The sequence below is a fragment of the Lontra canadensis genome, unplaced genomic scaffold (genome assembly GCF_010015895.1).
Source record: "Lontra canadensis isolate GAN:19392208 unplaced genomic scaffold, GSC_riverotter_1.0 scaffold69, whole genome shotgun sequence".
Classification (NCBI taxonomy): domain Eukaryota; kingdom Metazoa; phylum Chordata; class Mammalia; order Carnivora; family Mustelidae; genus Lontra; species Lontra canadensis.
Genome location: NW_022631063.1, coordinates 6,937,125 through 7,225,482, shown reverse-complemented (window position 1 = coordinate 7,225,482; position 288,358 = coordinate 6,937,125). Strand labels below are relative to the sequence as shown.

Below are 288,358 nucleotides of genomic sequence, written 5' to 3'. Positions count from 1 at the left end.
ACAAGTTAACGACAGTCTCTGTCATCATAAAGTTGTCAATTTTATCTGTACTATCTATCATCTTGTCTTGGTTTCTCTATCATGAAAGACTTTGTCACATGACTTTAAAAAAGAAAAAGAGGTCAATTGCTCTGAGTTATCTCTAGTTCCTTTCTAAGTGGTAACCAACTCTACATTTAAGCTTTATATTTTCTAGAGCCTGGTATCAGCAAATGTACAGAATCTAGAATCTAGCTTTTCCCTTTCAAAAAAAACAAGCTGTTTGTTTTCTTTAATCTTTACTCTCTGCCAACTTGAATTGTATCCAAACCATTTTCCCTCTTTGTAGACTTCCCTTTATCTTCTGCTGTCTATGTCTGCTCTGTTACTAGACTTGACCTTCTTTTTCTCTCGTTACATTCCCACTTACCTCTCTTAGAAGCTTCTCTGGAGGGAGGAAGTGGATAACCACAGTCAGAGCAATTAATCTTTAGAAAAGGTGGAGGAGGGGCACCTGGATGGCTCAGTGGATTAAAGCCTCTGCCTTCGGCTCAGGTCATGATCCCAGGATGCTGGGTCATGATCCCAGGATCCTGGGATCCAGCCCCACATCGGGCTCTCTGCTTAGCAAGGAGCCTGCTTCCCTTCTTCTTACTCTGCCTGCCTCTCTGCCTACTTGTGATCTCTGTCTGTCAAATAAATAAATAAATAAATCTTAAAAAAAGAAAAAAGAAAAGGTGGAGGAAAGAGAACCACAGAGATGATGAATCCCGTTGCTATTGTCTGTGCTTAGGTCTTATTTGAATATAGATGTTTGGTATTAGACCAATATTCATTAATGGTATACACTCTCTTGGTTTGACTCTTTCAAGGCTAGGAGAGTGGTTGCAGAAAGTGTTTAGTTCAGACAGAATAAGTTAAATAGAAAGTATATTTTCTAGATATGGTAGTGCCTGTTCCTATTATGGGCACTTTCTCAGTGACCCCGAAATCCAGGTAAAACTCAAAATATGAAAAAGGTCATTACTATTAAAGCCAAAATCTTCTCTGTCCTCTTTTGTAATAGCATGATAATCTCCATACAATGAGAGTTGATTAATACCTAATATTGGATTCCAGTATAGTAACTTCAATCTGGTAAATCTTGTGATCCAGCCACCTTTCCATGATAGATATAACCATTGCCTTATTATAAGACACTTTAACACAACACAAACACAACAATAAGAACAATAGTGCAGCAACAAAACTCAGTCTTTAGCAAAACCCTGATTCCATATCTATGCTGCGCAAACTCAGTACTTCCTAAATAATTGCCCTATACTATCCTCCCTTTCTCTCTCATTTCACAATACAAGACTTTCCCACTAAAATCAATCACTCTTTGTCTCAGCTCATGTTTTCCTATGTACAGGAGTTAGAATGGCTCTGGACAGTTAATTAGTCATAAATCCATCTCTAAAACACAGAACACGTCAACTGCTTTTGTAAACTCTCGATGTTTCATTTTGCTTCAGTGCCTTTTTTATAAGCCTAATTGTGTTAATGCACTGGCATATTTATTGTTCACCTTTTCACCCTTTATCCTGATCCCTGGCTGCCCACGGGGTCCTTTCAATCGATCAAAACCACAATCCCCTTGTGTAAGAAAGGTCACATTTACTCTAACAATGGGTACCCATAGCCATGTGTTGCCTCAGTGTGGGTCACATCAAAGCAAAGGCTGTGACTTGCATGGATCCCTTTTGGGTTTTTACTTTAGCAGTTTCAGACACAGAGGCACAGGAATGGTTTTTTAAAAATCTTGACTGTCATCTCACAGTCATATGAGTTTTGAGAGGGAAAATGGGAAGTGTGTATTAAAAAGAAATATGTCTTTTCTCCACTCAGGGTTAGACCAAAATTTTCCTGAACATGACCTGTGACAAGTAAAGAACAGAGTGGAAGAATGGGGAAGCTAAGAGGACTCAGCTGTCAGACTTCCTAGGCAGCAGGACACATGTGGAGGATGTGAGTTTTACCACATGCTAACTTTGTTCATTTATCTTTTTTTCCATTCATCCACCCATCGTCTATCCATTTATCCATCATCCATCCATCCATCCACCCATCATCTATCCATCTATCCATCATCCATCCATCCATCCATCCACCCATACATCCACCCATCCACCCATCCACCCATCCATCCACCCATCCACCCATCATCTATCCATCTATCCATCATCCATCCATCCATCCACCCATCCATCCATCCACCTAACATCTATCCATCTATCCATCATCCATCCTTCCATCCATCCACCCATCCATCCTTTACACTGTAGAGATGTTAGAAGCAGAGACCCCTTTGGGGCATGAATGAGGTTTAAAGACTATGCAAGATGGGAATTTGGGTGAATTGGAGGATACAGGCCCCATCTTAAAGAGGTGGCCACTACTCAGCCTTAGCATCTTTTAAGCAGGAGTACAGGTCCAGTGTGAATTGAATTCAGCCCAGTGTGATCAAAATTCTCAAGAGAAGTGGGAAATCCAGCTTTTTATGAGAAGTCACCCAACTTTTAAATGTTGACAACAACTACTTGAAAGTTCTAAAGTCACTGTGCAGAATGGATCTGCAGTCTGAATTTGACTAGAACTTTAGGACATCCAAAGCTCCACAGTTCTCCTGAGTTTATCAGGGAACTGGGGAGGTCAGAAATGATTACACTACAGAATAGTGGATGGTGGAGGCCAAATGGGCAAGAAAAAAGTGATGATTTCAAGGAGAGAGATTAAACTCAGCTGAGATAATCAAGGCTTCTTGGAAGGCCTTAAAAAATAGGTCCTGAAGACCTTGAAGAGTTTTGATAGGCTGTGATGGAGAGAGGATTAGGAACTGGGAGACAAGGCACATATAAAAACATAGAAATAGGCAGTCTTAGCTGAGGGTAGAATATCGTATGTCATCAAATTGGGAGTTTGTGTAAATCTGGAGAGAGAGATTGAAACTAGATTATAGAGGGCTCTGAAACCAGATTCAGAAGTTAGACTTTATTAACATTCAAACTCACACTGAAGAGGCATTGAAGGATTTCAGAGAAGTGAAAAAGAGAAAATGTTCTAGGAAAGTTATTTGATATCTGTGTGCAGGATAATGAGAAATGGGAGAGACTAAGTAGAAAACGAGAGACAATTTTAACAGTGTAGGCATAAACTAGGAAGAAGCAGTGGTAAAAGAAAAGAAAAGATGGATGGAGGAAAATCCTGAGAGGAAAATGTGAGCAAGATGAATTGGTGTTTAAAATATTCAAGTCTATACCTGAGATGTTCCTACAGGTATAGATTGGAGATATAGATGGTATAGATGGAAGATAGGAAGATGTTCCTACTTCCTCTGGGTTTCTGGCTTTCTTCTAGCTAAGGAGGATGGATGTGTGATGAGAGTTCTATGGAGTGATAGGAGGAGAATGGGGACACCAAGTAAGGTAGATGAGTAGACGGCTTCCTGGTCCATAATCTTACTAATTCTTCTGCTACTGGTCCCTGTCCTGGGGCTGGTGGGAGGCTTGTAGGAGTCTAGGATTGGTGCAAAGTGCCAAGTAGGGATCAGGAGTCTGATGGAAAGGTGGGTACCCTTTCCTAACCAGCAGGGGCCACAGATCACAGAAACCTGAATTACGGGGTGGATAACACTGGGACACAATGCTTTATAGGTTTCTGTCCTTGCCTTCTTGGATGGGTGAACCACAGGTTAATCATGAAAGCACTCTATGTACTTTTTTTCCCCTGTGTACTTTTTTTAGTGTTTTGAGGGCTTGATTAGTCAGTCAAATTTTGAAAAGCAGATGACAAAGTCAAAATACACGTTGACGTGGGAAGGTATTAAATAGGATGTTCCAGAAAAAGGAGCCACATTTATCTGTTTGGTCTAATATTATCTTGTTCAAAACACTGTCCTTATTTTTTTTCTTCTCTCTCGTTAAAAAAAAATGAGGTATAATTCACATTATCATTCATATTATATAGTTCACATTATATCATATAATTCACCCTCTTAAAGTACACAATTTTGGGGTGCCTGGGTGGCTCAGTGGGTTAAGCCTCTGCCTTCGGCTCAGGTCATGATCTCAGGGTCCTGGGATCGATCCCTGCATCGGGCTCTCTGCTCTGCAGGGAGCCTGCTTCCCCTGCTCTCTCTGCCTACTTCTGATCTCTCTCTCTCTGTCAAATAAATAAAATCTTTGAAAAAAAAGTATTTAAAAAAAAGTACACAATTTAGTGACTTTTAGTATATTCACAGAGTTGTGCGATCATCATACTAATTCTAGAACACTTTTGAATGCTAGTGGCTGGGTCATAAGATAACTCTGTGTCTAACTTGTTGAGGAACTGCCCAAGTGTTTTTCACAGCAGCTGTACCATTTTACATTTCCACTGGCAATGTATAAATGTTTTAATGCCTCCACATCTTTACCAATGCTTGTTACTGTTCTTTCTCTGTCTTAAAAAAAAAATTATTATAACCATTCTAGAGGGTGTGGTAGTATGTTATTGTGGTTTTGGTTTGTATTTCCTTCATGGCACCGATACTGAACTTATTTTTCACATACTTATTGGCTATTTGTGTATCTTCTTTCAAAGAATATCTATTTAAATACTTAGGGATTTTTGTTGTTGTTGTTGGATTATTTGTTTCTCTATTCTTGAGTTTTAAGTCTTCTGCCATTTTTGCAGGCTTTACTTTCCTGCAAAAAAGGGTGTTCCTCTTGCACATACTGCCTTTAAATCTTTTTGTATGGTGAATTGACCAAACCATAATTGTTGTATTATTTAATTAAATAAATAATATTTAATTATATTATTCTTCATACCAAGAATTACAGTTGGTTCTAGTCTCAGAAGTAAGAGCACCAGCTAGACAGTATCTCTTCTTTAAAGAATCCCAGATCTTGGGGTTCCTCCTCTGAGGTTTTTTAAAAATTTGTATATTTGAGAGAGAACCACCACAGAGCAGAGAGCCTGACATGGGGCTTCATCCTGGGGCTCTGGGATCATGACCTGAGCTGAAGGCAGATGCTTAACCAACTGAGTCACCAGGTGCCCCCCTCCTCTAAGTTTTTGTTTTAATGACTCCACCCTCTTCCTTTTGTTCCCTCAACTTTCAGGGTGATTGCTGCTTCCTGACAGTTACAGTATATATTACCTCAGACTTCTCTGTTTGCTTTTTCAGTTTTCCAAAATCTGTTTAACCAATTCCATGTATTGAATTCTCTGTGGAAATGACCGGTGTGGTTTCTGGTTTCCTGACTGATATAATTGTTTAAATTTGTTGTTACTCTCCAGTACTAGTTCAAAATTCTAACTTAGCTTGTGCTGGGCTAAGCCTCTGGCTTTCGATCAACAATTTTTTTCCCACTAAGAAAGTCAGTTGATGGCTACACCCATCTTTCTTAAACACACCTCTTAAAATTTATTTTGGACAGGAATGCACCTTAAAATAAAGAAAGTCCATGTCTAAAATGTTAATTAGTATTACATTCTTATTAGGTACCAGAAGTGGCTTTGCTTGGAATGAAATAAACACAAAAGGCTAGAGCTCCATTTTCCACATGGGTTTATCCCAGTATCAGTTGTGAAGAAGACTTTTCCAAAGCACCTGATAATTTCCATGACCAAGGAAAATTCTAGCCTTGGGCTGTCCCAGTTTTGCAACTATAAGCCTAGGACTTGAAAAAGGAGATTCTGGACACTGGTCATTTGCTGGCATCAGCCTTTGTACACTGATAATTCCATTAGATCTAGTGGTTGGAAGTGTCTTTCATACGGTTGTATGCTTGAGGGTCCAATAAGATTCTCAGTATGCAGAATGTTCTCCTGAACCCTAGGAAGAATATTAAATTGTGATAAACATATTTCCTTGGCCCTGATGAGGACTCTCATTAGCTGCATCCTGATGTTTCTGTTCATGTGTAATAACACTGTCTCTGCAAAGATCCTCTCCCTCCCAGCCTGCAGCCACATCTCTCTCTAACCAATCCGTAGCAGCTATTCCAACCCACTGGCTTTAGTGTTAAAAAGGGTATAGGTTATATACTCTTGCTAAATAGAGAAGGTGGCCTAGTTTTTCCAGAGCCAAAGGTTCACTGCAGTGTATATGACAGGATAAGCAGCTTTCCTAGAGAAGGAGAATGCTTTTTCAGACATCCCTGATAACCACACTTATTCTGTACCTCACACATAAAGCTAAAAGGGAGGATTCCTCTGTGTATTAGGAAAACATAGAACTTAGGACTTTCTCCTGGGAGAGACCAGCCCCACATGCAAAGTCTAGAATGCCTAACACTGACCCAGCTGATATAGAAATATGTCTAGGAATGAGGATCCAGGAACCTGAGAAACCTTATCTGGGGTCTCCAAGGTCTCCATCTCTAGCTCCAGGACTATCCTCTGGCACTCTGACTGACTCCTTTTAGGTACAGGAGGAATTCACCTGGCCCTCCCTTTCTTTGGGCCCTTCCCCTTCCCCCTGGATTTCATCCAGGTTTCTCCTCCAGCCCTCCCATGCACTCCCATGCTTCACCATGCCATGGTGGGCTGGAAGATGTCCCCCAGATTTCCCTGGTTTCCATAGTTTCCCTCAGAAGCCCTTTCTTTCACCTAAGAGTTGGCGGTGGGGTGGGGGGCATGGTTGTCCAAGACCAGCCTGCAGACCTGGAGGTACAGCTAAGCCTTTCAGCAAACCCTGCCCTTCTGGAGGGAGGAACATGGGAGGTCACAGGGCAAGGTTGGGGGAGACACACTGGGCCTGTGGGGTATGGAAGACTGTGTGGCAGACTGGCCAGAGGTGGGATGGAATGGGATTTCATGGCCAAGAACATCCTTTGCCCTGGATATTTTTTTTCAAATTTTTATATATTCTAGTCAGTTAACATATAGTGTAATATTGGTTTCAGGAGTAGAATTTGGTGATTCATCACTTGCAGATAACACCCAGTGCTCAACTCAAGTGCCTTCCTTAATACCCATCACCCATCACCCATCTACCTGCCCACCTCCTTTTAATCAATCCTCAGTTTCTTCTCTATATTTAAGAGTCTCTTATGGTTTGCTTCCCTCTCTTTTTTTTCCCCTTCCCCTATGGTCATCTGTGTTCTTTCTCAAATTCCACCTATAAGTGAGATCACATGATATTTGCCTTTTTCTGACCAACTTACTTCGCTTAGCATAATACCCTCTAGTTCCATCCACATTGCAAATGCAAGATTTCATTCTTTTTGATGGCCAAGTAATATTACATGGTACACACACACACACACACACACACACACACACACCATCTTCTTAATCCATTCATCAGTCAGTGGACATTTGGGCTCTTTCCATAATTTGGCTATTGTTGATAATGGGGTGTCGATTATGTTGATTGGGGTCCATGCGCCCCTTGCTTGAAGTGTTTAAGATGCTGTTTAAAAGGCACAATATTCAGGGACACCTGGGTGGCTCAGTGGGTTAAAGCCTCTGCTTTCAGCTCAGGTCATGATCCTGGGGTCCTGGGATCAAGTCCCGCATTGGGCTCTCTGCTCGGCGGGGAGCCTGCTTCCCCCTCTGTCTCTGCCTGCCTCTCTGCCTACTTGTGATCTATCTGTCAAATAAATAAATAAAATATTTTTTAAAAAAGGCACAATATTCATACTCCTGCCTAGCCCAGTGTCATTCCACCAACTCAGCAACTCCCTGACAAGCCTAGATTTGTGGTTGACTTTACACGCACAGGCCCTACAGCCTCACATGACGACTTAGTAGACCATCAGTTTTCAGTGGACTTATAGGAGTGGCTACCTTTGCAATCCCTCGAAAATCTGTAAAATATGATGTCATGTGATTGTGAGATGGCTTTTAGCAGCCTCTGCCCCACGTCCTGCTTGTTCTAGTATTAAGTTCTTGGTTACACAACTGAGAACTGTCTGGTGGGACAGAATACATACTGTGGACTCAAGTTATCTCATCTGATCAAAGATATTTTTAAAAAGTATTTGATTTGAGTTGAAGTAATTGTGAAACTATTCATGCCTTAAGGATTTTCAGAAGGAATGTGGCTTTTTTAAGGAAGTAGATTTTCTTAACCCTAATTGCTTAAAATGATAATTGAATTTCTTAGAACTTAATATTTATCCTTTTTATTTACTAGAATATCATTGTTTCAGTTCCACTTAAAAAATGGGCAGTCAAATGCTCTACCACTGAGCTATACCCCCATCCACTTAAAAAATCTGTTCTCTGTTTAAAATAGGTTAATTTTAGACATAGTAAGACTTCTAAAAATCTATCTGTATATGTTGCAAAATAATCTAACATTATATTTTTTAAGTTCTGAATTATTAAAAAAACTTTTATTGAGTAGATTTGACTTATAACATGTAATTTAAGGCATACAATGTGTTAATTTGATGCATTTATACACTGTAATGTGATTGCCATTGAAGTGATATTTAGCACCTTTGTCATTTTGCATAATTATCCTTCCTTTTTAGTGGATGAGATAATGACATTTAGTTTCCTAGCAAGTTTGTTGATTGTAGTACAGTATTGTTGTCTATATTCATTATACTGTGCATTAGATCTTTATGTCTTATTTACTACTCATTGCAAGTCCGTACCTTTAAATATTGGTCTTATTTCCTCCACTCCCTAAGGGTATTTTAAGTTAAGGGTATTGCCATAACTTTGAGCAGACTGACATTATGGCAGAATCAATCTTTGCTGTGCCTTTTCAGCCTGGTCAAAATCTTTCCAAATTTCTCAACATTTAAAAAAAGTTAAAAAATATTTTTTTATGGGCAACCCTCTTGATCTCCTCCCTCTTTGGGAGCTTTGTACAATCACTTTATTATTGCTCAGTAAACTTTGATTTGCTGCCCACCCCCCCCATCTTTATCTATTTTTTTTTTTTAACAACTAATGACAATATAAAGTTTGCAATAATGGGTGCCTGGGTGACTTAGTTGGTTGGGCCTCTGACTCATGGTTTTGGCTCAGGTCGTATTCTCATGGGTTGTGAGATCGAGCCCCAAGTCCACCTCTACGCTCAGTGGGGAATCTGCTTGAAAATTTTCTCCCTCTACTCCTCACTCCACTCACTTGTGCATATCCTCTCTCTTAAATAAATAAATAATCTTAAAAAAGTAAAGTTTTATTTAGGTCAATAGGTCCATTTATATAGAATTTTTTAAAAAATATTTTATTTATTTATTTGAGAGGGAGAGAATGAGAAAGAGAGAGCACAAGAGGGGGAAAGTCAGAGGGAGAAGCAGACTCCCCGCAAGCAGGTAGCCTGATGCAGGACTTTATCCCGAGACTCTAGGATCATGACCTGAGCTGAAGGCAGTCGCTTAACCAACTGAGCCACCCAGGCACCCCTACATAGAAATTATAATGTTACTATTACTTAAGTGATATATTACAATCTAAAAATAAAGTGCTATAGTACCTTATACATTAAACAAACTAGCTAGAAGCATTCTTCCTACAAAATTAGTGATCTTTTTATTTTCTATTTTTTTATTTTAATTTTTTATTTTTTAAATTAACATATAATATATTATTTGTTCTGGGGTACAAGTCTATGAATCATCAGTCTTACACAATTCACAGCGCTCACCATAGCACATACCCTCTCCAGTGTCCATCCCCCAGCTACCCTATCCCTCCCACCCCCCTCCACTCCAGCAATGCTCAGTTTCCAACTTTCCTCTTGTGATTGAGTTTGAGTTTTAAAGCATTGTGGTCTGAAAATATGCAGGGAATGATCCTAATCTTTTGGTACCAGTTGAGACATGATTTGTAACCCAGGATGTGATCTATTCTGGAGAATGTTCCATGTGCACTAGAAAAGAATGTGTATTCTGTTGCTTTGGGATGGAATGTTCTGAATATATTGTGAAATCCATCTGGTCCAATGTGTCATTTATAGCCCTTATTTCCTTGTTGATCATTTGCTTAGATGATCTGTCCATTTCAGTGAGGGGGCTGTTAAAGTCCCCTACTATTCTTGTATTATTGTCGATGTGTTTCCTTGATTTTGTTATTAATTGGATTATATAATTAGCTGCTCCCATGTCAGGGGCATAAATAACTATAATTGTTAGATCTTCTTGTTGGATAGACCTTTTAAGTATGATATAGTGTCCTTCTTCATCTCTTATTGTAGTCTTTGGTTTAAAATCTAATTTGTCTGATATTAGGATTGCCACCCCAGCTTTCTTTTGATGTCCATTAGCATGGTAAATGGTTTTCCACCCCCTAACTTTAAATCTGGAGGTGTCTTTGGGTCTAAAATGAATCTCTTACAGGCAGCATACCAATGGGTCTTGGGGTGTTTTGTTTTTTGTTTTTTTTGTTTTTTTTTTAAATCCAGCCTGATACCCTGTATCTTTTGATTGCTGCATTTAGCCCATTTACATTCAGGGTAACTATTGAAAGATTTGAATTTAGTGCCATTGTATTGCCAATAAGGTGACTGTTACTGTGTATTGTCTCTGTTCCTTTCTGGTCTATGTTACACTTAGGCTTTCCCTTTGCTTAGAGGATCCCTTTCAGTATTCTTGTAGGGTTGGTTCAGTGATCGCAAAATCTTTTCATTTTTGTTTGTCCTGGAAGCTTTTTATCTTTCATTCTATTTTCAATGACAGCCTAGCTGGATATAGTATTCTCGGATGCATATTTTTCTCATTTATACCCTGAAAATATCATGCCTGTCCTATCTGGCCTACCAGGTCTCTGTGGATAGGTCTACTAACAATCTAATGTTTCTACCGTTGTAGGCTACAGACCTCTTGTCCCCAGCTGCTTTCAGGATTTTCTCTTTGTCTCTGAGATTTGTAAGTTTCACTGTTATAAGTCAGGATGTTGACCTATTTTTATTGATTTTGAGGGGAATTCTCTGTGTTTCCTGGATTTTGATCCCCATTTCCTTCCCCAAATTAGAGAAGTTCTCTAATATAATTCACTCCAGTATACCTTCCGCCCCCCTCTCTCTTCTTCTGGGATTCCAATTATTCTAATATTGTTTCATCTTATGGTATCACTTATCTCTCAAATTCTCCCCTCGTGATCCAGTAGTTGTTTATCTCGCTTTTTCTCAGCTTCTTTATTCTCTATCATTTGGTCTTCTATATCACTAATTCTCTCTTCTGCCTCATTTATCCTAACAGTTAAAGCCTCCATTTTTTATTGTACCTCATTAATAACCTTTTTGATTTTGACTTGGTTAGATTTTATTTCTTCAGAAAGGGATTCTCTAGTACCTTCAATGCTTTTTTCAAGCCCAGCTATTATCTTTATAATCGTTATTCTGAACTCTAGTTCTGACATCTTACTAATGTCCATATTGATTAGGTCCCTGATAGTCAGTACTGCCTCTTGTTCTCTTTTGTAAGGTGAGTTTTTCCATCTTGTCATTCTGTCCAGAGAAGAACAGATGAACAAGAGAACAAAATACTAAAATGGCAACAATGACCCCAAAGAAATACACACTAAAGAAATCAGAAGAGACCCAAAACTGAGAGGGAAGGAGAGAATATAATCAGACAGGTGAGCAGAATAGAGCAATATACTGGATTGTCTGTTTATTTATTTATTTTTAAGAAAACTAGATCCCCAAATTATAAAGAAAGAAAAACTTATATATGTACAAAGAATAAAATTAAATACCATGAAAAGATAGAATGTAACTGTAAAAATAGAAATTAGAAGATAAGAATAAGCAAAAGAGAAAGAAAACAACAATGAAAGGAAGGGATATAAACAGACAGGTGCACAGAACACTATCTCCTGAGTATATTTTGGTCAGTTTATTAGAGGAAACTACATCTCAAAATTGTAAGGGAAGAAAAACTTTTATATATACAAAAATAAAAGTAGATACATTGAAAGGATAGAACGTAACTATAAGAATGAAAGTTAAAAAAGACTTTAACAAAACAATAAAACCTCCAAAGAATAACAAAACAAAACAAAACCAAAAAAAAAAAAAAAAAAAGGAAGAAGGAAAGAAAGAATATGATCAGGTGGGTGAATAGAACAGAGCCATACACTAGATTTCAGGTGTATTTTGGTCTGTTAGAAGAAACTACATCCCAAAATTTTAAAGAAAGAAAATACATATTTATACAAAAATAAGATTAAATATAATGAAGGGATAGAATGTGACTATAAAAGTGAGAATTTAAAAAGATTTTAAAAAAGGAGTTGATAAAATAAGAAAGTTGAAAAGAAAAGAAGAAATATTTTTTAAAAAAGAAAAAAAAAGAAAATTTAAAAAGAGAAATTAAAATTAAAATTAAAAAAAGAAAAGAAAAAAGAAAACATTTTAAAAAATTAAAGTTTTAATTTAAAAAATTGAAGTTTTAAGGACTAAATAATCATGGGGAAAAAAGCCATGAGTTCTATGTGCTGTATTCCCCTTGTGCTGTAGTTTTGCAGTTCTCATTGATGGATAAACTTGGTGCTGGCTGGACTTTCTTGCTGATCTTCTGGGGCAGGGTCCTGTTGCAGTGATTCTCAAATGTCTTTGCCCCAGGCAGAATTGTACTGCCCTTGCCTGGGGACAGGCTAAGTAATCTGCTCATGTTTGCTCTACTGCTCTAATGTGGCTTTTGTTTCCTGAAGGCTTTCAGGGCAGCTTTAGAGGATGAGAATGAAAATGGTGGCCTTCCAATCTCCAGCTCCAGAGCTGAAAGCTCGGAGCTCCACTCCTCAGTGTGCCTCAGACAAAAACAGTCAATCACTCCTGTCTTCCTAGTCTCTGACTGCACTCTGTGCTCACCTGGCGTGTGACCTAGGGTTTCTAGCTCTGGCATGTGACCCCATTTGGAGTCTCCAAACCCAGTATATTACTGTGGTATGCTTTGGTGCTACTCTTCCTGGGGGAGGAAGGGGAGTCTTCCCAGATCTGCAGCTTGTTGGGGTCCTGTTCCAAGAGCAGTGGCCTAACTGTGCCACAGATCTCGGTTTATGGCAACCCTCAGCTGAGAGCCCACTCCTGGACAGCTGACTTCCCTGCTCTGATACCTGGGAGCTCTGCCACACTCAGGCACCCCCAGTCTTTATGTGACCCTGAGGGTCCTGAGACCACACTGTCCCAGTGAGGATTCCACAAACACGTCCCCCCACCCCCACCCCTGCTTAGCCACTAGAGCAACATCCCTTCGCCGAGCAGAATTCTAAAAGTTCCAATTTTGTGCTCTGCTGCTCTATCAGTTGCTGGTAGCTGGCTGACAGAGGTTCCCTCCCCCCACCCCAGGTCTATCTTCCCATATATTGCCTCAGATTCATTTCTCTGCGTGTTCCACCTTCCTGAATGTGGTCGCTTTTCTGTTCATAGAGGTGCTGCTGTTATTCTTTCCTTCAATCTCCTGTTGAGTTTGTGGGTGTTCAGAATGGTTTCATAACTATCTAGCTGAATTCCTGGGATGAAATTTAGGTCTCCTACTCATCTGCCATTTTGCTAGCTCCCCAAATTAGTGATCTTATTAAGATACTCCTTACCTTTTAACTTTTATTAGAAAATTAATGGCTTTAGGTGGAGGTAGCTAGAAATTTTTATTGAGCTGACATTTTCTTATTCAATAGTAAATTTTTGATGCCAGATACATTATTTTGGTAAGAAGTTTCCATATTCTAATGATAGGTCTGTGGCTCAGGTGTACTTACACTCTGAAAGCCTCATTCAATTTGGCAGGAATGTAGCTGAATGCATATGCTGCTTGGCAGTTCTCTCACTAGGATTCCAGACATGTGAGATATTTTCTTCCATGCTGTGTACTTTTTGACTTGTAGTCTGATAAAATTAGATCTTTAGCTTTGACAGTGCATCAACTTGCCAACAGTTGTAACTGTCTCACATAAGTCTTATTTTTCTTAATAATGTTTAATGTTAATAAATAAGATTTCTTGATAGTATTTAATTTACTTTCTTAATATTTTTAAAATAGCATTTAAAACCTTTTAGAATTTATTCCATAAAATAAGTAAGAATTGTATAATTCTAATAAAATGCACTACCATAGAAATTAAAATAGATTTATTATTGTGAATGAATGAATTAATATGGCTCCCACTTCAAAAGAGAAATGTACCTTCCATATTAAATGAAGACAATTAGGCTATAGCTACTTTACAGACTCTCTTTAGCAGACATTTTTTAAAAAGATTATATTTATTTACTTGACAGAGAGAGAGAGAACACAAGCAGTGGGAGCAGCAGGCACCAGGAGAGGGAGAAGCAGTCTTCCTGCTAAACAGAGAGACTTTGCAGTGCTTGATCCCAGAACCCCAGGATCATGACCTGAGCAAAAGGCAGACACTTTAACTGGCTGAGCCACTCAGCTATCCCAGCAGACATTTATTACTTGTCTCTGTTTAGAAAAAATTATTAGTGATATGAAAAGAGACTTTTATTTTAAACAGAGACATATAATAAATGTACATTAAGGAGTGCGTCTTTTTTTTAAAAAAAGATTTTATTTATTTATTCCAGAGAGAGAGAGAGAGAGACAGAGAGAGAGAAAGGAGCAGAGGGAGAGAGACAAGCAGACTCTGCACTGAGTGCAGAGCCTGATGCAGGGCTCAATCCCAGGACCCCAAGATCATGACCTGAGCCAAAACAAGGAGTCTGATGTTAAACTGACAGAGCCACCCAGGTGGCCCCAGGAGAGCATCTTCACAATAACTTAAAATTCAGTCATCTTACATATTTATAATTGCAAATTGATTAAAAGATCTAAGTGGAAAGACTATCTGGTCTAGAAAAATATTCCTTCAAGAATTAGATTTTTAGGGGCGCCTGGGTGGCTCAGTGGGTTAAGCCGCTGCCTTCGGCTCAGGTCATGATCCCAGGGTCCTGGGATCGAGCCCCGCATCGGGCTCTCTGCACAGCAGGGAGCCTGCTTCCCTTCCTCTCTCTGCCTGCCTCTCTGCCTACTTGTGATCTCTGCCTGTCAAATAAATAAATAAAATCTTAAAAAAAAAAAAAAAAGAATTAGATTTTTAGGGATGCCTGGGTGGCCTAGTCAGTTAAGTATCCGCCTTCAGCTTGGGTCATGATCCCAGGGTCATGGGACTGAGTCCCTCATCAGGCTCCTAGCTCAGCAGGAAGTCTGCTTCCTCCTCTGCTTGCCTCTCCCTGTGCTTGTGTTCTCTCTCGGTCTCTCTCTGACAAATAAATAAATAAATATTTAAAAAAATTAGATTTTGAAATAAGCAGTTATATTTAAAAATGTATTATGGTACATGCTAAAAATTTGAGTAGTTCAAAAAGCATAGAGTGAAAAGAAAATCTTTCTTCTGTCCTAGGTTCCAATTTCCCAGTCTTCCAGCTCCAGAAGCAACTTCTGTTGCCAGTTTCTCGTGTAGGTTTCCAGATATATCCTGTATGCATGTATATCTCCTTTTAAAAAACACAATAAAGGGGAATATAATACAAACATAGTTTTGCATTTTGTTTTCTCACTTATGTATCTTAGTCATTATTTTTCATCAGTATAAAAATATATAATTCATTCTTTCACTGCTGTGTAGTATTTTGTCACATGGTTGTATCCTAACTTATTTATTTTTTTTTAGATCAAAACATTTATTTTTTGTGTTACAAAACAAAAATAAATAAATAAATAAACATCTTTTTAACATGTCCCATCCTGGGTTCTCTAGAATTTGGTAACCAGTTCAAGCTCAGTTTGCTTCAACACCTCTGGATGCTTATAACCTCGTTTCTCTGGTTCACCTCAGAACTGATTGGAGAAGTTACCTTCTACATTGTCATCATCCAGGTTATCCTCCTAGAGGTTTGCTTCTTCATCTTCATTTAAACCAGACCAGCCTTCTTCAGGAAACTCCCTGAACTTGCAATCCTCCTCCTGGAGACCCAAGGTCACCAGCTGCATTTTCTCTTACACTGCAACCTTCCATGCCAAAAACCTCTTAGGCCAGTGGCAAAACTGAAACCCTCACTTTCCCTCACCACTTGCCGCCTTCGAGGAGGCTGGTTCTACCTTAGAGATGTGGGATATTTCACTCTCTATATTATATGGGTCTAGGATTCTTTTCCTATTCAAGGAAAATCATCATGAACATCCTTGTAGAGGTGTCTTTGAATAGAAATGAAAGCATAATGGTACAATAAAATTTTAGATGTGAAATTATTGGGTGAATTGGTATATGTTTTTAAGTTTTGAAATATTTTGCCAAGTTTCTTTCAAAGAAACTGCCAATCTACAGCACTCCCCACAGGGGCCAACTGTCATAACTCACTCTTGACAACAACATAGTGTATTATCAAATTTTTTGAATTTTTCAATTCAATAAGTAGAAAATAGTATTTTATTGATATTTTCATTTTTATTTCTTTATCTATGAGTAAGGCTGAACATACTTTAATATGGATAAAAACCATTTGTTTCCCCTTTTCAATTATTCATTAAATATTTATTTACCATGTACAATATGCATGCATTGTGCTAGATAATATAAAACTAAGACAAATACACACAACCTGTGATTTGTGGAACTTCTGTCTAGTTAGGGAGGCAGACATAAAACAATTCATTACAGAAGCAATTATTTGATTACTGTTGTGATAAGAGTAGGATGTTATAAGAGGTTATAAAAGGGGGCCTATCCTAGTCTAGGAGGATAAAGAGGATTTCTGGAGAAGTAAACTGAGACCTGAAGGCCAGCTGGAATTAATAGGATGCTAATAGCGACATCTCAATGCCTTGGTCCCCCTTACAAACTCTTCCAGACCCTAGGGAATGACTGTGTTTCCTTTCTATAGTAGACTCAGGCCCACCTCACCAAGAGGTGATCAGGGAACAAGATGGGAAAGCAAATCTGACTCATGTTCATTATTTGATCTGGTGAGAAGTTTGGTGGCTAAGTGGCTGAAATCTAAGTGGCTAAGTGACAGGATTTTGTTTTAAAATATATGTTAATTTTGGGCGACTGGGTGGCTCAGTGGGTTAAGCCTCTGCCTTCGGCTCCGGTCGCGATCTCAGGGTTCTGGGATCGAGTCCTGCATCCGGCTCTCTGCTCGGCAGGGAGCCTACTTCCTCCTCTCTTTCTGCCTGCCTCTCTGCCTACTTGTGATCTCTGTCAAATAAATAAATCTTTAAAAAATATATATATGTTAATTTTAATATCCTATTTGTTAATTTGTCAAAGATCAAGAGATAAATAAATTGAGTTCTATTTGATAGAACGATAAATTTTTCCTTGCTCCACCATCTTACATTTCTATATATTTCTATATATTTTATGACTATCAGAAATCAGATTCCTGTACTATATGTTGGGTAATTAAATTTAAATTAAAAAAAAATCAGATTCCTTCATCTGACCTTAATGCTGTCCAACAGTTGTAAAATCTTGGAAATTTGCTGAAAAGATCTTTTTTTCCCAGTTATAGCCCTTTAAAATATTGAGACTTTGAGAGTAAAATTTCATATTTGAATTCTAGAGAAATGAGAGTTGGAAGACTTTTTAAAAATAATAATAATAAAAAAGAATGAAATTGGCTGTCAGCAAAGAGCTTGGGGAAAGAATACGGGGAAGTCATGTGATCTCAACCTAGCCCTCATCATGTTGCCTTATAATCATATCCTCTTTTTCTAATCCTGTCTGAAACTATCTGAGGATTGCATTATGTAATTTAAAAGATTCAGGTTGCTCCCCACTATGAGCCGTTGGTACCTAGGCCTGTAGGATCTACATGGTTATGACTAGTATATTAGCTTTTTGAAGACCAGCTGGTTTGGCTTTTGGGGGATGTCAGTAGCGACTTTGATAGCTATATGAGGTGCTTAACTTTTCTGTATAGTTACCTTGCAAAGTCACCTTCTGTGTTTGTGTTTTGCATATTTATTTATTTATTATTATTACTTTTCTTTTTTATCAAAGTAATCATCCACATAATGAAATGGTATTACCTCGCTTCTTAGCAACTTTTATTCCTACTCCTGAAAACTACCCACTATCTACTATTTTTTTTTAAATTTTTTTAGTTTTTAAAAAACATTTATTTATTTTGAGAGAGAGAGAGTGTGTGTGTGTGAGCGAGCGCAGGAAGAGGGGCAGAAGGAGAGGGAGGAACTCAAGCAGACTCCCTGCTGTGTGTGGAGCCTGATGTGGGGCTCAATCTCACGACCCTGAGCTGAAATCCAGAGTCAAACACTTAACCTAATGAGCCACCTGACCACCCCGAATATCTACTATTTTAACAGTTTTCTCACGTATTTGCCTCTTTGTTTCTAAATGTGGAATTTATACTGCTCTATCTTGATTTAATAATTTTAGATAGTATATTATATATGTCCTGTTACAGTAGATGTGGATTTAGCAATTTAGTACTCTGAGTATCAGGCTGCACCCTCCTCCCCCTGTTCCCCCACCCCATAAAAACCCCAAAACAATTAGAATGCTTTCAAGTGAGGATTACAGAAGACCCTGACTCTACTGGCTTGATAAAGGCATTTATTATTTCCATTTAACAGAAATCTAAAGATAGTATCTCTCAAGGTTGCATAACTCAGTGACATCATCAAAACCTGAGTACTTCTGATCTTTGCTTTCCCATCCTTGGGGTGTTGACTTTGTCTTTAGATTGCCCTCATGATTGCTGGATGGAGGCAGCAAATTTAGTTGTCTTTAACATATATTCACAGAAAGGAGACTGACTCTTCCTTGCATTTTTGTTTAAGAAGCTCCTCAACAGAATTGAACCTATGCGTCCTTCTAAAACTGTCATAACTGAAGGGATGGATAGGATAATCATGATTGGGACTAATTAGATTTACCTTTTGGGGCTGGTATTGGGATCAGCCTACCCCAAAGGAGAGAGAAAATGGTAGATAACCGAACAAAACCTGGGTAGAAAAAGGTGGGTCAGGGAGGGAGGGAATATTGGGTAGAAAGCAACATTCCACCATCATAATAGAGTCATAATTTTTCAATCTGTAGTCATAGATAATATCATACTGTATAAATATTGTTTATTTGAGCCAAATAATTTATTATGATTTAATTTCCTTGCTTTTACAGTTCTTGTTCTTATTTTTCCTGAAGTTGATGATTATAACATTTGTTTTACTTGCATACCTTCAGTATGTATCTTTAATTTTTTCCATAAGATTTGTCAAACCCCTCTCAATTACTTCCCCAATGGTAAGCAAGTCAGATAGTTTATTAACTCTCTTGTTTTTTGGAGAACTTTCCTCTTGCGGACCTCCAGACTGGTTGTTCTCTAGGTCAGCTGTTATCCTGTAACTATTCTTTGACTCATTCCTGAATTAGACACCCTGGTTTTTGGAATCCATGATTTCTCTTTTTCTTGATTTAGTTACTTAATTTGCAGGACACATAGTAATTTTCTAAGAAAGGAGGTAAATTTATTTAGCCTTTGTGTGTCCGCAAATGCTTTTTAGTCCACTCTAAAGCCTAACCACATAGAAATTCTAGGTTGAAATTCTAGGTTGAAAGTCATTATCTTTCAAAATTTTTAAGACTTCTGATCTTTTGGGGTGCCTGGGTGGCTCAGTAGGTTAAGCCTCTGCCTTAGGTTCAGGTCATGATCTCAGGATCCTGGGATCAAGCCCTGGATTGGGCTCTCTGCTCAGCAGGGAGCCTGCTCCCCGCCCCCCACCACCCCCACCCGCCTCTCTGACTACTTGTGATTTCTCTCTCTGTCAAAAAACTAAATAAAATCTTAAAAAAAACCACTTCTGATCTTTTGCCTTCTGTCAAAAAGGCATTTAGGGTCATTATTGAAAAATTCAAGGCCATTCTCATTTCTTTTATTCTCTCTTCTGAAGACTTAGGGATTTTCAGCTTATCCCCAGTAGTCATTAATTGTGTGAAGCAGTCCTGGGAATGGGACTTTTGAAATTAACCCTGCTGGGGATGCCTGGGTGGCTCAGTCGGTTAAGCCGCTGCCTTTGGCTCAGGTCATGATCCCCGGGTCCTGCAATTGAGTCCCGCATCAGGCTCCTTGCTCGGCAGGGAGCCTGCTTCTCTTTCTGCCTCTGCCTGCCACTCTGCCTGCTTGTGCACTCTCTCTCTCTCTTTCTCTCTCTGACAAATAAATAAATAAACTCTTAAAAAAAAAAAAAGAAAGAAATTAATCCTGCTGGTCATTTGGCAAGTCCTTTCAGGCTACAGGCTTATGTCCTCAGTACCACTTATTGTCTTGAATTACTTCTTAGATTATCACTCTTTGGTTTTGTCTTTTTCTCTTCCTGGTATCCAGGTCTATTAGGTGTTGATGGCCAGGACTGATGATCTAATTTACTTATTGTTTTGTATCTTTCTTCCGTTCTCCTGCTTTCTTTTTCTCTACTTTCTAGGAAGACTTTACTTTCCAACCCTTCCATTTAATTAAAAATTTACTTACTGGGGGACGCCTGGGTGGCTCAGTTGGTTGAGCAGCTGCCTTCGGCTCAGGTCATGATCCCAGCGTCCTGGGATCGAGTCCCACATCGGGCTCCTTGCTCTGCAGGGAGCCTGCTTCTCCCTCTGCCTCTGCCTGCCATTCTGTCTGCCTGTGCCCACTCTCTCTCTCTCTCTCTCTCATAAATAAATAAAATCTTAAAAAAAAAAAAATTTTACTTACTGTATTGATTTTTAAATTCCAAGAAGTCTTTCCTGTTCTTGGATTACCTGTTTTCTTTGCACCTGTTCTTTTTTTCAGGATACATCTTCTCTTAGTTCTCTGAGGCTATTCTTTGTAAGTTTTTTATCTCTTCTCTCTATTGTGTCCTCCTTTTCTCTCCCATCCCTCCAAATTTTTAACTTTCCTTCTCCCATTCTTTTCATATTGTTTGCTTGTTAGGTCTCTCTCTTCCATGTTGTTATTGTCCAGAAATATGTAAGTCTAGGGTCCAAGTTATATTTAAGCCCTAAGCAGTTGGTTGGCCACTTCTTCTATGAGGTTTTTCATGATTCCTCTAACCTATGTGTTTTTACCCTTCTAATCCCCACAGCACTCTGCATCTTTTCTATGGCATTCACGTTCTGTTTTACATCAGTTTCCTCTAAACTAGACCTATAAATGTAGACTCTCCTATGAGATATGGATTCATTCCCCTGGGATAAAGACTTCAGCCGAAGCTGGATAACCCCAGAGAATTTTGTGTTTCTTCCATTTCTCTGTCAGTGCTGTTTATCACTGTCCATTTTGGAACATGGTTGAAATTCCTGGATTATCCTTACCAAAGATAGAATAGTTTGATAAATTTACTAAGTAAAAGTTATAGGTATTTTCTTTTTGTATTTTTATGGATCTTTGGGCAGGATAGTTATCCTTTGAGTTGTTGGGTTTGCCAATAATCAGGGAGTAGCAAATGATACTCCAAGAAGCCACATTAAGAGGGCTTGCTAAAAACTGGAGTGACTTGTGTGCATTCATTGTATCAAACTGTGGTGTATAATACATGCCTCTCAACTCAAAATGAAAATATGATCAGAAAAAGTGTTTCTCTGAAGGATGATGGAGAACTTCTGAGCAAAATAGTACTTTCTAGCAACAGTTTTGATTAAAGAGAAAATATTTCAAAGTAAATATATTTTTCTCAACTTCCTTAGCAATAGTCATTGCTCACTTGGAGATATATATATATATATGTATATATATATATATATATATATATATACATATATATATATATATGTAAAATTTTATTCTTTAAAAATATTTTATTTATTTATGGGGGGGTAGTGAGCATGAGAGAGAGCGAGGACCAGCAAGGGGAGAGGCAGAGGGAGAGGAAGAAGCAGATTCCCTACCAATTAGGGAGCCCTACATGGGGCTGGATCCTAGGACCCATGGACCAATACCTGAGCCAAAGGCAGATGCTTAACCAACTGAGCCACCCAGGTGCCCCAAGGCGGGTAAAAAAAAAAGAAGATAAGAATGATTTCAGTACTAATTAAATACTTAACTTCTCTGTTAAGGACTAGAAAGAATATTTACCTTGAAACATTGTTTATATAATTATGTGTCATGGAACAATGGCTAGTGTGAAAATTAATGATGTTTGGGACGCCTCGGTGGCTCAGTTGGTTAAGCAGCTGCCTTCGGCTCAGGTCATGATCCCAGCGTCCTGGGATCGAGTCCCACATCGGGCTCCTTGCTCGTCAGGGAGCCTGATTCTCCCTCTGCCTCTGCCTGCCATTCTGTCTACCTGTGCTCGCTCTCTCTCCCTCTCTGTCTCTCTCTGACAAATAAATAAATAAAATCTTAAAAAAAAAATTAATGATGTTTTAAAAAATTGAATCAAGTGGTATAAAAGAGTTGATAGAAAGCTTGCTAAGATTTTCTAAATGAAAAAAATGAAAGGTTATTTATTTATTTATTTATTTTTTGATGGGGAACAGTTCAAGAGCTTCTCTTTGCAGTGGGGGGCGGGGGGAGTGGGAATCAACTCTGACAGTTTTCCTGAATCTTAAAGTTCATTTGCTTAATTAATTCCCTGAAAACTGTGGTGTGTGAATATGCATGTTTATGTGCTTGTGTGTATGTGGCCAGGTTGAGGTGATAAAAGGAGAGGCAAGCAGAGTGCTTTATCTCAGAGAAGCCTTACTTTATTCTGTGTGATAACTCAAAATGAGGAAATGATAACAAAAATAAAAGTAGACATGCACTTGGGATAATCTTGTATGTATTCAAGTGTTGGTCAAGGAAGGTATGGTGTTTTTAAAAAATTGGCTGCAGGGGTTCCTGGGTGGCTCAGTGGGTTAAGCCGCTGCCTTCGGCTCAGGTCATGATCTCAGGGTCCTGGGATTGAGTCCCGCATCGGGCTCTCTGCTCAGCAGGGAGCCTGCTTCCCTCTCTCTCTCTCTGCCTGCCTCTCTGTCTACTTGTGATCTCTGTCTGTCAAATAAATAAATAAAATCTTTAAAAAAAAAATTGGCTGCAATTTTTTTTGCCACCCCTCTTATCAAGAGGGTGCATTTCCCTTCCCTTTGAATCTCAGCGGGCTTGTGATTCATCTGGCCAATAGATGCAGCAGAAGTGCTGCTGTGTGACTTCCGAAGCTAGGCCAGAAAGGTGGTGTGGCTGGGACTGCAGCTTCTGGAGCGCTGAGCCACCATGTAAGTTCCCATGCTGGCATGCTGGGAGAAAAGCCCGGTCACACAAGAGGCCATGTGTAGGTGCTCGGCTGCAGCAAAGGCCTGACAGGCAGCATCACCAGCCAGACATATGAGTGAATATACCTCCAGGTGATTCCAGCCCTTCTTTCCCTCCTCTACCCTAGAGTCAATCCCAGCTGTTGAGTCTTCCCATCTGAGACCTCAAATATCATGGAAGGGGAGGCAAGTCTTATTCACTGTGCCGGGTTGAAATTCCTGATCCACAGAACTCATGAGCATAATAAAATGGTTGTTTTAAGTTGCTAAGTTTTGGAATAATTTGCTACATGGGAATAGTAAGTAAAATAGAAGGGATCAAAGGGAGTCAATTCATTAAATTCCAGGGGAAGAAAGCTGGGTTGAGAGAGGACTACTGAGTGGAAGCAAAATTTCTAAACACACGGATAAGCCATGAGGAAGGCTTCGTGTGGCGGTACTTCATCGTTCTGGTACCACCCTGGGAACTCTCCTTCATGTATATTTAACAGCAGCCACAAGAATGCAAAAGAATTAGAGTACTAATGTTCTCTTATTCTGTCCAGTTTTTCAAGTTTCTCCAGTTTTCAGGGAATATTGCTGGGTGCTATAGGTCCCCTTTCCTAGGGCTCTTGGTGACATCTGAAACTGTTTTTAATACTGACATAAAGTTATGTTAAGAAGATTAATAAATGAGGGTGCCTGGGTGGCTCAGTGGGTTAAAGCCTCTGCCTTCAGCTCAGTTCATGATCCCAGGATCCTGGGATCGAGCCCCACATCAGGTTCTCTGCTTAGCAGGAAGCCTGTCTCCTCCCCTCTCTCTGCCTGCTTGTGATCTCTGTCTGTCAAATAAATAAATAAAATCTTTCAAAAAAAAAAAAGGAAGATTAATAAATGGAACCATATCAGACATTAGGAGTCTAAGTTCACACAAAATCTGTGGGAGTCCAAGCTGTACAACTCATTTATCTAATTTGCAAATAATACCAATTAACTCCTCTTCTAGGTGAGTATTCCAGCTCATGGGCACACTCAGTCTCTGCTGTCACCCAGCATTTCCTGAGATGCCCAGCAAGCCGCGAATCTTGTAAATCAGAATATATTCTTTCAAGCTCACTCCATTTCTTTAAAGTTTTTATTTATTTATTTAACAGAAATGTATTTTTATTTATTTATTTTATTTTGTCTTATTTTATTTATTTATTTAATAAAAATGTACATGCAACATGTGGCTCGAACTCACAACCCTGAGATCAAGAGTCGTGTGCTCTTCCAACTGAGCCAGCCAGGCACACCAAGCTCACTCTATTTGAACCATCATTTATTTCTCTGTATCATTGCTCCTGACTTGGCTGTCTTCGTGGGGGGTTTTTTGTTTGCTTGTTTGATTTTTTGTTTGTTTGTTTTTGGCTGTGAGCATTTTTACCCCTGGCTTCCATTGAAGATACAGATGGAGTAGTAGGCATCAACTCACTAAATTATTCTCCATACATCTTTCTGGGATTGCAGACCTATGGGTACGCAAGCTATTTTGATGCTAATAGGGGAGAGGACCCCTGACCTTTTTGCAGATGGAAGCCAACTTATTTACCCCTTCATTCTGTTGCTTTTTCTCCAGAGAGTTACTTCCTGTTTCTATTGGGCTTTTTGTGGACCCCTGTCTTCCAGGAGTCACTTATACATGCATGTATTATACTGAGGGGAAATAAGAAAAAGATGGGATAACATTTAGTCATAACTTAAATGTGTTAAGATTTAACTTTCTTTACTGCCTGCCCCATCCCCTGCTAAACCTAAACCTGTGTTGTTCATGAGTCCTGCTTCCTCTAATAGTAGAAGACACTTATAATAGGATCCATAAATGGAAGCTAGGCTGGGATCCTAAAATGACAAATGCCAGATGGCAGAGTAGATTGTGAGATCACAGAGTAGAATCTGTAAAATTTCAAAGGAAGTTTCTATACTTTTCTGGTATTGAAGTTCTAAAGGATAGCTTTGGAAATGGGAAGAGAGGGTTGGGTAGAGGATGTCTTTGAAGAGAATTCTGTTGTAAGCTCTTCCTGCCTTGTTTTCCCTCATCTCAAACCTGGCGAGAAGAGTTCCTTAGAAATCTTGATGTGTGATTCATGCAGAGGAGGGTGGCAGTGTGGACTGGTGTTTGACTTCTGCCGAAAAAATGTAAAAGGCAGGAATGTGGACTATCCAGCTGATCCAAGATGGGAGCAAAGGATGGGTGTGTGTGTGTGTGTGTGTGTGTGTGTGTGTGTGTGTTTATTCCAGAAGATATGGTCATTGGGAGAAAGAACAGACCTGGGGCTCTTTTAAATCTTGTTTAAGCCTGGATGGAGTGATGGAACCCAAAGGAGAGAATGGGCTATGGAATGCTGAGGTGGAGCAGCGAGGCAGAGAAAAATGCATCCACTAGGAGTAGAAATGAAACTGAACATTCCCAGTGAGGATTTCTGAAGGGGCTCATAAAAGGGCCTGTAAGTTAGAGCCAGCTTTAGACATCTGTCAGACTGGAGGGCAAGGACCATTGACAGTCTTGATCACATACTAACTTTCCTGTTCCCTCTTCCCTTCCCTGCTCCCCTTTCCCTTTTCTCTTCCTCTTGCTATGACCATTGAGGAGTCAGAAAACACAGCCAGCAAGGCAGCAAGATAGGGGTAGAAGCCTATGGTGGGGAAATAGCGTCATGTTCCATTCTTTGGGTCTACGTACAAAGACTCCAGTTGAAAGAGGGGAGAAGTTAAACTGTTAAATCAAATTAAATTGGTCATTACTTGAGGTCGCACACTTTCATTTCCTGAATTGAGACTTTGTTTGCAAGTTGATATAACCATTTGGGCTTTTTACTACCCAACTATGATGGAAAAGTCTGAGACTGCCTGAATTTCATCTAGGGTGGAAAGAGGGAACCAATGAGCAGACTCTTCTTTTGCATTTGAACTTCCCTCCTTCCCCCACTGAGAAAGGTCTTTAATCTTCCTTGTGGAGGTAAATATCTTTCCATACTTTCTATATGGAACTGTTGCTATGGCTAATATAAAATTCTTTGCTTAGTCTTTTGGGCTTTGGCTGATACCTTGCAAGTGAAACCTTAGTGCAATTCAGAACAAAACCATCACTGTACCTTATCAAGCACTTGCGACTTAGTCCTTTTGCTTTTTTATTTTTTCGAAAAAGACAAAATGTTTTATCTTAAAAATTGGAAAACCATTGAAAACAAAAATGTCTGTTATATAACCATGAACGTTAAGAACTTGGAAACTAAATCTTATAAAATGTGGTAGGTGCTTCTAAAGAGTTAAATATTGCAAATTATTCCACCGTGTGTGGAATGAAAAATACTAAGAAAATCCAAATAATTATTCAAAGTCACCATCTTAGGGTTCAACTTAATTACACAAGGAAAAGTTTTGTCCAAGATGCTCCTGACACATGAAGCTTCTGGTGAATTTCAGAAATGTCAACAGAAGTATATTCCTTTTTTGCCTGTGAATGTTTAGGTATTGCTGTACTGTTGGTTAATATCTGCTATAGATACTGGCTGTAGGCCAGCCCAAGGGTCTTCTTCAAGCACCGAAGGCTTGAAATAACATTCCAAATGAGACATCCTTTTTTCTCTACCACACCGGGAGCCAAATGGTGCCAATGTCCTTGGAAAACCCTGGGGGTGGGTCTGCTGCTGTCCTGGGGAGTAGCTGAATGATGGCGAGGACCTCGCAGGGTCCTTGGAGTAGGAGCCAGAGTAGCTGCCAGGGGAAAAACACCCGAATTAGGCCCCCCAGGGAAGCTGCCGCCATCTGGTGGAGAGTGGCTGCTCCGGTAAGACTGAGACCTGGCCGTACCACAGGTGGGTGGTATGTGGTAGGAATGGAGTCTTGGGAATCTCACATTGTTCTGAGGGGAGGGCAGCTATGGTCCTCCTCTGCTGCCGTGCCCCAGAGGCTGCTTCACTTAGTCCCTTAACTTTTGCTTTGAAACACTGGTGTCTTCTGAGAGCTGATGAAGCAACCCCATTGGCCTCTTTGTTCTAGGCTATAGGTAGGAAAGAAGCCTCAGGGAAACTAGGAATTACTAAAGGTTATGAGAGCAAAACTGCATCAGTTTAATATTTTAAAAATATGATCCTGCCACCTGCCAATATGAGGCAGGCCAAAGGCATATATTTTCACTGGTCTTGATTTTGGCTTCTAATGTCAAAGAAGGACATGCCATTTGTAAGGTTGTCTTTGAGCTATACGAACAGGTATAGAAATATCAGCTAATTCCATTTTAGCAGTTGTGACTAGAGAGAATTATTGCTTCTTTCACTTTGTGGTGTTGTGAGATCTTGGTTGGTGGAGCTGAATAGAATAGGATAAAATAGAATAAAATAGAAGTAAGTAAAATCAAAGCCAAGTGACCCAAGAGGAGATGCTGGAGGAAAATGTTTATTGTCAATCAATATTCTAAATTCTAAACGCTCATCTGAGCCAGGAGCTCTTTTTTAATTCAATTCTAAACATCCTACTCTTGTGGTTAAAAAATTTAAAAGAGTGAAGTGTAGGTGCAGATAGAGCAATGTCTCAAACAGTTTTGGGCTGTAGCTCCTCAAGGAGCATGGAATACAATGGTTCAACCAGCATTCTGGAACTAACTATATGTACCATTAATCACATAATAGTATTTATTACTATTGTAGAACATGGAGTGACATCTTAATTGTACGAAACTGGGAAAGTCTTACTGGTCAGGCTCCTTGAAAGATCTTTGATAATTTGTACCATTCTTTCAGACTGTTTTACTTGGATAACAGTTACCTAGCTGTTACTTCCTTAATCTCAAGTTGGTATAAGTATAGATGTTGTAGGAACAATTTTGTGCTTCATTGAAAAAGTGTGCACTGCGCACTACGCACTACGTAGGGGACACCCTTCTATGTTATCTGCTTCTGATTGTATGGGAGCTTTTTACAATTCTATAAATTTTAGGTAACTGATAGTCATGTAAACAAAATTCTTGTCTATAGACATGTAAATTTTGTCTTATCTAGTAGAGGTTCCATTGACTACCCTCCACTGTGGAAGAAGCTAGTTTTGCCTTCATTTGCTCATTCATTTCTCATTTCTTTAACTCCATGTATATTTGTGCTTTTTTGACTTCTGCTTTCAATTGGTTATAAAACCTCCTCAGTTTCCTCATTGAATTCAATAAAAGCTTTAATACACATTCATTTTTGTGTCTGTATGAGAGTCATAGTTTTACCCTTTTTTGAAAGCGATCTTTTAACGGTGAATTGTCAAAATATTAGTACCTAGAAATCCCTGTTTTGCTAACCAATGATATGGAGCTGTGATTATTGTAGCAGAGGTTTGATACAGAACTATGAGTTTTTTGTTTTTTTGTGTTTTTTAAAAAGATTTTATTTATTTATTTATTTATTTGTCAGAGAAAGGGGGAGAGAGAGATCAAAAGCAGGGGGAGCAGCAGGCAGAGGGGGGAACAGCACGCAGAGGGAGGAGCAGACTCCCTGTGCATCAGGACCTAGCTGAAGGCGGATGCTTTAACTGACTGAGCCACCCAGGCGTCCCCAGAACTATGAATTTTTAATCAAAATTTATTGGTCATTTGCCTTGGAAAATCAGTGGCTTTGGTGATTATGCTGTGCAGCCTGTTATTTATGGGCAACAGGGCAAAGCTTGTGCAGCTCTGGACCAAGAGAATGGTCCAGTCATAGGAATGACTGCAAAACTACTGTGGGATCCCTCAGGAACTTTCTCTGCTCACTCTCCCCTTACTGAACAACTGGAGGAGCACAAAAGAACCAAATACCAACATCAGATTATAATAGGCCAAAGCCACCTGTCCTCCCTGTGCTCCAGGACATCCAGAATGACTTCCCTTCAGATAACATCAGTAGAGATCACCTCCTAGGGGCTTAGGAAAATATAAAGCCCAGTTTCTGATTTTTTTTTTTTGATGGCAAATTAAAAAGAATCAGAGTGGTTCCTTGGCATGAAAATCTTCTCTAAACACACAATATCATTATAGCTGAAAGTCATGATAAAGGCCTGATACCAGTTGGCCTCCATGACCTTGTCAACATTGATGGGAACTTGGGTGGAAACCAACTTTTGTCTCCTTTGAAGTCTGAGGTTTCCAGTCGACTCTAGCTGCCTTGCTAGAGCTCTGATGCTGATTGTTTCTGATCTTACCCTTTAAGATTCTCTTAGCAATTTGGCTGTTTCACAAGTGTGGCCAGGGGCAAGTTTTACTGGTCCTCACAGATAGGGTAGAGTACTTGGCTGTGCAGTGTCTAACATAGAAGGAAACAATGCCAACGAAAGTGAAACATTGCCACTAGTTGAAGTAAAAACATATTCTAAGGGAGTATGTTATCCTTATGCACCTGGCCTCACAGAATCATTCTGCTTCAGACAAATTCCACTTTCCATCCTTGATACTGGGTGGGTCACCAGATGAACAGAGAAACTGTATGATCACCTTAAAGTCTAATTAGAGCAAAGGTGTCATATGGTTCTGGTACATTGCTCTGCACAGTTTTTTGGTGATGGGAATAGAGTTTTCCCCATCTAACCTCAATGATACTTGTATAAAGAATTGTTGCACAGTTGGCTCAGATGAAACATTCATATTTTATTTTTGAATTTAGGAGTGGTAGCCACTTTGCAAGAGCCTTGCACTTATCTTCTGCTATGGGTCTGAATTTTCCTAAACTGTTTCCTAAATTTATATAATTGGGATCATAGCTAAAGCTCCAACTTTGGAGACAGCTTTGTTCACTAGAGCATGAGAGTGCTGGATATTTCTTTTAAATTAAGACTTTAATTTCACTTTAATTATCACTACAGTAAAGTGAACTGTTGCAAATGTATGATTTGGTGTGATTCCCATTCTGTAAGATCTGCAAGGCTAACTCTTACAACATCATGGTTAATTTATGCTTTCTATGTATCTTTTTAAAATGTCTGTAAAAGTGGGATTGTGGTGCTTTTTCTCTGAACTTAGAGAATTAGGGTGAGCTCATTAAAATTTCATGTGGATTATTGCCCTCTATTGAGGCTTTATATCAATGTCTCTGAATTTTACAAAGCAAAGAGGGAGGGATCATCCCATTCTGATCCCTGTGTATCTATAGAGATTAAAAAGATTTTTGCTTTCTTGATGCTCACAGATGTTTTCAATTCAAATGACTGCTTTGTCATTCAAATATAGCCTAAATATCTGTTGAAGGTTTTGTTTTTTTTTTTTTTTTTTTTTTTTTTTTTTTTTTTTTTTTTTTTTTTCCTAATGGTGAATCACAATTATCCATCCAAGGGGTCCCTGGCTGGCTCATTCAATATAGCATGTGACTCTTGATCTCAGGGTCATGAGTTTAAGCCCCATGTTGGACATAAGGATTACTTAAAAAAAAATCCATCCAAATGAAATATGGTATTTTCCAAGGTAGTGAGTAATTTGTTCTTTAAGTCATTATTTTAGGGAGATAATAGGGTGCTGTGTGTGTTGCAACTAAGGCAGGCTTAGATGTGAAACATGCTGGAACCTCAGGAACATGGGCTGGCATGAAACAAAAGCTGGGATTGAGATGCGACAGAAACGAAAGTGTGCAGGTGGGAAGGCCAAGCAACACAATGCTCTGGGTCTAAAGGGTGTAGCAATATGAGCTTGTCAGGCAGTTAGGGAATTGAGGTACATATATGTGTAGCAGAGTGCTTCTGTGGGCTCCAATATGTGCTTTACTTAGTAAGTAAGTCTAGAAGCAGGTAGCTGTGTATGTCAAGCCAGTGGTTCCTGGCAGGACCCCTGCAAGGTTATAATAAACAGGATCCAGAATCTAGGGATAGATTAGGCAGGAACTAGGTAGGAAATCATGATGTGAAATATTTTAGATTTGGAGCCAGACTGAAATGGTTACCCAGGCATTTTCCCTTCTTAGCTGTGTGACGTTAGCAAGTTACTTAAGCTCTCTGAGTCTCAATTTCTGTAAAGTGGAATAAGAATCACCACCACACAGATTGTTGTAGGGATTGGAAATGCCACCTGTAAAACACCCAGCACAGTAGTAGATCCACAATATGGCATCCATTCTTAATTGGTTAGGACATCAGTCCTAATAAGGGATGAGGGCTCAAAACAGTTGAATCTAGGCAGATGCTCAGTCTTAAGGACTGAGATGACTTGGTCAGGGAGAACTCAGGTCAGAAATGCTGTGACCTGGCTGTGTGGGATTCCAAGGCTCATTCCAAGCAAACCATACATCTTGTCTACAGGCTGAAGGGCCTGCGGCTGCTGATAATGAAGGGCTCAAAATGGGCTGAGGACAAGGGCCAGCCCATGTCATGGTCAGAGGACAAAAAGGACAATCAGTGAAGGCAGAAATGTCAATTATTTTTGTTGGTAAAACCTGTAGCCTAGTGGAGTTGTCTATGGTCTTGTCCCTAAAGGGACCAGATCTTTCTTTTGGTCTGGGAAGATACTGAATTCTCGTGTGTGTGTGTGTGTGTGTGTGTGTGTGTGTGTGTGTGTGTTGCAATTTTACTGTTGCAGGAGGAGAGGGCATTAGCAACAACGATTGTTATCCATGGGATCCTTTCACTAACTTGTATTATCATTTATTGTATGCTATCCTTGTAATAAGTGCGAATATTGTCATTTTTGCTTAATACATGAGGAAAACAAGATATAGGGTGATCAAGTGATTTGTTCACATCCCAGTTGGAACTAGAATCTAAATAGCATTGCTTCTAGATCAGAGCTTTTCCCCTTGTATAGATTAAAAAAAATGTTTTGGAGGGATTTTTGGCACTGGTAATAAGACATACTTTCCTCTCTAACTTGTGTATGTGTGTGTTTTAAGCTGTATAATGAGAGTATATTAGTAATTGTACCTCTATTTAGATTACAGGTGGGTACAATATATGGGGAATTTTATGGCAGAATTTAAATTGCCAATCCCAGAGAAAACTTTCCTGACAGCACACTTTTTGAGGTAGTTAACAGCTCAGTAAAGAGAACAGGATTGTTCTGGATTTGTCTGTAGCTAGCCAGGGCCCAGACTTAAAAATCTGGTTTTGGACTGTGTCTTCCTAGCATTAGTGTCCTAAGTGACATTTGAAAGCTTCTTTCACCTCTAAGGAATAATGATTCTGTGTGCCAAGCACTGTGTTTTATGGACAGTCTCATTTGTGGGTATAATCATCTGTCTTTGATGGAAGAGGATCTGGAGCCTCAAAGAGATTTGCCAAGGCCGCACCAGCCATAAATGGAAGAGCAGTTTCCAATGCAGGAAAGGACTGGGTCTTCAAAGCCCTTGCTTGTTGCACTGTGCCAGATCACCAATCAGTTAGTTTCTGTCCCCTTTACTGGTGAGAAAACAAAGAATTGTTAGGGTAACGTCCTCCAGAGCAGCGGGGCGGGGGGGGGGGGGGGAGTCCCTGGAGGTCTCCTCCCAGGCATGTGCAAAACACTTCATTGTGAAATAGAAAAGAATGTCTCCACTTTGATTGGTATTTATCTCATACTTTAAGCATGTTTTAATTCGGTCATATTTTATAGTGTTCATAAGTCATCAATTGTATGTCTCTATGATTTATAAGTAATTTGCATATATCATGTATGGAGGTTTATAGAATATGAACTACACCTGTTTTTTCCTAGAAGGAGAAAAGTTTGGAGAGCCCTGGTTTTCAATTTAATTTAAATGTTTGATTTAAAAAGTGATTGTGAGGGTAAATAGGCCATAAAATAATTGTGTAATAGAAATTCACTTGTAAATATATTATTTGGATTATTCGATCTTTTGGATTAATTATAGTTTCAGCTTATCTGGGGCCACTGTTCACCTGCATCAAAGCAGGTAGCTGGAAAATTGATTCAAGGAGAGATAACCTGCTTCACATGGGTTTGACTTTAGTCACCTTGCTGTTTCTGGTATTCTGATAGTAATAATAGATACTGTTACATGTTTACTGTGCCAGCTACCATGACAAGTATTTTAAGTTGTATCTCATTTAATCCTCACAACAGCCCTGCAAGGCACGATTAATAGCTCCATTTTATAGATAAGGGATTTGAAGCTCAGCAAAACGCTTAGACTTGCCCAGATTACCTTGCTAGAATTTGCACTATGACATTTCTGACTCTTAAATTCACAGTTCTCTTGTGTGGTAATCTGTGTTAAACACGTCATATGTATTTGCTAAAATATTAACTTCCTAAAAATCAAGGTTTTTTTCTTTCTCTTCTTTAGAACGATTAAAATGGATACCACAATACACATCTTACCTAAACTGTATCACAAAACTGCCGAAGTGCTCATGAAGAGATTCCTCTACAAAATTATATGTTTTATGCATTTTTAAAATCCTTCTCTTTAAATAGAGATACAATTCAACTTTGATAGGGCTCCCTAATTAGCATATTTTTAAACAATTATGTCACCCTCAAGATTTCAAAATTAAAATAATGTTTAAAAAAATCATTAATGATTAATTATATAAGTAACTTACTAATCAGAATAAATATTTTTGCTATTTGATACAGAAAAAGTTAAGGACATAAATTATCTTGTTGTCTAATTAGGTTTGCTATATAATTCTAATTTGTTCCATTATTTCCTACTAGAAATTGAATACATTGTTTTGTCAAGTGAGGGCAAATTGCTTTTCTTTTTTTAGTTGAAGTATACTTTACATTGGTGTCAGGTGTACAACTTAGTGATTGGACAAGTCTATATGTCATACTATGCTCACCACAAGTGTGGCTGTCATCTGTCATCATACAATGTTATTACAATACCATTGACAATATTCTCTATCCTGTGCCTTTCATCCCTAAGACTTATTAATTCCATAATTGGAAGACTGTACCTCCCACTCCCCTTCACCCATTTGCCCATCCCTACACCCTCTCCCCCATTTGGTTTTTAATGTTAGGTAAAAAAATGCAACAACAACAAAAAGAGGATATAAAAATAAATCTATTAATTATGTGGGAAATAAGACTAATTTAATCTGGCTTTATAAGTTACAATACACTCTCAATAAACAAGTCATAGATTTCAATAACATTTTCAACTGAAAACAGATAAAGGGAGATTTTAATAAATGGCAATTTACACAGAGAATTTCAGTGGAAAAAAAGGAAAGGATTAAATTTGGCCACTGGGTGTCAATCTTGATCCATATTCACAAGCAGTTAGGGAAAAAGAAATAAATCTTTAATGACTTCAGATTTTCTTCGTAATTCTCTCTCCAGAGAGTAAGGGGAACAATTGTATTTAATAACTAACAAAATAACACGCTTTCTCTTTCACCACCATGAAGATTTTAATCTTCAGAAAATCGAAGGAGAAAATAGAGGCTAAAAGCAAAAGAAGCGGGTTTATTGAAAATGGACTGACATTTGCACTTTTAAAATCTTCTTGGGGTAAGCTTGACTAGCTGTGTAAGACCTCTTTGGGTGACTTCATTTCTGCATGGTACTTTATGTAAAATTTCAAAGTCCTATTGGTCAAATATTGGTCTGGAAAATATGGCTCTCAAGCAAATGTTGCATTTTATTTCATGAATAACTTTTCAAACCAGAAAAAAGATAAAACTACAAAAGGCATATAGTATAGGTGGGTATCTCAGTCCACTGATCCCCTTATCTTTACCTTCTAATGTATCCTTCTAGAATTTAGACATATGTATGCATACAAAAGCATTTATGTATACGTACTTCTCCCTTCTTAAAAAATATGCAAATGGCACAGTATACACATGACGTTCTGAAACTTTAATTTTTTTAATGTTTGATAATGTATCTTGGCAGTTGCTTCATATCAGTCAACATAGATCTGCCTCATTTTGAATTGAGAACATCCTTTTAAAAATATAATAGTGCTCTGATGTTCTCATCTCCTAGGATTTAAAAAGTGGCACCGAAGGCAAGAATTCGGTCAGACATGCCAATCCAGATTAGGGGAAATGGAGCGCAGAGAAGTTGGACTTCCTTACCTCTGATGGTGTGCAAGTCTTTGATGCACCTTCTCCTCCTCCTTCGAAACCCATCCAACAACTGAGAACATACCATTGACTTCTGTTTATCTTACACTCCCTGATAAATCTCCTTAGAAGCTCGTGGTTCACTTAAGCCAAGCCAGGGCCATATTATGGCCCCTAAGACAAACCATAGCAATGTTAGGGCCCAGAATAAAATATACCATAAAATTAGATAAAGCTAGATATTTGTGACTAACATTTTGAGAACCTCATTTGGACTGAGACAATGAAGCTTGATTTCATGCATTTCTGAGCTACTGACTTGGATTGTGCATATTTTCATTTGTTTGAATTTAGTAGTTTGAGACTTACCTCTGTCATAAACAGAACAGTCTCAGATGAATCTCTGTTATTATTGTGGGTGGCTGTGGCCCCAAATTTGTCCTTCCATGATGTTGAACTGAAACCGAAACCATTCTGGACAAAATACCAGTAATCTTTCTGAAATCAGTGCAGACATCACGTGTTGAGATACAACTTCAAAGAGTAGCCAGTGATCCCTAAATTTCTGGAGTTACTGCATTCTGCTGTGGGATTCAACATCCCCTCCCATTCCAAGCACTGTGGGAGGCTGTACCCAGGGTTTGAACTCATTTGGGTTTGAGCTCTTTTAGAATATTGCTCATAACTTTTGGAATCATTAGGCATTAGAGATGCCCTGGGGGTTAAGTGCCAGGAGATACCTGTTACCAAGCTCTGTTCTCTTTCTCAGCATTGAGAAATGCCGAGTTAAATGGCTCTTTGAAAAACCTCAGGGCTTTACTATTCTACCAGCAGTGTAAAACAGGCCCTTTCGAGTGTCTGCAGTATTTCCTTCAAGAACTAGGAGACATGGTCGGTGCTTGTGTTAGCAGGGAGTGCTGCAAGTTTTATGCCCTGTTAGGATGTTCAGCGGTTGCTCCTGATTTGTAGTGAAGTCCCTGCTCAGAAGCTTCTATATAACACATTGGCTGGGAATGACTTAAAGTTAGGGTTGCCTAGCAGGTTGATCTGTAGGCCTCTGGGAGCAGTATTTCAATGCCCCTTTAGAATCTTGTGGCTCTTTAACTTACTAGGGCCTTCAGAGCATTAATGCAGCTTCAGAAAGGGTCTCGTACAGAGGAGGAAGGTCAGAGCTGCCAACAGCACAAAAAAGAGTGGCTGTGTTTGCTTGCCTCCCAGGTCTTCACCACCAATGATCCAGAAGAGTGAATTCTCTTCCTGGTACTTGCGCCAGGGAACTTTGGCCTCTACTTTTGCCTTTGGCTGCTAAGTGCTGCCAAACCCAGGGTCAGGCTGGCCTTTCAGAAAGACACATGTGGGATTTAGTGCCATTTCTTACGTATTGTTGGGGTAGGTACTAACAGGGTTGTCATCTGTGAAATACAAACGATAATAATGTCTGTGTAAATAAATGAGATGATGTATGTAAACAGGCTGACGCAAGCTCGGCTCGTTGTGAGCCCTCAGACGGTGGCCACTAATATTAGGAGAGAAGGCTGCTTTAGTGGCTCGCGGAATAGGGTGATTTTAGTTGTTCCTTGTCTACGAAAGGTCCTGCTCTCCTGACTCTCTGATATGTGAAATTCTGTAGCCAGAAATTCACTCCTTAAAATCAAAATGCCTTGGTCGGTGTAAACACTTCCGTGAGAGAGCATAATCAGGCTTCGCAGCCATTTACACGTTATAGAGAATAAATTAATCTTAATAACGGGTTTTGATAGGGAGAGATAAGGGCACTGAGCACTTTGGGAAAGAGAAGAAGTTTTCACTGAGTAGAGAAAAAGCAAAGATTATCAAGGCTCAGGACACTATAGGTAATTTTTTCTACTTTGGAGTTCTATGTAGAGCTCTCTTATTTTCTTGAATTCTGTGTCCCTTTGGGAAGAAATGACCCATAAGTACTTAGTCCCATGGTTCCTTCTTTTTGTTTGTTTGTTTGTTTTAAGATTTTATTTATTTATTTGACAGACAGCGATCATAAGTAGGCAGAGAGGCAGGCAGAGAGAGAGGAAGGGAAGCAGGCTCCCCGCCGAGCAGAGAGCCCGATGCGGGGCTTGATTCCAGGACCCCGGGACCATGACCTGAGCTGAAGGTGGAGGCTTTAACCCACTGAGCCAGCCAGGCACCCCTCCTTCTTTTTGTTATTAATCACTCATTAACTTCTTTGCTTAAGTCAAAGCAAGACTGGAAATAGCATGAGAGCAGGGACCCTATATATGTTCTTATTATCCAAATATACTGCCATAGTGCCATGATGAATAATTCTCTTTGAAGTAAGGTAAAAAGGCACAGTATTTTATAAATCTCTCTCTATAAAATTATAAGTTATGTATATAATTATATACAATTGAATTAAAGTATGTATTTATAGTCATATATAATTGAATACATGTTCAACTGAAAGTATATGAACATATTTGAATATACACACACACAAACATAAACACTTGAAATTGATACGTCATTGAAAGTGTATATCCATATTTCCATTCTGATGAGTATATTCTTTTTTTTTTTTTTAAAGATTTTATTTCTTTATTTGACAGAGAGAGATCACAAGTAGACAAAGAGGCAGGCGGAGAGGGAGAGAGGGAAGCAGGCCCCCTACTGAGCAGAGAGCCCGATGTGGGACTCGATCCCAGGACCCTGAGATCACGACCTGAGCTGAAGGCAGCGGCCCAACCCACTGAGCCACCCAGGTGCCCTGATGAGTATATTCTTTCAGAAGAGATCTTGTATCTTTTCTAGTTAAATGTACTTACTTTACGAAGAGGAATTAAAGGGCCAACGTGGAAAAGTTACTCCCTCTAGATCTCACCACTAATTCGTGGCAGAGCAGGGATGAAATCTGGGGTTCTTTGTTCCAGAATGGTATTTACTATGTAGTACTCAGAGCAGCTGAGCAGTCAATGAATGCTTAAGATAGCTAGATTGGTTCAATACATATGTGCAGATTTTATCTGGAGCCAAGTACTCAAAAAGACATAATTTAAGTTCATTAAAATATACACTTATTAAAATGAACCTATGTGGTTAGAAATCAGAACAGTGGTTACCCTTGGGGGAAGAGAGTGACCAAAAGGGTTGTGAGGGAAGCTTCTGGGATGTTAATGTTCAGACTATTGATCTGGTGCTGGCTACATAGATTAATTTATGAAAAATTCATCAAACTGTATACTTACTGATTTGTGTATATATTTTACTCTTTTAATTTAAAAATTTTACTTAGAAGGATGTAGATTGGCTAGCTGCCATCTATATGTAAGACCCTGAATAATATGTTTTACGGATGTTGAAGTAACAGTTGAAGCAAGTAGTGATGGGGCAGGGGTTCACCTCTGCCTCCACCTCTGTCCTTTCATTCTCTCCTGGTTTTTCCAAAAGAAGCAAATTTATTTAAGAAATGTCACAGATAAACATCTATCCTGCGGGTATTGCCCGAATTATATGGAAAAATACAGGGGCGTGTAGGTTTCTGATTATTGCCAGGGGCCCAGGGTTAGAAATGCCTGTCTCCTGTTTGGTCACTCTATAACCTTTTTATGTGCCCTTATCTGATGTTCTTTCCACCCCGGGCAGTAAAGAGGATGATCATTTTTCCTCTGGGCTTTCCAAGGACGTTGCTCAGGGATGGAGGCGGGTGACAGATACACAGCCATGAGCTGACTGAGCTATTTCAGATGTTCTGCCTGTTTCTACACTTCTGCTCCTCTTCGCTGTGCAAGGCAGGTCCAAGCATATTTTTCATGAATGTTAGCACAGAAGGGAGTGGGAATTAATGGGTTTTTATCAAGAAATAGGAGGAGGAGGTGGCTGAATGCTATTGATGTAAAACTGACTATAACCTGCCACCTATTTCTCATCCTTTGATCTTTTGCCATGATTTTCACCTTTAAAAGTTTTATTTAAGGCTTTGCCATGGAAATATGGCATTCTTATAGGCCCATTGGAGCAAGTACAGCTCTTGCAGTTTTATAGATTTTTAAAATCTAAATTAATTATAGAAAATCTGGGCCATTTTATATTTAACATAGTAACAGCTTTCTATAAATATAGTAATAGTTGTCCCAAGGTTCTGTATTCCCATTCATTAGCTACTTTTTTTTTTTTTTTTAGATATGACAACTCACCATATGAAGCTGCTCTTTTTTCTTTGCATCCAAAGTTGCTAAAAAATTCTTTTGAAGTGCAAATTCCTTTGATTTCACTCTCCCTTTTCTGGTTGAAATAAGAAAAACATTAATTTAAAAAAGTATATATGCCAATTTTAGCAATGAAAAATGTTCTCCTTACATAGTCTGAAGCATTCAGAAATAGGAAGACCCTTGTCAACATTTTAACTTGGTTCATATAAGCATTCACTGCCTTTGGCTTTCTATTTTTTTTTTTCCCCAGCTTTATTACAGTATAACTGACAAGTAAAACTGAAAGATATTTAAACTTTACAATGTGATGATTTGATATATTAGACATTTTAAAAATATTCCCTCCATGGAATTCATTATTACATCCCTCACCTCATGTATTGATCTTTTTTTTAAGAACATTTAAATTATACTCAGTGGATTTCAGTTATACAATACAGTGTTATCAACTAAAATGATCATGTTCTACATTGAATCATTACATTCTCAGAACTTATTCATCTTATAACTGAAAGTTTGTATTCTTTTACCAACCGCTCCCTGTTTCTCTTATGCCCCAGCCCCTGGCACCCACTTTTCTGCTTTGTCTTAATGAGTTTGGCTCTTTTTTGGATTCCACATATAAATGATTTCATGCAGTATTTGTCTTTCTCTGTCTGGCTTATTTCACTTAGCATACTGTTTGACTCCCTACTTAAGGTGTGCTAAAATTCCTAGGTCTCAGCTCTGTGCATCTCAAGCCAGACCAAAGATACCTACGAGGAAATAAAAAGACAGAAATTCAAAGAGTAAACATTTGACTTAAGGCTGTTTAAAATTCAGATTTTACAAAATATTTGCTATATAGTTGCCCACATAGTTCAGCAATTCCACTTCTGGTCTACACAAGATGTATCAAGCTCCATGTTGGGCATTACACAAAATAAGGACTTTCAGAGTTGCATTTGTGTAGAAGGGAGGTTGTTCTTGACTTGAGAATAAAATCTTTGCATTAAATATAAACCCAAAGAGAAAATGGATCTCTGAAACTAATTTTGTTCTGTACTTTTAGTCTTTCAGTGCATATTATTTGAAAGCCATGTCTTCATGAATGCAATGATGCATCCATGATAATTTAAATTACAAAGCTTCAAACACATTCACTCTTTTAAAAATTATATAAGTTGAAAGGGGAAAACAAGAAGAGACAAATGAAAATATTATAGTTACTAATGTGAATGGCTGATGTAAATGAAGTGGAGACACAAAGTATTGGCTCAGTATTTATTTTGAGGCCCAGAGATTAATTTTTTTTGTTCCAATTGGGTGATAATGGGAAACTTCTTTTAAAAATTTTGTGCTTAGAAGCACATCCATTGAAAGATTCTGGCACTTCTACTCCCATCTACATCCACATTCCAACCCTATCTCTAGTTCAGAGATCTGAGAGTCAGAATTAAAGAGAGATTTTAGAAAATAGGTTTTTTTTTTTCTTTTTTGCTGTAATTCAACCTGAGGGCTTTTCATTTAAGTTGTCTTTCCTGGGGGGAAACAAAAACCTACCACCAAACCTGATAATACTCTCTTGGCTGGCTGCAGATAAGAGAGTTTTTACCATAAAGGAATGAGTTGATTTGGATTTGGCTTAACATTACTCCAGTGAATTTGTTGTCAAAGGAGATATGCATGAATTTAATATAATTTCCAGTAATTGGTACACAGCATTTTTATATGTTTACCCTTGCTGTCAAGGAATAAAATCTGATTTAAGATCACTAAAGGTTATATCATATATATATATATATATATATATATATATATATGTGCATATATATATATATATATGATATGTATATGTATATGTGTATATATATATCTCCAATTAAGTAATGAGCTGTTTTTCTACTACCATATACTTGTGGGCATTACTCCTTTCTCTTACTGTGTAGTTTAGAAAGCCATTTACTTTTACCTAAATCAGCAAATGTCTATCGGCAATTAAAACGTAAGAATACTGAGCAAGTCTTTCTTTTCTTCCTGAACCATGGTACACATAGTTTAGCCTGTGCATATTGTCCCATGTAGTGTTCTTTTTTTTTTTTTATTAAAAGATTTTTAAAATTTCTTTATGTAGTGTTCTTTAAAAACAAGTACATGTGGGGCACCTGGCTGGTTAAGTTGGTTAAACGCCTGCCTTCAGCTCAGGTCATGATCTCTCAGAGGGGTCATGGGATCAAACCCCGAATCAGGCTCTTCTTTCAGCAGTGAGTCTGCCTCTCCCTCTCCCTCTGTGCTCTGTCTTGCTTTCGCTCTCTCTTAAATAAATAAATACAATCTTAAAATAAATAAATAAATAAAAAGCACATTTATTGCCAACATTTGAAAATTGGGGTGTTTTTCATAAAAATCCAGATTACTGGCTTCTGTTACAAAATTAGGGGCTGGGGTAATACTAGGAATAACTTCTCTCCAGACAATGATTGACCGAAGCTGAATAGTAGCCACGTTATACACTGGGGGACAATGTGTTTTTTTCTTAAATATGACCCGTATTAACTTATTTGTGTTACCAGCCTGGGCCCTGTAGACTTTGAGTTTGAGACTCCTGTTTGAGGGAGGAATTGGGTTAGGTTAGATAAGAGTTTAAAGAGGGCAAAGGATATTTGGTGCTGCTATTCAGAAAGCCCGAATGACCCTAGAGCTTCATTACTGAGTCTAGACTTTGGTTCAGACAGATGTGGGCCCCAGTCCCTGCCCTGCCATTTCCTATATCTTGGAACTTGGGGCAAATTCCTTAAATATCCCTAAATTGCTTCCTCTTATGTAAATGGAACTAATAACATCTCCCACTTAAGGTTCTTGTGAGGAGTGTTAGAGTGATTATTTCCAAAAGTCTGACAAATCAATAAATCCTCTAGCTATTTTTAAGAAATTGTTTACAGACCATTTACTAAAATTCTGAGAAAGGTGGTACCTTTTCATACTTTAGATGCTCATCTAAATATTATCTATGTTATCTGATTATCACTTTTAATCTCCAAGTTAGAATTTTATTTTTTAGAAAGATTTTACTTTTAACTAATCTCTGCATTCAACATGGGGCTCAAACTCACAACCCTGAGATCAAGAGTCAAATTGTCTATCAACTGAGCCAGCCAGGTGCCCCTCCAAGTTAGAATTTTAAACCATTTCCCCTACAATATAATTCTTTCCAGAGAATCGTAGTGATGGCTTTTAGGGTGAATAAAGCTTTCTACATTGTTTGGCTAAATTTCTGTATTCACAATAGCCATGCTTGAAAGTCAGCATACAGTGAAAGTCACTGTAACTTCAAAGGTCATTCCTAGAATGGATAATAAGAGAAATGTAAAAAACAAAACAAAACAAAAACCGAAAACAAACTCACAGGAAAGGGGTAAGAATCCTTTGTGTGTGTGTATGCAGAAAAGGGTTAAATCAATTTCCCTGGACTAGAAAAATAGACTTGACCTAGGAAAAAACCCTTTCAAAGGTACATATTTTACAAAAGAAACTTATTATTGCTAACATTCATGGAACTATTCTTATTCTTGCTGGCTGCAATGAACTGAGCCTTCACTTATTTAAGTGAGAGAGAGATGATGTTGGGGCAAGTGGTTAGTCAACCCTCCAGCAAGGGAAGTGTTTAGTTAACACTCCAGCAAGTCTATCCTAAATACGACAAGGAGTATCTACAACAGTATAAAACACATTTGAAATGCCCTTCATACTTTATATAGCATATCTCACTTGGTTGTAACAAACATCTCTGAGACAGATGTTATTATTATTTCCACTTTATGGATTAGTAAAGGAACCTAAAATAAGAATGAGTTTTTCATAACAACTTATCATGTTATTTTGATATTCAAAAGAATATTGAATCTATTTCTGAATTCTTGTTTGACAAGGTCAATAAACAATTCAGTAAAAATCACTCACCTGCTGTTGGTTTGCATAAGAACTCTGGCCTTATGGATATGATGGGGAGGGTTGGGTCTTTGGACTATAGTGGTCACCATTATCAATCTACTTTTTCTGCTATCTGATGCCTCTGTCACAACCTGGTCCTTCACTATTTGGTTCCAGGTAGACCATAGAGCAAGCCTTCCCTGAGGCCCTCTCTAATTTCTGCAGACTTGGCCATGGAGATACCCACTGCTATTCCAAGGCTCTTGTCTTCCACAGGCATCCCTGTACCCAACCACCTCCTTCAACATCTAAACTACTGCAGAGAAGCTAGTGGAGGTTCCCCTTCCTCATAGAACTCCATCTGTCTCCCAGTCTTGTAAGAATCAAATACCTGGGACTCCAAACAGATCTTCTCTTTTCCTTGGAAGCATAGAAGCCTTAATTTAATTTCCTTGCATGGGCCAAGCCTTCACAAAAGAAAGCTTAGGAAACACACAAAACACTACTATCTCTCCTGGGGCAAAGGAGCCTAAAACTCAAACACAAAGACTTGGCTGTATTTCTAGACTAGAAAAAGGGATCTTTTTTTTTTTTTTTTTTCTTTTTTGTTGATGAATTCACAGCAGCCCAAAAGACAGAGATGAATGATTTATAATTCACATGGGTGCAGTACTAGAAAGCTTCCAAAGCAAGTAAGACTGCTTTCTGGATGCTTCTTTTTTCATCAGGATTAATCCATTGACCCTAATGAATTTTGACATTTCATGAGTCAAAAAAAAAAAAAAAAGAAAGAAAGAAAGAGAAAAGACATCTTCAGTGAAGGTATTTGAAATTAGACACTATATTAGGTCTTTGATAAGTAAAGACAAGACTACTTAGATCTTAATGAAGCTCTTTTGAAACAGCTGACTTTTCACAGACAATTCTTAGACAACAATCAGCCCCTACTCCCACCCCACCTCTTAGCTTTGTTTTTATGACATTTCTTGAGTACTGAAAGTTAGTGGCCTTTGTCATTGATTCGTTGTTTTTTTTTTAACTTTTTTTAAAAGATTTTATTTATTTATTTGACAGAGATCACAGGTAGGCAGAGAGGCCAGCAGAGAGAGAGGAGGAAGCAGGCTCCCTGCTGAGCAGAGAGCCCGAGATGATGCGAGATGCGGTGCGAGATGCGGGGCTCCATTCCAGGACCCTGAGATCATGACCTGAGCCAAAGGCAGAGGCTTTTACCCACTGAGCCATCCAGGTGCCCCTGTCATTGATTCTTATTCTAATAGTCACATTTCCAACTTTAGAGCCAGAGGAATATCTTTAATCAACGAGGGCTTACAAATTTTGGGGGACTCTTGGAAGATCTGAGGGTATTTTTGGCCCCACTCTCAGCTATAAATATAATTCAAATAATCGGTAGCTTGACTATGCAGTAATAGGTAGAGACCTCTCATAACACAATTCTAGCCCGCTCATCCTTCTTGCAAATTACAAGAGCAGGCCTTTTCTGAGGTTGATGTTCCCATCTCATAAAGGACCTCAGTAGGTTCTGATGAATAGTGGTGAGAAAAGAAGGTGCACAGAAATGGCAGGTTACACTATATGTTGAAAAATGGGGGGCCGTTAATAGAATGAACCCTGGGGAAGACTGAGGACTCTGACAGGAAGAGAAGAATGAGTCTGTTCTATCTCTGAGGAACTCAAACAGGAGCGCCGTTAATACTGAGTAGAGATGGGATTTGAAGCCAGGCAGTGTAAGTCTTGACTGTGATGGTTGCCTGTGATCGGCTCATCAGCTTTATTACTGGGAGGATCTGGGGGAACTTGCTGAGAATGTTTCTGTAACCCCCATAAGGCTTCCCTGTGAAGTTCTGGCAGCGTATGGCTTCGCAAAGCTTGTCCACGAAGCCCCCAGTGCTCTGAATGCCCACAAGGGCAGCTGCAAGAGCTCAACATTTCCTTCTCTGACCTCCCCCATGGTTTATCAAGTCAAACAGTTACCTTAATCATCTCAAGTTCCAAAGGTTGGAACTTTGCTTTTCCCTAAGAGATGATTTTCTGAGAAGATTCTTAACTAAGCAAACACCTTGGCGAAGGGGTAAAAAATTGACTACTTAGTGACCATCCATCCAGGGGGCTCAAGACCTTTGGATTAATGACACAGTTCATCTACTTTGGCAGTCATATAGGATTTCCAGGGACAAGCACATTTTTACTAACTGTCTTTTGAACCACCAGACATGCGGTTGTAGACTTGAGATATTATAAAATAGGTATAAAATTCTGGGGCATTTTTTTGGGTCCAGTGACACATCTGAAGAACACATTCATAAATGTTCATGTCTGTTTTGTTCAAATTACCAGTAATGTGGCTGTTTACTAATCCAATGTAAGTCCTTCTATTTCTTGGAATATACATTTATTTTTTAGCACCCTTTGCTCTAATCTTGCAATACACTGAATTCCAGAGAAGAGTGTAGAGTCAGAATTAAAATGCTACTGTATTTAAAATTTGATGTTTGTGATTGTTAATGATTGTAATAAAGAGGGAGCAACCACTAGGCTATTCACATTCTTCCTTACCAATAATTCCTTCTGGCTATATAGTTGGACTGTCTTATCTACAAAGCCTTTTTTTGACTCTGCACACTCTTCCCTTTGTTTGGAATTTTTTTTCCTGAACGATCACTTATGGAAACCCTTGCTATTCTTTAAGGACCAGTTTGAAAGCTGCTTCTATCCTGATGTCTTCTTTGATCACCCTCCTCCTTTGCAAGCTCTCTGAAATCAGCCCCTGGTGGGTGTCACTCACAGGGTGTTTACCCCAGCCTGCCTGAACTTGCTGCTGTTTCCCTATGCATTTCATGTCACTTTCCAGAGCAGGGGGTTGGCAAGCTCTTTCTGTAAATGGCCATAGAGTGAATACTATAGTCTGTGTGGGCAACGTGTTCTCTGTCAGAGCTACTCAACTCGAGCACTGTAGAGTGAAAACAGCCACAGGTAGTATGTAAATGAACTAGTGTTCTAATGAACTTGATTCTTGGACACTGACATTTGAATTACACCTAATTGTCACATGTCATGACATACTATTTTCCTTCTGATTTTTTTTCAACCATATAAAATTGTAAAAAATTCTCCTTAGCTTCTGTGCTATACAAAAACAGGCATCTGGTAGCTCTGGCCTGCAGTTTGAATTCTGTACAAGATTGTTAGTCCCTGGAAAGCAAAGACAACATTAGACAGTTTTGTGTCCATCTCATACAACGCCTGCCACAAAACCTTTCAATAGCCAAGTCTGTGTTATTTATGGAATTAATGTGGGATAAAAGAAGGCACATCTACATCATTGAAAAAAATCAGAAAACTTGAATGGTTTTATGACCATTTCATTTATTCTCTTATTCTCTCAGCTACAAAGAAGTGTGGAGAAACAAAAAAAGTGATCGATTTTGCTCGTGCAACTTGACAGAAGCAGAGTCAACCGCCAAAATGCAATACATAAAGGGCCCCATGGTTAATGTGGCAATCACTTCACCCTAAGGTTTATTAAAAAAAGAAACAGCACTGAGTTCACTTGGAGTATACATGCTTTAGATTACACACTGGCTTTTGAGAAGTGGATGTGGAGGGGTTTGTATCAGTGTGCAGAAAAAGAGCAAGAAATGCTCTTGAAAACATTATGCATAGTGATGCCCCTCAGGAGGATAAAAACTAGAGTGCCTGGTTGGCTTAGTTGATAGAGCTTGTGACTCTAGATCTTGGGGTTGTGAGTTCAAGCCCCATGTTGTGCATGTATTGTACTTTAAAAAAAATTAAATGTAAGGAGGACAAAAACACAGAAAGTTCTGAGATACTTTTCAGTATATGTTGATTGCCAAATAGGTTTTTACAAAAAGCTAGTAGGATAAACTGGCTCTCTATTGTTGGCTTTTCATTTCTTTTTCTCTTATTGACTTTTTAAAAATTGTAGTAAAATATATTTAATGTAAAATTTACCATTTTTAGTAACTTAAAGTGTACAATTCAGTGACAGTAAGTACGTTCACAGGGTTATACAACCATTACCACTATCCATTGCCAGCATTTATCATCATTCCAAACAGAAACTCTGTACGTATTAAGCAATAACTCCCCATTCCCCTCTCCCCACAGACCGTAGTAAAGGCCATTCTGTTTTATGTCTCTGTGAATTTGACTTCTGTATGTATGTATCTCATATATGTGGATTCATATAGTATTTGTCCTTTTGTGTCTGACTTATTTCACCAAGCATAATGTTTTCAAGGTTTGTCCATATTATAGCATGTATCAAAACTACATTCCTTTCGGGGTGACTTAGCGCAGAGTCTGATTGAGACACTGTCTTTCTCTGCCTCCCCCACCCCACCCCAGCTCTCTCTCTCTCTCTCTCTCTTAAATAAATAAATAAATCTTAAAAAAAACCAACAACCTTTCTTTTTGTGACTGAATAATATTCCATCATATGTATATATCACATTTTGTTTTTTCATTCATCTGTTAATGGACACTTGGATTATTTCCACTTTTGGGTATTGTAAATAATACAGAAGTGAACACTGGCATACAAGCATTTGTTTGAGTCTCTGTTTTCAGTGTTTTTGGTTATATACCCAGGAAGGGAATTGCTGGTTGTATTATAGTTCTACGTTCAACGTTTTGACAAAACACCATACATAGTATTTTCCACAGTGGCTAGGTTGTTTTATATTCCTGCCATCAATGTACTAAAGTTCTGATTTCTCCACATTGTTAATTTCTGGGTTTTGGGTGTTTTGTTTGTTTTAACTATGATCATCCTACTATGTATTGAAGTGGTATCCCATTGCAGTTTTGTTTTTCTTTCCCCTAATGACTAATGACATTGAGCATCTTTTCATGTGCTTTTTGGATATTTGAATATCTTCTTTGGAGACACATCTATTTGTGTTCTCGGCCTATTTTTGAGTTGCTAGTTGTCTTTTTGTTGTTGAATTGTAGGAGTTCTTTATATATTCTTTATCACATGTGTGATTTGCAAATATTTTCTCCTATTCTGTGGGTTGTCTGTTCACTCTGTTGACTGTGTTCTTTGATGTACAGAAGTTAAAAAAGCTTTTTTAATTGAAGTATAATTGACCTATGGTATATTAGTTTCAGGTGTACAACATAATGATTTAACAGTTCTATGCCTACCACTATAAGGGTAGTTACCATCTGTCATCATACGTTATTACAATATTATTGACTAGATTCCTTATGCTGTACTTTTCATCCCCATGACTACTTACTTTCATTTATAAAATAAATAAGAAATTTCAAAATTTTTTATGAAGTCCACTTTATCTATTTTTTCTTTTGTTGCTTGTGCTATTGGTGTCATATTTTATTTTATTTTATTGTTACTTTTTAAAGATCCAGGTTGTAAAGCACTTTTATAACAGAATTTTAAAAAAAGATTTTATTTATTTATTCATGAGAGACAGAGAGAGAGAGAACTGGATTCCAGGAGCCTGGGATCATGACCTAAGCAGAAGGCACATGCCTAACCAACTGGGCCACCCAGGCATCCCTCCATATGAATTTTAGGATTGACTTTTTCATTTCTGTGAAAAATATCAGTGGGATTTTGGTAGGATTACATGGAATCTGAGGATTAGTTTGGGGAGTCTAGCCATTATAACAATATTAAATCTTTGAATCCATGATGTTTTTCCATTTATTCTTGTCTTTTTAAGTTTGTTTCAGTAGTGTCTTGTAGTTTTCTTTTTTTTTCCTTAAAGATTTTATTATTTGTTTATTTATTTACTTATTTATTTATTTAGTGCAAACACGGGGAGGGACAGGGGAAGAGGGAGAGAAAGAATCTCACACAGACTACGTACTGAGTGCAGAGCCTACTGTGTGGCTTAATGCCACAACCCTGAGATCATGACCTGAGCAGGAATCAAGAGTTGGACACTTAACCAACTTAGCCATGCAGGCGCCCTTGTAGTTTTCAATGTACAAATGATTTGTCCCTCCTAGTTAAGTGTATTTTTATATATTTATTCTTTTTGATGCTATTATAAGTAGAATTGTTTTCTTGTTATTTCTGGATTATTCTTTATTATTATTTCTTTTTATTATTTTTATTTATTTTATTATTTCTTTATTTTACTTATTTATTTTAATTTATTATTATTTCTATATTATTCTTTATTATTATTTCTTATTATTTTGGATTGTTCATTGCTAGTGTACAGAAATACAAATATCTTTAAGTGTTGACTTTGTAGCCTGCAGCATTGCTGAAATCACTTATTAGCTCTGTGTGTGCATGCTCATGCACGAGTGTGTATTCTTTAGGGTTTTCTATATATAAGATCATGTCATCTTTGAACAGATAATTTTTCTTCTTCCTTTCCAATTTGGATGCTTCTTATTTCTTGCCTAACTGTGTTAGTCAGAACTTCCAGTACTATGTTAAATAGAAATGGTGCAAATGGGCATCTTTGTTTTGTTCCTGGTCTCAGAGGAAAAGTTCTCACTTTTTTCACCACTAAGTATGATATTAGCTATGGGGTTTTCATGTATGGTCTTTATCAGGTTGAGGAAATTTTCTCCTACTCTACTGTATTGAGTACTTTTCCAATCATGAAAAGTTGTTGGATTTTGTCAAACCCTTTTTCTGCACCAACTGTGATTATTATGTGGTTTTTATCATTCATTTTACTAAGGTGATATATTAATTGATTCTTATATGTTAAGCCACTCTTGCATTCCAAGGATAAATCCCATTTGGTCATAGTGTGTAATTCTCTTATTATGTTGCTGAGTTCAGTTTGCTAATATTTTGTTGAAGAATTTTACATCCTCATTTATAATGGATATTGGTCTATACTTTTCCTTTCTTATAGTGTCTTTGGTTTTGATGTCAAGGTAATTCTGGCTTCATAGAATTAGTTAGGAAATGTTTCCTCCTATTCAATTTTCTTGGGAGAGTTTGAAAATGATTGGTGGTAATTTTTCTTTAAACGTTCAGTAGAGGGGTGCCTGCGTGGCTCAGTGGATTAAAGCCTCTGCCTTTTGCTCAGGTCATGATCCCAGGTTCCTGCCATCGAGCCCCACATCGGGCTCTCTGCTTGGCGGGGAACCTGATTCCCTTCCTCTCTCTCTGCCTGCCTCTCTGCCTACTTGTGATCTCTGTCTGTCAAATAAATAAATAAACACTTAAAAAAAATAAACATTTGGTTGATTTCACAAGTGAAGTCGTCTGGTTCTGGGCTTTTCTTTGTTGGGAAGTTTTTGATTACTGATTCAATTGCTTTTTTTAAAAAAGATTTTATTTATTTATTTGACAGAGAGAAAGGCATGAGAGAGGGAACACAAGCAGGGGGAGTGGGAGAAGGAGAAGCAGGCTTCCTGCTGGGCAGGGAGCCTGATGCGGGGGACTCGATTCCAGGACCCTGGGATCCTGACCTGAGCCGAAGGCATATGCTTAACAACTGAGCTACCCAGGCGCCCCAGTAAAAGGGTTTTATGAATAACAAATGAACTTGTTTGGGGTGCCTTGGTGGCTCAGTGGGTTAAAGCTTCTGCCTTTGGCTTAGGTCATGATCCCAGAGTCCTGGGATCGAGCTGTGCATTGGGCTCTCTGCTCAGGGGGGAGCCTCCTTCTTCCTCTCTCTCTGCCTGCTTCTCTGCCTACTTGTGATCTCTGCCTGTCAAATAAATAAATACAATCTTTAAAAAAATGAACTTGTTTTACTAGTTTTAATTTGTAGGGCCCTATTTATTTATTTTTTTTAATTTTTTTTTTTAAAGATTTTATTTATTTATTTATTTGGCAGAGAGAGAGAGAGAGAGAGAGATCACAAGTAGGCAGAGAGGCAGGCAGAGAGAGGAGGAAGCAGGCTCCCCGCTGAGCAGAGAGCCCGATGCGGGGCTCGATCCCAGGACCCCGAGATCATGACCCAAGCTGAAGGCAGAGGCTTAACCCACTGAGCCACCCAGGCGCCCCTGTAGGGCCCTATTTATAATACCTTTTCTCTTCTATTGTAACTGAAGCAATTACCTAATTGTTGATTGAAATAACTATATGAACAAGAAGGTACAGGAACCTGGGTGACTCAGTCCAAGACTTTTGATTTCTGTGCTGGTCAGGATCTCCGGGTCATGAGATTAAGCCCTGCCTAGCCCTCCGCACTCAGCCCAGAGTCTGCTTGGGATTCTTTTTCTCCCTTTCTCCCTCTCCCCTCAAATAAATAAGTAAATCTTTAAAAAAAAAAAAAAAAAAAAAAAAAGAAGGTACAGTAGAGAGAAGCCTTCCCTTGACTGGTGAGTGAAGATAGGAGCCCAGATGAAAACCAGCCAACTCTGAGGCAGCAGAGGCAAAGGCACTCAGGTATGGAGAACCCCCTTCTCTTTATCTGCCCACTGGAAGGGGTTGTGTTGGAAGAAAAGAATTTTCAGTTCTCTTTTCCAAAACCTGCGTTACAAAGCACCTCCGATTTTCCCATTTGAGAAATAGTAAGGACTTTTATTTTAAAGAGTTGTATAAGTAATAAAGAACTTATTCTTTAAATGAGTTTTTTAAAACAGAAAAAATTTTTAGTTTAAAATTAAATTTAAAACTGAAAGAATTGTTCAGTTTTAAAGAACAATTCTTGGAGCTATTCCATCAAAACGTTTTCTGTCAATTTACCCATAATTACAAAGATCACTGGGATGGGATGGGATCAGGGGCAATGTCCCTTTGCTACTCACCCTCTCAAACATTATTAATGGTAGGTTTTATTTTTATTATAATTTTTTTTTCAATTTAGGGAACTTTAGCTGATTTGGGGGATGGGTAAGCAAAGGTTATTGCAATGTGTTTCTTTCCAACTTGTTTCTCCCATCAGCTATCTGCTTCCATGTCACAAAATTCAAGTGGACTTCATCCAAATATAGCCAGTGACAGTGTAATTTATAATGGATATGGGGAAAAGTAAATGGCCTTTCATAAGATTTCAAAAAGACCATATATAATTGTTATACTTTTACTATAATTAAAAAAATTTTTCTTTGCTTAATTTTCCTTTCAGTTTGAAATATTTCTAGACTTAAATATTATTTTAAAGTTATCACCTTTATGATGACCAAATGTACATATTCTGGAGCATAAGTACATTTTTACTTATACCTTTTCTGATATTTTATCCAAATGTTGTCTAACAATATATTCAAATATAGTGTGTTTTTATTTTTGTGACATACTTGTTAATAAAGTGGTTCCTGTTAAAACAGGAAGAGGGTATACTACAATTATTAGGCAAGACATCTTATGCTTTGAATTGAAAAATTAGAATTTTGGAAAACTGTATCTGCCTTTAGGAATGTGATAGCTTAATTATACTCAAATAATTTTTTTTTGTGATGAGTTTTGTGGTAATTTTAACCAATGTGATTTAAAAATATTCTATAATGAAATACATCAACATTTAGAAGAGCTGTATAACAGTGAACTAATATTTTTCAAATGACTAGAGTATAATGTTACCAAATCCATTCAAAGTTAAAGACCAGTGGATTTTATATATTGAGGATGGGACGTTCATTGATATGGTTTCAAATTCCTTATTGTACTTAACTCTTAGGAACAACTTGTTGAGTTTTGGTGTCGTATCAGAGAATAGTTACAATTATATATGAAGAATATATTTTAAATTTTAAAATTTGAAATAACTGTTTAAAGGCATTGGAGAATAACAGCACATTAATCGTTTGAGAAAACAATCCAAGAAAGGGAAACACTTGAGAAAGCTGGAAATTTTCTGCTACTTTTTTCCTTACAGCATTTCCAGTTTGTAAGCTGAGTTGATCTGAGAAGTCTAATATAAAGTGGATGCTAACCTGTTAAGAGTTTAATGAGAGCTTTTAGGAATATCCTGGTGCTGCTGAGATACACTGGAGTTCCGAGCCATTAAGGAGAAGTATCCTGGAAAGTGCTCTATATTTTCTTTCTTTTTTTTTTTTTTTTTAAGATTTTATTTATTTATTTGACAGAGAGAGAGCTCACAAGTAGACAGAGAGGCAGGCAGAGAGAGAGGAGGGGAAGCAGGCTCCCTGCTGAGCAGAGAGCCCTATATGGGGCTTGATCCCAGGACCCTGGGATCATGACCTGAGCCAAAGGCAGAGGCTTTAACCCACTGAGCCACCCAGGTGCCTCAGTGCTCTATATTTTCTTTTGAGATATTTAAAGAGGTTCATGCTAGCAGTAGGACAAACCAGGACTTGCTCAGACCTTATAAAGACTGAAATCCAGTCTTGAGACCCCTCATTCTGGTTAGATCAAAGATTTACCCCTATCCTAACTGCCTACTTGAAGTAAAATAAATTCTCTTTGGAAGAGAAAGCATCATCTATAGCTTACACAATTTGTTATACTCACATAAAGTATTCAATTAAAATTTGCCAGGCATACCAGGAGCTAGGATGAAATGACTAAAAAGCAAAAAAGATAAACAACTGATAGTTTTAAAAGATATAATCCATATATTAGAGATGACAAAATAGACAATTTCATGTGAAAACAGAGCTCTTGAAAAAAGATTTGTATGGAAATTCTGGAACAGAAAACATAACAATGGAAATAAAAAATGTAATAAATGAGCTTGACAGTATATAAAATCCAAAGTCATCAGGAAGAAAATAGTGAAGAAAAGCGAAGATATCAAAAAAATGCAAAACAAAAATAAAAATATAACTGATTCAAAAACAAACCCAAAGTTGGCTCTTTGAAAAGACCAGCAAAATTGGCAAAACTAATAAGGAAAAAAGAGAAAAGGCAGGAAATAATCAATACAGTAATAAAAAGAGGAATAATACTACAAATCATGCAGATTCCAAAAAGATAAGAGGATATAATGAACACATTTATGCCAATATGTTTGAAAATATGGATGAAATGGAAAAATTCCTAGAAAAGCAAAATTGCCAACACTGACACAGAAAAAAACAGAAAAATCATTCCCTTGGTGGCATATTGATTACATTGGACCCTTTATATATGGCGGGAGAAGTGATTTGTTCTTTCTAGAATCCACTGACACACAGAATGTGGGTTTTGTCTGCCTTCTCACAGTGCTTTTGTCAGCACCATAAGGCTAACAAAATGCCAGATTTACTAACGTGGGATCTTGAATAGTGATGTCTTCAAAAGAAGCAACTTATTTACAAGTGAAGGGGGTTTGGTACTGGGTATTTGACCTTGGAAAGCTTTAGTTTTATTACACAGATTGTCCGTGACTTATGATTATGTGACTTATGATTTTTCAATTTTATGATGGTAGAAATAGATATCTATTCAGTTAAACTGTATTTCAGATTTTGAATTTTGATTTTTTTTTCCTGAGCTAGTGGTATGTAGTATGATGCTCTCTTGTGATGCTGGGAAGTGGAAGCTTTAGCTCCCAGTCAGCCTCAGCTCCCAGCCAGCCACAGTATGCTGAGGGTAAATAATTGATTCATTCACATGCCGTATTTGATACTTTATTGAAAAATGGATGTTGCGTTAGATGATTTTGACCAACTGTAGGCTAATGTAAGTGTTCTGAGCATGTTTAAGGTAGGCTAGACTAAACTATGCTGTTCAGTAGGTTAGATGTACTAAATGCATTTTCGATTTAGTATATTTTCAACTTTCAATGGGTTTATCAGGAGGACATAACCCCATAGTAAGTTGAAGAAGATATGTTTACCTCATCACACAGGAGGAGCTACCTTAATAGTATAATAGAATGATCTATTAAATTTTGATTTAAATTACCAGCTCAAGGACAAAACTGTGGGGTGGGGATATTATCTTCTAGGATGGAGTATGTGGCAGATATATGATGCTCTGTCCCCACAGGGTGGAAGAAAGACTGTTGTCTCTCATCATCACCTTAAGAATTTGCTGACAAGAATGTCATTTAGGTTCTGCTGATTCCTAGATGGAATGATTCTACCAGGGGACACAGTAAAAGTACCACAGAACATTAGAGTATGACATCTGCCTGGTCACTTGACTCCTTATACAGGCTTCATCTTACCTTATACTGGAATCATTATGCTTCCAGTGTCCTTGGCATATCTTTTACTTTGTGCCCCAGAGCTTCTCCATTGCTGTAGACTCTGGTGCATTCAGCAAGCACATGCCTACCCCAGGTGACAGGGAAGGTAATGCCCCTGATGATAACTTTTTTTTTTTTTTTTTTTGAGAGAGAGAGTGCGAGAGAGCATGTGTGCGTGCACAGGGGGAGAAGGGCAGAGAGAGAAGAGAGAGAATCTCAAGCAAACTCCATGCCCCGTGTGATCTCATGGCCCTGAGATCATGACCTGAGCCGAGAGCAAGAGTCTGACACTTAACTAACTGTGCCACCCAGGTCCCCGCCTGATGTTAACTCTTAACCAACAGGGGATGGGAGCTAAAGGATAAATACTTCTCTCGGTTGATCCACGTGGATAATTCTGAGACTCATTCTAAATTCTCCCTAGAGGATCTTGGGAGAACTAAGTGCCAGACACCACACTGGTGACATCAATACAGCACACCCTGAGGATGCTTCCTATAGTGGACAGATTCTCGAGAGGAAGTTGCATCTTGTAATGTCTCATTTGAGTGGAATGCCAGAAGCCAAATGCAGAGTTTATGGTGTCCTATTCCATTCATTCCTTCATTCATCAAACATTTATTGAGGACCTGCTATGTATCAGGTCCAGTGCTAGGTTCTGGGGATTTGGTGGTGAGAGAGACAAATCCAGCTCCTTTAATGGAGAGCCTGGTTGAATTCTGGTACGGTCCCCAAACTTTTGAAAATTGAAGACTGGATTTACATATAATTATGTTCCTGAGTCCTGACTTTATATAGGCCTTTTCCTCATGCAAATACTGCTTCTTATCACATATTTTTCTACAACCTCCAGCCCTTTCACAATCCCTGAGATAAGAGATGGACTGTGGGACTGATGGAATTGTATTGGACTTCTGGCTTTCAAAAGAGTCATTATCCAGGCAGATGTTTTTCACTGACCTTTACCTGCAGGAATTGCTCCCAAGAGAGAAGAATTCGAAAGCAGTGAGGCTAACCATTTTGACGTGGCTGCTGTATTCCTAGCCTTCCTCACAAGGCCCTGTGAGGTCCCCCGGCACAGACTCTTGCCTCTGGGACTTGATCAGAACATTTACATATGATCAAGTCTTTAACTCCTAACATTTTCAGCAAAGTCCTAATTTTATTGAACGTTTTTATTCAGTCGTGAGACTTGCTAGATTCCCTGTTGTTTCTTTCAAGCTCTGCCAAGACTTTTCACGTGACTGTATTTGCAAATCAGGAGGATTCTCCTGTCTTAGTCTATCTGGTATCTCCATGTTTGTTTTGGATACCATGGTTCCGGCATTCATTGTCCCTTTAGATCTTGCTATAGCTTTCCTGGCTCTGGCTACCCACAGGCAGACTGATGGCTTCAGGACTTGGTGGGGGAGGGTCATCAATACAATGTTCTTCCCTTTTGGATTGCAGTTACTACATCAGAAGCATACTGGTAGGCCGAACTACCTTAAGATGTCTTTTTGGTGCTTTTTGATGGTTTCAGTCTGGCTCTGTTTTGCATGTGGCAGAGATCCACTCAAGTTGCAAGCAAAAGGATGATTTTTTTTAAGGGTATACTAGGTTAGGAGCTAGAACTGGAGTCAGGAATTTAGGCAGCTTCACGAGCCTCTGCCTATCTCTCTCCTAGGCCGCTTAATCTCACCCTCGAGGCTGGGAAAGCAGATAATAAGTTTGAGGAACCAAGAGGAGGCCAGTGTGTCTAGACTGTCATATGAGAGTCAAGAGATTGCCAGGGGCCAGATCATGCAGAGGCTTGGAGATTATGCTAAAGATTTTGAATTTTATTCCAGAATAATGTGAAAACTACCAAAATGTTATAACCAAGTGATCAATGCAGTCTGCATGACTGCGATATATTATTCTGGTTGCAGAGGAGAAAGCTTTGAGGCAATCATGGGACTACAGGTGGGATGAAAGCTGGGCTGAGGGAAATAAAGAGAGCTATGAGGACATGTAGAAGGGACCCCTAAGTCACTATCAGGGGTTTTGGAAGGCTTCCTGGAAGAAGAGATATTTTAGATGAGATTCGGAGAGTTGAATAGGAATTAACCAGATGAAGGGATGAAGGGAAAGCATGTTCTAGACATAGGGAGTAATAGGAGTAAACACAGGGAGGCAAGAGAGGAACTGTTGATGTGGAACTTTAGATTTTTCAATTTCTCAAACTTAAAAGTAAGTCACTTGATTTTTTTTTTTTAAGATTTTTTTTTTTTTTTTAGTTTATTTGACACAGACAGAGGTCACAAGTAGGGAGACAGAGACAGAGAGGGGAAGCAGGCTTCCCGCTGAGCAGAGAACCCGATGCGGGCCTCGATCCCAGGACCCCGAGATCATGACCCGAGTCGAAGGCAGAGGCTTAACCCACCGAGCCACCCAGGCGCCCAAGTCACTTGATTTTAATATAATTTCAAACTCACATGAAAGTGGCGAGAATAGGGCAGGAAACTCCCACATAATCGTGGCCCATTTGTGCTCTCTCTTTGTAACACACATGCATACACACACATTTTTTTCCTGAATTATTTCAGAGTAAGTTGCAAAATCATATTTCTGTACCCCTCAGTACTATAGGATGTATTTTCTAAGAACAAGGACCTTCTCTTTCCTAACCAATGTCAGACAACTTAACGTAACGGTATACTATTACTCAATCTATAGTTCATATTGAAATGCCTCTGCTTTTCCCAATTATGTCCTTCAGAGCTATTTTCCCCCAGTCCAAGTCCAACCCAAGGCCATGTGTTGCATTTAATTGTCATACCTCTAAAAAATTCCTCAGTCTTTGTCTTTCATGACCTTGCCATTTTTGAAGAATACAAGTTGGTTATTTTATAGAATGTCCCCCCCGATTGGGTTTGTCTGATGCTTATGGTTAAGTTACACATTTTTGTCAATAATACCATGAGGCATCTGCCATATTTACCAAGTTTCTAGCTTCTGTAATCTTAAAATGCTTTTACATCTGCCCTGCAGGGATATGCTAGATACACCTTGTTCTGGACAACCTGATAATATGACCCAGTCACCTTGCCTTGACCTCCTTCCTGCCTCCCTCATTGCCTCCCTCCTTTGAGAGTTGGCCCAAGGGAAGGCTTTTCAAATACAAACTGGCCAATCCTAAGCCTGTTTGCCTTGTTCCTTCCAGCCGGAACCACAGTAAAGGTGCTTGTGCACTTTTCCCTCCGCTCTCTGGGAGGGTTTACTCACTTCTGTGGCCCCCCAGTGGTGTGACCTGTATTCCCTCTCTTGGGATCTGTAAGTATAATAAATTGTCTTTCCAGTGGCAGCCATTTCCTGATCTATTGACCTTACTATACCTAAATAGTAATGAAACCTATTAAGATACCTGCCAGGTTCCTCCATGTTTCTTACTACTTTCTCTTTTCAATCAAGAAATAATTTGTAGAGAGGTAACTTCAAGCTTTTTTGACTGAGATCTATATAGGGTGACACAGCACACACACACACACACACACACTCACACACACATGCGCGCGCTAGACAGGAGTTTTGTAAAACAATACATATCCTTTCCACATGGAAGTTTCTATTCTATTTAATTTGAAAATAATTCTTGTCTGAACTACTAAATTGATTTCTTACTAATTAGTAATGACCTCTGTTTGAAAGCACTAGTCTAATGTAAATATCACTTTGGATCATCTCATTGCAGAATGGAAAAGAGATGGACAGATGGTAGGGGCCAAAACTGACAACAAGGAACTTGGGAAGACTCTTGCCATAATTCAGGTGAGAGAGTCTAGGTGGCTGCGGGCAGTGAAGTTGAGAGAAATGGGTGCACTTGAGAGAGAAGAAAGTGGATTTAAGTTTACAGAAGGTCATGATTGATTGCATATAGGAGTAAGGAAGAGGGAGGGGTCAAAATGACAATTCAGGCCTTGGCCCCTGGGCTGGAGGGTGGTGCTCTTTTCTGAGATAAGGAACAAGGAAGGTTTATGGTTCAGGTTTCCTGTGTTGAGTTTGAGGTATTAAGGAGGTAGACTGGAGCTGTTCTGTGGGCAGGTGGCTCTATGTCTCTTAGGAAGCAAGTCTGGGCGGGATTAATAGAAAACTGACGTTGAATTTTACTCAAGCAGATTTTACAACTTCATGCCCACTGTAGGAAGCACAAGTTGGTTCAACACAGGAACAAATGCTCTGAAAACATTTTTAGTAGTTTGTTGTTGATGCGGAAGTAAAATAAATATACACAAGTAAAAAATGTAACAAGGAAGTAAATTAACATACATTTACTAGGATAAATTTCACTTTTCAGCACTTTCCTCTGTCTCCGGTTAACTGTAAAGTCTTTTATGAATTTATGTAGAGTGAAATGCAAAAGCTTGTGCAGTATATAGAAAAAGTCTGGCTTAAATCACAACGGTGCTAACTTGGGTTTTCCCAGATGCTGGTCCTTAGATTTAATCCTCCAAAACTAGCAGCAAGTTTTCTCAGGTATGGATCGCAGATAAACAGGCGCATGGTACGGGCTGCAGAAGATGCTTGTTTTCAAGAGGCATGCGTTTGAGGTTGAATCTCATTGAAAAAAAAAAAAAAAGATTTTTTCTAGTGGAAAAGAGTGTGGATGTGTGAATTTACATCCACAGTGCTGGGAATAAGGGACCGGACTCCGTCAGTGGACCCTCATTCCCATCCCCACCCTTTATCTGCGCCCCTCCCTCGCGTTCTCCCTCCATTCTTTCCCTCTTCACCCGCGTTATTCTGGGATTAACGGCGGGGTCGGCCTCAGACACAAAACGCAGCTGGCTCCTACGGTCAGCCTGAGCCCTGCTGTGCAACCACGTCAGGAATTCCAGTAAGTTGGCAACACTGGAGCACAAAGACAACAACAATGAGGAAAACCCTTCAGTGCAGAAAGGAATGTTTGGAGCCCGGGCTGCTACAGTGAAAGGACACACGCACACACACACACTCAACGCCCGCGCGCCGGCTCTCACCCTCTTGCACCCCCACGAGTCCAAGAGCGCACTGGGAGCCGCCCAGCCCCTCCCGCGCAAGCCTCCCCCGCGCCGGCCGCAGTTCTTTGTAACCCGCGGTGCGGGGACGCTCATTGACTATGCAGCGCGGCCTGGGCGGGCGTCGGAGCCGCCTGACCCCGGCGCGGTCTCGTACCATCGCCCCGGCCGCCCGGAACCGGCATAAATCAGCCGCGGAGACTGAAGTGCCCCTTCTCGCCCCCTCGCCGATTCCCTCCTCCCACCCGCTTCATCTTCTCCACTTCCCAGACCCCCCTGCCCCTCAGTCCCCAATCCTGCCTCCTCCTCGGCGCGGGACAGCGCTGGTGCAGTGCAGGGGAGGCAAGTAACGTGCCAGTGACTCCGGTGAGAGCAGAGCACTCTGGATTTCCAAATCCAGAAATCTCGGAAAGCAAGCCGCGAAGTGACTGTCGCCCTTTCGCACAGCTGTTTTGTTGTTTTTTTTTTTTAAGTCTAAGTTTTCTCTCTGCGTCTATGTTTGTTTCTTTTTTTGTCTTTCTAAATACCTGTCTTCCCCCACCCTCTTACCCGCAAAGCTTCATCAATCACCAAAGCCCATGGAAGGTACGCGCGATCCGTACTATCAGGGGTGGGTCAGCAGAGCCCCAGACGGTCGGTGCTCCGGGACAAGGGGTGGGAGTAACGGGCAGATTCTCGTCCCTAGAAAGGGCGAGGCGGCGGGCCCCCGCACAGGTCTAAGCGCGCCCAGGGCTGCCGCTTCTGCTGTCACGGCCCCTCTGGCTGGGGGAAAGGACTCCTGTGGTCCTGCTGCCGAGTTAATCCACAGCCCGGGGCCTTAGATCTGGGGGCGACAGCGGTCCGAGAACGGCCCCTTCTCACAACAGGTATCCCAGGGCAAAGAGATAAGTTGCATCACCCCCCCCCCCCTTTTTTTTTCCTGTCGGCTCTAGCGTCGCGTACGGTCCTAGGACGATGTTCTGAGGGTGAGTGTAAGGTTCATTCGAAGGGCTCTTGGGGGCCGGAGCCCCCGGCAATCTGTCTAACGCTGCCTTATAAGAGGGAGCTGTAGGGCTTTCTGAAAACACAGAGCACCCCATCTCAGCGTCTCAACTCTGTGGGAGATACCAGGGTTTCCGAGAAGCCTAGGGATCTCAGGTGGAATGGTCACAAATCTCTCCAGGAGCTCTTATTCCGTTCATTTCCCTTTCCCTTCCCTTCCATCTCTTCTTTTTCTTCCTTTTAAAAGGAAGAAAATTTTCCCGCGGACTGCCTTGCAAACTTCTGTGCGGAGGCAAATCCCGCAGAGAGGCTAGGGCAGAGCACGCCTGTGCCTGTGTCGGGAGAGGGTTCCCATGTGAGTGTGAGACTGCGAGGAGTGTGTGAACGAAGGATGTGTAACTGCGAAGTGTGCGTGCACAGGTCAGTGTTTGTGTGAGTGTGGACTACGCGCACGCCTGTTCTAGGAATGTGTGTGCCGGCGCACGAGTGAGCGTGCGAGGCCGTCAGGTTGTGTGACAGTGAGGAGTTGGACTGCGTGTGTGAGGCTGTATGAGGACAAGTGTGAGTGCGCGCGCGCGCGCGTGAGAACGGTGCATGTGTGAGCGCACGTGTGTTCGAGTCCCTTCTCCTCCCAGCGCTGCAAAGTGCAGGGGGCGGGCCGGGCGGCAGGGGGCCTGCCCCGCTGGATTCCCGCATGCTAGTTCCGGGGCGGTCGGGTCTCCAGGGCTTTATGCACGGTCTGGAGGGTGGGGACTGGCGCGGCTAGAAAACGGGATGCATCGGCGCGCGGCTCGGCTTTCCCCCACTAGGAGCCTGCCGAGGTGCAGGCCTCCGGGAGCGCTCGCTAGCAGAGGCGCGGCGGGTGCTGTGTGTTACGCGCGCCCACCTTCTGGGGAAGGAACGGCAAGGCTTGGGCCGCGGATGGTCGCGGGGATGGAGCGCGGGGCGACGACGGTGGCGTGCGCGTTGCTGCTGGCTTTTGCCGCCTGCCTGGGGCGGGCCAGTGGCCAAGGTAAGCGCTCGCTGGCCGGAAATCCGCGCAGAGCTCCGGACTTAACTGGCAGTGGCAGGGGTCGGGTCCGTAAGCGCACTGAGGGGACCGCGGCCAGACGGGCTAGGGCAGGGTGGCGGCACTGGAGCGGGTCCCGGCGGGGCGCTCAGGTTGCTCAGCGAGGGGCGAGCTGGAGCACCCCTCCTTCGCCCGCCCGGCAACTGAGCAGCCGCAAACTTGAGAAGGTAGCTCCGCGGGTTTCGGTGACAGCGCGCCCCACGGGGACCCCGTCTTTGTTCCCACGGGACTTTCTCCCGACCCTCCGGAAAGCACTCCGCAGTCGGAACCCGGAGACTAAGGTTTTCCCAGCCAGTGCGCAGTCTGCCCCCCATACGGATTTGTTTTCTGGGGGCCTGAGAGATTCGCCGCGGTTCTCCGTGCGCGGTGTTCCACCTGCGGCGCTCAGCGGGGGAGATCCCTTGGCGGGCTAGAGCACTCCCCCCTTCTCCTCAGCGAAACTTGGTCCCACGTTGACCCTCAAGAGACCGCATCTCGATACAGATCATTTACGAGCCGAGATAAGGCCGGGAGGCGGGATTGGCCGAGAGAACAGCAGATATACTGGGGCATTTTCTTTGAAGGGTTTTCCTTTTCAACTGGGAGGTGGGGGCTTTTGTGTTGATGAATGAGGCCCCGTCTGTGCGGCCAGAGATTTGAGGGCTCGGATGGAGAAAGTTTCGGGGATGAAGCACTTAAAAATTCTCTCAGGTTGCTAGAGTTTACATTTTTACAGAAACAGGCAGAGAAGAAAGGGAGGAAGAAGTGGAGGGGATAAAAACAGTAAGGGGGAAGAAGAGAGAGAAGACAAGTAGGAATGAAAAGGGAGAGAAGGAAGGGAGAGAGGGAATTTGAAGACAGATAGAAAGTAGCGCGCGGACTGGGGAGTGGGGGGGCGGGGTGGGGGGGAAGACCGACCAGGGATGAATGGGAAGGGCGAGGAGGAGGCAGGGGAACCCGCGAGCTCTCTCCAGGCTTTGCGTTGCTAGGTAGCAGCCCGGAGCTGCGTGTGACTGACCACCAGACAGACAGAACGGACGCTGCTGCCTCGGCAGGGACTAATCTGTCTGTGGGGACGAGAGAGTTCTCCCCCCCACCCCTTCTTTCCCCTCCTGCTCCTTCCTTCCCGTCGGACAACTTAATTGCCCTACAATGAAAATGAAACCCCTATTGTTGTAGGATTAGCCAAAGCAATAAATTGATTTCCCTGGATCACATATTGGGGTTGACGGGTAGGGACTGTAGAAGCCCCCATTTATGGAGGAGAGGGAAAAGCCTGTGGATGGGCCGTGGCATGTATTCAAACGGTTAATCTGCTTTCTTTCCTCAATTCTTAGTGTAAGCTCCTTAGAGGGAATCAACTAAGTAATTATACAGCAACTCCTAGCAGTACCCATTTCAGACTTCCTGAGAAGAAATTTGGAAAGGCCAACAAACCCCACTGGTCTTGTAAAAATCTTTGGAAAGGGAAGGGAGGCAGGGGGAGACTTAATAATTCTTGTTTTGAACACCTTTTCTCAGTGTTGTTAACACAGAAAGAGGATTTATTAGTATTGTGGTGGGTTTGCCGCAGTGCTTAGGGTGATATACATCTCATGTCCTAAATATAGCCTTAGGATTTACTATATGCTCCTGTCGGTGCCTGGCAAAAAGAAATCTTGTCCGGGTTCATCTGGGATACATCTGGATTGTCCCCATACAATCAAACAGATACTTTATCCCCTGGGTTGATGGTTTAGTCACCAAATAAACTGTATTTACTCTTCTTAGTAGTTTACATCCATGCCTCTTCAATAATAATTAATAATATTATGTACAGTAAGAGTTACATATCATAAACTTACATATGTGGCAGACCCTGTTCTTAGTGCTTTATACTTACTGATACTTAATCTTTATAATAACGCTTTGATATTAGTATTCTTACAGTCCCTATTTTACTAATGGGAAATGGAGGCACTGGGCAATGAAGTAATTTGTCCCAGGTCATACTGTGGGCAGAGTTGTGAGGCCAGTCCAAGAGAGGGTATAATTTCACTGCTATAGTATATGACTCTCTCCTCTATTTCCCTCTTTTCTTTTGTACTAAAAATGTCATGCTCCCTAGGTTACTACCCATGTGTAAGGTTTCTAAAGAAACTGACTGGCATTTTATGTCTTTGCCACAGAAGGTAAAATCTACCTGCTTTGTCATAACAATTTTTTTCAGAAATTCTTTTCAGGTTTCTATCACCTTATCCCAGGTATCCTCACTCCCAGTCTTCCTGCTCATCCTCTGAATATCCTCAGCCTGGAAGGTTAAGGAGATTTCTAGATTCCTGTTGTATTGACACTATTCAGGTAGAGTGTGATGACCTTGTAAATGTCCTTATTTTAGCACACATTTTAGGTAAGATCTTCCTGCAAGGTTTGCATCATTAGATACTGGAAAAGAACTCTGAGTATTTTATGGTTAATCTTTAGAAAAATTATAGCATATCTATAGCTAAAATTATTTGTGTATTCCTATTTTGCATAATGCTTTGATGAAAAGTTTGGAGAGCCTGACTGAGCTCCGGGGCCAAGCTGTCCGGGTTTCAGCAACCGCTCTAAACTTTCTGGCTGTGTGACCTCAGGGGAAGTCAGGATACTTTCATGGCTCAGATTGCTGATCTGCCAAATTGATGGGATAACAGGAGGAATCTGTTCTGTGGCATTTATTAACATAAAGAGATAAAAGGGCGGAACACGTAAGGCCTATAGACAATGATTGTAACTAGCAGCTATTATATTGACCAATACTAAAGGTAGCTTTTTTTTGGGCTTACTATTCATATTTCTAATTTCTCAGTGTGCATAAGGAAGTCTTAGGCATGTTTCACTAACATTTATTTGAGGAATTCCCAGTTCTTAGGATATGCCTGGAAGGTTTTTTTAGAAAATGGTATTGATCTTAAAGTTACATTATTTCCTCCAATAGAGGCTTGGTTATGCCTTTTACAGTTAGTATCAGCTTTATGACAATTACATCTTCAGGTGAAGTTTACATATTTAAAAGGATTCTGGGGCCGGTAATAAGCGTGCAACATTTTGTGTCTGAAACATTTTGGTTCTATTACATCTCTGATACCACTGCTGCTTTTACTTTCCAGCAATTGGCTTTTTTCCCCCTCTGCTTGAAGTTCTTACTGGCCAGTTTTTATAGGGCTCCTGCTCAAACTCCCTGATGCAATCTTGTGCCTGTCCTGTTCTCATAGAAACTTAGACTTTTACAGATGGAGGAAATCTTAGCTATCAGCTGGTTTACTTGCATTATTTTATAGATAAGCAACTAAACCCTGGAGGGAAGAAGAAGGGGCTGAATGGAGTGAAAGGGGGTTGGTGAAGCCCTTCACCTAAGGGCATGTTGCCGAGTTTAGAACTAAGATCTAAAACCCCGTCTCCTCTTTGTGTCCTTCTAATTGATCATTTTTAGATACATGTGCTTGGAATGTCCTCAGCCTGGTTGGTTGAAGAGGCCTGTAGATTGCTTTTCTGTTGATTCTGACCTGACATACGAGGAAAGTATGATTGATGAAAAGATCACCTTGGTCAATCCTCTTAAAAAAATTGGATGGGTCACATACATCAGGTCTAAGAGAAATCTCAAGTCTAAGAGGATAGGTTAATATAGCCATGTGTTTTCATCTTGGTCCAGAATTTATTCCATGTTGGTGCTCCAGCTTCCAAAGACCATACCTGTAGATCTATTTTTCAAAAATCTTGGGCCATCAAAGCATATTCCTAGGTTTTCAGGTTTCGTAGTACAGACTGCTACTTGGATAGGTTTTTAGTCTTAATTCATGGTAATTGATCATTGTCCATGTTCTCTAAGCAGGTACTCTAAGAACACTGACAGGTTTTATTTTATTTAAAAAAAGTATTTAATTAAAAAATTTACAATAATGGGTCAAGTTCTAAGAACCCTGGCCAGGATCTCACCAATGTTAGAAAGATTTGACATGTTTCAGCCTGAGTTTTAAAATGGTCAGATTGGTGTTATTTTGAAATATCAGAGACATTTCTTTTCTTTCTTTTTTTTTTTTTTCCTAAGCAAAGAACTTTATTAATCTTGTTTCAAACTTCATCCCCAGGCTTCTTCAGCTTAATTAGCTACAAAGAATGAATTGTGTATAAGCAAAAACTGAAAAGAGCTGCAGTGTCCAAGGGGCTTGGGCTTAAAAATATTAGAGATCTAGATTTTATCAGATCCGTCAACAAAATTTTAAAGAGCAGCCATAATATAAAATAGCAGCTCCCAGTAACTTCTTCAAGTTTTATCTTTTTCAGAAGTTGACTCAATTCAGTTTGCTTCATTCTTGGAAGCTTCATCAAAATTCTCCACAAGATCTGGAACTTCATCATCCTCCTCCTCTCCGGTAGCAAGTGGTGCTTTTCCATCCACAGATTGTGTGGGCAGAGCTTCAGCCAGTCTTCTCAAACTAGTCAGACTGTCTGCACCAAGTTGGTTTAAGATACTGGGTAGCATTTCTGTCAGCTGCTTTGTCTCAGCATGGCCTGTAATGGTGAAAGTGTTCGCTGCCAGCGATGCCTGAACTTTGGGGTTGTTAAAGTGGATCACTGTTCCTTTGTTTGTGAACATATTTACTTCTTCAGAACCAGAGATATTGTTTATCCCTAACTTCTTTACGGAGAACTGAAGTTTTTTTATCATCTACTGTAGCTGTTCTATGAACCACCTTCTTTTGGCGAGCATTTCCTTTCCCACCAATGCGCACTTGAGCTTGCAGTTTGGCAAGTTTCCCCTGGTTGGTGATAGTTTCTTTCATCTTGTTGGAGCGGAAATGGGACCGCATGGGGGACTAGGGGTTGGCGCTCAGGGGGTCTCCTGGCAGACCAGCTGAGATTAGGTGCACACATGTGGGGACGCAAGATGGCAGCTCCAGAGACATTTCTTTGATGCTTCATGTGTTCTGTTGAGGTCCATGGAAATGTTTCCTAAGCAATTTTTTCACAATCTCAGCATGGTGAAATGAAGTGGGAAGGAAGAGTGTGAGATTTTAAAGTTAGAGGACCTGGGTTTGAATCTTGACTCTTGACATTTACTATGTGGGAAATTCAGGACAATACTCAACTGTTCAGGTCAGTTTTCTTATTTGTAAAATGGGCACATATCTACCTTAAAGGGTAGTTATGCCAATTAAGTGAGATTAGTGTGAAATGTGTTATAGATTGTGAGGTCTCACATATATATTTCTATCCATCTTTATTAACCTCTTCAAGAATTTAACTTTTTTTCAAATTTGAGAAGAAGATACTATAGTATCTTGTGGGGTGTTTTTTTTTTTTTTCTTTTTAACACAGGTGGTTCTTTGATGCATCTGTGCATGCTGGTTTATCATTTTATTTTATTTTTTAAAGATTTATTTATTTATTTGACAGAGAGATCACAAGTAGGCAGAGAGGCAGGCAGGGAGAGAGGGGGAAGCAGGCTCCCCGCTGAGCAGAGAGTCCGATGTGGGGCTTGATCCCAGGACCCCAAGATCAAGACCTGAGCCGAAGGCAGAGGCTTAACCCACTGAGCCACCCGGGCACCCCTGGTTTATCATTTTAGTGGTCACAACTTTACATATTAGTCTAGGCACTTAGGTTTGTAAATGACAGAACTCTAAACTGCTTGGAGCCAAAAGGAAGTTTCTTGAAATACGTAATTGAAAAGGTAAAGCTATTAGGTTGAAACATATGGGATTGCTGTTTTTCTAGACAGCCGAATATTGGCAATTTCTTTTGACTCAACATAATATAAAATGGGGGCTCAGACTATGTCAGGCTGATCTGTTTCCTCTATCTCCTAACTCTGGGATGACTCTGTTCTCAAATGTTTTCTTTACTGTTCTAAGATGGCTGTCAGTGGCTCCTGGAGCCGCATCCTTTCATGTCATGACCACTAGGGAAAAACAAGAGTTTTTGTCTTAATTGTTCCCAGCAAAAGTCTTAGTTTCATTTTGGGCTCTTAGGTCACAAACTCATTGGAGAACCAGTCACTGTATCCATGGTATGAAGTGTGCCCATGGCTTAGGCTTGGGTATATGCTTGGTCCCGGAAGTCATGCACTAAGGTTGGACTGCAAAGGGAAATTGGGGAGAGTGACCAGGTGAACAGAGGCTGGGCTCCAAAAACAACACGTGTCTAGGACACCTCATCAGGTAAAACCAACTGATGTTATTTTTATTTTATACATGAGGGCAGACTTACAAGGCTATAGAAATTTCTCAAGAGCACACTGTCTTGGGATAACTCAGTGAATTGAAAGGGGAAAAGTATTAAAAATATTAAGGCAAAAGACATGATGCTCTGTGTTCCTGTGATCAGGTTACAGCTTTAAGTTCAGGAGAACAGGGGAAAGAAGGACTTTTTAGAAGGTTTACCTGTAGAGGTTTACTTGTAGCTTAAACGAGTGTTTTATTTGGAGCAGAACTTGTGGTGGACAGGAAAGTTCTGGAAAATAAACTTAAAGAGCAGAGTATAGGAGCTCTTGAGTCCACTGTGTGATTTCATTTTTCAGCGAATCCTAGGCCCTTTCTCCTTTCCCAACTAACTCTGCTCTCTTGTTTATATTCTTAAGACTTTGTCCCTTTTGCAGGCAGGAGGCCTTGGCTATGAGAATGGGGTAGAAAGAAAGAGGAGAGGAGGGTCTGGAGACATACTGAAATGCTTCTATGGAGACAGAATACATCTTGGTGCAAATCCAAGGGTCTTTAGCATTTAACCTGAGGACTGCTTCCGTAAATGGTAGAGCAGGTGTCTCCTTGGGTTAATTCAGAAATGCCAAATAGATGCATTCCATGCCAGTGGTTATTTTGCTGGTCTTTAAGTCTTATTTCTGATAGTACGTGCTAAGAAACATTATCATTCCAAAAGTAAGATATGGGTACTTTTGACTTAGGACAGTGCCAAAACACAATGTAAGGAAATAATAAGTCTCTCCAAGAAAGGTGACAGGTTAGACAATGAAGTTTCATGTTGAAAGCTCTATGCTTTTAGTCATTAGCCCTCAGGTCATGCCTGACCCCCAAGGTTATTGGGAACAGGGAGAAATGAATGAAAGGAGGAAATGTAATTACCATTCTGTGCATTGAAAAGTTAAGCCACTGTTACCATGGATACAATGGCTTGTTTATTGTCCAGATCTCGAGATCCAAGTTTGTAAGCAATACTAGAGGTCTCCTTTAAGTTTATGTACTATCAGTCAGTAACACATGAAGATTGTTTCTTAGTAACTTTGACAGTAAGTCTTTACTCACTGATGTACTGATTGACATTAAGTAACAACATACCTACTTTTGACGGCCCAGCAGGTGTTAAGGAAACATGAAAAAGGGGAAGAAGACCGTAAACTACAATTCTGTTATGCTAGACTTAATTGAATTCCCATATAAAAACATCCTGTCCTATCGTGTCAGAGATTTGCTTGCCGCTTTGGGCCCAGATTTTGGTTTTTATCTTATTAACAAGGAGAAGCTTGGTTGAGTAAAGGCTGAAAAATCAAAATAATTTGTTTCATAGGAAAATCTTCAGATAAAGTTGAATTTAAGAATGGAGGTTTTTTTTGTTGTTGTTTTTAAATCTGAAATATGTCAGTCTTACCCGCGATATAATTTCATTAAAGGAGAGGAGAAAATGTCAACATGTGCTTCCACACTGGTTTTAATTTCGATGTGGGGAAAGGTGTGGAGGATGCTCTTCGTTGTGAGAAACCAGAAACTGAAAACCCACCGCAAATTGACTTAAACAATAAAGGGTATTTATTGGCTCACGTTAACTAGAAAATTCTGAGGCAGAGTGGGGTTCAGGTGTGGGGCATTCAGGGCTCCAGTTCTCTCTCTTTGTGTTTTTCTTAACTCCACTCTCTTCTAGGTTTCAGCTTTGTTTTCAGTCTGGCTTCCCTATTATTATCATAGCTGCCAGAGCAAATGGGGCTACATGTTGTCTTGATCATATCTAAGGGCAGTTCACCTGTGAGATTTTAGTTATGTTCGCAAAAGCATTATTTCATAACAGCTTACGGAATGCTCTAACTTCTAGAGACCCTAGATAGGAGTCAGCTAGCTCTCACAACTTGGTATATCATCACAATCACCTAGGGAACTTTGAAAAGTAGATAGATTCTTAGGCCAAAACCCATACTTACTAAAGCAGGAGGATGGACATCTGTTTTTAAAGAGTTTCTGGTTGATTCTGAGGACCAGACAATTGGGGAACAACTGATCTAGGTAGCCTTTCATTTTAGTTTTGTAACTAAAGGTATACTAACGTGCCGCTGAAAATTTCTTCCGCTGGTAGTTAAGGACACTTCGTTAAATACGTGCTTTCTTTTGGGTGGGATGTTACAAGGTAGCTACAGTAAGAAGGAAAACTAGTCTTTCGTATCTAGAGCCTCCCCCCTTCCTGGGCATCTCCTTTCCTGGCTGACATGACTGCTGCTCCCTAGAGCCTCTGTTTGTGTCTTAATTGTGTCTTTGCTCTTTCCCTGGACACCCTTGAAGTCCTTCCTTGCACTCTAAGAACCTTAGATTCTTTGAGCTGAACAGCGGCGGTTGGAAGTCTTCTAACCCTTTCTTACCCAAATCAGACAGATTGCTCTATAACCACTGTAATCGCTCTTCAATTTATCCCAGAGTATCCCGACGGAGTCCGCTGGCGTCTAAAGCAGCCATCTATCCCATGGTTGGAATGTGAGTGTCCGAAAACCTTGTAGCTCGTTTCTTTTACATCCTAAGCCCAATTCTTTGTTGACCCCACTGGGACTTAGAGTCCGTGATCCTACCACGTCTACACTATCCCTCAAATCCTGCATTTTATTTATTTCCTTGGCTTACATTTTTATGACTCATCATTAACGTCACTTCCTTGCCTATAGGGCCCCCTTGTCTTGCTCTCCTGAGCTCTGCAAAAGCCCAGTCCTGGTCAAATCTAATACTCCACATCTGCATTGCTGTAGCTAAATGGCAGGAGAAAAACAAAAAACTGTTGACTGGTCTCACGATATATTTATGAAACTAATCTCAACCTCAGACTTGCTTCCTGGCTAGGTCATTTGCTTTCCTACTTCCTTACATCTTTCTTCAACCTTCCAACACCACCTGCTCAGATGACATTGCTTCTTATAAATGTGAAAATAGAAGCAGCCAAAGGAGAACTCCACAAGCTCCCATAACTCAGCCATCATCACCTGCATGCATTCTGTCCATCTATTCTATCTTCCTGCCTGTTAACAGTGGATGAAGCTTTCCATGCTCTGAAGTTCAAGCCATTTATTCATGTTTTAGATTTAATTCCATCTCATCTCACTAATTGTCTTCTCTCTTTGACCCACATTCCTGTCACCCTGTTTTCTTTGTTCTTTATGGCAAAATTCCTTCCCAGATTTGTCCATATCCACTATAATGTCTTTCCTCCAGTTTTTCTCAAATCCATACCATTCAAGTTTTAGCTCCCACTTTTGATAGATAAGATCTTTCACCATGGTCACTAATGATCCCCATGTCGTTAAATCCCAATAATCCATTCTCAGTTCTTGTTTTATTTAACTGATCAACAGCATCAGACACAGTGTATCCTGCTTTCCTCTGCAAAACATGGAATTTGGCTTTTAAGAAACCATATTCTTCTGGTTTCCATCTTTCCTTGATCACCTCTGCTTGCTGTCTTTTTGGTATCTTACACACTTGTTCCTGTCCATCTCCCTGACTACTTTTCATCTCTATCTACTCTACTTCTTTGGAAACTCATCCTGTCTCATGGTTTTATTATCATCTGTATGTTGACAACTTCTAAATTTATGACTCTCATCCAGACCAGCACCCTGTATCCAGACCCATATATCCAACTGCTTATTTGACATATCCACCTGGCTGCCTAATAGTCGTCTCAGATTATACCCAAAACTAAACTCCTGATCTTCACTAATGCCCTAAACCTGCTTTCTACATAGACTTTTCCATCTTAGTACACGGCTGGCCCATCCTTATGCAGATTACAAACCTTGGACTCTGGTTTAACTCGTCTTCTTCTTTTATGCCTCACATCCAGTTCATTGAAAAATCCCATTGTTTTCATCTTCAGAATGTATCTGGAATCCATTCACCTTTCACCATGCTGATCCAAGTCACAGTCAACTCTTACTTAGATTATTGCAACAGCTTCCTTACTTAGCACTCTGATTTCCTTCTGTCCCTCTTCTGTCTACTCTCAGCACCTGTTTAGAACATCAGTTAGATCATGTTACTCCTCTATTCAAAAGCCCCAGTAGCTTCTGTCACACACAAACTGGGTTGTTCAGAAACAGACGCTGATGTTTATTAAGATCATTACCTTTGAAGGGAAAGGAAGAAGCAGGAATAGCAGAGGAAGAAGTGAAACTGGAGAAGGCCTCAGTCTCAACCTTGTGGGGAATCTGGAGCAAGGGTTGGCTGTGAGTGTTCTGAGTCAGGCTGAAATGGCCTTCTGCAGTTACTAGATGTGGCCTCCCCCTGTAAGGGCATGACCTTGGACAAGGTGCCCTTCTGTAACTGAGGTGGACCCCAGAGGAGCTGAGTGAATGTAGAAAGTTCTTTTTTTTTTTTTTTTTTTTAAAGATTTTATTTATTTATTTCACAGAGAGAGATCACAAGTAGGCAGAGAGGCAGGCAGAGAGAGAGGAGGAAGCAGGCTCCCCGACAAGCAGAGAGCCCGATGTGGGACTCGATCCCAGGACCCTGAGATCATGACCTGAGCCGAAGGCAGAGGCTTAACCCACTGAGCCACCCAGGCGCCCCTGTAGAAAGTTCTTGAAGGGGACTTTTGATGACCCAGCTCTGGGTCTATGTTTCTTCCCATCTCATAAAGAGTCAAGAGTTGAAATCCTTAGAGTGACCTACAATTCCCTAACCATCTGTCCTTCACATCACTTCCCTGACTTCACCTCTTCTCCTCTCCCCCACTCACAGTGCTCTAGGCATGGAGATAATTCTTGCTCCCCACCCCCAACATAGGGAGTTCCTTACAGCTTCTGTACTAACTTTTCCTCTTTCTGAACCCTCTTGCCTCAAATTGTACATGACCTGCTCCTTGCCTCCTCCAGGTGTTTGCTTGTAGGTCACCTTCTCTGTGTGGTCTTCTCCAGTCTTTCCTGATTAACTCTCTTCACCATCTGACATAATGTATGTAATTTACTTGTTTACTGATTTACTTTTGTCTTTCCTTCTCTAATATCTCAATTTCATGAGGTCAGGAACTTTTTTAATATCTCTTTTGTTCATTCTTTTATTCCTAGTATCCAGAATGGGCTAAATAAATAAATATAAGTTGAACAAATGGATAAATGCCATCATGGACTCTAACGCTAAGAAGGGGCATTGTCAGCTCCTGGCCATGTCCCTGGTGTTGCCAGCCCTTAATTCCCCCAGGCTCCTAGGGGCCTCATCAAAGACCCAATGGAGAAAAAAAAATTGCTATCTCTATCAAAACAAGTGGCTTAGCAACGCTGTTTCTCTCCATTTGACTCTCCCCTTTCCTCTGCCTCGCTGACCCTCAACTACTGATGATTCCTAGTGCATTTGAAAGTAGCTGATTGTGCATCAGTCTCTCTAACTTTTCTAACTTTCACTTAGACACTTGGTTACCCTGTGAGAGTCTCCTGTACACACAGAATAAAACTCATGCTAGTTTTAGAACAGATTTGATACAGTAACTTTTACACAAAGATAAGCCAAAGTTTTTAGACATTATGTTCGTGGACTGTCATTCCGTGTTTAAACAACACAAAAGAAAGCTGTCTGAGACCACAGCACAGTGAAAACAGCCTTGATCAGACAAAAAGGCCTCTTTGAAGAGGGGAGTGATTTCCCAACTCAGGGAGGCAGCATGGACTACTGAGGAAAGAACATCGCATGTCAAGCCAGGACATGCATGGGTCTCGTTCCTGATGAATGAAGGAAAAATGGGCTCAACCAAAAAAGGCCCAGACTGCTGAAAAATGCCCATGGCTGCTTGTCCTGTGGGCACAACCTTTCTCATTCCAGATCCCATTCTTTCGAGGACTCCATATGCAACCATGACCAAGTAAATTAGAGGCGGAGGAATGGCTCAGTTACATCCCTGAATGGGCAGTGAAGTTGCAGGAATGAACTAAAACAATTATGGATAAATATTTTGGAGTGCTTACATGTCTGTCACTGTCCTAAGGGGTTTATAGGTATCAATTTACCTACTTTGCCATTAACAGTCTGAATTTATGGATAAAGGCTCAAGGCAAAGACAGGTGTGATAATTTACTTAACTCCTCCAATTACTAAGTGGTGGAACCAACTTTTGAGCCTAAAGCCCTTATTCTTAGATATTGTGACTGTGGATAAGTTGGAGCAAGTAGAAGATAGTGCCTCTGTACACAAGCAAACAGAGCCTCTTTTAATGGTTCATAATATACTAAGATGATGTCATTTCAGATGCTGCTACCTTGGCAACCCAGATGTGGACATTTCTTGCTACTTTGGCAGTCATTCATTCAATACATGTTGATCAAGTGTTATGTTCCAGCATGATGTAACTAGTTATCTTGCAGGATAGAGAAGAGAGCCTGGGTGGCTCAGTCAAGCATCTGATTTTGGCTCAGGTCAGGATCTCAGGGTTGTGAGATCGAGCCCCACATGGGGCTCAGTGCTGGACATGGAGCTTACTTAAGATTCTCTCTTTCTCTCTCCCTCTGCCCCTGCCTCCTGCTTGCTTGCTTTCTCAAAAAAAAAAAAAAAAAAAAAAAAAAAAATTTCTGTAACATAGGCCTATCCAAAAGAGCTTACTGTTCGGAAGAGTATGTTTCTAGTTTAACCTACTTTTTCCTCTATACTCTTTAGGTACCCATTGATTCTTGCCTGCTGGCTTCCTCCTCTGCTACCATTTCTTATCTAGTAATATTCACTCTCTGTAATTAATTGTTTTTTAACTCAAAAGATGACACCCAATTAGAGAGTTCTGTACTAACTTCCTTTTAGGGGTGGCAGTGAAGTACAGAGTTAAAGGTTGTTGTTTTTTAATATTGATGGAAAAAATTCTTACTAAGTTCTCCTTTTCAAATGCTAGAAGAAAATAATGAACAACCAAGTGAGAATGGAGTCTCTCTGTGTCTGAGGAGGCTGCTCCTGTAGAGATGCGGAAAGCATTTGCCTGTGGCTGGAGGTGCTGAAAGGTCTCTTGGTCCCCAAGCATCTCTCACCCTGGCCAAAGACGTCTACTCAGGCACCATTACAACCAGTCCTTTGGAATAAGACATTGTTTCCCCTTGAAACTCTTCTTTATTTTTATTTTTTTAATTTTTTTTTTTTAGATTTTATTTATTTGACAGAGAGAGATTACAAGTAGGCAGAGAGGCGGGCAGAGACAGTGGGGGAAGCAGGTTCCCCGCTGAGCAGAGAGCCCGATGCGGGGCTCGATCCCAGGACCCTGAGGTCATGACCGAAGCTGAAGGTAGAGGCTGAACCCACTGAGCAACCCAGGTGCCCCTGAAACCCTTCTTTAAAATGCAGAAATGTTTATCCCTATAGGTAAAGACTTAGTTGAGATAGCAATGCACTGTCAAAGTTTTCTAGAGCAAGGTTCAGTGAGAATGAGACCCAAAGCTAGTACATTATGATGTGGGAGAAAGAAAGGAAGAAGCTCTCAGAAGGTGAGAGATAAAGTCTTGAAAGGGAGTCAACTTCATCTCATAATTGGGTTGCCTAAATCTCCTTTTCTAGAGAAAAAAAAAATATATTATTGCTTGTGCCTTTTCTTAGGACGACTATATGGGGAATTTCTGCTGTCAGTCTGTAAAATGGATTTCAAAGATAGAACTTCTTACCTTCTAGTATGGTTCTCCTTCCTCAAGGTAGCTCTAGTTGAAATAGGATTGTTAGGAAGAAAGGAGAGGTTGACCCTAAAAGCAACAGAGCTGTAAGACTCTCTCAGTCAGTCACTCCTTAGGGATCCATCAGTGCCAGGTAAGATGGAGAGGAGGCTTTTGGGTTTGATGTACATGGTAGTTCTACTTTTTGTAGACCGTATGATGACTGCTGATAGAAAATTCTGGTTTTGCTCTTAGTATGCAGTCAATAAAAAGAATTTGCAAATGAGTGAGGTAAAATGCAGATTTTTTTCAAGTCAAATTGCCAAATGGTTAGTTTTTATGTACCAAAACTCTGAATTTTTTTTTTCCAGTTCACTTCTGCCATAAAAATTTACCTCTTCCCTAATATTTGGTGCAGTGAGGTGTTGAAAGAATTTGCAAAGTAATCATTGGAGGCTGAGATTCTGGAGAAAAACAAAATGCACGGTTTAAAAATTGAATGTACTAACTGGAAGACAGTGAAAGTTAGAAGATTCTTGCTGTAAATAATTAAACCCATCAGTGCAGACAAGAGAAAACGTGGGACTCGAGCCAAGGAGGATGCATCTTGTATTGAATGCATTCACTTCCCTGTAAGGGAAATCAAAGAGCTCTTTAATACTTGCTGCTGATTGTGAATATGTGCAACAAAAATCCTACTGTAATCCAGATTTATTTTTCAAATACTTGGCAATGATGGAAGGAATGAAAAAGTGAGGGAAGGGGAATGGTGTTTTATGAAGGCCCTTAGCACTCTTTCACTTGACCGAGTCCAAGCGTGATTTGTCACCGTGACCTGGGACTTTGGTTCCCTCCAGAGCCCTCTTGTGCTGTGGGTGCATTGACAGATCAAAGACAATTGGCTTTTTAAAGATTTTTTATTTTTCCGTGACAAGCAGTGGACCTGCTAATTGAGAACTGGATAGCCACAAGACTCATGGGATGTATTCTTTCTGATCTTCTCTAACAATGTTGGTTTTCTTAGATTCCTCCCCATCCTCTTTTTATTGAGGCGTGTGGGGTGAGTGGTTGGTCTTAATTTTTCTATCTGTAAAAAAGGGAATAAGGTTTCACAGTTGTCACAGAAGTGCGCTTGAATATTGGCATTATGAAGTGCTTTGCTCTATTTTATTTAAAAAATTAACAGATTAAAATGGACTTTGTGTAGTAGACAGTTCTATCAGTTTTACTGCATGGATATATTTGTGTAACCATTACCACAATCAAGATAAGAACAGCTCAGTAAGGGACGCCTGGGTGGCTCAGTTGGTTAGGCAGCTGCCTTCGGCTCAGGTCCTGATCTTAGGGTCCTGGCATCAAGTCCTGCATCGGGCTCCTTACTCAGCTGGGAGCTTCTCTCTCTCCCTCTGCCTGCTGCTCCCCCTGCTTGTGCTCGCTCGCTCTCTTTCTCTCTCTCTCTGTCAAATAAATTAATAAAATCTTAAAAAAAAAAAAAAGAACAGCTCAGTAAAACCCTGCTCTCCCCCACCCCTCCTTTCCCTCACACAGTTTCTTTGTGGTCACACCCTCTAAAGTTTTGAAGTTAGTTTTTTGAAACTCACTTCTCATATGAAAGTCTCAGTTGCTGTTGCTTTGTTTATTTTTATTCAAAAAGTGTTCTTAGTTCATTTTTGAAGTAATTCAAATGTCATGGATGGTAAAGTTGCAAGGCTGCTTTTTCTTTATTATAAAAGGAAAAAACTCTGGAAAGATGGCAGTTCTTTCAGTATACCTATATAAACACACACACACACACACACACACACACACACACACACACCCCCACCTACCCAAACTTGGCTTATTGCTAGTTTGGAATCTGCAAAGAAAACATGCTCAAGAACTCTCCCTTGAAGAGGGGTACAGAGGTTTATTTTTTATTTAACGATTTACCCCTTGACACCTGGGAAATGATTAGTTGATGTTTTCAAAGAAGATTAAGTCAGTGTGGTTAATTAACTGTGGTAATCAGGTGACTCAAATCAATTAACTCCTTGTTAACAATTTCCATCAATTTTGTATATAAATGGCAAATTGTACTCTTGAGATTAAAGGCTGTTTCCTGATTTATTTTATTGATGACAAATTAGAGATTTTCTCCTTCTCATCTCTTTTCCTCCCTGCCAACCTTACTTTTACAAATGAGAACTCTCAAGGTAGCTATAGTTTGAGAGGAACACACCAGGGTATCTCTTAATACATGGCTTTAAAGAATAGTTAGGCTGAACGACAGCTTTGCTCCTTCATCTTAGCAGATTTTGAAAGAATCATTTAGGGAAATGAAACTGAGTAAGTAAATGTGTATATAGTAACATTAAGGGAGAATGCAAATAGCAAATGATCAAACTCACTTTAGGATAAGCTCTTACTTTTAAGTTCTTGAATGTTTTCTTTCCTTTTTCTAACTTAAAACTGAGTGATAGGTATAATAAGATGAAAAACTTTGGCTTTTAGCTAGAAGTAACCATTAATGGATATCTTAGGTGCTCTAATATTTAAAGGGAATTTATAAAAACATTGGGATTTATCAATTGTATTAGTCTTTAAAACTTGATTGCAGTTTTAAAATATCATAGAAATATACAACTAAATGTTGTTTTTAGACTCTTTGTAATGGAAAATTTTCTTCCCCGCTTAAATGATTTTGTTGGTCTGGGTCTCCAGTGAAACAAATGAGCTGGCACATTAAAAAATGGTCCCCCCAGGACTTAAAATATGCCGTCCCATTTTCTGAAAGACATTGAACAGTCTGGGGATTTGGGGATTTGCACGGTAGGACAGATGATTCAGTGTTGCTTAGGATCGCTTCAAAAAGGAATATTTGGCATCTTGAATAACTTCTGAGGAATTAGCATATATTTTTAAAAATTCTATCTTAACATAACCCACATTTTATGATGAGAAAATTCTTACAGTTTCTTTGAAGGTGCAGAAGGTAGCCTAAATTTGGGGATGAACTGAAGCCAGTGATAAAACTGAAAGCCAAAGTAAAACTTTGGGCAGCTCTCTGGCCATGCCCCCACTGCCCCTTGTCCACCTACTCAAGGATTCTTAATCTCAAGGGCCTCCCCTGGACATGGTTAACCTGCGGCCAAATCCTTTCTGGTGCTGGGACACTGCTTGGGGTTGGAGTTTGGAGCATTAACTTGGTCACTTTCCAGATGTGTACCCCTGGACCACTTGATCTCTGTGAGCTTCAGTTTCCTTGGACTCTGTAGTGGTGTTAGTGATTTCTACCCTGCAGGCTCCTGAGAATAGTTAAAAGACATTGTGAACATGTAAGGTCTTGGCACTTGGTGAACATTCAGTAAACATTTGGCCCCACAGGGAACCTGGTGTGAAATCATTCATAGTTGACCAGCTCTTGGTTAGGTCAGTGCCGCAGAACAGTGACCATGCTGTGGTCTTTTGAAATAAATGAACCACTTGTCAAATACTCTATCTAAATAACTTGCTGGGGAGAAATATAGCCTTTTTTTTTTTTTTTTTAAAGTAGGTGAAACTATGAGACAAGGAAGCATTAGAAGACAGGCCTTAGAACCTGTCTTTCTATCCCAAGAACGTTTTGTTCTTCGCTTCTCAGGTCTTCAAAGCACCGACCCAAAATGTCGTGTTACGGAAAATTCCAAACTTCTGAAAGGATGCAGTATTTCCATTTCATGTGTTCTGTATCTGCTTCCTGCAAACCTGGTCCCATGCAGAGTTTACACAGGTGGAGAAAACATGTTAAATAAACCGTTGTGCCACAATGACAGCAATAGGTGCTATAATAGAGGTTTGGGAGCACAGGAAAGGAGTGATGAAGGCAAGTAGACCCGAGGGGGCCAAGAGGAGATCACAAAGATTGCTCTTTGAACTGAGTCTTGAGGAGGGTGCATCCGTAGGAGATAGAAGAGTGGAATCTGGTGAGACTGTGGAGGACTTTCTATATCACGAAGTTTGGTGCCTTTGAAGAAATGTAAGGTGGGAAGTGCAGTGATCTGGCTTTGTTTTGTAAAGATGATGCTTGCTGCAACGAGGGAAGGCCGAGGGAAGGCACATCGACCAGCTAAGTTAAAGAACAGATGGTGAGAGTGAAACTAAACTTGTGGACTAGGAGGGGATGAGAAAGGTAGAGAACCACCATGGAATATAGAGAAAGCTTTTATTGTTGGCTCTTTTTGATAATTCCTATTATTTGTTTTATAAGTTGAGATGCTTTATCTATAGGAATATTAGACATATCTTTTCAATGTATATGCATGTTATGTACATTCGTAAGTACCCATGTCTTCTTTTTTTTTTTTTAGATTTTATTTATTTGACAGAGAGAGAGAGTGAGAAAGGGAGCACAAGAAGTGGGATGGGAGAGGGGCAGAAACAGGCTCCCCACTGAGCAGGGAGCCCGACATAGGCTCGATCCCAGGACCTTGAGGGATCATGACCTGAGCTGAAAGCAGACGCTTAACTACTGGGCCACCCAGGCACCCCCTGAATCCCTGTGTCTTAAGCAGTTCTAGCTTATTGGCCATCTGGGCCTGCTGTGTGTGTCTTAGGTTTAGTTCATTGATTCCTGGTTGGTACAGCTCCCTTAGGGAGCATCTGGAAATGTGTAGCCTTTTTTTTTTGGGTCATAATGCCTGAGTGTCACTGCTGGTAGCGTTTAGAGGATAGAGGACAGGAATGCTAAACCAGATGTTATATATAGGACAGTTCCATGCCACGAGGAGCTGGCTAGCCTTGAATGCCAGTGTCTCTGTGAGGGTCATTGTCTCTATTGAGGGTCCATCTTGGTTGACAGCTAGTGAAGGAAGGCATGACACTACTAATAAGAGCTGACATTTATTGAAACCTACTATATGCCTATGATATAGTCAGCATAGCTCTAGTGTTCTAGTCCAGGGAGGTTCTATCCCCATTTTACAAATGAGCAAACTGAGACTCTGGATCTTACATGCTTAACTGTAATAGTCTATTATTTCCACATGCCTTACTCTCTCAATTCTGTAACTTTTATTGACTACGTACTCAACTTAATACAATCAATCAATCAATCAATTATAGGAGGAAAAGGAGAAATACATTTGTATTGTGTGCTTATAGTTTATTAAATCTCAGAATAAGTCTCTTGGAAACATTTCATCTAACTTAGTAGAATATGGGCAAAGTATCACTTCTGACTGTTTTTTTAAAATATGGAAAATGTTTGATCACATTTACGGGTTAGGAGAAAACTCTTCATGAGAAACTCTTACTTGATGGCCAAGCAGTTGGTGCTCTATAGATGTCTTGTAAATTGAATTGATTCCGTGGAGGCACTACTAAGTGGCTTTAGAGGGTAATATGATCTTGCAGATTTGTTTTTTTACTTCACATAAGAGGGAATCTGCTTCAGGCACTCAAGATCTTTGTAATTTGAAGGCATATGTCAGTGATATAGGATGAAGGATGTGTCTCTTTCTTGGACATGCCTTCCACTTTCTGGCCTCTGTGGCTGTTCCAGCCTGTTTCATCTGCCAGGCGTGCCCTCCCCTCGGCCCGCGTATCATAGCTTCTAAGCTCCTTCCTCCACAGGGTCTTTCTCCATCTCATCTGAATGTTATCTAAACCTCTCTTATCATCGTACCATGAATTACAATTATTTATGTGTGTATTTTATTGCTTCTTCTAGAATAGGACCACTAATGCAGAGTTATGCCTGCCTCCTCTGCTATCCTGTGTCTGGCACAAAGCCACATGGAAGCAGGAACTTGAGAAGGCTTTGTTTTAGTGGAAAGTCAAAAGAGCCACATGAGCGTAATAAAGCAACTCCCATCACCGAGGGAAGGTGATAGGACTGTTGTTGTAGAGATTTTGTTTGGCTTAAACAAGACAAACGTTTGTTCCTCTCATACCTAACTAGCAGCAGAAGGCTGGTTTGGTACTCCTGTGGTCTTCCTGCTCCACCATCCTGTGGTGGTGGCATCCATCCCTAAGGTCTACTCATTGTCTGAAACAGCTGCTGTAGCCACAGCCATCCTAGCTCCACGCTAGTGGAAATGGAGGAGCAGAAGGAAGGGTGTGCTTTCTGTGTTTAAAGGAGACTTCCTAGAAGTCCTGTACAATCCTGCTGCTTACATTTCATCTCATTGATTAAGACTTTTAGTCTTGATTGTGACCGCAATTAAGTGACCGTACTTTGCTGAGGTCTGGGCAGTGTAGCTAAAAAACCTTGTTCATCTGAATCAAATGGAGATTCTGTTTGTGAAGAGGAAGGGGAGTGAATCCTGGGGTAGGCTACTTTGGTCCAGGTGACATTGAGCCTCTGTTCAGTTTTGCGGATCGCATTTTGGGAGGGACATAGACTATTTGAACTGAATTTGGAGGAGAGAAACAAGGATGATGAGAGAACTGGAAACTATTCATAGGAGGAATGATGGAAAAACTGGGGCTATTTCTTTCGGAGAGGAGCAGAATCAAGGGAAAAATGGTTAGCTCTCTATAAATATTTGAAGGACCATGATGTGGATAAGCCTACTTTAAATCATTCTGGGGATAAGAGGGAAAATTGCAGGCACATAGCATGCACCAACAGAATGTTGGAATTCAACTTTAAGGTCTTTTTTAACCTTCAGCCTTACACAGTAGAGATCTATTACTGTGTATATGCATCCGTGAGTCTCTGATTTTGCGGCCAGAAATACTCTTGTTCCCTGGTTTCTTTACACCAGAATCCCCCTTTCTTAATGGTTGTAGTGCTGATACAGCCAGCGGTATGTATGATGAAAAGCTAAGGATTTTTCCTCTTGTCAGATGTGGCCTCTGTTTCCTTCATGCTTGGCTTTTTTCAAAATGTCATTGAGTCAGAAACTATTTCCACACTGTAGGCAAAGTGAGAATTTTTAGATTGTAGACACTTAAAATGAGGGTTTAGTAGTTCCATATTGTCTAACTCCGTCATTCAAGAAATATTGTCACTGTCAACTTCTTTGGACTGAGATATCTGTGTATAGGCATGTGGTATTGAGTTAAACAGGATTTCTTTTTTTTAAATTATTACTAAACATTTTAAGTACCCCTAAAATGTAATTGTTGAAATGTCTTAAAAAACAGTTATTTTTTTTTATAATTTTATTTTTTATAAACATATATATATATTTTTTTTCCCCAGGGGTACAGGTCTGTGAATCTCCACGTTTACACACTTCACAGCACTCACCATAGCACATACCCTATTAAAAAACAGTTATTATCAACCAGAGGAATAAGCTTGCAGAGAGTTAATTTATTTCACCAAGTAGTAATGTAATTTTTCAAAGTGCATGGAGTAGATGTGTGCCTGAAAACTTGCCTATCTTTGTGATTTAAGTTCTATTTCTTTAGTTCAGGTTCATTTTGAATACGTTTTTTCTTCTGGTATAAGAAGCCACCCAGGTGCCCCAGGAGAGAGTATAATTTAAAATAAAACTGATAATTTAGGGTGCCTGGGTGGCTCAGTGGGTTAAGCCAGCTGCTTTTGGCTCAGGTCATGATCTCGGAGTCCTGGGATCGAGCCCTGCATCGGGCTCTCTGCTCAGCAGGGAGCCTGCTTCCTCCTCTCTCTCTGCCTGCCTCTCTGCCTGCTTGTGATCTCTCTGTCAAATAAATAAATAAAATCTTTAAAAAAAAATAAAACTGATAATTTAGTAATAAGATAATATTTAAACTTTTGTATTAAATCAGATTTTTAAAAATTTAGCTATTATAATCAGGTTAGTTTTAAAAATATTCTCAAAATGGGTTGCAGCTATGAATATGGATATGCTAGAGTATAAGCAATTGTGTATGAAACAGAAACTGTAAAATTCCAAGGGAGACAATACAGAATTTAAAGGATCAGAAAACACTTGCCTAAAACTATAACAATCACGAACATTTGTTGAACATTTAGTAATGTGCCACACTCATACTTCTTTCTCTATCTTCATACTAAACTTACGAGAAGAGCTCTTTTTATCCCATTTTTAGAAGAGGAAACTGAGGCATAGTTACTTAATAACATGCCTGCCACAGTGTTGGTAAAGAGAGCGTACTCAGGCTGTACAACACCAGGGACTTAACCTCTGGAATGTTTCTTGGCTTCTGAACAATCTTCCCTTCCTCCCTCCTTTTTTATAGTACTATTATCAAGTGCACTGCTGTCTGGTTATTCAGGCTTTGTCTCTTAACCTTCTATGGAATAGCTGTTACTTTTTAGACACACTGGGCTGAATGGAAGAAAGGAAATATACTTAGATTTGATTCCTTTGTCAGCCAGCTTTGTAACACTGGGCCTCCCTGTGTGTGTGTATGTGTATGTGTGGGTACATGGACATGTGCACATATATTCCCCATTGGTGGGATTGGTAAATCTTGCATTTCTAGTAGGAGTTCTTTGAGTTACAAATAGTAGAGTAAGGGGTTTCAGTTTACAAAAGAATCCAAACAGCAGTATTTCAATAAATCATGCTCATTTGTTATCGGAGTCTCTCTAGGCCTTTGGAGTCATTGCTTTTGTAATATTTCTTTAGGACTCTTTTCTTTAGCCAGAGTAATCTAAGACACATTTACTGATGCAGAGGTGTCATCAAATTCTCCTGGGAAGCCCTTTGACTGTATTTTAACTGGCCTGTGCATTTATGGAGAAATGCTGTCTCACTGCTGAGATTTTTGGCACCAGCAAAGATGGCGGCGGACACGTACCACCACCTGTGTGGTACGATATTAGGAGCCCTGATAAGATACTTTATCCTCCAAAAATCTGCCCCACCAAGGTGGTGAGGAAGGTATTTGTGCATTAGAGAATACTTAAAATGCCACAATTAGAAAATTCATTCCTTTGAGGGCTTCCTACTTTCTGCTGAGAGTGCAAATACCCACGGAAGGGCTTTAAAAATCACTTAAACTTTGCTGTTAATAAGTCACTGGGAGCAGATTTTGGGGTCAGGGTCGAGAACCATGAAAGCTCTAGCCATGTTATGGGAACCCAAGGGACGGAGAAGGAAAGGATTTCTAGAGCAAGAGTGCGGGAAATGAAGCAGAGGTTGGGCCATTGAATTAGATAAGGCCCTAATTGCCTCATTCCTGGACTATCAGAAGAGCCTTTCAAGTTTAAGTTGCTTTTCCCCCTTTGTAACTTTACCCACTGAGTTTAGTGAAGTGTTGAGTGCCCTTAGTAAACAGTGAACAGAACCCTGCACGGGGAAGAACTGGCTTCGCTTCATTTCTGGCAGGAGATGGGATGGTTGTTTTGGTTTGCTTGAAGAGAGCCAAATTGTTGGGGCTTGTTGTCTTTAGTGTGTTGTCCGGACAGTTGTTAAGTTGGCTCCTTAAGAGTGCACAGATTCTGTGAGGTGGAGGATACTTAGGAAGGTGATAAGGTCTGAGGGAAGCCTAAGGCTGGGGTCATGACACCACGATATTTTATTCTTTTTTTTTTTTTGGAGGGGTCAGATACCTAGGTTTACATAAAGCCCTTCCCATTCAACTGGAAGGTAACAACTGTATGATCTTAAGTTTTCCTGTGAATGCAATATAAAGGCACAAATTATTTTAGTCAGAGTATATTTGCATTTTGTAGCATTTCTCTATTATACAGGAGAAAGTTTAGAGAACTAGGATAATGAGTATTTTAATACTTTTAAGAAAAATTTGAAAGATCTTTCTTTGAAATTTAGGACATAGAAAATTTTTGAACCTTCTTAATGGAAAGCTTTTTAGTTTAGTTTCAGTTGGTTAAAATCCTGAATTTATTTACATCTTCCATTTCTTTATGTCCATATATAGATGCAAAAACTGAGGTCAGTAGGAAAGTTGTATGACTCTAAAAAGATAGTTCAATGTGTACTACAATGATTCAAGGTCCACTGTGCGGAAGCCTTTATATTTATCATCTAGTGTGTTTATGTGTGTGTGTTTGTGTGTTGAAATTATACCCTTAATAGTATTCCACATATAAATTCCAGAGGCTCACCTGAAGCAGTGATTTTATAATAGAAGAAATAATAAAGAAATGTTCATTGTTGGAAAACAGAAAGATGCATAAAAAGAATCAGTGGCAGGCTTGGTTTTGGGTCTACCTTGACCTTTGTTTCCTAGAATAAGTCTTGATTTTCAGTCTTGCCCTTGACTCCAGACTGGGCCAATGGATATTTGTTCTTGGGCAGGAAGCCAGGCAACCACCATCCAACCTTGCTCTCAGTGCTGAGCTTCCTATAAGCAAGGTGGGTCAGGGTTTGGAATGTTTCTCTCCATCAGAACAAACAGCTCTTATCTGGTGGAGGTATTGATCCCGGAGTATTTTATTGCTTAGACTTTTAGAATGTTCAAGTTGGATGATGGGTTGGAGTACCCAAGGGGGAACCAGCCCTCATGGAAGGACTGCTGTACCTCTAGCATTGTGCTGGTGGTTTACAGGGACCTCTGTAGTCCTCACCAGAACCTGATTTGCAGGTAAGAAATTTTGCAGATAAGGGAACTGTGTATCAGAGAGTTTAAATCCAAGTCCACCAAGCTAAGCCAGTTAAGCAACAAATACTTATTGAGCGAAGAGTCAATAGTCAGTAAGACAAATAGTTCCTACCCTCACAGAACTTAGAGTGATGTGGAGACAGTACTATTGCAAGGGTTGACACCCATGTGTGTCTGTTGGCTCTTAATCTAGTATTTTCTTTATTAATATCTTATTTTAGCTCTTTTTGGTAAAACCTGAATTTCTTACTAAATTTAATTGAAATATTTTTTAATTATCCTAGTATCTTAGGACTCATTCTGAATATCGGCTCATTCATTCATTGCCTCTGGACTGTAACCATAGATACCCAATTTCTAGAATCGAGATGCCAACTAAAAACTGTTACTATTATTATTATTATTTTTTTTTTACCAAATCCCTAATACCAGTTTATTTTTTTGTGATTGCCTTTTAAAAAAGTGTAATATAGACAAAATTCCAATAAGTGATGGTTTTTATTACTTGTGTGTCAGTAAAGGTTTTATTGTGTGTACTTTCTAGTGTAGTTTATTACTGGAACCATTACTTTTTTCCAGCATTAAAATTCTAAGATTTTATTTTAATGCATAGTTAAAAATTTATAATGACAGTAGCCCCCTTTTTTTTTTTTTGCTGTCATTACTTAAGATATTTATCATACAGATTAGGTAAAATCTTTGGAAATAGCTCCACATTGTTTTTCCTGCTTCTGACAAACATCACAGATGGACTTAAATTTTATTTAAGCTGCTCTTAATATTAGGACATTATAAATTCACCATATGTAGTCAGAAATCCAGACACTATTTTATTACACACGAGTATCAGTTGGAGACAGTATAATAATGCTGATTCTGTGTCAATAAGCTATTGAGTTGTTTCAAGTCATCATAATCACATAATAACACAAAGTGATGACATTTATAGAGCCTGAAAGTGATTTGGAGATCTGTCAATGCTCCTTGAGCCCAGGCATGACAAACTAGGGCCAGGGGACTGCTAGCATAACAGATAACCTGCTGGTGAGGCATGTCCTCAAGTTCTTTTTGCTCAGTCTTTAAGATCAGTATAACAGAGGAGACAGGATATTTAGTTCATTCAAACATGAAAGTCTTGGGGCACCTGGGTGGCTCAGTGGGTTAAGTCTCTGCCTTCAGCTCAGGTCATGATCTCAGGGTCCTGGGTCCTGGGTCCTGGGATCCCAGGGTCCTGGGATCAAGCCCTGCATTGGGCTCTCTGCTTGGCAGGGAGCCTGCTCTCCCCCCCCCGCCCCCCCACGCCTTCCTCTCTGCCTATTTGTGATCTCTGTCAAATAAATAAATAAGATCTTTAAAAAACAACAACAACATGAAAGTCTTTGCAAATGTAATGGATCCTGTTTTATAGATTGCCAAGTTAACAAAGTCAGCTCTACCTTTGACTCTGTGTAGGGAGACCGAAATCATGGTTCTGTTGTATTAGCAAATCTTATAATAAAAATTACAAATTTTGATTTGTGGAATCAGATGTTCTTGGTAGCCTTTTTTGGGGGAAGTGGTGTGGAGTACTTTTTTCACTTCAGAGTAGTGCTGGATGTAAATGTAATGTTTTATATAACGTGGGGTCCCATCCTTTACTGACTAAACAGAGAATGACCCAAACATATACATAGGCTCCCAAGGATTTGGGGTTGACTTTGAATCCTTCTGGTCTCTCATGCCAGGTCAATATGGGAGATGATTGTTGAATTGTTAATTAGATCAGAAGAAACAGTGACTCTAAACAGCAGGACCCATTATCAAAGTCCACAAATCATCAAGATTTCAAGCCTTTATCATTTTTTGGAAATCATCTTGGATTTACCCATGTATTCTAATGCCTCACATATTGTTTATTTATTGAACAGCATCGGGGTACTAGCAGGTACTTTACTGCACATTAGGATTACCGAAGTATTTATTCCTTCCACCAGAAACTCACAGCTTAAAATAAGGGCTCTGTTGATGGTAGAATCTTTTTTTTTTTTTTTTTAAGATTTATTTATTTATTTGACAGAGAGATCACAAGTAGGCAGAGAGGCAGGCAGAGAGAGAGGAGGAAGCAGGCTCCCAGCCAGGCAGAGAGCCTGGTGTGGGGCTCCACCCGAGGACCCTGAGATCATGACCTGAGCCGAAAGCAGAGGCTCAAACCACTGAGCCACCCAGGCGGCCTGATGGTAGAATCTTCATCAAATCCTGCCACCTTGCCATCACTCTTCTTTTGGTCACTTAATCTCATCTACTTCTGTTGTTTAATTTTCATATATCAGGTCATGGTGGGAGAATTTTGAACTTCTGCTTATAAACTTTCTGAGATATAACTTGTCACTAGAAAGGGAAAAAATACAAAAATATTGTGTAAAACCAATTAAAAAATGATACATTTTTATTAAAAATGTTAACTTCAGTTTAGCAGATGATTAATTAACAGCACTTCTTGCCCAAGAACAGGCTTTTAAATTAATTGGTATATTTTTACATTCTTGCTTTTCACTGTTTAAGAGTTTAAGAAAATTCTTTTTGTCAGAGATCATACATGCCCATAGCTACGTCATCCCTCCGTGTACCTCAACTGGTCTCCTAATACATGAACTTTGATGAAAGTCAGTGTTTGTGTAAGTAACAATGTAATGAGCCTTATAGAAGCATCAACATTCCAGATCATAGTTGTTAACATACTTGCTTATTGACCTGGAAACATTGGTTACTTCAGAGTAACCTTTATATAAACTGATCTCTGCTTTCTGAAAATTTACACATTTAGAATGGGAGGTAATTTAGGTCTTAGCATGAAATTTATGACCTATAAATCCACTTAGCAATCATGTACTAGTCCAGTCTGGGTTTGGGCCATAACTAAATAAGAACGAGTTACCATTTTGTATCAAATTGAGATTAGGGTGCAAGATGCTAGGTCTCGTTAAGTTCAGTGACTGGACACTGATTTTTTTTTTTTTAAGATTTTATTTATTTATTTGACAGAGATCACAAGTAGGCAGAGAGGCAGGCAGAGAGAGCAGAAGGGAAGCAGGCTCCCTGCTGATCAGAGAGCTGGATGCGGGGCTCGATCCCAAGACCCTGAGATCATGACCTGAGCCGAAGGCAGAGGCTTTAACCCACTGAGCCACCCAGGCACCCCTGGACACTGATTGTTAGTCTTAACACCTCCCCTTGATGTTCCTAAGTAACATGGAATAAGGGAGAAGGAGTAGAGCAAGGCGTTGGTATAATTCAGTCAAGACTGATGTAGCTGTTACAATTGATTCAGTCTGTGACTTAGAGAGTCACCAAATCCATCAGTTGAGAATCAGTTTCTCCTTCTGCTGCTATTGTCACAATTTCCAGTATCAAATGCCATTGTTCAATTGATAAACTGGTGATCTCATCTGCTTGTTAAAATGATCAAATTGGCATTGATGTTTGCGGCTTCAACACATCTGTATCAATCTGATTTATGGTTCAACACTTGGGCCTAAGGAATCAGAAAACCTGGGTTCCCTGATATGATGCTCTCTGTAAACACTGCGTTTGGGTTGAGAGCAGGTCTGTCGCACCCTTTATAAGCCTTAGGCGGGAAAGCTGCCTGCTTTCAGATGTGCGTAGTCTCTTTCTTAACTTCTCACAAGGGCTTGTTTTCTTTCTTAGTGTTTGATTCCATTTAGCCAATTTCCAGTAATTTACATTTGCTAGTCATGAAGCCATACAGGAGTACTTTGGGCAGTTGGGGTTGGAAATCAGTGCTTAAATCAGGGTGATTTATAGTTTTTGTACAAGGCCTGTTAAATTATTAAGTGCTGAAGGGTGTTTTACTCTTTTCTTACGTATAGTTTGATTCATTAGTTCCTTATTTACCCGAGAGCAGGTGACTTTTAAATTTTCTTCAGTTTGGATAGTGTTCTTGATAGCGTCCTGTAAGTGTTGCTCTTTGGCCAGTAAAGAGGTAGATAACCAGTCAGGCCCTTGGGAGGGAGTGGGGATGAAGGTCTTGGGCTTAGTTTTCCTCCACGCGGAGGAGTCATCCCTCCACAGCAACCTCAGTGACTTAGCTGATAGAGAAAGCACTACATGAATTATTTGGGGAAGTACAGAAAAGACTTAACACAAACACAGAGTCCGGATTTTGGTACTGGCTGACAAGTTTTCATGGCTGAGTGTTCTTGGTGAAAACTTGGCGATTCTTTTGAATGTTTTAGGCATTCATGGGCTTGCCAATTTATTTTGTATTTAACAATTTTAAGTGTGTGTGGCAGGGATTGGGAGAGGACATTGGAAGAAATTATTTCTTGTTATGATCATTGTACTGGTGGGAAGAGTTTGCCCCATAAAGCAGGTGGGTCTGTGACTTTGTTTTTTGTGACCATGATCCTTTTACATTAATGAACTGCTTCAGGCTTTCAGATTTTTGGCTTTTTTTTTTTTTTTTTTTTTTTCTGTGGGACTCCCCCCACCCCTGAAGGGTAAGCCTGCGGACGCACTGTGTAGCATTCCAGGGGGAAGCAGGCCTCCCTGGAACTGAGATTCTTTATCACACTCCCAGGGGAGTTCGTTTCAAGTTGCTGGTACTAGGAGCTGCGGCATGATATTGCCCAATCCCAGGCTCCCTTATTGCTGGGTGGGAGGGAGTGGGATTGCTGTTTAAGAAATTTTATTATCTTTAGGAGGGAAGAATTTATTATAGGGGTTTTCTTAGAAGATCTCTTTCATGTGGGTTAAGATGTTTTGAGCTCTGAATCTCCAAGCTGCTTACAGATTCTAAGTTGTTCTCAACTGGGGGTGGTACCACCACTCTCAAGGGATGTTTGGACACATGTGTGGCTGTTCTCTGCTGTCACAGTGTCCCAGGCAAGGGCACTACTGGCATTCCACATATGGGGGCCAGAGATGCTATACATCCTGCTTTGCCCAGGGCAGTTAAGTGGTTGCCCTACTCTAAATGCCAGCTGTGTCCTCCCCAGAACCCCCGAGAAGTCTGGTTTTATTTGTAAGGCTCAGCAGTGCTGATCCAGAGTCTGGTTGTCAGGACAGGAGGGGCTCAGTGAAAATGAAGTGGAACGTGAGAGACCAGGGGGAAGGGGAAGAAGGCAGGTCACTCGTGTTTATGTGAAAATGGGGAATTGTTAGAACAGGTGGAAACAATTTCCCACTTCTCAGATTGAGAGGCTACTCTGATGGCACGTCACATTATTCTGCTGGCTTTCAGTCATTGAAAAGGAACTTTTTTATTTTTTGAAGATTTTATTTATTTATATGACAGACAGAGATCACAAGTAGGCAGAGACACAGGCAGAGAGGAGGAAGCAGGCTCCCCGCTGAGCAGAGAGCCTGATGCAGGGCTCGATCCCAGGACCCTGAGCCATCACCCGAGCTGAAGGCAGAGGCTTTAACCCACTGAGCCACCCAGGCTCCCTGAAAAGGAACTTTTTAAAAATTATGCAGCAGTTTTTAAGATCAGCTGTCTTGGAGGCTGACTGATTTCTTTAGGCTGGCTGCTCAGAAATATTCAGCTTGGTGGGGAAAGGACGCTAGGCTACCTTGGGTGTACCTGTAGAACCTGCTGGTCATTTGTCATGCAAGTGGACCAGGCCTGAGACCACTGGAGGGACTGCAAGATGAGACCCGTCATTGCTAGCAGCTTCTTTTTTTTCTTTCTAAGACTGACTTATTTATTTGAGAGCGAGAGCGTGTGCGTGCATGTGAGTAGGGGGAGGGGCAGAAAGAGAGGGAGAGAATCTGAAGCAGACTCCCTGCGTAGCAGGGAGCTGGTCACCGGACTTGACGTGGGGCTTGATCTGATGACCCTGAGATCGTGACCCTGAGATCGTAACCTGAGCCAGAATCAAGAGTCAGAAGCTTAACCAACTGAGCCACCCAGGTGCCCCATCTGGTAGCAGCCTCTTGGTGAACTACTGACCAGCTTACTTACCGAGCTCATTCATGCTATGGCTCAGTTTCTGGGGAATGAAGTGGAGCCCCAAGCCGTTTTCATGACCAAAGTCTGTATCCTCAGGCTTACATTTACCCAGAGCCACTGGTGAGCTCTAAGCTTTCTTACAGTCAACCCACTCTTTTGCTTCACATTTATAGTACTTTATTCTCCATCTCTCCAACCAGGTCCTCCGCTCACAAAAGGTTCCTTGCACTTGTCCTGCAGAGGCCTGCCCCTTAGGCCCTCACCTGTGCTGGGCTTTTCTCAAATTGGACCCTAAACAAAGCTCTGGTCCCTCCTCTTTGCTTATCCTGCTCATCCACAATGGCCCAGTGCAGTCTAACCCTCCATCATGAAGCCTTCTCTAATTACTTCAGCTTGTGATGGTAGTTTTTTTTCTCCTTGAGACCAGTTGATTCTTTGTCTGTGCTGCTTATTTGGAACCAAATCATCTATAATTATGGCGCGGCTTCAGAGCCCGACTACCTATGTCTGAATCCCTGTTCCTCTGCTTACTAATTAGTTGTGAGATTTGGTCAAGCCTCAGGCTCCTCATCTGTGAAATGGGGCTATTAATACTAGTTCAGAGTTGTTGGGATGATAGTGAAGAAATCTATGGAAAACACTTAAAATACATGGCTAACTTATATAATAACTTCTGTCCCCAATAAATTTGTAAGCTCTATTAAAAAAAAAGGACCATATCTTAACTTTCTTTGTTTCTTCCACAGGCCCTAGAACCATGTTTTGCACATAGTAGGTATACATTTTTTTCTATGGCTTTAGTGAATCTGACATCGTATGACAAAAGACATACGCTTTTGGTCTTTTTTTTTTTTTTTTTTTTAGCTGCACTTAAATGATGTGTACATGATCACTCATCAAGTGGCTTCGTGAGTTTTGCTTCAAAGTCCTTGAATTCTTGAAATAGGTTCTTAATGTTGGTTTGCTCTAATCAGACATCAGGGCTCTGAGACAATAATTTGGGGAAAAACAGTCAACTCAGTGGTTTGTAAACTGGCTTAAAGAAAAAGAAAAAGAGAATTCTGGCCTCCTGTGTGACAATCTGTTAGGAAAACCAGGCAGCTAGAATGTTGTGCAGAAAGAGAGGTTTGCTGCGGATGTCTGGCTTGGGTTCCATCAGTTGGTCTTTCCGTCCATCAGTCCGGTTGGTACTGCACAGAACAGGGTCTTCTGTACCATTCATTACGCTTGGCTGTCATGACTGCATTGTGAAGTTTGGGAAACAAGCAAGTGACTCTCAGTCTTTGAAGGGAACAGGCTTTGTGGGTGTGGATAAGGTGTGAGAATTGTAGGGAATCTTCACCCAACTTATAAACATCAAAAGTATGTCAAGGCAATAAAAATCAAGTACAGAAAAAGTGAAGTAAGAATTATGGGTGAATTAAGGAATTGCCTCTTGCGTTTGCTTCTTTGAGCTCAGTGAAGGTAGGACTATTAAAATGTCATGTACTTGAACATGACACATCTTAAAAAGGCACATGCGCTTCTCAGGTAGACCAAGCGTCTGGAAGGACCAGCACATGTTAAGAGGATCTAATGGGAAAATAGGATTTGCCATAGAAATTACCTTACTCTGTTAACTTTGGACAATGTTTCATTGACTACGACTTGCCTTTCCCTTTAGAGAAAAGAATTTGTGAGAGAAAAAAGAAACTCAGCTAGAAAAGGGTAAAAGAATCAAACCGTTCACTCTGACCCAATATTTTTCTTTTTCTTTTTTAAACTTTTGGGGCATTCCTTTTTCAAAGTAATTTCAAATTATTCCAGATTTCATTTTCCTTTCTGTGGATTTAAGATAGCAAACAAAGTCTTAATAAAGTGTTACTGTTTGCCTTGATGGTTTTATCTATGTAATGGTTTTATCTATATAATGATACCAAGAGGCTGAATTTTATGAAGAGGAATTTTCATTATCTGATGAATATGTGTTGACTATTGCATGTGCCTAGCATTGTGCTACAGAATGTGAAGAATACAGAAGTAGTGTACTTCATTCAGTACTGTTCCCTGTACTGGAAAATGAATGACTTCCTCCTTCCTCTAGGCATTAATTGTTTCTTTAATATCTCAACACATTCTTAGATCAGGAAGCTTGGGATATGCTATTTATGAAGAAAGGATTACTCTTGTTTTTCTCCACTTTGGGGCTTTAACGTGTTTGGAAAACAAGTTTATTCCTGTGTCTAGTATAATTTTTCTTGAAGATTGAACCTCTTTTTTTTTTTTTTTTAATTTGCCTGGGTTGCTTTTGATTGCAGCAAATTTTCCTAAGCCCAAGAATTATGATGTGCAATCTTAGTTGCCAGGTAGACTACTCTTCTCCAACTGAATTATATGAGCATATGGGATGGGATGGATTCCACACCAGCCCAGTTCATGGATTCAGTTAATGTGGATAGCAACTTTGGAAAAAAAGTCTAATTTTTACATTTATTCTTGAGCTTGGTGAAATCATTTCTTTTTCTTTCTCTTTTTTTGTTTCTTTGGTGTAAGGGAACACAGAGCAGTGGTCATTACAGCACAGACACCAGAACTAGAACTGTTAGGTCCAAAGCTTGGCTGTGCATGTTTGCTGTTTGATCTTGGGCAAGTTACTGAACTGCTCTGTGTCTCAGGTTCTTTGTGTGTGAAGTGTTCATAATAATGATATCTATCTCATAGGGTTTTTGTGGAAGTCAAATGACTAGAAGTTGGCTAAGTGCTTAGAGTGGCACATGCCATTTATGTGCCCCATGAGTATTTTTCATCTTTTTTTTTTTTAAAGATTTTATTTATGTATTTGACAGAGAGAGATCACAAGTAGGCAGAGAGGTAGGCAGAGAGAGAGAGAGGGAAGCAGGCTCCCCGCTGAGCAGAGAGCCCGATGAGGGACTCGATCCCAGGACCCTGAGATCATGACCTGAGCTGAAGGCAGCGGCTTAACCACTGAGCCACCCAGGCACCCTGTTTTTCATCTTTGTACCATCTGTTTTGATTCTTAGAAAAGGCCAGGGCTGGTGCTGGGGATGTAGGGTGTTCATTGGTCTTAATGGTTTCTTGTCAATGGCTGCCTGGTTCTTAACTATATATATATATATATATATATATATATATATATATATATATATATTAGGGTGGGGGGTGTGGAGAGGGAGAGAGAGAGGAGAGAGAGAGAGAAAGAGAGAGGGGAGAGCCAGAGGTAGAGAGAGAATCTTAAGCAAGCTCCACTCCCAGCATGTAGCCAGATGCAAGGCTCGATCTCACAACCCTGAGATCATGACCCGAGATGAAATCAAGAGCTGGATGCTTAACTGAGCCACCCAGGCCCCCCTTACTTAACAAAAGATTTTTTATTTCAGTGTGGATTATGATGTTTTCCTCCTTGGCTCTTACTAGAGGGAAAATATTTTAAAGTTCTAAAAGTTATTCTTTGCAAAATTACCTCGAGATTAAAACTGGATGGATTGGATATGGATGTTTAGAGAACATTTGTTGAAAAACAACTTTCATTTTGCTAAAAAATAGATTTTTTACTTTCCTCCACAGATTGTTTATTTAGCTCCAGTGTATGAAATCCCTCTCCCTGCTTTTTTGGACTTCAAATTATTAAACTGTAAGATGTAGATAGCTTTGGTGGGGTTAGGAATAAAGGCTACTTACTTAAAGCAAAACAAAACAAATACAGGGCATACAGATCAATTGAAATCAGGGGCACCTGCAATTGTTATCAGACCTGACCCAGAGCTTTTCACTAGTAATTTGCTTTTAAATAGCACATACTCCCTTTGTAATAAAATGAATGACAGGCTTCTGACACCAGTGGAGCATTTTGCTTGATTGCTGGGAGGCCACCCAGCAATGATGAAGCATTGGTTTGTTTTTTCTGGAGAGGTATTTCCAAACAATAGTCATTTGGGAGTTATAACAGGCGTGGAAGGGAATATTGAAAAGGTGAATTTGACAGGTGAATTATCATGGATCTATTGATAAATTGAGTAAATCCAGTTTGATATATTACTATAGATAATTGAATATTTGGGAGATGAAATGTGAAAAAACACTAATGAGGAAGAGTTAATTGAAAAATTTCCCCCATCAACTTAATTTTTTTATGTGTTTTATGTAATTGGCTTTGAAGTAATGTAAAAAATGACTTTTGGGTATCAATTTTGTGTTCTTTTTATGATGTGTTTAACTTCATATTTGAGGAAAAATAAAATTTGACTTGTAATAAAAGTTGCTTAAGAATTGTATATATTTTATAACAGGCAATAGATTGTTTTGAGAAGTTATTTTCTTCTCTCTACTCAGTTTCTAAGTTTATGCTTTTCTTTTTTTCATAGCAATATGAAACTTTTTGTAAGTAGACTGACCTTTAGATTGTTACAGTTTTTCAACCAGAAATTATTTGATACTAAGGGAGACAAATGTACTGAACTTACAAATGTATTCTGTTGGATTACTAACAATAGACCTAATTGATAAAAGTGATTTAATATATGTTGTGTTAATAGCTAAACCTCCAAAGCCCCTAATCTCCCATGGAAATATTGCTTTGTAGAACAAAATCCAATGAGAAGTTCTGGGATTCCAGAGTGAATTTGTACATTCCTTAGGGGCATTTTTGCAAGGGAGGTTGTTGTGTTTTGAAGGTAGTTGATAAGAGACCTGCACCACCAACCCCAGACCTGCACCACCAACCACCATCATGCATTAGTCTCTACAAGGTATTTGGGTGTATGTATTCCTGTACCACTCGGTACCACCATTTAGCCACGGGAAGTTTCTGACCATTTGCAGCATACATTATAAATCAGGATGTCACTACCAGACAATCAGATTTGAACATTCCATGAACAAAGGAGCCTATATCCCCTAGGAATAGATCACTTAACTGTGTTTATGTCATGCTGTTGATATGCCTGCATTTACACAAGTCAGGATAGCACATTGTTTATTTATTTTAGGAGTAGATAATTGATCTGTCTATTTACCTAATTTTGGGTTAATTAGCCAATAACTGAAATAGGCAATTTAGCACGATTGCTTAAAATACATGGGGGAAAATAAGTGTATTCTTCCAACCCCCAAATGACTCCTCTACCACCTTGGGCTTGTGAAAGAATGATTTTGAGTCTTCTTCAAGTTGGGCTGATGTCGGCTGCTCTCTTTAAAACAATTTCCTACTTGGCACATAATACATGGGGAAGTCGCTGGTAAATATTTGGGGAAACTCAGAGGATTTCCAACTCCCGAATTAGTCCCCTGGGGGACCTGGAAAAATTGCTGGATATATTGGTTGAATGAAATAAACGTATTTAAGTTAGGTTCTCTTTCTGGTCTCACTAGGAGATACCACTGCTACTTGGGACTGTAGTAACTTCGGGGGCCAAATTTGTACACTCTGGTTGGGTGCAGAGATTTTTCTTTTCTTTTTTTTTTTGGCTTAAAAATTTTTTGTTTGTTTGCAGAGATGAACTGAGAGATCTGGCGTCTTACAGAGTAGTTAAACAAAAAGCCAAAATACTGGTCTAAATCTAAGAATGAAGAACCATAATTGCTATATATTATTAAGTATTAAAAAGGCACTTAAAAAAAAAAAGGGCAGGGAACTGAAAGAAATAAAAAAAGCACAGTCAAGCAAATGAAAATTACTCATGATGTTATCAATCAGAGATAACCACTGTTAACATTCCAGTCTTTTTCTACGCTTTTTTCTCAATATGTAACTCTGTAAAATTATATATTCTCATCTTTGTTACATATTATAAATATTTATCTAAATCACTTAAAAGTACTACATAACCATTTTAATGAGTTCTTAATATGTCAAAATAAAGATACAAGAAAATTTTAATCCTTTCCTTATTATTGAACATCTAGAAAGTTTGCAACTTATTGTGATGTTGTGATTAAAATCTCCATACATAAATCTTTGTCTAATTCTCTGATTAGTTCCTTAGGGGGGAAAAATATCTAAAAATAGAAGAACTAAAGGGATGCCTGGGTGGCTTAGTCAGTTTAATTAAGCATCTGCCTTTGGCTCAGGTCATGATCCCAGGGTCTGGGATCAAGTCCCTCATTCAGCTCCTTGCTCAGCAAGGAGCCTACTTCTCCCTTTTCCTGCTTGTGCACTCTCTCTTTCTGATAGATAGATAAATAAATAAATAAATAAATACAATCTTTAGAAATAAAGGGACTAAGAATAAGCACTTTTAAAAAGCAAGATATATGCTGTCAAATTTTTTTTTAGATTGATTACATCTAGGTACACTCTGTAGTCAGCTGTGTACAGAAATGACCTCTTCCCACAGACCCTGAAATGGATAAAATAATAATCATTATAAAAACGTTTTCCTAATTTTGTAAACAATTCATATTCCTTTGATGATTCATTGCATAGTTTTTCATTTTATAAAACATTTATATTTCTTTGGTTAAATATCTGTGTGGGTAAGTTTTTCAACTTACTTTCTTTTGCTTGTGAAGTTGCAGAATGTGGAAGTGAGCATTTCCGCTGTGAAGATGGGCAGTGTATCTCTGCATCCTGGAGATGTGATGGGACCAGAGACTGCTTAGATGATTCGGATGAAATTGGCTGCCGTAAGTGAGGAGGGGCTGGGCTAAGCTCTTTTCAAATAACAGAAGTGCTTCCTGGTGAATTCAGCTGTACCAAAGGCAAAGAGTTGTGCCTTTTAGTGATAGATTTGGGACTGGGCTTAAGTCTTTTGAGATCTCTGTGGTTGAAGAGAACTGATGGCATTAAGCATTCCATTAGTTCCTTTTGAGGGAGGGGTTCAATTCACATCAGTTTCTGTCTTACCCATGACCTTGACCATGACGATGACCATGATACTGAAACAAATTTGTGAGTAGTTTTCTGAAGCCTATAAGCCTGTTTCAGATTATTCACTCTGGAAATTTTGTGGACCAACTATGATTTGTAAAGCAAGGAGGAGTCTGTTTTTGTATAAAGGATGTAGTATAACTTAGGTAAATTGCGCAAAAAGATCATAGAAGAGGCTAGTGTGGTTTTATGTTTAAAAAAATTATAGTTCTCATAACCGGAGGAAACGGACTGAGGGCTGCTGGAGGGGAGTGGGCTGGGAGAGATGGGGTGACTGGGTGATGGGCATTAAGGAGGGCATGTGATACAATAAGCACTGGGTATTGCAGATGAATCACTGAACTCTACCTCTGAAACTAATAATACATTATATGTTAATTAGTTGAATGTAAATAAAATAAAATAAAATTTAAAAAGAAGGAAATCCATTGAACTTTTCAGAACCTCAAAAAATTATAGTTAAAAACACAGTAGTATTATAAACCCAAAGTTTAATTAAAAAATCACTTTTACATGTATTTCTTCATTTAGTTCTCTTAATATTTTGGGGTAGGTTTCAGATTAAGAAACAAAGGTATAGTGAAGTTAATTCATCCATTAAAGGCTTCTTTCCTGCACAAATCCCAACCCTTAATATCTATTGCTTTCTCAGCTTGCTGTATGTGATTAGTTGTACTCTTGTAATTTCATTCATTCTGATTTGTGAAAGACAAGGGATGGTTATCATCCAAAACTCAAGAAATTTATTAGTTTTGAATTGTTGGCCATCCAGTGGACAACGGAACAAACTTTAGTGTGTCGTTTGGATCATGATGCATTTGAAAATGAGAGAAGGATGGGGAAATAGGTCTGTACAGTACTTCTCAAACTTTCATGCACAAATGGAGTGCCTGGGGAGCTTGTTAAGGTTCAAGTTTTGCATCCATGTTTGGAGTGGGACCTGAGAGTCTGCATTTCTACAAGCTCCCATGTGATGCTAGTGCTGCCAGTCTGTGAATCACATTTTGAGCAAGGGAATAACTCTATTTGTAGAGACATGGTTATGTGTTAACCATTCACTTCCTCTGGGCTTCCCAGGATCATTTTAGGTTAAATACTAAGAGCAGAAAAGCAAGAAATATGTATTCTGGGATAGAGGAATAAATGAATAGGTATACAAACATCTCTTTAGAAATTGTTAATGTAATAACGATGTTCCGTAGCAATGACCATAACAATGGTGCCAATGGCAGTAGAGATAGCAACTAACATTATACTGCATTTCCACATTTATTATTTAACTGATTTTTTTATAGCAAAGAATGAGATAAATATAGTTCCCATTTTATGGTGCGTACATAGAAGCTCAAAGAAACTGCCAAAGATCATAAGGCAAGAAAATTGTAGAAATAATAATTATTCAATTCAAAACATTTCACATAATTTAACAATAACTCATGGTTAATTTTTATTTAAATTTAATATATTTTGTCATAGCTTTGTATGGATGTGTTTTGGCTGTTTGTTTTTTTCTTTGTAGTTGTGTGTTGCTTTGGACTGTCAGTTTGTTGTGAGGCCATTGCTGAGATTATGCAAGAGTCCACAGATTCTTGCAGGGGATTGTTTACTATATATAGCAAATATATTAAGCCGGAGTTAACATAGATTCTTTTGAAATAAACACTGCTTGTTGGTATAGTAGGGTGACTGTTTGACATAATGAGTCCTTTTCTGATTTGTTTTAGCTCCCCCTTCTTGCAAGTCGGACCAGTTCCTGTGTCAGGGTGAAGGTCTGTGCATCCCTAACTTCTGGGAGTGTGACGGTGACCAGGACTGTGAGGATGGCTCAGATGAACATCAGCGTTGTCGTAAGTGTTTATAAGAGGGATTTTGTTTTGGCCTCCTAGACACCTATAATCTAACCTGTTACAAAAGCATTAACAATGGAATGATTTATAAATGCTGAGTTGGAACTTAATCAACAGGAGAACCTATGCTGTAGTTGCACTCAGGGTTAGAGGATACTGAGAGTCTGAATGTGCCGAAGAGTTATAAACGTACCCCAGCTGTTTGGAAATAGGATAGGTTCCCAATATTTAATTAAGATTGTGTTACATTCAATAAAGACACAAAACATTTCTTGGTATCTATAGGTGGGTCTTCCTTTGTGTGGTTGGCAGTGGGATGGATCCTTTTCTTCCTGTAGTGCACTCTCCAGTGAAACCTTCTCTCCATTCTGCCTCAGTATTAAACTATCTTATTTGTGATCAAGTGGAAGTGCAGCTAGTAGCTAGGTCTTTTGGAGGCAGTGTTGGTTATTGCTTCATTGACTGCTGGTAGAGTCTGCATAGGATGAGCTGCAACAAGAAGGAAGATGGTAGCCATCGGGATGACCTTGGCAGTTGCTGCATTCCTGGGCACTGAGGAGGTTCAGGGCAGCAAACTGGGAGAAACTCTTAAATTCTGATTTCTTTGGGCTCAGACTGGAAAAGGGTTTGACATGGGCGTAAATAACTTGGATGAGAGAGTCATCTTGGGGAAGCATTGTGAGAAATATGCCATGTGTATCATTCTTTTGCTTTCTCTGTTAAGGATATTTATATAACTTAAAATTATTCAAAATTATTCCTGTATCAATGAGGATGTTTTTGGCTGCAAAGAATTAAAAACACTACTCAAAAAAGTTAAGCAAAAGGGGAATTTATTATCTTACACAGTAAGAAACCCAAATCTAGTGTTGTTCCAGGGTTGATTAATTCCCAGTGTCAGTAACATCAGCCAGTTTTTCTCCCACTTTTCTGCTCTGCCTTCTTCAGCCTGCTGGCTTTCTGTGATTGCATGAAGTCTGTAGAAGTCCTGGATTTTACATCCCTCTAATTCTAATTTGAACGTCTAGAAGAGAGAATATGATATTCTTTCCCCATGTATATTTTTAAATGACACTCCCCTCCCCAACAAAAAAGAAGACCCCCAAATAAAAAAAACCAAAGCCCTTTTAGAAGTCTAGGTTGGACTGAGATGGAAATTGGAGAGAAGATATCAAACTGTCAGGAACCACCTCAGGCTCTTGACCCCAGTTGTCCTGTGAAGGAGTCTAGCTCTCGTCATTGTGTGGTGTTTACCTTTGAGCCTACTGCACATTCTGTTACAGTAAATGCACACCCCACAAAATCATGGACACTTATTTTCACTTTGTGTTGATTTTTAAGATGTCAGCCAAGATCCTGTTGGCATTTTTACAGTGATTGCTGACAAAGATCAAAGAAGAAACATGTTTTTGATGATTGCTTCATGTGAGAACTTGTTCAGTTGTTATGTGACTAGCAGTGGAGATTCTGTCGCCTTAAGTAGGGCCTGGATACATTTATAAAAGCTTGGAATTTAGCCCAGGACTTTGGAGTCCAGCATTGAGTGTGAACTCTTTTCAGTCAGGCCAAGGGTCTTTTGAGGAAGAGAATAGAAATCCCCCAAATGCCCATGAGTTCGACTTTGATTTAAACCTAAAATGAACACTGTATAATTAAGCAGCCTGTTAGGGCTTTTCAGTAGTGGTCAGGGGTCTTTCAGCAAAGAGATGGTGATATTTGGGACAGAATGATTAAGGGGAAACTAGCAAACTATGTAGGGCCATGGAGGTGACAAATGATAGTTCCGAGGAAGGCATGGACAGGAGCTAACCAAGGCCAACCAGGAGCATGGCATGTCCAGATGAGGTCCGGTTGTGTGTCAGGATGTGAGGTGGAATGGCAAAAAGGGAGACCAGATCTGAAAGAGGGAGATGGGGCATGGTATCTCAGAAATACTGAACAGTGGAATTGAAATGGTCAGGCATAGTAGGGCAATGGAAAAAAAAACCTTTGTTTGTAGGAAACAATTTTCCTACCCCCTCAGTGGTCCTACTGGAAAGAAGGGATCATCTGCAGATAGTGAGTACTCAGTGGGAACAGGATGGGGCTAGATCGTGAATGTCTGGAGAGCGGTGACTATGCTTTATTTAGATTGCATCTTTAAGACTTGTTACTTTTTCTAGCAGATAGTAGGTTCTTGATGGGTACTGAATGAATTAATGAATGATGGGTTACTTATCTTTTGGCTAGATAAGCCATTTTGGTTCCATTTTTCTCTTGCTTCCCACACAAAGTAGGAAGAAAGCTGAGCTGTAGATTGTGATACTATGTAGTGGATGACCCCTTGCTAATAATAATACTTTTCAGAGGAGATACAGATTCCTAAGTTAGGACAACTTGGAATAAAGATACTTGGGAATAGAGATGGAGAAAACTTTATCGCAGTAATTTATAAGCAATGTTACATACCATTTTAAATGACTATGGATTTCCCAAGGTAAATCTTGCATTTTTTTAAAGAAGATTTTGTATTTATTTGAGAGAAAGAATGAGAATGACTGTGGGAAGGGGTAGAGGGAGAAGGGCTCGATTCCAGGACCGTAGGATCGTGACCTAGCTGAAGGCAGACGCTTAACCGACTGAGCCACCCAGGTGCCCCTAATTCTTGCATTTAAAAAAAAAAAATTTTTTTTTTTTTTAAATTTGACAGACAGAGATCACAAGCAGGCAGAGAGGCAGGCAGAGAGAGAGGAGGAAGCAGGCTCCCTGCTGAGCAGAGAGCCCGATGTGGGGCTCGATCCCAGGACCCTGGGATCATGACCTGAGCCGAAGGCAGAGGCTTTAACCCACTGAGCCACCCAGATGCCCCATAATTCTTGCATTTTTAATGATAGGAAATTCTTTATTAGACATCCATTAGCTACAGAATATGCCACTGCTGTGTTCACTAAGGTCACCAGAGAACTCCTGATTATCAAGCAGAGTGTATACTTTCCCTTTTTCATCGTTGGATGAACTTTTCTATTGCATTTGACTCTGGCAATCACTCTCTCCTTCTTGACACTAGTACCTTGGCTGCCGTGACTCCTCACTCTCCAGTTCTTTCCTGAACTGCTTTGATCTGCTACCGAGCCTGTGAGTATGCTTGTTACTTAGAGCCGTGCACTTAGCAGCTCTTCTTAGTCTCTACTTTTCCAGGATAATTTCAACTAATCTTAGGATTTCAGTAACTCTGGATAGGCTGATGATACCCAAATCTATGCTTATGACCTAGATTTCTTGCCCTCACTTCAGTCTTATATATTCAGCTACCTGTTGGAAATCCTCAGGATGCTTCAAGTTCAGGTGTCCAAAGGAGTTAATCATCTTCTCCCCTGGCCTGGTTTTTCCTTCTATATTTTCTGGTCTACGTGAATTATCTTTTCATAGAAATAAAATTAACTTACTATAAGGGGCCAGCAGAAAATACAACATCAGCCTCAAACTATTAGAAGTAGGCAGATCTAAGCCATTTTTCTTGTTAATCTGGAATATTATAAAACATATTTCATAATGAAGGCATTTTATTGGAGGAAATATAAAGATGGCTGTCAGTGACATTAAAGATGTAATCAGTTAGCATGGAAAGGATATCCTAATCCCTTAGGCACCTGAGCTAGAAATTTGGAATTATTTTTGATTCTTCTACCCATATTTAGTCAGCAACTCTTGTCTAACATCTCTAAAAGTTCACCTCTTTCCCATTTTTATCATTACTGCCAGCAGTCTCTCTCTCTCTCTCTCTCTCTTTTTTAAGATTTTATTTATTTGACAGAGAGATAGTGAGAGAGGGAACACAAGCAGGGAGAAGCAGGCCCCCCGCTGAGCAGGGAGGCTGGTGCAGAGCTCCATCCCAGGATCCTGGGATCATGACCTGAGCCAAAGGCAGACGCTTAATGACTGAGCCACCCTGGCGCCCCAGTGCCAGTAATCTCTTATCTGGGTGACTGCAACAGCCTATGGATTGGCCTCCCTGCCTCTAGCCCTGTGCCTCCTTGGGTTCTCCCTGACACTGATGCTAGAAAGATTTGACTAAATCCCTAAAACATTTTGGTGTGTATCACCTCAAGAAGAAACTTCCAACTCCCTAACGTGGTTTACGGTGGCTTCTAAGCTACAGCTGGTGCTTATTTTTCCATGTCTATCACTTGGCCGTTCATGCCTTGAAATTTCCTTGTGGGGTCACGTCAGTGCTCATAGTTCCCTTGGGCATGTCATGCAGTGTCCCTCTTTGAGCTCTGTGCATGCTGCCTGAATGCTCGTTGCTAGAGAGTCCTTTTTCCCTTTTGACCTAGCTAACCTAGCCGCCTCTCCTGTAGGACCCAGGTGAGGTATTACCTCTTAAAGACACTGTCCCTCTTCATGCTCTTACCTCAGAGTGAATTAGGCACTCCTCCCTGATCCTTCTATAATTAATTCCTTGGATGCCTGTACTTCACTTTCATCATTGTTTTCTTATTAATTCTTGAAGTGTTTTCTAGAAAATAATGAGCTCCTTGAGGGGAGGGACTGTGCCTCATTCACCATTGTACTCCCATTGTTGGTATACTTTGTGGCATGTAATAGGCCCTCAGTAGATGTTTATGTAACGAGTAAGTGAATCCTAGCATCAGACTGGTTGATGGATCCATATAATTTTAATTTGTCATTTCTCTATGTTTGAATGAGCTTTTAATTACTCCCTCCTAAACCCCTTTGAAATTGTAAGCACAAAGTATAGAATTGCTTTGGGCTTCAGTTTAAGAAGAAAGCCAAGAGACTTAAAATAATATTGGCACTTGATTTAGTTTTTCTTCATATTTTGTTTGAAAAGCTGTTTTGGGAATAAAAAAAGTTGTTTAATTTTATGTGGAAATTGGCAATATATACTTAAGTATTACAGGGGCATTTAATGAGGAATATCAATCTTTTTAGCCTTACTTAGGTAAAATTGTGTCTACTCTGGGCAGAATTCAGACATTTAAGTGACTTCTAGAAAAGTTGTTCCATCCTAATTTTATTAATACAAAGTACTGGGAGAAAATATGAAATTATACTGTCAAAGTGTCCGAAATTGACTAGAAAAAATCTTGTTTGCTATTAAAGAATTACATAACACATTTATAATGAACTAATTTTATTAAACAAAGAAGGAACGAGATGACATGAAAGGTATAATCAGTTAAGCATGGGAAAGGGTGCTAATTATGGATAGTTTTTAATGTCTTACTTATCACATGGTAACCTTTATATGTTTGAATCTTCAAGTATCAACTCTAAAGCTGTGATTTATTATCCACTTGTCTTTTAGAAAGGTTTTTCTTACAGTTGGATGATGGCACACCACTTAACACATGCTTAATTTCACCAGAAAACCAACATTTTTTTTTTCAGAAAACCAATTTTGCTAAACTTGAGTATCTTTACTATATAGAAGTATAGGAAACTGTAAAAAAAATTCAGGGGAAAAATTTTTTCTTCCATTCGATGATTGTAATTTTTTTCAGTGGATCACATTTTCCCCATTCCCCAAATCCCATGATAATTCCTGCCCTGGGCTTACAGAACAGCATTCATGTGATGCGTGTAGCCTCAATTCCTTAGATTTGATCTGTTTTATCCAGAGGCAAATTTGATAAACTACCGATGACTGCTTTTGCTTAGTGTGATCAACATAGGATAAAAACAGGCTAGTTAAAGTTGTTTATAGAAGTGATACACATTCAATGTAGAAAGTACTCTAAATACTACTAAAGTACTCTAAAGAGTACTCTAAAGAGTACTAAAGAGATTTTTAGTACCCTAAAGAGTACTAAAGAGTAGAGAGAACTCTAAAGAAAAAAGTCACCGATATTTTTATCACTCAGAAATAATCACTCTTATAACCCTTTGGCATATATCCTTCTTGTTTAAACAAGTATTTCAGTGTTTCAGTGAGGCGGAACCTTACTGATCCCCAGCTCCTATGTATATGTGCAAAATTCTTTCATTCCTTTTATCATATAGGTTATTGTATTCTCAGCACATGTTGATAATACAATTGTCTACACCAACATGCCTGAGTGTTGATGTGATTCCATGAGCATTTTTTTTAAAAGATTTTATTTATGTATTTTAGAAAGAGTGAGAGCGAGAGTGAGAGAGAGCACATGTGTGCATGGGTGAGCCCGAGTGGGCGGTTGGGGCGGGGGGAGAAAAAGAAGGAGAGAAACAAACTTCCCTTTGAGCATGCTCTCTGAGTGTGGAGTCCCTGTTTCGGGGCTCAGTTTCAGGAGTCTGAGATCATGACCTGAACCAGAATCAAGAGTTAGGTGTTTGACTAACTGAGCTACCCAGGCGCCCCAATTCTGTGAGCATTTTAATAGTATCCTGATGATACCTTTACTTTTGCGTTGTGAGCTGTCTCCCTTGGTGTAGCTGGGTAACCTGCTTTCTGAGCCTATGAACTTTATGCTCAATATATTCTCTTGCCTTTGCTTTCACATTTCTTCACTCATCTTTGGTAAATGGATTGGTCTGTCTTTGGCAGTAATTTTAAAGTAATATCTTTTCCCCTTCACAGCTGGGAGAACATGCTCAAGCCATCAAATTACATGCTCCGATGGTGAATGTATCCCAAACGAATACAGGTGCGACCACGTCAGAGACTGCTCAGATGGAACTGACGAGAAAGACTGCCGTGAGTCCCTTTCAGTCTTTGCACTGTATTTGCTTTCCCCCTTTGTCCCTTTGGCATTTTAATCAATTTGTTAGATTTGTTGATGGACAGAAATGCCTACAATATGCCTCTTGTTATTGAAATCTCTTGGCAGATTCTTTTGTGGATTAGAGGTGATATTCTGATAGGAGACTATTTTTAGCAAGACATTCTAAGTGTGTCCTGCCTTAGCACATCAAATTTCTGTATTTTTTTGAAGTAAGGGACTTTTAACATTAACATAGAATCCCGAAAGATCACCGAATACATTGACTATAAGATCCAGTTTTGTCAGTTTTCGTTTTTTTTTAAATTAATGGTGAATTTCTGGGTAAAATGTCTCATTAATTTTTCTGCTCTTATGGACTCAGTATTTTCCAGTTTGGAAAACAGTTACATTTTGAAAATGGCTTTCTCCATTGGTGGCTTATTACATTAGTTTGCAGCTGATCACCACAAGATAAGGCATAGAAATCCCAGTATTCTATGGCCTAATGTTGAGATTTTTACCATAACCAAAATATGAGAGTGCAGTCATGGTGTACCGTGAACATCTTAAAAATTTTAAGTAAGGAGTAATCTGTCCCTCTTGAGATTTATGTGGAATTGTTAGATTACAAGAATATAGAAATTATTCTATTGTGTCAGTAGGCCTGTAGTCAGTCTAATCGAGGTCCAATCCTATGGTCCATCTATGTCTTTAGCTTCAGACATACCTAGTTTTGCTTAAAAGCCCTTGCAAACATATCACTTATGAGTTTATCCAGAACTCCCTTGAGTTTTTATGCATTTTTTCCTGAATTTCACTTGATAGGCTGCATTTCATAAGTTTACTATGAGCTGAGTGATGTTACTTTCTTTTGCTCTTAAATTTGTGCTTCAAACTTAGGGAGTTGTTTTAATATTCGTTATTCCAATAATCAGTGGCTAGATTTTGTGTACCTCAGAAAACTTGATCACAAACTTCTTAGTTACTATGTCTCCCACTGAGATTTTAGTTTTAGTTCATTCTTATGGGACACCTCCTCTACTGTTTGGTCATTTTGATTTGATTTAGTTTTCTGGCCTGTTCTTAAATTTCTTCCTTTGGTTCAAATGCTATATTTTAAGTTTCTTTCCTTTTTCTTTTTTTTTTTAAGATTTTATTTATTTATTTGTCAGAGAGAGAGAGGGAGAGAGAGCGAGCGAGCACAGGCAGAGTGGCAGGCAGAGGCAGAGGAAGAAGCAGGCTCCCTGCTGAGCAAGGAGCCAGAAGTGGGACTCGATCCCAGGACGGTGGTATCATGACCTGAGCCGAAGGCTGCTGCTTAACTAACTGAGCCACCCAGGCGTCCCATATTTTAAATTTCTTTTTGAGAAGACCATCTTCTGTATATTTTGGTCCATTTCTCAATCAGGTGTTATGCCCTTGGGTGGGAGCTAACGTAAACTGGTTATTAGCAAATCATTCCTGTTTCACTATACTGTTCAAACTGTACTCTTCATGGAAGAAGTACTAGTATATGTGAAAAGGAAAGGTCTGGGTCCAAACAGGTCCAGGTTCATGTTGCATCCACATCATTATCACAGAGTGCATTTTATTTTTTTAAAGATTTTATTTATTGAGAGAGAGAGAGTGAGTGAGAGAGAGAGCACTAGGAGGAGTGGGGAGGGGCAGAGGCAGACTCCCCGCTGAGCAGGGATTAGGATCTGAGTTGAAGGCAGTCACTTAACCAGCAGAGCCACCCAGGCACCCCAGCACACGGAGCATTTTAAGAAACACCTCTTCTCCTTCATGCTTTCTTTCTTTGGGTCTATTTTTCTTTGAGAGGACGCTGCGATTTGTCCTTGTGTCTCCATTTCCTAGCAGAATTGCTGGTACAGTTGTGTTGTATAATTTCCAACCAAGAGATTATGTTGCCTCTAATTTGGGTCTCTTTTCTTTTTTTAAGATTTTATTTATTTATTTGACAGAGAGAGAGAGAGACTGCGAGAGAGGGAACACAAACAGGGGTAGTAGGAGAGGAAGAAGCAGGCTTCCTGCTGAGCAAGGAGCCCAATGCGGGGCTCGATCCCAGGACCTTGGGATCTAAGCTGACCTAAGCTGAAGGCAGATGCTTAACGACGGAGCCACCGAGACGCCGCCGGGTCTCTTTTCTTTTTTCCTTCCTTCCTTCCTTCCTTTTTAAGATTTTATTTATTTATATGACAGAGAGAGAAAACACAAGTAGGCAGAAAGGCAGGCAGAGAGAGAGGGGGAAGCAGGCTCCCCACGGAGCAGAGAGTCCGACAGGGGCTCCATGCCCAGGACCCTGAGATCATGACCTGAGCCGAAGGCAGAGGTTTAACCCACTGAGCCACCCAGGTGCCCCCCCGCCTTTTCACTTTGAAAGTTTAGACTTAGAACTGGCAGTCACAGAGATGGTAGTGTCTGTCTGGATGTCACAAAATAACAAGTCCATGAGTCAAGGCCTCTCAGTACTTTGTAAAGCAAACAATAGGTTCTTCATTGTGGCAAGTGAAAAGATTATTTTTGATTAATAATAGCAATGGTTCACATATTTTATAGTATTTTATAAACTGCTAAGTGTTATATAAATTTTGGTTATTATTCTTAATTAGGTTCCTCAATGAGGACAATAGGGCAGGTGTTAGTATGCTCTCATAAATAAAGAAACGGAGACTGAGAAGAGCAGAATGGCTCGTTCAAGGTTGTACAATGTGTGGCAGTGCTAGGGCTAAATCCAGCTTCTGGTTCCAAGTCTCGTGATCGCTTTTCATGAAGACTTTATTTACAAAAGGAGAAAGTTCTAGCTTGTGCAAGTTTAAGAGAGAACCAGAGGCTGTGCCACAAGCCAACAGTCTGTGTCTTTATCCCTAATTTACCAGTGGATAAAAATGAGTGCTTTATTGGAAATGCAATGGGAATGAAGGAAATACTACTTTGGGGAAAATAAAAGGCGGCTGAAACAGGCTGTTTGGATTTATTCCATGTGAACACCCTGCAGCCAAGTCTAAAGTCACCAGTACAACTGCCCCACGGCTTTGCCAATAGACCTTCCGGAAAGAAGCTGGCAGTGTACGAGCATACAAGCAGCTGGTATAGAAAGGAATGAAGAAAAGGAAGTGAGTGAGCTTTATAAAATATCTGAGCAGGAATTTTTAATCAAGTTTTTATTTGTTTTTTTAAGTACAAGGAATGGGTGAAACAAGGATTTGTTATTAAGGAAAGAGAGCCAGATTTAGATGATAGTTAATTGCTCCTGGAATCGTACAAGTCATGAATTCTTCAGGGCTCCTAGCCCTGAGATGAATCTGACACGTGTAAATGGGTTTTATAATGAAGTATTCTTTCCTATTTCTCTTTGCCTTGTTTATTTATCACTATGTGTTACTTATGCAGGAATACAAAAAAAAAGTCTAACCAATCAGGAGATTAAGAAAAGAATCTTCATACTTCTTTGCGCTTTGATCTCCTGGCCACAGCCAGACTGGGACAAGAAAGAAATGAATGGCCCGGGTCAAAGTCTTTAGAAAGTGCTAATATAGAGAGACAGATTGGCCTCATTTTGTTTTCCCTCTTTGTTCGGAACACTTGTGGAAAATGGTGAAGGGAACTGCCATTCACTGGGCACCAGTCCCTGTTTTGTGCAATTTTTACATTAATACCACAAGGTGGGTGTGATGACCATCTCTTTACAGAGATTATAAAGATTGTCATGAATCAAGTGTGGAGGAGCCAGGCTTTTAACCTAGGTGTAAACCCTATGCCCATGCTTTTGCAATACTTTTCTTTAGTAATGGGAGTTTACAGAGTATTTTTACCTGAAGGTTACTTAATTATTTTATCATTTAAAAATTACTGTTTAAAGCTTTTTACTTTGGAAGGTTTTAAACAAAATCAAAAGCAGGGTGAATTGTAAGATGAACTCCTTTGTACTCATCACTCAAGTTATATCAGTTACCAACTCTTAGCTAATTTTGTCTTATCTATAAAACTCTATTCTTCTCCCCATTATTTTGAAGCAGTTCTCACAAATCACCTTAATTCTATCTTTAAATGATTATTTATCTCCAAAACATACGGACGAAAACCTAGCATAACATGACAATATCATGACCTACCTAAAAGTTAACAACTGTTCTTTAAAATAATCAATTCTTAAAATTTCCCCAGTGGCTTTTTATTTTTTATAGTATCATTTAAAATCAGAGTCCAAATAAAATTTATGCATTGGAGTTAGTTGCTGTCTTTAGACTTGAAAGTTTGCCTTCCGTTTCTGTTTTTAACTCCTTACAGTGTTTTTGTTGAAAAAACCAAGCTACTTGTCCTGAGTTTCCCACAGTCTGGGGTTTGCTCATTGCCACCCTTGATGTCCTTTAACATGTTTATCTGTCCCTTATATTTTTTGGAAATTGGTAGCTAGATCTAGAGCAAGGTTTGTCAGCCTTGGTGCCAGTGGCATTAGGGGCCAGATAATTCTTTACCACTGGGTGGTGTCTAATGCATTGTATAATGTATAACCATATCGCTGGCCTCTGTCCACTAGAAACCAGCAGCCCTCCCATATATGACAACCAAAAACGTCTCCAGACGAGGCTAAATGTCCTCTGGGAGCTAAATCTCCCACCTCTGCTCCAGCTGAAAGTAACATTAGTCTAGAGGCTTGAAAATGCAAGGATTTCTCTCTCTCTCTCTGTGTGTGGAGGGGCAGAAATACTTTGAATATAAAGACACGTATTTCCACTGGGAGGCACATAATGTCTAACTCAGCCATTGAGGATGGTTGCTAAGATGCCTTTAGTCATAGAGATACTTAGCTACTTTAAACATCCCTTCAGGTATAGAGTAGCTGTTTATTAGTTGTTTTAAATTGGAGTGTTAGAATATGATGGATTAGTCAAGTCTTGCCCAGAAATCATTTTTGTGAGACATGACACTTTATTCTGTTGTTTCTGTGTCCTGATGCATGGGGATCATTACTGGTAGACAAATGTATGATCAGCCTATGAGGGTGACTTCATTTTTCTATTTCTCAGAAATAAGGCTGTCTATAGGAAGGGGTCTAAATATATTAGGCACCTAGAAACCACCTAAATATAGGAATGGTGTTGGAAAAACTCCAAAGAAGGACTTAATTCTTTTCCCCAAATATTTGAAAGGATCAGGAATCTTGACCCTATAGTTCATAGTCCTGCCTGTCAGATCCGACCCCTACGTTATGGTGCCTACCCTTTCAAGCTTCTAAGATCAAGACTTTGAGCTCCAGCATAGAGCACCTTGTGTCTGTCGCAGGCATTCCTTTAACAGAACAAAGAGGAGTGTGTAAGAGCTCTCTCAGAGAGGCAGGGGGATGGGAAGGAAGAGAATGGGTGAGACGGTGAGGAGGGCAAGCATAGTGAGATCCCTCTAAAAAGATTATCTTTGAGATAAATTTTGGGTGGTATGAAAGCTTCTTTTATTACGTTTGATCTTTTTGTCTGCTCTGTTCCTAAATGCATAGGGTATTTTCAGTTATTCTCCTGTTTGAGAACTATTTCTGAATGTGTAGATGTGTATGGGTGTGTGTGTACATATATGTTATAAAAAGCTGTGAAACAGGTAAAAGTTCATTTTCCCCAAGTTATTTTATACTTCAGTCCAGCTATCTATAAAGTGGCCCCTACTATTAAATAGCTTGTCAATTAATTTTTCCCCCCAAGGAACAGGAGATTCAAAACTGCAGTCCATTTTACTTCTAATGGGATTAGCATTGAGGAAAAACCACTCATGCGGAGTCCAAGATAAACATCAGAATAATGCAGCAATTATGGGTCATTCAGTTAATATATTGCAGTGACTTTCGGTTGCTCAAAAGTTGTACAGTTTCTTCAAGTTAAGCGAAGAGATTATTTTGCTTTTATCAAGTACCACATTAGAGTGATTTTGGTGTGAGTAAAACTATAGCTAATTATCACTGGTTTGCAGTACTTCTCTTTTGATACTTAGGAATGCCAGAGAAAGGGTAAATAAAATCCCTGGTACAATGAAGGCTTTCTTGCTGGTAATCAGCAGTATTTGGTCTGCCTGCAACTGGGGCTGCTTTGTCTGTGAAGTTTTATTTCTATTGACTTCTGTTCTTTAGAATTCAAACATTTGCCTTTATATATCTAATTGCTGAAACTCCAGCCAGGGAAACAGAGGAATAAAGAGTCATTCTGTGGACTAGGATGGCTTGTGAAGAACGTGCTTTTCCTCAAACTCAGTTACACATTTATGCTGCCCAGGAAGCCTTGCTCCCACTTGTCCTCTCTGTACCGCAGGTGAGAAAGCAGAAGCAGGAAGACTAACCCTGTCTTACCTATCCTATCGTGTCCCACATGTACCTTTCTAGTGTTCTTACAGTTCAGGTAGAAGTCGGAGCCCAGAAACCTTCAGGAAACAGAAATTTCCTGTTTAGATCCCCATCATACAAGCACATTATGTTTATTCAGAGACCCAAAGGCCCCTCTCAGCTGTTGCCCAGCTTCTTTGCCCCCTTGTCTAACCAAGTTCCATAGAGTTGTCTTTAATATCCCTGTCTCTGTTTCCTCTCCTTTTTCTTTCTTGGACTCACTGAAAACAGCCCTTGTCCACCAGTCTCCTGAAAGCATTCCTGGCAATGCCACCAGTGACCTTTGTTTTACTAACCCTAGGGACTCCTGTTAAACCCTCACCTTATCAGAGAGGGACTCCCCTGTCACGCTTATCATTCTGTCCTGCTTTATTTCCATAACATTTTTCCCTATGGGACATTTATTTTAATGTCTATCCTTCCACTCTCCCAGAGAAAATGTCGGTTCCATGAGAGCAGGGATTTGATGCAGTTCGTCACTTCTCTGGGACCTCGTACTTCTATAGGCGTGTAGTAATTATTTGTTGAATAGAACATTTTTTAAAAAAGCTGTGGGAATTTCTGCTTCACTCATACTTTTATCTCTTTATCCAGTTCTTAGCAAAGTGTCAAGGAAGGGGGACTTCGATAAATATATGTTGGGTAGAATGAAATCCTATTGAAAAGGAAGGTAGTGCTCTTTGGATAACTGGCTTTTAGCATAATGATGTTCATCCAGCAATGATTTGCCAGTGAGTCCTAATCTATCTGGAACCAGGTTCCTGGTAGGAGAACTGAGCCACACCATTTCTTTTTTTTTTTTTTTCTTTCTTTCTTTTTCTTTTTTTTAATTAACATACAATGTGTTATTTGCCCCAGGGATACAGGTCTGTGAATCATCAGGCTTACACATTTCACAGCACTCACCATAGCCCATACCCTCCCCAAAGTCCATAACCCAGCCACCCTATCCCTACCTCCCCACCCCCCAGCAACTCTTAGTTTGTTTCGTGAGATTAAGAGTCTCTTATGGTTTGTCTTCCTCCCAATCCCATCTTGTTCCATTTTTTTCCTTTCCTACCCACCTGCTCTGCCTCTCAGCTTCCTTACATCAGGGAAATCACATGATAATTGTCTTTCTCTGATCGACTTATTTCGCTTAGCATAATACCATCTAGTTCCATCCACGTCGTTGCAAATGGCAAGATTTTTGTTGTTTTTGATGGCTGCATCGTATTCCATTGTATATATATACCACATCTTCTTTATCCATTCATCTGTTGATGGACGTCTAGGTTCTTTTCATAGTTTGGCTATTGTGGACATTGCTGCTATAAACATTTGGGTGCACATGTCCCTTCGGATCACTGCGTTTGTATCTTTAGGGTAAATACCCAGGAATATAATTGCTAGGTCATAGGGTAGCTCTATTTTCAACTTTTGAGGAACCTCCATACTGTTTTTCAGAGTGGCTGCACCAGTTTGGATTCCCACCAATGGTTTAGGAGAGGTCCCCTTTCTCCACATCTCACCAACATCCGTTGTTTCCTGACTTGTTAATTTTAGTCATTCTGACTGGTATGAGGTGGTATCTCACTGTGGTTTGGATTTGTATTTCCCTGATTGAGCCACACCATTTCTGGTTATGGTTTCAAAGTGGCCACCCTCTTAAGTCCGTGGGGCAGGTAGTCTTCCTTCGGTTCAAATTTGCTTGTTCATTTTGCCCAGATGAGTCATGGAGGTAACATAGGGAAGAGATAGGTGTTGTGTACCCCGAATGAAAACCCACAGCCTCATAGTTCCTTTCTAGAACCAGTACCTCTAAGTCTGGTGCACATTATAAACATTCGCTCACCCATGAGAAGGCACCATACTTCTTTGCCCTATTCCTTGGAGGGTTTGGTACACAATTTTCCATCCGTCTTGTTGCTCAGTCACTCTTACACTAGGGCTGAAGTGAGATTTTTTATTTTTTTAAGAATTTAGAACTACAGGAGCGCCTGGGTGGCTCAGTGAGTTAAAGCCTCTGCCTTTGGCTCAGGTGGTGATCTCAGGGTCCTGGGATCGAGCCCCGCCTCGGGCTTCCTCTCAGCAGGGAGCCTGCTTCCTCCTCTCTCTCTGCCTGCCTCTCTGCCTACTTGTGATCTCTCTCTGTCAAATAAATAAATAAAATAAAATAAAAGAATTTAGAATTACATAAGTCTTTGCAGATTTTGGTGGTAGTTCTGTGCATGGGAAGGAGGAGGTAGCGTAGTTCCAAAATCTTTGCAGAATGTGCCTCTGAGGCAAATTTCTAATTTAGGTGTAAATCAGGTCCCTGTGGATAGAGGAGATAGGGATTTGGGACTTAAGACCCAGCAGTTCAAAGAAAGCAGGGTAAGGAAAACTAGATAACTTAATGTGTTTCCTTTTTTTGGCTTCGGTTCCTCAAAGTGGCTTAGTCTACCCTTGCTGTTAGTACAATTCTTTCAGCCCTTGGGATGACTGTGTTTGCTTTTTCTTCCTAAGGTGCTGAATTGCTATTTCCATTTTATAAATCTTATGATGTATATGCCTTTAATTGAAAGCCATTCAAAATTATTTTTGGGTAGAGACTTTTCTCTTGAAGGATGCTTTACTCTTATTCTCTTGTATATTACTATAGTTCCTTGATGCTAGTCTGTGATGGCACTCACGTCAGGGACTTGAATTTCTGGGAGGGGCTAGAGTGGATCCCCTGCTATTTTGTGGTCTGTTTTTTGGTACTGACTCTCTTGTTTGTTCTGGCCTTCCCAGAAAGCTCTGTTTCCCAGCAGACAGGTTCACAGAATTCCTAGACCATACCAGACTAAAGTCCTTTGTAGACTAGAGCATAAATACAAGTTTGTCTTACCTCTCCAGACCCCAAAAGTGGAATGGGAAACTAAATGGAAGAAGGGAAAACTTTGTTATTTCTCTTGGGTTATTTCTCTTTCTTTTTAAGCTACATTTTTTTAAAGAGTTTCTATTTCCTTTCATTCAATTTCCTTTTGTTTCTGTAACATTTTTTTTTTTTTAAACATGCATTGTGGAACCAGATTGCCTGAATTTGAATTCTGACTCTCCAATTTACTGGTTGCCAGAACTTTTTAAAATTACTTAACCTCAGAAAGACATGTATATAAAATCTATAACATGAGAGTAATAGTACCCACCTCAAAGGGCCGTTATAAGGATGAAAGGAGTTCATATACACCGAGTACTTAGACAAGTTTCTGGCACATAGTTTTCAATATATATTATTGATGACTGTTATTGTCATTGCTTATTTTTGTGGCTAGTACCTGCAGCTAAGTGCTGGTCGCCACACTGGCAAACTTTTTTTGGCAAATCATTCTTTGACAGGCTTAGCATTCCTTAGACCCAGAGTAACTTAAAAGGATGAGGCTAGGACCTTGAAAGATCTTGGGTATCTCAAGCAGGACTTTTATCAGTAATTTCTGGTTTTCCTTTAAATCTTAGCTTAAGTTTCATAATCTACCTTCTAGATGCCTCCCCTTTCTTTGTAATCACCTTTGTCTTCTTTTCTATATGCTTTTTGGCAGTTTTGCCAAATTCTGAGCATAGAATGTATTTAAAGACTTCTTGTCAAGATAATAGAGAAGTAGTGTTAATATTTATATCTTGCTCTGCTATGAATGATTTCCATTCTGGGAAGTCCACGAGGTCTTCAAGTCACTTTGTCCTTCTTGGTTATCTAAACAGAACTATGGCATGGAACTTTCTTGCTCCAAATAAAGTCGTTAGCAGAGAAAAAAATCTTTAAAATCTTCAAGCATTCGTCTTGTATGTATATTTAGGGGAATTTCCCAACTTGGGGGAACAAGTAACATACATTTGGAATGTGGAGAAAGTAAGGAAAGGAGAGGGAAGAGATGGTGTGAGCAAGTGTGTTCTTGCATTTAGATTAAACTTTAGAGTTCTGGGGCTAATTGTTACCCGTCAATCTTTCCATTGAGACAGAACTTAGAAGAACAGGTTCCTCTGGTGTGTGTGTGTGTGTGTGTGTGTGTGTGTGTGTGTGTATTATCTCTTCTGTTACGCTTTCTCTTTACTTAAACTCTTGCAGGGCATTTCACGTACCTGAGGGATTTGCTGCATGGGAAAAGGTTTACAAGGTTAGACTCTGACCTCCTCAGCAAATAAACCAAAAAAGATTTTAGTTATCTCCCAATTCCAAGGTATTATGACTTCTTATTTCCTGGGGTAGATGAAAACTCATTAACCGTTTTGTAATAGAAATCTTTGAGGGAAATAGAATCTGTTCATTTCTTATTTTGCTTAGTGTCAGTGATGTGGAACCATTTCCTCTGTGAACCCTTTGGAGAGTTCCAAGTATTTTCAGTATTTAGCCAAGTCAGGTAACTCCATGGAGTGTTTCCTATGGGCATATACCTGAGTTAACTACACGCAGAAGAGACCAGAAAGCTTGTAGGAGTTGAGGCAGGTCCTTCCTTGGCTGATTGAGAAGAGATTCATTATCAGCGTGGACAGAGACAAGAAAGCTATTTGCTCCTCATTCCGGGTGTCTAACTGCTGACCTCTGACCATAACAATACTCTCCCTGATGACATCAAGCTGGCCTTGTCATTTGTTGGGGGGAATGAGGCGTGTCAGTAAATTTTTATCCTGTCAGTGGATACTGTTGTGGTTCTTCCCTTCTCAGTTTTATGGCACTGGCTTTCAAAAAGCAGAATGGGGAGAACAAGTGATCCACTTCGTGTATTTGTCCCAGATCCTTCGTATCTACCGTAATAACCTCAAATGAGGTAGTCACCATCCACGCTCAAATAAATTTTCCTCCCCACACAGATACCTTATCTACTGCAAAGATGGTTTTTTTCTAAGATCTCTCTCCTGCTTGCTGCTGCTCTTTAAAGGCTAGACAGCATACTGACTCTAGGAGCTATCTGGCTCATGGGGGAGGGTAACTGCTGGCCAGACTCCACTGGTCTCTTGCATCTCTTGAAGTGAGAATTCATAAACAGAGTTGTGTGACCCTTTGAAGGCACATTTGTAATGCATACCGTCTCAGTGATGAAAAGACAGCAATAACCCTCAGCACTAGCTGGTTCTTGGACTTTTAAAAAATAAAATTCAGAAAAAATTTAAAATCTTCATCAGCTATTTTTAAATGCATTCCATTTTAATATATGATTGACTAAATATAATTGGCAGTTTAGGTATTTAAAGACACTTATAGTCCAGTTGAACTTCTGGAGATGAGAATAATTGGGCTGCTTCTTTCAGTATGCAAAAGATGGAAAAGTATCATTTGAGAGTCCATCTTTTAGTAAAGTGTGAGTTAACACAGTACAAGTTTAACATATTTTCAGCACAGAATTTTATGCACTGCTCCTACTTGAATGCGTTTTTGAGACTATCCAAGAAATTACCCTCTACATCTGTGAAAACTCAAAGCAGGTTCTTCAGTGCAAAATTGAGCCTGAAAATGAGACTCTACTGTCTAGTTTTTGATACCTTTACCTTTTCCTCAAGTAAAGAGGAATTTGAAGATTTATGAGAATCGTTATGAGAACAGTCTTTAATGACAAGAAAAATCGGGCCAAGAAAGTATCAATTTGTGAGAAGGAGGATGTTAAACATCATAAAAGGCAGAAGTTAAAATATTTTTGAAAGCTTTTTAACTAAAAAGTTCATCTGTGATAAGTCAGTAACAATATCTAGCATTTCAAGAGTACCTTGAGTAATGGCATCTATTCCCCACACTAAGGCTTGGGGACTCTAAAGTGGGTAGGACAGGATCCTAGATCTTAGAGGGTGTCATGTGTGGTGGGGGAAACATAAACAACCAAAAGAATGAAGCCTTTATTTGGGATCATGAGAGATACCCAGTTCAAGTCTGGGAACCCATGGGGGCGGGACTTGAAAGGACATCCTGATTTTTCCACTGCCACCTAGAAAACCCGAGTTAAGCATCTGTTTGGTAGCATATATGTATAATGTGGTAACAGTTATTGGTGCTTTTGAGAGTGCTTTAAGAGACATGGTCTTTTGAGGTCGTTCTACCCTGTGAAGTGAATTACCCAAATGTATGGATAAAGAAGTGGTCACCGAGAGGATAAGCAGCTTGAGTAAGAGTAAACAGGTACTGAGCGGTGCCCCAGGTCCCAGCCTTCCTGACCTACAAGCCTGTTTTCTTTCTATAGCCCTCTAGCGAAAGGAACAACCCTTCATTTCTCAAAGCACGTGTGGTGGCACACTGGCTTTCTGGGATGTTATCTGCATTTTGTAAAAGAAGGTTCCCTTTGGAAATAAGTTAAATTCCTTCTCATTCCTCAGCTCTGAGCTCATAGGTCACTTCTTCAGGGAGACTTCCCTGGGCTCCAGTGTCCCCCCACTACACATTCTCCTAAACTCCCTGCTTCCTGCATCAGCATACCACCCCCTTTGTAATTTGCAAAAGGGTTGTGTTCGATATATGCTCTGCATTTAGTGTCTCGAATGTAGCGGTCACTTAAGAAATGTTTGCAGAAGGAATGTCTTCATTTAAGATTTGTGTGCTGTTTCCATTCTTTTAGACTACCCGACGTGTGAACAGCTCACTTGTGCCAATGGAGCCTGCTATAACAGCAGTCAGAAATGTGATGGGAAAGTTGACTGTAGAGACTTCTCTGATGAAAACAATTGCAGTAAGTAATGTGTACAGGCTGTGTGGTGGTATGCTGGGGCTTACTCATGCTGGCAAGTTCCACAGTCTCTTCCCGAATTTGCGTTCAGTGAATTCATGTTGGTAGCTTGAAGTCAGCCACGGTGGGAGTATTTGCACCATGGAAATTGGCAAACACTCCAAGTCAGGGCCTTTTTGTTCCTGGAGGATTGGTTGTTAAACATTTACCAGCATGCTGCTGCATAATAAAAATCTCTTTTCAAACTTGAGATAGAAATCTTCCCGTGAAATTAAACGGCTGCAGTGGAACTGAACTTCTCTTTCTGTTCTCCCTTGCTACCCTTGTGACACAGCTAAGGTATGTGCATACCACGAGTTCCAGTGCGACAATGGGGTGTGCCTCCCTCACTCCTACGTCTGCGACCATTATCTGGACTGCGAAGATGGCAGCGATGAGCATTCTTGTAGTACGGTGATTTCCTTATGCTGGGTCGGGTTGCTAGGAGTCCTCCCGTTGTTACTTTCTGACGAATGTACCGCTCTTTTTGAACAAAAGGGTCACTATGTCTGATGGCAGTGGGAGCCAGAAGATCATTTAGGGCCTGTGGCATGAGCTTCCATAGTGAAGCTAGACCTGGAATCCTTTATCGTCCAAGAGTCTGTGAAGAGTTGAAGGATTGCTGATGGACAGTGTGCTTTTTTTTCCCTTAGGCCACAAGGGGACAGGGTAAATTGTGTCACTCGGCTCTCAAATTACCCATACTTCAGGAATGGGTCTGATAACCTTGATAGGAGAGTGAGAGAAGGACTTTGAAGGGAGGGGAAGTTCCCTAAGATATGTGGTCCCAGCTCTCCCCTTTACTTTGAAATTCTTACCACACTGAAATTGGAGGGGTAGGCAAGTCAGTGTGGGTACAGATGGCTTTCGTTGCCTCTGCTTTTTAACTCTGACCCTACTTTTTTTCCCCCCAAGTTGTTGCCTGCAATGCAGCCCACCTCTCACTGTTGCCAACTCTGGACTCATTTTGCTGGAATCTGTAGTTTGAAGTCTCTCAGAGAGTTCTACTCATTTCACAAAATTAGTTGGCACCTTTTTGTGGTCATTTATTTACTGGTATATTATGATTTGTCACCACACCCGTTTTGATTGGTTGGCACCTCTGCCTTGTTAAATATTTTTGATATCACTCTTAACTTTTTATGAGCCATGCCTGATTTCCCTTCTGGCCCCTGGGCTTTTTTCAGTGAGTGTATTAGAGAGAATGTGACAACATGGAACGGGTGACTCAGAAGCATTTGGTTGTGGATAGCAGTTTTGCTGCTTGTGATAAAGTAAGGGCACGCTGGGCATCGCCATGCCTGTAGCACGTTTATCAGTATGCGTTCTTGTGTCAGCCTACAGCAGACCACCTTGTTTGTGGTCTTGAGAAGAGCATAGACAGGCACCTGAGTTTATTTCCTTGACCCAAAGCTGCTCTTATGTTTTCTTCCTTTTCTCCCCTTCTTTGTCCTTCTTTTCCCCCTTTTCTTTCCTGCATCTTTCTGTCAGGATACTTGGCAGAAGTTTAGGCAGTGAGGTGAACTCTGATTTTTCCCAAGCAGTTTTTGTCTTTGGAGTGCAGCTCTTGTTTCTTTCCAGTCTATGAGACCTGCAGAGGCAACCAGTTCACTTGCGACAGCGGCTACTGCATTAGTCAAAATTCGGTTTGTGACGGAGAGAACGACTGTAAGGATAACAGCGATGAAAACGGATGCGGTAAGGAGGAGAGATTCTGACTGAAAAGCATTTTCTTTTTCTCTCTCTGTCTCTTTTTTAAAAGTATTACTTATTTGTCAGAGAGAGAGAGAGAGAGAGAGAGAAAGTGCAAGCAAGGGGAATGGCAGGAAGAGGGAGAAGCAGGCTCCCCTCTGAGCAAGAAGCCCAGTGTGGGGCTTGATCCCAGGACTCTGGGATCATGACCTGAGCAGAAGGCAGACATTTAACCAGCTGAGCTACCCAGGAATCCCTGAGAAGCATTTTCTTTCTTTCTTTTCTTCTTTTTTTTTTTTTTTTAAGATTGTATTTATCTATTTGACAGACAGAGATTACAAGTAGGCAGAGAGGCAGGCAGAGAGTGAGAGGAGGAAGCAGGCTCCCCACCAAGCAGAGAGCCCGATGCAGGGCTCGATCCCAGGACCCCGGGATCAGGACCTGAGCCGAAGGCAGAGGCTCCAACCCACTGAGCCACCCAGGTGCCCCTGAAAAACATTTTCTTAAAGTGTTTTCCAGAACTTGTATTCCTACTTCCCTTGTTAGAAATTATCTGTGTGGATTATCTACGTTAGAAATTATCTGTGGATTGGCTATAGGTTAATTAACTTGGTGGGGAAGAGGAGGCGACTTCACCAGCTTTTCTTAAAAAGACACTGAACTCAATTACAGTATAAATTACAATCTCTTCCCTCTTATCATTGAAGTAAAGTAGGTGGGGCAGTCTGTCCCCCTTCTATAATATATGCGGACTTTTTCCTTTGGAGACTGCTTATTTTACTTATTTTAACTTGGCTTATTTGTGTAAAAAAAGTAGAGTGGGAAAGGAAGGAAAATAGGGGGAAATGTGACTTGCCTTGACCTTATAAGCTCTAAAAATGACTTTACACCTTGATAACAGTTCAGTTCTTTGTTTTCAAATTCAGGTTTTTCAACCACATGGGTCACTGACATCCAGTGGTGGAAGAGAGGCCACCTGGGGAACATGTGAGGAAGAAGTAGGGACTGGTAGTTGCTGGAAAGGCAGCTACTCAGGGAATTATTTTAAGATTCTCTGAGAAGGAAATTCCAGTGGTATCACCTCCTTCACCAGTAGTACCTTGAACAGTTCAGAAGTTCTAATACCCACATCCTAAAGCAAGTATAATGAGAGTGATGCTTGGGGAAAATCCATCGGTATTGGTGTTCCAAGAAGTAGTCTCCCTACAGTTAGTCATAGGTTTTCTTACATTGTTGTCATTTCACTAAAGGAAAAAAAAAAAAATCAAACAGCCCTACCCCCACCCCCAACCCTCTACTGCCCACCCTGGTCCAAAAAAGACAACAACAGATGATAAACTCAGGAATCTTGGCATCACCTCGATAAGTCTAGTTCTGTAATTCATGATTTAAATAACTGAATTTTCTTTTAGGGGTTATTAATCTAGTTTGATAATTTAGGTCCATGTCTCTTCTTACTCCTGTAACCTGGTTGAGAACTGCCTACCTTAGAAAGAGTGGAACTTCCATTCGTCACTTCTTTTTTTTAAAAAATATTTTGTTTATTTATTTGATGGAGAGACAGTGAGAGAGGGAACACAAGCAGGGGGAGTGGGAGAGGGAGAAGCAGGCCTCCCACGGAGCAGGGAGCCTGATGTGGGGCTCGATCCCAGAACCCTGGGATCAGGGTCTGAGCCGAAGGCAGACGCTTAATGACTGAGCCACCCAGGTGCTCCCCATTTTCACTTCTTAGAATCCCAGTAAAAGATCAGTGGTAGAGTTAGCAAGTACCAGTTTAGGTCATTTGTAGACTTCTCTTGTCTATCTGATCTGTATTCTCACTCACCCATGGATCAAAAAGAGCTGGCTCCACCGGTGATATGGCCTGTGATTCTTCTATTCCTCTCCTGCAGAAAGCAGTAGTCACCATATTCGTGAATGCTACCCAGGTGAATGGGCTTGTCCAGAGTCTGGAAAATGCATCCCAATCGCAAATGTTTGTGATGGGACTTCAGATTGTCCAGGAGGAGAAGACGAAAACAATAGCACCAAAGGGCGACACTGTGGTGAGTATGGAAATTTATCGGGGTAGCTTTCAGATCAAGATCTTTCTTTCTCTCTCTCTTTCTCTCTTTCTTTCTCTCTCTCTTTCTCTCTTTCTTTCTTTCTTTGTTTCTTTGTTTGTTTGTTTGTTTCTTTCTTTCTTTCTCTTCCTCTTTTCTCCCTCCCTCCCTCCCTCCCTCCCTCCTTCCCTCCTTCCCTCCTAAGATTTTGTTTATTTGACACAGACAGTGAGAGAGGGAATATAAGCAAGGGGAATGTGAGAGGGAGAAGTAGGCCTCCCAGCTGAGCAGGGAGCCTGATGTGGGGCCCAGTCCCAGGATCCCAGGACCATGCCCCAAGCTGAAGGCAGATGCCCAACTGACTGAGCTACCCAGGTGCCCCAACGTTTCTGTTTTTCTATAATAGATTCCCAAATACAGAGAGTCTCAGTATTTGCATAACTATCTATCCTGAGGCTTTTACTGGCTTACACAAATATTACCATTTCTCTTAGTTCTGTGGGTTGGCTAGGAAGTTCTTAAGGCCTAGACCAGCTCACTCACATGTAGAGGATGTTGCAGTAAAAGCTCAGGTTGGTATCTGCAAGATAGTAGAAAAGGTGAACCTTAGTGTGTAAGCTCTTTTAAATCTCTTCTTAGGTCATGTTTGCTAAAAGCGTTACTGGCCAAAGCAAATCATTTGGCCAAGCCCAGATTCAATGGATTGATGAAAAAGACTCCATCTCTTGATGGGAGGAGCTATAAAATGTTCATGGTTTTTTTTTCCTAAACTCGGGCAGAATGTTTTTAATGGCAATTTTCATGATTTTAAAGATATTGTGGAGATTTATTTCCTGGCTTATACTTAATGGAAAAGTCTTAACCTGGCTGCACTCAGAAAAGAAGCTTCTGGTTTTTGAGACATACACCTTGAACTAGTTTTTATTTTTTCTTTTTCTGTGACTGTACTCCATTACTCTGTCAACTGTGTGGACAAGTGACTGTCCTGTAAGGGAATACAACTTAAGACCTTGACTTCATCAATAGTGCACTCTATAAATTATCTAGAAGTTGTTTAGAAGTAGCCGTGATTAACATGTTTTATGTTATTCTCAATCTAGTCACTTGAGAATTCTTGACTTTTTCTATTAGGTAGACAAAAAGATAGACTTACGACCTGATTTTTCAGTAAAGAGCACTTAAGATGACTTATACTCGCACAGTTAAAATTTTAAAAGGAGTTGTATTTTAAAAATATGAGTTGAGCTTTTCATGCATAATAAAGAAGTAAGGCTTGAAGGCTAATAATTTCTGTGCCTCTACTACATGCTTTCTTAGGTTTTAGGTTTGGTAAAAGACGCTCTTACATTATAGGTACATCAGTCTCGTCCAGAGGTCACCATTCACTTAACAAAGTGTTTTTCTCTGTTTAGATGTGAATTTGTGTTCTCTGCTGAGCTGTGAGTACCAATGCCACATGTCACCAAATGGAGGGATGTGTTACTGTCCCCCAGGTTTTATCGTTGATCCGAATAATACCCGCAACTGTGTCGGTAAGTGACAAGTGGGAGTGTCTAATGTTTTGTCACAGTGCTGTGGCACTGATGGCTTCTGTGATCTCTAGTATCAAGGTGTTTGTGCTTGTGGTTGGGAGTGGCAGTCGTTATAACAAAGAGGGACACAGTCCCCATAGAAAACCTGGACAATATGAAGTTTGAAGTTGGAGAAACTTGTGAGGGGCATAAGGCAAAAGAGTGGTTCTTTTGAGTGAGTTGACCAGCTCCATGGATACCTGTGTACAGCCTGATGAAGGAGGAAGTTCTTTCGTGTTTCCTTCTTAAGTGTTGGGAAGCAGGATTGGTGTGGCTGTACTGGTTTTTCAGTATTAGAATACATCCATGCGGTTGGTAATAACCACTGCCTGAACCCATCCGCTATCCTCCCTGCTCGCCTGGTCTCTTTCCAGCATGCTCCAACCTCCAGCCAGCAACTAAAGAGTGGTTGCCTACGAGGAAAGGATCAGCAGCTCACTGCCCCGCTGACCATAGTAGCCAGTCAGTGCCTGTGCCATGCTGTTTGTTAATTCCCCTGATTTTGACCTCTACTTGAAGCTTCTTGAAGCTTTGTTCAAGGGCAAACACTATTGTTTTCCTTCGTTTGGCTGGCATTGAACTGGATGCTGGTGTACCAAATAGTTCTCACATCTCTCTTATCTGAATCAGAAGAATGATTTCTCCCACTAGGAAATTTTTGATTGATGTGAGCTGGCATTGTGGCCTTCTGTGAGCAGGATGGGATCTTATGATGGGAGAATTACTATGGCCAAATATCAGTTTTCAGTTTTTTAGGATTTGAACAATGAATTTTTACTTCTCTGATTTCTTTTTCCTTCTTTCTGATTTTTTAAGGGGTGGAGGAGGGGCAAAGGGAGAGGGACAGAGAGAATCTTAAGCAGACTCCACGCCTGGTGCCAGCGGACATGGGGCTTGATCTCGTGACCCTGAGGTCATGATCTGAGCTGAAATCAACAGTCAGACTCTTACCTGACTGAGCCACCCAGGTGCCCCTGCTTCTTTCTGATTTTTGATACGTAAACAATAAACCTATTAGCAGGAAGTGTCCAAAAGGGTTTTAAAAAAAAACCAAAACAATTTCATTTTTTTAAAAAAAGATTTTGTTTATTTATTTGACAGAGCTCACAGGTAGGCAGAGAGGCAGGCAGAGAGTGAGGGGTAGAGCAGGCTCCCCTCTGAGCAGACAGCCCGATGTGGGGCTTAATCCCAGGACCCTGAGATCATGAACTGAGCCCAAGGCAGAGGCTTAACCCACTGAGTCACCCAGGTGCCCCGAGACAACTTTGTTTTTACTGGTGCTGTCAAAAAGGCATCTGGAAGGCAACTGTAATAATTCATTAAAACTAAATTTGGTAGGGGTACCTGGGTGGCTTAGGTGGTTGGTTAAGTGGTGAATTTGTGGTTTCACCTCACTCAGGTCATGATCTTGGTTGTGGGATCAAGCCTGAGCAGTGGGGCTCTGAGCTCAGTACAGAGTCTGCTTGAGATAGAGAGAGATAAGTTAATAAATAAATCCTTTAAAAAAATTCAGTTTGGTAATCATCTATGGATTTCCAAAAGATAGATGATTCAGATTTTTCCCAGGGTATTTGTGTTCTTTTGATATTCCTTAGAAATAAGCTATTTTTCAGGGCTTTCTGAGTAAAAACAGACATGGTGTACATGATAAATTCACAAAAGTGCTTCTTCTGAAGTAATTTCTAAAATATTAATATAACTTGGTCAACAATATTGAATTTGGATAAATGTAATGAAGTTATTCAGTCTTTAGTCTTAGCTCATGGCTTCCCACTTGATTATCAAATATCAAATAACTATTCACAGCCAGAAGAAGATTTCATGCCACAAATTAACTCTGGTTTACAAATTGGAACTTTTGAGAAAGTTTATTCCTCAGTGTATTGAGAACCATAATAATGGGGCTCATTTATATGTCATATGCCAAGAAAAATGAGACTTATATATCTAGTAAAGTAATCCAAGTGAGGTTGTCCTTGTGTTCGAAGGAGGCAATTTCAGGTTTTTGGTATCCGGACCAAGCCCAAAGTTTTCTCAGGATCTGATTGCTCCTCTCAAGTAACAGTACAGTTACTTGTTGGATAGAAGACACGTTATAAGACAAGACATGACTATGAGACACGACATGGGCTTTATGTAAGATAACCCAAGAGATTCTGAAGCCTCAGAGACAGTTCTGAAATACTTAAGGAAGCCCCCCAGTTTCTAATCATTTGAAAACTTCTGTAAATAAGAGTGTGACCTGCCACAGGCATTCAATGAAATCAGGACACTTTTTGTGTTTATTACCAATATCATCATTATTGTCACCATCATCACATTGGAGATGCATTTAGGTGATTTGAAAATACTTTTCACATGAATATCCTCAGTTGTTAGGTGGTATTCTGACTCTGGGACCTCTGCCTGTGCTGCCCGGCATTGCTGTGAAAGCAACCTCTCCTTTTCTTCCTAGTGGTGCTTGTCAGTGGGTGTGAGCCTGCTCCTTTGTCTTTGGCAAATGTCAGGCTCCTCCGCTGCCCCTCTCCCCCCATTGCCACCCAGCTGCCAGTTCGATTTCAGTCTTTTAGTTCTCTAGGCATTTCTCCTTTCTCTTAATAGAAAAGGAATTCCAATAGAAATACCAGAAGCCACATTTCTCAGTATTCGTCAGCTTCTCTTTTTTTCCTTTCTCAGCCCCCAGAGAGGAGATGGGGCTGGGCTGCCTTGCATTTGGAACTTGATAGGCCATGAAGTCTTGTCAGTAAAAGTGATTGCTCTTTCAGAATCCCCAGTTTAGTCTTGTGATGCCCTACAACCTGTTCTTAGCCCCCCCCCTTTTGGGGGGCACTTTAGCATCTAGATGGTACATTTTCCAACACTTTTTTCCCAAGGTCTAAGTCAGTGATGAGCTTTGGGTTATAAATTCCAAGTGTCTAGGGCTACTTGTATGTCAGAGGTCTGGGCCACTTCGTTTTGCAATCTGAAATAAATGAAAAACTGTCATCACAAGATTTTTTTTACATTTAGCCTATTAATAAATGTAATATAGAAAATTCCAGTATTATGCTGCGGCATAATTTCAGGACTTATAGAACGCACCCAGTTCACATAAGAGGTGGTGTGGTCTGATACTGCGTCACTAGTTTTAACTCTAATAATGAACATTTTTAATCCCTGCAGTATGTGCCTGGGATGTTAGTGCATTAGCTTCATTTCGAGATGAGCTCAAAAGTCTGTGATTTGAGGGCTTTTGTGTTAGGCCCCTTGCCACCTACAGAGATTTCTTCTGTGATTCTCCCCTGTTTTCCAAGGAGGTTTTCTTTGCCCCTGAGTTTTGAAGCTGGGTTAGAGTTTATTTCACATTTATTTCGAAGAAGATTATCTTTTGCTTTCTTGGTAAAGAGAACTCGTTAATTTTAATATGTGACATTATAAAACTGGTTACACTTGTTTCAGCTGGGGTTTTAGGGAAATAGTTCTCGTTTGTTCTTTCAAGCATTTCAGTTCTACAGATACTCTCAGTATGACTGTAATACTCTACATGGCTTCAGGTGTTGGAAACCTATGCGACATCTGTCCTCTTAGATATGGATCCCCAGTGAATGCCTCGGTGATAATCAAGAATAAAATTGAGTAATCCCGACACGAAGTCTTGTGTCCTTCTACCATTCATCTGCCCCTGGTAGTCTTGACCTGGCCGTGGAGCCTCCGAGGCGTGCCGAAGCAGTTTACCCAGGGTTATTGTTTCTGATTGATGGGACATGCTGTTTGGTGACGGAATGACATCGTGATGCAGAGTTAGGGCAAGGAGGTCATTCAGCATGGGGGGATTTCAGACAGCCAGAGGGATCAGAGATGTCCAAGGGGGTCCAAGCTAAAAAGGGTTTTTTGAACTATTTTCAAAGTAGTATCTGTTGGTACAAGGCAACAAAGAATGAAAAGGAAAATAGGTAAAGGTAATGGAATGGGAGTTCGTATTATAAAATAGTGTTGTAGGGATTTATACAGTTTCTTCCACTACTTTTCTGTTCTCAGGAAAAGCCTCAAGTCTACTTTCATTTTTCTTGTTTTCACTTTGGCTAATGATGGATTTTAATTAGCCTTCATTTTCCTCCATAATAGAGAATATACTCTTACTCAGTCATTAAAAGTGACAGTGATTTTATACACTCACTCAGATGTTAAAGTACTTGTAGCCCAGGTGATAGGACGGGCACTTGCACCCATGAATTCCTAGTTATGACTTCTTCACCTTTTGTTTTCTTCTGTTTGACATCAGAACTCCTGCTCCCAGGGTGGCTTCAGACCCTTTAGCATATTCTCATCAGTCTTGCATTCAAAATGAGGTCATGACATTCTGGGAATTTGAGGGTGAATATCCTGTACTTTCATTTCTACTGAGGTGAAGCCTCAGGTGGTGCTTTCTCAGGGCTGAGGCGAGGACACAGAAGAGATAAATCAGGAAGGGCCTTTTATTTATACCCACGTGCCTTTCACCTTGTCATGTCCAAATTGGATTAAATTTTTCCTTTGGTTAGTCACAGTTCTTGGAAAGAAAGATATGGAGGCCAGTGTTGTTATATCTGGTCTTGAGGGAAAATTGGAAACATGAGCTTGATCCCAGAACTTTCTTGAGCTTTGTAACTAGGGAGTTGTGAGATGGTGGGCCATCCAAAAAGTATGGTAGAACCCGATTCCCAATGCTGACATTTGCTGCAAGGGTGTTCAGATTCAAGTAATGTAGAGAATTTTAGACCTGAGGGTACAGTGCTTTCAGAAATTATAATTTACTGAGAACCTGTTGGTATAGGCTGTGATGGTCTTCCTCCCAGGGAAGGGCACAGGGTGAAGGAGGGTGAAGAGTGGATGTGAACTTGGAGGGTCAGTGAAATATTTGGCACCAGTCTACCAAGATAGGACACTCTTTGTACCCCTTAAGCTGTACGATCTCTGAGAAAGACCCTTTATGTCTTGCGTTGTCCCACCCTCCCTCCCATGTTGTATTGTTTGTATGTCAATTTTACTGAATTTTGAACTGGAACTACTGTGACCATAAACACCCCTGTCATGTAATGGCTTCTCAATGAACACTTATTAAATGAATGAATAATAAGTTAATGAATAAGTACAAGAGGAGATACTTTTCATGTCTTAAGACCAATCTAAATTTAATTTTGGTTGTAATTTTTGACATCAGAGGAAAGGCAGCTAGCTGGGGAAATGAATCTTTCCAAATACTTCATTGCAGTTAAAGTTTTATGTCTTCTTGAGGGGTTGGATATAAGGCAGGGGTTGGATATAAGGCAGGTCTTAATTTATTCTGATGCAGCACTGTTCAGTAGAACTTCTGCAGTGGTGGAAATGTGCTATATCTACATTTCCAGTATGGTAACCACTGATCCCATGTAGCTTTTGGTCCCTTGAAATGTCGTGAGACTAAGAAACTGAATTCATTTCATTTTAATTAATCTAAATATAAATTTAAGAAGCCATAGTGGACTAGTGGCTATTACACTGGAAAGCACAGTTTTGAAGGGAAGAATTTACAAATATTTTCATTCAGATATTTTGTAAACCATTGAGATAATTTTATATATTAATATTAATTTTATTAATTTATCACACAAGAATTATTATTAATTTAATATTAATATCTGTATTGATATTAATATTTATTAATATTAATAAATTAAATGCAATACCATGGGGCTGTGAATCTAAGCAGTGCTGTGCATCTTCTGTAAAATTATCCTTGTGTAGATTAAAAAAAAAAAGAACTTTAAATGCTTTTGGATTTTCTGTACTGTGAAGATGACTGTTCTGAATTCCTACTTTTTATTGTATGCCTAGAATCTGTGCTACCTCCAGGGGGTGCTTATTTAGATATGGGCCTCAGCACATTCTTGTATAGCTGGTCGAAGATTTTTGTCATAGTGTACTCAAAAAATGCTGGTAAAGGCAATTATAAATGTTTATTTTCCACGTGGCAGATTTTAATGATTGCCAGATATGGGGAATTTGTGACCAGATGTGTGAAGACCGAATTGGCCATCACCAGTGCCACTGTGCAGAAGGGTACGTCTTGGAACATCAACGGCATTGCAAAGCTAATACTTCCTGTAAGTAAATTAAGGACACTTGCCATACCACTGACCAGGAAACTTAAACGATGAATATCCTCCTTCCATGACAGATGACAAAAGAAATATCGGCGTTTTTGTGGATAGTAGGGTTTTATCATCACAGATTAGGAGTGGACCCTGCTGCCAGAAGAAAGGGTCCACATTAATTTTGTATTTTGATTATTAGGACCAATTTTGGATTAATCATGACCATTTGTCATTTTTTTTTAAAAATATTGTTGCTTGTTCACTTTGTGTCTGAGCTTTTGTGTCAGCTGTCACATTTAATTGTAGAATATATTTCTTTTGCCAATTTTAGATTACTTGGACATTTACATTTTAATTTACCACAAACATGGGTGACAAGTATCTATAGAAATAATTTTGGCATTGTTTATGAAAAATTTAGGATTGATTCAAAATGGACCTCTGAAATTTGGGTTGGAATTTTGAGGAATGCCTTCATTCTGGGTGTTTTGTTGGAAACAGTCTAAATACTGTAGTACCAAAAAGTCATGGAGAAAATCTGTTAAAAACTGATATTCCCCTCCCTACCCCCCTATTTTGTCATCATGCATTTCTGGATAAGATGTTTGTTCCTTTTTTCCAGTTTTTTTTTTTCTTTTTTTCTTTTTCCTTCCCCCCCGCCCACATGATCTTGAAGTTCCTTTGGTGGCCTTCTGAAATTTATCTGAACATAGAATTGATGAGTGGCCCATTTCCAGGTTATTTTTGTGTAGAAATACCTGATTTGCTGTCTACTAACTTTTTGGTACAGCTGATTTTTAACAAGTAAATGTATTTACTTTTGAAAGAATAATAAATTCAAATGTTCAAAAATTCTAAATTACAAAAATGTCTTTTCTCCATCTCTGTTCCTCTCTGACCAGTGTCTCTACTTACCTTCTCCCATGATTAACCATTGTTTATTTTAATTCTAGAGACTGTTACATACATAAATAAGAATGTACAAATACAGGTATCTAAGTCTATTTTTTTGTTTTTGTTTTTGTTTCTTTTTTTCCCCAAGTTTTTCATTTAATTTTCAGTTAGTTAACATACAGTGTAATATTAGTTTCAGGAGCCTAATTCTGTTTTTACAGATTATGGGAGTATACTATGCATGTAGTTCTGTATTTTGCTATCAGTGTGTATCAACATAGAGACCTCTTCCTCATTCTTTTTTTTCCTGGTGGCATAAAATCCCATTTTTTTTTTTGATGTACATTATTTATTTAACTAGTCCCCTACTGATGGGCTTTTGTATCATTTTTTTTTATCCTTTGCTATTGCAAATAAGACCGCAATGAAAACCTTGATATTCCTGTGTCATTTTACATGCTTGTGAGTATGTAGGTAAAGCTTATTTGGATCCATCATTGCCATATTTTCACAGAGTGATTTTCCCAGAAATCCATAAAATACGTTCTGTGCTTTATACAGTTTGAAGTTCCTGGGTTAGATGCCCATATCATAGAGGATTTTTGAAAATACGTGATGTATTCCTCTCCGTGTCACTGTAAGTGCATTGGAATAGCAGTCAGAACACTCGAGTTCTTGGTAGACTGTTCCAAACTTAACTGTGATTCTGGACACTTCATCAAGCATCTTCGTGCCTCACTGTGCCTATCTGTAAAATGGGTAGAATGACACCTATATGCCTACCTCAGAAGTTCATTTTAAAATCAAGTAAGATAACATAGAAGAAGCATTTGAAAAGGCAGGAAGTGTATCTGTTGTAAGTTTGCCTGAAAGGGTGATACGCGTAGGTTTGTTTTCTTGAAGGAGTGATAATGCCTTCCTTCTTCACATTTAGCTGAGCAGGCCTCCGTTATCTTCTCCAATGGTCGGGATTTGCTAGTTGGTGATATTCATGGAAGGACCTTTGCGATGCTGGTGCAGTCTCAAAATCACGGAGTGGCTGTGGGTGTGGATTTTCACTATCATCTACACAGAGTCTTTTGGACTGACACTGTGCAAGATAAGGTAAATAGAAATTTCAGGAGTATAGCTTGGGAGCTGATAGAACCCCAAGAACAAAGTGTTGATAGCTTTTCATTTTGGGGGGAATGGAAAGGAAAGTTCTTTTGTTTTCTAACAAAAAAGGCCCTTGAGATATTTTATGTTAATCAGCACCTTTTCCATGCTATACTATTACATGTGACCTATTAAACAAAGCAGTCTCTTATATGGATTAGCCTTGAGCAACTTTTAATTTTATTCGAAATGGAGTCCAAAAGCCTAATTAAAAGAAAGAGTAGACATTCTTTCAAAACTGGATAGACATTTGGTAGTAATTTTTGAAACTTGATCATTTAAAATGTAAAAAGTGCTCTGCTTCCTTGGATGATAAAAATCAGATTTTACCTGCATCTTCTAAATGGAACTGTAATTGAAGATTGGGTAACAAATATTGATGGCATTTTGTTTAACAGCCAAAATTTCATTACGCTGTCTTATTTGGAAAGTATGATAGATTTAATTGTAACTTGGAGTGATGCAACAGAGATTTTTAAAACATAAATTTTAGAGAACTGTAAAGGGTTATGACATTTTATTTCTTCCTCTTACATTTCCTTGTACTGTTAATAAAATTTTAATTTAAGTGGTAACTTGCATAGAATTTATAAAAGTTGCAACTTTGGATTATTAACAATTCTGACTTGATTACAGCTAAAAATCAAAACAAACCATCACTACTTCCTCCACAAAAAAATCCATTTTCTTTAATTAAACTTTCAATAGCTACCAAGAATTAGAAATGCAGGATTAAAAAAATCCAACCTTTTATAGTTGCCTTGCATATTAATTTTAAAGAAACTCTTTTGGGGCACCCGGGTGGCTCAGTGGGTTAAAGCCTCTGCCTTCGGCTCAGGTCATGATCCCAGGGTCCTGGGATCGAGCCCCAAATTGGGATCTCCGCTTGGCTGGGAGCCTGTTTCCCTTCCTCTCTCTCGGCCTGTCTCTCTGCCTGCTTGTGATCTCTGTCAAATAAATAAATAAAATCTTTTGGGGCGCCTGGGTGGCTCAGTGGGTTAAGCTTCTGCCTTTGGCTCAGGTCATGATCCCGGGGTCCTGGGATCGAGCCCTGCATCGGGCTCTCTGCTCAGCAGGGAGCCTGCTTCCTCCCTCTCTCACTGTCTGCCTCTCTGCCTACTTGTAATCTCTGTCAAATAAATAAATAAAATCTTTAAAAAAAAATTAAACTCTTTTTTTTCCCCCAGTAGCCCAGGATGTAAAATAGTTTTATTTATTTATTTATTTTGTCTAGATGACTGGTACAACATAAATAGCTATACTGAATGAATATAGGAAAACAATGCCACAGTTAATGTTTAAGAAGTGTAATTTTGGGTTTTCTTTCAGGTTTTTTCAGTTGACATTGATGGCTTAGACATCCAAGAAGTTCTTTCTCTTGATGATCCAGAGAATCTAGCTGTGGACTGGATTAATAATAAACTTTATTTGGTAGAGACCAAGGTCAGCCGCATAGATATGGTCAATTTGGATGGAAGCCATCGGATTGTCCTTATAACTGGAAACTTGGGGCATCCTAGGGGAATTGCCGTGGACCCAACTGTTGGGTAAGTGATGTGAAAACATACTGATTTTAGTATATTTGAAGCTTTATCATTTCCTATGGGTAAAACATCCATTGGATTAATTAAAGGTTGGTTCTGATTTCTTGTAGGGTCTGTACTCTCAAACCCATGTTTATTTTATATCTCCATTCATATAAGCTTTCAACGAGTACATCTATTGGTGTACTAAGCATATATGATTTTTTGGGGTATGGATTTTATTTTTAGTGTTTGCCACATTTGCCTGGCCAGGAGACTGGACTCTTAGTAATATTGTTACAACTAAATGTTACTTTTGATTCACCATTATCAAGAAGATCATTCTACCATGATTTAGCTGCATTTTTTTTTTAAGAGGGGAAAGAAGATGGGAGCTATCCCTTTTAGCACTTACTGTTACAAACTGGGATTGAGAGAACAGTGATAGTACCTCATTACAAGTTGCTCAGTGTGAATCACCACGTCAGAATTGATAATGCTCATTCGTTTCCAGGTGTAAATTCAGATTTTCCTAATGTCCACATTTGAGTGCAGTTACAGGAGACTTAGTTATTTCCTAGATTTTGAAAGTTGGTTCTTAGAGTGTTTGTGTGAACTTCAGGCTACTAAAGGGTTGGTGAATGGTGCTTATTCATTTCTACTTCATGATATCTTGCTGTCTTTCCTTGAAAATAATGGATATGTTCTCTAGACTATGTCTTATAATGGGGAATTAAGGAGGGAAATGATTTGATAGCTTATTTTAAAATTCATTTGTAAATTTTCCTGGATGTAAAAAAGAGAATGAATGGCAGAGCCAGGGGTCAGGGGAGAAAGTTAAGAAGATAGATATGAATTTTGAGGTTGCTATATTAGTGCATTTTAATAGTTGCTATTTGGAGTTGTTGACTCTCCTGATTGGCCCTCATAGTTTCTGATTTTTTTTCTTTGCTGTTCTATACTGCCATGTTCTCTAATCAGCTAGAGGAAATTTCCATTGATCCAAACAAGCAACCTAAAAAACAACATTTTCCAGATAAACTTGTAAAATAACTGACTTTCATCATTTGTTTGTCTTTTGTAGTTATTTATTTTTCTCAGATTGGGGGAGCCTTTCTGGGGAACCTAGGTTGGAAAGGGCTTTCATGGATGGCACCAACCGTAAAGACTTGGTAAAAACAAAACTGGGATGGCCTGCTGGGATAACTCTGGATATGGTATCAAAGCGTGTTTACTGGGTTGACTCCCGTTTTGATTACATTGAGACTGTAACCTATGATGGAATTCAAAGGTAAGAAGTACTTTTTAATATTAAGCTTCATAAGTTTGGGGGAAAGTACATAAAATTTATGGAGAGGGACACGGAGGGACCAGAATTAAAATACTGCTTTGTTGATTGACGTTACATCTTGAATGACTTTTGTGTTGACATTTGTGTTAAGTGACATTTTTTAGGGGGGTTGTTGTTAACCTTTCTCAGGTCCATAATAGCATTCATTAAATATTGCCCAGAGCATTTGTTCTTTGATTTCTCCTCCCCAACTTCTCCCCAACTCCCAGATAAAGCACGTTATTTTCATTAACTCCTGAGTCCATTTATTTCTCTGGGTCCCTTATGGTTTATCTCCAAAGATCACTTTATCTTTTAGCTTACTAATTTTCCCCCAGTGAATAAATAAGTTTTATTATTATTATTATTTTTAAAAGATTTTATATGTTTATTTGACAGAGATCACAAATAGGCAGAGAGGCAGGCAGAGAGAGAGGGGGAAGCAGGCTCCCCGCTGAGCATAGAGCCCAATGTGGGGCTCGATCCCAGGGCCCTGAGACCATGACCTGAGCTGAAGGCAGAGGTTTAACCCACTGAGCCACCCAGGTGCCCCAATAAGTTTTATTATTTATTTAACATTAGCTGGTGGGAATTAATCGGTCTTTACGTATTTAAAATTTCAAAGAGAAATTCTGACTTGTATCTTTACCTGATATACTTCAAAGATAGTTAGAATATTTGAACATAAAATATGGCATACTTTTTATTTCATTTTTTTAGTCTGATGAGAGTTAACTGTAAATTAAATAGTTAACTATTTTAGTATCTCTGCTTTTGATATTTTCAAAAGTTGGTTAAAACACGGTTTTTAAGTTTGTCAAAATTACTCTTTGTGGATTTAGAACATAAGCTGGCCAATTTAATTTTTCCAAATGGCTTGAATTTATTCTTTTCTCAAGTAAGGAATATTATAGTTTTGCTTTCTCCTTTATCTCTATTTTGTAAGGATGGTATCACAGTCTGCCACTGGATTTCATATTCTTAGAACAATATCTTCTTGGTTAAATGAAGTGATTGGGTATTAAGACTATGACTTCTCATCATTCAAACTGGTTCCCATAATGAGAATGTGAAAAAATTTAATGAGAAGATATCAATCCAATAAGTCATACAAAAACAATGAAAAATTTTTTTTACTCTTCCACAGATGTTTTGACATTATTTTAGATAGTATAAATGTTTTTATTCTAAGGTTAAAGTAAAACATAGAAACCTAACAGTCAATGGAATTTCAGAAATATTTGAGCGCTTTGCTGGCTGTGAAGAAACCTCAAAGAGCTATTAAAGCTCATGAGTACAGCTGAAATCATAAAGTCACTGCCTATTGGCTTTGCCAGCAGGTGGCATTCAGGGTTCTGGAATTTGCTAACTGAAAAGGAGAAACCATTCTCTAATCTTAATGTACCATGTCATTATTGAGTGTTTTAAAGTGTGGGCTAACTTTGCACCTTAGGTTTCTCTCCCCACCCCCACTATGTTTTTGGTGTTTTTCCCAGCCTTAGTATCTTCATTTCTTTTCTTGGAGGCCCGTTGTGCTTTTTAGTTTTCAGAGGTGTTAAGATTTTTCTTTAAGGTCTTTGTTTTTACAAAGAGGAAAAAAAAAGCGTTTTCCCTCATGAATCGTCCTTTACCTTGCTTTCTTTATGTGGCTAAGTGAATTATTATCTGTGTAGAAGTAGTTACGGAGACCATGTAGATTTTTCTTTCCCTTGCTTGGCACCTTTTACTTTTTCTTCCGCCAAAGCAGCATTGGCCACCCTGTACCTCCACTGTAAGTATGATGAGTGGACAGTTTTATTCAGCACAGGGGAGCAGTGGTAGCAGTACTTCTCAGTTTCCCAAAGTGACATCAGGAATAGGTCTGTGTGTTTCCTCTGGGTTCAACTCTTCTGCTCACTATCCTGCTTCCTGATGCTAAGAAGTGGTTAATGGTACAGTGTGAGATATGTTGAAGGTACCTGCTACCACATTTACATTCCCTTGTTACACTCTTTCACCTATGGATTACAAAATGATATTTCACAGCTTAGCCATTTTTTCTTTCTTTTTTCTTCTTTTTTTTTTTTTTTTTTTTGGTGGGGTGACCTTAATAGAATGAGAAGCATGTAAAAAACAGTCATTTTTCAAAAAATCTGGAACAAACTAGGACTGGGACTGAATTTTATTTTCAAGGGCTTTTCCCAAGAGACCACATGAAAATCCTTCTATCAAATGTAGGTCGAAATATACCCACATCTTAAAATGTATTTTTCTGTATATCTTGTAACAATAAATTACTTAGCCTTTTAGACATTTACTTGAATTAATTCCACCTTTAATCAGAATGGAGGAAAACAAAAAGTTTGTGATACACATCTTTTGTTACAGGAAGACAGTAGTCCAAGGAGGCTCACTCATTCCTCATGCCTTCGGAATAAGTTTGTTTGAAGGTCATGTATTCTTTACTGATTGGACAAAGATGGCTGTAATGAAGGCAAACAAGTTCACAGAGACCAGTCCACAAGAGTACCACCAGACTTCTCTGAGGCCCTTTGGAGTGACTGTTTACCATTCCCTCAGGCAGCCCTACGGTATGGTATACCCAGGACAATGGAAACCCTGCTTAGTGCTGGCCTTGGTAGAAAGGTTTTCTCAGTGCTGTGGGAGTTAATGATGAGTGATCTAATGAGATCTGGGTGGCATTTTCAAATATATGATGGGTTATCTAAAGAGTTAACCTCTGTGAAATTGGCTGCATAGATCATGGGGCCTTCTGAAAAAAATGGATGTATTTCAGAGTTACAATGCCAAATCTACAGGAAACTTAGAGATGTAATTTATATATATTTATTGGCACCTGAAGTATGCCAGGTCCTGTCTAACTGCTGGGGATGGACAGCAAACAAACTGAACCAAAATATATTATACCTTCATTTTACTGGGAGAAATCTTGTATTCAATCCGTTAATATTTAAGGAAACTGAGGCCTAGAAGAGGAAACTAACATGCCTAAGTATTTAAGGTAGTGTCAGAGCCAATTTCTTCCTCTTCTTCTCTGTTGAATATGTATGACACCTGTTACTTCACTTGCATTGGGACTGTCACAGCCATCGGTGTTTGACGTCTCATAGGCTGGTGACTTATCAAAGTAAAGAAATATTTTGATTTAGACACCATTTAGTCTTCTATTATTTTATAGCAAGTATTGTTTGTGTTTCAAGGTTTTAAATTGACAGGACTATTGCAACTGTATAGAACTCTTTTCTGTATTTGCTCATGCATCAAAAAAAAAAAAAAGAAATATAAACTGTATGGATAGAAAGTTCAGTATCAGTGAAGAGTAATTAAGGGAAAGGAGGATTTTACTTTAAAACTCCCATATTGAGTGGTGGGGTCTGACTTTAGAATGGAGAAAGACCATAAATTAATTAGGTTGGTATATATATATTTTTTAAACAGAAACTAACCACTGGAACTGATATACTGAACAATATTCATCTCAGTGTAGTCATCCTGCGATAACGTTTACTTTAGCTGAAAATATGTACTACACCTGAAAACATTTTGGTAGTCTCTATTTGGAATAATCAGTTCATGAGCTACTAAATTCCTGTTTGCCCTTGACCAAATACACTACCCAATTTTATCATCCAAATTATTTGTTTGTTGTTTCCCCCAATCAGTCCACCTGAGAAGGTAAAGAGACTTGTTTTGTTTTCTTTTATTATTATTATTATTATTTTATTTATTTATTTTTTTTGTAAAGAGACAATTTTAAAGAATAAGTCAAGGGCTAAGAAGACAGTTTTCAAAGCAGAGAAGACCTTGTTGGCTGTGACAGGCTTTGCGTACAATGAGTTTTTGAGTCCCACTTTGAGAATGCGTTTTAGAAGTATAAACTGGTTTATATTGCAGGCTTGTAGGGTTTTGGATTTAGATCTGGATTTGACTTCTGGTTTAGCTGCTGAATAATATTGGACAAGTTGTGTTACCTTCTGAAACTTTGGTTTCCTCTTTTATAAAATTGGGATAATAATACTTCGCTCTTAGAGTCATTGATTGTAAGTTGCTTTACTTAAAACGCATGCATCCAGTGAGTTACAGCTACTTATTATATCTCATGAATGTCCAAGTAACACTCAAGCTTTTTTGGGGGAGGCAGTTATTTTTAACCACTGAGGCTAGCAGATGTGATTACTGTGGGGAGAAGAACTCCCAGAGTTACACAGCTGTGGGAATCTTGTGTGTTGCCATGACCAGTTTGAGGGTAGGTGGGAGAGCTTAAATGGGGTGTTTATAGCAGCAGCCAGCAGTAGCGTTTGAGTTCAAGCCCATTATTTTGTTTCATGTACCTGGCTCAAAGTGGTTTCACGTGTCTTGGGTAATCATAACATTTCTAATTGAGATTTAACCCTGTGTATTTTTTCCTCTAGTTAGCAATCCATGCAGAGATAACAATGGGGGCTGTGAACACATCTGTGTCCTCAGCCACAGAACAGATAATGATGGTTTGGGTTACCGCTGCAGGTGCGCCCTCGGCTTCAGCCTGGATGTGAATAACCGCCACTGTGTTGGTAAGAACTCCCTTTGGGGCTGTCTTTTTGGTAGGCAGCCGAGCGGTATGTGCAGCTTTTGGACTGGGTATGCTTCCTGTCGTACTCCTTCATGGTGAAATACCATTTGGTAGCTGACAGCGTCTTCCTCTGTGGGCACCACTCCCTTTACACACAGGGTTCGAAGATGTAAATTTCTGTTCTTTGGGCCTTTCCTTTTTTTTTTTTTTAATCATTTTTTTAATTTATTTTCAGCATAACAGTATTCATTGTTTTTTGTACCACACCCAGTGCTCCATGCAATCTGTGCCCTCTCTAATACCCACCACCTGGTTGGGCCGTTCCTTTAATTGCACATTTAGGGTTTCCTTGGGACCCCCTTTCCCCTTTTCTCCTTCCGGAAATCTTTGTCTCCTTTCAAAATTATGCTTTTGAAATTCCATACGATTTAATTTTGGGTTTTCTCTGCTACGTATACCTTTTCCGCTTTAGATGTTAGCCTTCCCTTTATTGGGAAGTACTTCCCGTCTCTTCCGTTACCCTCTCCTAGTCGGCTGCTTCTGCCCCTCCTGGGGCGTGGTTGCACCTCCATCCCGCTTGGCTTTATTGCTGTGTCCAAAGTTTGAACTTACTGTTGGGGTGACCCATTTCCTCATCCAGTTTTTCACTTTTCAGCTCAGATTTTCTCTTTATATCTGCCTCTCTCTCCGGGATTCAGTTATTCCCTCAAGCACTTCTTGTCCTCCTCTTGGGTTGCCTACACATCTGCTCGGGAGTGGGCTGTTGCCATGCCTCTGCTGATGACGAAATGCACACTCCTGCAATATTTGGTTTTCTTTTCTTCCCTTTGAAAACTCTCTCCTTTTTAATGCCTTTGACAAATTCTTGCTCCCCAGATGGTACTGCTTTGGGCTTGGTAATGTAAGTTCTCTAATTCTAACTGAAACTACTTTGTTCACTTTGTGGGTCATCCTAGATTCACGTAAAAAACATTGTCATTCAGAAAGCCATGTGTCTCTGGCTACTATATTGACACCACATTGTCTAATAATTTTACTTTTAAATTCCTGCAGTTTTTAACTTTGTCTTGGATACACCTCCTACATCTCTCTCTTTTTGATTTCCTGACATACTCTTACTGTCTCCTTCTTTGATTTTAAAGTCTCTCCTTTTTTCCTGTTTCATCTGTTTTTCCTTTCTCCTCCCAACTTTCCCTCCTTTACTTATTTCTAAATAACTTAGCTGGTTGCTCTTTCTCGAGTCTTAATACCTTAAAAACTGCAGTAGGATTCGTGGTGTAGATCTCTATAAAAAAGTTAATCCTCAGTTGAGAATTTTGTTGACATTACTATGTAGTTCAGTTAATAATAAAATTCATCACAGGGACCATGTTTTATATAAATAAATCTTAAGGATACTTAATTTCTCAAGAAGAAGCAAGATTATAATCGTCGTATCACCTTCATAGCTGCTTATCTTTTTTTCCCTCTCTCCCCATGATTGCCAACAATGCTTTTGACAGATTTGTTTTTCATGTTGTTTTCAGAATTATAAAATTTGCTTTATGGATATATAAATAATTTCTCTGGAATTGAGGGAGGACAAGAATCAGGCTATGGCCAATTGTGTTGTGTTCTTCTTCCTACAGCTGTTAAGCAGTTCCTGATCTTTTCGTCTGAAGTGGCTGTTCGTGGCATCCCATTCAACCTGTCTACGCAGGAAGATGTCATAGTTCCAGTTACAGGAAATCCTTCTTTCTTTGTTGGGATTGATTTTGATGCCCAGGAGAACACTCTCTTCTTTTCAGATACATCAAAAGACATGATTTTTAAACAGAATATCAATGGCACAGGTAAGAATACATTAAAAAATTTTTTTGCATGGTTTGTGCATATTTAAATAATAGTACTAAAAATGTGCTCACTAGAACTTACGTAGCTTGCTAAATACTTTTAGTTCAGAAGAAATCCATTGCTTTTCCCATGACTTTAGTTAAAACAAACACTTCCTTTCTTTTAAGAGTGTATTTTTAACAATGAGAAATAATAAAACATCAAAGACGCTGACATTACATAAAAGGAAAGTCAAGTGTATGAAAGTCAGTAATGGGTTAATTGACTAGACTAGGAGCTTGATATTATAATAATAAAAACCCCCATGATTATATGGGAATACAGACTTACTATAAGTTTTAAGTTGATTGGGATTCTGTTAATATCTTTATGATCATCACAGATAATTATGGAAAGTCACACTTTACTGCCGGATACCTTATTGAATGATGGCATAACTCAGTATTTTGATTTTAAAACCTACTGGAGAATTCTACCAAATATTGAAAGAAGAGTTAATCTGATTCTTTTAAAACTCTTCCAAAATATTTAGGAAGGGGGAATACTTTTCATAGTCATTTTATGAAGCCAGCATTACTTTGATACCAAAACCAGATTGGGATACCATAAGAAAAGGAAACCATAGACCAATACCTCTGATAGGTATCGATGTAAGAATTCTCAACAGAATATTGCAAACAGAATTCAAGAACATATTAAAAGGATTATACGCTATGACCAAGTGGGATTTATCCCTGGGATGTAAGGGTGGTACAATATATGCAAATCAATAAATGTAATATGTCACATCAGTAAAATGAAAGAAAATCACATGATCATCTCAGTAGATGCAGGAAAAGCATTTGACAAAACATACTTTCATAATAAAAACTCTTAACAGAGTGGCTATAAAAGAAAAATACCTCAATATAATAAAGGCCATGTACTACATAAACATACCTAACATTATACTTAATGGAGAGAAATTGACGGCATTTCACCTAGGATGAAGAGCAAGGCAAGGATGCCCTCTGTCACCATTCCTGTTCCATATAGTACTGGAGGTCCTAGCTAGAGCAGTTAAGCAAGACAAAGAAGTAAAAGGCATCCAGATCAGAAAGGGAGAAATAAAAAAGTAGTTATTTGCTGATGATATGATCCTGTATATATAGAAAATCCCAAAGGATCAGTCAAGAACTGTTGAAATTAATGAATAATTTCCATAAAGTGGCAGGACACAGTCAACATACAGAAATCAGTTGCATTCTTTTACACTAATGATGAAGCCTCCAAAAAAGACATAAAGAAAAACATTCCATTCACAGTAGCATCAAAAACAGTAAAATACTTAGAAATAAATTTAACCAATGAAGTGGAAGATCTGTACAATGAAAACCACAAAACTTAGGTGAAAGAAATTAAAGAAGACAGAAATAAATGGAAAAACATCCATGTTCATGGACTGGAAGAATTAATATTGTTAAAAGGTCCTACTACCCAAAGTCATCTACAATTCAGTACAATCCCCATCAAATTACCAAAGGCCTTCCTCATGGAAATAGAAGAAACAGTCCTAAAATTTGTATGGAACCATAAAATAGCCTGAATAGCAAAACCAATCCTGAGGAAATAGAACAAGGTGAGACATATCACACTTCGAGATTTCAAACTATACTATAAAGCCATACATAGCTACTGTAATAAAAACAGTATGATATGGGCACAAAAATAGACACATCATAGAACAGTGGGACAAAATAGCCCAGAAGTAGACCCTAGCATATATAGTCAACTAATATTTGAAAGGAGATTCAAGACTAACCAATGGGAAAAGTTTCTTCAACAAATGGTGCCAGGCAAACTGGAGAAACACAAGTAATATAATGAAATTGGACCCCTATTTCCAAAGACCCACATAAGTCACAAAAAAATTAACCAAAATAGATCAAAGACTTAAAAGACTGATACCATAAAACTCCAAGAAGAAAATGTAGGGAAGAAGTTCATCAGTACTGGTCTTCGCAGTAATTTTTTGTGCATGATGTCAAGCACAAACAACAGCAACAACAACGATGAACAAATGAGACTACCTCAAACTCAAAAGCTCCTGCACATTAGAACAACAAAATGAAACGACAACCTATGGGATGGGAGAAGATATTTGCACACTATATATGAGATAAGGGGGTCAGTATCCAAAATACATAAAGAACTCAGTCTAGCTCAATAAAACAACAGGGGCGCCTGGGTGGCTCAGTGGGTTAAACCGCTGCCTTCGGCTCAGGTCATGATCTCAGGGTCCTGGGATCGAGTCCCACGTCGGGCTCTCGGCTCAGCAGGGAGCCTGCTTCCCTCTCTCTCTTTCTGCCTTCCTCTCTGTCTACTTGTGATCTCTCTCTGTCAAATAAATAAATAAAATCTTAAAAAAAAATAAAAACAACAACAACAACAACAACAAAAATCTAATTAGAAAGTGGACAGAAGAACGAAATAGACATTTTTTCAAATGGGACATCAAAATGACCTACAGATACATGAAAAGATGCTCAGCATCAATAATCATTAGGTAAATGCAAATCAAAACTATAATGAGATACCACCCGAAACCAGTCAGAATGGCTAATGTTGAAAAGACAAGAAATAACAAGTGTTCGTGAAGATGTGGAGAAAAGGGAACTCTGAATTGTTGGTAGGAATGTGAATTGGTGCAGCCACTATGGAAAATAGTATGAAGTTTCCTCAAAAAATTAAAAATAGAAATACCATATGATGCAGTAATTCCACAACTGGTATTTGCCTAAAGAAGATGAAAACATGGGTGCATGGGTGGCTCAGGTGGTTAAGCCACTGCCTTCGGTTCAGGTCATGATCCCGGAGTCTCAGGATTGAGTCCCGCATCGGGCTCCCAGCTCTTCGGGGAGTCTGTTTCTCCCTCTGACCTTCTCCCCTCTCATGCTCTCTCTCACTCTTTTTTCTCTCAAACAAATAAAATCTTAAAAAAAAAAGAAAAGATGACACTAATTTGAGAAGATACAACTCTATTTGTTGCAGCCTTATTTACAATAGCCAAATTATGGAAAGGACCCAAGTGTCCATCAATAGATTAATGAAGATGTGATACACACACACAAACACATAGACACACACACACACACACACAGGGATGATATTCAGCCATAAAAGAATGACATTGTGTGATTTGCAACAACAAGGATAGAGCTAGAGAGTATACTGTTAGATGAAATAAGCCAGTCAGAGAAAGACAAATACCATATGATTCATTCATATGTGGTATTTTAGAAGCAGATGAACAAAGGAAAAAAGAAAGAGACAAAGTAAAATATAGACTCTTAACTATAGAGAACAAATTGATGATTACCAGAGAGGGGATGGATGGAGGGATTCATGAAATAAGGGAAGGAGATTAAGAGTGCACTTACCTAGATGAGCACTGAGTAATATACAGAATTGTTGAATCACTATATTGTACAAATGAAACAAATACAGCAGTGTATGTTAACTATACTGGAATTAAAAAAAATTCATCTTCCTCTGTTTCCTTTTTATTTGGGTTCCTTTTTCTTTTTTTGAAGATTTTATTTACTGATTTTAGAGAAAGAGAGAGAGAGAGCACAAGCAGGGGGAGAGGCAGAGGGAGAGGGAGAAGCAGCCTCGCTCTTGAGCTGGGAGCCTAACATGGGGCTTGATCCCAGGACCTGGAGATCTTGACCTGAGCCAAAGGCAGACACTTTAACCATCTGAGCCACTCAGGCGCCCCTCCTTTTTCTTTTTTTAAATTTCAACTTTTTTTTTTTTTTTCCCATGATAGAAGCTTTCTTCAAATTTCTGTGATTCTTGTTGAATATCTTATTGTTTAATAAGGGCAAGTCTATAAAAGCTACCAGAAGGTCTGTCTGTATGTATGAGTCTCATCAGCTGGTGAACTTCCTGTGATGAGGCAGCCTTTCTGTTGGGGAGCTTCCAAACATTGATATTAGTAAATGATGTTAATGAATCTTTTTCTAGAGATAGTCATTTGTCATTAGTAGATGTCTCCATTCTCCTTGGTGTGGGGAGTAAGAGGTGGTGAGGGTAGCTTGCGGTCTATGTTCTAGGAGAAGTACAGAGGACAGGGAGCTGAGGACCCTTCAGTTTATGAGTCACACAATCCTCCTGTATTCAGTTCTGTTCCATCCAAGCATTCCCTTGTGCACTGTAGTATCCTTGAGCCCACAGCATCTCTGCATCAGTTCCTCCAGAGAAGATATCTGATCTGGTCAGAGAGGTAGATGGAGGGGAGTGGCATAGAAGCTTAGGCTCTGAGAGGGATCTGGTGGTGTAATTGCTCTGGATACCAACTTCTAACTAAGCCCCTCAGTTCCTCACCCCTGCTATTCTTCTAGTATCTCTGAGAGCCAATTTGCTGAGGCTTCTGCATGTGTGTGTGGGTGTGTGTGGGGGGGTCTTCCCTCTGCTGGCACTGAGTTTGCAGCTTTCCCCTCCAACTTAGTTACCATCCCTCTAATCGCTTTGTCTTCTAAACCATGGAAATCTCTTACCAGCTGTCCCTGTATTATCATCTTAAGATTGGAAGGAAGGGGTGCCTGGGTGGCTCAGTGGGTTAAGCCTCTGCCTTCAGCTCAGGTCATGGTCTCAGGGTCCTAGGATCGAGCCCTGCATCGGGCTCTGCTCAGCGGGGAGCCTGCTTCCCCCTCTCTCTCTGCCTGCCTCTCTGCCTATTTGTGATCTCTCTCTGTCAAATACATAAAATAAATAAAATCTTAAAAAAAAAAAAGAGTTTGGAAGGAAGAGGAGAAAATGCATGTGGTCAGTCTTCTACTTTGAACCAGAGTGCGTCTTCTCTGGGGACCAGAGTTAGTTCCTCTGAGCTTGGAGGACTGCAGGCAATCTTAGTTCTCACCAAAAGGCAGTGTGGGGTCTCCCAGCCCCATGTAAGCTCAGTCTCCTATCGGCGTCTCACAGCTCAGCTCCCTTCTGCTTTGTCAAACTGGAATGCTCATCATGCATTTTGTCAATTTCCGGTCTACATGTTGAGCAAGTTACCTTTTAAAATATTCTGTAGTCAGTGGTTAAACTTTCTATAATTTGGTGAGGGAGGTATTGCATTGCTGTTTTCCAGGGAGAGGAATAAGTGTTGGTGAAAATGTGTAGAAAATGAGTTGTCAGAAATCAGTTAAAGTCAAGATCAGCTGAATGAAGCTCAGGAACTCAGATATGCTCAAATCTCTCATCCTAAAAATTTAACCCACCTGCCAGTCCCTGTGTCTCTCTAGTTACTGCTCTCTCCAGGGTTGGACTACATGTTCCTGTTCTCACTTCCACATTTGTACTTGGCACTTATTTCTCATGCCATCTCAATCTGCCAACTATGTCACTTAAAACCCTTCTCATCTTGGTCACCTCCAGTCTTGTTTCCTTCTCTTTCTTGTTCATTTTTTCTGGTGCTCTTTACAGGTCTTTCCTTCTTTGCCTGTTTCCTAAACAACTGTGTTCTCTGGTGTTCAGCATTGGTTCTCTTCTTCTTCTTCATCTTCTGCATGACTTTGCACCTTCTGTGTCTTTGATTACTGTTTATGTAATGATTTATCAATCGGTGTGGGGAGACTTGTGATAGATTTTCCTCCTAATCTGGGGAATGAAGGAAAGATCAAGAAAGGCTCTTTCAGTTGATGATATAAATATCTTTCCGAGCTCTCTAAGGTTCAGACGTATAATGCCAGCTGCCTTGGATATCTCACCATATATCCCACAATCACCTCAAAACCAAGAGGTCTAAGTGGACATCTGTACCCATTTTCTCACAGACGTCCTGCCTTAGCATAGAGCATGGCCACTCTCCCTTCCCCTCCTATTCTCCCGTTCCTCCCAGGATCTGGTGGTTATCTAGACTTTTCCCTTTCTTTTAGTCTCTCATTAACGTGTTAACCTTTGAAATGTGGAGTTCTCAGTCTGTCTCCCTCTCACTTCCAAGCTTTTGCTTTCCTATAGCACCCAATTCAACACTTCCTTTGGGAAAGTTTTCCTCACCTCTACATTGCCATACGCTTCATTTGGAGTCTGTGTTTCATATCATTCTGTGCATACCTCTGTCATAACACCCATTACTCTTTGATTTTTGCCCCCTGGCTCTGTCCCACTTCATTATAAATCCCTTGAAGGCAGTGTTCACACTTCTTTCAGGATGCTTCACTTTTGTGGGACTGAGTTTCCTCATCTGCAAAATAGAGATACTAGTAATACCTTGACTGAACCAATGTAAAGGTGGATGAACCCATGTAAAATTCTTGGACCACTTCCTGGCTCATAATTAGTGTTCAGTGAAAGCTATTATTATAATACTATTAGCAATATTATGTTTCCTAAGTATCTAGTATGGTGTCTAGCACTTAGAGGACTTTCTTTTTATAATTCACTAAGTAGATGAATGGAAAAAGCACTAAGATTGGTTTTCCTACTTCAAAAAAAGAGTTGTCTTTTACTGTGACTCAGATTTTCTTTAGCAAAAATAGGAAAAAGAGAGGATAGGACAGAAAAGTTTCACAAAGAGGAAAGTGGTCTTTTTTCTCCCAAACCCAGTTCTGGTTTTCTTTTGGTATCTTCACTGGTCTTTTCAAAACGTGGCAACTTAGAGTTTTTGAAAGGCTGTTGATGAGAAGATTGGGCCATCCCACCTCAGAGATCTCCCTCCCGCAGTCGTACCTGGCAGTGTCAGCTTATCAGAGCTGTCTGTGGGTGGTGTTTATGAATATGTGAGCTCAGGTATCTTCTCTTCAGATGTTCTGTAATGAGAATTTTTAAATTTTTTTTCTAGAAGGTTGAACAGGGGAGTAAATGTAGGGCATACCACTTCTGGTTCTGTTTATCAGAATCATTTCTGTTCTTTGAGATCCAAACTTTTGGGAATGGATAGATTCTAGGTTTATCTCATGTTTTTGCTCAGCAGTTTAGTGTTTTTTTTTTTTTTTAAAGGAATTCCATATGGGTTACTGAAATATGCTGTAACTCTGACACAATTTAAATATGCAGTAGCAGGAAAATGTATGTCATAGAATATGCTTAGTTTAAACTGTGTCCATATCTCAATTTACAGGAAGAGAGATTCTCACTGCCAACAGGGTGGAAAGTGTTGAAAGTTTGAGTTTTGACTGGATTTCAAAGAATCTCTATTGGACAGACCCTTCTTACAGGAGTATCAGTGTCATGAGGCTAGCTGATAAATCGAGACGTGCAATCATCCAGAATTTAAATAACCCACGATCAATTGTAGTTCATCCTATCGCTGGGTAAGTGTGTTCCTGTTCCCTGAAGAGCTTGAAACGGTATGTCTTTTAAAGTTACGGAAAAGTGGTGCCACAGTTTTTTGGCAAGTTCAGCAAATGTAGGATAGAACTATATAAATTGAAATCACCTTAAATTTTATCCCTTTAGCATAAGCTTACGTAATCACTTTATCTCTTTGAAAACACTTTCTCCTTAGTTTCAGCTTTCCCAGTCTTCACTAAAATTTGGTTATTTTCCCCACAATTGAAGAGGACCAACAATGTGATACAGATTCAGTAGAGAAGGATTGAATGTGCAGTGGAATTATCAGGAAAGGCTCAAATTCTTCCCCTGCTTTAATGTATTGATATAAAGCATAGCAAAAGTTGCTTAATCATTCAGTAGTTTTCAGACTAAAAAGTCTTTCAGACTACACACTGAGTTTCATGTTTAACCATTCCATAACTGACGGTGTCAGACAAAAACAGTTTATACTATTCTTCTAGGTTCTTATCTTTCTAATTTAAGTATGGTTAATAGCTAATATGTTTGTTTCCAACAAGTATGAGCTGGGTAGTTGTAGTTGAGTGGAATTTTAAAAAAAAAGAAAGAAAATGAGTAGGAATTCACGAAAGCCTGACTCATGGTGGGCACAGAGTGAGCACTTTACATAATCTTGTCTAATTCAAAAGCTGGTTTGTGAGCCAGGTAGATGACTGCCTGTTAAGCCATAGTTAGGATTCAGATTCCAGGCCTACTTTGACTACAAAACCTTTGTGTCTAAGAACTCTGTATGCTGCCTCCAGAATGTTTATTTTGTATTTAAATTTTCTCCCTGTGAAATAATGTAAGAAACATTTAAAAACTGGTGATACTATTAATAAGAAATTGTATTGCCGTGTAGAGAGTTGATGTTCTAATGAATTTATCTTAAACCAAATCTTTGGCATTTGGTTTTGAAAAGCTGTTAAATTCCTTTCCTACTGACTCTTCCATTTAAAAGAATATGAAGTCACATTTCAGAAAGTTACTTTTGGAAGAGATTAATTTTAGTTTCTAAGGCTCACATGAAAGAGAAATTTTTTTTCCCCTAGATTTTTCTTTATGTCACTCCTCAGAATAACACAAACATGCCTTGGGTAGAGATTGTATGAAAGTTATGTTGGTTTGTGTGTACTCTTCATCAGAGATGAAATCCTTTCCTGCTGCAGATTTATCAGTTCCTTGTGGAAGATGACTAAAGAGCTATCTAGTGTGTCCTAGCTGTTTAACCCAGAGAGGAAAGAGAGATTAAAGTCTTTGCCCATAGTATATCATTTCATTTGAACAACTTTGGACTATTTAAAGTACAACTGGGGGGTGCCTGGCTAGCTCAGTTGGTGGAGCATGTGATTTAGTCTTGGGGTTGTAGGTTCGAGCCCCATGTTGGGTATAGGGATTACTTAAAAAATAGAATCATAAAATGTAACCTGAATTATGTCTTTTTTTTTTTTTTAAAGAATCTACTTGAGGGGCGCCTGGGTGGCTCAGTGGGTTAAGCCACTGCCTTCGGCTCAGGTCATGATCTCAAGGTCCTGGGATCGAGTCCCGCATCAGGCTCTCTGCTCAGCGGGGAGCCTGCTTCCCTCTCTCTCTCTCTCTCTGCCTGCCTCTCTGTCTACTTGTGATCTCTCTCTGTCAAATCAATAAATAAAATATTTAAAAAAAAAAAAGAATCTACTTGATGACAATAGTTTTAGGTCCTAGGTTTAGCACAGTGGTTCTCTCCTCTGGATGCCCATTTTAATGCCATTTGTATTTGTGACTTCAGTTATATGTTGATAGCCAAACTTTTAATTAAGAGACCCAAAAAACAAGAGTTAGATCAGTTGTATACTCAGTCTGCTTAATAGGCAGATTTTATTTTTTCTGTATAAGCCCAATAGCATATACAGAAAATGAAATTAGTTGTAGCAAGTCTCTGGAAAATCTGAGTTTGTGCTAAATCTCTCCAAGTCATGTAGTTTGTCCCAGTATTAACATGTTTGATTTATTACCTCTTTTTTTAGGTACATATTTTTCACTGACTGGTTCCGTCCTGCTAAAATTATAAGAGCGTGGAGTGATGGATCTAACATTTTGCCGATAGTAAACACTACTCTTGGATGGCCCAATGGGTTGGCCATTGATTGGGGGTAAGTAGGAATCATCCCAAATTACTGAGTTCCCACTTACTGTGACATAATTATGAAGCAATATAATGGAGTAAGGAAACTGGTACTACTTGCGCTCAGATATTTTCACATCGTTGACTGGTGCTGGGAGAAGGCTACAGAATGATACAAGGGTGCAAAGAACGTAAACATAATTGGCCAACTTCTCCTGGGATGAAAACTAATGCACTGCATGAATATTCTGAGAGAATTGATAGAGGAGGCAGAATAATAGGACCTTTGAGAGGTCAGTACAGAGGAGGCAAGACCCAGATCCCATTAGAAATAGGATAGAGAGGGGCGCCTGGGTGGCTCAGTGGGTTAAAGCCTCTGCCTTCAGCTCAGGTCATGGTCCCAGTGTCCTGGGATGAGCACCACATCGGGCTCTCTGCTCAGCGGGGAGCCTGCTTCCTCCTCTCTCTCTCTGCCTGCCTCTCTGCCTACTTGTGATCTCTGTCAGACAAATAAATAAAATCTTAAAAAAAAATTAAAAAAAAAAAAGAAATAAGATAGAGATTATATGAAGTTCAAGTCGTGTAATTTTCATAGAGGGCATCTTGAGGATAGGAAATCTTTTGTGTCAATTTTTTTTTCTCTTCTTTTTTTTTCTTTTGTGTCAATTAATCAACAAATGCATATTTGCATATGTATGTACTCTGGGAGAATTAGGTACAAGATAGAATTCTCAGGATATTAATGATCTAAGAATATAGGAAAAGGTATCAGGGTAAAAAAGCTGACAGACAATGAAATGCCAAAGTAGTTTATAGGAGAGACAAAAGAAAGAAGTATATTTAGCCTTTTAAACATGGTTTTCTTAACTTGTGGTCTTAACCAGGAGAAAAATAAAATACCTAACTTGAAGATAACAACATCTTAAGTTTTCTTTTTCTTTAAAGATTTTATTAATTTATTAGAAAGAGAGAGAGAGTGCATGAGTGGGAGGGAGGAGCTGAGGGAAAGGGAGAAGCCGACGCCACACTGAGCAGGGAGACCCATCTGGGGCTCGATCCCAGGACCCTGGGATCATGACCTGAGCCAAAGGCATATGCTTAATGAACTGAGCCACTCAGGCACCCCCATTTTAAGTTTTCTAAGATAATTAAAAAGCACTTTGTGAAAGTACTGTGTCGGCGGGGGGCATACAACTATTACATTTTTAATGAGTATAATTTAGTTTTTAAAAACTTTGCTTAATAAATGTTTCAACTGAACATACCATTTATGAATGCCCTCAGTGTAGAGGGTGCATTACTAGTTTTTGGATGACAGATAACTAAGTATTTTATCATTTTAGTGCTTTACGGTTGTACTGGGTAGATGCCTTTTTTGATAAAATTGAGCACAGCACCTTTGATGGTTTAGACAGAAGAAACCTGGGCCATATACAGCAGATGACTCATCCATTTGGACTTACTGTCTTTGAAGGTATGGTTTGAAGCAATGAAAGTGTGTGTTGTTTTTATACTCTGCAAATTGTTGACAGTGGACTTGTCCTCGTTTGACAGTCTCACACTTCCAGAAAAGTTGGTTACTTTAGAATATGAAAAATGAAAATGGTGCTATTATGTATAGACAAAAATTTGTTTTTTTGTCTAAACATTTCACTGTTGAGGTGTATTTTTCTTATAGGTGCTTTTAGATAATAATTGATAACTTACATAGGTATAGCATTTTGTAGGTTGCATGTATTATAAAGTTTAACTCCCTGAGTACTCTATTACATAAATACCCCACAAGGAAATAGTAAACTACTGCTTTCGTCATTTTCAGGAATAAAACAAGAGCGTTTTTGGTAACCTGTAATGTTTTGTTTTTTATATGAATGTCCTCAGAATCGCTGTGGAAAAACAATTACACATATTTACCAACTGCATAGTCACTGAATGACTCTGAAGATTTTTAGACACATGTTGAGTAACTGACATCATTGTTACATAGAAATGTTAGAACATGGCTTGTGAAAAATAGCAAGATGTACTTGTTTTTTCATCAACCTTTCTAACAATTGACTGCTGCTAGTAAAGATTGTTGGTGGCATGGAATTCTGGGAAGCTACAGCCATCAGAATCACACTGATGTATCCTTCCCTCTTGAGTGAAGGCATGGTATTGTGGGTTTAGTTACTGGGAATAAGAACGTGGCTTGGCACTTGTCAAACAGGTGGTTTGTCGAGTCTTGAAAATAAGGTTTCTATGAATGATTGAATAGCTTGTGCATTGCACAAAAGTGCCAGGTCAAGAGGGTGAGGAGACACTAAAATCTACCATGATTCTGTTTGACAAACCAGAATTAGTCCAGTTAGAGAAATGCCATTTTGGGATCCAGAGGCCTTAACCCATGGGCTAGTTGTGTCCCTTGTTGAAACTTCCTACTCTGAAAAATCAGCCAGGTGCTTTAAAAGACTAGACATCGACTGTAAATCAAAGACTTTCTCCCACACATACAGTGTGGAATGATAGCTAGTAAATATATTGCATGTTCCATCTTGCTGTCCGTTTATCTGTGGAGGAGGGCATGGTATTTAAAAATATTTTAAAAATGCTCTTGAAACAGTAAGATTTTTGATGAGATGAGTCAGTTATAAATACTCATCCTTCCTCTTTATGCCTTCCCATTTATTCACTCCCTTTTCATTAATGATGTCAGACAGCCATTTGCTGTTACACTGGAACATTATAAGAATGTTAAATTTTCTCTGCTCTTGATAAAATGCTTTGGGATTGAATAAAAATGCAGTTCTAATACCTTTTGGTTTTATCAGTATGAAAAAAAATTTGGTGTATACTCATGAAAACAACACAGTGTTTCCCATATAAGAATAATAGTAATAGTAATAATAATAATAATAATAATAATGTTTCTCCCAACACTGCCCTCATTGTGAATTTTTTGTGGAAAATTCTTTGATTGCATAACATCACAGAAATCATCATTCTTTTGAATGAAAGACTAGATCTGCTTGACTATCTGTGTACCACACAGGAGTGAAAGGTTTATTGAACTTCTTATCTATTTAAGTATAGTAAGATACCTTCTTGAGTGGTGGGACTCAGTCTAGATAAGATTTAGTAAGTCAGTGACTGATTAGTCATTGATTAGGCCACAGATAAGGAAAACTGGTCTAATGATAAAATTTGTGGCATTTTAGGCATTTTTTGGTTAGCTGGGAATTTTAGTAAAAGTAATCGTTAAAGAGAAAAATTCACTGATTCTTTAAAAAATGTATACCTTTACTTCCCTGCTTCGGTAGTTAGTATAAAGTGAATATAACTAAATTTTTGAAGTTTAGAATCTTATGATGCCTCTTTCTTACCATTTTGAACTTCATGGAATATGACTATAGCCGTAGGGGTAGGCACACTGCTGTGGATTATTTTACTGATCTCCAGAGCTATAGCAAAAGTTCCTTTTTGTACCAGATCTGTATTTTTCCCTTTCAACAGCTTCCTAGTAAAGTTGAGTGTTTAAAAAAAAAAAAAATTAGTGTCCTCAGTGAAGACATGGGATATATAGAATGGTTGATCTGAAAGGGACATTAGAGATTTAGTCTATTTCCTTAATTTTACCAAAAACAAAACAAAGCTAAACAAAAAAACCTCTCACACAGTTAAGTATTTTGCTTGTAAGCACTCCAAAGTCCAGTGCTTTAGCTAGAAAAAGAACTCAGTCATATGAGGCACATTCAATGCTCTATTGAATAATCCAAAATTTTATTTTTACTTACGGAAGTCTAAACCTAATGGCTATTAAATGCTGTCCACGTACTCCATGCACTCCTGCCTGAACTGGAAACCTGGTATCATTAAATATATCATCTTTGCCTTGTAAAGAGTCATTCCTAGAGAGTAACAAGTCACGGAAAATGATCACAGAAACCCATTACAGATATTCATTGCAAAATCTTCTTGCATTTGCAAGGAGTGTTGCAAGCCTGTTGTATTTCCCAAAAGGATTTATAAGTGAGCTGTGATGAAAATACTAACCACTGGTGTTTCTTCTTAGACTATGTGTTTTTTACTGACTGGAGACTGGGTGCTATTGTTCGCGTCAGGAAAACGGATGGTGGAGACATGAGGGTTATCCGAAGTGGCATCACTAATATAATGCATGTGAAATCATACAATGCCAACACTCAGACTGGTGAGATTGCTACGTTTTTTTCACCTGTTTGTATTTATTTAACATGGTGGCTTCTTTTCTCTTTAGTACTTGCGATGTAGGAAAGCTCCTGATTGTTACACATTCCTGTCACCCAGATAGTTAAAGAATGTAAGACTCACAATTTCTGTTCAGCTCTGTTAACCCTAGAAGTATTGTTGGGAAAACATATTTTAAGGACTTTTCTGTGTTTGTACTGAATGTTATATTTGGCGTGTTGATTTCCAGAAAGAAGCTACTTCGTAGTGTTGAGTCGAACATTGTTCTTTTCCTGTTTGTTTTCTTTCATAGACTACACCTATGATCCACTCAGTGGAAATGTACATAACTCACTATCCACCCCCGGCATTGCTTTTTCAGGTTCTAACTACTGTAATCGACCCACACATCCAAATGGCGACTGCAGCCACTTCTGCTTCCCGGTGCCAAATTTCCAGCGGGTATGTGGTTGCCCGTATGGAATGAGTTTGACTTCTAATCACTTGACATGCCAGGAAGACTCATCCCGTGAACCACCCATGGAGCAGTGTGGCTCCTTTTCCTTTCCCTGTAGCAACGGCAGATGTGTGCCCAGTCACTACCGCTGTGATGGAGTAGATGACTGTCATGATAACAGTGATGAGCACCAATGCGGCAAATTCAGTAAGTAACTAATACCCAGGAGATACTTTCTGTGATGAGCAGAATACAGAGAGGTGCCCCCCTCCTTTATTTAAAGGTTGGGTTATCTCTGTGGGAAAAAAATCTTTCAGAATTTCACATTTTTAATATGTAGCCCAAGGCTTTAGGAATCTAGGTAATAAATATCATTAATAGATAATGTTACCAATGATTTCTGCCATTGATTTGGACTATATTGACTAACAGTTTTTTTTTCCCTGACTTTGCCTGTTGGATCACCAGTACAGTCATGACATCTTGGCAAGCATCTCAGAAAGTCATATCAAAATAAATAGGTTGGGGCGCCTGGGTGGCTCAGTGGGTTAAAGCATCTGCCTTCGGCTCTGGTCATGATCCCAGCAGGGAGCCTGCTTCCTCCTCTCTCTCTGCCTGCCTCTCTGCCTACTTGTGATTTCTGTCAAATAAATAAAATCGTTAAAAAAAAAATAGGTTATAATCTTTAGTATCTGAAAGGATAGTATTTCAGAATAGATACTTGGAATCATGGCATTTGAAAATCTATGTGGTACATTCCCTTTCCCCCACTTTGGAGTAAAATAGGGCTGAAATGGTGGTCTTGACATTCATATTTTTCTTTAGTGATAATCTAGTCTATAAAGTTTGGGGCCTAATGAATGCTATTGCAGAAAACAAAAGCATCCAGTTAAAATGTAAAAAAAAAAAAAGTAAAAAAGAATTGAAATCTAAGAAATTTCTATCAAGGTAAGATCAATGGTAATAATAACTTTTTTTTTTTTTTTGGAGAGAAAGAAGAGGGTCAGATTTGAAAATAAAAGTGCGTACTTGCACTTTTCTGAAATTTCTAAAATTTTCTCTCTTTTGTCTGTTATCTTCCTGTTTCTGAAAGTACACATTTTTGCCTGAATATTTTATCAGTTTGCATTTCTGGGATGGCACATTTTCAAGGTTTCTGCAGAAACTGTGATTAGAGGAACTAGCTTAGAAGTAAGGGATGGGCCTCAGATCACACCAAGTAGAGATTGAATATGGGGCTGGGTCCTAAGTCTCTCAAAGCCTCAGTTTCTTCATCTTTAAAACGCAGATAATTCTGCATACTTCCCAGTATTCATGTGAAGATTACGAGAGAAAAAAAAATATACAGAGCACTTAGAGAAATGCCTGGTGTATGATAATTGCAAAGAAATGTCCGCTAGTGATGATGAGGCTGATGATGAGAAGGACTTGCACATTTCTTCCTTTTTTGAATTTTTACTTATTTGTTTATTTATTTATTTATTTTTTAAGATTTTAGTTATTTATTTGACAGAGAAAGAGATCACAAGTAGGCAGAGGCAGGTAGAGAGAGAGGAGGAAGCAGGCTCCCTGGTGAGCAGAGAGCCCGATGTGGGACTTGATTCCAGGACCCTGAGATCATGACCTGAGCCGAAGGCAGAGGCTTAACCCACTGAGCCACCCAGGCGCCATCTTCCTTTTTTTTTAGATTAAGTTCCGTTAGCCAACCTCCTCTTCTCATTTGGTATATTGCTCCCATTGAAAAAGAAGAACTGGGCCTTTACAAGCTAAGAACTCGTCTGACGTAGAAACAAACGTCTTGGTGACCAGTTTATTTTCATTGTAGATAATTCCTGTGCACCTTCAGCCTTCACCTGTCGCCACGGAGAGTGCATCCCCGCACACTGGAAGTGTGACAAGCACTTCGACTGCGTGGACGGCAGTGATGAGGAGAACTGCCCCTCTCAGGCACCCACTTCCTGCCCCGCATCCTTCTTCACCTGTGATAATCACCTGTGTATCCCAAGGAGCTGGCTCTGTGACACAGATAATGATTGCTCGGATGGATCTGACGAGAAGAACTGCCGTAAGTTTGGTACCGACTTCCTTTGGTGGGTCAGCCTAGCCGAACAGATTTCAACAGTCAGTAGGCCTTGCCCACTTTCCTCCAAGGCTCACAACAGTTTTCACGATGTCAATGTCGTTGTCACGTCTATTGTATCTGTCAGTTCCCATATCAATTGGCTGTAAGATCAAAGACACCAGAAAAACTTTTGAGTCCCCCTGAGCGTGGAGTTCTGTGGATGCAAAACAGGGAACTGGGTCTGATGTCTTAACATCCAGACACGAACTGGGAAAGAACTGCTCCACTGACTTTTCACATATTTAAGGCAAATTTGTTTTTTTCTAAATCATATAAATGATCCAGACATTTGGCTACTGGTTTTTCTTTTCATTTCATAGAGGCAAAAAGGGGATAAAATACAGAGGCATGGGAAATTTAACTTTCCATTAGAGCTGTCTGCCTGCTTTTCATCTTGCTAGTTCTGATTTCTTTTAGGTTATTGTTTTTGTGTCTGTAATCTTGGTTTAGGGTGGAGTTCCCTGGACGAACATCTAGTCTTGGTTGCATGACTTGGCAAGTCACTTTCCGCTGTAGCATTTGGACTTTAAGACCTCTTTTAGCTTTCACATTCTGTGAGTCTCTATTTAATATGGCTTCATGAGGATTGGGCAGCCAGCAAGCATGTCTGACTCTAAAGCTGTGTCTTTTCCACATGGTGGGACCCTGATTTCTAGAATTAATTGTTCTGCTTAGACTTTGGATTAAATGCAGTTGTGACCTGTCTGTATACTGTGGCTGCTAGGCCTGTGGGTCATGCCAACCGTGATGCCTAGTTGGGCTCCATTGCTTAGCATTGCCGTGGAGCCACAGCGTCTGTAATACTCATGAGGTGTGGTCCAGTCCAAGTTCATGATGCTCACTTTGTAAGTGTAGTCTGTATTCTAACTCCGACCTATAATCTTTTTATTCCTCTTTCTAAAGCTGTCCTGGCTTTGCGTGCTCTTGCTGGGCTGACTTTGGCAGTGTGGCCAATTTGAAAGAATTTTGGACACATGTATAAATGAGTTGACTTGTATATCTCCTTATCATTTTGCAGTTCAGCTCTAGTATGCACTGAACAAGAAATAAACTGTTATTTGATTTTGTTTTTGAATGACATTAGAACTTACAGAGACATGCTTGCCTAGTCAGTTTCGTTGTCCTGATCATCGCTGTATTGGCCTATCTTTTATCTGTGATGGGGACAAGGACTGCGTTGATGGATCTGATGAAGCTGGTTGTGGTAAGTAGATTGCTTTATTTTTATTCATGATGTTTAAAAATAATCTCAGTGTTTAGTGGCTTTCTCCTTGAGCTAATTTCTAATGCTTTTTTTTTTTTCCTCATTCTTAGTAATTAATTGCACTGCTTCTCAATTCAAATGTGCCAGTGAGGGTCGATGTATTAGTAACATGTATCATTGTGATGGTGTTTTTGACTGTGATGATCACTCTGATGAGATAGACTGTTGTAAGTACCATATATCTATCTGCATGTATCATTTTTCTTTAAAGATTTTATTTATTTTAGAGGGCAGGGGAGAGAGGGAGGGTGCTAGCAGGGGGAGGGGCAGAGGGAGAAGAAGAGAAAGATTCTCAGGTAGATTCCATGCTGAGGGCAGAGCCCAGTGTGGGGGCTGGGTCTCAGGACCCTGAGATCTTGACCTCAGCTGAAATCAAGAGTCAAACGCTTAACCAACTGCACCACCGAGGTGCCCCTGCATGTTTCAGTTTTATTGGCATTGATACTACTGCAGGTTTTCCCTAATTTGGATAAACTTTGTTGAGAAGACAGCCTGAATTACAAACTATTATCAAAGGAATATGGTATTGGTTGACTAGGTATTTCCAAATAATGACTTACAATTTGTGAATCCAGTGGTTGTATAAATGGGCACGTTCTGATAGTTCTTAAGTAAGTTAAATATTTCTTAGATATTTTTGTTCTTACTATTAATTTTTCCTAGGATATCCTAAATTAGTGGGTTTTAAGTTTTGGGGGCTTCCTATACATAAAGATGTCTTAATGGTTTCTTTTAAATCTCAGTAAAGAGATCAAATCATGGTATAGATATGGTGTAAAGTGGTATTTGATATTGACTCGAATGAATTCATTTCAGCTAGTATTTGTTGAATATCTGCTGAGATGTTCCTTAGAGTAGGGTAAGAGAAATTATGTAACATAAGAGATAACTAAAGCAAATTATACAGTTACAAAGGCCTTAGAAATGGTACAGGTAAAATTCAGTTGAGGTCCACAGAAAAGAAATTCCTTCTGGTCCTATGATTCAAGGAGGACTTCATGGAATATAAATCTGATGGATCTGTATAATCCCCATGGTCTGGAGACCTATAGCGGACAGGATCTCTTATTGCTCACTTTTTGTGTTAAATAGATTTTATACTGTAAATAAATGATCGTTTGTTAGAATAATGGTGTTTTGGATCATAAAAAGTAGGTTTTTTTTTTTTAAAGATTTTATTTATTTATTTGCCAGAGAGAGATCACAAGTAGACAGAGAGGCAGGCAGAGAGAGAGAGAGAGAGAGAAAGAATCAGGCTCCCTGCTGAACAGAGAGCCCGATGTGGGACTCGATCCCAGGACCCTGAGATCATGACCTGAGCCGAAGGCAGCGGCTTAACCCACTGAGCCACCCAGGTGCCCAAAAGTAGGTTTTTATTAATTTCTTTCTCCCCAGTCAGGAAAAAAAGTGTTTAAATCTATGAATAAAAAGAAAAGTTAAGGGGGGACTGGGTGGCTCAGTGGGGTTAAAGCCTCTGCCTTCAGCTCAGGTCATGATCTCAGCGTCCTGGGATCGAGCCCCACATCAGGCTCTCTGCTCAACGGGGAACCTGCTTCCCCACCCTCTCTCTCTGCCTGCCTCTCTGCCAACTTGTGATCTCTGTCAAATAAATTAAAAAAAGAAAAAAAGAAAAGTTATAAAATGCATAATACTTTTAGATGTGTACAGCACCCAGAAATTCTTAATCACTGATTTCCTGTTTCATGTTGAAAACATGAAATTCTTCTGTGATGGTTTGTGATTAAACTGTCAATTGCCATTGACTTGTTGTTGCCTGACAAGGCCCCTGGGAGGAAGCTTGGGTTTACCCCTGTGAGATAGGGAAGCAACTCTTATCTCTCCAGGATTGCTCAATGAATAGTGGAAAGTTTACAAAGAAGTAAGGATTTATTGTCACCTTTTGTTTACTTGATGTGTGCTGGTTTCATTGGGTATAGGTTGCTTGAGGGTAAATTAATAACATCGAAATATATGATATTAAACAAGAATTCAGAGTAACAAATTAATGGCTGTTTAAGCTCTGTTGAAATGCACTGGTGATTATTTAATAAAAAGGCAGACAAATTTTATTTAACCTGTAATTGAATGAACATTAAAAACATAGGAAACAATTTAATTTTGACTCAGGAACTTGTCATATAAAGATTTCTCTTTACCACAGTGTTTGAAAACCCTATATCATTTTAGACTTTACTGTTAAATTTATCATAGTCATTATCATAAACCTACCATTGATCCAAAATCATTTCCTCTGAATCTGAGAATTACCTAAAAAGGATTATGAATTCATTGCATTCACAAGCCCGTCTCCCCCATGCATTTCTCTTAGCAACTAGGCCTCCTGGGATGTGCCACCCAGATGAATTTCAGTGCCAAGCAGATGGTGTCTGCATCCCGAAGAGCTGGGAGTGTGATGGGCACCAAGACTGCATCTCTGGATCTGATGAGCACCACGGCTGTGCCCCCAGGACCTGCCCTCCTTCTCACTTCCTGTGTGACAATGGAAACTGCATCCACAGAGATTGGCTCTGTGATGGGGACAATGACTGCAGGGATATGAGTGATGAGAAGGACTGCCCCACTCAGGCCTTTCACTGTCCCAGTTGGCAATGGCATTGCCCTGGCCATAGCGTCTGTGTGAATCTGAGTGCAGTGTGTGATGGCATCTTTGACTGCCCCAATGGGACAGATGAATCCCCACTTTGCAGTAAGTTTCCTGACCACAGTTTAATGGCCATAAATTCATTCTGAGCGCACAGTGGCCTGTTGGCTATCACCATTGTCTCAGTCACCACATAGCTTTAAGGAAGGGATTTCGTTTCCTCTAGGAGTTCAAATCTGTGTAGGATAAGCATCATAGAATTCAAATAAATCACCACTGGCTGCTATTTCTCATTAAATCCTTTGCACTTGGTTCTGTGTTTTTACTTAATTTTTAGAAAAATGAGACTAAATGAGGCCATTAGATTGTCAAATTAAAAAAAATTTTTTTTGGACTGTGGTCCTAAGGTTTTCTAACTTTAATATTTTCTAATTTCAATCAGAACTTGCCATAAAACAAATGAAGTCCAGGGATTTGTGTTTGCTGTGATTAAAATCCTGTGATTGGCATGTGATCCTAATTGCTGTCCTTTCTTTCTTTCCTTTTTAATCAATGCTCACTCTCAGATGAACCCTGGCCAGGTATGATTGCAAAATATTTTAGATTCCTATGATTTTAAATGGGTTATGTTTGTGCTGGAGATATTCTAATCATTTTGACTGACTTCCCCCTCTAGAGCGTGTTTCATATCAGGACTCTGAAAAATAAGTTAGAGTATACACATGACAATGGAGGGCATTTGCATCCCAGGCATAAGACTGACTTTGTTTGGGTAGTGTCAGGCATTGCTGTTTTGGCCTGGAAAGGAAGCAATGGTGGCTTGCTGATGGATCTGTGCCCTCTAGTGTTCCAACTACCTTTCCCTTTTCCATTTATTCAATTTCATAGAGCTTTGAGCCCTTGCTCTTGAATGTCAAAGTCTTAGCTTCCATTTCTCTGTAGGTAGAAGAATGTCAGGAAGCAAGTGGGAAGTAATTTAGGTCTCTTTGCATGCTTTATCGATGACAGTTGTGTTTCTTGATGCCAGTAAGATTTTCCCAAGTTTCTCTCACTGCACCAAATGGAGTTATAATAGAGGGTATAGTGAAGAAAATGGTTTAAATCCAGTGATTGTGAAGCACAATAAGTCCTTAAGCAAATTAGAGCAGATACTGATGAGCCTGTGGGACTTATCCAAGTGAGTGCTTCTCTTAGTTCTTACCTGGGTATTATGTTGAAGGTGCCAGCAGGCTGTATGACAAATGTTACAACAGACTAAACCAAAAAAGCAAAGATTCCTGACTTTTCTCCTTTGTGATTCTCTTTATTCTAGACCAGGATAGCTGCTCAGATTCCAATGGTGGTTGTACTCATCAGTGCGTTCAGGGCCCCTTTGGGGCTCAGTGCCTGTGTCCATCAGGATACTTTCTTGCCAACGATTCTAAGACCTGTGAAGACATAAATGAATGTGATGTCCCAGGCTTTTGTAGCCAGCATTGTTTCAATACGAGAGGTTCTTTCCGGTGCTGGTGTGATGATGAATACACAATAGACACTGACAGAAGGACTTGCAAAATTACAGGTAATGACTGAACTTGAAAGTGAACTAACTCCAGCCAGTATAACACACACTCCAGAATTTAAGATCAAATGTTGCGTGCAGGCGTTTGACAGTGTTGGAGTCAAATGGACTTGAATCTTGGATGGGTTATGTAACCTCCTTAAACCTCAGTTTATTATAAGGATTAAATAAGTTAATACTCATAAAGATCTTGGCATATTTTGGAAAATAGAAGTTTAAACACAAGTAGGTGGATGATTTTCTATTATTTAAAATACTATCAATGGTTTTTGTGTTTTTAAAAAATGATTTCTATATCACATGAGTTAATTTGACCAATATTAATTCAGTTTCTATGATGTGAAAGTGATTATAGTATGTGTGAAGCTATTGATTTGACTGCTTCAAAAATGACCAAATAAAGAAGGGTAAGAAAAAATAGATGGTTCCTTTCTTTTTCAAGTAGGAATGTGGATGGTAGACAGTCCAGGTGATAAAGTTAGGGGTAACGGCTGTGTGCCCTGCTAAAACTTGGCGTCATTTATTATCAAAAAAGAAGTGGAGAGGGGATATTGAGAGATAATTAAAAGTCTCTGCTACAGCTCAGTGCCTCAGGCAAAACAAAAATATTTTAAGAATTAATTCCTGTTGTTAGGAAGCCTACATTCCAGGAGGGAAGATAATATTCAAAAGTAAATACAAAAATAACAAATAATAACCGGAAAAATGCAAGGATAGTTCATTCCAGATTGATAGTGAGACAAACATTGCAGTATAATGCAAGGAAGAAAGCTATTTTGGAAAAAGCTTATATTAAATACTCGTGAAAATCAGCTATTAAGATAAGCATGAAATGAATAAATTATTTTTATAGGGACTTCTCTTTGTTTTTCCTAGTACTATAGTTTGGAGGTAAATCTTCCTTCTGTTATCAAAAGTATTGCATCAAATATTTAAGAGTTTTTTTTAATTTTTAAATTTTTTATAAACATATAATGTATTATTAGCCCTGAGGTACAGGTCTGTGAATTGCCAGGTTTACACACTTCACAGCACTCACCATAGCACATACCCTCCCCAGTGTTCATAACCCCACCACCCTCTCCCTACCCACCTCCCCCGACCCCAACCCTCAGTTTGTTTTGTGAGATTAAGAGTCTCCTATGGTTTGTCTCCCTCCTGATCCCATCTCGTTTCATTTATTCTTTACCTACCCCCCAGGCCCCCACGTTGCCTCTCAAATTCCTCATATCAGGGAGATCATTTGATAGTTGTCTTTCTCTGATGACTTATTTCGCTAAGCATAATACCCTAAGAGGTGTTTTAATTGTGGTTTCTCCCACATTCATTGACATTTTTGCATCTTCTTCTTGGACAGGATCTGAAAGCCTGTTGCTGCTTGTGGCAAGTCAGAACCAGATTATTGCTGACAATATCACCTCCCACGTTCACAGTATCTATTCAATTGTCCAGAATGGTTTTCACATTGTAGCTCTTGATTTTGATTCAGTCAGTGGTCGTGTCTTTTGGTCTGACGGAAGTCAGGGTAAAATCTGGAGTGCGTTTCAGAATGGAACAGACAGAAGAGTAGTAAGTATATTTCTGCTGATCGTCAGCCTGACTAGTCCCCCTATCTTGGGTCTGTTACTCTTACTCACCCAGGAGAACAGGTCCTACGTCATCCTGGGTAGCTCTCATATTCCCCTCTGGGCTGCATTGCACCCAAAAGGCCTGGATGTTCATAACTCCCAATACATACGGGTATTTTAGAAAAGAATGTGGCCTCCAAAGGCAGATCTGTGATTCTGAATTCCAGGTCACATGATTCTGAGACTTCACAATTTTTTCCCCCATAGTGGATGAGAGCAAAGGAAAATATGTGGGAGTTAGGGGTTGCTTTTCTTTAGTTTTAGTCTGGTTATGTTTTCTATCCATCTCCCACAGTTTGTTTCTTAACACTTGATGGTTGCATTTCCTCAGCCCTGTAGGACTTTATTTTGTAATTGTTGGCATTTAATCAATAAGGAGATTATTTTGGCTTGTGAACATTATAAAGTTTCATTGATTTGCCAGTTTAGCGAATGGATAGAGCTTTTGTTTAAATGCAGAAGGTTTAAGCAGTAGAAGTATCCTAGAGTATTCAATCCTACAAAATGTAGTATATTTTTCTTGGAAAGCCCTACTGTTGATTTGGTGGTTAGCTACCTGGAAGACAAAATTTTCTCATCGTCATAAGCAGTCATAGGAGTTCAGTTGTCTTATTGTAGATTTTCATATAATTTCAATGTTTGTATTTATTAATTATCTTTAGAATTCACTTTGTATTCATTTTTGTCTTTAGATACTTAACAGTGGTGTCACTATGGCTGAAAGTATTGTGGTAGATTGGGTAGGTCGCAATCTTTACTGGACAGATTTTGCTCTGGAAACAATTGAAGTATCTAAACTGGATGGTAGCCACAGGACCGTGCTGATTAGTAAGAATGTATCAAATCCAAGGGGACTAGCATTAGATCCCAGAATTAGGTAAGGCTTTTTTTTTTTTCCTTTTTTAATGATATTGCTGTGACATGATTATGAGGGAAAAACAGTAGTAACCTGATGTGGCTGATATGCATACCTCAACATTTGAAATGAAACCTTGTTTAAACATCTCTGTAGAAATGGTAACCATCCAGGGGTTAATTGGTATCCTTCCTTTATCTGTTTAGTCTTCTTCATAAAATCATAAGAGCGATTGGTTGTTCACTTGAAGAACACATGGATTCATTAGCTTGGTAATACAATTATTGAACTGATTGTTACTGAATTATATAATTAAGTCTCCAATGAATGCACATAATAGTATCCCATGGATGGGCCAGTTTGTAACTTTGATATCTCATTGTTCTACAACAGCAACAACAAAAAGCCAAGATTTTCCTGCTTTAGTTTTTAGAGTTTCCTTTTAGGTCATGTAGGGAGGAAAGAGTTTGCCTGCTGAAGAAATTCAGCAGGAGAAATTCTCCCATGTGCTTTCAAACCTTGGATGGCTTCCTTCCTTGAATTTACTTCAGATTCTCTAACTTAGATTCTCTTCGGTAGAATCGTGAGTTAGGCAGATGATGCTTGATGGCAATGATGACTTCCTAGGTATTGTAAAGTATTACACACCAGTGAAATTTAAGATGGATCTCTGATGATGAACAAGTGACTCTCTTATCTTAAAAAATGACAGGGTAGATAAACAAGGCTAGATGGATGTTTATAGATCAGCTATTTGTGGATTATACAGAAACATGAATAGACATTGAGACATTTCATTGTCATAATGTTCTGCATGTTTTATGAACATTTTAGAAACACCCAGATGGCTTATGACTGCATTATGATCACAGTTTTACTTGGGGACACTCAGAGGAAATAAACACTCTGTACAGACTTTCTGAACTGGAGATGATTTATTTTAAGCAGCACATAAAGATGATGTTGTCTTACTTAAAGTGGCAGTTATTTTCCAGATTGAAATATATCCTTTCCAGTTGGTAACAAATTTCATTTTGCAGTGACCATTTGATGTTCTGGTCTGACTGGGGCCACCACCCTCGTATCGAGCGAGCCAGCATGGATGGCAGTCTGCGCACTGTCATTGTCCAGGACAAGATTTTCTGGCCCAGTGGCATAACTATTGACTACCCCAACAGACTGCTCTACTTTATGGATTCCTATCTTGATTACATAGACTATTGTGATTATAATGGACAGCATCGGAGGCAGGTGATAGCCAGTGATTTGGTAAGTTGATATAGAGGAAGACTAAACTGAACCATAAGAGTAGCTTAGTCGAAAGCACATACAGTAATAAGAAAACTAAGAAATGAATTATTGTGTCTTAGACATTACCAGGTCAATCCAGGGACTGTCAACAGGAATGAGGGCCAATCCGTCTTTTCTTACCAACAGAAAATAAATATTTTTATTCCAGTTCATGGTCAGATTGTGCCATGTCCAGGAAGGATTGTTTGTGTGATTTAGTTGACCTGTAGATGCTGATCTGTTGCTTCTATGGTTTAGATAAGTGTGTTAAGCAAAAATTAATAATTTCATATTTAAATTCCTCAAATCATAACCTGTTACATATCTCATATCTTTCATTGGAGTATAATTGTTATACAATGTTATTTTGGTTTCAGGTGCACAACTTACTGATTAGACAATTCTGTATGTTAATCAATTTTTATTCAGAAAATTCCAGTGAATTTACTTTCACAAGTTAAATGGGAAAATACAGAAAACATGTATTTTACCAAAGAGTTGTTCCTGACTTCTATTTAAAATTGTCATTGTTGGAGTACCTGGGTGGCTTAGACAATTAAGGTCTGACTCTTGATTCAGCTCAGGTCATGATCTCAGGGTCCTGAGATCAAGGCCCACATTGGGATCTGTGCTCAGCATGAGTCTGTTTGGGTTTCTCTCTCCCCTTTCCCTCTGCCCCTTCCCCTGATCATGCTCTTTCTGTCTCTAAAATAAATAAGTCTAAAAAAGTAATAAAAAATAATACAGTTGTCACTGATGATAGTTCTGTGGCTTTAAGAGACCCTGGCAGGGCCTCCCTACCTTCAGAGAATAGGCATCTACTATCAGATTTATGTGAATCTGTGACTGGCAGAGATAGCACTGGATAAACAGTGGTGATAATGGGCTGGGGGCTGAGGCTTGGGAGTAGGGGATCCCGATAAGTCATCTTACTTTCTAGACTAAAATGTTGCTTTTGTTCGTGAATTGGATGCCCAGAGTAATTACCAGAGTAAAAAGGAAGACTAAATGACACCCAGATGAAACAGTTTTGAGTAATACAATGGGGTATATATAGGTCAAGCAGTGCATTTTTTTATGTCTCTTGCACAATGTCTTCCCTATGTCTTTTTAAATAATTAAATGCTAAAGGAAACCATCTTCTTGGACAGATACCCTTTTCCTTTTGTATATTAGTCACCTTGTTTTTTATTTCTGGGTGAAGTCTCATTGTTCTCTTTGGCTTCACAGATTCTGCGACATCCCTATGCCCTCACTCTCTTTGAAGATTCCGTGTACTGGACTGACCGCTCAACTTACCAAGTTGTTCAAGCGAATAAGTGGCATGGTGGGAACCAGTCAGTCATAATTCATAACCTTCAGCAGCCCCTTGGGCTTGTTGCAGTCCATCCTGTGAAACAACCAGAGGGTAAGTGGTAAAGAGACACATGCCTGGGACTAGCTTGGAAAACACGTGTGCAGGGAATGCTGAGTGTACAGTGTTCGAGACCTGTTTGTTTGGGCAATACATTTTCCTTTCCTCTTTACCAACCACCCCACTCCTAACCTTTCCATTACTTCTATTTACCATGGTAGACAAAAATCTTGTGTGTAACAACAGCAAATTGAAATTGTGTCCTTTTATTCAGCAGTTGGCTTCTGTCTCTGGGACGGTCTCGGAATCCCCATTTCCTTGGCTGACAACTGGAACACAGACCAGATAGTCTCTTAGATCCTTTTCTTGCTACCGCTCTGTGGTTTAGAGCAGCTTATTCTTAGGATTTGTTTATTATGGCACCGGTGTCCTGAAGGTTCCGTGCTGCAGCTTCCCCAAGTCATCCTAGATGTAGGGTGTGCATGGCTGGGTGACTTAAACATTTGGCATTGGTAGTGTTCTTTCTGGTGGGAAGAGGGATAAGTTGCTTAATCCTCACTTAATCTTCTCTCTTAAAAACAAACAAGAAACCCTCCCTATAGTACTTTCTTATCATGTCTCAGAATCTGGCCCTTTTTCTTCCTTGTCTCTTCTTCCATGTACTCTTGCCACGCTGGACTTCATTTTGGTCCCGAAGCATACCAGGCTGCTTCCTATTCTGAACTTCTGTACCAGTTCTTACTACTGCCTAGAACACCCCTCTTCTAGACTTCTGCTTGAGTTGCCCCTTCAGTGTCATTTTGGATTCTCTCAAATACTCCTTGGTGGCCCTTGGCTGCCCTACATCCAAAATAGCTTACCCCTCTCGTAATTCTTCTGCTCTTCACCTACACCTTCTTCTTGAAATCACATCATTTATGAGTTTAGTTCTGTCTCCTTTGTTAGAATATCTGCTCTATGTTTACAGTGTTCTCAGTGCTTAGAATGGTGTTTGGAACATAGTGAACATTTTTTGAGTGAATGAATCTAACGCATTATATGTAATAAGGACATAAAAGATCCAGAGAACATCCTGTGAGTTGGGGTTGCACACAGGATCCCTTATTTTTAAAAAAACAGAGAGACACAAAGATGTCATCAATAGAAGAATAAAAGATGACTATCTAACCAAAACTTGGACGACAGTGGGTAAATGTCAAGGTCACAAAGGGAACGTGTATGTCAGTTTCATTTAATGTAAAAAGATCTCTTTTAGCTCAGGCAAAGAGACACGTATTATTTGGCATCATGTTTCTATTACTAAGCTCTGAGCTACTCAGTGGCTGTTTGTTCATAGTCTGGTGATAGGATTGATCTGTGACCTTGGGCAAGTCATTCCCCCCTCTTCCCAATTTTGTGTTGAAAGCACAATGCTAGGGAAGAGTAAAATTGTTTGGGGGGGAAAAAAAACAAACCAACAGGGGTAACTTAATGTACTGTATCTCCACTGGAGGTCTCTGGGAGGACAGTAACAGCATGACTGTGTCACATTTTAAGATGTATTCATTTATTTTAATTGAGAGAAATTTGACATACGAGGTTGTATTTTTAGGTTTACAACATGATTTGATATCTGTATATATTATGAAATGATCATGACAATAAGTTTAGTGAATGTCCCCCATTATATGAAGTTACAAAATTTTTGTGTGTATGATGAGAATTTTTAAGATCTACCCTCTTAACTACTTTAAAATAGATAAATCAGCATTGTTAACTATAGTCATCATACTGTATATTACATCCTAGGACTTACTGATCTTTGTAATTGGAAGTTTTAACTTTTGACCACCTTCACCCATGTTTTCCTACCGCCTACTGCATGCAGCTGGCAACCGCCAGTCTGTTGTCTATATGAATTTGGTTTTTCTTAAATTTCACATACCAGTGAGATCATGTAGTATTTGTCTTTCTCTCTGATTTCACTTAGTGTAATGCTTTCAAGGTCCATCTGTGTTGTTGCAAATAGCAAGAGTTTCTTCTTGTTTATGGCTGAATGATATTAATAGTGTGTGTGTGTACCACATTTCCTTTATCCATTCATTCTGTGCACTTAATGTGAGAGGTCTTCCATTCGCCAATGTTTTTGTCTTTCCTTTTTCTGTTACAGGTGAAAATTCATGTGCTTTTTCCTCCTGCAGTCATCTATGCCTGCTTTCCTCACAGCGGCCACACCTTTATTCCTGTGCTTGTCCTTCGGGTTGGAGTCTTTCTCATGATTCTGTGACTTGCTTGAAAGGTACAGTATGCCTGAAAGGAGAGCCCACCGTAGTCTAACAAGGCGGTGTCAGCTCTAAGCCACTTGCTAATGGAACGTGGGCTGTGTTCCCTTCGATGCAGAGAGTGTCTGGAGTACATGCTTTCTGGGGTGATTGATGTGAGCCCCTCAGCTGTAATACGGTTTCTGCATGCGAAGCTCATAATGTATGCATGTGCTTCAGCAATCTTTAACCTCATATTTTGTCTTACCTGGTCACAGTTAGGCAAACTGTGAAGATAGGAAGTTCCAGATTCTGTGCTTAAGAAGTAAAATTTTTTAAAAAAGTTTTATTTATTTATTTGACACAGAGAGATCACAAGTAGGCAGAGAGGCAGGCAGAGAGAGAGGGGGAAGCAGGCTCCCTGCTGAGCAGTGAGCCCACTGTGGGGCTCCATCCCAGGACCCTGAGATTATGACCTGAGCCGAAGGCAGAGGCTTTAACCCACTGAGCCACCCAGGGACCCCGAGAAGTAAAAATTCTTTTAAAAAAAGGGGGTGGGGAGGGAAGTAAAAATTCTTGACACTTCTGTATGGCTTTATGTTTCAAGTTCCTTATCTTGTTTTTATTGTTAACAATAGTCAGGAGTGTTTTCAGTGTGAGTCTTCTGACACCAATTTCAGTAATTAATATCTGATATTTTAAAAATGAAAATTTTCTTTGTGTGATAGACTGTAAGCGACTCTTGGAGCAATTTAATTTTGTTCCACTCTAGATATTTTTAGAAATGTATGTGGAGAATTGTACTAAAGTACTTCAGGGAGTAAGAACAAAAGGGAAAGATAGAGTCAATCCACCAAAGGGATTTCTGCTGGAGTATGTTCTAGATATATAATACAGACTTTTTTAAAAAAATCATTCACCTTTTGCTTAAAAATCTAGAGAGTTATTCTAAGTTCCAGTTCTTTTCATTTCTCAGAGGAGCGAATGTGTTTTGGTACTGACAGAAATGGTTGCAGAGAAGTTAAATATTTAATGATAAAAAATTCTTAAACTGAGAGAAAGTAGAATCCTAGTCTAGAGGGAAGTTAGTTTTCAAGTGGAAAATTCATGCTGAGTCCAGGAAATTAATGGTGTTTCAGATTTTTCAGATGTAGGCTTACTGAAAATCGAATTCCATCAGGATATAATATTTTGCAATGATACTTTCATGATGAAAGATTTTAATTATTGGTAATGCTTACAAAGGGATTGGCATTTGCTGTTTTTCTCCAGAGACTTATTATGCACCTAATCCTTGTTGACATTGTTCAATTTAGTGTGTCCTCTGAGTCTTTCAGCAGAAGATTAAACTAGGCTTATAGACATTTTGGATACAAAGCATTCTTTCACCCCACAAAGATTGTTGAACTATGCATTAGGGATTGGTGTAATCAATATTACTATCTGATGGTGATTGATATCTAAATAGTAGCTTTTGTTGTTTCTTAAATAATTGCACTAGTTGTTTTCCATGGGCTGACTTTACTGAGGTGGAATTTTTTGGGGTATTTCTCGGGTGATTTCTGAGCACCAGTTGGGTAACTTAATGCCAATATATGTTAACTAAAAAAGAGTTCCACTTTTTTTTTTTTTTTTTCAATAATAAGCTTAGAAGACTTGTAAACATTTATAGATAAAAACATTTTTCTTGATTTACAGGTTAAATAACTTTTAAAATATTGTTTACTAAGTGTCTAGAATATCTTTGGAAGTGCTTATGGGATAAGGTTAAGTGAAAAAGCAGATACTGTTCAGTATTGGCCATAGGGGAAAAAAAATATGCATTTGAAAAGGTCTGGAAGGAGTGTGTAAGTGGCTCAGTCGGTTTGGCGTCCAACTCTTGATTTCGACTCTGATTGGGATCTCAGGGTTGTGGGATAGGGCCCTACATTGGGTTCCACACTCAGCATGGACTCTGCTTGAGATTCTCTCTCTCCCCCTTTCCCTCTGCTCCACCCCCTCCCCCAGCATGTGCTCTCTCTTTCTCTCTAAATAAAATAAATAAAATCTTTAAAAAAAATAAAAAGGTCTGGAAGACAATACACAGGAACATCAATAGTGGTTACAGTTCGGCAAGGGAATTACGATGTATTTCTATTTTTTCCTGATTCTCTGTTATAAAATTAAAAACTGAGAAGTTTCTCTGCATGAAATAGCTTTTTATTCTTTAGAAAATATGTTCTCTGCAATGGCAAAAAACAAGAAGTAAACAAAAAGCAAACCAAAACATCTCCCAGCATCCTCTACAATAAACAACCTGAAATCCGAAAGAGGTTTCTGGCTCAGACTGAAGGACACAGGGAAGTTATTTCAGTGATTATGTGCAATGTAAGAAGAAAACACTGCCTGCACACACTGTTGGAAAGTTTGCAGGCGCTGATCAGTTACTGCAAGGTCTGAGTTAAGGAGGACCTGGTTAGGGAGAAATGTGGCTTTTCAGTTACATCATCAATTTCCTGTTTCTGACTGCTGTCTCTGCTTCTCTGCTCTGCTAATATTAATCATAATGGGATCATGACATAAAGAATAAAAATGAAGAAATGATTTTTTATGTCAAAAGACAGACAGGTGCACCTGGGTGTCTTAGTCGGTTGAGTGTCTGCTTTTGGCTCAGGTTATCCTGGAATTCCAGGATTGAGCCCTGCACCAGGCTCTCCTGCTAAACAGGGAGCCCGCTTCTCCCTCCCTGCTTCTCCCTCTGTCTCTCCACCTTCTCGTGCTTTCTCTCTCTCAAATAAATAAAGAAAAATCTTAAAAAACAAACAAACCCAAAAGACTGAGACATGCTGTCCTAGGATGGCTTAAATGTCACTTCCTCCTGAAGTCCTTCCCATCCAAGCCCAGTACTTCTATGCGTATTCCTTCATGGCCATTATCATTGGGAATCATAAGCGTCCTTGTACTTTCCCTTGTTTTGTAGACTAAGTTCTTGAGGATTTAGTCTCTACCTGATAGATGCTCATTGCCTGTGGCACACGGCAGCACTGAGTAAATGCTGAGTGAATGACAAGCCCTCCAGTAACCTTTTTTGCTCCTTCAGTTCTGTACTTTTAACCCATTTGCTCCTTTATAGCTGTGTAATGTCATAAAATCACGCCCCTTTTTTCTTTCCCACTGAGCACTTTTCACACACACCCCCGCCCCCGCCCCATGCCACTTGTCTCAGTGGTCGGTCCTGTCTAGCTCTTCCTTGGCGTCACCCTTCACCTTGGCTCTCTCGCTTTCTGACAGTACAGCTTTGAATGACTCTCCCCCCTTTGGTGCATTGCCCATAAATATTCCCAAGTGGTCAGCCCTCTCAAATCCAGCAGCAGCCATCAGATCAAGGGCCCGAGACACAGCCCCGTGAAGGAGTAGTGGCCAAAGGAGTAGATCTGGGTAGGGCTAGAGAGGAGCTGCTTAGAGGAATCAAGAAGGCCCATGTTTGATGGATGAGAAATGCAGTTTTTAGGTGCTCTGGTTGAGAATTCCTCCAGTTAAACAGGAGGAAAATTACACGTTTAAAAGAGCAGTATTACGTTCTCAGTAAGTAAAATTTAAAATTTCCCCTGTGATATTTGGGAATATTTCTTGTTTTTACTGAACAAATGAGCACTTAAAATGTATAAAGAATAAATAATTAGGTATCTCAATATAATTTCAAAGTACGTTGGAACTCCTAATATAGCTTTCTCAGTATATTATGCAGTTAAATGAAGTGAGTGATAATTTGATACTCAGCCTGCACTTTTTGCAGAGTAGTGATTAAGAACATAAGTTCTGGAGTCTGAAGATCTGGTTGTGTGACTTTGGTTAAATTGCTTAATTTTTTGCAATAAGATAAGATAAGTTAAGTGAAATAATATTTGGGGCATAGTATGTGGCACATATTCTCAATAAACAAGGGACGATTATTACGGCTTTTGCATTGGTTCAGAAGAGAGGCAATGTGGAGCAGTTGAGAGAGGACAGGCTTATGAGTTAAACGCACGTTAGCCCCTGCAAGTTGCCTTGGCCTCCGTTGAAAACAACTTTGCAGGTTTATTGGGAAAGACTAAAGCTGTATATAATAGCTGTAAAATATAATAGTTAATAGTTGCAATATTACCTTAAATGTTTATTATGTTAATAAATGCTAAGTTATTTTTAGTAATAGAAATTCCAGGAACAAGGAAAAGCTAATGAGGTGTTAAAATAAGTAAAGAGCCAAAATAATCCCTTTGAAGATCTAAAACTTTCCAGATTATTAAAATAATGAAACCATCATTTTTAGCAGGTGAAAATTATGCAGTGATTAATCATTTTAATTTTACTTAATATGTGATATGCTCATGTAGATGTCTTCATACCACAAAACTCAAGTTGCAGTTTTCCTTTTCTGAAATAATCATAAATAAAACCCCACTCTTGAATTTCATCGATTTAGATTTTTTTTGCTAAAAGGACTACAGTTGGGATAAAGATTATCTTTGAAAAAAGACCTCTTACTTCCTGTTAAGGAGATAAAGTGAACTGATAGTTTGAATAAGATGCTATGAGGATGTTTAAGTTGCAATGTCCAGATACCTTTGAGGACTTTAGAAGATACTGTTTACATATTCATTTATGCTTCCACCTATTTATTCATTTATGTGTTCATTCATTTGGTTAGCAGATACTTATTTGGCAACTATTACATGCCAGGTTTAGGGACATAACAGTGAGTAAATCAGACACAGTCACAGCTTTTTGGGGAGTTAGAATCAAGCACAGAAGACAGCTGTTGATCGGAGAACATTTGGAGAGATGCACTTGGTAATATTAAAACTAATAACTTGCCATTCAGCAATAATAGTTCATATGTTTTCTTTCACTTTTTTCAAAATCCTTTTCTTAAGTTATTGGGTATTAGGTTTGTCTGTGTTCCCTGTGATGCTCAGTAAAAGCAGATGCTTTATCCATGTAAGCAAGAGCTTCACGAAGAGTAAGGGAAATACTGACCTGCCTTGGGGAAGTCCAGGAGCACTATATGTAGAATTGGATGTCTGGTGCCCGGGAAACCTGATGAAACACCCAATCCAAGGCCTGGGTTGTTTGATGAAATGTGTACCATGTATGATATTTACTGCTGCAAAGCTGCAAGGGTATTTTATCGTAGGAGATGATTAACAGTCCACTGCCTTCCATTACTCTACATATCTGGGAATAGTGGGATATAATTTTGATCAGTATTCTGCTGTTTTCACAGATGATCGGCCTTTCTTAATAACCGTGAGACACAGTATAATTTTTGGAATCTCCCTTAATCCCGAAGTGAAGAGCAACGATGCTATGGTCCCCATAGCAGGGGTGATGAACGGTTACGATGTGGAGTTTGATGACTCAGAGCAGTTCATCTATTGGGTTGAGAATCCAGTAAGTTTTGAATAACATTGAAAGTGTATAACTGGTTCTTGGAAAAGTCTGCCTGCACCGATGCCTTCTTACAAGCAAACATTTGTTGGGTGGATAAAAGGGAAATGGTTCAGAAATAAATTAATTTACCACTCAGTTTTTTAAAAAAAATTATTTGATTTAAATTCAGTTAATTAACACATAGTACCACTAAGTTTATTTTGATTCAGTGAATGATGTACATAGGAGGCTGGCCTGGAGCAGTCAGATAATAAGCATATTTAAGCTATTGGATATTATTTATTCATCCAACAAGTATTTATTAAGTGCCTACTCTTTGCTCTGCGCTGAACTAATGACTTGCTGCTGTAGAATACACACCAAGAAGGAGGAGTAACAAGGCTTGCTCTTGGGAAGCTTAACCTAGTAGAAGATATTAGATGATCATAAAAATGATCATAACTCAAGACAAAAAGCAATAGTTCCCTGAGGAAATTCCAGCAAAACATTTGATGATGGGGTCTTCATCAGCATCTTTGCCTCCAGGATAAGAACACTCCTTCAGTTCCCTTCCTGTGGGAACTCACCCTTTAGAGGAGAAGATCTTTAGATTAAGACCATCAAGATCTTTAGAGGGAAGATCTTTTTGTTTGATGCTTCTCACCTCTATGTGAATGAAATGGGCTTTTATGGCTGTTTTGGCCTCCTGCTTTTCACCTATGACTTGGGTTATTTTTATGACATTTTTATGACTCTGGTCTGTGGTAGTTAAGAAATGAATCTCTGTAGCCAGTTTCAGAGGCAGCCCAAATGATGAGACTTGAACAGTCCTCGGACACATTTAAAAATCACTGTTTTCAAAGTATTGCTGATGTTAGCATTATACACGATGAGACCACCCAATGGTGCTGAACCTTTGCCTTGTCTCCAAATGTGAGGAGTGTTCAAGAAACATGGCAGCCAGCAGTAGCCACAGTGAAGAAAGTGCCTCGATATAGAAACTGTGACCTTGAAACAGCTCACTTCTCTTCATCTTTCTTTCCAGGGTGAAATTCACAGAGTGAAGACCGATGGCACCAATAGGACAGTATTGGTTTCTCTATCTAGGTTGGGGTCTTCCATGAGCCTGGCCTTAGATTGGATATCAAGAAACTTATATTACACCAGTCCTGGAACTCCATCAATTGAGGTAATGATTCCATAATACTGTTTACAGGAACACTGGTTTTTGATGCATCTAAAATCTGTTCACAGGAAATATTTTCCTAGATTTTGAACTTATTTTTCAGCAGGAGGCAAAAGGGAGGAGTTATCAGTATGAACTATCAGTTTTAGAAGTGAAAGAGTAAAACCACCTTAGAAATAAATTATTTGGAACTTTCTACTGCCTTATTTTATTTTCCTCCTAAGCATCAATATTAGCTTGTTCATATAAAAGGATTTTAGATGATCTATAAAAATATATAAAAAGAAAAATGAAAAATTACATAAGGAATTCAGCATTAAGTATGGAAGAATATAGTAGGCTGGAAATTTTCCAGCCTACTATATTCTTTCCAGTTACAAGTCTGTAACGCTATTTCAGTACAAACCAAATTTATAGGTTACCTCTGTTCTAAGATGGAAATCTTTCTATGGCTCCATACAGTTTTTCTAACAGTGAAACAGAAAGTAGAAACTTGATTCTAATTCCTTTGATACTTTCCTTGATGTGATAAGTATTCTTTTTACTTTAATTCTCAGAAGAAATTTTAGATGGGGTACTGGTATACAATCACATGAAGTAAATCAGAGGTAACTCAACTAGTATTGGTTTGCTCCATTCTGGGACAAGGTTAAAATATGCAAGGGATTATTAAAAAGATTTTTATTTATTTATTTGTCAGAGAGAGACAGAGCACAAGCAGGGGGAGCTGCAGAGGGGGAGAGAGAAGCAGGGAGCCCAACACAGGGCTCCATCCCAGGACCCTGGGATCATGACTTGATCATGACTGAGGCAGACACTTAACTGACTGAGCCGCCCAGGCTTCCCTGTAAGGGATTATTAGTTCATAATAATTTGAAAGTGAAAATTTCTAAAGCAAGGGGAGGGTCTTGTGAGGGGGGCAGTTAGCGAGGACGTGTGGAGTGACAGTTCACAGCTCAGGGTGAGGCACCAGCTGCTTAGCTGGTTCTCTATGGAGTATTCAGAAAGACAGATGCCAAATGAAGGTGAGGAAAGCTTCTAACAGTCAAGTGGGTAAGTCAGCACAGATTGGACAGGGGAAGTGCTTATCTGACGGTCAGAACCGTGCCTGTGGTTTACAAAGGTCTTTTACAAACAGGATCTCGGTAAATTCTCACAACATTCCCGAGGGCAGGTAAGGGTAGTGCACATTCACAATTAGAGGGACATTTGCAATATGTACAAATGCTAACTAACCTCAAGCTCTTAACATGAGGGGGATCTTGGAGATTCATTTGGTTCAAGCCCTTTGTTGTTTAGATAAAAGCCTGAATTTTACATAATTTGAGAAACTGGCTTCAACAGTTAGCTTCACTGCCTTGATTCCCAGGCGGTGTTTTGACTTTGCCTTGTTACAAAGGACAATTCCAGCAGTCCAGCCTGCTGTAACCCCCTTTGATAGTGACAGAATATTGTTTCATAACCTAAACTACAAGTATCACTCTCCCATCAAAAGATGGGCACGATTGACTGCCTAAAACCCTTAATTCCAAACTCACATCTTAGCACATCTTCATTCTGAATGACAATGTGTTCCTACTCTGTCTTTTGTCTCTTGCTTTGTAAATGGGGGTCTTCCCTTTTAAATAGTTTTCCGAAAGTAGGGAGCATGTTTTCTCCATCAGTATTAAGTACAATGAAAAGGCACCAGCTGATGGATACTGTGTGAGTGAGTGAATGAATGTGTGTGTGTGTGTGTGTGTGTGTGTGTGTGTGTGTGCGCGCGAGCGCGCACGCACTCACAATGCCAGTAAGGCCTAAAGTTTGTAATTGTGCCCGAATGCAGTGAGGCACAGAGGAAAGATAATTTGCTTTGGATTCCAAACACCTGCTTTGAGTCTGGCTTACTGATTTACTGAACACATTGTACTATACAGATCAGTCCCATGGTTAGTCCTGGATCTTCAAAGATGAATAAAATACTTGTTTCTTCCTTTAAGTGGTTCACACATCTGACAGTTAGACATGCAAACAGATAGCTTTGTTCCAGTGTGTTAAGTATAATATGAGCAGTGACTGTAAAGTGTTCTGTGACTAGGGGAAGAGGTAAACGTGTGGGGCAGGAGAATGGCAGGAGAACCAATTACCTGTGAGCGGTTTCCTGAAAGATGACCCATACTTATCTCTGCCAAATGAAGAAGTAAGGAAAAGTCATCCCATGCAGAGAGAAGTACTTGATAAGGACTTTAAGATACAAAAATGCACTTTGTGACTGGGGACAGCACTGTATTTCCTCCACTCACAGGCTATTTGACCTTGGACAAGTTACCTTTACTTCTCTGAGCCTCTGCTTCCATACTGTAAAATGGGATTCTGGCTCAGTAACTAGAAGTACTTCTTGACACTAAGGTAGCCTGTGAATACAGAGTCCGGTTTCCCTCAAACCACCAGTATATTCAGAATAGCCATAGAGGAGCTATGAGAACAATGATCCAGAGGTAAATTGCACTTTTAGTGTTTTTTATTGGTTTTCTCCTTTGGTGTTGTCAGTAGTGACTCTCTCAGGGGAATGTTGGATGGAGTAAGGATGCAGAGATAGTGTTCACTTACTGTTTACATGAACACAATAACTTCTGGGATAAGAATAACTCATATTTAGTTCAAATTTGAAAATAAGAGAAATACTGAATAAATTGTTTTCCACTAGGGGTAGCTGTGTGCCCATTCACTAAACGCAATTACGTCGCTTGAGAATGAGGCATACAGAATGGTTGTGTGAGAGAACTTGATACATGCCAAAAAAAGGAAAAAGAGCTTTCCTTTGAATTTAAAGAGATCCTTAAGCCCAGGAAAAGTAGAGAAATTTTGACAGAAAGAGGCAAATTAAAAAGAAAGATACCATGAAGGAGAGAGAAAAATTTAGAAGAGTGAGGGATTAAAGAGAGTTGTTGTGGGGGGTGGGGAGAGAGAGTGAGGAAGAGGAGGAGGGAGGAAAAAATACATATAGAGACAGAAAGAGGGCAGAGATAGAAACGTAAACACTGGTACACAAATAATCTATTTGCATTAAAAAGCAGCTTTATAGAAAAACCTTCATCCCAGTCAGCAATCACATACATCTTCTAATCTCTTACTAGCTGCTTCTCTCAGACGGTCTTAAGTGCATATTAGAATAGCCTCATTCCTATAAGAAAGTGTTTCTAGTATAGTAACCCATATTTTTCTGTGATGTTTCAGGATTCTGCTAACATTAGTTTTCACAATTACAGTGATAATAATTAAAAATAGATAACACGGGGGGAGGAATCAAGATGGCGGAGAAGTAGCAGGCTGAGACTACTTCAGGTAGCAGGAGATCAGCTAGATAGCTTATCTAAAGGTTGCAAACACCTACAAATCCAATGGGAGATTGAAGAGAAGAAGAACAGCAATTCTAGAAACAGAAAATCAACCACTTTCTGAAAGGTAGGACTGGCGGAGAAGTGAATCCAAAGCGATGGGAAGATAGGCTGCGGGGGGAGGGACCGGCTCCCGGCAAGCGGCAGAGCCACGGAGCACAAAATCAGGACTTTTAAAAGTCTGTTCCGCTGAGGGACATCGCTCCAGAGGCTTAACCGGGGTGAAGCGCACGCGGGGTCAGCGTGGCCTCAGGTCCCGCAGGGTCACAGAAGGATCGGGGGTGTCTGAGGGTCGCAGAGCTTACAGGTATTAGAACAGGGAAGCCGGCTATAGAGGTGGAGCCGAGGAGTGAGCTCTCAGCTCAGGGTTACTTTGAACCGGTCGCAGGCTCGGTCTGCGCGGCTGGAGGCCAGGGTGACGGGAGTAATTGGGCGCTGTTCTCTGAGGGTGCACTGAGGAGTGGGGCCCTGGGCTCTCGGCTCCTCCGGGCCGGAGACTGGGAGGCCGCCATCTTCATTCCCGTCCTCCGGAACTCTACGGAAAGCGCTCGGGGAACAAAAGCTCCCGAAAGCAAACCCGAGCGGATTACTCAGCCCGGCCCCTGGTAAGTGCGGTGCGACTCCGCCTGGGGCAAAGACACTTGAGAATCACTACAACAGGCCCCTCCCCCAGAAGATCAACAAGAAACCCAGCCAGGACCAAGTTCACCTACCAAGGAGTGCAGTTTCAATACCAAGGAGAGCAGCGGAATTCCAGAGGAGGAGAAAGCAAAGCACGGAACTCATGGCTTTCTCCCCATGATTCTTTAGCCTTGCAGTTAATTTAATTTTTTTTTCTTTTTCAATTTTTTTTCTCTTCTTCTGCTAAATTTTTTTAACTTTTACCCTTTTCTTTTTTAATGTTTTTTAACTAGTTTATCTAATATATATATATTTTTCTTTTTTATATTATTTCTTTATTCGTTTTCTTTTTTTTAATTGTTTATTTTCTTTTCTTTCTTTTTTTTTTTTTTCTGAACCTCTTTTTATCCCCTTTCTCCCCCCTCATGATTTGGGATCTCTTCTGATTTGGTTAAAGCATATTTTCCTGGGCATGTTGCCACCCTTTTAGTATTTTACTTGCTCCTTCATATACTCTTATCTGGACAAAATGACAAGGCGGAAAAGTTCACCACAAAAAAAAGAACAAGAGGCAGTACCGAAGGCTAGGGACCTAATCAATACAGACATTCGTAATATGTCAGATCTAGAGTTCAGAATGATGATTCTCAAGGTTCTAGCTGGGCTTGAAAAAGGCATGGGAGATATTAGAGAAACCCTCTCCGGAGAGATAAAAGCCCTTTCTGGAGAAATAAAAGAATTAAATCTAACCAAGTTGAAATCAAAAAAGCTATTAATGAGGTGCAATAAAAAATGGAGGCTCTCACTGCTAGGATAAATGAGGCAGAAGAGCGAATTAGCGATATAGAAGACCAAATGACAGAGAATAAGGAAGCTGAACAAAAGAGGGACAAACAACTACTGGACCACGAGGGCAGAATTCGAGAGATAAGTGACACCATAAGACGAAACAACATTAGAATAATTGGGATTCCAGAAGAAGAAGAAAGAGAGAGGGGAGCAGAAGGTATATTGGCGAGAAATATTGGAGAGAATTTCCCCAATATGGCAAAGGGAACAAGCATCAAAATCCAGGAGGTTCAGAGAACCCCCCCCCAAAAAAATCAATAAGAATAGGTCCACACCCCATCACCTAATAGTAAAATTTACAAGTCTTAGTGACAAAGAGAAAATCCTGAAAGCAGCCCAGGAAAAGAAGTCTGTAACATACAATGGTAAAAATATTAGATTGGCAGCAGACTTATCCACAGAGACCTGGCAGGCCAGAAAGAGCTGGCATGATATATTCAGAGTACTAAACGAGAAAAACATGCAGCCAAGAATACTATATCCAGCTAGGCTATCATTGAAAATAGAAGGAGAGATTAAAAGCTTCCAGGACAAACAAAAACTGAAAGAATTTGCAAACACCAAACCAGCTCTACAGGAAATATTGAAAGGGGTCCTCTAAGCAAAGAGAGACCCTAAAACTAGTAGATCAGAAAGAAACAGAGACAATATACAATAACAGTCACCTTACAGGCAATACAATGGCACTAAATTCATATCTCTCAATACTTACCCTGAATGTTAATGGGCTAAATGCCCCAATCAAAAGATACAGGGTATCAGAATGGATAAAAAAACAAAACCCATCTATACGTTGCCTACAAGAAACTCACCTTAAACCCGAAGACACCTCCAGGTGAAGGGGTGGAAAAGAATTTACCATGCTAATGGACATCAGAAGAAAGGAGTGGCAATCCTTACATCAGATCAATTAGCTTTTAAGCCAAAGACTATAATAAGAGATGAGGAAGGACACTGTATCATACTCAAAGGAACTGTCCAACAAGAAGATCTAACAATTTTAAATACCTATGCCCCTAATGTGGGAGGAGCCAACTATATAAACCAATTAATAACAAAATCAAAGAAACACATCAACAATAATACAATAATAGTAGGGTACTTTAACACTCCCCTCACTGAAATGGACAGATCATCCAAGCAAAAGATCAACAAGGAAATAAAGGCCTTAAATGACACACTGGACCAGATGGACATCACAGATATATTCAGAACATTTCATCCCAAAGCAACAGAATACACATTCTTCTCTAGTGCCCATGGAACATTCTCCAGAATAGATCACATTCTCGGTCCTAAATCAGGTCTCAACCGGTATCAAAAGATTGGAATCATTCCCTGCATATTTTCAGACCACAATGCTCTGAAGCTAGAACTCAGTCACAAGAGGAAATCTGGAAAGAACCCAAATACATGGAGACTAAACAGCATCCTTCTAAAGAATGAACGGGTCCATCAGGAAATTAAAGAAGAATTGAAAAAATTAATGGAAACAAATGATAATGAAAACACAATGGTTCAAAGTCTGTGGGACACAACAAAGGCAGTCCTGAGAGGAAATATATAGCGGTACAAGCCTTTCTCAAGAAACAAGAAAGGTCTCAGGTACACAACCTAACCGTACACCTAAAGGAGCTGGAGAAAGAACAAGAAAGAAACCCTAAACCCAGCAGAAGAGAAATCATAAAGATCAGAGCAGAAATCAATGAAATAGAAACAAACAAACAAAAAAAACACAATAGAACAAATCAATGAAACTAGGAACTGGTTCTTTTTTTAAAATTAATTAATTAATTAATTTGACAGAGAGATTACAAGTAGACAGGCGAGAGAAGGGAGAGGCAGGCGAGAGAAGGGAGAAGCAGGCCCCCTGCCGAGCAGAGAACCTGATGTGGGGCTTGATCCCAGGACCCTGAGATCATGACCTGAGCTGAAGGCAGAGGCTTAACCCACTGAGCCACCCAGGCGCCCCAGAGGTGGTTCTTTGAAAGAATTAATAAGATTGATAAACCCCTGGCCAGACTTATCAAAAAGAAAAGAGAAAGGACCCAAATAAAATCATGAATGAAAGAGGAGAGATCACAACTAACACCAAAGAAATACAGACAATTATAAAAACATACTATGAGCAACTCTACGCCAACAAATTTGACAATCTGGAAGAAATGGATGCATTCCTAGAGACATATAAACTACCACAACTGAACCAGGAAGAAATAGAAAGCCTGAAAAGACCCATAACCAGTAAGGAGATTGAAACAGTCATCAAAAATCTCCAAACAAACAAAAGCCCAGGGCCAGACTGCTTCCCCGGGGGAATTCTACCAAACATTTAAAGAAGAACTAATTCCTATTCTGAAACTGTTCCAAAGAATAGAAATGGAAGGAAAATTTCCAAACTCATTTTATGAGGCCAGCATCACCTTGATCCCAAAACCAGACAAGGATCCCATCAAAAAAGAGAACTACAGACCAATATCCTTGATGAACACAGATGCAAAAATTCTCACCAAAATACTAGCCAATAGGATTCAACAGTACATTAAAAGGATTATTCACCACGACCAAGTGGGATTTATTCCAGGGCTGCAAGGTTGGTTCAACATCTGCAAATCAATCAGTGTGATAACAACACATTAATACAAGAAAGAACAAGAACCATATGATACTCTCAGTAGATGCTGAAAAAGCATTTGACAAACTACAGCCTCCCTTCATGATCAAAACTCTTCAAAGTGTAGGGATAGAGGGCACATACCTCAATATTATCGAAGCCATCTATGAAAAACCCATCGCAAATATTCTCAATGGTGAAAAACTGAAAGCTTTTCCGCTAAGGTCAGGAACACGGCAGGGATGTCCGTTATCACCATTGCTATTAAACATAGTACTAGAAGTCCTAGCCTCAGCAATCAGACAACAAAAGGAAATTAAATGCATCCAGATCAGCAAAGAAGAAGTCAAACTATCACTCTTCGCAGATGATATGATACTATATGTGGAAAACCCAAAAGACTCCACTCCAAAACTGCTAGAACTTGTACAGGAATTCAGTAAAGTGTCAGGATATAAAATCAGTGCACAGAAATCAGTTGCATTTCTCTACACCAACAACAATTCAGAAGAAAGAGAAATTAAGGAGTCCATCCCATTTACAATTGCACCCAAAACTATAAGATACCTAGGAATAAACCTAACCAAAGAGACTAAAAATCTATACACAGAAAACTGTAAAGTACTCATGAAAGAAATTGAGGAAGACACAAAGAAATGGAAAAATGTTCCATGCTCCTGGATTGGAAGAATAAATATTGTGAAAATGTCTATGCTACCTAAAGCAATCTACACATTTAATGCAATTCCTATCAAAATACCATCCATTTTTCTCAAAGAAATGGAGCAAATAATCCTAAAATTTATATGGAACCAGAAAAGACCTCGAATAGCCAAAGGAATATTGAAAAAGAAAGCCAAGGTTGGTGGCATCACAATTCTGGACTTCGAGCTCTATTACAAAGCTGTCATCATTAAGACAGCATGGTACTGGCACAAAAACAGACACATAGATCAATGGAACAGAATAGAGAGCCCAGAAATAGACCCTCAACTCTATGGTCAACTAATCTTCGACAAAGCAGGAAAGAATGTCCAATGGAAAAAAGACAGCCTCTTCAATAAATGGTGTTGGGAAAATTGGACAGCCACATGCAGAAAAATTAAATTGGACCATTTTCTTACACCACACACGAAAATAGACTGAAAATGCATGAAGGACCTCAATGTGAGAAAGGAATCCATCAAAATCCTTGAGGAGAACACAGGCAGCAACCTCTTCGACCTCAGCCGCAGCAACATCTTCCAAGGAACATCGCCGACGGCAAGGGAAGCAAGGGCAAAAATGAACTATTGGGATTTCATCCAGATCAAAAGCTTTTGCACAGCAAAGGAAACAGTTAACAAAACCAAAAGACAACTGACAGAATGGGAGAAGATATTTGCAAACGACATACCAGATAAAGGGCTAGCGTCCAAAATCTATAAAGAACTTAGCAAACTCAACACCCAAAGCATAAATAACCCAATCAAGAAATGGGCAGAAGACATGAACAGACATTTCTTAAAGAAGACATCCAGATGGCCAACAGACACATGAAAAAGTGCTCCACATCACTCGGCATCAGGGAAATACAAATCAAAACCACAATGAGATAACCACCTCACACCAGTCAGAATGGCTGAAATTAACAAGTCAGGAAATGACAGATGATGGCGAGGATGTGAAGAAAGGGGAACCCTGCTACACTGTTGGTGGGAATGCAAGCTGATGCAACCACTCTGGAAAACAGCATGGAGGTTCCTCAAAATGTTGAAAATAGAGCTACTCTATGACCCAGCAATTGCACTACTGGGTATTTACCCTAAAGATACAAACATAATGATCCGAAGGGGCACGTGCACCCGAATGTTTATAGCAGCAATGTCCACAATAGCCAAACTATGGAAAGAACCTAGATGTCCATCCATAGATGAATGGATAAGAAGATGTGGTATATATACACAATGGAATACTATGCAGCCATCCAAAGAAATGAAATCTTGCCATTTGCGACTACGTGGATGGAACTCGAGGGTATCATGCTTAGCGAAATAAATTAATCAGAGAAAGAGAACTACCATATGATCTCCTTAATATGAGGGAGTGGAGATGCAACATGGGGGGTTAAGGGGGTAGGAGAAGATTTAATGAAACAAGATGGGATTGGGAGGGAGACAAACCATAAGTGACTCTTAATCTCACAAAACAAACTGAGGGTTCCTGGCGGGGAGGGGGTTTGGGAGGGGGGGTGGGGTTATGGACATTGGGGAGGGTATGTGCTATGGTGAGTGCTGTGAAGTGTGTAAACCTGGCGATTCACAGACCTGTACCCCTGGGGATAAAAATATATGTTTATAAAAAATAAAAAAATAATAAAAAAATAGATAACACTGAGAAAGCTAGTTAAGGTCTCTTTCATCATATATAATAATATATAATATATAATAATTTCATCATATATAATATGGGCATTCATAATATGGTATCTGTCTTACAGAATTATTGTGAGGATTCAATCCAACAATGCTTAGTATAATGCCTGCTACATAATAAGTGTCCAGTAAATGGACCAATAAAAAAAATAGGAAACACACATTGGGTGCCGTGTTAAAGGCTTTACATGTATTATCTCATAGTTCTGTGCAGAATATCCCATTATTGTCCACATTTTACTAATAAACTACGTTCAAAGAAGTGAATTTACTTGCCTTAGTCCGATCTAGATGGTCAGGGATTTGAACTCTTTCATTTTAACTTGACTGTTAACCTGTCTCAGATTTCACTCGGAGTAAATTTGGACTGGTTGGTCAACTGTATTTTCGATGATGGGCCACTGGGTGCCATGGTTAAGTCACTGGGATTCCGGAGAGCTCTGGGGCTCCCGTGTTTCTTCTAGAGTTTTCTCCTGTGTCCTTTTCTGAAGACATTTTTTAGTTTCTCTCAGGTGATGAGTGTGCATGTTTACCCATTTGAATCCTTCTTTTATCCATATAAATTTCCTCTCCTGAGACTTGAGGTGAATTGAAGTAGGAATTTAAGGGATGATTTTGCTTTTCTTATTTTCTATTGAGCTGATTTCCTCATAGCCCTGAAATACAATTAGGGATTATCTGAATCTCACACAAACCCTCCCATTCATCTTTAATTGGGCTTTGGAATTTGTTGCGTAAGTTCTCCTTCATCTCAGTTTTCTTTGTTTCCCCTTATGAAACTCAGTTCTAATAAGTGATTTTGTGCTATAGGTTTTGAAACTGCAAGGAGATACCAGATACAGAAAAACACTAATTACCAATGATGGGACAGCTCTTGGAGTTGGTAGTCCAGTTGGCATAACTGTTGATCCTGCTAATGGGTGAGTGTTCATAAATGACACGTATTTTCTATGCAGCACCATTCTTGTTAATATTATGGCCTGATAAAATGGAAGATTTCAAAGTTAGGACCTTTTCTGATTTCATATGTCAACATTTTGAAAAATACAGAGCTCAGTGAGAAAGAGAAATAGCTCTTAGTTAATGTGAAGGATATAATTTGTGTTTTGTTCTATGTTCTTTAAATTAGCAACATTGGATAACTGGATAACATTTGAAGTAGAACTTGAAGAATTCAAGGCTTCCTGTAGGTAGAGAGTGGGTTGGAACTGGGGAGTGTTTCTTGAGGTCAAGTGAGCCGTAAAGGCGTAGAAACATGTCAAGGTTTAGCATGATCATGTGGAGGGCTGGAACCAGAGATTTTGAGTTAGGGGTGGTTGACAGGATGGGAGCTAAAGGTATTTGGGGACAAATCCTAGAAGGACTTTAATGTCATTATGCTAAGAAGGTACATTTTATTCTTTTGAGAAATAAAAAGCCAGCTGGGAATTGGGAGGAAAAGAATTATTATAGAATCAAATACGTATTTCAGGATGATGGGTCAGAGCAGAGTGGAAGAAACCAGGGGCAGGGAGACTAGTTAGGAGAAAATGTTCAGCTAGGGAAGAGAGTTCCCAGTTCAGGTTAGGTAGCTTAAATTTTTAGTCAACTCAGAAGTCACAAGAGTTTTGTGATTCGTCCAGGAAACTTTTGGTAGCCTGGAATTTGAGAGGAGAAAGAAAATTATGACAGGAACTCAGGGCCAATGACTAACAAGTTAAGCACAATGGGAGATCAAGAGAATAAATAAGGATGTTGGTAAAATGCTTATGTATTAAGTCCGGGCAGAGAGGAACCAAAGGTTTGGAAGCTCAGGCAAGTTTTAAGGTTGAAGAACAGGCTCCATAGAAGAAATAAAATAGGAGCAGTGAAGAGATGGGAGAGTTTGGTCAAAGCAGAGAATGTGAGAGTTTGAGAACTTAGAAGTAGGGAAGTTTAGATTTGAAGATGAGGTTCATGGACGGGCATATGGAGGGTGCAGGAGGTTTGCAAATAAAGAATGGAATGAAGGGTTTTGAAGACTTGTGGGAAAAGACCATAAGAGGATTGTCTCCTGAGGCTGTGGCAGCAGATGAGATAGAAGGAATGGAAACTTGTATTCATATCCAGAAGGTATGTCCACAGAGGACTTGGAAAGCAACCCTTCATATACATTAGTGAAATTTTATGTATTATGGATTTGGCAGTTCTGTGTGGAGATTAGATTTATGTATAATATTGCATTTTTCATCACAAAAATCAGAAAAGAAAGTAGCTGGTCTTGTGCCAGATGATGATTTGGAGAAGAGTTAACTAACAGGTCTGAGAAGTGAGCAGGGAGGTACTAGTGTCCTTCCCAGTGCACTGTATGTGCGTGATTCTTTGAAAGGCATTGATTGTTGATGTAGGCTCTTTCTTAGTCACAAACTTTGAACCTATCTGATCAGGGTTAAGGATCCTCCATCAATGTAGGTTGCTAGCATCCTATTTTAAATACCATTTTCTTTCTTTCTTTCTTTTTTTTTTTTTTTAAGATTATATTTATTTGACAGAGATCACAGGTAGGCAGAGAGGCAGGCAGGGGTGGGGGGAAGCAGGTCAGGGAGCCTGATATGGGGCTCGATCCCAGGACCCTGAGATCATGACCTGAGCCGAAGGCAGAGGCTTAACCCACTGAGCCATCCAGGCGCCCCTAGATACCATTTTCAATAGTCTCTATCCCAATAATAACGAGGAAATATACAGACATTGACAGAACGCCGGCTAAGTACTCCTCCATCTTATATGTCAGAAGGTACTAACAGTGGAGATTTCCTCCACTGAACTGTGCACATTTCGAGGACAATCAATAACACTTTTTTTTTCATTTAAATATTTAATGTAACTGTTTTATGCCTGTCTGTTTTGTGAAATGCTGGTGTTTTTCCATGGTTGAAGGAAACTGTACTGGTCAGACCAAGGAACAGACAGTGGTATTCCGGCCAAGATTGCAAGTGCTAACATGGATGGCAAATTTCCAAAAGTTCTCTTCACGGGGAACCTTGAACACCTGGAGTTCATCACCCTTGATATTGAGGAGCAGAAACTCTACTGGGCGGTCTCGAGCACGGGAGTGGTATGCGCACCCTGTTGATCTTCATTGCTGAGCTTGTGTGGCTGATACTGATGTTCCTTGTCTGTCTGGGGTTCCTGAACAATCTCCCTTGGCCACTTGGACCAGTGTTTTATTGCCCTTTCTTCCTAATAACTTTTTTCCCTAGAGCAAATATTGCCCTAGTTGAAGTCATTTTCCACTAGTTTGTGCATAGTTCCTTATAGAATAATTTTCATTGCCGTTTCCCCGATCTTTTGCTTTTCTTCAAGATAAAATATTTCCATTTTTCATTTCTTATTTGTCCTTGAAGAGCCATTTCTTTCATGTTTTAGTGATTTCAGTGCTTTTCTTTCAAAGTTATCCAGGCTCTCCAGTTGTAGAGACTAAAGGAAAAAAAAAAGTAAATACCAAGCTTTTGAGCATGGCATCCCCTCCTAGCTACGTGCCATTCTCTAAGGTCTTAACATGGTTGATGCATATGGGAAAAGTCCCTTTGGTGGTAATTTTAAACTTCAAGGTTGAGCTCATTATTTTCTGCAGTAAGATGAAGAAACTATATAATTACGTCCATTCACAGAAATAATGTTTCATCACCACTGTTGTGCTTATGCAATTGAGCTGGGACAAGGCACATAGAAGGTGCTCAGTAATAACTATTGATCAATTAAAATATTGCTGTGGATATTGTATTGAATGTGTGCCAGTCTCTTCCCTATTTTTTATTTTTTTATTTTTATTTTTTTTCTAATTTAAAATCATCTTTAGTAATTTGTTTTTATGAAATTTCATCATAAGTATGTATCTGTTTTTTCTGAAGAGCAGGCTGTGACCCAGTCTTTGTATTGGTCAGTTCCTTTCAGTGGTTGGTAGTAAATGAATCCCTGTAAATCATTATTATCATTATCATTATTATTATTTTCAGTTAACCAGCATTTAGTACATCATAAGTTTTTGTTGTATTGTTCAACAGTTCATTAGTTGCATATAACACCCCATCCTCATCCCAACATGTGCCCTCCTTAATACCCATCACCCGGTTACCCCATCCACCCACATTCCTTCCTTCTGTAAGCCTCAGTTTGTTTCCCAGAGTCCAGAGTCTCTCATGGTTTGTTTCCATCTCTGATTTTTTCCCATTCAGTTTTCCCTCCCTTCCCCTGTGGTCTTCTGTTCTATTTCTTATATTCCACATATGAGTGAAACCTTATGATAATTGTCCTTCTCTGCTTGACTTAATTTCACTTAGCATAATCCCTTCCAGTTCCATCCATGATGATGCAAATGGTGGGTATTCATCCTTTCTGATGGCTGGGTAATACTCCATTGTATATATGAACCACATATTCTTTATCCATTTGTCTGTTGAAGGGCATCTCGGCATCTTGTGGACGTTACTGCTATGAACATTGGGGTGCATGTGCCCCTTCTTTTTACTACATCTGTATCTTTTCTTCCCTGCTTTTTTTTTTTTTTTTTTTTTTTTAAGATTTTATTTATTTGTTAGAGAGAGAGAGAGAGTGTGGGAGCACAGGCAGACAGAGTGGCAGGCAGAGGCAGAGGGAGAAGCAGGCTCCCTGCCGAGCAAGGAGCCTGATGTGGGACTCGATCCCAGGACCCTGGGATCATGACCCGAGCCGAAGGCAGCTGTTTAACCAACTGAGCCACCCAGGCGTCCCGCTTCCCTGCTTTTTAAATAGTAGTGTTTTCAGATCTGTTTTTGACATTGATGGTCTCCATAATATTGCACAGTAGGTCTGATGTTCAGTTTGTTGTTAATTCAGCAGTGCCAGTTTCAATCCTAATATGGACTTAGAGTGGTGATAAACTAAGAACACTGAAAAGAAGTAGTGATGTGTGAAAGTACTTCACGGACTTCGATGTCTGTATGCAGTAATGAGGGAGCTCTTGCCACATGGTGTGATCTCTGTGGACAACTTACTATGTCCCAGATAGTGCCCACCACCTTTCTCCCTTCCTATTTTCACATCTGCTCTGCCCTCCTGAATGTGTGGGCTTTTTGGAGGTGTGACTCTCCATCTTTTCTCCCAGGTTAGAACCCTCATGTTTCCCTCACTCTAATAACCATGTCTTTATTTAATCATCAGAAAGTGCTGGCCATTTGTCCTCTGCTTCTTTTCTCAGGTGCAGCCTTTCTCTGCCACCTCCACCCTGCTGAACCTTGATTGGATGATTGCTGTCCTTAATCAACCTTGCTTTCATGATGGAGGCATGTTTTCTTCATAAATCTGCAACAGATAGGTTTGATCACTGCTCGGCTTGAGGAATAGCTCCAGACACCTCAGCTGAGCTTAGACAGCTAATCTGGTCCTGGTTGCTCCTTCAGAGCTCCCCTCCAAGCTTATCTTCCCTCTACTCTGACTTTCTGGAATTTCTGTCAGTTTCTAGGGCATAACCTGCTCTTGTAACTGCTGGGTTTCCTTGTCCAGTGAGGTAATGAGCCAAACCTCATTTGTCTCTCTCGCCACTACTCAGCTCAGATCCTGGCACAGAGGAGGCCTTTGAGACAAGTTTCTGGAATGAAATCAAACCAGCTGTGTCTATAGTTTATTTTTCTTCTAGAAGCAGACTTGTCATTTCCCATTAGGAACTTCATTTTTGTGAGTTCTTTTCCAGCTTATTACAGTCATTTTGACTAAGACTTGTTACCTGTTCGAATACAACAGCACCATTCAATACACCATTCGAGTATAACCTTGTCCCATTCAGTCTTGCTGTCTTGTCATTGAATGAAACATGTTTCCTACTCCCATTGCAGAAATCGTTAGTGAAGATGTTAAATGCAGGGTCAGTCAGCTCCTGGGGAGTGATCTACAGTTCGACACTAAATGTGTATCCTTGTCCAGAATATGACAGGGACTAGCGAGGTTTAGTTCCCCTTTTCTTCACCATGTCGTCTGAGAATGTTAGTTGTCTTACTTGAGGTGAAACTTCATTGTCAGTGAAATGGGCATGATGACATTTGCCTGGCCTACTGCTCCATGTCATTGTGACTATGAAATCCTAAAACAGATAAGAAAAATCTCTGTGAAGGATAGAGTGCTATATAGATGTGGTATATTTTTATTAAGAGAATGTAGTTTGCTGGAGGGGAGGTTGGTGAGGGGTTGGAGTAACTGGGTGGTGGGCATTAAGGAGGGCCTGTGATGTGCTAAGCCCTGGGTGTTCTATATCCCTGATAAATTACTGAACTCTGTATCTGAAATTAATGATGTACTATAGGTTGGCTAATTGAAATTAAGTTAAAAAAGAGAGAGAGAATGTTAGTTTTAAATGTTTCTCTCATTTCACCATCAATCAGTCAATCATGACAATTCTGATGTTTTAGATCGAAAGAGGAAATGTGGATGGTACAAATAGAATGATCCTGGTGAACCATCTTTCCCACCCCTGGGGAATTGCTGTCTATGATTCCTTCCTTTATTATACGGATGAACACTATGAAGTCATTGAAAGAGTTGATAAGGCCACTGGGGACAACAAAGTAGTCTTGAGAGAGAATTTTCCAAATTTGAGAGGTCTTCGAGTTTATCACAGACATGGTAAGTATTTGTTACTGAAACACACACGTTCATGAATGTAAAATGTACATTCACACATCTGCCCACTTATATATGTAAGTTCATGCCTGCACATAGACCCACGTACGCATACATGCATGTGAATTGAAATTACCCCAAATATTTTTGAAATGATAGCCCTGTCCTAAGGTTGGCTGAGTGTCAGAGACTAACCTGGCATCTGAAAGGCCAGGCTGACTTCAATTTACTGACTTCAAAGTAAATTCCTTACTTTGCTTTGCTTCATAGCGGTCCCTGACATCTATCAGTTTGTTGTCTATTGTTTCTGGTTAGAACGTAACCTCCATAAGGACAGGCATTTTTTTCTGTCTTGTTTCTTGCTCTGTATCCAGTAACTAGATGAGTTCCTGGCACGTTGAAGGTGGTCAGGAAACATTGGTTGGGTACCTGATGGGGAAGTGTTAATAGGTTACAATTTCTAATCTTAAAGGGAATACTTGCTGTTTTCAGCATTTTTTCGTAGATAATCTAACTTTTGATTCGCCCCTTAAGCTAGCATTATGATACAGAAATTATTTTTTGAAGTTTTGACATATTGTGTAGCTTTTAGTCTCTAACCAAAGTTGACTAAGCAGTTTGCTGTCTGTAACCTAGACTTGTCACTTGGCATTTGTTTTTATTGCATGTGGAGAAAACCTTTAAATGTTCTTAATTAATATATTCTAAATCAAATGCCCATCACATTGTTGATCACATAATTAAAACTGATATAATTTTAAATGCCAGTACATAGGTCAGAAGGGTGAAAAAAATTAGAATTTGCACACTGATCTCCCCAATTCTTCTAATTTCTGTATGATTTATGGAAGAAAAAAAAATTGATGTTCCATTCTCTATAATAGTTGTGGTACCTTTATGTGTTAATTGTTTAAGCTGTAGTCTCTTCAATGCTGTTTTTAGGTTGTTAACCCAGGTGCTGTATTTTGTTACTGATTTTCGTAATGAATTATTCGGTGACCCAATACAAGATATTTGAGGTAGAGTGTCAAGTATGTGAGGTCAAAAGTTACAAACTAATTTTGATTTCATTTAGATCCATCCTCCAATGGCTGTAGCAACAATGGGAATGCCTGTCAGCAGATTTGCCTGCCTGTACCAGGAGGATTGTTCACATGTGCCTGTGCCAGTGGACTGAAACTCAATCCTGATAATCGGACCTGTTCTCCATATAGCTCTTTTCTTGTTGTTTCAATGCTGTCTGTAATCACAGGCTTTAGCTTGGAATTTTCAGATCACTCCGAAGCCATGGTGCCAGTGGCCGGCCAAGGTATGCCAACTCCAGTAGAAGTAAGATTTCACTCTGCTGCCATGTGAAATTCTTGGTGCCATAAAGCCATTCTCCATGTTTGGATTTAGCATGTAATGAAGCTTGTGTTTCCCTTGAGATAAACTGGCTCTGCCTTGAATTGTTCTCAAACATTAGCGTACATCAGAATTGGAGAGCTTGTTAAAACTCAGATCTTGGCCCCATCTACAGATTTCCCCGTTTAGTCGTCTGGAGTAAGGCTAGAGAATCCACATTCCTTTTAAAAAAAAAAAATTTTTTAATTTCTGGGGCGCGTGGGTGGCTCAGTGGGTTAAATCCTCTGCCTTCAACTCAGGTAATGATCTGCCTTCAGCTCAGGTCCTGGGATCGAGCCCCGCATCGGGCTCTCTGCTTGGCAGGGAGCCTGCTTCCTCTCCTCTCTCTCTCTGCCTGCCTCTCTGCCTACTTGTGATCTCTCTGTCAAATAAATAAAATCCTTAAAAAAAAACATTTTAATTTTTAAAATTAAAATTAAAAATAAAATTTTTAAAATTTTTAAAATTAAGTTCAATTAGCCATCATTAGTTTTTTTTAAGATTTTATTCATTTGACAGATTTATTTGACCTGAGCCAAAGGCAGAGGCTCAACCCACTCAGCCACCCAGGCACTTCAACCCACCATTAGTTTTTGATGTAGTGTTCATTGATTCATTGGTTGCATATAACACCCAGTGCTCATCAGATCATGTGCCCTCCTTAATGCCTGTCACCCAATAACTCCCACTCCCCTCCCTTCTTCAACCCTCAGTTTGCATTCCTAGCAAGTTCCCAGGGCATGATGATGTCGCTGGTCCCTGGATCACACTGAGAGTGACAGGCCTAGAGCAAGATAGAATGTAGCATGAGACTGCAAGAAGTATGCAGAGTTGGTGTTTAGAAGAACAGTTGATGGAGATTTGGGATCAAGATTAGACTCTTATTTAGAATAGTAATACAGTAGTCCATAATCTGGTTTATTAAGATGTATTTGATGAGTTGAAATAAATGAGTTGGCAGTATTAGAAGCTCCTTAGTAACTGTATTTTTGCAGTATTTTGTGTTTGTATACTGTGAACATAGAAAATGATCCCTGTTACCGTAGGAGGAACCAAGTGTTTACTAGCATCACAAGGGGTGTGTCATGGATAATGATAGAAATAAAAGATAGAAAAGGAAGAAAAAGAGTGAAGGGAAATGGAGGGGAGGAAGAGATGGTCAGAAGAGATGACCATACACATGGTGGAAGGAGTCAGAGAATGTCTGGTAGCATGTATGCTCTTGGCTGATGGTGATAGGCACTAGTACACATGACTCCTCTTTGTTTTCCCCACATCTGAAATGTTATGGCTCTAAATTACCATCTTGTAAAGATCATAAAATCAATTATTTTTTCTCCCAACTTTTCATTTTGAAAAATTTCAAATCAGAAAAGTTGAACGAAAGGGACAGTGAACATCCTTACATTGTACACGTAGATAGAAAAATTGTTAGTATTTCAACACATTGGAACACTCAATCTGTGCGTACATGCACATGCATATACGTACATTTAATGTTACTGGTTTCAGGGGCACAGTGTCATCATAGATTCAAGTTTTTATTCATTTTTAAAATTCAGTGTGTTATAAACATTTACCACAATTACTCTTGATACTCTGTTGGCTTCATTTTGGCCAAGTAGATTTTCCGTTGAAATCAATGACTGCCTGTATTCTTTGGACATGATTCCGTGAGTGTTTATGTGCTTCCTTGCTTCTGGGTCTAAGAGCTTCGAGGCTCACCTTCCCAAACTTAGAATCAGCTATTTTTCTTGGGAGCCAATTCTCCTTATTGTGGGAAATGGCTTTTAGAAACCAAGATCTGGGTGCTGGGTGTACTCACTGCAACTGAGAAACAGTTTCATTTTGTCCCAGGGACCTGGTCAGAGCAGGGGGTTGGGAATGACAGTTGGAGAGGAAAGGCAGGAATGTCAAAGTTCTAGTTCCAGTTAGAGCATTGTTTAATGAACTTGTCTTCAATGTTTCAGGACGAAATGCACTGCATGTGGATGTTGATGTGTCTCCTGGTTTTATTTACTGGTGTGATTTTAGCAGCTCTATGATAACTCATAATGCAATCTATAGAATCAAACCCGATGGGTCTGGTTTTACAAACATCGTTACACATGGGATAGGAGAAAATGGAGTTCGGGGCATTGCAGTGGATTGGGTAGCAGGTAGGTAAGCTGTATAGGGATTTCATTGAGAAATATTTTGGTGTTTACATGTTATTTTATGATTGAAAGTTTAATCTAATGCTGTATGTGCTGTAAGTCTATTTTTCTAGATAACTATTGGTATTATTTAAGGTAAATTGAATTATGCTTTTAGACTAAGCTGTATGCCTAGTAAGTTAATGACAAGGTGTTTCAGTGGACTGAGTCATAACAATTGCCTAGTAAGTTAATGACAAGGTGTTTCAGTGGACAGAGTCATAACAATTCATTTTCTTCCATTATTAACATAATCAAAACTATAGGCAGAATGGCTAGAAAAATTACGTTGATTTTTTTCACACTTAAATTAGCACCTAATTTCTAAAATTAGAAATGTCTAAATTTTCAAAGAGTAAGGGATATTAAAGTAAGTGAACCATGAAATGACAATGATTTATTTTAAAGCTGAGCAATTTTAGTTGACAAATTCTTAATTGCTTATCTTGTTAATGTATAAAAATCCTTTGATCCTTAGGCACTTCTTTATTGTAATTCTATTGAAATGCTTGACCCAGTATTACATTAACTTAGTCGTATTGATTCATGTACTTAATTATATTACTTTTATTTTTATTTTTTTTTAATAATGACATATACAGCATACACTTATTAATATTGTAAGCAACTCTAGGAATACAAATGTGGTCTCCAGGTGGTGACAGAACCCATCACCACTGACTTATTCCCTCATTAACCATTGTTGTAGCTCCCCATGAACCCTGCCTGTTCATAACCCCTATCTCTCCTTTGATGTACTAAGACATTGAATTGGTTGGTCATTACCCTCATGTAAGACTCGACATGTTCCCACTCTTGCATAGCAAAATTCTTTAAAAATTTTTAATTTAAATTCCAGTACATTAACATACAGTATAATACTAATTTTAGGGGTCAGGTACTTAATTTTAAGTTACCATTTGTTTTTATTTAATGATGAACTGAGAAACAGATGTATTAAATGTATTAAAATTTTCAGAATATGATCCTAGTCTATAAAAATAGGTATCATTGTGTGTTAATCCATTTGATAAGTAGGCATCACTTAGAAATATTAAAATATATTATGAAAATCTAGGTGCTATCATAAGAGTTTATTATAAATATTAAATATCATAGAGAAGTCTTTAATTGGATTCCTAAATCCCATTTCTGATTACAAATTACTGTATTACTTCTGAGAGTATAGCTAAAGCAGGGGTCAGCAGTCTATGGTCTATGGACCAAATGCAGCTCATGGGCTGTTTCTTTACCCACAGTTTTATTGAGAAATAATTGACACACATCAGTGTGTAAGTTTAAGTCATACGGCATCATAATTTGATTTACATATTGTGAAACGGTTATCAGGATAGGGACAGCTAAAAATCTCATGCAGATACAATAAAAAGGAAAGAAGAAAAGAAAAAAAAATTTTTCTCCTTTTAATGAGAACTCTTAGGATTGATTCTTTTAACCACTTTCATATATACCATACACCAGTGTTAACTATAGTCATTATGTTGTACGTCCTCAGTACTTATTTTTTTAATAACTAGAAATTTGGACCATGCCTGTTTTTGTAAGGTTTTATAAGAACACAGCTGTGCCCATTTGTCCATGACCTGCTTTTCATGTTTACAGTGGCAGATCTGAGTCCTTGGGAAAGAAACCATATGCTCTACAAAGCCTAAAATACTTACTATCTGACTCTTTATGGAAAAAGTTTGCCAAACCTAGATGAAAGGATTTGAATATATAAAGGGTAGATCAGTAATGTATTGCATATTGGCTTGATTTCTTCAGAGCTATTTTTACTTGGACCTAGGAACCAAAATAGATGTCTCTTGGTAACAGAGTTGACCATTCAACAGGTTTTTGACTTGGTGGAATCAGTATGGGATCAATCACTCTCTATTCATTTTACCATCTTCACACCATTGTGTTTTTATTCTAGCATTCACATTGTTCTGTAATGTCCAAAGACAAATGGGTTTCTCTTTTGGTCGCTTTAGAGTTTCATCCATGTGATGAAAACAGCTATGCTAGTCAGACTAAACTCTTAATACTAAGCATAAAGAAGCACTTGAAGACATCGAAATAAGCTGAGAAGCTGTTGGCTCTCCCTCTTTGCTCATTTTGTCGTGTTGGGAGTAGAAGTTATGCCATGATAATGTGTGTTAGAGTGTTTGGAGATTTAGGTGTTAAACATTCAGGTGGAAGAGGAAGAACATTCTGGAAAATGATTTTTCAGTAACAAGTGGGTTATGACGTTTGCTATGAATTCTGATCTGGTTTAGAAGCTGAAGGCGGGCACTTCCTCTTTAAATCTGAAGAAACAATTTTTTTCAAAAGGATTTATTCATTTATTTGAGAGAAAGAGAGTGTGTGAGGGTTGGGGAGAGGGAAAGGGAAAGACTCTCAAGCAGACTCTCCACTGAGCATGGAACCCCACATGGGGCTTCATGCAGGCTCTTCACAGGGCTGGGTATCCCATCCCTGAGACCATGACCTGAGCCAAAACCAAGAGTCAGATGCTCCCAATAACTGAGCCACCCAGGCGCCCCAAAACAATTTCTTTAGTTCCTAAGAGTTAATATTTATTTTTCTAACTCTAAGCTGGGACTGTTACTATCTTGTAAAAGACAGCATTTATTGACCCAAATCTCAGCTTTTTATATTTTGTTCTGAATTTGAAAAGTTTCCCTCTTTTTCCTTCTTGGTTTTGCATTTATCAGCATGTTCTTTCATTTTCCTGCAGGAAATCTTTATTTCACCAATGCTTTTGTGTCTGAAACACTGATAGAAGTTCTGCGGATCAACACCACTTACCGCCGTATTCTCCTTAAAGCCACTGCAGATAGGCCCAGGGATATTGTTGTAGACCCCAAGAATAGATACCTCTTCTGGGCTGACTATGGGCAGAGCCCAAAGATTGAACGTTCTTTCCTTGATTGTACCAATCGAACTGTGCTTGTATCAGAAGGCATTGTCACCCCACGGGGCTTGGCAGTAGACCATAGCAATGGTTACGTTTATTGGGTTGATGATTCTTTAGATATAATTGCAAGGATTGGTATTGAGGCACAGGAATCTGAAGTGATTCGTTATGGCAGTCGTTACCCTACTCCTTATGCCATCACTGTTTTTGGAAATTCTATCATATGGGTAGACAGAAATTTAAAAAAAATCTTCCAAGCCAGCAAGGAACCAGACAGCCCTGAGCCACCAACAGTGATAAGGGACAATCTCAGCTGGCTAAGAGATGTGACCATCTTCGACCAGAGCGTTCAGCCCCGGTCACCAGCTGAGGTCAACAACAACCCTTGCTTGGAAAATAATGGTGGATGCACTCATTTCTGCTTTGCTTTGCCTGGATTGAACACCCCAAAATGTGGCTGTGCCTTTGGAACCCTAGAAGGTGATGGCAAGAGCTGTGCCATTCCAACAGAAGATTTTCTCATCTTTGCCTTGGAGAACACCTTGAGAAGCTTACACTTGGACCCTGAGGCTCATAGCCCACCTTTCGAAGCAATACGTGTGAATAGAATTGCTGTAGACCTGGTCTATGATGGCATAACTAACAGAATCTACTTCACACAATCTTTCCCATCTGGAAATGGTCAGATTTCATATGTCAATCTAAATTCAGGGACCAGGTCTCCTACGACCATTATTTCAGGTAAGGGCACTCTAGGAGCAGCTTCTCTTGGAAGTTGATGCAACGTAATCAACACATGTGTTTGACCCAGAGGTTCTAAAATGCCTTTTGAGACTCTAATGCCTTTGTGTGTGTTTGTTGGTATATATCCAGGTAGAGGGAATCCTGATGGCATTGCCTTTGACTGGATCAATAGAAGAATTTATTACAGTGACTACAGCAACCAGACAATTTACTCCATGGCTGAGGATGGTTCTCAGCGCACTGTGATTGCCCATGTTTCAAAGCCAAGAGCAATTGTATTAGATCCTTGCCGAGGGTATGCCATGGTCTTATTTATCATATTTCTGATTGTTTATTTCTGGAAGGGTTGGGGCCTGAAGTTATGTCCATAACCAATATTTTATGGGCTTGAAACTCTGTAGCTCAATGTTCAAAAGTGAAAAAACACAAGCAGTTTTGAATGGGAAGTAACTCCTGTTGTTGCTAGAAAGGTTGGCTTTTGGGCAAGTTGTGTAGATGAGAATGGAGTGGGTTTCATTTGCCATATTAATGTGAGATTTTGCAGTTAAGGCTGCCATTCTTAACTAAAAGATATTATGATTCTTGTGAATTAATTAAAACTCCTTTTGGATGACTAGGTACATGTACTGGACTGACTGGGGTACTAATGCCAAAATTGAGAGAGCTACACTAGGAGGAAATTTCCGGGTACCTATTGTGAACAGCAGCCTGGTCTGGCCCAATGGGCTCACTCTGGACCATGAGAATGACCTTCTCTACTGGGCAGATGCCAGTCTGTAAGTTTTTTCATTCTTTTTGTGGGTGCTGATAAGAAGAGTTCTTGCTTTCACTTTCAGAGGGGGGATTTGCATAACATGATAAAATTATAATATGCCAAATAGAAATGGCCAAAATGTAGAATCATAGTTTTATGAACTGTATTCTAGCTTGGTAGATGTACCTGTCAAAATTGATCTATCATGAGATTGAATAATTAAGAACTAAAAGGCATCTAAGGATACATTATTAGATGAGTTAATTTCAGTTAGAATTACAGGGTAATTTCAGGTAAGGGCACTCTAGGAGCAGCTTCTCTTGGAAGTTGATGCAACGTAATCAACACATGTGTTTGACCCAGAGGTTCTAAAATGCCTTTTGAGACTCTAATGCCTTTGTGTGTGTTTGTAATGTAATCACTCAATTTTTTATCTCCAGGCCCCATCTAAACTATCAGAAAATTAACTATCAGAAAATGTGGACAACTTTTAAATGCACATTGGTACTAAGTTTTCTCTGGGCTTTATTTAGCCTTCAGTTAAAAACATTTTCCTTTAGTCTTTGTCTATTGGTCATCTTCTCAAATAGATTTTTCTTAGCCAATTTAGTAGTATTTTCCTTACAAACTTCTGTTGACTCTAATTTCTCATGTAACTTCTTTTTTTTTTTTTTAAAGATTTTATTTATTTATTTGACAGACAGAGATCACAAGTAGGCAGAGAGGCAGGTAGACAGTGAGAGGAGGAAGCAGGGTCCCTATGGAGCAGAGAACCCGATGTGGGGCTTGATCCTAGGACTCTGGGATCATGACCTGAGCCAAAGGCAGAGGCTTTAACCCACTGAGCCACCCAGGCGCCCCTCATGTAACTTCTTCAAGTAGTCCTCAGATTACTCACATTCCAATCATCTTAACGGAATAGTTGAAAAGATGAGATGATTTCATTTGTTATTGCTGGTGTCTACATGTCAGGAATCTCAACTTAACTTTGCTTATTTTCTTAAGATTTTGATTTCTGTTTGCGACACTAAGTACCTAATGATCTCATCTTTTATCTTCTCATTTGGAAGGAAGCAATGATATTTAATGTCTAAATTTGGATCATTATAGGTAAATATCTCCAAGTACTGGGTAAATGACAAATCGAGAAGGTCATTAAGGGAATGGGAGGAAAAAGTAATACACATTTTATTGAGACTGCTGTGTGCTAAACACTGAGTTCCATGCATTGTGTGTATTATTTCATAATCTCCTATTTCTAATTTTGGCCTGGTTCCCTTTCTAGGATAACTTACAGGTTATATTAATACTTGGAAATCAGTGATTTACATAGGCCATGTTTCATAAGCATATGAAGACCTCCCATCATTAGATGAAATTTTTCTTCCTGCCATATGCAGCTGTTGAAAAGAAAGTTGGGGGCTTGTGAAAAGAAGTGGTTAGGCCCAGGCATTGGGCTCCCATTTGAGGTGCTTATTCTTTCTGAATTCCAGCATTTTCTTTTTTACTTCGTTTTAGGCAGAAGATTGAACGCAGCACTCTAATGGGCACGCAGCGTGAGGTCATTGTCTATACAGTCTTTCATCCTTTTAGCTTGACTCTGTATGGCCAGTATATTTATTGGACTGACTGGAACACGAAAAAAATTTACCGAGCTAACAAATATGATGGGTCAGGTCAGATGGCAATGACCATGAGTTTTCCCTCCCAGCCTAACGGTATTCGTGTTCTTGTGAAGAATCCTCAGCAACAGTGTAGCAATCCTTGCAGTGAGTTTAATGGAGGCTGCAGCCATATTTGTGCACCAGGTAAGACATTGCCAATGAAGACTGAATCATGTAGGGTAATAATGTTAATGATTGGTAGGGAATGCTGAGGGATATTCCACTCTAAGAGGGGTAGAAAATAATCCAAGTTCTCCTTAATTTCAGGATGATTCATAAAACAGATTGGGAGACTTGTAGGTTTAGAGGAAGACTTTGACAGATTTCTTTTCCATTTAATGTGGAGTGCTCCCATCAGGCTTAATGGGAGTAGAAAGAAAGATGGGGTCTTTGGTTGCCAAACTTAATGACTTGGATAGAAATTCCATCAAAGAGCTTACCTCCCTTAGGAAGGGATCTAGTTCTTCCACTTGGGAGGTACTGTTTATAGTCTGAAGTATTTCTGATGATACTTGAAAGTGTGATTCTATGTATTCCATAGTGTGGTTTATAGATAGCAACAGATTTGCAGAAAGATGTGTCTTTTGATGCTGTTGTCTTACAGATGTTGCTAAGAAGGGAGGATCATTTCTATTGTTTTAGTGTAGGCAAGAGTTGTTAATGATTAGGGTGAATTAGCCACATTTATTGGAATTGGTGGTGGTTCTTCATGGACAAATGATGCAGAATGTAGTTGAGAGGCTGATGGGAAGAGTTTCTATGGCTTGCCTTACAGTTCCTTTACTATAGAAATATTGCCACTGCTATTCTGGAAGAGAGAATATGAATGGGTGCTACACAGATGTTTTGCTTTTTGGGCCAACTTTTTTTTTTTTTTTTTTCCAGGTCCAAATGGTGCTGAGTGCCAGTGTCCACATGAGGGCCACTGGTATCTGGCCAACAACAAAAAGCATTGCATCGTGGACAATGGTACACGGTGTGACAATTCCAAGTTCACCTGCCTCAATGGACACTGCATCTCGGAACAATGGAAATGCGACAACGATAATGACTGTGGTGATGGCAGTGATGAGTTGGAAAGTGTCTGTGGTGAGTTGAACTCCTGGAGCTTTTGTTAGGCTGTAAACTTGTCTTTATGCCAAGTGTTTGGTACAGAGTCCTGCTGTGTGTGAATAGCTGTGAATTTTGTGCCTCTATGTCCTGTTAGAACTGAAAACATTTAGTCCGAGAACACAGACTGTTAAATCCCATATAAGCTGATATACATGCCACGGATTAGTGTTGATGCTTTATTAGAAAGCACCTCTGTAGTGGTTAAGAGCAAAGGGGCTGGATTAAAATCCTAGCTCTTCCCTTTATAATCTGTTTAGCCACAGGAAAGTGGCCTAACCTCTCTGAGCCTCCGACACCTCATAGTTAGATGGAGCTATTCCTAGGGTTTTTGTGAGGAGTGAGAGAAGCAATATATAAAAACACAGCATAGGGCTTGGTGCATGTCAAGCATGACTTAGCATGGAACTGGGAGCTCTATTCGATGATTGTTATCATTTTATTAATTTTCATAGCAGAAGGATAATTAGTAATTTACCGAAATCATTCAGTATTCAGCTTCCATCTGGATGGGGTGAGTCAAACTCTAGAAATTAGCTACATTTTTCCAATAGACTATAGGGGCTAAGAGTTTGATTTTCCCCAAAGACATTGTATTTGCATGCTTTTCTGGGATTGGGGTAAAATTTTAAATTGAAATGGTAGAGGAAGTGAAGCGACTCCGACATTTGCTTAAAATACCTAATTTGTCTAAGAAAAGTATACAACATATTTTGTTTGATCTAATTTAAAGTTTATTTCACTTTGCACGCAGTCCGTTTTGCAGACATTTTTGCTTTAGAAGGTAAACTCAAAGAATCCATTTTATTTGACTGTACTTTTTTAGAAACTAGGATGATGCTCTCTGATCGGGAACTCTCTTCAATGTTTTTTCCTCCTCGTAGCATTTCACACCTGCCACCCGACAGCGTTCACCTGTGCCAATGGGCGATGCGTCCAGTATCATTATCGCTGTGACCACTACAATGACTGTGGTGACAACAGTGATGAGGCAGGGTGCCTGTTCAGGGACTGTAATGCCACTGTGGAGTTTACCTGCGGTAATAAAAGGTGCATTCCTCTTCAGTTTGTCTGCAATGGCATCAACAACTGCCATGATAATGATACCTCAGATGAGAAAAATTGCTGTAAGTTCATCAAGGACTTATTCTGCTTTGGGGGTCTGAAATCTCTTTGTTTGCTTATTTGTTTTGGGTTTTTGTGTGTGTGTGTTTTGTTTTGTTGGAGCCTCTTTACCTCATGGGAGGTAATTTTTATGTAGAAACAAAGGCTTTCTGCAAAAAAAAAAAAAAAGAACCCTAAGTATTCATCTAGAACATAAATTTCATTTTATTATATTCTGTTAAATGGTTTTGTAAAAACAAATCGAATATATTTAATTATTCACCTAAATTTATGGACCCACATGACCATTGAATATTTTAATCTCGACTATTTTATCCTTGGTTTATGTATCTGCCAGATTAAAAATTCACTTGACAAAATTTTTGATTGTTTTAAGACTTTACCAGTAGTTGCTGACAAAAACTATTGTCTAAATGTGTTGTGGTTAATCTTTGTTCTGCACAAAGCTAAAATGATTTCTTTCTTTCATTTTTCTGGTAAATTGTTTTATTGATTTTTCCAAAATTTCAGGGATTTGCTCTTTAGCATGTAGGGAAAAGAAAAGAGCAGTGTGTAAATTCAAATACATTTCAGTTTGGATATATCTACTTGCTCTGCTGCTTTTGTAGGTAGAGTTACATACAATATTTCTTCGGCTATGCCTTTTAAAAGAACTCCTTCTTACGGAAAATTTCAAACATACACCAAAGTACAAAGAATAATAAAATATACCCATTATCCAACTCCAACATTTATCAATAAATGGTCAGTCTGTTTCATGAATTTCCCATGACTCCCTTCCCCTGAATACTATAAAGCAGCTCTCAGACATGCATGTCATTTATGAAGACATTTTGACAACTGACTATCATGCGGTAATGATGTCTGGCAAGACTGACAGTACTTATTTGACTACTCAGTCCGTATTAAAATTTTACAATCATTCCCCAAATATCTTTATGCAGTTGTTTTGTTCAGATTAGCATTCAGGCAAGGTCTACACATTGGTTTTGATGATTCTAACTCTTTAATCTCTTTAATGCCTCAGCAGTGCCCCCCCCCACCCGCCTTTGTTCCAATGCCATTGATTTGTCCTGTGGAATTTCCCACACTCTGGATTTGACTAATTGCTTAATTGAACCATTTATTTTGTCCCTCTTATTTCCCATTAACTGGAATTTGTACCTAGAGGTCTGATTACATTAGGTTCAATTATTTGGGTAAGAATTCTCCATAGGTGGAGCTGTGTATTTCCTGTTGCATCACATCATGAAGCACGTAATACTTGATTGTTCACTTTAATGATAAAGTTAATTAGTGGATTTAGAAGTCAGCCTGAATCTCCCATTAAGAACATCCCATCAACCTGCTCCCCAGTGGTTTTAGCATACATGGATGGTTGTTCTATAAATCCATTATTTCTTTAAGGGTTACAAAATGGTATTTAAAAATTCTGTTATTTCTTCTACATGTATTAGATAACGTTCCATAAAGAAGAAATTTTCCTGATCAGCTATTTTGTTACCCTGAAGTACAGTTCTGTAGGAGAAATGGCTTGATTCCTTTCCTTTGTCAGTTTTCAGAGTAATGAATTGGTGACCAGTGAGCACTAATTTTTTGTCTTGTTTTGCTTTTAGTATTAGACTGATGGATTTCTACATATTTGATGAATTTTAGTGCAGTAAAGTCATTTAATGTTTCTGGTGGTCAGCTTCCCTCTCTCAGGCCAGTGGAAGCTCTGCTAAGTTGGCTTCTCTGTTATGGCCCATTTGGTCCATTTGGTCCATTTCCTATCTCAGACCTTTTGGAAAGGGGAACTTGTTCCTTTTGCAGATTTAGAGATTACCACAGTGTCTGGTTGACCATTTCTATTTGGCTCTCATTGCTTCCAGCGCTTTTCAGTGTACAGAGCTAGGAAATACAATTTTTAAGGAAAAAAGTTTATATTGGTCTTTCCCATTTCAATTTAGGATTATAACTTTTTAAGATTTTATAATCCTGTCTCTTACATGCTTAAAATATTGGTTTCTGATGACATTAACACAAATGCTTATTTGCTTTATTCTACCATAATTTCAAAATGCCTATAGTTTCAAAATAACCACACAAGTAATACTACTACCAATAAATCTACTAGTGATAATTTAAGATTTTTAAGTCCCTCTTGTTCTTAGATTATGTCCTGCTATGTAGTACTGGTTTTAAAGTCACTTGAATTCTTTCTTTCTTTCTTTCTTTCTTTCTTTCTTTCTTTCTTTCTTTCTTTCTTTCCAGCATAACAGTATTCATTGTTTTTGCACCACACCCAGTGCTCCATGCAATCCATGCCCTCTCTGATACCCACCATCTGGTTCCCCCAACCTCCCACCCCCCTCCCCTTCAAACTCCTCAGATTGTTTTTCAGAGTCCATAGTCTCTCATGGTTCACCTCCCCTTCCAATTTCCCCCAACTCCCTTCTCCTCTCTAACTCCCCTTGTCCTCCATGCTATTTGTTATGCTCCACAAATAAGTGAAACCATATGATAATTGACTCTCCCTGCTTGACTTATTTCACTCAGCATAATCTCTTCCAGTCCTGTCCATGTTGCTACCCCAACGTTTATAGCAGCAATGGCCATGGTCGCCACTCTGTGGAAAGAACCAAGATGCCCTTCAACGGACGAATGGATAAGGAAGATGTGGTCCATACACACTATGGAGTATTACGCCTCCATCTTTTTTTTTTTTTTTGAATTGTTGTGCTATTAACTTGATGTAGTACTTGCTTCTGTTACTATTTCCAAATTTTAGGAATTGCTTTCCTTTTCCCATTTTTATTTCATTGTTTTCATTTATACAAAATAATACACGTGGTCCTGTGGTCAAAATTATATGATGAGGTATATTCACAGCAGTCTTCTCTCCTTTTTTTCCCCCATTTTCTCCAGTTTTCTCCATTCCACTCACTCTGATTTATTCTCAATCTATCCATAGGTGTGACAAAATTTTTTCATTATTTTTTTTTGACACTAGCTGAAAGAGAGCTTTTTATTACTTTTTATGTACAGAAACTTCAACAGCATTTAGTCCTTTAACCTTTGCCTTTTCCAGCTTTGCAATGGAGTTTGGACCCAGGTCATTGCTTCCCCATTGACCATGGATGTCATCATACCTGTCATTGTCATTGGTCCTGATAGCTTCCACTAGCTTAGCCAGAGCTCCTTCGTCTTCTGCGTTAACCGGCGTGAAAGTGACAGTGGTGCAGGTCTTCTATGCACCAGATGCCCAGCCTGGCCTTCCCCTTGATAATACAGAAGGGAGCTCACATCCTACAATACAGGGCAGGCAAGAAGACAGCCAGCTCAGTGGGATCCACAGCACATGCAGTCACTACCAGCTGAGCCTTCTTGTTTTATACCAAGGGTGGTGACAGTATTAACCCCAACTCGAAGAACAGGCAGCTGCTTAGTGGGGACATTCCCTTTGCCAGCAGCTGTCTCTCAACCTGGGCCAATGGTCTCTGCTGCTTCTCTTGCTTTGTCCCTGGTCTGTATTTATGGGCCAACTTAAGTGGTGGAGAAACTCTCTGTCTGTCCAAGGCCCGCATGAGATGATTAATTGTGAGAGGCGCTTCTAGATGTTCACTGAGAATAGCCCTTTTCCACTGTGGCCAGGTGTAGCCAGGCCATTTGACAAAGTTAGTGAGGTCCCTTTGGGGCTACATGTCTTGTCCGATGCAAGAAATCTTGGGCCTTTTCTCAGACAGGAGACTGACCACCTTTTTGGCTTCCTGCTTCTTTAGAATAGAAGGGGCTGGGACCACCTTCTTCCCCATAGCCGCCTTTCCTTTCAACATCTTGGAAGCCTGGAGATTCATTATTGTTTTTTAATATAAGCAACTCTCTCTCTCTCATTACACACACAAACATACTGTTTTTCTACACAAAAGATAGCCTGTGGTTTTTTGACTCTTGCTTTCTTTAACAACATATGCTGGAGATCATGCCATCATTACTTACCAGTGTTTAGAGATCTTCATTCCTTTTTATAGCTATGTATTACTCCATTGTGTGGATACACCATAGTTTATTTAACTAAGTATTGAGACTCTTGTTGGTGCTATTAAATAATTAAAATGGATGACTTAAACTACAAAGTAAACATACCCCCCCCCAATCAGCTGGAAATACCTCTTTTTACTTTAGAAGCGATGGTAGGAAATGAATGTCATGGATGATGCCTTTGTGAGAGCTTTAAACATGCTTCCCTTCTGGAGTTTTGAGTCTAGTAGCTCTGTTAGTGTGAACATTTTTAATGTTCTGTGTATGTGGTGGATCTGTTCCAAATGTTTCTCTGCTTATCTTTTCAAAGCTGATCGTACCTGCCAGCCCGGCTATGTAAAATGTCAGACGACAAACATTTGCATTCCTCATTTTTACTTGTGTGATGAAGACAATGACTGTGGAGACATGAGTGATGAAAGCCCTGTTTTCTGTGGTAAGAGAGCCGGGCTATTTCTTCTGTGGTTCAGGGATGCGTATCTGGAGCTAAAGATCTTTGGGCTACTTGTCAGCTCAAGTTGACTGAATCGGTAGATGCAGTAGGCAGTTACTTTAGGATGTGATTAGAAGAGCGTAAGCAGCCCCTATTTCTGTTCTCTGGATGGATCTCCTACTCCAAATATTTCATCAGAGACTTGCTGTGGTCCCTGACTTTTTATAATTGCAGAGCCATTTCTCCCAGAGTCAAGGGCCTTTTGTCTTCAGGAACTCCAGGCAGAATGTGCTTGTCAAGCCCTTACATTTGCTCTTAATTTGATTATAGTTACTATTTAGTAACTGCAAGAATTTTTGTATCTTTTTAATATGCTTAAATTTCAGAAAACTTTATTTCATATTTAGTAGTTTGGTTTAGTCAAGCATTTTCCTGTATTTATAGATCAAATCAGGAGGCCTTTCTTAAGCTCAGTAACTTTTGAGTCTATTAGTGTAATAGGTGCATAATTAAAGAATTTAGTAATTATCACCAGAGGAAGGTATAGGCCAAGAACAGGCATCAGTTGTAATAACAGCCGCAGGAAGAAGCAGAATTCAGGATGTAGCCATCAGAATGGGACATACAGATTAGAGACAGCGCTGACCTTTCAGAGGCCTCTGCTTCCTGATCAGTTTTACCCCTGGCAAATCATCCGATATCTTGGGCCAAAGGAAGGGGCCTTGCAGACCAGAAGAATTAGAAGACTTGATTCTAGTTTATATTACCCACATAACAATTTAGAAAATACATCTGACCAGGGTTACCTAAGGTTACGTGAATTAATCAATGTTCAAACATAGGTAGAGTCATTTTTACTCAAATAAAGATCCCATAAGAATGAATAAGAGCACAGCTGTCTTTTTAGAACCATGTGTGCTGAGTTCAGATATGGTTATATGTTGTTTTTGCTTTTCATATTATTTCCATAGAATTAGTCTAATTTTAGGTTACTGCAGACAACATAGAGCCAAATCTTCTTATCCATAACTTGTGGTTTCATGTATCAAAGAGATATTTCTTAGATATTTCTAACAAATATAATTTATTGTTGGGTCTCTAGAATCTAGAAAGAGAAATTCTAGAAAACTGAAACAGTACTGTCGGCCTTCTCTCCCAGCACCCCCATCCCTTCCTCCCCATACAAAGCTTATATAAAACCCTTTTCCAGGTCTCAGCCTTCCTTCCCTGGCACCAGTTACCTAGTTCAGAGCTGTGGGCAGATGGTTAAGATTGACGGGAACAAGCTTGTATTTTACTCCTGGGTTTTACCTCCGTCCTCAGCTTCTCACACGTGCAGCAGTGACGAGTTTGCCTGCACATCTGGACGTTGTATCCCGAGACACTGGTACTGTGACGAGGAAGGAGATTGTCCTGATGGCTCTGATGAACCTGCCACTTGCGGTAAGAGAGCAAGCAAGCATGCCAAGTGTTACGATGCAGTGAGAGACACTCTTCCACTGCTTCCAAATGCAGTCTAGGACCAGAGCTGCCTACTGTTTGTGCTCCTTGCTCCTGCTTTCAGCTAAGAGGGTGAAACCACTCAGCAGAGAGTCATTAAAAACCTTTTAGTGTGAGGAGGGATCAGCATATAGAGGCTGCTGACTGATGTCCATGAAATGAAATTATGTTGGTGATGCACCTAATACTGTGCCTGGCTTGTAGAACTCAATTAATTTTAATTGTCTATGAATTGGGATTTCTGAATTTGGTTCAGTTGTAGCCCACAAGGCTGTGGGAGGAACCAAAAGAGACTAGAATGATCATATCCAAAGGGAAGGGGCATATTATGGCACACATCCTCCTCCTGGTCTGTGTGCCAGCTTATGAGGTAAGGTCCCATGGCCATCTGAGTGTCCCAAGAAGTTCTAGAGACCCTCTGGTTGTATTCCTGGAGGCACTTCTATCTATTTGCATTTGGAGGCTGCTGTTAACCTTTACAAGTTCTAACCTATATCCATGCACATTTTTAAAAATGTAATGGTCATTGCTTTTTTTTATCTGTTATTAAATCATTCTGCAGACTACAGCCATGACCAGCTGCCTGGCTTTATAAAGTTTTATTAGAAGGCAGCGACATACTGTCTATGGCTGCTATGTGCTACCGTGGCAGTATCAGGTAGGTGTGACAGAGAACATAATGTCCTATAAACCTAAAATATTTGCTATCTGGTGAAGAGAAAGTTTGCTGATCTTTGTTACACAGTCTTCATACTTGTTTTTAATGGCAGTATGGTATTCCATCAAGTGGTTATATTTGAGTTAATTGCCTCAATTTTAACCACTTGAATGGTTTTTATTCCCCTGCTGTTATAATCCAATTATCTGCAATACAAGCATGATATATAAAACTTTTTATTTGAGGGGTGTTCTCTTAGTACTGTTTTTATAGTTTCATTGATGAATTCAGACTATTTTCTGTCCCTGTTCTCTCTCAGGAGAGTGGTATTTGAAGCTCTTTGCCAAGTTTTTTTTCCCCAATGCTGAAAGTTTTGTGGAAAGCAAAGAACATGTAGAGTTTTGAGGATCTTAATAGAAATACATAACTGTGAGTAGAATAGTGTTAGAGAATGGTTTAGACATATGAATGATGGGTTCAAAAATATGAAGAGTAAGTATACTTTCTAAACTTCTCCATGGGAACCAGAGTCAGTAAGTGGTACCAACTGCCTGTCATATTTATGAATACATTCTCATAATATGCAAGAGTATTACAAGTCATAAGGTGTATACAAAAAAGCAAATTTTCATTTTCTCAGCCTTCTCTAATCTCACTCCCCAGAGATAATCACTGCAAACGGTGAGTGTGAATTCTCCTTACCTTTTGCTGTATATCATCGTATATAATTTTAAAAACACAAATAGAAACCTTACTATGCATATTTTTCTGCAGCTTTGTCCCTTTCAGCTTAACTACACCTTGTCAGCATGTTAGTGAACACAGATCTACTCATTCCTTGGCACTGCTGAATGTTACTCTGAAGTGTGGGTGGCCCAAGTGTCTTTTACTTTCCCTAAGTGATGGATGTTTAGATTGTTTACATTTTTTTCACTATGAAAAATAATGCTGGGGTGAACACCTATTTATTTATTTATTTGAACATCCTTTTAGAAACCTCTTCGTGCATACGTGAGAAGATTCTTCTGGGCTAGATTTCTAAAAGTGGTGTTTTTGTGTCAGAGCGGCTTTGTCTCTTTAAAAAGCTATGGTGATGTACACTCCTTTCTTAGCAGCTAATTTTCTTTTGCCTTAGGTTAATTTTGAGGGGACCCTGGGTGTACGGGCATATGGCAAATAGTTGATAAGGACATATGGGTTTATGATGAAAGAATTTGTGTCAGTGATGACTAATTTAAAATATAGGGTGTCTTATCAGTTAAAGTCAACAAATATTTATTGAGTGCTTATGTTCTAAGTACTTTGGGGCCCACATTGGGCTTATATTCTGGTGAGGGGACACGGGCAGCAAAACAGATAAGTAAATTATATAGCATGTTGAAAGGTGGTAAGTCCTATGGAGAAAAGCAAAAAAAGAGAACAGGAAAAGGAGATCAGGCATGCTGGGGGGATACTCTACATCAAACAAAATGTTCTGGGATGAAAAGTAGACTTAAAAATGGAATGTATGAAATAGTAGTTTATATCCTCTTGGTAAAAGACTGTTGACTGTTAATTCTCCATCCTACCTGTAAGGAAATAGCAAATCACATCCAAGTAACAAAAAATAGTGAGGGCTTTGCACCATCAGTCAACTGCTTCAGTCTCAGACCATTGGTCACTGGTACCGGTCTCCTTAGAGGACCCAGCAGAGCTGTACATAGCTAGGTAATGCTCTCCTTGGGTTTTTTAGACAGCCCATGTGATAGCAGGCTTCTTCTAAGATTTTTTAGACTGCAAACCACTTTTTATTCTCTGAGACTGTTTATTAATCTTTTCTCAGAGTACCTTGAAGCAACATGCTTAAGTAATGAGTTCAAGTGCGACAGTGGGAGGTGCATTCGAAGTGAATGGATCTGTGATGGGGATAATGACTGTGGGGACATGAGTGACGAGGATGAAAGGCACCACTGTGGTAAGAGAAACTATTTGTTCCTCTGCGGAGTTACCTTCTAAGGAAACTCGGGAGATTGGTTTTTGTGTCTTTGGAGAGTATGACTGTCTTGTAGATTCCTCTTTAATTGAGTGCATGCTGATAAATTGTTACCTTTATTTTTCCCCTCCGAAATTGTTTGAGAGCATCTACTTAAATGCCTTAAAATGATAGAAAATGATTTTAACGTTTATTGTCTTTCTCTTGCATTTAGCTAAAGGGAATAATGTCCTACACTTCTGGAGCAGATAAAGAGAACTGAATTGGCCAATCTTACTAGCAGCCTTAAACAATGTAGCAATTAACTGTGCCTCAAGTTTCATCTATTACCTTGTTGCTATTATTTTGAGGAGTGGGTAGTGGGAGGGTTATTTCTTTTGTGTAATTTGTGGAACAGACCATGGAACACCATGTTCCATTTAACTAAGATGTCTTAGAAGAGTATCTTTTCATGATGAGCAATAAAAAACAATGGCTCCCTGATGTTTGCATTTCATTGCAACCCCATATCTCATTGACTTTGGTGGCTGTCTATAGCTCCACTTGTACTCCATCCATCGAAATGGGCAGTTGGCAGCTGCACAAACATAGACCATAGCATGTACTTCTCCCACCTCCCCTCACCAAGACATCCCCTCTTTTTCTCCTATTCATTCACAGTGAGATTGGATAAAATGCCAGTTCTTTTATTCTGCAGGCATTAATGATTATGTGTTAGCATCTCTTCTCTTTCCTAACAGTGTCAGGATTTCTGACAAGTCTTGGGGATATATTCTGTTCCTATATATGCTTATTCTACTTGGGTGGTAGCTGTAATATAGTTGAAAAAGCCTAAATTTGGAGAAAAAAGACCTATGTTTAAAGCACTAGGTCTTTAGAAAGTTCTCTGATTTAGAGTAATCTAGTTTGAGCTCCAATTTTTATCTGTAGAACTGGCATAAAAATACCTGTCTCATACTGTGTTTTTGTGAGTACACTTTATAAACCAAATATTTTTAACAAGTATGAGGCATTTTTGGTACACAAATAACAAAATGGGAGTAGGTTTCTGAAGCTCTAAGGGAAAAGTATTATTTTACATTAATTTTACGGTAAATTAAATGAGGTGTTTTATTATGTTTATTTCTTCTGAAAAAAAAAATCCAAGGTCTAGAGCAATTAAAATGGCATTTTGAAGGTTTTTTTTTAATTATACTCTGCTACATGAAAGCGATGTGACTTGTCCACCTGTTGTACTCTACTTTCCTTTCATCCCTCTCACTAGTAAGTAACGTAAAGCAAGGGAAATGGTTCAGAATGAATTTGACTACTGGAATGAGTTTTCATGTGGTTTCTGTTTCTTGTGTGCTTTGGTTTCAGACAGCCACAACTGCTCAAGTTCTGAGTTTCTCTGTGCAAATAATGTGCCTCCATCCAGGAAGTGCATTCCCCAGTCTTGGGTCTGTGATGGTGATGCGGATTGTACGGATGGCTATGATGAGCATCAGAATTGCACCAGGAGATCTTGCTCTGGCAGTGATTTCACCTGTAGTAATGGATTGTGTGTTCCACACTCATACAGGTGAATTGGGGCTTCAGATTTTCCAGTAACCTCAAATATATAGAGGGGCAGGGCTAACATCCATTAGGCATGGTGGCCACAATGCCTAAGATCATGGTACTTTTAGTGGCCCTTGAAAATGTTTGGATTCCTTTTAAAATCAAAAGAAAAAAAGAAAGTTTAGATCAGAGAGAGTATTCTAATATCTAAGATTAATATATCTGCCTTTATCCTAATGGGATCATTAAATACAATTTTTAATATGCTCCTGGAGGAGGGGGAACCCATGACGGTAAAAAGGCTTATGGCTCATGAAAGGCGCAATGTAACCTTGGCACGAGGGCCAGGGAAATAAATGAGGTGGGCTTGATATAAGAAAACTCTTTCTTAAAGCAGGTGAAATCTTGGTTTTCCACTTGGAGTAGAGACAAGGGCACAAGATACTTGATTTTCTTCTCTTTGCTGTAAGAAAAAGAACAGTACAGGCATGATCATGAACAGAGCTTGGCACTTAGGCTTAGAGCCAGTGAGACACTGGGGAGAAGCAGGTGAGGTGAGCTGAGAGTACATGTTCTAGCTAAGAGATATGAATGCTGTTCTGCAGTGCACAGGAGTGCTGTTTTTTTTTTTTTTTTAAGATTTTTATTTATTTGTTTGACAGACAGAGATCACAAGTAGGCAGATTGACAGAGAGAGAGGGAGGGAAGCAGGCTTCCCGCTGAGCAGAGAGCCTGATGAAGGGCTTGATCCCAGGACCCTGGGATCATGACCTGAGCCGAAGGCCGAGGCTTTAACCCACTGAGCCACCAAGACTCCCCATGCTGTTCTATTTTGAGAGAAGTGGAAATCTGGATTTTCATATTAAATACTCTGATTTTATTTATTTTTAATTTTTTTGAGGGGGGTGGAGGAGGGGAAGAGGAAAGGGCAGAGGGAGAGGGAGAGAGAGAATCTTAAGCAGGCTCCATGCTCCGCACAGAGCCTGATGCAGGACTCAATCTTACAACCCGGAGATCATGACCTGAGCTGAAATCGAGAGTCGCGGGTACTTAACCAACTGAGCCACCCAGGTGTCCCTAAATTCCCTGATTTTAAATGCTGGAAGCAAAATGTAAAATTCTAAGAACACTGTGGGTCAGATAGATCCTTGTGCACAGCCTACCAGTTTTGGGGACCCCTCCTGTAATATTCTGTTGCTTGGATTCCTTATTGTTTTCTCCAAATGGGCCATTCCAAAGGTTTATCTTTTTTTTTTGGGTGGCCCACCTTCTCACTGTCCCCACTTGGCAAATTTTGGGGTACGTAGGGAAACTGAGAAGAAAAATGATATGTTTCCTTCAATCCTGATGGATTAGGGGCATAGTAAGAACACTAACAAAAGGAGGGGAGCCCAGGAGGGAGTTTGCTCCAGGTAGACAGGGAGTTTGATATGGTGGGATTTGCTGAGGTGAAAATGTATATGAGGCACTTGGACACATAGAACTGGAGCTGAGAAGAGCACATGCCAAGGACTGTGAAAGGACATACATGTATACTGAGAGCAAGAAGAACTGTCGGCTTATCGCGCCTGCTAAGGAAGGACATGGAAAAGCTATAGGAAGCAGGCTCGAACTCGGAGCAGCTGAGCTTCTCAGATCCTTGACTGAGGGCCAGGCAGCCTCTCCACAGGTCCTGAGGGCTGGAATCTGGTTGGTGCAGAGCTGTGTGTTCATGGTGGTACTCCTGAGGAAGCCAGAGAAGGGTATGTCATGATCTGTGAATGCTGCAGAAGGCACAGGGACTTGGCATTAGGACCAAAAATGGTAGTGAGGAAGACGAAGAAGACACTGCTATTGGTGGTAGTATTAGCACCCCTAAGTCACTCAGGAGACAGCTTTTGTAGTGAAATTGTATTTCACTCTGCTTTGTCTGTATTTAACTGTTGGGGATGTGTTCTATAGATCAATTTTTTCAGAAGGGAAAGTGAATAAATCCTTACCTGTATTTTCTCCCTTCTTGCTCAAGAGTTCTAGCATGCTCTACTGTGATTTGTTCTGAATTCAGTAAATATTCAGTACCATCAGTCTGAGATATATTCTGGAAACCTAGCCTTATAGTCTACAGAAGAGATTTCTCTCAGCTCTTAATTTTTATCAGATTCTAGATTATGTCTACTTCCTTTCTGAGCTCTTTCTTCACATTTCCATGATCAGTGTGATCTTGTAGCTGACTTACCCCTGTCCTACCAAACCTTCACTGATTCTTTCTTTTCTTTTCTTTGTTACTTATTTCCTCTTTCCCACACTCCCTTCCACCTTCCTCCCCTTTCTCTCATCCTGGTTTTTTGTTTTGTTTCAGCTGAGCTTTCAGAACTGCTTTAGCCAAGGGCCATGGCAGAACAGAAAAAATACTGCTTCTCTGTAAACCTGAGCTACAGGCTCTAAAACAACTCCAGATTCTGTTTGCTTGGGGTGCCAGTAGCCGCTAATAAGAGACCTGTTAATGTGCACTTCTGCTTGCTTGGCACAATGTGTTTCCCCATTTGAGAGATGGTAAAGGGGATCATTTTTCCTATTGACTCTCTTCTTCTGAGCTCATTACTGATGGCTGCTGAGGAATCTGGATAAGACTGAGTTGTGAGCCGTTTGCTGGAATAGTAATGTTCAATTATGTCCAAAAACCTTTGATTTGCTTTTCGAACTGACTTTTTTTTTTCCTTCCTTTTGAGTTGGATCTAAGCTAGAGGAAAGAAAGCGTTTGTGTTTCAGATCATTTGGAAATGAGTTAAGCAGCTCCTGGGAGAACAAATGGGGCTGAACCAGCTTGCTCTGATCACAACTTTCTTTACTATTACACGCACACATTTTGTTATAAGTCACTTAGCCAGTGCCCTAGGTTTATGGATGGCACTGCTCGTTAGTGACCTGACCATAGATCAGTTATAAAACTGACCACATTCAGCTTTGGTACCTTGATTAACATCTTCTGATGCTGAGCCTCTAGCCCCTATGCCCTCCATGGTAAATCCTTTTATGAATTGTCAAGCATGAGCTTTGCCAGTCCCTATCCAAGGTGCCTTTATACTTAATTCCTTACTAGTGAATTCCATGATTCCTTTATGCTTATGTTTTGTTACTGTCAGCAGGAACCCCTTCCGTAATCATAACTTGCCAGGGATTTTGGAATAATGTAGAAAAGAAATAGCAGTCTTGCTTACATAACTTCAGGGAACCTTACTGTCCTTGTGATGCCTGGGAATGTTAGGTCCCCAAATAGGACTAGGAAGTGCCTTGTTCCCTTGCCCACAGCCATGCTGTTCTACTGGTTCTCCCTTTTTCCCAGCACCATGACTACTCACAGCTCATGGTGGGTGGCAGGGTATTACAATTAAAGATGGAAGGAACAGGACAATGCAAACATTACTCTGATCGGAAGATTCATACATGTTCTTGGAGGACACATAATGATCTTACCATGTATAATACATGTTCATTTGGGTGTGGGCTGCCTAGGAATTTGCCTGTGCCCATAAGTCATCTCATTGTCTCATGAACAGATCTGATGAACACCAGAACTATGAGTTTATGTTTAATTTGTTGACTGCTTAAAAATGAATGCAGTTTTTTTTAATATCTCTAGATTGCCATTTCTAATGGTAGCCACCAGCACCTGGGGAGATTGTATGGAATGCTAAATATTAGATTCTTCTAGAGCTGGAGATTGGGGGGGTGGATAGCGATTCCGGGAGAGGGGGAACTAAGGACATGGGTGACCTTGGGAATGAAATGGTCGGCCTGACATTCAGGTAGACAGAGGAGGAAGCAAGGCCCCGAGCGTGTGATAGTTGGGATTGTCAGCCTCTTCAGGAGTGGTACTGGTCTCATCACACAGGTGTGACTGGCGCAATGACTGTGGGGACTACAGTGATGAGAGGGACTGCTCCTACCCCACCTGCAACAAGAACCAGTTCACCTGTCAGAACGGGATGTGCATTTATGAGCAGTATATGTGTGATGGGGAAAACGACTGTGGAGATGGGTCTGACGAGCTGGAGCACCTGTGCCACACCCCAGAGACCACATGCCCCCCTCATCAGTTCAAGTGTGACAATGGGAACTGCATCGATATGGTGAAAATCTGCAACCACCTAGATGACTGCTTGGACAACAGTGATGAGAAAGGATGTGGTGAGTATAACAGAGGATTTGGGAAAAGGAAAACCGGGGGACTGAATGTGGTTTCTCAATACTTCGTGACTCACCAGGACTTTCCAGTTGTCCTCTAAGTAGACTGTTACCAGAAAATTACTATTGCTTGTCTTTCTTCTTTCTATCAAAAAGCAAGCATTTCTTAGTATATGAGGTTAGTGCACAAATATTTTTAGGCTAACTCATCAGTTAGGCAGTCGTTACAGAAGATAGAAGATGATCAGATTCATACCATTAGTAGCTAACACCATTGTTAAGCAGGACAAACACTTTGAACCCTTGAAACGACTTGTCTGAGCGTTCCCTCTGCTAGGATTCCTTCCCCTGTTCATTTTCATCTTCAGGTGATGGGAGAGTTTTAAACTCCCTCTCACTCCAAACTTCCTGGGTAAACCAGTTGGGCATTTATAAAATATAATTACTAGGAACATACTCTCTTCCCTGTGTTGATAGTTTCTGGGTGAGCTTGGCCATGTGTCACAGGACCAGCCAGAAGGACACCCATTGGACTGCTGCATGGCTCATCCTGTCTTGTGAGAGCCAAATGTATGCTCCGTGTCCAGTGAGGTCACCCTGGTAACCTGAAATTGGCCATGGCCAAAATGGAAGATGCTACAAATTAGAGCATCTCCCCACCCCCGAGATCTGTTTTACCAGCACACCACTGGCCAGGCTCTTTTCTTTAGCTCTACTTTCTTCTCTCTCCTGCCATGTTACTTTTTAAATTATTGGTTACAGGGAGATTGGCAGGTATAGGATTAGAAGTCAGACATAAGCTTGTTCATTATATTAGTTATTAAAACCACTGGTGAAGGATTAAGTTGGGGAGGAAATTGAGAAATAGGGAATTTTGAGTAACTCTGGCCTTTAGAAAACCCTTATTGTCTGTCCTCTTTTAGCATGTTTCATTAAGAAATAGGCTGTCCAGTGGGAAGCTTGACTTTGGACCACTCTGATGGGTATATTGTGGACATTTTAGCATCTCTAATACCTGTCTTTTACTTACAGGCGTTAACGAGTGCAGTGACCCTTGGCTCAGTGGCTGTGACCAAAACTGCACGGACACCCTCACCAGTTTCTATTGTTCTTGTCGTCCTGGTTACAAGCTTCTGCCTGACAAACGGAGTTGCGATGATATTGATGAATGCAAGGAGACGCCCTTTGTCTGTAGTCAGATGTGTGAGAATGTAATAGGCTCCTACATCTGTAAGTGTGCCCCAGGCTACATCCGAGAACCAGACGGAAAGAGCTGTCGGCAGAACAGTAACATCGAGCCCTATCTCATTTTTAGCAACCGTTACTATTTGAGAAATCTCACTACAGATGGCCATTTTTACTCCCTCATTTTGCAAGGACTGGGCAATGCTGTGGCCCTCGATTTTGACCGAGTAGAAAAGAGATTGTATTGGATTGATACAGAGAATAAAGTCATTGAGAGAATGTTTCTGAATAAGACAAACCGGGAGACAGTCATAAATCACAGATTACCAGCTGCAGAGAGTCTGGCTGTAGACTGGGTGGCCAGGTAAGAAAACACTGAGGAGCTCTCTAAAAGTTGAAATGGTTTTTAAAAGAATATTATAACCATGTTTTTATCTTAATAGAGAATCTAATCTAATCTTGTGGCCATAACTCAGAGTTCCTTCGTGCGGTCTCAGTAATTCACTTAGACAAGTCTGTTTCCTTGGCTCTACCATTTAAACTGTGGTTCACAACACTTAATTCCTCTCCCTTCCCCATCCCTGCTCCTCTAAGCCCTTACATTGCCTGGGAAGGATGCTTATGCTGCATTAAGAAAGTAAAACTAGAATCCTCGTGTGAGGTGTGGCCCCAGAATTCCCTATGTGACAACCCCTTTAAAGTGGGAATTGGAGCTCACTCTTGAATCATCTGTTGCCTCTTTGCAGGGAAGTCAATTTCCTGTTTCCCCCCACTTTTCTTGGGGGAAGTGCCTTCTAACAGTTGTCTTTGGGATTCCACTGTAGCTTGGATAGGAAATTCAGTGGCTAACTATATACTGTTTCCCCAGCAAAACGTCTGTCGTGGTAACTCCTAGCTTTCCATTTCAGAAAGCTCTACTGGGTGGATGCCTACCTGAATTGCCTCTCTGTCTCTGACCTTGATGGTCGATACCGCCGCAAGTTGGCTGAGCACTGTGTGGATGACAACAATACCTTCTGCTTTGATCATCCCAGAGGAATTGCCCTTCACCCGCGATATGGGTATTGTCTCCCTGTAATCCTGGGCTCTTCTCTCATGCCCATATTCTGCCTCTGTCACCAAAAAGGCTGTTCACATAGTTATCTCAAGGCCAGTATCTTGCTGGGATTTGTCTTTTGCTTTTCCTAACTGGTAAATGGTTTAGTTGTAATGGGTAGAAGCGTGGCATCCTCAAATGATATTCATCAACTCTTCTGTTTTCTTTGCCATGACACACCATTTCACTTTTCAGGTCACCTATTTTGGCTGCATGCAGAGAAATTGTAGTTAAAAACAAAAAAAAACAAAAACAACCCACCTTGACTGGACTCTACATGTCAAATCCACTGAAATGTCCAGTTAATCATGTTCATTCTTGAGCATTTCCTATACATCATCCCCTTTTAGATTATTTTTTGTCATTTTTTTTTTCCTTTCTGAGAGAGTCTATAGAATATAAATTCTATTTCTCTGATTGGAGAAGAGCTATGTCTTTTGGCTACTGATTTTTTTAACTTCAGGGACTGACCGTTTGTGTTTCCTCCAATAGGCATGTCTACTGGGCAGACTGGGCTAACCGAGCATACATTGGGAGAGTAGGCATGGATGGAACGAATAAGTCTGTGATTATCTCTACCAAGATAGAGTGGCCCAATGGCATCACCATTGATTACACCAATGATCTACTCTACTGGGCAGATGCCCACCTGGGTTACATTGAGTACGTAAATAGAACAGGATAAAGTGAACCAAGCAACTATTTATTCCAAATACTAGGACTTGTATTGCTAATGTGTTATTCCCAGGTAGATTCTAACTGGTCTGTGTGTTAGAAGTCACTCTGAAGTCCTTTTTAACTAAAACTGCCTTTAGGAAATTTGTTGAGCTCTGTGGTTATGGTATAGTAGAAAGAGTATGAACGTTGAAGCCAGATTCATCAGGTTTTTGTCCTGGTGCTTTTACTTCTTTTTTATTATTTTCCTGTAGAGAATAGAGGTAGTAATCTCTCTCCTATTGTAGACAGCTTAGTCCTCAACTCATCTTAATTCCCTTGTCCCCTTTTTAAACTGTTCATTTCTAAAATTGAGATACAATTGTCCTGTAACATTGACCATGAAGGTCTTGAAGTTTTCCTCTGGCTTCTATTTCTAATTTTTTATGGCTAACATCAAATATTTTTAATATTTTATGGCTAACATCAAATTTCTTAGCTGCTAGCTCTCTCCACTTCCTTTTTGGGTTTTAGGGTCTAGTCTAAAATTGTAAAATACTAAAATGTCAGTATTTTGACATAGACTCATAGAATGAGTGAGATATTGGAATTGGAAGGACTGGAAATCTGGCCGTGGATGCTCTGTGATACCTTAAAATCAGAAAACCTCCTCTGGAATTTTAATTGTCTGGAAAAGTATTCAGCAATAGAGCCTAGGGCATGATTAATAATAAATGTGCTGCCACGGTAAGCAGAGTGAAGCCTGCAGGCCTGTACTCTGAGTTGGCATATTCCTCGCATGTGACACCAAGAATCTAGGTCTTTCCTAAGAACAGCTTCTCCTCAGAAATGTTCATGAAAAGGCAAAATTCCAGCTTTGTATTGCCCTCCTCTAATTTATTCTGGTGACTTAGGAAAAAAAAATGGTGTCCCAGGGATGTTGAATGGAGAACATTAATGGGAGAGGTTATAAGCCTCTAAGAGCTGAACCAGCCATATCTCCAGGAAAGCAGCTGTGGTTAGGAATTAGAGATTGTTGAACAACTGTGGCTATTGCTATTCTTTGAGCATGGCTTTTTCAATTTTTGCATCTTTCGTTTAGTCCAAAATATGTTTTAAGCTTAGCTTTTGTTTTAATTAGAGTTTAGGAGTTTGGGGGAGGATCTGGGCTCTAGGTACCCTGAGAAGGTAGAATTTTATTAATTGATTTGTCAGTGCATCTGTCCTTAATGTCATTGGAAGAAAAATTAGCTTGACTGAGTGATTCTTCCTCCTACCCCAGGTACTCTGATTTGGAGGGCCGTCATCGGCACACGGTATACGACAGAACGCTGCCTCACCCCTTTGCTATTACCATTTTTGAAGACACTATTTATTGGACGGATTGGAATACAAGGACAGTTGAAAAGGGAAACAAATATGATGGATCAGATAGGGTTGTGCTGGTGAATACAACACATAAACCATTTGACATCCACGTATATCATCCATACAGGCAGCCAATTGGTGAGTGTGTGGTTCAGAAGTTTGGCCCAGTTGCTTTAGGTGCTCCGCATGCCATTCTTATTTCTTTAAGAGTAAACATCATGATTTATAAAGAGAATGATGTTAACGTGGTAATGTTTTCTACGAAACATATGGGAAAACCTTATAACTTTTTTTTCCCCCCTTAATACCTGTTTTACTCTTAAAGATCAATCTGGGTTTTCATTTTGATAAGAATTAACACTTGTTATGTTTCCCTATTTTCTGAGCTGAAGTGACTGAAGTATTTTAAAGTGGGCCAAACCAGTCAGAATGGCTAAAATAAAACCTGTAGAAACAACAAGTGTTGGCAAGGGTGTGGAGAAAGGGGAACCCTCTTACGCTATTGGTGGGAATGCAAACTGGTATAGCCATGTGAAAAACAGGATGGAGGTTCCTCAGAAACTTAAAAATAGAACTATGCTATGACCCAGCAATTGCATTACTAGGTATTTATCCAAAGGACACAAACAGTGATTCAAAGTGGCACCTGAACCCCCATGTTTATAGAAGCAATGTCTACCATAGCCAAACTTCGGAAAAAGCCCAGATGTTCGTTGACAGATGAATGGATAAAGATGTATATATACACAATGGAATGTTACTCAGCCATCAAAAAGAAAGAAACTTTGCCATTTGCAAAGATGTAGACAGAACCACAGGGTATTATGCTAAGCAAAATAAATCAGAGAAAGACAATTATCATGTGATTTCACTCATGTGGAATTTGAGATACAGATGAACAAAGGGGAAGGGTTGGAAAAATAAGATGAAATCAGAGAGAGAGAGACAAACCGTAAGAGATGCTGAACGCTAGGAAACACACTGACAGTTGCTGAAGGGGGGGTGGGTAATCAAAGCGTGGTACTGGAGTAGGAATAGACTTAAGATTATTTGGAGAAAATAAGAGTCCAGAATTCGATCCACACATACATGTCAAGTGATTTTTGACGAGCTTGCATTGTACATCTTCCCTGTCCAAAACTTCTCACTGCTCCTGGCAACCACTGGTCTGATTCCTATCGCTACGAATGAGATCTGCCTGTTTAGATCTGCTTGTAAATGGACTCAAAGCACAAGGATTTCGTAACCAGAAAGTCAAGGGAATAGTTTGATTCGGGCAGTGTTCAAATAACTCGATTAGGCATTAATCGATCCCTTGGTTCCACCTCCTAGTTGACTTCACTCACAGCATATATTTTTAAGTGGTGGCAAATATGGCCAGCAGACGCTCCTGTACTGTGTTCTTTCTTTTTTTAAGATTTTATTGATCAATTTGTGAGAGAGAGAGAGAGTGCACAGAGGGAGAATAGGAGGGAGAAGTAGACTCCCTGCTGAGCAGGGAGCCCGATGGGGGGCTCCATCCCAGCACCCTGGGATCATGACCTGAGCTGAAGGCAGACACTTAACAACTGAGCCACCCAGGCACCCTGAAATAAATAAAATCTTTTTAAAAAAATACCATGACATTCCACTCCTAAATATTTAAGATAACACCCTTGAAAAATAAGGACATTTCCTATGTAACCGCAATAAATTACAACAAGAGATCAACAGTCATTCCCTAATACCAAGATCAATCCATTAAAATGATTGATTTAAAAGAAATGTTTAAAAGAAAATGACAGTAATTATAGAACATGTAATTTAGTAAATTTCTATTTGAGTATTAAATTTTGTGTGTTAAACATATGTTATGCTTGTCTTCTGGAAGGTAATAATGTTAAGAGCAACACAGTGTCTCATTATATTTTTTTTCTTATGGACTTATATTCCTCATCATGTAGTTAAAGCCATTTCATGATTTGTAGATAATCTAGCAAAAGTTTGGAATTTACTTTGGAGATAGAATGGATTTTGTTGGCCTCCTTTGTTGTGGTGTTTTGTTAAAAACGGGATAAACTTGGAAGTAAGGAAAAAATGAGAATTGGCAAAATAAAAGATACTCAGGGGACCCCCCCCCCCGGAAGTTAATATTCTTGATACTATTTTAGTGAAAATTCAAATTAGGAGCACGTGGCTGGTTCAGTTGGTAGAGCATGTGATTCTTGATCTGGGGTCATGAGTTTGAGCCCCACGTTGGGTGTAGAGTTTACTTAATTAAAAAATATATATACACACATATATGTGTATCTATCTATATCCGTCTATAAAAAAGTTCAAATTAATTTCCATCTACAAGTGGTGACCCAGAAAATTAGTAAAGATGCCACACAATTTACCTGTCCATCTCATTCTTGGCCATACTTCTGTTGCCCATATTCTTAGAATGAGAGAATACAGCATCTGCTAGAAATTAAAACTATTAGGTCTAGGCACATGAATGTAAGCTAAGTTTCCCATCCACTCTCCAAAGACGTTGAGAAACACCTCTTTTCTAGCCCAGAAGACCAGTGGGTATGCCTCACTTCTGGTCGCACATAGATCCATTTTCTCAAAGCACAGCATTGCTTATACTTCTGCCTCTGTCACATTTATGAATTTTGCAAAAAAGCATGAAACTTGGGTATGATTTTTCTTACTGAGCGATGACTAGTTTGATGAGGTGGGCAATCAATTCACGTGTGTTCGATATTCTAAGTGAACTAACGTATATTTTCCTTCTACTAGTGAGCAATCCCTGTGGTACCAACAATGGTGGCTGTTCTCATCTCTGCCTCATCAGAGCAGGAGGAAATGGATTCACCTGTGAGTGTCCAGATGACTTCCAAACCCTTCGTTTGGGTGACATCAATGTCTGCCTGCCCAGGTGCTCCAGCACCCAGTTCCTGTGTGCCAACAGTGAAAAGTAAGGCTTGCTCTTCCCTTGGCCCACTGCCTCTCCATCCCCTTGAATGGACACACATAGAACTTTGAGGGTCCAGGGGATGGGAGTTTCCTAATGAATTAAGATTTGGGATAGTTAATGTGGTTCATTTGGAATGCACCAAGACTCTCAGTCTCCAATCTCAGATAATTTCTTTCATGAATAGAAGCAGTTTGTTTAAAAAAAAAATGTATGCAAGTATTTCTCTGAGAGAGGGAGCTAGAAACTGTGTGTTTTTTTTTTTTAATTTCTAATAAATTGTCTTAGGTGTCAGGACCAAGATTGTATATGTGTACACTGAAAAATGGCCCTCAAGAGTGGTAGAATTTCCAATAAAGGGTCAGTATCCAAAATACCAAACTTACAAAACTCAACACCCAAGAAACAAATAATCCAGTTAAGCAATGGGGAGAGGACATGAACAGACATTTTTTCCCAAAGGATACATCCAAATGGCCAATAGACATATGAGAAGATGCCCAGTACCACACATTGTCAGGGAAATTGAAACCAAAACATAATGAGATCCCACTTCACACCTGTCAGAATGGCTAAAATTAACAATACAGGAAATAATAGGTCTTGGCGAGGATGTGGAGGAAGGGGAACCCTCCTACACCATTGGTATCAATACGAGCTGGTGCAGCCACTCTGGAAAACAGGATGGAGGCTTCTCACAAAGTTAAGAGCTACCCTATGACCCAGCAATTGCACTGCTAGGTGTTTACCAAAAAGATACAAAAATACTGATTTGAAGGAACATGCACCGTGAAGTTAAAGCAGCCTCATCAAGAATAGCTAAATTATAGACTGAGGAATGGATAAAGAAAGATGTGGTATATATATGAGAGAGTATTACTCAGCCATCAACAAGAATCAAATGTTGTCATTTGCAGTGATGTAGATAGAGTTAGACTGTATTATGCTAAGCAAAATAAATCTGTCAGAGAAAGACAAATATCATATGATCTCACTCATATATGGAATTTAAGAAACAAAACAGGTGAACATAGGGGAAGGGGGAAAAAAGAAAGGGAAGCAAAGCCTTCAAGAAACAAAACTGAGGATTATAGAGGAAGGAAGGGAAAAAACAAGATGAAGTCAGAGAGGGAGACAAACCATAAGAGACTCTTAATCATAGGAAACAAATGGAAGGTTGACTGGAGGGGAGAGGGTTAGGGGATGGGGTAACTCGGTGATGGACATTAAGGAGGGTACGTGATGTAATGAGCACTGGGTGATTTATAAGACTGATGAATCACTGAACTCTACCTCTGAAACTAATAATACACCGTATGTTAATTAACCATATTTTTAAAAAGACTTAACTGTAGAGAACAAACTGAGGGTTTCTAGAGGGGTGGTCGGTGGGGGTGGGCTAAATGAATGATGGGGATTAAGGAGGACACTTGTGCTGAGCATTGAGTATTTTGTGTAAGTGATGAATCACTAAATGCTACTCCCAAAACTTACAGTACACTATACGTTAACTAAATAGAATTTAAATAAAAATCTGAAAAAAAAAAGTGGTAGAATTTTTCTGTCTTTCACACTCATACACTGGCCTAGCTTCTTAGTTACTATGCCAGAGGATCCAGGATTACACATTTACATCCACTTTTGATTATTTGTATCTGTTATAAAACATGGCCACAGATTATTTCCCTAACTGTGGCCATAGACCATTGGTGACTGGGGGTACGGAGTCAGAGGGAGGAGACATTAATGCAAACCATTGCATTTAAGATCAAATGGCAGATTGTTTTGATGATTAAATAAAATATCTTAGATTAAGAATCTAGCATTTATCGATCTTGACCCAGGCTGTCAATAAATGTAAGTGCCTTCTGCCTTCCCAGCCAATACCCACTAGTCTGTTATGTCACCCCAGCCAACAGTCCCAACCAGTTCCTGCTACCAGAACCATAGCCCTACACACACATTCCACTGTGTTCTGTGGCAGAAATGTAATCATTAGGTCAGAGCATTTTCTCAGCATGAATTTGGGTCTTAACAAACGTGGTCCATCTCATCTAGTAATGTTTTCTCTGAAAATACACCACAGTAAAGGAACTCATGCATGTTATTACCTGGAATTCAGTTTTGATGTCTTCTCTCCAGGTAGCCTCTACCCGATGTACTTTGCTAAGAGAAGTGCTGTATTTTCTCTGTGCAGGTGTATTCCTATCTGGTGGAAATGCGACGGGCAGAAAGACTGCTCGGACGGCTCTGACGAGCCGGTGCTTTGCCCACAGCGCTACTGCCGGCTAGGACAATTCCAGTGCAAGGATGGCAACTGCACCAGCTCGCATTTCCTGTGCAATGCTCACCAAGATTGCCCTGATGGCTCGGACGAGGACCAGATTCTCTGCGGTGTGTTCAGTTAACGTTTTTGGCCCACTTCTGTAGTAGATAGTGAACAGTCATGATTCTGTGGGGATTTTCTGCATGTCCTAACCCCCAGACCAGTCCAGAGTCCTAGGAAAAAAGTCAAGAGCCCATCCTATATTTTTATAAGGTTCTTAAGATAGATTAGGGTCTCTGCAAGGCAGAAGTTGAGGTAGACAGTGTGTTGTCTTTGGTGGTTTGGTGCCATGTGCTGTGCATGGAATCCTCCTCGAGAGTGAACACTGAGGGCCAAAGGAGGGCTTCCTACTCTCATTTTAAGGATGCTTATGTGATATTTGTTAGTGTTTCCATTTTTAAAAAGCGAAGGGGAAAAAACCCTCCAAACTGAAAACAACACATTGACAATATCAGCAAACACAACGTTTGAGAAATACTCTCCATTAGGAGAATAGGGATGGGAGAAGGTGGCCATCAGAATTCAGTAGGCCATCAGTGATACTGTCTTTAACTCCTAATTCTGCATGCAACAGAAAGATATTTAAGAATTTAGGAGACAGTAATAGTCAAGTGAATAACTGACCTTGTCGTGGTATTGGCTGATAATAAGTGCATTAGGACAGAAGTCCTCTAAAAAAGAAGCTAGGATGAAGCTCTCAAAGATCCCTCCATGTAAATCAGGAGCGTCTGTCCCTAACACCTCGCAACCAAATTCCCCTCCCTGCAGAGCATCACCACTGCCAGTCCAACGAATGGCAGTGTGCCAACAAACGGTGCATCCCCGAAGCCTGGCGGTGTGACTCGGAGAACGACTGCGGGGATAACTCAGACGAAGATGTCTACAACTGTGCCAGTAGGATCTGCCAGCTGGGCTACTTCAAGTGTGCTAATAGCCACTGCATCCCTCAGGACTGGAAGTGTGATGTAGACAATGACTGTGGCGACTACTCGGATGAGCCCATGCCCGAATGCTGTGAGTTCCTGCAGGAGGGACATGTGGGAGCACGGATGGGAAAGCAGGAGGACCCGTGTGGGTTGCGAGATGACAGGGAAGCCCTTACTTCAGTCCTGTGGCACCCTCCGTCTTGGCTCTCCCTGCTAATTCTGGCACTACAGAGCCAAGTATAGCTGTATGGTTGGCAGGTGGAACCAGACCTTGTTCCAAAAGGGGCTCATTCCTCCTCTCTGTACTCTGGATATCTTAACTCTCCAAAATACGATCACAAGAACTTCCATTTGTGTATGTCTATCACTTTCTCATTTGAGCCTCAGTGAAACACTGCACAGTAGGGATGTGCATTTACCAATTCCCATTTTCCAGGTAAGGAAACTGAGGCTCACCTTAAGTAGTTGGTCACATTTCTGTTGAGTGGTACTTTTTTTGCTCCAAGCCCAGGCCTTCCCCTCCTCCACCCCCTCTCCCCCCTGTAGTTAATCCTGTAACACAAATGAATGATACTTTGACAGGGAGGAAACTTAAGATGCTTTCTGCTCTGGGTATATAGATCACACCTAAAACAACACACGTGGCCAAAATCAATCCAATTGGTTAACATGGTAATTGTTTCTCCTCAGCACCAGGTCCTTCATACGACAATGGGAAGGTGTCTTTTGGACTGAGCATTCAGTTCCGACTTTGCTTTTTCCTGTCTTTTCAGTGAGCCATCGCTGTGACAACCATACAGAATTCAGCTGCAGAACAAACTACCGCTGCATCCCACAGTGGGCTGTGTGTAACGGTTTCGACGACTGCAGGGACAACAGCGATGAGCAAGGCTGTGGTAGGAGGGGCTGCAGGGGTGTGGGGGAGGGGTAAGAGCACGGAAGTGTCAGGTGCCCTCTGGGTGAGGAGAGTGCCTTTCCCATGTCCTTGCTTCTCTGATTACCTCTGAAAAAGCATCATCTATTGCTCTTTCTAGTAACACATTACATTTTTTTTAGCATTTAGCGGACTTTTGGGGAGTTTAATTTATATCCTCTTAAGTGAAATCCCATCCTGAGGAATGTTGGAATTGGGGAAGACATTATTAAGATATTAGGAACTTACATAATTTCTCCTAAATGTGGAATCGTTATTTGCACTTGACAAGTTTAAATTGTCTAATTTTATAGATTTACTGAAATTGATGGAAGGAGGTAGAGAAAAGATTTGATACCTATCTCTAAAAAGAATAATTCAAAATCAGAACATTTCTTATTTGGAGATTTTCATATTCCGAATGTCTCTCTGTCCGTATCTTCTACAAGAAAGCTGTAAGTCACATTGGCAACATGGAAAGAACTTAGGGACAAAAGGCCAAATGAATTAATAGAATCTGTCAAGATTAGCCATACACTTTAACTGGAAACCTGAATGTCTATTAGGTTTAGTTGGCAGAGGGTAAGGCAGATAATGGGTTATTTTAACACTGAATTTAATAACACTGAATTTAACCAGCTGAAGGCAGTGAGATGGAAGTGTTCTGTTAGCACACTTAATCTTCCTCTCCAGGTCTTTGTTGCAAATTAGAAGCCAGATGCCAATTCATTTTTTGAGCAGTTGCTACAAAAAAGAATGAATCTAGTTTAAGGCAGTTTAAAGTTTAAGTAGGATAGGTTCAGGTTGGCCAAAAGAGGAATATTGACCATGAACGCTGCTAGCATTCCTCTCTCTGGAAGCTTTGAGAATATGGGAGCATAATTCTCCAATTGTCTCACAAGAAAGCCAGTGCTACCTTGGCATTTCTTGACCTCCAGCTTCTGAAGTCTTTACAATGACCTTGATTTGTAGAGGAGAGGACGTGCAAACCTTCCGGGGAATTTCGCTGTAATAATCACCACTGTATCCCTCTTCGCTGGAGGTGTGATGGGCACGATGACTGTGGAGATCACTCAGATGAGGAGAACTGTGGTGAGTGTTCATGGTTCTCCTGTCTTTATGTGCTGCCAGAGTTGTGCTTTCTCTTTTTTGTCCATAATTCAGTTCTCTATGCCATTCATCCTAAATGGGTAGGATGACAATTACCTGATCTCTTGCATTCTGCTGACTGGTACATTTCCACGTTTTCTTTGACTAAAGACAGAAACATCTCCCTTTAAGGTGCTTATAATGAAGTTCTGGGAGAAAGGTGTTTACCCAAGTATATGTTTTGTTTGTTGAGTTTGTTTATATCTAACTTTTTCTAAAAAGAGTGTGAGGCGACTTGTAATACAGGACAAATATAGTAAGATAAAGAATAGAAACAAAAAAATAAGGACCAAGAGAAGTTCTAGAAGGAAAGGTGCTAACCCAAAGAACTTGCTTCTTAAGTGCTTGCCTCAAAATGGTCTTAGTAGCAGAGGAAAAAGATCTTGTATTTAGGATTGTCCTCCCCTCTCCGCCCACCCCAGAATGGCTGACTATTTAGGAGGGCTAGTGATTAAATGACAGGTCAGGTTTTAGTTTCTTTCTCCCAGTGAAGGTGCTGACTATAAGGAATTGGGACAGGGAGGTCAAGGATAAGAAGCCAAAGGTTTGGGTCACATCAAACTAGATAGTCCTGAGTAATTGGATATATTACCCTGCCCTAAACATATGTCACTGATTGATGTATATGTCAATTTCAGATAGATTAATATGGAATACATTTTTTTTTAAGTAGGCTCCCAATGTGAGGCTTGAACTCACAAGCCTGAGATCAAGAGTCTCATTCTCTACCAGCTGAACCAGCCAGGTACCCTGTAATATGGAATACATGCTAACTTTAGTCACTTTTTGGAAGTAAGAAATGATTGCCACTTTCCATAGGCAGTTGAGAGGATCAGGAAACTGATTAAACCTGCAAATATCAATTGGCTAAAACTTAAGACAAAAGTGTGATCCAGTGGAATTTTAAATTTGAGAAAGTTCATGTTTAATCCTATAGGAGGTTATCTAGACTATCATGGAAGCAACAATTATCTTACAAGTAAATCACCTTTGGAGAAAACTCTTAATAAAGGCCCTTCTTCACATTCTTAAAATTGAGGTAGAAGGTCTGGTTTTCGGAGGACACGCAGTCTGCCTGCCCAAGCAGATGGCTAGGTCTCGGGACACGGGAGTGCCAGGCATGCTGAAGATACTCAGGCCCTCACAAGTTTGTCTTCTGTGTATGATTCCTGGTTCCCACTGATGGCTGGGTGGCTTTCCTTTGCAGTCCCCCGGGAGTGCTCGGAGAGTGAATTTCGATGTGATGATCACAGCTGCATTCCCTCTCGATGGGTCTGTGACCATAACAACGACTGTGGCGACCACTCAGATGAGCGGGACTGTGGTAACTGTCAGGGGTCTTTCAGAGGCTTACCAGGGGGTGTAGTACCAGAGTTGGCATATTTGGCAGAAGAAGGGACTTCGAGTGAGAGTTCGTATGGTTTTTTAGAGTAAAACAATTTTTGTATACTTTCTGTAATACATAAGCCTTAGCATAGCACAGTACCTTCCGCTCTGTGTTTTCTGTGCTTTATTCTTATAGTAGTCTTAACTTGTAATAGGCGAAAAGGGCAAGAGATTGTTGAAAATCTCATTTTAACTTAAATATTTCCTAGGAGCAGACTTTAATCTGCATTGTTCTTATAAGCAACAACAACAAAAGCATTAATTTTTCCTGCTGTTCCCCGGAAAGTGTCAATGAGGGATATATTTCTGTATCTCCCTGGTGTAGAGGTCAGGGGCATTAGATCAGGAATCATAACCTCCAAGTGACTTTTACAGCTCTTTACTCATTAAGGGTTGGGTCTGGGAATTTAGATTCCCGAGAAAATGCTAGAGATTATGTAATAGGGGAGAGAGAGGTACTTCCGTTTCCATATGTTGAATGAGGAGAATGTGGTTTTGGTGCATTTATTCCTTTTCTAGCCACAGCTGTGCATTTGCCATGCGCTAGTCATAGGGTTTGGATAGGAATGGGATGAAGTCCTTAGTCTGTTCCCCAGACCTGTCTGAGAAGAACAAGACCTTTTGGAATGACAGTCTTTTCTCTTCAGAGATGAAGACATGCCAACCCGGGTATTTTCAGTGTCAGAGTGGACACTGTGTGCCTGAGCAGTCAACTTGTGATGGAATGGCTGACTGTCTAGATGCCTCCGATGAAGCTGCTTGTCGTAAGTGTCTGGACCCTCGGGGCCCTGCTCGTCTGAAATGCAGCAGATGGCCTTTTAGACCCCACCTCTCCAGCAGTCACTGCTTCTTAAATGGCTAGGATGCAGGGATTTTCTCTTTGGTGCTCATTGGTAATTACCAGTTCACTTAGGGGTCTGGGTCCTTATACCCAAATAGTCCTAGTAGTCATTCAAGTGCATTTCATTAACCATATTTTAAATAGAGAATATAGTAAATATCTGTGCTAACAAAAATATTATCACCTGCGATACAAGTTCATTAATTGAAAAAACCACCTCAGGTAAACGAGAACATTCGAGCAGTGAATAGATGGGTATAAAAAACTTGGATTGGGTGCTAGAACGTACTGAATTCACAGCATTAACATCTTTCTGAATTGCGTGATGGCATACAAAAAGCTTAAAAATGAAGGTCAGTATCATCATTCACAGTTTAGTCTTTATGAATCACTGAATAAATATGGACTGTTTCTGATGATCTGTGATGGGTATTGTTAATGATGTAGTTGCCACATCTTAAATCCTGGTTTCAGAGAAACTATATAAATGGATAAGGGGTAGGGCCAGTGCTGACACAGCTGAAGAGTTGCCCTTGCCTATGAAGAGAAAGTCCAGTGCCATCCGCAGAATGACTCATGTCTTTGAAAACTGGGGTGGGACAACGGTCCTGAAGAGGTAGTCCATCACAGTTTCAGGCAGTGGAAAGTGACAGTCCATCTCGAATAAGGAAGACAGGCTGTCATGGAAAGAGTTACAGGACAAATAACAGCCTACCTTTTCAAAACTCGTTACTTTTTCTAACAGCTGGAATCTGTTTCCTCTCCACCAACAGCCACTCGCTTCCCCAATGGTGCGTATTGCTCAGCGACTATGTTTGAATGTAAAAATCACGTGTGCATCCGGTCATCTTGGAAATGTGATGGCGATGACGACTGTGGCGATGGTTCTGATGAAGAACTTCACCTGTGCCGTAAGAGGGAGATGAAGGGCGGGTTTGGGAGTGGTGTCATCTGGCAAAATCTCAGTGCTTTTTCCGTGGGACGCGTGATGCCGGAGGCCAGTTGGACAATGTTTGAAAACTGGATGCATTTTACTTGGTCTTCTTTCCCAGTTCGTTGTTTGGAACATGGGAATGTTAGACATTCATCCCTGTTCCTTTTTAGCACAGGGATTGGACAAAAATGCCATGTCAGTATTTCCTTCCCTTCAGAGCACTTTAATTAGGGTACATTATATTTTCACAGTGGCATCTCCACATTTTCTTGCCACATCTTTTCTTGTTAAGAACTAACCCTGTTTTGTTTCGCTTTTAACTTGATGGATCTTGAAAAATACCTTAACCCTGTGGAACTTTCAAGTAAGTACTTAGGAAGTCGCTCCCTCAATGAGATAAAGTGCCCGCAGCCCCATTAAAAAGTGGAGAGGCAGAGACACAGCCCCATTACAAAGCGACCAGCACTGTTTTATAATGTTGCACATCTTTCACAACAAAGAATTTCTGTAACAGTTCTGTTAACAGTACTTCTAAGAATCAGCTCTTGGGTCTGACTTTTTTACCCCCAGCCGACCTTATCATGAGTTTCTACTTTTGTTCCTATGTGTGATGCAAAGGCAGAAGGAGAAATCAGACAGCCAAAGTCTTCCATGTGGAAGAAAAACACAATGTGTGTTGAGATTACCCAATCTCTGGGGCCTGCACAGAGGGCTGTGCCCCTTTACCAAACAAGTAAGGGACCTGGGTTCTACCTTTGGGTTCCTCACAGGTGCATAAGCATCAGCTAGAAGTCTAACTCTGGACAAGATGAGTCAGAGGTTAGTTGTGAAATAGCAACTTTAAATGTAAGAGGTGAGGACATTGAGGAAGGAACGTCTGTCACCGAGTGAAATTTCATGCTCTGGAGGGTCAGTGACAACTGCAGTCAGAAAGACACACAGCAGCCTCTTTAATATTAGGATAAGTGTTCATGTATGGTCCTGCCGGCCTCTCCAGCCTCATGGCTTGTCATTGTCCCCCTCATTCTGTGCTCTGGCTGCAGGGACTGCAATTCAGGTCCAAACATGGGCTGTGCTCCTTCTGACTCCAAACCTTCCCCCAGCCTCTTCTGATCTATATCAGCACCACTCACCCCTCCCCCCAACTCCCACCCCTTGCCACCATAGATGTCATGATAGCAGGTCTGGTTTGTGGCTCTTCTCAAAGTTATAATTGAATGGTTAATTGGCAAAGTCTGTTTTCCTGTTAGAATGGAAGTTCTGTGAGTCCCAGGACTGTGTCTTTCTTGTTCTGCCTCGTTTCTGGCTCCTAGCACGGTGACATGGTGTGTGCTGGATCTTCAAGGTGGATTTGCGGATTGGTTCATTGAATGAACAGATGAAACGGATGAATGGGGCGAGCCTGGTGCCGGCTCGGGAGCATTTTAGATACTGCGTTCTACTCTCAACTTGCACTTTTTGTTTGTCCATCTTGACTTCCAGTGGATGTTTCCTGCGAGTCACCGTACCGGTTCCGATGTGACAACAATCGCTGTATTTATAAGCATGAGCTGTGCAACCATGTGGATGACTGTGGAGATGGGAGCGATGAGAAGGAGGAGCAGTGTAAGCAAAGTGAAAAAGAGGAAAAACTAAGGGCCCCAAGTCGTCTGCAGTTCGCAGAATGTACCTCTGGGATTTCAGTTTGGTAGAGGCTGAGCTGGACCTATGGCTGCAGATGCCCTTTGACAGTTGTTTCCAGACCATATAAACACACTCGCTACACAGATACATCCCTCCCCTGCTTATTTCCGCCTCGTTGGAGCAAGTCGTCTAATTTTTTAGTCTTCATTTAAATATGGGACTTCGTTTAAATTTGAGACTCTGAGAACAAACACTAAATACTAGTTGACTCATGCTTCACAAATTAATGGTTTATTTATTTTCAAAAATGAGTTTTGGTCACTCTTCAGCCTCGAGTTGCTAATTGTTAATCTAGGCACATGAGCTGCTGAATGCTCAGCTGAAACGATCACACTCAAAAAGGCAGCACCGGTGTTAACAGAGCTGGTCTTACTTGCATCTTTAAAGTGGAAATTCATTTCCCAGAAGAGAAAAATTATGGATTATTTTAAGATAGAAGTTTCAAACCGGTAGTGTGAAATGTTACAGATACCGAAGAAAAAAAAAACCTGTGCTTTCCCCTTGTGAGAATGTTTTAAAATCTGTCCATTGAAGGGGAGAGTTGATTAATTTGGGGGGTAATTTATCTAGAGAAAAGTCAGCAAGAGAAATGATTTCCCCTGACTCCAATTACTTTCTCTTCCTAAAAGGATGCACTTTGGGAAAATTTAGATAAATGACTCATTTTTTCTATGTTCCATCCTTTGTATTGCTGTGACCTTAGAATGCTCACTGACAGCTCTGAGTCAGAGAGGACGAGGACACTATGGCGGTGCTCTGGCTTATACTTACGTACTTAGGTTTTTTTTTTTTTGGCAGAGGTGACCCTATGGTTATAACATTGTTCCTAGGTTTATTTGAGGCCTGGCACAAAAGGATGAAAACCAAGAAATAGGACATTTTAAAAATTTTGAGCACCTTCTCCCCTTCTGTTTCCATTTCCCTTATTGCTATTGCCCGCTCTTTCTTTCCCTTTCTTTCTTTCTTTCTTCCTTTCTCTTTAATGGAGCAAAACAATTGGAGCATGTGGTCAAATTTGAGAGTGGATGAAAGGGGCAGTAGGCTTACAAGATCTTCCCAAAGAATTGGACGTTAGTTAGAGGAATCACTGCTTGCCATCAAAATAGACCAACCACAACATTTCAGTGGCTTAAAGTAGCAGAGGTTGAATTTTATTTCTTAAGATTGGTGTATTTGAGAGAGACCATGAGGCAGAGAGGGGCAGAGAGGGGCAGAGGGACAGAGAAGCCCCAGCAGACTCTGCGCTCAGCACAGAGCCCACTGCAGGCCTAGATCCCACAACTCTGAGATCATGACCTGAGCTGAAACCAAGACTTGGATGCCCAACTGTCTGCACCAGCCAGGGGCCCCGGGAGCAGAGGTTGATGTAAAGTTTGATGAAGGTCAGACAGTTCTCTGTCCTGTAAGTATGCCACCTGCGACAGATAGTCTTCAAGGTTGCCAAGCAGGAGAAGAGAGAAATGAAGGAGGCACACAGATTTGTATTTTCCCGGGTGTGGAAGTGATAGATCTTGCTTGTGCTTGTGGTCCTTTGGTTGGAATGGTCACAAGGTCCCAATCTCACTGCAGGGAAGTGCATGGGTTTTTAATGAATACCAGTGGTTTTGCCACAATTTGCCCTTGTGTCACTAAGAATCCGTTTATACTTCTCTTCCCAGGCATAGAACACCCTGAACCTGTCCCCAGGGGACATGACTCATAGTCCCATTCAGTAACTGAAATCCAGAAGTCCTGGATGATAGGCTTCAGTCCTGCTGTCAGTTGCAGACAAGGTTCCTCTTGGTTTGAAGAAACATAAACTAATAAACAAGTTTTATTTATGCCACTCTGCCCCTAAGCGATAGTGGTGGATCAGGGGAAGCATAATAGAAATAGATTCCCGTTGGGCAAGAAAGAATGAGAGACTCATCGCATTCACCAGCCTCTAGCAGTTCTGGAGGACCAGTGGGCTCGGCTGTTTCCTCGGAGACATAGCTTTCGAATCTGCTTTATATCTTTGTTTTTCTCATGCACCTTTGTCTCGACTGATCATCGGTTACATTCAGCCCATCTAGAAAAATAGATGGGCCATTATTTCATCCAACTCAGAGGTTTTACTGGTTATTTGTGTCTCAAAGCCTTCTAAACTTCAGAATCTCACTGTTCAGGATTTAAATGGAGTCAGCTTTTCCCACACATCAAATTGCTGGGCTTTATTTCATTTCTGCTTATAAATCAACCAGCTCTTCCCTGAACTTTTCTCTGATTGATACTCCCTGCCAAACTCAGGTAATGGCAAGCAATGCACACTACTAGCATCCTGTTTTCTCATCTCTTTCCCTAGATCGACAGGTTCAACAAGCAGGTGATGTGCTTTCCAATTTTTCCAAAGTGACACTTTCACCAAAGGCTTTGCCTTTGCATCATATGAGTCTCCATCTTTCCTATCTCCAGTATCTCTTTCCTCATTGCTTGCCTCCTGACCGTGAAGACAGTGTCCCATAATTTAGCTTTTTATTATGAAAGTACCTTACATTTTTACTATTCAGGGTATCTCATACCACCTCTGCACCCAACAAATTTGCAACTCTCAGGGGTGATACCTTATGAAGACTCACTTCTCACCCAAGTAAAGGCCAGTGCAGGTTGCCCAGCCCCTCCAACTTGTAGCTGGGCCACCTGAAACCCATGGCTTCCAAGGTTGCCAAAGCAGGAGACACAGGAGCTTTAACTGCTTCAGTCCCGAAGTGACACATATCACTTCCTACTCGTAGCCCATTGGACAGAACTAGTCACATGGTCCCAACACAACTGCAAGGGAGACTGGGAAATGTAGGGAAGCACAGGCTTACCTGTGAGCAATAACTGTCTGCTGCACAGGGAAGCATCTTGTTCCACAGAAGAGAAAGTTTTGAATTTGACTTGAACTTTTGTTCTTAAACTACAGGTTTAGCTTCGACCTCTAGACCTTGTACAGAAAATGAATTTAAGTGTAGCAATGGACATTGCATTTCACAGTATCTTGTATGCGACGATGTTGATGACTGTGGTGACCATTTTGATGAAACGGGTTGCAGTAAGTAAATATTGATTATTGCATTTCATTGTAATAACTTGGGTTTACCTAATGAGAGTGTGCAATAACATAAAGAACATGATAACCACATATTTCTTTTTATTTTGTCTTCTGAATTGCAATCAAGCCTGCAGCTATCTGTTATTGAGCACGTACTCTATACCAGACATTGTGCTAAACACTACAAGGATTATCTCATTTTATCCTTGTAACAACCCTATGAGCTGGGTATGTTCACCAAATTTTTAAAAAATTTGTTTATGTGTGAGAGAGAGAGAATGGGGGTAGGGAGGGGCAGAGGGAGAGGAAGAGAGAAACCCAAGCAGACTCTGTGCTAGGTTCAGAGCCCGACGTGGGGCTCCATCTTACGACCCTGAGATCATGACCTGAGCTAAAACCAAGAGTTAGAAGCTTAACCAGCTGTGCTAGCCAGGTGCCACTCAAGTATTTTTTTAATGAGGAAACTGGCTTGCAGGTATGAAAAACCTGCATATCTTTCTGCCATCAAGAGGCTGAGGATTTAAACTCTGATCTACCTAACTCCAGAGCATCTCCTCCCTGTTAACTAGGTGCCTCCCAGCACCTTAAAGCTATGTATTTTGTTTACTATGCTGCATATTTTTTTCACCTTAAGCCAAATGCAGTATCCTTTGGCACTAAGGGGAAAAGCTTCTAAGGGGAGTTGATAAAGATGGGGTTGTCTCAGGGGACCTCAGGAGGAACATTTATTTTTATTTTTAAAGTAGAGGGACTACTTTGTGTAGGAAAAAGATAAGGAACACAATCAAGGAGTGGTTCTAGTTCAGTATTGTGATGGAACTGTTGGAATGGCATGTTAATAATTCACACCTTTTTAGTCCTTTAGAGCTCTTACGAAATCCTTGCACATACATTATCTAATTTGTCACTCAGACAAACCCCACTGGGTTGCTACTATTATGTCTTATCTGTATAATAAATCTCAGAGAGCTTAAGAAGTTGTTTGAGGTCATACAGAGTGGTAGAGGCAGAATTTGAATAGTCCTGTGACTCCAGATGATGAGATCTGGCCTCTAGTTTCCTTGACCACTACCTGTGCCCCATTGGGGCATCAACTGACCTCTCCTGGCCTCAGTTTCTTCATAGGAAAAAAAAAGTTCTTTAGACTCTAGGAGCCCATGACTTAGTCATCTTCGCTCCACATATTTTTTAACTTCTGGGGCTTTAGTGTTTTTTTTCCTGAGGCTTCCCAGTAACTTCCGGGCAACTTTTCTCCTGTGTGAGGTACAAAGGAGGGTAAATAATTGATCATTAATGCATTGATTTGTCCTTTATTTTACACACTTGCCTAGTGGGGCTTAGAATTTTTGACATAGCAATGTGACTTGATTAAATATTTTAAAAAGCATGATCATGACAGGATTTGCAAAACTGGGTACTAGATTTGAGTTCTAGTGCTGAGACAGATAAGTAAGAGAAACTTTACATCAACAAATTAGACAAATGACCAAATTCTTAGAAAGCCAGAAAACAGTGAAACTGACTCTGGAAGTAATAAAAAATCTAGATAGATTTATTTAGCAATGTGTAGTTCTTAAGAGCTAAACTGAGGTTTTCATGTATATGGCTTTGAAGTTTGAGCTCCAAGGGCAGCATTCCATTGAATGCTCTTGTGCTTTATTTTGTGATTATTTTTCTTTTTTGAAACTCAATGTTTTTAGTCTATTCAAACCATATATACTTAAATAGTCATCATATCCTTAAAGGATCCTCATTTCCTACTGTAGGAGACAGATATAAGTCTATTTTGCTTGGGAAGAAATGAGCAGGAGATACTAGAGTCTCATTTGCTAAAATATTCAGAAGCCTGTGACCAAGAGATATTTCATTTGAAACACAGATAAAGCTTAAATCCTTTATGGGGATAATCACCACCCTTCCCATGCCTTGGCCTCCATTATCACTCATTAGGTATGTTCATCTTTGTCTGCTTCCTTGTAAGATCGAGGTTTGAGGGTAGATGGAGACTCAGGATAGAAGAAACAAGCTTACAATAATAACAAAAATGAAAGCCAGATGGCTTTGACAGATATTGGCAGAGATAAGAACTCAGGGTAGTGATGAGCAGTGAAGTGTGAGGATGGAGTCTGAAATGTTAAAAGTCTGGCTTGGAGTATCTGGACCTCAGAATAGCACAGATAACAAGAGTCATTCATATAAGCCCTATAAAAATGAACCATGGTTGAATTTTTTCTTTGTATTATGAAAGCTATAAAATCCAGAAAATATATTAATGATCAAAAATATATTAATGATCAAAATATATTAATGATCAAAAGATGGAGTTGAGGGAAATTGGAAGGGGAGGTGAACCATGGGAGACTATGGACTCTGAAAAACAATCTGAGGGTTTTGAAGGGGCGGAGGGGGGTGGGAGATTGGGGGAACCAGGTGGTGGGTATTAGAGAGGGCATGTATTGCATGGAGCACTGGGTGTGGTGCAAAAAAAACAATGAATTCTGTTATGCTGAAAAGAAATTAAAAAAAAGTAAAAATCACTTGAATCCCATAACTAAAAGAGAACTAATCTTAAGTTTGGTGTACTTCATTGTCTTTTTTGCACATATATGTGCAAAAATCATTTCTTAATACTAAACAATTTAAAGATATATTCTATATTTAGTATTACTATCTTTCCCTCCATTTTTGTTATAGATATTTTCCATGTCAGAGTATCATTTCAAATCATAACTCATTGATTGTAAGATGCATGTTTATTTTCACATTTAAACATCTCTGAACAAGAATAGTTCTTCAGTTGATAACATGCCGGAGTGTAAGTCTCAGAGTTTTTCTATTTTAGCATTATATAAAATAGGGCATCAATGGTGTCTTACTTGGGTTTGATAAAACACAGTAAACTGTAATTGTTCAAGTTGTTTTCAGAATTTTATCAACAATTTATAATCCTTAAACATAAATCATAGTACACATTTTTTATTCCTTTTTGAGGGAAATGTATTAATGTGGAATAACTGTATAATAAAATGAGTATTTTTAAAGTCCTTGATTCATACACGTTGTTGCAAAATTCCTTTCCATGCGTGCCACTTTATGGTTCTTACAGCAGTTGGATGACTGATAACTATATGCATTTTACTGTGTCCTGGCCAACACTTGATATGTGTACACATATCTCAGTTGGTCTTCTTATAACATTATAATTTCCTCCTGTTTGTTATGTTGCTCTAAACTGTACCATTGTTCTTTATTATACACATAACAGGATATATATTACATATATCTTAATCCCTATTTCATATATATATATGTGTGTATACATTTGGGCTCAGTTTGGGACCCAAGGCTCTAGATCAGCTCACACACATATTTATACATATATGTATATTTTATTTATATATAGATATATGTATATATGTATATATGTGTGTATATACATATGTGTGTGTGTGTATATATATATATATATATATATATATATATATATAAAATATTTATGGAGCAGATGGTTACAATTATAATTGTACAGAGCCCCAGACTTCATAGTTCTGGACTCTGGAATTGCATGCTCTGGGAAGTCTGGCTGTGTTGAGTATAATGGGAAGACTGCCTCAAGGATCTAACATTATATACAATTATATAAATGACATTCACCCCATTACCAGATATCTGATTATACAGAAGACTTCAATCTTCTACAGAGACTTATGGAAAGGGATTATCTTGAGATGACTTACAGTAGACTATAGGTAGATTATACCTTTCATTTGTAATGCTAAGATTGTTTTTCCAGATACAGGAAAAGAAAGATCATGTGCAGAGAATCTTTGTGAACAAAACTGTACACAGTTAAGTGAAGGAGGCTTTATCTGCTCCTGTAGACCCGGGTTCAAAGCCAGTATGTTGGACAGAAACTCCTGTGACGGTAAGTATATTTCTTCCAGTTCCCATTAGGAGATGCTAATACGTCAGGTTCTCTACTCATTCCCTTTTATTAAACCACTGTTTAATTCCCTTAATAGGGCTAAACTCTTAGTTCTAGTTCATTAAAATACTTAAGTGTGCAAATAATTATACTGTTAGAGGGTGATGATCAGTTCTGAATGAGAGTATAAGCTGTAATTCAAGATGTATATAACCTGTGATGACAAATGTAAAGCTTTTGTTCGTTAATTTCTTGGGTCATGGAAAAGAAACAAAAAGCAATACTCAGGGATGCCAGTTACCAGTTACCTTTTTTCCATGCTCTCTTGCCAGTCCCCAGCAGATGGCTAGGCAGTAAGTCTGCGGAATTGATTAAGATTCACAAAGTGTTAAGAAGTGATGACTGCTTATTTTATTGTGTGGGAGATCAGACTTTTAAAAAATAAAGTTTTACTTTCTTCATCGAAGTCCAATAGCACATGTATTACACATCTACTTAGGCCAGACATAAGTGAGATCTAAGGTATGGAGTTGGAAGGTAGCTTAGCAAGATAGTAAGGAATGAGTAGGATTTCATTATTTGAATTTGCTCTTTCTAACTAATGACGTGTCATGCTCGGATGACTGAGCGAGTTCTTTCAGATGCTGAAGCTTAAGAACTCAGTGAAGAAACCGAATGAACAAGTCCCTCTCCTGAAGCTAGTTAGGCCAAGGGAAGTGGTATACCAAGCAACACCAACATCCAGCTGCTTTCCAAAAGTGAATGTTTTGCTTTGCTGTTGCACAGAGTCACTCTGTTGTAGTTGAACCCTGTCTTCATTGCTTATTAGCTTTGGGACTTTGGGTTTAGGCATAGTCCATATTGCAGAGTCATTTTGGAGAATTAAGTGAGGCACAAACATGAAAAGCATATGAAACAATGTCTGAAGCTTAGGAAGTGCTCCACAAATGATCGCATCATTGCCTGTCTTCATCTGCAGCCTTCTCCGGCTTCATTGCTTGTGACTTTGGATTTAAATAGAAGCAGGGCCTCGAAGGAATGGTTGGGAGCAGATGTTGCATATTTGCTTTTATTTTATCTGCAGACATCAATGAATGTGAGCAATTTGGGGTTTGTCCCCAGAACTGCCAGAATACCAAAGGAAGTTATGAGTGTTCCTGTGCCGAAGGCTTCAGGTCTGTGAGTGACCAGTATGGAAAACGATGCGCAGCTGATGGTATGATGGGTTCATGTTGGGATCAATCAGTTGACTTTCAGAGAACTAAATGCTGATGAGTACAATAGACCAGAAAGTGAACTTCAGACTCTAGAAAGTCTTATTTTTAATTCACCAGCTACTTCTCTTCCAATGCCCATCCAGGCTCTTCTCTCTCCTCTTCTGCCAGATTAAAACAATAACTGCAGTACCCCAACAGATATGCAGGAATTAAAATAGGAGTCAGTATTGTTTATTATTCTGGGCTTAGGCTCTTGTCCGCCTTGATAAAACTTCAAAAAGTGAACAAGATGTCACCTACCAGAATATTCAGATAACAAAAGCTTGCCTAGAGGGTGGTGGTCAACAGAAGGAAATTAATGAAGCCCTCCAGCTCCCACTCCAAGATCAAGGTTTGAGGCCCTGTGATTCAGGATGGATCACAAAAAACAGTCACATTCAGTCAGGGCAAATCAAGGACATTCTGTTGATAAATCTTTTTTATTGTTCATGGGCTGCTGATCACAGATGGAGGGAGTCTGGCTCATTTATAACTTCAATCACTAGTTCTGCATTTTAGGTTAATGCTGGTATCTTTGAGAGTCAGGCCTGATAGAAGGCAGTAGTAAGTACTAGATAGAAATGACAAAAGAGAAAGACTGCGTGGCAGAAGTATTATATAGTCCAAATTTCCAGAGGTCTCATCCAAATCAGAGTATCCCCGTCAAGGGGTATAGGTCTTTACGAGTCTTAGAGATTTGAAGTTTGTGCTAGAGTTTAAAGAACATGATAGGGAAGATACGGAAATAACATTTTACTTTGCAAATTAAGGGTAAAATGGCTACCCAATTTCTTCATACAAATTGGGTCTTAAAGCATACATCTGACTAGCATTCTTAAATTGTTTTACACCCCCCCCCAAACATTTTGACAGTGAATGAAAACTAGGGTAAAGGCATTTGAGCAATTGGTCTGATAATTAGGCAGCAAATTTAAACCCAGTTAACTAACTCCTTTTAACTAGATGACTGAAATAAATGCTTATGGTCATATAAAACACAATGCCAAGACAGAAGAAATCTATAAAGTGAACTTTCAAAAGTTACTTAAATGAGATTTGATTGACATTATGCAAGTAAATTAAATTTTAAAATTATAGACTGTGTACCTCAGGATGAGTCAACATTGAAATAGCTACTTTGGGTGAGAACAAGAACAAGCTGTTTTTGTCATTAGCTGAGAGATAAATTGAGTCGTGGAGCTGATTACCTGCTAAAAGAATCATAAAATCTATCAGTAAAGAGTAAGAAATGAGGACATTCTGGTAATCTTCTGGTATCACTATATATACTGTGTTTCTTCCATGAGATTGTCTGCAGTCTTGTCTGTTTTATTGTCAGTGAATAAGGGCAAAAAATCGGGAAAAGAGGACACTATCTGGGGGTCTCAGTCTTGTCTTGTTCTAAACCATTACCTACAGAGGACAAAGAATAAAGAAGTGATAACATCCCTAACAGAAATAACTAGCTTTCCACCTGAAAATGGAGACAAGAATATCCAGTCACAGATTTTGCACCCCAGTTGGTAGTTGTTAGTTCTATTGATTAGCAGAGGTAGTCAGATTCCTATAAAAACTTGTGTTTTTTTAAAGGTGGGAGGATACTTATTATTTTCTATCTGCTTCATTTAAAAAAGAGTTCAGATAGAATTCAAAGAAATATAACAGCCCTTGTCTTTTTTTACAGGTAACCCTCCTTTGTTGCTACTGCCTGAAAACGTACGAATTCGCAAATACAATCTCTCATCTGAGAGGTTCTCAGATTATCTTGAAGGCGAGGAACGTATTCAGGCTCTTGATTATGATTGGGACCCCGAAGGCATAGGTCTCAGTGAGTATGAACTTTGGCAGCTACCATTGATATTAATTGAATTAATTGAATTATAAGGTGTTAAACTTAGGGGCATCTGTTTTTTAGTGAGTGAATTTTGTTGCATGAGTAGAGGATATAGCTCCTCCTACCCAGCGTCCTCGGGACGCCTTAATTTGGCCATGTGTCCCAGCGAAACTTTCTCAACTTTCAACCGAACCTTTTCCCATCTCTGGGGACTATCCTTTTAGGACCACCTCATATCCCTTTGTTTAATATCTCTTTGTCTCTGCTCATGAAGGGATTGTTCTTCCCTATCCCTGTACCCTTCAAAATTTCTACTCAAACTTCAAAGACTCAGTTCAAATGTCCCCTCCTCTGATATCTTCTATAACCCTTTCTGGGCACAGTTCCATAATTGCTCACTGGGTGAGCCTGTAGGGTTTTATATGTGCTTTCACTAAAGCACATGTTACATTTAGTTATAGGCATCCACATAATTTTCTCCCTGTACCTTAACCATGAGCTCTTTGGAGATAGGATTGAATCTAATTCGACTCTACAGGGCTACCATGTGACCCAGCATCTGACCCAACAGTGTATGTGCTGGTTGCTTGAGGACTTTATTTAGTTAAATGAATGAAAATATGAAAAATGTTTATTGTTGAGTCTCTCATGGCTCTCTGGCATGTGTGGGAGATGGTAATGGGGCAGGAATCAGAAAACTCATCTTCGATGCCTGTTTCCCTCACGTACTGAGCTTTATAACTAAATAATTGTAATGATTATAACAGTTCTCTGGTTCTCCATTTCTTAACTGTAAAATAAGAACAGTAATCTTGTCTGCCTGCCTCCCTGGAGAGTTCTTTGAAAATCAAATGAGATAACAGGTGTGAAAATGTTTTGCGAACTATCAGTAACTATGCTATGTAAGATTTATTATGGCTGTGTTTTGACACTCATTTACACAATACAATAAACTTTTCAAGAATGGCAAACACCTGGGAAAGTATATCTTTCCTTAAAAAGTCTGCCTTAAAAGTTGCGGTCTTCCTACGCATTTTAAGATGCCGGCTGTCCACTGTCCTTTGGTCTATACACAAAATAGGACTTCTCAGCTACATAGCTCCTTTACTGCAAGTTATTGACTAGCCTGCCCCTGGCTTATCTATACATTTCATTTTGGAAACTAGAACTTGATCCTAATGAGAGTAAATATAGGCTCTTGGTTGAAATGTATTTTAGTAAGTTACCTTTGAAATAGAGACACCCAAGTCAGTATCAATAAGCTATCAGTTGAAATATTTGTAGCTAGTAGCTCAAGTATGATGTCCTGAGGTTTGATGAGATCAATATAATTGAATTATTTGTCTTATAGGAACAATAAGGAAGTAGAGATGTCAGTAAATGAACAATAGTTGACCTGCTTAGACCCCAGTTTCCTCTCCTACCTGATGTCCTTAACATGAAACTCAACTGTGTGTCTTGCCTTGCAGGCGTTGTATATTATACTGTGCTAGGGCATGGCTCTGATTTTGGAGCTATCAAACGTGCCTACATCCCCAACTTTGAATCTGGTACTAATAATCTTGTGTCAAAAGTTAACCTGAACCTGAAATCCATAATGCAACCAGATGGATTAGCAGTGGACTGGGTTGGAAGGTAAGTTCTTGTCTCTTGTCTCTTGTCTCTTATATTATCCTGGCCAGACCCCCTACAGCTTGTCATGGCAGTGAGTTAAGCTGGTCCACATAAGGGTAGCCCTCAGCGCTGGTGCAACTGTGTGATGCCTGGGCTTACTGTATCTAGCTCCCTCAGCCACCTCTGCTCATCCCAAGGTGTCAAATAAACATTATCATTTCCTGTATTCTGTGGATGCCATGAAAAGGTTTGGGAGAGCACTAAGGTCAAGATCTCATATTATATCCAGGAGAGCGTTCTTGCCAACAGAGTTTTGGATTCACAGATCAGAACTCTCAGTATGGCATTTTGTGAGGAAGTGGAACAGCCTCCAGTCCTACAGCAAGGCAGTTGAGATGAAACATTTTTCTCTTGGTAGTTATTTTGAGGGGCAGCAATCCACATCTTGTGTTTTCAGCAGGGCTGTTTTGTCTGAACAGATTGGAAATTTGACTTTCCTGTTTAATGTTTGGTTTTGAGTTCATAGTGGTGTCAGCTTTGTTCTCCTCTTTCAGATTTTCTAGAAACCCCAGGGACCAGAGGCAAACATTTTGTGTGATCCCTAAATATGAACCTTAAGTAGGATACAGGAGATGTAAACTGATGTGGAAAAGTTCATAAGCTCCTTCTTCAAGAAAGAGCCTTGCATCAGGAGTGACATTTATGGGAAAGGGATTACATTAGGATCTGAGCTCAAACAGTCATTGAATTCCCCATGTCCTTGAAAATGAAGGAATAATGAAAATATGTTTGAGAGGAAAGGCTCAGGGGCTTGTTGCCCTCTGGGATAATGGAGAGTCATTTACAGCATAAATTAATTTTCACTTTTTAACAAACTTGTCTGGTGCTTCTGGAAGACTTGAGCGTCTCTGAAGAAGTTAATTAGGTCCCTGCTGTGCCCACAGGCTATCAGGGCACTCATTTCAGCATTTTCTGTCAGGAATCAAGGCCTTGGAGAGTCAGTAACTTGAAACTCTAGACTTTAGCACTTACTTCTGAAAATCAACCAGGCAATTCATGTTTGAAGTTTCACTTCTTAGCCTTCATGAGCAAGTGCGTGAAGAAACTGATGGAAATCTTTCTGCTCGTACGGGACTGAGACCTGCAGGGTAGTGGAACAGGGCGGGGTGCCCTTGCTGAGTTTGTTATTTTGGAAAGGCTATTTCCACTCATTCTTGGAGCTGATGCCGGACTGCTGTTGATGCCAGTGGCGCTCTTCGCTAAGCAGGCTCCCAGGGCAGTCAGAATTGGCCAGCTCAGCAGTGCCTTATGACTTCGACCTGGCAGTGCATGTCTCCTAGCAATGTCAGATGTGAGTCCATCATCATCACTGACTCTGGCTGATTAGGCAGGAGTCCCCCCGCCACTCCTTATGCTTCCACTTGTAACTTTCCAAAGACCCTTGGCGGAAGATACAGGGGCATTCCCCAGAGAAGGAAACTCTGCTCTGACCACTGGTTATCTAAGTAGTTGTCTTGTTGGCCCCAGCTTCCAAACTGGAGGCTCTCATCTTTAGACCTGTTCCCCAGAAGTGACCCATCGAGACTTTTTTAGATGTTTAACTTTGTTCCTTTAAATTCAGGCATATTTACTGGTCAGATGCCAAGACCAAACGGATCCAGGTGGCTAAACTTGATGGGAGGTACAGAAAGTGGCTGATTTCCACTGGACTGGATCAACCAGCTGCAGTGGTTGTGAATCCCAAACTAGGGTAAGTACTCGGTGGGGTCCTTCACATTCTAGATGTTTTCCAGTGGATTGTCAAAAATTTATATCTCGATTATTTTTTCCTAATTGGACTGAAATTGTCCTTGGACTATTTGGAGTGGCATCTATTACTAACTTGAAGAATTACAGTATTCCCAAGGTCATTTAGAACCATCCAAGCCTCAGACTGATACTGCATACGGGTCACATTTTTTCCATAGCCCAGTTTGTCTAAAGTCCGCACATTTTCTCAATAGAATTTAAGGGTTGGTCTCAACCTGATGATTAGACGAGACTGCAAAGTGGTGGCTGGTAGCCTAAATGCAGCCTACAGAGAGATTGGACTTGAACAAAGCAGAGTTTTAGGGTTTTTCAAATTCAGCTACAAACATTAAAAAAAAATGTTTAAGCTATGTTTTTGGCTTGAAAACTCAGAACAACTGATAACACTATGTAGGTAATGACTTCTTTACCTAGAGGGGGAGAGGGAGAGGTTTCATGCCCAGTGCGGAGCCTGATGCAGGGCTCCATCTCATAACCCTGAGATCATGATCTCAGCCAAAGTCTATAGGCGGACTCCTAACCGACTGAGCCACCCGGGTGCCCCAGTAGGGATGCCTTTCTTGCTGCAGTGTTGCCTGGAACTTCTAGACAGGGCTTTGCTCTTACCATCACTTGATGTTTGTAACTGTGATGCACCACTCATTTATGTCTCCTGCCTGGTCCTTCCAGGTATTTGAAATAGTGCCATCCCTGGTCTGTGCAGTTCTATAATTACGAATTGGATGCAAAATAATCCATTTTAAAATTGGTATCCTTATTTTATTCTCTGATAAATCTCAAACACAGAACAGTGCTGCTAACACAGAAGGCATTCAACAAATATTTTATGAAGAATGAACAGCTTTTGTGATTATACATTTTAAAGTGTCTGAATATATATACTCAAACAGGGCTGGGCAATCTTTATGGAGGAAGTTTTCAAGAAGGATAGACCACAGATGCACTGGCTCCTCCTTTTCTCACCCTGTCTTCTAAAGTAAAGTGCAAAAATCGCATCACTTAACACCCAGATCTCTATGACACACAGCAGATTTCCCTGTTGGAAGGTCATGCTCTGCTTCGGTGGAGAAGCCTCACTAGATGAAATATTAAAAAGAGAAAACCTTCTGTTACAGGCTTATGTACTGGACTGACTGGGGCAGAGAACCTAAAATCGAGTCTGCCTGGATGGATGGACAACATCGGAAAACCCTGGTGCAGGAGGACCTTGGTTGGCCAACAGGCCTTGCTATTGATTATTTGAATGATGACCGGATCTACTGGAGTGACTTCAAGGAGAACAATATCGAAACTATAAAACATGATGGGACTGATAGGAGAATCGTTGCAAATGCAGGTTAGAAATGGGTTAGATTTTAATATGTTCTGTAATCAAGAAATATATTTCTAGTGTCTGCCCATTTTCTCCAGGAGGAACCTGATCTTAGGTTGATACAGTTTCTTAGCTATCACTTCTTCCAATTCCCCAGCTGCTCATTTAAATGCAAATGAATCCATTAGCAATAATTAAGTTTTTTTTCCTTGTAACATAATTTTTAAAAGGTGCTCTTAGCAACAGATACTGGAATAACTGAATTTCCTGTTAAGTTGGCCTGATAGAGTGGCATTTCAGGTGTACCAATGGAAACCCATGTCTAACCACTTCTAGACCCATTTGTTTTGATTATGCTCAGTTGCTTATTTTGTACAACTAGAAACATCTAAAAGGAGAGAAACATTTTGTTTTCTTCTCCAGATTTCTGCAGAATTGCAATAATCCAGTACCTGTTAACTCTATGTGATAAGCAGTGTCTTATGTTCAAAGGAGAAAAAAATATATATATAATCTCTGCCATCCAAATTGTTGTGCAAACATAAAACTAAATCAGCAACTTGAAAGTGGGCAGGTTCCCTGTAATTGCCATCAACCAGTAGGCATTAATCTAGTTCAACATCTGTCATCTTGATCTCCCAACACTGCACACTTCTGTGGTCACAGTACAGAAAGTCTGCCTGAATGTTGTATTAGGGATTAATTCAAGCATAATGACATCTGATACAAAAGAGGGGTAGGGTATTTTCTATTCAATAACCTTGTTTTGCTTTGGGTTTCCTCTGTGGGTAAACAGCAATGAACCCATATAGTCTGGACATCTTTGAAGGCCAGTTTTACTGGATATCTAAGGATAAGGGAGAAGTGTGGAAGCAAGATAAATTTGGGCTAGATGAGAAAGAGAAAATGCTGATGGTGAACCCGTGGCTCACTCAAGTTCGAATCTTCCATCAACACAGATACGATCGGTCAGGTAACACCAACCTTGGAATAAGATGTTCCTTATTATCTGGAAACTTGATTTCAAATTAATGGCTATATTGTTGGAAAGTGGTAATGGATTATAATAGTCTGATCTCTTGGTACATGAAAGGGGTGTGTGTGTGTGTGTGTGTGTGAACCATTTTGACCAAAGAAAGATAAAATTGGAGGTCAGATGCAATTATGTACATCACCAGCAGACATGAAGTAAAAATATTTCAGTCCTCATTGGAATTGCAGGTTTATACTTCCAGGCCACAGAATACAGCAGGCATCAAAGTCCTGCTTGGTGGGTGTCAGGTGGGTTACAACAGGTTTCCTGGATATGGTCGGTGTTATACACACTTACAATTCCAAAGCTAGGTGAGTCACATTATCCTGAGCTATGAGAGCCTAGTTTAAAATTGTCAGTCACATGCTATCCCCTCCCGTCTTCCCCATTTTCTTAGTTGTGGTCCTGTTTCATCAGGTTAGCTGTGTTCTAATTCATCCCTCACCATTGGATGGTGTAAGGTGAAAGGGAAGGGAACTACTTCTTCTTCTTCTTATTTTTTAAAGATTTATTTATTTATTTTTTTATTTGAGAGAGAGGGTGGAGAGAGAGAGAGAGAGAGCAGGAGAACAGGAGGGTCAGAGGGAGAATCAGACTCCCCGCTGAGCAGGGATTCCCAACCTGGGACTTGATCCCAGGACTCTGGGGTCATGACCTGAGCTGAGGGCAGACATGTAACCGACTGAGCCACCCAGGTGCCCTGGAAGGGAAATTCTTGAAGAGAGGAAAGGAAATCAACTTTTATTAAGCTCTGTAAGTCAGATTCTCTCTTCAAGTGTTAATTCTCACAGATGGTTACCTCAGTTAATCTCCAAAACTGTATAAAGAGGTTTTATGTTCCTCTTACTTATAAGGAACTCCGCTGATACAGTAGCCGTTATGTCTTCCATGTGGTGGGGCTCTCATCCTGGGCAGTTTTGAAGACAGGAGGGGAGAGCACAGTGCACATGGTGAGCCCTCTCTCTGGCCTTTGTAGAGAAGGCTACCTAGGAGTTAGAGGAAAATCTGGAGTCAGCTGGGCCCCCTTAAGAGAGGGCTGATGACTGTGTAGGCGGGGGACCTAGCCCAGCTGTGTCAATTAGCATTTACTCGGGACAAGTAGTTCTCACATTTGAGCATGTATCAGAATCATCTAGAGAGCTTGTTGGTCCCCACCTGAGGGTTTCTGATTTAATGGACCTGAGGTGGCCTAAAAATGTCCATTTCAAATAAGTTCTCAACTGATGCTGGTGTTGCTGGGAAAGGAACCACATTTGAAAAGTCCTGTTCCAGGCCCTACACAAGAGTAGGCCATGGATGAGTTGCACTGGTATCTTAGGGGAGTTGGTGAGAAATGCAAGACTGTTAGGCCTCGCCCAACCTTTTGGAGTCCGATTTCCTAGGTGATTTGTATTACATTCAAGTTGGAAAAGTTCTGCTCTAGAGAGCTGAAGAAATGGGCAGATTTTGTGTGAGGCTTTGGGAAATGGTTTACAATTTTATAGCCATGCCTTGTGTGTGATTCCACATCGAATGACAGTTAATCAGGATCACAGAATATTAGTCTGTGAAGGAATTTAGAGATCATCTATATCTTGGAGACATAATAATAGGCTAGGATAGAGTTCAGAAGACTCCAGAATTACTTGGTAAGCTTTTAATGGTAACACTTGTGTTGTATCCTAGACCAATTAAAATCTGAATTTCTGTGACTGCCATCAATAGTGGTGAAATAGCTCCCAGGTGATTCTGATAATCACAGCCTTAAGTTCCCTTGTCTTGCAAGTAGGAGAACCAAAGAAGTCCAGAAGAAAGTCCTCCTGTGAGGGTGGGGTAGAAATCATATCTAACATTTGATCTGGATACATTATGATCTATGGTAATGAGAAATCTTGACATAATAATAGGGTCTTACTGGTCTTTTGAACTATCTCAGATTGCTTTGCATTGACTAGTTTTTGAGGTCATGCAGTGCACTAGACACCTACTTCCACACCTGCCAGGGCAAGGGCAGAGCTAGGTAATGCCGGAGAACATGTGAGCCGTACAGGAGTAGGATGGAAGGGCCACAACTCAGTTGATGAGCATATCCTTGGTTGGTGTTCTCATTTCCTCCTCGGACCCTAACTGCTGTTTTCATGTGCTTTCCAGTGCCCAACCGTTGTAAAAATGTCTGCAGTCACCTCTGCCTCCTGAGACCTGGAGGGTATAGCTGTGCCTGCCCCCAAGGGTCCGCCTTCATCGCGGGGAGCAGCACTGATTGTAACGCAGGTAAGGCCACTGCCTGGGCAGCTACGGGGCGGGGGCGGCTTGGGAACACTCCCCTGCTTTCCTCAGTAGGTTCCCTGCCAGTGTTTCACCTTCTGCAGGAATCTGAAAAATCCCTGTGCTGGGTCCTTTGCAGGATAGAGTAGGGGTGGCTTGAAGGAGGGAGGAGATCAGGGAAGAGCTGAGTGGGACTTAGGGAGCCCAGCAGAACTGGTGTTCCAATGATTGCTGAGAATTATTTGCAAGGATCTGAATAGGTCCAGCACCCCCATATCTATAGTCGTGTTGTTTTATAGGTATTTGGAAGAGTGGGTTTTCTATAAGGCTTCCACCTCCTTTCTCTACCCCATACCAGATGTCAGTTGCTCTGGAATCCATTCAGCCTTAACTGGAGTTCAAGTGGGGAACTAGGTTTCTGTGGTGGGGAGGCCTCACCCAGTACGGATGGGCGGGCAAGAAGAGGGTCACTGTTTTCCTTGCATGCTCATTCCAGAGTTTTGATAAGTGGAAAAGGGCCACATTTTAAAAGTCACTGTACACTCTTGGGAGATGGAGGCCAGAATAAGGATGCAGTGGTTTTTTTCTCATCTGAAATACTGCGGGTGACCTGTGCCTGGCAAGACTTTTCTTCAATAACTCTCAAATTAAGCAGCGTATCAACTATGGATGTCCACTAGTGATCCTAACTAGTGTCCAGTTCTTAACACACACATTTAAAAAATCATCCTGCAGTTCACCAGTGGCCCATTTTGTGGCTCACATCCTTGTTTTTATGTTTTAGTGACCATTTTATGGTTCCCATCCCTCAGTTTTAGCTGATGGGGAGATGCTTAACCACCTTTGGCCACCAGGGGGAGCAAGTGGTCAAACAATGCACCACCTTTTGGCTCTTCCCAATCAGGCTGAAATGTTGGTAGGTTTAGAGAATGAACTCAGGGAGAGAAAACTGCTTCCCTCGGTTCCCTTCCCGAATCCCCACCCTTCCTGAATCCCCACTCTCATCCCAAGGTTACTGGAGAAATATTGGCAAGCTTACAATATTCAGCAATATTTTGAACCAAACGATTTCAGGCTTTTGACATTTGTTCTCTGCGGTAGATGGATGGTTCGGACATTTATTGCGATTTCACACTCGGGAGTGGTGTTGTCCAAATTGTCACCCCGTCGACTACTTTCCTCATTTACATTTTTTGCCAAGTGCATTATAGTAAGATTCTTGGTTTTTAACTTAACCAAACTTGGTTTTGAACTTAACCAAAGCAAGCACGCTAATGGCGGTAGTTATTCCATATAGGGTCTTGGTTTGGTATATTAATTAGTTAATTTGGTAAGTATTTTGAGTGCCTACTACATGCTAGGCATTAGTGCTGGAGGTAATGGAAGTGAAAAAATAGAATGTTTGCTCTTGTTGGGTTTATATTCTAGTAGGACAGTAAATAGAGACCCACCCACCCCTAATATATAATATCAGGTCATAAAAGCAAAAGGAGAAAACCAAAGCAAGGTAAGAGGGATGAGGATGGGGTTGGGTTGCCTTTAGCTAGAGTTCCAAGAAGGCCTCTCTGATAAAGCGAATTTTGAGTAGAGTTTCACATTGAGGGACTGAGCCAGGATGGCATCTGAACTCCTTAAGTAAGGGCACAAGTAGTAAATACTCACTGAGCATCTTCTAAGTATGAGACATGGGAACACTAACAAGCCCATCAGGCACATCCGGGGAATAGATGGGGGCTGAGCTGGAACAGGGTCCCAGAGTGAGGGCAGTTTTGGAGGACTTAAAAAAATAAGACAGCTCTGACTAGCTGTCTTATCAGGCATCTCTGCCCCTGCATTGTGTGTCTGTCAGTTGCTCGATGGGTCCCTGATGCTTTGGAGCCTTCAGTTCAAGTCCAGGTGTCCCCAGACTGAGCTCTTGTATTTAACAGGGCTTGCGGAGGAGAATTCTGAAAACTTCCAATGAGAATGTGAATGTCTTAAGAGATCCCTTTACCATAAGCTTCTTTTAAACATTAATGTATGTTCTGGAATATAGTGTCTCTCCACCGTTTGGAGGGGAAATGCTATAAATTGCCTCTTTCCTTCCACCAAATGTGCATTCCTTTCAAAAACCTTATTATTAAGGGAATTTATCTGACTCCAGGGGAAGGTAACGTTCGGAGAGGGAGGCCAAGTAGCTGCCCTGCCCCACCCACTCCCCACCCCAACCCTGGGCCTGAACAGATCTGCATGGTTTGGGTGCTCTGCCGGGTGTGGCTGACTAACACATGCATGGCTTTCCCTTTCTGCAGCCATCGAAAGTCCTATCACCATGCCCCCACCATGCCGGTGTATGTATGGAGGAAGTTGCTATTTTGATGAGAACGACCTCCCCAAATGCAAGTAAGTCTGAATCTTGAGGTCCGAGCTGTGGGCCTTGTGTCTCCTGGAGGAATTTTAGACCAAGTGGCCAGAAAAACAAGTACAGGAACCTTGCCACTTCACTAATTTTCTCGTCTCTGCCAGCTTGCCCTCCCTTGGGAGAGTCCACAGAGAACTAAGGCAGTGTTTCTCCAACTGTATACTGTTCATAAGAATCTTCTGGATCAAATGCCTACCTCCTTCACAGGGATTCTGCATTTCCCATCCTCCCCTCCCCAGGAGATGCCACAGGAGTGTGGGCCAGCTCTAACAAGGGCTTAGAGAAGTGACAGCCCCATTTTTTCCCTACTCATCTGGAGGTGGTAATGACATTAGGATTGTGGGAGACCAGGTGTCAGCAGTGGTGCTCCAGCCCAAGCCCTTGTGATGAGCAGAGACTAGGCCAGAGACGTGGAAAAAAGAGAATTATGGAGAAAGTTCTAACACGGAGCAAGATAAATGGAGGTCTCTGAAAGTACTTAATGAATACGTGTCAGAGGAAAGAACACAATCGTGGTTTTCAGTTTTCTCTTGAAGGAAGAATTCCGTAGGGTAAAGGTGACACCATGAGGTTTATTTGATGTCAGGGTCACAACACCAAAAGTGAATTTCAAAGTCGGATTGCCATTCATCCTGCTCATCACCCACTGGCAGAGCACAGGAAAGTCGTGCAGGACACATTGACTGTTCTGCACGTAATTTGCTCCGTCCACCCGCTCTCTACCTGAAGACGGGCTTGTAAAGAGCTATGGAAGCCTAGGAAGGCCACAGCTTGAGCCATTCTTCTTTAACTTCCAGGTGTCCCAGCGGCTACATGGGAAAACACTGTGAAATAGGGCTTTCCAAAGGTGTCCCTCCAGGAACAAGTAAGTTCTAAGAACATGAGGAGCCTGGAAAGGCCGTACCGCTCCTAAGTTCTGAATGCTGTCTAGATTCTGTTTAACTCCGTCTTGGGAGAATGAGTGGTTCAACCCCCTGCTTCCACCATGAAGTCTTCCGGTGCCTTTCCCTTTCCACCTGCTGATACGGTCCCTTCTCCCCTCTTTGACGGCAGCAGTGGCTGTGCTCTTGACCATCATCCTGATCATCATCATCGCTGCTTTGGCGGCATTAGGATTTTTCCACTACCGGAGAACGGGCTCCCTTTTGCCTTCTCTGCCCAAGCTACCAAGGTCAGTTTCAGTATGGGGAATATTGATGTTAGAAGCCTGGGTGATGGGACCGTGTGAATAAGTTAGGTGTTTTATTTATATATATTTTTAAGCACAGTGTGCAGCTAGCTTTTTCTGCAGAAACAAAAAGTGAACTTAAAGCTGTCATTTCAGATGACAACTTCTGAATCAAGTGCTTCTTTGGAAGCCCGGGTGCAGATCCTATTTTATAGTTTAAATGGTTGTGCCCACTGGCGGGCGTTCGGGTCAGACTGGAACTCTCTCCATGGGATGGACCAGGCTTTATTCCTGCAAGTGCCCGGTTGGCTCTCTCTCAGATCTCCACCATTCGGGAATGTGCTTTAACACTTGCATGTAGCTGAGGCAACGTCTTACCATATTTGAGGTGCAAATTCATAGTGGGAATCGAGCCCTTCATTTAAGGAAGAGTTTGCAATATGGAGAAGAGGGCACTGTTGCCAAAGGTTGTTTAAAAAATTGCACATTGTTTCAATTACTTCTTTTCAGCTTAAGCAGTCTAGTAAAGTCCTCTGAAAATGGAAATGGGGTGACCTTCAGATCGGGAGCAGATGTTAACATGGATATCGGAGTATCTGGTTTTGGGCCCGAGTCTGCTATTGACCGCTCGATGGTGATGGTGAGTGTGGTTGTAAGTGACAGTTTGTGAAATGAAGGTTTTCATTTTTACTGTTTTTTTTTTTAATGAAAGAAACACTTTTATAGAGAATAAAATTAACCTAGTAAAAAAAAGATGAAGCAGTGTGCCTCTCAAAGTAGTCTTTACAAAATTAGGAAACATTGTTTGTTGCAGAAAGTTCTCTAAAAATACTAGTAATTAAATTGAACTCTACCCCTGCTCTAAGTCACAGTGGAATCCTGAACAGTGTTGAGTTTAATGGGAATCTTAAGCAGTCTTGTGTTTTTTGGGAGGGGGAGAAAGAGAACATGGTGTTATTTTTATTTGGTGACTCCTTGTATGTGAAAGGAAGGAGTAGGGAAATACGTCTCCTAGTCTCATATATTTTCCCACCAGTATAAAATATTGACAGAACAAGCAGTGATTTTTAGAGTCAGTGGTTGGTTCAAATTGTAATTCTGCCACCTTCTAAGGATGTTACAGTAGGCATGAACTTGATCACTCTGACCCTCACTGTCCTCATCTGTGAAATGGGTACAATAATACCTCTTGTGAGGATCAAATGGCTAGTTTATGAGTGGACTAGTACAGTCTTTATAATCAGTACTGGAAAATCATTTTCAGTATTTTGCCTTTCCCCCAAATCTTTCATGTTTGCCCTTGCATAAAAGTACAGGGTGATCCATTCTTTCCTCTTTCCCATCTCCCTCTTCTCCTCTTAACTCTTCTTCCATCACCCACTCTTTTCTCTGTTGTACAAACCCAATCCCCAAGTGAGTTATTTGTATTAAGGAGCCAAAGACAATGTGGATATAGGGGGAATGTTTGTTTTCTTGATCTGATAAATGAGTGTATTTGTTAACTTTGTGTAATGGTTTGCCATATGGAAGCCTTATGTCTCCTGCCCCCCTCCGTTTTTTGGGTGGGGGTAAGTTCTTTTTGGGTATATTTGGCATAGTACCTGATATTTCTTGAGGTATGAGGAGGGCACCTTCCTTTGTGTGTAAACCAGATATATATATATATACATATATATATTTTTTTTCCATCAGAGTGAAAACTTTGCCATGGAGATGGGGAAGCAGCCCATAATATTTGAAAACCCAATGTATGCATCCAGGGACAGTGATGTCAAAGTGGTTCAGCCAACGCAGGTGAGAAATCAGCCCTTTCTTTGAGGTGCTGCTGTTGTTGAATCTTGTTCTGTTGAATAATACCCTGTTAGGGTTCTCCCAGTTTACCTTCGAATGGAAGGAAACAGTGTTCATTCTTCCGCTTGACTATATGCAGTCACAGGACAGACCCAAGGATATGACACCAATTTGTTGAATAGTTGCTGGAGTTTAGCGGCCCTTCTTGGGGTGCTGACCAAGAACCTTTTCATTCTAAGTGGTCAGGGCAAGAATTAGGAATCCATTCAGGGGCTTGGCAAGCAGTGCCAGGCACACACAGGCTCTCTGTAAGTATTCGTGGAATGGACAAGTGAATGATTATCAGGTCATTATGTAGAGATTTTGGGGACTGGATATACTCTCTGGGTTCTTACTGATAGCACAAGGGTATTATTTGAGGTGACCTCCCTATACCTGCCTTCCCCGTACTTCTCTGAAAAGTACAAAAGTCTCCAGAATAGATAGGGAGCTCTCTCAATTTCCTGTGGTGCAGCCCTATTACTCACTCCCCTTTAAGAGGAGCAGGAAGACGACATAGGTGTATAGATGTAGGGGAAGAAGTTTTCACGGGCTTTGGATCAGTAGCTCCTATACCATTTCTAGTGCCTGTCAACTCTTAGTCTGTCCTTCCTTGTCAAGAAAGCTAGAGCCTTTGTGAAATATGGTTTCGTTGTTAATTCCTAAACTTCTTTTGAAATCATAAGATATGGTACCTTTTAAATATAGAAGTGTTTATTTTATGAATAGCTTTCCTAAGATCAGAAATAGTTGCATCTTGAAAACATTTTGTCTGATCTTTTTATATCCAGATAGCAAAAATCTAATCACATGATAAAACAGATGTGACATCTCATTTGGCATTTTCACTTGAAGTAAAATGAGGCCATGTTTACAAACATATCCACATTTGAAAAGAAATGGAACAGTGAATATAAAAATACAGGAAAAAGTGGATTTTTTTGCCTTGTAATTTGTTAATTATATATTCATAGTAATTTGGGCTTAAGAGGGAACCTTGGAATCACATGAATGTTACAGAAAAATGTCTAGAGGGTTATTAATTCCATTATACCTTTGTTTCAAATATTCAACCTCTTATAAGCAGTCCTCTCAGATTATTAATTTTACTCTAAATATCCGAAGATAAGATTCTCAGTTCTGATGAGTTTGGGAATAATTCATGCTGTTCCTCTAGGTTTGGTTGCCAATGTAAAGCCAGAGTTGTTTATCGAAAAATATGGTCAGCAGTGGGAATATGGGAGCACAGACAACACAGTAAAATTGTCATTACTGAGAGTGTAAGCTGTGATATTTGTGTTTGCCTCTCAGGATTAAGGCATGACATGGATGACATAGTGTGGATGCTCCTGATTTGGGGGAGATGGGAACAATGTTTAGTCCTAGGCAATGAGGTTAGTCTCATGTAAGGAAAAGAGTGCCTGACCATGTTTGTGGGAAAGCAAGGCTATGAAGAGAGCCAAAGAGTTGATAAGAAACTTCATAGCCAAGATTTTTTTCAAAACTGGATACTGTGCTTTAATGTGCACGCAGGTGACTGTATCTGGAAATGTGGATAACCAGAACTATGGAAGTCCCATCAACCCTTCTGAAATAGTTCCAGACACAAAGCCGACCTCCCCCGGTGCTGATAGAACTCAGGTAACAGTGGCTGGCTACTGAAAGGATGTGGGATTTGCAAAGGGCTTCGGAATTGCTGGGTTTACTAATGCTGGGGGTAACTAGGGAGACCCTGATAGGCTCATGGAACCAATATATGTAGGCAGTTAAGAAAGATAATTTTTAAAAAATAGTAAATTGAAAAACTTTCCACAGCTAAAGCCACATTTCTGAAACAGGAATGATATTCCCGGTGACATGAGAGACCATATAGAAAAGAAAGGCAACAGACTTCCGGATCTAGTCTCTTCAGACCAGAGGTGCTTGATTTTAGAGAATGATTTCACTATGTCATTGTATCGGTGTGTCAAGGATACATGAAGAAGACCCTTTCCTTTTTTTACATAGTGGAATTTTCCTACAGTGTACATCTTTGTTCCCTGAAAAATGTGCTGTGTTCTTAGCTCCTCTGCTGCTAACCTGTATTCACCACGAGATGGCACTAGTTTATACTCTCCCATCTATCCATGTGTCCATCCAACCAACCAGTGTTTTCGCCCTCAGTGTGCCAGGCACAGTGTTTAACAACCAAAAGTAAAAGAAAAAAGACCGCTAATGGAACTTCCCTATCATGCCTTCAGGCACTTTGAAATTTTTAGACTATTTGGTCTACAGAGAGAAAGTCAATAAATCTGATAGAAAATTTTGTGTTAATGTATAATCGATCCCTAGTTTTAATGGCTACATATGAAGCTAAATAAGATCTAGCTCTCTGATCCTGGGCCAACTATTTTACTTCTGGGTTCTAGAGTCTTCATGCTTCTCCTTAGGACCACTGTTGGCATATGAAGTGAGATATTTGTGGTACAAAAGTTTGTCTCTGCGTTCCAGGACATTTTCCTATTCTGGGCCCTGTCCACGGAGCATCAGCTTTCTGTCTCCCTCAGTGCACTGTGGTCCCACAGATCCTCTTCCACTCTGCCTCCCCCCATATTCCCAGTGGAGGACAGAAGGATCTGGCATGTCTCTGTCTTAAGGTTCTGTGACTTCTTCTGTGAAGTAATGTAAAAAATCAAATCCAAGGGTAGTTAGAAATCTGGCCACTTATATCATCCTTATTTCTCAAATTGCACCATCTCTGTGCATAATTGGTATCTGCCAAGTTAACTTGGAAGTTGTGTTGGATTTCCAGCACCTCAGATATTGGTTCCTGTTCAGCTTGTTTGGATCAAAATAAAAGTTGAACTAAATTCACGCTCATGAGGGACACCTGGGTGGCTCAGTCAGTTAAGTCTCCCTGACTCTTGTTTTTGGCTCAGGCCATGATCTCAGGGTCTTGAGATCAAACCCTGCATCAGACTCCTGTGTGGGCATGGAGCCTGCTTAAGATCCTTTCCTGTCCTCCCTTCATGCCTCCCATTCTCTCTCTCAAAAAAAAAAAAAAAAAAAAAAAAATTGATGTTAATGAAGAGCTTATAACCTAGCTCTCTGTCTACCTTTTTCTTTTTTTTTTAAGATTTTATTTATTTATTTGACAGAGAAATCACAAGTAGTCAGAGAGGCAGGCAGAGAAAGAGGCAGGGAAGCAGGCTCCTTGCTGAGCAGAGAGCCCGATACAGGGCTTGATCCCAGGACCCTGAGATCATGACCCAAGCTGAAGGCAGAGGCTTTAACCCACTGAGCCACCCAGGTACCCCTCTCTGTCTACCTTTTTATATTTCATGTACTAATTCCTTCTTCTCCTGACACAAACACACACACACACACGAGACACATACAAATGTTGTCTTAGAAAGGAATTTTCAGTTTCATATTTTTCAAGGGACTGAATTTCTTTATTCAGGCTATATTTAAAAGTGGATTTTGGAGATTAATTTTCCACAGACACCAAAATACTTGAATGTCATAATGCTGTGTATCTTGAATATTCCCTGAGCCTGACTCAACCCCAAGGCAGTACCAGATGTATTTTATTTTCTCACTTATTTTTTCTTTTCAGTCCATTTCAAGTCTAGTGATCTTTTCACTACACCAAGCTCTCTCCCAGCCTGAGCAGGAAGCGAATGTGGGGTGGGGGGTGTGCTGCAGCCTCTGACCTGCATGCCTGTCATCAGAAACAAAATGAACACGGAAAGACTTCAAATGAGAGGAGATCTTCACCCATTATAGTCCCTTCTTTCTCATCTTCCTCTTTGCAATATGTCGGCTCTTCCTCTTACTTCTTTTTTTCTTTTATCAATTGAGGCTGAGACTCTCTAAGGTCTCTTCTGCCCAGTATATCTAGTGATCTCCCCATATCAGTCGTGCCCTGGGCACTGGAAGGGGCAGCCAGTGTGGCTTGAAGCCATAGAGGCACTTGGTTAGGATCTCCTTAGGTTAGCACTCATGTGCCGGAGAGGCTCACAAATCTGTCATTCATCAGTAAATTGGCTCAAAGGACTCAAATCTAGGAACATGAATTCCTGTGACTCTGTTCTGTCATTTTCCAGAAGTCACGTTGGTATGCATTGGGTTTCCCAAGGAGATAGCTATGGAAATCACCATGGTTCCTCTGGTTAGTAATTGCCTAACTCCTGGTAGCCCATTCCACAAGTGTTAGCTTCCCAAGGCCAGGCTCTTGACCTGAATGAGTTCATCTTTCTCTTGGTGGTGGTCATGTAGGTGCTCACTTACATGCGGGTTACAGTGAATGGTCTTCTGTGGTCATGTGCCCCCCTGACTCCTTCACATATTGGCCCCCTACTTTCACAGAGCAAGAGACACCCCTAAAATAAATAGGCTACCTTAGCTACCTGCTGGAGTTGGGTATCTGCTCCCTTGCTTTCTCTTCCCTGTCGGCCTCCATTGGGTAGCCGGAGCTGTGTCCAGCAGTGGCACCATGGACAGCTTTTCAGCAGGCCCCGGGCTACCCGCCATCATCGATGGTGATTCCTCTTTGGTCTATGGGCCTCGGAGTCCTGTTAACACTGCCTACTCTTCCACCTACAATTCAGTTACATGAGCTTGCTGTGACTCTTGTTTCCTTATCTGTAACATAAGAGCACCCACCTCACAAACCTGCTGGAAAGGTAAATTGGGAAACTTGTAGGCCAACCCCTGATACCTAGTGAACTCTCAGTAAAGACTCATTTTTGGTATCACTATGGCTGTTTTGATTATAGGAAGAAATGACGAAGGGAGAAGGGATATGCTTGCATTGACCAAGGATCAAGACCCCATTTTAGGGAATGGGAGTTACCATCTGGCTTTCTCTTTACATTTTCGGCATCCCCGAAGAAATCTCTAGCCTCTCTCAGGGCTTCTAGATTCTAGAGGCACAGATTCTGTCAACTCTACATGTCAAATCAAGGAAATATTTTGAAATTTATTAGATGAAAAGAGCCAGAGACTACTCAGTTTCAGTTTGGGGACCATCTGAGGAGGAACTGAACAGTTTACCCAAGGGACAGGTCACAGGGTCCCAGGTCCAAATTTGCTTTGTCCTTTACTAAGAAGACATCTTAAAGCTTACGTGAGGGGACCAAATTCACACCAGAGAATTCCGTTACTGAAGGTTTTCCATTTCCCCTTTTTCATTTAGGCAACAAAATGGAATATCTTCAAACGAAAACTGAGACCGGCCACGAACTTTGAAAATCCGATCTACGCCGAGGTAATTGCTGACAGTTTGTCTTAGCACAAGCATTCGGCACTCTTCCTTAGCAATCCCTTGCTTGGCTCACCGGGATGTACGCTCAGATTATCCTGAGCAAACTGGCAACGATTTGTTTTCTTTACACAAAATCTGTTTCTAGTCCTGTTGGGGGAATAAATGGCTGATCCGTGTTTCATTGTGACCTTAGATGGAGAATGAACAGAAGGACAGCACGGCTGTGACTCCACCTCCAGCGCCTTCTGTCCCTGCGAAAAGTTCCCCGAGAAGCCCAGTGCCAACCTATACTGCAACAGAAGACACTTTTATAGACACTGCAAGCCTTGTTAGAGAAGACTCTGAGGTATAGCCATGCCAGCTATCTAGGGAATAATTAGAAACACTTTTGCACATATATTTTTTACAAACAGATGAAGAGAAAGTTAACATTCAGTACTTTATTAAAAATATATATATTTTTTTCCCAGTTTGCCTATAGTTGGAAGTGTCCATGGAAACTCTGCCTTGAGTGTCTTTTTTTTTTTACTTAATGCTGTCTCCTATTTTTACAGATAATTATCACAATGTACTATATGTATATCTTTGCACTGAAGCTCTCTGAAGGTAATTCTATAAATATATTGTACATTTGTAAATTTCAGAAAGATTATCACATCATTAAATTTGCTGATAAAAGTATCTGCTGAATTGGTTGGTGATCATTACAGTAAATGATCCAACAAGGAAAGGAATTGACGGGGCGTGGGGTGGTTTAGCCATGTCTGAAGAAGGGTACCACTCCTGTTCTCTATAGGATTATTCAGGAAAGAGATCCGGGCCCCACTCCTGGGTCCATTTTTACACCTTGGCACTTAATGAATGTTCCGCATTTGTTTAACATCACCTGTAACCTGGTCGGTAGGCGTATGGACAGAGGGTGCGGTGTGTTGTGTGGACATCTGGATCTGCCTGTCGCTGCCTCCAGTAGCGCAGAAAGTAAAAAACCAGCTTGGTGCTGCCCTTCTGCACGTCTGTGCTGTCCAGCCAGAATGCTCTCACATATCTTTACCTCGCTAGCTGCCAAGTCAACATTCTTACTTGCGACATCTGTGAGAAAGTCGCATGTCCTGAGGTACAAGTGTCCTGCAAAGAGTTTGTTATCAGATTGAATGAACCCTTTTGCCTGACAGATCCTAGGGTGATTTCTGTCCTTCCGTACCTCTCAGGCAGTTACCTACCCCGGATGCTGGAGCTCAACCACTGAATTACTAAAACCAAATCCCTGTCTTCATCAAGTATGGTGCAGAACAGATACCAGTTAAGCAAAGCCTCAGCTGGGTTTTCGTTTCTGTGTGTGAAAATATCATTATTATGACTATTTATTTCCTCAGTTGAACGTGAATAGAAAGGGAATCTGTTCTTCTTGAGCCTTTTTTTTTTTAGGTCCTTTTGGCTAAATCGTACATTTGTATTTTGGAATGTACTGTAGAGCCTAGATTTTTCTCTTGAGTAGTGGGTATAGAGTCCACAATGGGAACCATGGCAGGAATATACAGTTTCCGTACTACGTAGCATTCCTGACTCTCTGTGCTAATATTGCACATTTTTAAAACCGTGAATGAATGGATGGATGGATGAATGGAAGAAACATGTACTACTGATTATTTTATTACTGAGTTCTCAAAATATTCGTGGCTCATATTTTGGGAGCTTATTATAATTTTTTTTTGAAATGTACTTTGATTAGAAAAGCAAATGGAAATGATGCTGCTGAGAAATTTCTAATAAATTTGTATTTTATCAGACTTCTTTGGTGTGCTTCTTAAGACCAGCTCACAAGTCTGTTGTATTTTTATGCGCAGAGAACTTGGGGCTTTGAGTGCTAGGCCAACTGAGAACTAGGGGTGCCCAGAGTTCAGGGGGGAGGAGGGAGGGGAGGAGTTCGCAGCACATCCAGCCCTGACAGGCCTGGTGGGGTAATTAATCTCAGAGAGGAGTAAGCTCCTTAAGTTCCCACCTGAACTCTGGGTGGGCAGCCCCCTTAATTGCCTTTCAAAGTCAGTTTCCACCTCTTCTTTTCCTTCCTTACATTCTAGGCTCTGAGCCAGACCCCCCTTTTCAAGTCTAATTGTGCTCCCGAGCTCAGTGAAATACCCACTGCTGAGGGGTCTCAGAGCTCCTCACGCTGAGACGGACGGAAGAGCAGGAAGGATGGTCGCAGATGGAGAGGGTTTTGTTCCAAATTGGAATTCAAGCTTCAGTGGGGTGTATTTGGATGCATTAACTCGGGGACGGTGGCATCAGCCGCAGAAAGCGGGAATACAAGAGTGAAAGGAAGCCGCAAGAACCTACGCTGGGAAATGCTTGTAATTTCCAGCTTTGGTTTTTGTCTTGGGCATTAAGCTCAATATGAAATGAGTCTTGGGCATTTCGTTTATGAAAACTCGTGTTCTGCTCACCTTCATTTCTGAGTGTACCCCAGAAAGGCATCAGAAAGCCTGCCAGTGCCTTCAGGAAGTCAGCCTACTTTGGCCCTCCCATTGCCTCTCCTAGGCCATGGCTCTCTCGGTGCCCAGTTCTGACCCTGCCTGTCTCGAGCCCGGGCAGCTGTTCAGAAGTTGGGCTGGGGTGGGAATGCCCCGGGGGACAGGGTCCTACTTACGGGACTGAAGTTGGTGTTACTCATCGTTTCATCACGTGAAGCAGGGGTCATTTTACTAGCAGGCGTGTACTTACACTGCAGAACACAAGATTGCAACCGTAGCAGGTGTGTTCACAGAAAGTTGTCAGGTCATACTGGTCACCCATTTTTAGGGTTTCCCAGTAAGTTTTTTATTCGCTCGCTCACTCACTCACCGTGGGTTCTACCAGCATTCAGTTGCAGACAAAGTTTGATGCAGAGACCGTGGGTTTCAAGAAAATAGGGGAGAGGAGAACTTTAAATTGAGAACTCTATCCATTAAATTGTTTTGTTTTTTTCTCTGAAATGGAAAAAAGACCATTATTTGATTTTTGAGGCAGTGTATCTCAGGGTGGCTCAAAAACTGTGAAGAACTAGGTAGGCCCTGGGGTGAGGGAGGGTTCTGAGGAAGCCGGCTAGAGATGTACAAGTGTTCCTAGGGGTCCTGGAAAGAGCCTTAAACTTGGGCCTGGAGCCCTTGACTGCCCTTGACCTGTCATCCTCTGTTCTGTCTTTCCCCTGCACTCATTGTGGTCACAAGCCTGATGGGGATAGTATAAAACCATGTGTTTCTTTTGGAAAGCTCCCTTAAGAGCATAAAGCATAAAATTGCTCTCTTCACATCTGCAATTTGCTTTGAAATAAACTGGTGTGTGTGCTGGGGAGAGAGGGAGGAACAGGACAGAGATGCAAAGAAATCGGCTGTGAGACCATTGTTGTTGAATCTGGGCATGGGGTCCATGGTGCTTATCATACTGTCCTCCCTATTCCTGTGTACGTCTCAAACTTTCCTGAAAGAGCTAAGAACACAATCCTTCCGCTGTACTTGATGTCCTCTCCAAATAATACACATTCATGAACTGTTCCCATAGTACCCAGTGTTCCAGGCACTAGAACTATACTAATAGCTCGTGGAACATTAATGTAGCAGGTTCAGGTGTGAGTACCTTACGTGTTTTATCTCACTGCATCTTAATAACAATCCTATGAGGTACATATATTATTATGCCCATTTTTCAGATGAGGCACAGAGTGGTTGAACCCCTTCCCCAAAGTCACACAGCCAGTAAGTGACAGGGCTAGAATTCAAACCCTGCTCTCTCTCCAGAGCTTGTGCTCTTCAAGACGCTGCTGTGGCCACTTCTCTCAGGCATCTGTGTTCACGTTGTGTCCATGACATTCTGGAATTAGTGATAAGAAACAAAGCAAACTGGTCGCTAGAAACTACTAGATGTCATTGAGTCCCACCTAGATAATGATACTGCTAGTCACCGAGTGCCTTCCCTACTTAACGCCAACCAGAGACGAGGGGCAGATTTCTGTTCCTTTGGTAACTAGTGCCCCGTAGTGATCATTGTTTGCCAGGAGGACGAGTTCCCAGCCAACGCTTTCAGCCCAGGGGCGGGGCCATCCTCCTGCTGTTAATCTCAGCCCCAGAGCCCGCTTCTAGAAAACCGTGGGAGTCCAACATACAATGTGTGTAGAGAAAGTGTTAAGCCCAGTGGCTGGCACAGAGTCAGCCCTCCGTCCACAGTAGACATGCTTATGGTTGTTGGTTGAGTGAGGAGAGGGTAAGGACTTTTTCTTAGAAAGGAAATATATCTTTAAAAGCTCGATGGGGGATTTTAATGTGTAGCTGGCCTTAGAACTACTGATCTAAATGGAAGTAGCTGATATTTCTTTTTTTCTTTTAAAAGATTATATATATTTATATAAATAAATATAAATAATTTATAGAAATATATTTATACAAATTTTGTGTGTGTGTATATATATGTATATATATACATATATATTAAATTTCTTTAAAGAGCAAGTGTGGGGAGGGGCAGAGAGGGAGAGAGAGAAAATCTCAAGCAGACTCCCTGTAAGGACCTATTTAGCCAGAGCGACTCCGTCTTGGTTAAAAGCCATTTTGTTGTTTGTGCAGTAAAACTTAAACTGACCCTGCCCCCCCCCCCCCCCGAGAAACTTACTTAGAAGCAAGTCTGGGAAACCAGTAAAATATGGTCAGCTAGTTCCTAATAACAGAGCCCAGAATACAAGGCCAGGTCGGCCAGTTCTTGATAACGGAGCCCAGAATACAAGGACGAGTCAGGCCAGGTGGAGACATCCAATCAGTAAGAAACACACATACTCTTTCCCTCACCACCAAAGAATGTAAACCCCGCCGTTTGGGCGCCATCCTTGAGCACCAATTCTGACCAGAGTAATAGGTTAGGTCAAACAGCTACTATAGGGTAAATTGTAATTCAGTTGGCCACCTGCATGTGACCTAACATGACTACAGTCTTATTGGCCACCTATGTGTGGCCAGACTTCTGCTCTATAAAAGGTAGTCTGTAAGATGGGCAGGGGTCGCCATCTTCGGAGGCAGCCCTGACCAGTCAGTCAATTCTTGAGCCTGTAAGCTGGGGGTGGTCGCTCTCTTCAGAGACGGCCTGGCCGGTCAGTCTGACTTCTAATGCTTAGCATAGAATAGAGCTTTGCATAACTTTTGCCTTATTTCAGTCTCATTCCCCTGACCAATCAGTCTAACTTCTAATACTTACCATAAAATAAAGCTTTAAATAACTTTCACTTTGTCTCAGTCTCGTTTCGTTTAATAATGGACCTAACACTCCCCACTCAGTGCAGAGCCCAACACGGGGCTCGATCTCACAACCCTGTGACCATGACCTGAGGTGAAGTCAAGGGCTGGACGCTTAACCAACTGAGCCACTTAGGTGTCCCTAATTTTTTTGTTTTGTTTTGTTTTTAATAAACGATGTTAGGGGGGTGTTCAAGATTTTATCTGGGCCTCTGGAAGAATTCACATACCTTGTCTTTTTTTTTTTTTTTAAGATTTTACTTATTTATTTATTTGACAGACAGAGATCACAAGTAGGCAGAGAGGCAGGCAGAGAGGAGGAAGCAGGCTCCCTGCTGAGCAGAGAGTGCGATGTGGGGCTCGATCCCAGGACCCTGAGATCATGACCTGAGCTGAAGGCAGAGGCTTAACCCACTGAGCCACTCAGGTGCCCCCACATATCTTGTCTTTAATGAGGCTGCAGTGGAGGTGATAAAATTTGGGATCTCATTTTATTGTTATTTAGATGTAATGAGAAGACAATTAATACCCTTGGACATGAAAGACGGGAAAACCAAGGCTGAGAAAGGTAAAGTGCATATTCATGTTGCAGTGTTCAGAGCCACATTTCTTGTTCCAACAAGGCAGGGGTAGGGCCTTCCACAAAATTCTGTGTCTAGCACCCAGAACTTCACCGGATTAAAGAGCAAATTGACACAGAAATTTATTCTTTAATCCCTTTCCGTGTTTCCAGGCTTAGCTTCAAGGGGCTTTTCTTTCTTTCTTTTTTTAAATAGACTTTATTTTTTAAAAACATTTTATTTATTTGACAGAGAGAGAGAGAGAGAGAGCACACACATACAAGCAGGGAGAGCATCAGGCAGGGAGGGGGAGAAGCAGGCGCCCTACTGAGCAGAGCGCTCCATGAGGGACTCGATCCCAGAACCCTGAGATTATGACTTAAGCCGATGCTTAAACGACTGAGCCTCACAAGAACCCCTCTGAGGGACCTTTCACTGTGTTCTATTTGTTAGTTTTCCTCAGCCCTAGCGTGGCTGTGATTTCCACAGGAGGCCTCTTAGGGGCTAGGGAACAGGACCCCTCAGAAAGCTCTGAGCCTTCTTGACATGAACGACACTTCTACCGAAAGTCAGGTAGGACGTGGTCTATTTCCAAGAGTGCAGTTGTGTGTTTACTGCTTCTAGGTTTCCATGGTCTTATTTTTGGGCAACTTATAAGAATAAAGCATTTCAGAGCGATACTTCAGTTTTTTTAAGGTAAGCAAACTCGTGTTCTTGGCACGGAGCTTTGCTGCCGTATTCTGAATCTTAAAGTGACCAAATGCATTCGGTGGAGGGCAGTGGAGACCTACTTTGCAGTAGAAACCCACATTATGAAGGTAGCACTTGGGCTTTGGTGGGTGTGTGTTGGGGGGATTGTTAGTTTATCTGTTCTTGACCCTTGTTAAGGGCCGCACGTGTAGGGCTGACACAGACCTCAGTCATACTGGAGAGACGGAAGCTCTGACTAACTGGCCATGTGACCGTGGGTAAGTCTTTTCACCTCCCAGCCCATTAGTGGCTATCTCTGGAAAGCAAAGAGGTTGGACACAGTTTTCTAAATTCTCCTCTAGCTTTCAAAGACCATGGTTTCAATGATTTATCTGAACTGAGCCTTCATGTGGAGTTGAGTTCATTTCAAATTCACTGCAGCTGTTCTAGTAAGTTCTAAGCTTGTTACAACAACTTCAAAGAAGGCAGATTCAACAACAGTGTCTTAATTTTTACCCTCAAAGGCTATCTCTCTCTCTCTAGGTGAGCTATCAAAGAGATGCATTGTGGAATACTTTTTTTTTTTTTTTTTTTTTAAGTATCTGAAAGCCTGCCTGTCAGTTTCAGAGCTGGAAGATGCCACGAGGAGTTCCTTTCTGTAGGAAACTCCTGCAATCCTTTATACATCCAAAGCTGCGGGGCCCTTTCATGGGACCCCGGGGTCCAGGCCAAGTTTCCTAGGGCACACGAAGGGACCTTAGCCAGAATGAAGCTGCTGGTGGAGCAGGCAGGCATCTGTGAAGAACCAACAGCATCCGGTCGACTTCTGAGGAGATTCGAGGACCATGGATGGTCTCTGGATTAAGGAACAGATGAACCTGGGAATGAAATTAATCACGTGGTTTCCATTCTTTGAAAGTCAAACTTGAATTTATTTCTGAATTGTGGTAAAATACACATGATAAAAATTTAAACTTGAATTTGTAATCATCAGCTTGGTATCTGGGGCCTTGTTTTTGTTTTCCAAGATGGCCTTAGAAGGTTGTCTATAATGTCTGAAAATCCCAGAGTCATGATCCTTCCTTCTACTGTTCTGTTTCAGAACCCATAAAAAGATGGCAAGAGACATAGCTCAGCCCAGTTCAGCCCAGGAGGAAATGCTCTAGTCAGCTATGATGGCCACCTGGGTTAACACTCAGAATGGGTCGAGCTGTGGTATTTGGAGTATAAAGCCACTGATGTTAATAACTTGAGCAAATGGCCACCAAGCTGTAGTGTAGCGGTGAGATACGGCATCTCAGAAAGTAGAGCTGGAGACACGGCTCTTTCCCTAACTCGCTCGTGCTAACTACTAAGCTTCACTGTACCTCAGTTTCTGACCTAAAACAAACAAACAAACAAACAAAAATCATGGAGATGATGAACTCCACAGGACTCTCAAGCTAATACTGACTCATTCACTCAACAGCTATTGAGTGAGCCTCTAGTAGTTTCCAGGACGTGGTATCAAATAGGAGCAGCTCACATGTCCTGACCACTTCATGTGAAGGATCTCACTGAGTTCTCCTGAGAGCCTTACATGGGAACCACTATTGTTACCATCTTACAGATCAGAAAACGGAGAGACCACAGATCGGAAGATGCTTTCTAGATGATAACATGACAGAGCATGCGTCTGCACAAGACTGTGACCCAGGAACAATTTTCCTTGACTTCCCCTACTGGAATCATGTGGATTCTTGTACCCTGTACCGTCTAGCAACAACAGCAGTTAACAGCAGGTTTTCTAGGTGCCAAGACTTCTAGGCACTTTCCAAGCATGAATTCATTTAATTCTCCCAACGACACTATGAAGTGGATTATTATTGTCATCTCCATTTTATAGATGAGGAAACTGAAGTCAGAGAGGACTAAATAGCTTGCACAAGATCTTATAGCTGCTAAATGTTGGATCTAGGACCCTAGCTCGGTCTGGCCCCTAGGTCTGCACTCTGCACCATTTTGCCTCACTGAGTTCTAACATAGGTTGGTGGAGAAATATCCTGTCCTAAGCCACTTAGACCTGATTCCTCACCATCTCCGCTCCCTTACAGCTTCCCTAGCTCCTAGCCAAACTTCCTGTTGCAAAGAAGCCTTCAGGGACTTGGGTTCTCCTGAGGGCAGAGAAATTCGTTCTGGCCCCTGTGTGTTACTATCTTCTTTTCAGTTAACATTAATGTGATTTAATAAAAGCCCTTGGAAGAGAAGACTTCAGTCACACAAGGTAACTCCTTGTGCTGGACAATCTCTCGGGGTGCTCCTTCCCCAGGCGGGTGCTGGCTTCTCTCCCTATGAAGGGCCAAGCCAGCCCTGACCAGCTGTGCCAAGCAGCATTAATCCTTTCCTCATGCAAGTCACGAACGTTTAAATGTATAATGAACCAATGCCATGATTTATTCTGCGGAGGACAGGCTGAATATTCATGGTGTGACTTCTTCTGTGTCCCACCATGCAAGGTGGTTGTTCCCAGGGAACCAAAGACACAGGAAATGTGAAAAGCGGCTGCAGTGACTTTTCTGAGCTCCATCTCCAAACAGATGGTAGAGTCCCACAGCGCAGACACCTAACGCTAGACTAAATTCTAGCCGTAATTTCCTGGTGGGTCTCTCACTAATCAAGTGGGATGCACAGCCTTTACCTGTACTGTCATGGCCTTCCCAGCCTGCCTCCATTCTGCTCTTGTGGCAGTAACATTACAATATACTTTTATAATTGGTCCTTTCTGCATCTCGTTCCTACTCTGGGTGAGTATCTCAGGGACGACGGCTAGCTTTCACTCCATCCATAGCCCCTCACATTGAGCCTGGCACTTAGTATAAATGGAAGCTAAGTAAATACATGAGAAAAGTTAAAGGTGAAGGCGTGAGAGAAATCTGCTGAATTCCGTACCCCCAGTGAAAGATAAATCACTTCACGGTACGTACTTATCCTGCCTACCTCACAGGCTGCTTCAGAGGACTTCAAGCCTGTGAGGGCACTCTGGTCACGATAACGTGCCTCTTTAAATTAACATCTTGACTTTTTTCTTCTAATGTCCTGATAAAGGTTTTTAACTGAATAGAATGGTCAAATGTTGTTTAAAAGACATCTGAGGAGTTTATGCGACTGCGACAGGTTACAGGAAAGGAAACAGGCTGTTACTACAGGTTCACCCAACAGAGGGAGAGAAGCTCGGTCCCTCCTGTGTCCCCAGATTCCTAAAACTTAACAGTGCCCTTCTACGAAACAGGAGTTGGAGGACCACTCATGAAACCGCCCGGCTTTCTGGTCTTTTGAGACCAGGCTCGGGAGGAACTTGGGTCCACAGCTGTTGCCTACGGAGCGGTTAGCCTATGCTCTTCTGTACCTGGTTTTTATATATAGCATCTCATTTAAAGAGTCTAACAACAGGAGGGAGGTACAATTAATAACATCCTCATTTTCCTGAGGAGGAAACAGGCCCAGAATTAAAACAGGCTGCTCAAAACTACACAAGGAATAAGTAGCAGAGCTGGGCTTCGAACCAGGAGGGTTCAGTCCAGAGCCACATCTCTAACCAGGGCCAGCCACATTTCTGGGCCCTTTCTGTGATTTGAGGCATGATGCTAATGGAAAGATCTCTGTTCTCGGTAGCAGAAGACTCGGGTCTTGATCAGGTTGGCTGGAAATTAGTAATGTGATCTAGTTTCTGTTTTATGTATTTCTTAAATGGGGGATTGAGGATCAGTTTTTTTTTTTTTAAAGATTTTTATTTATTTATCTACAAGACAGAGATCACAAGTATGCAGAGAGGCAGGCAGAGAGAGAGGGGGAAGCAGGCTCCCTGCTGAGCCAAGAGCCTGATTCGGGGCTTGATCCCAGGACCCTGAGATCATGACCTGAGCTAAAGGCAGAGGCTTAACCCACTGAGCCACCCAGGCACCCCCTGAAGATCAGTTTTTTAAAAAGTCTTTCATGGGTGCACCTGGGTGGCTCAGTTGTTAAGTGTCTGCCTTTGGCTGGGGTCATGCCCAGGGTCCTGGGATCCAGCCCTGTGTCTTTTAGCTCCCTGCTCAGTGGGGAGCCTGCTTCTCCCTCTGCCTGCTGCTCCCCCTGCTGTGCTCTTTGTCAAATAAATAAAATCTTTTTAAAAAATTAAAAAAATAAAAATCTTGCATAAAGGAAGACTCTCTCTTATTAACTCCATGAAGCTTATGCTTTGAACAGTATCATTTATTAAAAGAATTATATTTTACAATTACTTTGTTTTCTAGTTTTTATTAATTAGGTCCCATCAGAGCTATCGGTTTCAGTGAGGGCCCGTCTGTCCCACTTACCTGTCTTCTACCCTCTGTTTTTCTGTGTCACCTCACCAGTTGTTTTTATTTCTTAGTCCCGGCCACTGTATTTTATGTATTAAGTCTGTTTACTGATTTTGTCTCTCTCCCTCCCGAATGTAAATTTCTGTGTGGGCCCACAGTTCATCTGTTTGTTTACCTCTGGAGCCACCTGCTGCAGGCAGGGTGACCCTCAAGGCTGGGTAATACAGCAGACCTGTGTTCATGGGGCAGAGACTTCTGTGGAGCAGAACTTCTGTAAAGATCCCCGATACCCCCTCTACTTAGTTACTGGACAGGTTGAAGGAGTTGAAGAAAAGACTATTTTCATCTATCTATACATCTATGAAAGATACTTGGATCCATCCCTTTAGGAAACTAAATATTAATATGGGACCTCAAGAATGTTCTGGAAAGCTAGTCATGTAGCTATTAGGACGGGTGGGACAAAGGCAGGATGGGGCAAAGGGAGAAGATGAACTCTGATGCAACGGGCATGAAGGCCTTAGTCAATTCTACTGGATGCTCTGGAGCTGGGAATGGTCTTTCTAAGTTGTCCCTAATCGAGGTTAGGCCAAGCCTTTGAGGAGCCAGGCATGGGCCACCAGCCTCCTGTGCTGGTCTGTTTGGGCTGCTCTAACAGAATACCAAAGACCATACCACATCATAGGGTGGTTTATAAACAATAAAAATTTATTTCTTAGAGTTCTGGAGGCTGGGAAGTCCAAATCAAGGGGCTTGGAATGTTGGTATTTGGTGAGAACATACTTCCTGTTTCTCAGACAGTTGGCTATCTTCTTGCTGCGACCTCATGTGGCAGAAGGGATAAGGAAGTTCTCTGGAGCTTGTTTTAGAAGGACATTAATCTCATTCATGAAGTCTCCACACTTGTGACAAAATTACCTCCCAAAGACCATACCTCCAAATACCATTTCTTCGGGGATTAGGTTTCCACGCACAAATTTTAGGGAACACGAACATTCAGTCTATAACACACCCTATGACCTTGGGTGAGGCAGTGTGCTAGCTGAGGGCAAGTCTGTCAAAGGGCATGGCTGTGAGAACTTAGCAGCTGGGGAATGGGTACATAGGCCTCAAAGAGGGTTCTGGAAGGGATCCCAGGTAAGTCTTTGACTTCTATCTGCTGCTGTCACCATTACTTAGCATACTTGATTACCAGAATGGAATGGAACAGTAAAATGTGCTCAGCCAGGACTGTGTGGCATTTAGCAAAGGATGAATCAACCTAAATACAAAAATGGCCCAGCCTTTCATTTGCCAGATTTCTAGAAATAGCAACCATCCCCAGTAAACACTAAAGGAAGTTTCCTAACCCTCCTCTCTCCTCACCTGCTTGCTTCCCCTTTCCCTCTTCTCTCTTCGCTTTATTTTCCCTCTAAGCTGACAGAGGCAGCCTTTGAGGGGCATGAAGTTAGTCCTCTTGGCCTTGTCCTGGAGAAGGAGACTTAGGGGATGGGAAAGGAAGGGGCTCACCTCCATGTGGGAAGGTCGGAGCATGGCAGGGGCGAAGGGAAGGGAGTAGAAGCCCTCCTTCTGGGTCAGAATTCTTTCGCTGACAGAACTACACACGTCATAGCTGTTCTAAATGGAAGGAGATGGCCAACAGTTTTCTGAGAATATGCAGCTAAAACTGAGCCAGGTGGAACCAAAGTTCTACATTGTGCAAGAGACGTGTTTTGAGCTTCCAGACATGAAAGGCATTTCTTGGAGATCAAATGTTAGCAGAGGAAGTGTGTCCCAGGGTTCTGTCTCTAGTGACCCCAAAGCACTAAACAGATACTCAATTTTAGAAAAGTCAGGGGTGGTCAAGACTGCTCGCCTTGACTTAATGCATCTACCCTCAGACCCCCCGGCCCCTCTAGACACTTTAATTTGTTTCTTTAACTCATTGACGAGTGAGTGTGCATATCTCATGTTGGATTGCAGAGAGAGTTTATGTTTCTAAATTTTTTTTGGTGATAAAATAAGCCAATCCTTTCGATCCCAGGTAACAGCTTTTGAATGAACCTGTTATTGTTTATGTTTTAATTCAAGAAGAAAATATCTAGACAATGACTCACTCCTTTGACAATGACCTGTTCTTGAGGCTTCAAGGAGGCTTGAGAACACCTCTAAATAGACCCATGGAGGCTGTGGTCATAAAGACAACCCCAATTCACAGAGGACCCATGGCTCCCAGCCTTCATCTCCTGTCCCCTTCCCTCAGCTTGGGGGAAATGTGAGCCTCTTGAGAGTATGTGGGTTCAGAAGACAAGAAAAGGGAGAGGCTGACCAAAGCAGCAGCCTGAGGCCCCTGAGCCCAGTTCTTGGCCCTATCTGCGGTGGGTGAGGAACTGGGAGCTCTGGCTTCTAGATGGCTGGGCCCAGCAGTGAAGACATAGACAAGGAGTCACAGAGAACCTGGCTTGCAGGCCTAGTTTCATTGCCTAAACCAGCAAGTTCTTGTGCAAATCAAATCTCCAGGCACCTCAGGGTTTTTTTGACTGAATAACATGATGTTTCAGGCTTCTAGGTTATTATGAAAATGACATGAGATAACGGATGAGACTGTAAGCTCCATGAGGACAAAGACATTTGTTTCATTTGTGCTGTCGCCCGAATGCTCAGGCTCACACCATTGGTCTTGGCGCTCCAGTATCCGCTGGCTAAAGGAAGGAGGCAAACCATTCCGCCTGGGGCCTTCAGCTTGGCCAGTGCCCTGGGCATCACAGCCACTGTGACTCTCCTGGGGATGCTGCTTCCTGGTCAGAACATCTACCAGGAGTTCTTGTGCAGGCACACTCACTTGCTCAGCCCTCCCACTCCAGCCTAAGTTGGGTTTGTTGGTTCCCTTGTATGACTCAGCAAGACAGCAGATCCACGCAGCAGGGCCTATGGGCTTGGGGCAGCTCGTCTATCGCTGGTGCCTTCAGCCTGTGAGGACGGGGCCAGGCCTAGGAAGGGTGCCAAGTTGATGCCTTTCAAACAGCAGGAGTCCTGGAATGCTCAAGGCCAGGCTGTTAGGTGCTGAGCAAGGGGTTCAAGGCGGGGAGTTGCAGGAAGCCACAGTCACGACGTCGCTGGTTTGTTTTAAGAACTTTCCCAGGACCAGTCCTGAACCCAGAAAAGCAGAAAGAGATTTTTCTTTTCTGTTTTTCTGTATTCTCCTCCCTCCTGATTGTGTGAATTCTGTCGTCCAAACACTTAAGCAAGCCTAGCACCCTTCGTGCTACAGCTGAGCCTCGGTTTAGATTGCCTGGACTCCTGCTCTTAGGAGAGAAACCTGAACCACCCACTGACCCACTGTTTCCATGAAAAACTCATTCCCAGTTGCACATAGATGATTAATGGTGTTGGTCTCAGAAGGAAACCCCTTCTATACCCTGTCCTGGAATCCTGACAAATCAGGGCTTGATTCTGGTGTTTGCATAATAAAGACTTTGCAGGGCCCTGGAGGTGGGGGTGAAGGCAGACTGTGGGGGTGGGGGCTATCAGACAGATAATTCTTGGATAAACTGAAATGGTCAAACTGGAGGCTTCACATACTAGAAAGTGCTCTAGTAGGGTAAGAGCTCAACTTGAAGAGAGAGCCCAGATGCATCCACTGGTCGGGAGGGCAGCTGAGTTTCCACAGCAAGGAACGTCTTGATCATAGCCATCTAAGTGTTGTTCAAAGTGTCTCCCAGCCAGATTCCTGAAGGGAGCCTGGCGGGCCCGTTTCTGGGGCAAGAAACTTAGTGAATGAGCGGAGAAAGCCATGGAAAAACGTGCACCACCAGGAGTGTGATGGAAACCCAGAGAGGGGAGTCCTTCTGGAGGCGCCTCATCAAAGATTTATCATGCTGGTGAGAGAGCCATGACTGAGGCCATGCCGGGGTTGGGGGTGGGGGGAGATGACCAGATCACTCTTTGGCAGCCAAGGACTGACCTGTCACCCAAAGGGACAAGAGGTGCTGTGAGAGGAGTCCATGGGTAACCGGCAGGACTCTTGGTGCCCACAGCCTCCCGGCTCCTACAAGTTCCCCAAGCCCCACCCTGACCGAATGCACCCTTCTTAGCTACGATCAGAACCAGAGTTACATTTATAGAAATTTCTGGAATACACAAGGTTTGAAATTAGGGGATTCAACCTATGGATTTCAGCTTGGGGTCTCCTCCCATCTTCCCTGTAATGAGTAAGTGGAAGGAGGACTATGAGGAGCTGGGCAGACAGGTGCAAATGTTAATGGACCGAACAGATCACCCAACTTGTTTCTGGTTAGTTCCCTGACAGCCCTTACTAGCTACATCAAACTGATTTGACAGAGTTTCACCCAAAGGGCATGCAGACCGCTTTCCGCTGCCTCCTTCCCCTCTTCCTGCCCACAAGAAGAATGCTGGGAACTGTTGCCAAAGGATTGGGGAAAAAAGAAATAGGACATTGGGGGCTGGTCCATTGCATCAGAGCTTTTCACGTGCCATCCAGATGCTGTGTTTCTCTGGAACACTGCTGTTGCTTTCACAGCTTATAAAATAGGATGGCATGTCCAAATTACACTCAGCAAGAAGGCTGAGGGGGGAAATATGCCTAAGGGAAGTTAAAAGGGGATCCCTAAACCTAATCTTCACCCACACCCCTGCTGCCACCCCATCCTGGAGAGTTGCCAGAGAGGACCCAAAGTTTCCATTCCCCAGTAGAAACTTCCAGGCCCTGAGAGAACTCAAGGGATCTGCAAGGGGAGGGGGAAAGGACCAAGGATGGGAAACGTAAGGGGCTGGCGGAAGAGATGGTTATGCTTCAGGGCTCTCTGACACTCTGTGCCCTGGAGTGGGGCAGGGAGGGCATCTGTGGTCCCAGCAGCTTACTTTCCCGTCAAAAAAACGTGCTTCTTAATACCTGTTTCCATCTCAGTAAGAAGATAAATTCCAAGAAACGCTAAAAGGTGTGGAAGGCTTCAAACAGATTTCCACAGAAGGGGCAGGCTCATAAGCATTTGTGTTTCAGGCCACAGGCAAGGACAGTCATCACAAATGGAGGGGAATTAGGAGCTCGGGGGCTGGAAACTGTTATTGGGCGTGGTGATGTGGGGTGCTGGTCGTCTTCTGCCGGTCTGAAGCGGTGAGCCTGGGAAAACTCTTTCAAAAAAGATATCCACAAGCGGATTCCTCTCCAAGGGGGCCAGGAATTTGGAACTTGGGTGTAATTCATCTTCTAAAGACTGAATAAGTTTTTGTTTGTTTGTTTTGTTTTGTTTTGTTTCATTGCCATTCAGCTTTCTGTATTAGGTTTGATTTGACAGTCTTTTCAGGCCTTATTGAAATTTGTCCCCTCCCCCCAGGCAGGGTGGGTCAGTCAGTCAACACCTGCTGGGCGCTGCCACCAGTCTCAGAGGGGGAGGGACCCGAGACCCTCACCGTTCCTGTTCCTGTCTCAGGAAGTGATGGATAATGATGCAAAATTCTTCTTTATAATTATGCCAGCAAATTCCCCAAACCCGTTGTCACATTTAGTTATAAAGACATGCCTGCCTCTGAGGTGCCTCCCTCTGGGCCCACCTCCTGGGAGCCGGGTGAACAAAGAAAGAAGTATGGAAGCCAAAGTGATTATTGGGACCAGAGTGACAGGCTGGAGAGACTGTAAGGAAATGATACGCACAATTAGTGGGCTGGCAAGTTTACAGACATTACTCAGTAAGCCCCCCCCCCATGAGTTCCCTGAATGCACTGATGGGGGCTTTGTAGCAAACGTTAGCTTTTTCTACATCTTAGTGGCAATGAAAATAGAGCAAGTGCAGTTGATTGACGGAACTGAGTAGACCCTATTTATCCATTCCTGAGCTTTTGTCGAGAGGGGAGGTGAAAATGTCTTTAGCGCTCCGTGGTCTCCGCTCCTCGCGGAGACCCCCACCGTCTTTCTCCCTCCTCTGAAAAGTGCTTTGGCTCTGGCACAGGGAGGTCAGTGGGAGAAACCAAGTGAAGGTCAACCTTTTTCTTTCTCCTTTATTTTTTGTTAGTCATGGTTAGTGGCTGATTTAAAAAAAAAAATCCAAAAGCATGAAGTGGGCAACTTGAGGATTCTCATTTGCATATTCATGTCCGACCTGTGTTGACAGCACTCAGTTATTTCAAAGGCTGTTGCCAAGGGCCCAACTTAGAAGGGCCTCTGCCTGTAGAGGGGCACCTGTTCTCGAAATGAGAATATCCCGCCACTCCCCTTCTTTCCACGGCGCTTTGGGCTTCCCCCAGTGGAATGAACAGCAGCTTCTTCAAGTGGCTGGCTTCACCCATCCATGCTCTTTTCTCCATGAAGGCATTTAAGCGCAGTGAGCTGTGGGCACAGGATTTTGGAGATGGGGGTGATTTTTCTTTTATGCCTCTGTTTTTAATCACCTGCTTGGTTTTTTTTTTGTTTTTTTGTTTTTTTTTTTTTTTTTAAATACATTTATTCACTGATTGTGTTCGGTGTTCCTCTGGGTCATGCTAGAGGTTAGCAATAGCGGGGAGCAGGATGGTTTGCCCGCAGACCCAGGGGACCCGCTCTTCGCATTCTCATAGCAATGACGTGTACAATGAGTCATTGAGACGGTCTGAAAGGAAGAATTCTAGAGCAAGAGAAAGGTACCAAATAAAGAAATGAGTCTGTTTTGAAGCATGGTAGATTTCGATCCATTAGAAGTGAAACTTCTTAGGGACGGAGGGACAGATGGTCCTTGCCAGTCAGAGCAAACCGAACAGCGAGACCCTGTCTGGAATCTCAGGCGTTTTACGAGCATCCAGTGCCCCCTAGCGTCCAAATAGCACCACTAGGTTTGCAGGCTTCAATCTTGACGACAGTGGAGTGAGGAGGGGGAATCTCCTTTTCCATTTGTTCCCTGGAGTCTGGGGTGTGGCTGGGAAGGAATAGAGGAAGGGAGGGGACCGGCTGCAGGAAGAAGCAGTGTCTTGCCCCGAAACCACTTGGAGAAAAGGCCGACCACGTCTAGGGCTTCCTTGCCAAGTGTCACCGTGAGAAGAACCGGTCCATGCAGTGGAAAGACGCTGGATCTGGGAATCGAACACACTAGAGCTCAACTCCTAATTTAGCCACTAACCAACAGTGTGACCTTGGACTAAGTGCTTTTCTTTTTGATGGTGACACCTTCTTTGTGGTGGCAGGAATAAGTGTATTTCAAGATTGGGAGGAGAATGAGACCAGTATGCAAGGCACGTGCTGCCTCTCAGAAACTTCTGCCCCCCTTTGCATCTTGCCTGTCCCTCCTCCCCAAACTGAAACAGCTTCCCAGGTCCAATTCACTTGACACACAGGTACATGGGCTGGCCTCATGAATATGCTACTTCTATCTATAAAAATACCATAACGGACCCTATGACCCAGCAATTGCACTACTGGGTATTTACCCTAAAGATACAAACATAGTGATCCGAAGGGGCACATGCACCCGAATGTTTATAGCAGCAATGTCTACAATAGCCAAACTATGGAAAGAACCTAGATGTCCATCAACAGATGAATGGATAAAGAAGATGTGGTATATATACACAATGGAATACTATGCAGCCATCAAAAGAAATGAAATCTTGCCATTTGCGACAACGTGGATGGAACTAGAGGGTATCATGCTTAGCGAAATAAGTCAATCGGAGAAAGACAACTATCATATGATCTCCCTGGTATGAGGAAGTGGAAATGCAACATGGGGGGGGCGTTAAGGGGGTAGGAGAAGAATAAATGAAACAAGATGGGATTGGGAGGGAGACAAACCATAAGTGACTCTTAATCTCACAAAACAAACTGAGGGTTGCTGGGGGGAGGGTGGTTGGGAGAAGGGGGGTGGGGTTATGGACATTGGGGAGGTTATGTGCTATGGTGAGTGCTGTGAAGTGTGTAAACCTGGCGATTCACAGGCCTGTACCCCTGGGGATAAAAATATATGTTTATTAAAAATTTTTAAAAAATTAAAAAAAAATACCATAACGGTTTGTGGGGTGTGTGTGTGTGTGTTTTTTTTTTTTTTTGCAGTTTTAATTGATTTTGAAAAATAAATCTTCCCTAAACTTGGCCCTAAAAGAGCTCAAGCAACCATTTCCAGGTGAGATGTAGCCATTTGCTCTTCGGCAATTTTAAGAAACTGCTGAGCATTCAAGCTTGCGCCACCTGCTGGCCAAATGAGGTGATCCACTAATGGGCTGCCCTGCAGTGGCGGGCCAGGGACCTCCAGGCAGAATTCTCCTCTTCCTGATAGAGAGCCTCTGGTTTCATTAAAAGTCGGAAATACATTTTCCTAGCGATCCACTCCAGTGTAATATCAAAATATTTTCCTAATAAATCTCGAATCTTCTTAGCTTCTAATTTTCTTTTATCTTGGTTTGGGGAGCTTTATTATTATTATCACAGAAGAGTTTAAATTAGTTAGAAAACACTCTCCTGCTTTCTATTTTTACTATGGAGGAAGAAAAGAAGGGCACCTAGGCTACCTACCCTAGTCTAGATAGCATAGGAAAACGTGAAAATATTTTACAGGCTAACTTCTCTTACTGTAGTCTTAAGTTTTAAGTCTTACTCCCCTAGAAGAAAGGGGAATAAATTAGAACACATGAATAAGTCATTTTGAAAACTTGCCTTGTGTGTGAGGGGAAGGGGCAGGAGGAATGGAGACATCCGTAGGTCATCCATAAATGTCTAATGAACCAGGATCGAGGTCCACATCTGTCCGGGGCTGGGGGTGGGATGTATGTGTGTGTATGTGTGTGTGTGTGTCCTTGGGCATAACATTCAAACCTTTGTTTTTCTCATCTGTAAAATGATTCATCATAATAGCACCTGCTATAAGGTTGTTGAGAAGATTATATCCGATAATACATTGTAACACAGATTCATATAAAAAGTGTTCAAGGGGCCCCTGGGTGGCTCGGTGGGTTGAGCCTCTGCCTTCTGCTCAGGTCTGGGATCGGGTCCCGTGGGCTCTCTGCTCAGCAGGGAGCCTGCTTCCCTTCTTCTTTCTCTCTCTGCCTGCCTCTCTGCTCAGCAGGGAGCCTGCTTCCCTTCTTCTTTCTCTCTCTGCCTGCCTCTCTGCCTACTTGTGATCTCTGTCTGTCAAATAAATAAACAAAATCTTTTAAAAAATGTTCAACAACTGGTAGGACTTTCTACAATTACTCATTCACTTTCTCTCTGCACTAACTCATTTTGGGTTCATAATATACCTTTTGCAAGCTTCTTTGGCAATTTGCAGAAGGAACAGGTGGTCTTACTTCACTTCCTGCTGAAATGGAAGAGCAGTTGCTACTTTAACCATCTAGGGATGAAATGTAGAGGGAGAGCTTATGCAATCCTGTAACAGGACATTTTGCCAGCCCTTGACTTGGCTCTGAAAATAGAAGACACCGAGGAAATGCTCGTCACCTAACTTAGAGCCGAACACAACGCTAGCCATTAGGAAACAGGCTGGTACTTACACACCCCAGCCATCCTCAGATGTAGCCTCTT

At 40.3% G+C, this 288,358-nt stretch overlaps 1 protein-coding gene and 2 pseudogenes across 1 annotated transcript; 1 reads left to right on the top strand and 2 right to left on the bottom strand.

Moving 5' to 3' along the window:
- The first annotated feature begins 62,043 nt into the window (after positions 1 to 62,043).
- Positions 62,044 to 268,737, top strand: LRP2 (LDL receptor related protein 2). Its single transcript, XM_032880388.1, has 79 exons — positions 62,044 to 62,281; positions 99,097 to 99,210; positions 101,179 to 101,301; positions 107,861 to 107,977; positions 120,888 to 120,998; positions 121,330 to 121,443; positions 122,616 to 122,732; positions 124,619 to 124,771; positions 126,181 to 126,300; positions 132,312 to 132,440; positions 134,260 to 134,429; positions 135,810 to 136,027; positions 137,088 to 137,294; positions 139,701 to 139,903; positions 141,746 to 141,886; positions 143,514 to 143,717; positions 150,809 to 151,001; positions 153,027 to 153,152; positions 154,468 to 154,598; positions 157,176 to 157,313; positions 157,692 to 157,973; positions 159,592 to 159,831; positions 160,973 to 161,092; positions 161,203 to 161,319; positions 163,482 to 163,859; positions 165,067 to 165,315; positions 166,673 to 166,884; positions 167,636 to 167,820; positions 168,840 to 169,068; positions 170,320 to 170,497; positions 172,593 to 172,721; positions 177,929 to 178,095; positions 179,120 to 179,263; positions 189,946 to 190,055; positions 192,031 to 192,208; positions 195,534 to 195,747; positions 196,820 to 197,053; positions 199,098 to 199,286; positions 202,063 to 202,983; positions 203,116 to 203,281; positions 203,604 to 203,762; positions 205,259 to 205,548; positions 206,290 to 206,493; positions 207,399 to 207,641; positions 211,970 to 212,095; positions 213,416 to 213,535; positions 216,073 to 216,204; positions 217,582 to 217,783; positions 221,633 to 221,928; positions 222,958 to 223,474; positions 224,019 to 224,171; positions 224,699 to 224,869; positions 226,143 to 226,366; positions 228,995 to 229,172; positions 231,367 to 231,563; positions 232,264 to 232,509; positions 233,195 to 233,317; positions 234,307 to 234,426; positions 235,691 to 235,807; positions 236,517 to 236,633; positions 237,484 to 237,621; positions 239,127 to 239,249; positions 242,254 to 242,382; positions 246,176 to 246,307; positions 247,392 to 247,523; positions 249,248 to 249,391; positions 250,867 to 251,032; positions 252,633 to 252,761; positions 253,936 to 254,156; positions 254,929 to 255,105; positions 257,296 to 257,415; positions 259,701 to 259,791; positions 260,608 to 260,675; positions 260,864 to 260,981; positions 261,489 to 261,618; positions 262,671 to 262,772; positions 264,342 to 264,449; positions 267,988 to 268,059; positions 268,250 to 268,737. Exons 1-79 carry the CDS (start codon positions 62,044 to 62,046, stop codon positions 268,406 to 268,408), a joined length of 14,103 nt encoding a protein of 4,700 aa, XP_032736279.1. The 3' UTR covers positions 268,409 to 268,737.
- On the bottom strand, positions 66,433 to 67,125 carry LOC116880926 (annotated as a pseudogene).
- Positions 210,650 to 211,460, bottom strand: LOC116880871 (annotated as a pseudogene).
- Positions 268,738 to 288,358: the final 19,621 nt, after the last annotated feature.

Coding starts and splice junctions, on each gene's coding strand:
- LRP2 (XM_032880388.1), top strand. CDS start 62,044: ATGCATCGGCGCGCGGCTCGGCTTTCCCCCACTAGGAGCCTGCCGAGG. Junction 153,153..154,467: donor GGGTTGGCCATTGATTGGGG/GTAAGTAGGAAT, acceptor TTATCATTTTAG/TGCTTTACGGTTGTACTGGG. Junction 231,564..232,263: donor CGAGGACCAGATTCTCTGCG/GTGTGTTCAGTT, acceptor CCCTCCCTGCAG/AGCATCACCACTGCCAGTCC.